The 214,801-nt window shown below is 53.4% G+C and overlaps 71 protein-coding genes across 71 annotated transcripts; 33 read left to right on the top strand and 38 right to left on the bottom strand.

Annotated features, from left to right (window-relative positions):
• Nucleotides 1-3,620: 3,620 nt before the first annotated feature.
• On the top strand, nt 3,621-4,884 carry J4E79_005237 (uncharacterized protein; the record flags this gene model as incomplete). The annotated part of the gene is made up of 4 exons (XM_049354115.1): nt 3,621-3,834; nt 3,885-3,979; nt 4,031-4,212; nt 4,260-4,884. 4 exons carry the CDS (start codon nt 3,621-3,623, stop codon nt 4,882-4,884), a joined length of 1,116 nt encoding a protein of 371 aa, XP_049211735.1.
• A 1,734-nt stretch (nt 4,885-6,618) lies between these two features.
• On the top strand, nt 6,619-8,239 carry J4E79_005236 (uncharacterized protein; the record flags this gene model as incomplete). The annotated part of the gene is made up of 4 exons (XM_049354114.1): nt 6,619-6,845; nt 6,905-7,172; nt 7,232-7,363; nt 7,430-8,239. The coding sequence occupies 4 exons, from the start codon at nt 6,619-6,621 to the stop codon at nt 8,237-8,239; spliced, it is 1,437 nt and encodes a 478-aa protein (XP_049211734.1).
• A 2,338-nt stretch (nt 8,240-10,577) lies between these two features.
• On the bottom strand, nt 10,578-11,289 carry J4E79_005235 (uncharacterized protein; the record flags this gene model as incomplete). The annotated part of the gene is made up of 2 exons (XM_049354113.1): nt 10,578-11,082; nt 11,222-11,289. The coding sequence occupies 2 exons, from the start codon at nt 11,287-11,289 to the stop codon at nt 10,578-10,580; spliced, it is 573 nt and encodes a 190-aa protein (XP_049211733.1).
• A 1,606-nt stretch (nt 11,290-12,895) lies between these two features.
• On the bottom strand, nt 12,896-14,294 carry J4E79_005234 (uncharacterized protein; the record flags this gene model as incomplete). The annotated part of the gene is made up of 2 exons (XM_049354112.1): nt 12,896-13,021; nt 13,071-14,294. 2 exons carry the CDS (start codon nt 14,292-14,294, stop codon nt 12,896-12,898), a joined length of 1,350 nt encoding a protein of 449 aa, XP_049211732.1.
• Nucleotides 14,295-14,568: 274 nt separating this feature from the next.
• Nucleotides 14,569-18,880, bottom strand: J4E79_005233 (uncharacterized protein; the record flags this gene model as incomplete). The annotated part of the gene is made up of 2 exons (XM_049354111.1): nt 14,569-14,710; nt 15,213-18,880. The coding sequence occupies 2 exons, from the start codon at nt 18,878-18,880 to the stop codon at nt 14,569-14,571; spliced, it is 3,810 nt and encodes a 1,269-aa protein (XP_049211731.1).
• Nucleotides 18,881-19,700: 820 nt separating this feature from the next.
• J4E79_005232 (uncharacterized protein) lies at nt 19,701-23,515 on the bottom strand (the record flags this gene model as incomplete). The annotated part of the gene is made up of 3 exons (XM_049354110.1): nt 19,701-19,770; nt 19,818-22,606; nt 22,652-23,515. 3 exons carry the CDS (start codon nt 23,513-23,515, stop codon nt 19,701-19,703), a joined length of 3,723 nt encoding a protein of 1,240 aa, XP_049211730.1.
• A 393-nt stretch (nt 23,516-23,908) lies between these two features.
• PRP46 (pre-mRNA-splicing factor prp46) lies at nt 23,909-25,462 on the bottom strand (the record flags this gene model as incomplete). The annotated part of the gene is made up of 2 exons (XM_049354109.1): nt 23,909-24,832; nt 24,887-25,462. The coding sequence occupies 2 exons, from the start codon at nt 25,460-25,462 to the stop codon at nt 23,909-23,911; spliced, it is 1,500 nt and encodes a 499-aa protein (XP_049211729.1).
• A 2,695-nt stretch (nt 25,463-28,157) lies between these two features.
• On the top strand, nt 28,158-28,818 carry J4E79_005230 (uncharacterized protein; the record flags this gene model as incomplete). The annotated part of the gene is made up of 2 exons (XM_049354108.1): nt 28,158-28,238; nt 28,291-28,818. 2 exons carry the CDS (start codon nt 28,158-28,160, stop codon nt 28,816-28,818), a joined length of 609 nt encoding a protein of 202 aa, XP_049211728.1.
• A 1,239-nt stretch (nt 28,819-30,057) lies between these two features.
• On the top strand, nt 30,058-31,343 carry J4E79_005229 (uncharacterized protein; the record flags this gene model as incomplete). The annotated part of the gene is made up of 2 exons (XM_049354107.1): nt 30,058-31,141; nt 31,198-31,343. The coding sequence occupies 2 exons, from the start codon at nt 30,058-30,060 to the stop codon at nt 31,341-31,343; spliced, it is 1,230 nt and encodes a 409-aa protein (XP_049211727.1).
• Nucleotides 31,344-31,409: 66 nt separating this feature from the next.
• On the bottom strand, nt 31,410-32,406 carry J4E79_005228 (uncharacterized protein; the record flags this gene model as incomplete). The annotated part of the gene is made up of 2 exons (XM_049354106.1): nt 31,410-32,205; nt 32,252-32,406. The coding sequence occupies 2 exons, from the start codon at nt 32,404-32,406 to the stop codon at nt 31,410-31,412; spliced, it is 951 nt and encodes a 316-aa protein (XP_049211726.1).
• A 2,057-nt stretch (nt 32,407-34,463) lies between these two features.
• Nucleotides 34,464-35,994, top strand: J4E79_005227 (uncharacterized protein; the record flags this gene model as incomplete). Its single annotated transcript, XM_049354105.1, has 4 exons — nt 34,464-34,521; nt 34,647-34,692; nt 34,824-35,710; nt 35,759-35,994. 4 exons carry the CDS (start codon nt 34,464-34,466, stop codon nt 35,992-35,994), a joined length of 1,227 nt encoding a protein of 408 aa, XP_049211725.1.
• Nucleotides 35,995-36,920: 926 nt separating this feature from the next.
• Nucleotides 36,921-38,848, top strand: J4E79_005226 (uncharacterized protein; the record flags this gene model as incomplete). Its single annotated transcript, XM_049354104.1, has 4 exons — nt 36,921-37,336; nt 37,386-37,588; nt 37,628-37,996; nt 38,049-38,848. The coding sequence occupies 4 exons, from the start codon at nt 36,921-36,923 to the stop codon at nt 38,846-38,848; spliced, it is 1,788 nt and encodes a 595-aa protein (XP_049211724.1).
• A 1,044-nt stretch (nt 38,849-39,892) lies between these two features.
• ERB1 (Ribosome biogenesis protein erb1) lies at nt 39,893-42,297 on the bottom strand (the record flags this gene model as incomplete). The annotated part of the gene is made up of 2 exons (XM_049354103.1): nt 39,893-40,210; nt 40,264-42,297. 2 exons carry the CDS (start codon nt 42,295-42,297, stop codon nt 39,893-39,895), a joined length of 2,352 nt encoding a protein of 783 aa, XP_049211723.1.
• A 272-nt stretch (nt 42,298-42,569) lies between these two features.
• On the top strand, nt 42,570-46,076 carry PRP5 (pre-mRNA processing RNA-helicase; the record flags this gene model as incomplete). The annotated part of the gene is made up of 2 exons (XM_049354102.1): nt 42,570-43,380; nt 43,432-46,076. 2 exons carry the CDS (start codon nt 42,570-42,572, stop codon nt 46,074-46,076), a joined length of 3,456 nt encoding a protein of 1,151 aa, XP_049211722.1.
• Nucleotides 46,077-47,655: 1,579 nt separating this feature from the next.
• Nucleotides 47,656-48,458, bottom strand: PSF1 (DNA replication protein psf1; the record flags this gene model as incomplete). Its single annotated transcript, XM_049354101.1, has 3 exons — nt 47,656-47,749; nt 47,846-48,378; nt 48,432-48,458. 3 exons carry the CDS (start codon nt 48,456-48,458, stop codon nt 47,656-47,658), a joined length of 654 nt encoding a protein of 217 aa, XP_049211721.1.
• A 733-nt stretch (nt 48,459-49,191) lies between these two features.
• On the bottom strand, nt 49,192-50,841 carry J4E79_005222 (uncharacterized protein; the record flags this gene model as incomplete). Its single annotated transcript, XM_049354100.1, has 3 exons — nt 49,192-50,457; nt 50,507-50,563; nt 50,614-50,841. 3 exons carry the CDS (start codon nt 50,839-50,841, stop codon nt 49,192-49,194), a joined length of 1,551 nt encoding a protein of 516 aa, XP_049211720.1.
• Nucleotides 50,842-54,977: 4,136 nt separating this feature from the next.
• J4E79_005221 (uncharacterized protein) lies at nt 54,978-57,563 on the top strand (the record flags this gene model as incomplete). Its single annotated transcript, XM_049354099.1, has 1 exon — nt 54,978-57,563. The coding sequence occupies one exon, from the start codon at nt 54,978-54,980 to the stop codon at nt 57,561-57,563; it is 2,586 nt and encodes an 861-aa protein (XP_049211719.1).
• Nucleotides 57,564-57,746: 183 nt separating this feature from the next.
• Nucleotides 57,747-59,524, bottom strand: J4E79_005220 (uncharacterized protein; the record flags this gene model as incomplete). The annotated part of the gene is made up of 6 exons (XM_049354098.1): nt 57,747-57,950; nt 58,001-58,231; nt 58,282-58,602; nt 58,651-59,014; nt 59,062-59,403; nt 59,457-59,524. 6 exons carry the CDS (start codon nt 59,522-59,524, stop codon nt 57,747-57,749), a joined length of 1,530 nt encoding a protein of 509 aa, XP_049211718.1.
• Nucleotides 59,525-62,263: 2,739 nt separating this feature from the next.
• Nucleotides 62,264-63,307, top strand: J4E79_005219 (uncharacterized protein; the record flags this gene model as incomplete). Its single annotated transcript, XM_049354097.1, has 4 exons — nt 62,264-62,340; nt 62,387-62,399; nt 62,453-62,513; nt 62,577-63,307. The coding sequence occupies 4 exons, from the start codon at nt 62,264-62,266 to the stop codon at nt 63,305-63,307; spliced, it is 882 nt and encodes a 293-aa protein (XP_049211717.1).
• Nucleotides 63,308-63,987: 680 nt separating this feature from the next.
• Nucleotides 63,988-65,075, top strand: J4E79_005218 (uncharacterized protein; the record flags this gene model as incomplete). Its single annotated transcript, XM_049354096.1, has 3 exons — nt 63,988-64,039; nt 64,087-64,661; nt 64,710-65,075. The coding sequence occupies 3 exons, from the start codon at nt 63,988-63,990 to the stop codon at nt 65,073-65,075; spliced, it is 993 nt and encodes a 330-aa protein (XP_049211716.1).
• Nucleotides 65,076-65,616: 541 nt separating this feature from the next.
• J4E79_005217 (uncharacterized protein) lies at nt 65,617-66,956 on the top strand (the record flags this gene model as incomplete). The annotated part of the gene is made up of 2 exons (XM_049354095.1): nt 65,617-66,118; nt 66,169-66,956. 2 exons carry the CDS (start codon nt 65,617-65,619, stop codon nt 66,954-66,956), a joined length of 1,290 nt encoding a protein of 429 aa, XP_049211715.1.
• A 652-nt stretch (nt 66,957-67,608) lies between these two features.
• J4E79_005216 (uncharacterized protein) lies at nt 67,609-68,384 on the bottom strand (the record flags this gene model as incomplete). Its single annotated transcript, XM_049354094.1, has 5 exons — nt 67,609-67,901; nt 67,957-68,064; nt 68,127-68,204; nt 68,260-68,299; nt 68,379-68,384. The coding sequence occupies 5 exons, from the start codon at nt 68,382-68,384 to the stop codon at nt 67,609-67,611; spliced, it is 525 nt and encodes a 174-aa protein (XP_049211714.1).
• Nucleotides 68,385-72,439: 4,055 nt separating this feature from the next.
• On the top strand, nt 72,440-73,147 carry J4E79_005215 (uncharacterized protein; the record flags this gene model as incomplete). Its single annotated transcript, XM_049354093.1, has 1 exon — nt 72,440-73,147. The coding sequence occupies one exon, from the start codon at nt 72,440-72,442 to the stop codon at nt 73,145-73,147; it is 708 nt and encodes a 235-aa protein (XP_049211713.1).
• A 533-nt stretch (nt 73,148-73,680) lies between these two features.
• Nucleotides 73,681-77,042, top strand: J4E79_005214 (uncharacterized protein; the record flags this gene model as incomplete). The annotated part of the gene is made up of 5 exons (XM_049354092.1): nt 73,681-73,714; nt 73,785-76,336; nt 76,392-76,477; nt 76,535-76,700; nt 76,770-77,042. 5 exons carry the CDS (start codon nt 73,681-73,683, stop codon nt 77,040-77,042), a joined length of 3,111 nt encoding a protein of 1,036 aa, XP_049211712.1.
• Nucleotides 77,043-77,339: 297 nt separating this feature from the next.
• Nucleotides 77,340-78,506, bottom strand: J4E79_005213 (uncharacterized protein; the record flags this gene model as incomplete). Its single annotated transcript, XM_049354091.1, has 2 exons — nt 77,340-78,197; nt 78,438-78,506. The coding sequence occupies 2 exons, from the start codon at nt 78,504-78,506 to the stop codon at nt 77,340-77,342; spliced, it is 927 nt and encodes a 308-aa protein (XP_049211711.1).
• Nucleotides 78,507-78,875: 369 nt separating this feature from the next.
• Nucleotides 78,876-79,963, top strand: J4E79_005212 (uncharacterized protein; the record flags this gene model as incomplete). The annotated part of the gene is made up of 2 exons (XM_049354090.1): nt 78,876-79,926; nt 79,950-79,963. The coding sequence occupies 2 exons, from the start codon at nt 78,876-78,878 to the stop codon at nt 79,961-79,963; spliced, it is 1,065 nt and encodes a 354-aa protein (XP_049211710.1).
• Nucleotides 79,964-84,402: 4,439 nt separating this feature from the next.
• Nucleotides 84,403-85,619, bottom strand: J4E79_005211 (uncharacterized protein; the record flags this gene model as incomplete). Its single annotated transcript, XM_049354089.1, has 2 exons — nt 84,403-84,980; nt 85,034-85,619. The coding sequence occupies 2 exons, from the start codon at nt 85,617-85,619 to the stop codon at nt 84,403-84,405; spliced, it is 1,164 nt and encodes a 387-aa protein (XP_049211709.1).
• A 1,337-nt stretch (nt 85,620-86,956) lies between these two features.
• J4E79_005210 (uncharacterized protein) lies at nt 86,957-89,177 on the bottom strand (the record flags this gene model as incomplete). Its single annotated transcript, XM_049354088.1, has 3 exons — nt 86,957-87,923; nt 87,977-88,984; nt 89,041-89,177. The coding sequence occupies 3 exons, from the start codon at nt 89,175-89,177 to the stop codon at nt 86,957-86,959; spliced, it is 2,112 nt and encodes a 703-aa protein (XP_049211708.1).
• Nucleotides 89,178-89,604: 427 nt separating this feature from the next.
• J4E79_005209 (uncharacterized protein) lies at nt 89,605-91,074 on the top strand (the record flags this gene model as incomplete). The annotated part of the gene is made up of 1 exon (XM_049354087.1): nt 89,605-91,074. One exon carries the CDS (start codon nt 89,605-89,607, stop codon nt 91,072-91,074), a length of 1,470 nt encoding a protein of 489 aa, XP_049211707.1.
• Nucleotides 91,075-93,153: 2,079 nt separating this feature from the next.
• J4E79_005208 (uncharacterized protein) lies at nt 93,154-93,913 on the top strand (the record flags this gene model as incomplete). The annotated part of the gene is made up of 2 exons (XM_049354086.1): nt 93,154-93,490; nt 93,543-93,913. The coding sequence occupies 2 exons, from the start codon at nt 93,154-93,156 to the stop codon at nt 93,911-93,913; spliced, it is 708 nt and encodes a 235-aa protein (XP_049211706.1).
• Nucleotides 93,914-94,321: 408 nt separating this feature from the next.
• J4E79_005207 (uncharacterized protein) lies at nt 94,322-95,410 on the bottom strand (the record flags this gene model as incomplete). Its single annotated transcript, XM_049354085.1, has 1 exon — nt 94,322-95,410. The coding sequence occupies one exon, from the start codon at nt 95,408-95,410 to the stop codon at nt 94,322-94,324; it is 1,089 nt and encodes a 362-aa protein (XP_049211705.1).
• Nucleotides 95,411-95,763: 353 nt separating this feature from the next.
• ESF2 (RNA-binding ATPase activator esf2) lies at nt 95,764-96,777 on the top strand (the record flags this gene model as incomplete). Its single annotated transcript, XM_049354084.1, has 1 exon — nt 95,764-96,777. One exon carries the CDS (start codon nt 95,764-95,766, stop codon nt 96,775-96,777), a length of 1,014 nt encoding a protein of 337 aa, XP_049211704.1.
• A 197-nt stretch (nt 96,778-96,974) lies between these two features.
• On the bottom strand, nt 96,975-97,931 carry J4E79_005205 (uncharacterized protein; the record flags this gene model as incomplete). Its single annotated transcript, XM_049354083.1, has 1 exon — nt 96,975-97,931. One exon carries the CDS (start codon nt 97,929-97,931, stop codon nt 96,975-96,977), a length of 957 nt encoding a protein of 318 aa, XP_049211703.1.
• Nucleotides 97,932-98,788: 857 nt separating this feature from the next.
• On the top strand, nt 98,789-100,255 carry J4E79_005204 (uncharacterized protein; the record flags this gene model as incomplete). The annotated part of the gene is made up of 2 exons (XM_049354082.1): nt 98,789-99,609; nt 99,658-100,255. 2 exons carry the CDS (start codon nt 98,789-98,791, stop codon nt 100,253-100,255), a joined length of 1,419 nt encoding a protein of 472 aa, XP_049211702.1.
• Nucleotides 100,256-100,490: 235 nt separating this feature from the next.
• Nucleotides 100,491-104,339, bottom strand: J4E79_005203 (putative NRPS-like protein biosynthetic cluster; the record flags this gene model as incomplete). The annotated part of the gene is made up of 1 exon (XM_049354081.1): nt 100,491-104,339. The coding sequence occupies one exon, from the start codon at nt 104,337-104,339 to the stop codon at nt 100,491-100,493; it is 3,849 nt and encodes a 1,282-aa protein (XP_049211701.1).
• A 1,186-nt stretch (nt 104,340-105,525) lies between these two features.
• Nucleotides 105,526-108,731, bottom strand: J4E79_005202 (uncharacterized protein; the record flags this gene model as incomplete). The annotated part of the gene is given in 5 exon segments (XM_049354080.1): nt 105,526-106,293; nt 106,349-106,570; nt 106,624-107,650; nt 107,709-107,886; nt 107,906-108,731. 5 exon segments carry the CDS (start codon nt 108,729-108,731, stop codon nt 105,526-105,528), a joined length of 3,021 nt encoding a protein of 1,006 aa, XP_049211700.1.
• Nucleotides 108,732-111,863: 3,132 nt separating this feature from the next.
• Nucleotides 111,864-113,138, bottom strand: J4E79_005201 (uncharacterized protein; the record flags this gene model as incomplete). Its single annotated transcript, XM_049354079.1, has 5 exons — nt 111,864-112,210; nt 112,267-112,334; nt 112,386-112,774; nt 112,828-112,932; nt 112,989-113,138. 5 exons carry the CDS (start codon nt 113,136-113,138, stop codon nt 111,864-111,866), a joined length of 1,059 nt encoding a protein of 352 aa, XP_049211699.1.
• Nucleotides 113,139-118,274: 5,136 nt separating this feature from the next.
• PKC1 (Serine/threonine kinase) lies at nt 118,275-122,092 on the top strand (the record flags this gene model as incomplete). The annotated part of the gene is made up of 7 exons (XM_049354078.1): nt 118,275-118,707; nt 118,759-119,025; nt 119,073-120,047; nt 120,098-121,268; nt 121,318-121,519; nt 121,570-121,975; nt 122,031-122,092. 7 exons carry the CDS (start codon nt 118,275-118,277, stop codon nt 122,090-122,092), a joined length of 3,516 nt encoding a protein of 1,171 aa, XP_049211698.1.
• A 438-nt stretch (nt 122,093-122,530) lies between these two features.
• J4E79_005199 (uncharacterized protein) lies at nt 122,531-124,678 on the bottom strand (the record flags this gene model as incomplete). Its single annotated transcript, XM_049354077.1, has 1 exon — nt 122,531-124,678. One exon carries the CDS (start codon nt 124,676-124,678, stop codon nt 122,531-122,533), a length of 2,148 nt encoding a protein of 715 aa, XP_049211697.1.
• Nucleotides 124,679-124,969: 291 nt separating this feature from the next.
• On the top strand, nt 124,970-126,295 carry J4E79_005198 (uncharacterized protein; the record flags this gene model as incomplete). Its single annotated transcript, XM_049354076.1, has 1 exon — nt 124,970-126,295. The coding sequence occupies one exon, from the start codon at nt 124,970-124,972 to the stop codon at nt 126,293-126,295; it is 1,326 nt and encodes a 441-aa protein (XP_049211696.1).
• A 4,598-nt stretch (nt 126,296-130,893) lies between these two features.
• J4E79_005197 (uncharacterized protein) lies at nt 130,894-131,625 on the bottom strand (the record flags this gene model as incomplete). Its single annotated transcript, XM_049354075.1, has 1 exon — nt 130,894-131,625. The coding sequence occupies one exon, from the start codon at nt 131,623-131,625 to the stop codon at nt 130,894-130,896; it is 732 nt and encodes a 243-aa protein (XP_049211695.1).
• A 7,273-nt stretch (nt 131,626-138,898) lies between these two features.
• On the bottom strand, nt 138,899-141,649 carry J4E79_005196 (uncharacterized protein; the record flags this gene model as incomplete). Its single annotated transcript, XM_049354074.1, has 2 exons — nt 138,899-141,436; nt 141,488-141,649. 2 exons carry the CDS (start codon nt 141,647-141,649, stop codon nt 138,899-138,901), a joined length of 2,700 nt encoding a protein of 899 aa, XP_049211694.1.
• A 424-nt stretch (nt 141,650-142,073) lies between these two features.
• On the top strand, nt 142,074-143,303 carry J4E79_005195 (uncharacterized protein; the record flags this gene model as incomplete). Its single annotated transcript, XM_049354073.1, has 1 exon — nt 142,074-143,303. One exon carries the CDS (start codon nt 142,074-142,076, stop codon nt 143,301-143,303), a length of 1,230 nt encoding a protein of 409 aa, XP_049211693.1.
• Nucleotides 143,304-143,458: 155 nt separating this feature from the next.
• J4E79_005194 (uncharacterized protein) lies at nt 143,459-144,292 on the bottom strand (the record flags this gene model as incomplete). The annotated part of the gene is made up of 1 exon (XM_049354072.1): nt 143,459-144,292. The coding sequence occupies one exon, from the start codon at nt 144,290-144,292 to the stop codon at nt 143,459-143,461; it is 834 nt and encodes a 277-aa protein (XP_049211692.1).
• Nucleotides 144,293-149,664: 5,372 nt separating this feature from the next.
• On the top strand, nt 149,665-150,278 carry J4E79_005193 (uncharacterized protein; the record flags this gene model as incomplete). The annotated part of the gene is made up of 2 exons (XM_049354071.1): nt 149,665-149,718; nt 149,775-150,278. The coding sequence occupies 2 exons, from the start codon at nt 149,665-149,667 to the stop codon at nt 150,276-150,278; spliced, it is 558 nt and encodes a 185-aa protein (XP_049211691.1).
• A 436-nt stretch (nt 150,279-150,714) lies between these two features.
• Nucleotides 150,715-151,671, top strand: J4E79_005192 (uncharacterized protein; the record flags this gene model as incomplete). The annotated part of the gene is made up of 1 exon (XM_049354070.1): nt 150,715-151,671. One exon carries the CDS (start codon nt 150,715-150,717, stop codon nt 151,669-151,671), a length of 957 nt encoding a protein of 318 aa, XP_049211690.1.
• Nucleotides 151,672-151,915: 244 nt separating this feature from the next.
• J4E79_005191 (uncharacterized protein) lies at nt 151,916-153,227 on the bottom strand (the record flags this gene model as incomplete). Its single annotated transcript, XM_049354069.1, has 2 exons — nt 151,916-152,693; nt 152,743-153,227. The coding sequence occupies 2 exons, from the start codon at nt 153,225-153,227 to the stop codon at nt 151,916-151,918; spliced, it is 1,263 nt and encodes a 420-aa protein (XP_049211689.1).
• A 1,814-nt stretch (nt 153,228-155,041) lies between these two features.
• On the bottom strand, nt 155,042-155,789 carry J4E79_005190 (uncharacterized protein; the record flags this gene model as incomplete). The annotated part of the gene is made up of 2 exons (XM_049354068.1): nt 155,042-155,076; nt 155,180-155,789. 2 exons carry the CDS (start codon nt 155,787-155,789, stop codon nt 155,042-155,044), a joined length of 645 nt encoding a protein of 214 aa, XP_049211688.1.
• An 884-nt stretch (nt 155,790-156,673) lies between these two features.
• On the bottom strand, nt 156,674-158,094 carry J4E79_005189 (uncharacterized protein; the record flags this gene model as incomplete). The annotated part of the gene is made up of 3 exons (XM_049354067.1): nt 156,674-156,841; nt 156,893-157,791; nt 157,839-158,094. 3 exons carry the CDS (start codon nt 158,092-158,094, stop codon nt 156,674-156,676), a joined length of 1,323 nt encoding a protein of 440 aa, XP_049211687.1.
• Nucleotides 158,095-158,671: 577 nt separating this feature from the next.
• On the bottom strand, nt 158,672-160,150 carry J4E79_005188 (uncharacterized protein; the record flags this gene model as incomplete). The annotated part of the gene is made up of 2 exons (XM_049354066.1): nt 158,672-159,182; nt 159,231-160,150. 2 exons carry the CDS (start codon nt 160,148-160,150, stop codon nt 158,672-158,674), a joined length of 1,431 nt encoding a protein of 476 aa, XP_049211686.1.
• A 1,505-nt stretch (nt 160,151-161,655) lies between these two features.
• J4E79_005187 (uncharacterized protein) lies at nt 161,656-163,737 on the top strand (the record flags this gene model as incomplete). The annotated part of the gene is made up of 2 exons (XM_049354065.1): nt 161,656-162,555; nt 162,601-163,737. The coding sequence occupies 2 exons, from the start codon at nt 161,656-161,658 to the stop codon at nt 163,735-163,737; spliced, it is 2,037 nt and encodes a 678-aa protein (XP_049211685.1).
• Nucleotides 163,738-163,834: 97 nt separating this feature from the next.
• J4E79_005186 (uncharacterized protein) lies at nt 163,835-164,873 on the bottom strand (the record flags this gene model as incomplete). Its single annotated transcript, XM_049354064.1, has 2 exons — nt 163,835-164,686; nt 164,736-164,873. The coding sequence occupies 2 exons, from the start codon at nt 164,871-164,873 to the stop codon at nt 163,835-163,837; spliced, it is 990 nt and encodes a 329-aa protein (XP_049211684.1).
• An 856-nt stretch (nt 164,874-165,729) lies between these two features.
• Nucleotides 165,730-167,665, bottom strand: J4E79_005185 (uncharacterized protein; the record flags this gene model as incomplete). Its single annotated transcript, XM_049354063.1, has 2 exons — nt 165,730-166,985; nt 167,038-167,665. The coding sequence occupies 2 exons, from the start codon at nt 167,663-167,665 to the stop codon at nt 165,730-165,732; spliced, it is 1,884 nt and encodes a 627-aa protein (XP_049211683.1).
• Nucleotides 167,666-168,398: 733 nt separating this feature from the next.
• On the top strand, nt 168,399-169,559 carry J4E79_005184 (uncharacterized protein; the record flags this gene model as incomplete). The annotated part of the gene is made up of 2 exons (XM_049354062.1): nt 168,399-168,519; nt 168,571-169,559. The coding sequence occupies 2 exons, from the start codon at nt 168,399-168,401 to the stop codon at nt 169,557-169,559; spliced, it is 1,110 nt and encodes a 369-aa protein (XP_049211682.1).
• A 243-nt stretch (nt 169,560-169,802) lies between these two features.
• J4E79_005183 (uncharacterized protein) lies at nt 169,803-170,350 on the bottom strand (the record flags this gene model as incomplete). Its single annotated transcript, XM_049354061.1, has 2 exons — nt 169,803-170,074; nt 170,131-170,350. 2 exons carry the CDS (start codon nt 170,348-170,350, stop codon nt 169,803-169,805), a joined length of 492 nt encoding a protein of 163 aa, XP_049211681.1.
• A 1,197-nt stretch (nt 170,351-171,547) lies between these two features.
• Nucleotides 171,548-172,735, top strand: CKB2 (casein kinase 2 regulatory subunit; the record flags this gene model as incomplete). Its single annotated transcript, XM_049354060.1, has 3 exons — nt 171,548-171,604; nt 171,970-172,215; nt 172,271-172,735. The coding sequence occupies 3 exons, from the start codon at nt 171,548-171,550 to the stop codon at nt 172,733-172,735; spliced, it is 768 nt and encodes a 255-aa protein (XP_049211680.1).
• Nucleotides 172,736-173,428: 693 nt separating this feature from the next.
• On the bottom strand, nt 173,429-181,049 carry J4E79_005181 (uncharacterized protein; the record flags this gene model as incomplete). The annotated part of the gene is made up of 3 exons (XM_049354059.1): nt 173,429-179,755; nt 179,809-180,317; nt 180,785-181,049. 3 exons carry the CDS (start codon nt 181,047-181,049, stop codon nt 173,429-173,431), a joined length of 7,101 nt encoding a protein of 2,366 aa, XP_049211679.1.
• A 1,760-nt stretch (nt 181,050-182,809) lies between these two features.
• J4E79_005180 (uncharacterized protein) lies at nt 182,810-185,263 on the bottom strand (the record flags this gene model as incomplete). The annotated part of the gene is made up of 2 exons (XM_049354058.1): nt 182,810-184,531; nt 184,583-185,263. The coding sequence occupies 2 exons, from the start codon at nt 185,261-185,263 to the stop codon at nt 182,810-182,812; spliced, it is 2,403 nt and encodes an 800-aa protein (XP_049211678.1).
• Nucleotides 185,264-186,142: 879 nt separating this feature from the next.
• On the bottom strand, nt 186,143-188,812 carry J4E79_005179 (uncharacterized protein; the record flags this gene model as incomplete). Its single annotated transcript, XM_049354057.1, has 1 exon — nt 186,143-188,812. The coding sequence occupies one exon, from the start codon at nt 188,810-188,812 to the stop codon at nt 186,143-186,145; it is 2,670 nt and encodes an 889-aa protein (XP_049211677.1).
• A 719-nt stretch (nt 188,813-189,531) lies between these two features.
• Nucleotides 189,532-190,852, top strand: J4E79_005178 (uncharacterized protein; the record flags this gene model as incomplete). The annotated part of the gene is made up of 2 exons (XM_049354056.1): nt 189,532-190,321; nt 190,371-190,852. The coding sequence occupies 2 exons, from the start codon at nt 189,532-189,534 to the stop codon at nt 190,850-190,852; spliced, it is 1,272 nt and encodes a 423-aa protein (XP_049211676.1).
• Nucleotides 190,853-191,367: 515 nt separating this feature from the next.
• J4E79_005177 (uncharacterized protein) lies at nt 191,368-193,052 on the top strand (the record flags this gene model as incomplete). Its single annotated transcript, XM_049354055.1, has 4 exons — nt 191,368-191,548; nt 191,603-191,706; nt 191,755-191,826; nt 191,874-193,052. The coding sequence occupies 4 exons, from the start codon at nt 191,368-191,370 to the stop codon at nt 193,050-193,052; spliced, it is 1,536 nt and encodes a 511-aa protein (XP_049211675.1).
• Nucleotides 193,053-193,357: 305 nt separating this feature from the next.
• Nucleotides 193,358-193,861, bottom strand: J4E79_005176 (uncharacterized protein; the record flags this gene model as incomplete). The annotated part of the gene is made up of 3 exons (XM_049354054.1): nt 193,358-193,520; nt 193,600-193,766; nt 193,832-193,861. 3 exons carry the CDS (start codon nt 193,859-193,861, stop codon nt 193,358-193,360), a joined length of 360 nt encoding a protein of 119 aa, XP_049211674.1.
• A 476-nt stretch (nt 193,862-194,337) lies between these two features.
• J4E79_005175 (uncharacterized protein) lies at nt 194,338-195,458 on the top strand (the record flags this gene model as incomplete). Its single annotated transcript, XM_049354053.1, has 4 exons — nt 194,338-194,436; nt 194,488-194,674; nt 194,727-195,231; nt 195,278-195,458. 4 exons carry the CDS (start codon nt 194,338-194,340, stop codon nt 195,456-195,458), a joined length of 972 nt encoding a protein of 323 aa, XP_049211673.1.
• A 502-nt stretch (nt 195,459-195,960) lies between these two features.
• Nucleotides 195,961-197,514, top strand: TUB1 (beta-tubulin; the record flags this gene model as incomplete). The annotated part of the gene is made up of 3 exons (XM_049354052.1): nt 195,961-195,972; nt 196,151-196,273; nt 196,330-197,514. The coding sequence occupies 3 exons, from the start codon at nt 195,961-195,963 to the stop codon at nt 197,512-197,514; spliced, it is 1,320 nt and encodes a 439-aa protein (XP_049211672.1).
• Nucleotides 197,515-197,739: 225 nt separating this feature from the next.
• On the bottom strand, nt 197,740-200,298 carry J4E79_005173 (uncharacterized protein; the record flags this gene model as incomplete). The annotated part of the gene is made up of 3 exons (XM_049354051.1): nt 197,740-198,450; nt 198,510-200,030; nt 200,092-200,298. 3 exons carry the CDS (start codon nt 200,296-200,298, stop codon nt 197,740-197,742), a joined length of 2,439 nt encoding a protein of 812 aa, XP_049211671.1.
• A 558-nt stretch (nt 200,299-200,856) lies between these two features.
• J4E79_005172 (uncharacterized protein) lies at nt 200,857-201,920 on the bottom strand (the record flags this gene model as incomplete). The annotated part of the gene is made up of 3 exons (XM_049354050.1): nt 200,857-200,907; nt 200,956-201,279; nt 201,330-201,920. The coding sequence occupies 3 exons, from the start codon at nt 201,918-201,920 to the stop codon at nt 200,857-200,859; spliced, it is 966 nt and encodes a 321-aa protein (XP_049211670.1).
• A 354-nt stretch (nt 201,921-202,274) lies between these two features.
• On the bottom strand, nt 202,275-203,679 carry BAT2 (branched-chain-amino-acid transaminase bat2; the record flags this gene model as incomplete). The annotated part of the gene is made up of 4 exons (XM_049354049.1): nt 202,275-202,290; nt 202,340-203,038; nt 203,091-203,388; nt 203,436-203,679. 4 exons carry the CDS (start codon nt 203,677-203,679, stop codon nt 202,275-202,277), a joined length of 1,257 nt encoding a protein of 418 aa, XP_049211669.1.
• Nucleotides 203,680-204,320: 641 nt separating this feature from the next.
• On the top strand, nt 204,321-207,372 carry J4E79_005170 (uncharacterized protein; the record flags this gene model as incomplete). The annotated part of the gene is made up of 3 exons (XM_049354048.1): nt 204,321-204,926; nt 204,984-206,210; nt 206,263-207,372. The coding sequence occupies 3 exons, from the start codon at nt 204,321-204,323 to the stop codon at nt 207,370-207,372; spliced, it is 2,943 nt and encodes a 980-aa protein (XP_049211668.1).
• A 2,156-nt stretch (nt 207,373-209,528) lies between these two features.
• On the top strand, nt 209,529-211,145 carry J4E79_005169 (uncharacterized protein; the record flags this gene model as incomplete). The annotated part of the gene is made up of 3 exons (XM_049354047.1): nt 209,529-209,902; nt 209,953-210,065; nt 210,127-211,145. 3 exons carry the CDS (start codon nt 209,529-209,531, stop codon nt 211,143-211,145), a joined length of 1,506 nt encoding a protein of 501 aa, XP_049211667.1.
• Nucleotides 211,146-211,628: 483 nt separating this feature from the next.
• Nucleotides 211,629-212,517, top strand: J4E79_005168 (uncharacterized protein; the record flags this gene model as incomplete). The annotated part of the gene is made up of 3 exons (XM_049354046.1): nt 211,629-211,668; nt 211,935-212,040; nt 212,118-212,517. 3 exons carry the CDS (start codon nt 211,629-211,631, stop codon nt 212,515-212,517), a joined length of 546 nt encoding a protein of 181 aa, XP_049211666.1.
• A 689-nt stretch (nt 212,518-213,206) lies between these two features.
• Nucleotides 213,207-214,530, bottom strand: J4E79_005167 (uncharacterized protein; the record flags this gene model as incomplete). The annotated part of the gene is made up of 2 exons (XM_049354045.1): nt 213,207-213,883; nt 213,939-214,530. The coding sequence occupies 2 exons, from the start codon at nt 214,528-214,530 to the stop codon at nt 213,207-213,209; spliced, it is 1,269 nt and encodes a 422-aa protein (XP_049211665.1).
• Between the last annotated feature and the right edge of the window lie 271 nt (nt 214,531-214,801).

Raw genomic sequence — 214,801 nt, 5'->3', positions numbered from 1 at the left:
CGACGTACGGACGGTATTCGTATCGGAGATGTTCTGCCGCGGTTAGAGCAGTGTATCCCCTCGGCGATTGAGCTCTGGCGCACAAGAGTTCAGGCGTCACGCGAGCCTATCGAAAGACCATCGTGGTTGGAACTGTCGTCTCGTGCGGCAAAGCGCTCAGCATGGAGAGAACCTGGCTTTCCAAAACTTCTAGTTCTCCTCGAATCTGGGGACCAATCCGTCACAACATTCGCGCAATCCGTTTACTTAGAGACGCTACGACACCATGATGTTTAGAACGTAAGTGCTTTCCCGATCAGGGACAGATGCAATAGATAGGAGAAGTGGGAATCGATCGTTGGTTGACGGTAGAAGGCATAGGGCCAGAAAGGGGGAGGAGGGTTTGCATCGAGCGCGGCGACCGCTTTAAGACCCAATTAGATAGGCGCGAACATGACGACGAATACGATGAACAAAACGGGAATCATGACGCGGCGAGCTCATCTTAGATGATTTCGTAATGCCACACCTCTCCATAGCTTCAAAAAAACAACCCCAATATTACTCCCACGCTCCCTTCCTTTTAGTGACAAGATTAGCCACACCCACATTAGTCCTGCTTAGTCGTACACCCACCACACCACCCATCACACTATGCAGTTTATGTTTCCCTCGTGGCAGCCTCAGCCTACGTGTCTTGTTTTCCTTTTCCGTTCGGCGTCCGCGCATCCGAACTCTTGGGGAAGGAAAACAAAGGAGAGAACCCGGAGTCCCCCAACCCCAAGAAAGTTGGTACGTCACTATGAGCGCGAGAACGAGATTAGGACGGAGGGTTCAATTACCCGGCCGATCTGGTATCGGGTGCTGGATCGGGAAGGGGGTAGCGGATGGACGTCTAGCATGGCCTTCGCACGGACGCTAGAGTGTGGAAGGGGTTGGTGATGAGAGAGTCGGAGTAAGTACCCGCACTGTCAAAATGAGTAATCGAATGCGCAAAAGCCACGGTGGGTATCTTCCAAATAGAAAACTCAGGAGATACTCGCTGGAGGTGTCTAGCTACCCCTTTGGACCCAGTGTACCATCGCGACTAATCAGTCGGCAGATCGAAATAGCCGCTGCACTGACGATATGAAGATACTAGAGAGAACTCTAAGACAGCTTCCAGGCAACCAGCACCGTGCCTTCAACCCGGAAGAACTACCGATGGGTGACGACGTGATGAACCGTGAGTAATCGCGGGTACCTGAGCAAAGCATGACGAACGTGATATCAGTGCTCGACTGCCGATGTAGTGGCCATGGGACATCGCTGATGAGTGTGGCTTTGTGATCGTCGGCGACATGGGTTGACCAGGGGAGGCGAGATGGCCTGGGAAGAGTCGAGACGTTCATCACATCGTATCGTGTAGTTATTCGCTGACATCCCGAAAGGATATGACGAGTCAGCACACTGAAGGACGTGCAGACGCGCATACCCTTCCGCGTGGCACTTGCAAGGAAGGGCCAGAGCATGTCGAGCCGATATAGTTGCCGCCGTCTTCGGGGAATTTCCTAGGTGCTGTATTAAGTTGTAGCTACTTCAGTACCAAGATTGCAGTGTGGATCGGACGCGATGGTCGCGACAAGTATCGATCACCGTGGATATCATGACCACACCTCTGGCCGTGATGCATTCCTGAGGACTTGTAACGTCCTTGTTGAGAGCGATAACCCATGCTGAGGACGTTTGTAGTCTTCAACGGTGTGATGCTAGGGCCTATAGCTGGTCAATTGGAAGCCGTCCCGCAGTCGCATATCTAGCCGTTAGGACATGACTGGTTTTGTAATACTCTGAATCAGTCCTGATATGGCGCAATCAAAACACACTTCCGAGGAGTCAACAACATGTTGAGCGACGAAAGGGGACATCGATCAGCTTGGACATGTCGTGGACGTCCAATCGTATGCTGTAGCCGGCACCAGACGGGAAACGGAAGCTTTGTCACTTAGCCGCTGTGGTTAGCGGGTCTCTAATTCGAGGCCGTACCCCACAGCACTGGACCCACGCGGGTGCCGAGATAGGGACAGGAGCTGCGCCCGTGTTGTGGGAGTGGTTTTTGGTAGCCAATACTTGGGGAGCTGAAAAGTAAAACCGTTGCCAACGAGCGAGCACGGTGGCCTCTGTATACACGACGTCGTGTGCATGTCGGTAGATGAGATGCATGTGCATGCCTCCAGGGAGTGGAGCACAGCCGCGGAAGGATCATTAGTGTTTTGACGGTGGAAGTACGTAACGGCTGAGTATTCCCAGAGGCCAGGAATTGCTGGCGGGGAAGCGGCTTGGATAGAGTGATCTTTGCAAGGAAGAGGGATGAAGTCTTCACAGGACCGGGATCAGGTTTCTTGAGGACGGAAGTCAATCGAGGCCTCGTACATCCAACTCGAAGTTTCTGCGTGGCGCAATAGATGCCGTCTGAGGCGCCCGCATAGGCGTCCCTGGTCTTAATGGGTCTCGTAATGTGGATCGCGTGAGTCTCGAAACAACAGCCATGTGTACCTGAGGGTAGGCTGGATCGGGGATACCGCTTACTGTGGCTCCTCTGGTCAAAGACACAACGTGCTGACGACACACAGCGGGTAGGTGGTACCGAAGACGCGACGTCACCAAGACAACTAGACAGCGAGAAGACGTCGGCGAGTAGGTTAGGTTGGAAAAGACGGCGGGCGGAGTATTGCCAGCCACGAGAGAGCGGAGACAGCAACAGGCGCCGTCAATGTCCCGCATCCGCAGGGCATCGCGCAGAGCGAAGGCGGATCACACTTTGTGGTGATGCGGTGAGGTTATTCGTTGTTGAGATAGACGAGGCCGGGGGTGGCCCCTGCTGCTAGGCGGGCGATCCGAAAGCGCTTCGCCACGACGGGCGAAATCTCAACGCTGGACCCTTCGATCTCTGCTCACGACACGCGACAATCGCGCGATGGTGGGAAAAGCAGCATTGCGGCTTGCCAGAATGCGGTAGTCTAGAGGACGCCGCTGGTCTCCCAAAGTATCGGCTCATATACGGGCCTCCAAATCAGCTTGTCCTGCGGCAAAACGTCCAGACGCCGAATTCGGTACTACTGCTCAGCTACCCCGGCTCCGGGACAGCGATTGGCCATGCGTGGAATGCGTCTCTACCCACTGATGAGCCGCAGCAACAACCTGCCTGAACCCAGTCACATTAACGCTCCACAGTCAGCTCCCGGCTACTGGTCACCTATCCACACTATTCATTTGTACCAGCAAGTCACAGCGCGAGCTGAAGGGACTACCGACGTCTCTGGTACCTGGACCCCTGCGGGCGAAACCGACACCATTCCGTACCCGCAACGGAGCTCCCGTGGTGCACTGCCAATGGTGCTGCGCAGATGAGCATTCTGTACTCCAGCATACCATGCTTCCCAACGATGGCCAAGCCCCACTGGAATTCGAGCCTTTGTGCACGGCGCAGCTGGAGCATACGGGTGGAGATCTGGCTCGCCCTGAGTGAAGGTTATATTCCTGTCCATTCCCAGTCCCGTGCTCTTTGGACGCTGGTGACGCTCGTTCCTCAGTCTCATCCTACTATCGACTAACATCGATTAACAAACGTTCACGGCTTTCGAAACACATACGCCATCACCATGAGGTCTCCCCCGCCCGAGGTCCTTGCGACATGGCCCAAGCCGAACTACGTCGACCCCGTCACGAGGGGCTCAGGCCTGATGATTGTCGAGTTGACATTATTACCCATCGCTATGATTGTCGTCTTCCTCCGACTCTGGGTACGGATAGCATGGCTCAAGAAGAGCTGGTATGACGACTACCTCATGATCGTGGCAATGGTCTTCAGTATTGGTACGGAACCCGAACTTGTCATGACTTTCATCATCTAACCCCTTCTACAGGCACAACAGTAATCGTCATCATGGCATCCCAACTGTATGGTTGGGATCGCCACGTTTGGGACCTCAAGCCGCACGAGCTGATGGTCGGTAGACAGGTACGACAATGTGCAACCCGTGTCACCACACGCTGATATTGACGGCTTTAGGCTTCCATGGCAGGCCAAACGCTATTCGTCCTGGCCTCTTCCACTGTCAAGATGTCCATCCTCATCTCGTATTTCCGCATCGCGCCAGAGAAGTCGCTCTTCCGCAAGCTCGTCTGGGCAACCTTTGCCCTCGTGTTCGCCGCCTTCGTCGTGTTCATGGTCGCACTCTGGGTACAATGCATGTAAGTACATCCACGTGATCAACTTAGTCCAGTGCTGACAACCACAGCCCGATCTCCAGCTACTGGACACTGCAAGCCGACCACCGCGACTGCATCCCTGAAGGACCGCCACTGGTTGTGCAAAGTGTTCTCAACGTCGTGACCGACTTCATGATCTACGCGCTACCTATTCCCACGCTCTTCGGCCTCTCGTTGCCGACCACCCAACGTATTGGTCTCGTCATTCTCTTCTCGGTCGGCGGTGTCATCGTTGTTGCAAGCAGTTTCCGCGCCTACTGGGTCCACTACACACTCTTCGAGACATACGATGCCACGTGGGAGGGATACCAGATTTGGGTCTGGACTGCCATTGAAACAAACGTCGGTGTCATCTGCGGGTGCATCCCAGCGCTCAAGCCTCTGCTCTTCTCGCACCGGGCAAGACAGCAAGGGTCCAAGTACGGCAACAACTCGCAAAACAGCAGAAGGAAGGAGAAGATCACGCCTGTCCTTGACCAAGTCGAGATGGACACGCGGAAGCTCACGGGCGACGATGAGACGCGGCCCGGGACCGCCATCACCCCGGTCCACTTCCGTGCGCCCTCGGAACGGCCGATGAGTGGCGATACCGACGATACCGATAAGAGCCGGTTCGATATCGATATAGAGCAGCAAAAAAGCTTCATGTACTGATCGCGAGGCGCAGTACTTTTCACATTACTTAGTTTAATATGCGCATCCGTTCAGCGAGCGATGTTTCAGCTTTCTGTAGGCAGCAGACCCACACAGAGCCTCTTCTCTTCAACTCACCTCACTACATCTCTTTCCTTTCTCTTCTCTCTTGTCAATACCCGTCGGATACGACAGCTGGGCGGTTTCTTCCAAATTAGCGAGTTCAAGCTCTTAGAAGCAGCTTCTTCTTCTCGTCGCCTAAAAGGCGTCGAGCACGATAGCGAATCATACGTTCACTACACTCTCTTGGCTGTCGCTTCTTTTATGTTTGGCCTCTGATTCGCTCGGTGTCGACGTGTTCTCGCGACGCGCAACAACCATGCCGCAACTTCTTTTTTCGTCTCGCGAAGACTGCGCCACCGGTTGAAACTGGAGGTGTACTCACTGTCGCATTGCTTTGCCCCAGTCGTGCCGAAGCGAAGCAAACTATTCAGAGGTCGTCGACTGCTTTATTTCGGGCAATTGATATTTCACGGAAAGATACTGCCGAAGCGGTCATCATGCGGTGAGATCATTAAATCGGGGGCTGGTTCGTCATGCCGTGTGCATTGAACATCGTCGAAATGAACAGACAGGTTGGTGGTGTGGAAGAGTTGGAGCATGGTGCGACGGCAGAACTTTGCTTTTCTTCTATCCCAGCTGGACCCTGAGTTTGTCGCTTCAACCTCGTGAAATTGGGCTGGCGGTCGGTCTGTGCAGCGAGCATGTCGTCATTCTGCCAACTTACCTCTGTTCTACGCAACCTTCCATCGCAGCTGCAATTTCCATCCAGTGGAGGCTTGAACATGTTTCCGCCCAGAGCTGGACGGTGAGTTGTCAGGCTCGCGGAAAGGCCAACGCAGCGGTGTTCCGGCACGGGATGACGTCCACGCCGCAATGTATACGGGCATACGGCGTAGCGGACGTCAGATACCGAATCATGACCTTGTCGCAATGTCGCAATGCCGGAATTTGGTGTCTCATACAACGAGCGCATTTGCGATATTGTCGGGCATAGGAGCTTTTTCAAGAGTCAGGAACCACTCCCGAGTATTTGGGCGGCTGGGCCTCAAACGGTGGCTTGGAGGCTAGCGACAGGGCTGAAGGCCAAACCTCGGCACCAATCCACTGGCACCAGCGACAGGCTGCATACAGCTGCAGCATGATGTCTGCAGACAGCTGTTCACCGCTTCTAGCGCCTGCAGTGTGAATTTAGCGATTGCGAAGATGCGACGCATGAAAGAGGCACATCTCAGCGGCAATTGAAGCTGTGAATAGCAGCAGCGCTCTCATCGCTGGCGGTTACCTGGACTACAGATATGCCAGGGGTAAAGATTAATAAAAAATCAACGCTCCGGTAGCAGACCCTCGTCTCAAACGTCACAGCGGCGCTCAGTGCTCCGCCGCACGACCGTTGCCGTTCAAACTTACCTCATTGATGCCTCTTTAGGCCTGATGAGGCTTGCGAATCGCCCATCTGGCTTCGAGAAAGCATGCTAGCCTGGCCCCTTCCCGTTTAATGCCAACGCACCGTGCAGCGCCTGCCCCAGCTATGCCTTCCTTCACCTGTACAAACGAAGTCAAAAGTGCCCAAAGGCACGCAGGGACCTGCAATCGCGTCGCTTGCTATTATAAGCAGTAGGTACCTCATCCCTTCCCTAAAGCATTCGCTGTCCCCATTGTTCTCTCCAAACAATTCACTTCCATCCCGCCAACATGTGGTCGTCGCTAGTGCTACCACTGCTCGCGCTTTCCTCGCTCACCGTCACAGCCCTCCCCAAAGGTCAACGTTGCAATTGCGAGGAACACCCAGTATGCATCATTGGCGCGGGCCCTGCCGGCCTAGCTGCTGCCGGCCGGTTAGAAGCGAAGGGCATCAAGGCAGTCATGTTCGACCGTCAAGATGAAGTTGGTGGTAAATGCCAGGCTTGGTATGATGACCAGTAAGTGTTACACAGCGTCCGCCTCCAAGCGCATTAGGCGCGGCTGACCACCCTTCCAGAGGCATCTTCCACCCACTCGGCGCCGCCTTCCTCTCGAATGCGTCGTACCCGAACACCATCGACATCCTCAACCAGACCAATGTCTCGATCGAGCCGTTCGCGCTTGCCGGCGCGCGCGAAATGTACCGCTACAATTACACCAACGGCGACATCATGGTCAACCCCGCCCTGACCCCGCAGTTCACCGCGCAGGTATCTGCAGAAATTCCGAGGTACATTCAGCTGTGGACGCAGCGCTTCCGACCGATTAGTGTCGTGAACTACAAGGTACGACACCCGTTGTGGTGCGCCGTTGCACAAACCCGGGTAGGCTAATGCAGGAACAGAATGGTGTACCAGACGAATTCACCGTATCCGGCGCAGAGTGGTTCCGCCAGAACAACTTCACTGCGCTGCCTATTCTGCTCGTGAACCCCGTCGCGCTCTACGGTTATGGCGATATCAACATTGTCCCAGCGGTACGTCATCATTCTCCAGAAAATTCTTGCAGGGATCGCGCATGCAGGACGCTAACGTGTGATTAGCTGTACATACTGCAGTACTTCACCCCAGATATCCTCACGGCCTTTATCGGCTTACACAGCGTGTACTACATGGACTTCCACAAGATGTTCGTCGAGTACGCCAAGAACCAGCTGTGCAAGACGCCCATTCACACGTCTTCCGAAGTCCGTTGCGTCGACCGGTCCGGCGACCACCCTGTCGTATCTTACACTACACCTATGAAGAACGGCAGCTACGTCTCCTGGGAGAAGCAAGAGTGCTCATCCGTCATCTTCGCATTCCCGCCAAGCATCGACAACCTCGAGCGCGTAGGTGTAGACATGACAGAGCAGGAGCACGACACCTTCAACAACATCACAACGCACCAATACTACTCTTCCGCCGTAGAGCTCGAACTCCCCTTCGGCGTCTCCTACATCGCCAACAGCACCGACGAGACAGTTCCGCCACCGAACGACGGCGAGCCTGTAGCCGTCCTCCACCTAAGCAAAGAATCCAACGTCTCCGTAGCCTGGTCGTGGGGCCCATACGACTTCCAAACCGAAGCCGCAGCCGAGAACCTCCTCATCGACAGCTTATCCAAGGTCAACAAGGACCCGCGCAATGCCACGGAGCCATCGCAGCCCTTCTGCGAAGACGACGTCAAGGCCTTCAAGAAGTGGGACTACTTCCCGCATTTCGAGGGCGATGCGCTGTCCAACGGCGCCTACGCTAAGCTTAACAAGCTGCAGGGCCAGAAGAAGACGTACTACGCGAGTGGACTCAGCGGCATGGAAATTGTCGAGTGGGCCATTCGCGGTGGACGTGACGTTGTCGACACGTACTTCTAAGCGCTGTTACGAATTTCCTTGATTGCTCGATTACGACATTGTTGCGCGGTATTCGGATGAAACACCGTGCTGAATCGACCTCGGTCTGTTTGCGACATCTGCGCGTATATACCTGGAGGATACCTGTCTGTGACCTTTTTGTTTTCTGTTACCTGCTGTTCGGACGATGATATCACGGCTGGATTTCTGTTGTCTGTTTTCTGCGCGCTTTAGATGATGATACCTACACGCCTTCGATGAGCGTCATGATCAGTTGTTCCTGGAGGGTTCTGCAATATGATTGCGGATGGGAGGGACTTTACGATTATGACCTGCATATGCCCCTGCGGAGGGGGCTCTTTAATGGTAATTACGAGTTTCATTCTGGTTTAGAAAGAGATGGATTGCATTAGGTGGAGATGAGTAAGTGTAGGTGATCGATGGTTAATCGTTGATCGATCATAGATACCTTCACTTACTCGTCCCAAACTAATCCGAGTAGATGTAGACATGTAGATATTTGAACTTGAACTAAAATGTATCTCTCTCACCACAATCTTGGCTCCCCATTTTCTCTTACTTTCTCTCCATGACTCTACGGATCCTGTACAGCATTACATCAAGAGCAAAAAAAAGAGAAATAACTGGACACGCGACGATTCGAACGTCGATCTCCCACTCCACCCTGAGCCTCTTGTTGGACCCGGGGATCTAACAAGAGGCTCCATACCAGAGGCATGGGGCTACTTAAAGCCTCTTCGACGTGAAACGTATGGTGTAGGCGCTCTACCGTTGAGCTACGTGTCCTTGAGTGGTGATTGTTGGAGGTCTGATGATCTAGGCGGTAACTATAGTAGCATGGCAGTGTACGAGCGCGGTGAGAGAACTCGAATGAAGAAGAGCAGCTACATCGTGCACAGTGTTGGGGTTCTCGCTAGTGTTCAACTCTAGATGCCAGGATACAGTCTCTACGCTTCAATTCACTGAATGCTACCTATATATAGCAAATATTGAGTTCAAACATGCTCCCAAAAAGATATCCAGACAGATTTTCTCACCCTCTAGAGAACTTTTCCATCTCACCCACCCACAAAAGCCAAGCAAAAAAAAAGACGCGGTACGACTCGAACGTACAATCTCCCACTACAATTGCAACGTCGCGATTCGAGATGACCATTGATTCCCAAAGCCGAGAGCTGCAGCTAACGGATAGGGTCGTGGGTGCCTTGCCATTAGACCACACGTCTCTGGTGGCCACCAGGTTCTGATGGGAGAGGGGATGGTAGTAGAGTATATCTTTGGAGGAGAAGAGAGGTCATTGTGAGGGGAGTAAGCGAGAAATGGCGTTGGTTGTGAGTCAAGATGGAGAGGGGAGATGTTGTGCGACTTGGTGTTGATACCAAGATGAAGCTGTATGAAGCCACTGACTTACGTGCAGCCAAGAGGGCTATTCGGTCTGCGGCATGTCTTGACTCAGTCTGAAGGCCTGGTTCCGTGTCGATTGCGAATTGCAATCTGTACGCCTGGCATCGCTATCAGTCTCTGCATATGTGGAGATTTTGCAGATTACACATGTTTCAAGATTCCGGAACCACATTACCATCATCATCCCAGCCCAAGTCATGAACGTCAAGTCCTTTGGCTGCTGCTGCTGCTGTTGTGCTATGCGCTGAAGTCAGCATGTGCGTAGCAGCTTCCAACACCTTCGCAAACCAAGTGTAGCACTCGACAACCATCCACAACGGACGTCAGTCTTCCACTCTCAACCCATATTTCTATTTTCGTAACAAGCTGACGTCGATTCTGTCAGTGCCAACTGTGGGTCAGTGTAGGGAAACGGCGTGGGTCTAGGTTCAGCCCAACACGAGGAAGACGCGTGTTGCTTACAAGCCCCCCCTCCTCGCGGACGTGCTCGAACGTTATATAACTAGACCGTTTCACCTTGAACGTCTCATCACCCTCAGGCATACATTGGGCTGGGTCTTTCCCATCTTTCTGCGTCGACTGATTAAATATTAAGCTACTACGGATTACTATCTACCCAACATCATCCATCCGGCAACATCCACATCCACGTCCTTGAATCCACCAAACCAGACAACTACAATAATCCCGGCTGGAGAGCTACCCACCGCATAAAGACGCATCAATCCACCCTCCCTTTCCTCCCCTCCCCTCGTCAAGCACCACAAAAGTCAAAAAGGTATATTGCGAATCATTTTCCCCAAGAAGGATAAGAGCATCGCGTCGTAAAGAAACGTTAGAGTGAAGAAAGGAGCAACCAGCCGCTACCCGTACTCAGCGGTCCAGTGCTACGAAGGTACAGTAGCAAAGTACATAGCCACGCCACAAGGTATGTCTACAAAGCGAGCATGGCAAGCATGACCGCAGCACCGAGACCAGCGCCGACGGACATCTTGGAGGCAGCGCCCTCGAAAGGAGGGGATTCGGGGGAGGGCGAGGCACTGCCGCTGGGGCTGGGGCTCAGTGAGACGGTGACACTGCCGGTGGCGCTCATGGTAGGCATGGCCATGGTGCTGTTGCTTCCAGTGGGGTAGGGAGTAACCATGGCGGAGCTGGATGTCTCGACAACACTGCTGCTCTTGGCGACGTACGCGCTCGACGACGACGATGACGGGGTAGGAGTGGGAGTAGGTGTCGGTGTGACCATGGCCGGGTAGATCTCGGGCAGCAGGCTCTGGACGTCGGTGGGGAGCGCTTGGTACCAAGCTGGTGTGTTGCCGGCGGCGAGCGAGGAAGCCATCTCAGCGGCGAAGGCAGACGACGAGGCGATCGCGTAGGCGACTTGGTCGGAAGGGATCGCCTGCGCGAGCTCCATGAGGACGGACGACTGGACTTCGGGCCTACGTCACCAGCATGTTAGCATGGATCTATATTGTAGTCATGATGATTATCGCGGGTAAGCCGCGTGGTAGTCGCGTCGCGTTTGCGGGTGAGGCAGCAACCGCAGGTGAAAAGATGTGGAGAACAGGGCAAACTTACGCAACACCCTGAGCGGTCACGCCCATAGCAAGCGCACCCAACGCCAACGCAATAGTGTTGTACTTCATCTTGATAGTCTTGTCTCGTGTTGAATGATCGTAATTACAGCGAGTGTGTTTAGGGCTTCGTATGACGTGTTGGACAGCAACGGACCGACAGACACGTTGAGTTTAATAAGAGAGTGTGGAGAAAGTCTGCTTGATGATGACGACGCGTTCGAACAGACAGTCTGACTGACAGTAAAAAACTGCAGGGAGCGAGCAAAAACTGGTAATGAGCGTAAAGGTTTGCGGTAACAAAGTGAGAGCGAGAGATGAGCAAAGGGAGGATCCCCGGCTGTATTTGAAACTATGGGCACAGGGCTCACGCGCTCCCTTCACGATAGGTTTGCTCTGCTCGCTTGTGTGTTATTCCCCTTGAGCCTTGGGAGTGACGGGGGCCAGTGGGAAAAGCGGCTAACGGATGGGGAAAAATAAGATTACTACACCAATCTTGTGACGGGGCCTGAGGCGGGCGACGCAAAATGGTAATTGGAATGGGGATATTGGCAGCGCAAGCGAAAGTGATTCGCTGATCGCGGTAACTCCTTTATGCTCTGCTGTTTTCTGTTTGGTTGGGGCCCTCCAGTTTTCTTGCGACGTTTGACAGTTGATTCTTTTTTGCTTTTACGCGCACCCGTTTGTTCGCCCGCTGGACGGCCATGACAACTCCAAACACGACGGGATCGTGATCACGCGATAGAGTCGCCGGCGTGCGATGGCGGTTGGCGGCGCTCAGGGCAAGGTGTCTCATCTCCTTGAAGCGCGGAGAAGCTTCTCGACAGGCCAATCAGAGCGAGCAACGACGTCGCTAGTGGAAGGGTCAAATTTCCACTTTTTAAGCATGCCAGGGGTTCGAGTTGCCGTCTCCAGGGCAGCCCACATGGCCTCAACTCGCGTGCTGCAGGGACGGATGAGGTGCATATCGTGTTCTTCGCAGCCTCGTTTTGTCGCGTGCGTGGCCTGCGCTGCGTCATGAGTGCGCTCACGTATCCAGCGCGGAGGTATTCCTCTAGTTACGATGTGTATGGAATCTCGCCAATCCCATAGTTTGTCGCGATATGCCAAGGGAGGATTGCCAAACTGAAAACTGACAAGCGACACTGCACATCGCAATTAGTCGCCGGCAATTCGGCACTACTGCCCAGATAGCAGAACACCAAGCGCCGTTTTCCCAGCTGCCGTCAAGACATCGTGAACTTGGCCATCGCATTGATCTGCAAACAGTATTTCGTTTATAAACGGAGCGCATTTTCTTTTGGTGCTTTCACCGTAAAATAACGGCTGACGGCTATCTGCACAAGTGCTCGTCCGCGGCGCAGGCCTGGTTTTGGAAGTCGACGAGAACCGTTCGTTGTCAGTCAGGGTCAAAGATAAAGCGCGGGTCTCGCTATCTCGCCCTATTACGTTACGTACTATCGTTTCACTCACAACGCGATTCACGAACAACATCTGCAACGATAGTTCGATTCAGAGCAGTGCTGATGCATTATGATAGCGTGTACAGCTACATCTCAAGAGCTTGGGCGAAGATAGTCGAGATCTACGGCACTCATCTACCAACAGAAGATTTTAGATGAGGCTGGAACGATGCACATAGCTTCGCAATATCACCGAAGCGCCAATCCATCTTTCCTCAGTCCTCCATCTCCCTTGCGCGTGATACTCCAGCGACGGCAGTATGGTTCTGGCCACCGACGGGCTGACCGCATTCCGGACAGCGCGCTTGCTGCATGGGCATACCGCATTCTCCGATGGCGAACTGCGTTGTGTTAGGTTATGACATGTGAAATCGAGCAGGAGAAACTTACTGGATGGCCGTTGACACACTTGTACCAATGCCCAGAGTGAGTCGCGATACCGCCACGTCCGCTGACCATGGCCTTCTTGATAGACTCTAGTTCTTCCTTGGACACTGCCTCGTAGACATCCTTGCTGAGCATCTTCGATGCAGCGACGACAGCTTGTCGCAAGTTGTCCCGTCCACTGAAGGAACTCTCGCAAAGCTTGTCCGCCTTCGTCAACAGATCTTTGGCGGTGTTGCGGTAGTTCATAGCCTTCGACCGATCGTTGTTCTGACCAGACTGGGCACTACCGAAGAACTGGGCGATTCGGGCGTAGTGCAGTGTAGCCTCAACCGCAAGTTTAGGCAAACTCTCACGTATGCAGTCATCAATGAGCCTCTTCGTGTCTTTGAGGAATTGATCCGTCTTAGCGAGGGGTGAACCACTGGGAAATTTGAGAGGCAAGGTACTCTGGAAATGCTTCTGATCCACATTACGCATGATCTCGAAGTTCTCCTCTAGCACTAAGCAGCGTACCTTGATTTCGAGCAGGCCGCCGCCGAGGGTAATGCGTTGATCGCGATCGCGTTTGGCAGACTTTTCAGAAGAGTCGATTGTCAACCTTGCGAGCTCAACATCCAGTGGTTCACTTCGCGCCATACTATGCACGGTCGCCTGGTGCAGCTTGTACGTTGGTTGGTGTCGGATATCCATCCTACGCTGAAACGCCTTGACTGCGTTCAGTAGCTGGATAGTATCCTTTGCGCGATTATTGATCTCGTCGTTGATGGACTGCATGGTGAACTCGTGAGCTTCCTGACCGCGGAGCTGGACTGGCTCATCGGGAACAACCGACATGCGCGACTTTTCGAGGTCCTTCCTGACTTCCATGAGCTGGCCTTCTAGTTGCTGCAAGTCTTGTTGACCGTTGACGATGAAGCGCTTGGACATCTCATCAATGACAGCTCGGTTGATGAGCCGGTTGTAGCGCTGGGTAACATACTGCTTGACAGGCTCTCGACAATTGGGGCATCGTGGAATCGATGCGGAAAGCTCGGCGTCTTCAATCAGTCCGGTAAAGGCGCCCGTCTTCGCATCGACGCTATACACGTCTTTGAGGCTGACTAGTCCGTCCAAAGTTTCGACGGTGAAGAAATGACCGCAACCGAGAACGACGATGGGGGATTCATTGAGATCGACATCAGCATAGCGAGACATCATGATCATGTCTGGCTGCTCGTCTGACTTCATGCCACAATCTTGACAGTAATTGACTGGACATGCTTCACCGCAGACGCTCGGACACTGGTGACCGCATGGGAGAAGCTTAGTGCATCGCTCGTCGCATGGTAAGCGGCTACACGGGGCCGAGCAAGGCATTTTGCAATCGCCTTGATGCTCGCAAGACCATGTACAAGGCTCAACGCACGGAGCACAGGGCTCGTGGCACCTCTGTGGACACTTTGTATGTTTGCAACGTACCTGAATGAGATTAAGAAAGTGTTACAAAATGTATAGGCATCACTTACTTCGCAAGGCGCTTGACAAAGACCGCAATCCGTACCATCGTGACATCGGCGATTGCAGTCGTGATTGCAAGTCCCATGCTTTCTACCACAAGTCTTCCTGCAAGTAGCGTGCTTGACCACTGGTTGATCGTACATATCCTTGGTATTGCACTGAGCGCAGGTTCCGGGGCATGGATGACCACACGACAGAGGTGTGTTGCACAGTGTAGGGCACTTGAAGTCTTTCTTAGAGACATCTACCGAGCACTTCAAGACTACATCGTGCTCGCAGCCAGGTACACGCTTCGAGATCTTGACGTCGCAGGGTATGCGAGCAGGATTCTGGGTAAGATGGCAGGCGACGCCGTGCTTGACATGACCACATGGAAGCTGTACGTGGTCCATCAAGATCATACACTTCCCACAAGGCTCTCCACATGTAGCCTTCTGGCATGCATGATCGCATGGCTGATGCCGGCGCTGGCACGGCTGCTCGCAAAGGAAAACCTCATGCATGGCTTCCGAGTGGCATCGGGCCCCACATTGATGGCCGCAGTCGAGGCGATCGGCGCACGCTTCCCTACAGCCACCTTCAGGACTAAGCTTATGAAAGTCGTCGGGTTGCTGCACTTGAGCGTCGGTATCAGGGTGTCGAGGGCACCGCAAAGCCAGTGTCTTCCCAACTGATTCGGTCGCACGTAGCATTCCGATAACCTTCTGCCACATCTCGACGCTAGAGTAGGTGTCTGCATTACCGATGAGATACATGCCATGTTGAGCGCGACTAAGCAAGACGTTGATACGGTTGGTCGTCTTGAGAAAGCCGACATTCTGTCTATCATTGCTTCGTACAAGAGAGACAATGATGATCTTGGCCTCTTCTCCTTGGAAGTTGTCGACAGTAGCGACTCTCAGTAACTCGGACAATTGCTTCTTCTCCAGCGGCTTCCCTTGATAGCTTTCGTGGGCGGGTATTGCGGTCTTTGATGTATCGTGATCTTCTACTGCGAAACCGTCCCTCTCAAGCGCTTCTCGATCGCGATCACTGAGGCAGATCTCAAAATCGCTACTCATCGCAGCACGGAGCTTTTGAAGCTGGCCAGTGTATGGGGTCAGGACTGCGATATCATCAGGCTTATAGACGCCCTGCCGAACGATATGCCGGACCATGGCATGCACCATCTTGACTTCCCACAAGTTGGACTTGGACTTCGTATCATGTGTATCTGCACCCTTCTCGTTTTCGAAGTTGGTGTGGTCGAGCCAAAAGACATTGCGGCGCATACCAACAACATCCGGCAGCTCGATGGTAGACGGATGGTCCTTGAGCTTATCGTAGATGGTTTCGCGAATCAGCGAAGAGATTTGCGGGCGCATTCGACGCTGTACATTCAGTTGAGCAACAGGCATCAGGGGCCGCCCGGGCTCACCGGTCGAGAGTCGCTCGAACTGACTCCTATCGAGCGCGTGAAGCTTTCCTCGCTCGCTCTCGAGCGACAAGTCGCGGAAGTTGCTGACAGAGGGTCGAAGCTGCTCGTGATCACCGATCTGGATGAGATGCTCAACATCGGGAAGCATCGCCGAGATCATGTGACTCTCCATGACCTCACCGGCTTCCTCGCAGATGATCACCTTACACTTCACCTGCTGGAGAACGGAGATACGCTTCGCCAAGCCGGACGTGGTAACCCCAATGACGTCAGCCTCCTCTAGCAGTCGTCGGTTCAACTCCTCATGGATATTGTTCAATTGTCGTTGAGTCTTGGCTGCACTATTGACGATTTCGAAGAGCTCGCTGACCTTGTTTCCTTGAGCTTGCGAGACCCAGGAGGCGACAAGTGCGCTCCTCTCAAGCATTGATAGAGAAAACACGCTTGCAGTCGCCCGCTGGATTATTTGCTGTAACGTGCTTTGGGGTAATGAAGGTTGGCCATACGCCTCAGTACCGGCGATCCATACATCGAACGGATGCCGGCCGGCTTTCGTGAAGCCTTCGTCATCGACAGAGCGGAACTGATTGTAAATCTTCGGATGTTCTTCGTAGATATGGCCTTTGAGCTTATGCCAGTCCGGACGCTTCGACAAGCCATGAAGACCACCAAAGAGCATCTTGGCCTCCTTCTCATTTTGATCTAGATCCTGGTAGTTCATCGCCGCCATATACTTCTCTGACTTGGTCTTCGTCTCCGATTCGCCGACGGTGCGCAGGTTGTGGTTGAGAAGCTTCTTGGACTTGCTCATGCCGCCAACCCGGATGAGCTTGTGGACGCCGATATCGATTAGGTGTTCGAGGAACTGATCCAAGGCGTGGTTAGTGTAACATACGATGAGTATAGGACCGAGATCGCTTTTTCCCTTGATCCCCAGCAGTATCCGCATGATCTGTAGGCCCAGAAAGCTTTTTCCCGTCCCTGGAGGTCCTTGGATGAAGGCGAACTCTCGGGTTAGCGCAGCAATGAGCGCGCGACACTGTCCACGGTCAAGTTGCGTTCTGGCCTCCAGCTTATCGAGTAACGCCTGGTCGTCACATGATGATGTTGGTTCGATAGAAAAAGAGTCTTCTTTGTTGCCATCTTTCAGGAGAGCAGTCACGGGGAACTTGAAGCCAGGCGCCCGCGCGTATAGAGGTGGAGGAATTTCGTGAGTCCTAGTCGTCGAAGGACGTTCAATGTATTTGTCCGGGACAATCCACTGCTGAAACGGTAGCCGATTTAGTCGCTGCATCGCCTGTAAGCTTTCCAAAGTGGGTGAAAAGGTCGCCGGCATGACCTTCGGGAACTCAAGCAGAATACCACGGGCTGCTCCGACGTTGGCTTGCATGAGCATCTTGACCGTTGCTCTATCTTGAGTTACCAGACTTGCCGTCATGTAGGCCAATTGGTTGTGGTGTGTCAAGCTGTACTCCTTTGTCGGATCGGTATCCTTATTCGAGACAGTAAGGAAGACATGTTGAACGACAGTGTCCTGGATCCATATCAAAGACAAAAGCGACCCTTCATCGAATCGTCTGGACTCCTCCCACCAATTGACCTTCTGGGCAACACTCCTCTTACGGACTATCGCAGGCTGCAAAAATTCCATCTGAGCTTGCAACCCCATTCGTTTGTCGAGCGTGACGTAGCTGACGCGAGCACTGGTGTACTGATTGGCCCGCATATCGCCTAGATTGAGATTGGGGTGGAGCAACGTGTTGGCGTCTTGCGATACAGCATGCATGATTCCAGCCAATGACCCCTTCAGCTCACCGAAGATATCGTGGCGCAACAGACGGAAGTAAGTATCAATGTGGCGTTGCACGCGATCTTCAAGGAAGTGTGGCTGGTCGGGATCGGTATAGGGCAGGAACTCCTTCGCGTCGCTTACGATCTCATCCCGTGTCGGGAAGATTACCATGTCGCCAATGTCCTTTTTGTCGTTGTCAAACCGGTCTGAGGGCACTACAAGGTCTCTCGGGTAGAATGACGTGGGGCCGTCAACATCGTTGTCGTCTCCAACCCCATTTTCACCAGTGGGATCGGCGAGGAGACCGTGCGCTCTAGCTACCAGGGCTCGGATATCATTGAGACGAATGCTTGTCCGTGTTGAGGTATTTGGCGATACCAAGTCTTTGTAGAGGTCGCTTACAGCCTGGATGGAGTCCGCCAGCGGTATGATCTCATCGTTGAACCGGGCTCTACGCTCACGTCTCAATAGCTCGAAGAGAGCCGTCGCCATGGCGAGAAGCGTCGTCTCGTGGTCCTTGGTAGATGCCGAAGAAGATGTCCGAGCTGCCACCAGAGCCTTGCAAACCCGCTGGAGATATGAGACTGCAGTCCGCCCACCGACACCACCGAAGAGGTTGTAGATGGAACCGACGTGGGTGTCAACCGCGAGACATCGAAGGAGTGAGGAATGCGTGAGTGTAAGCAGGAAATGACGGGCGTTGCTGAGGAAGGTGTCGTAGTCCGAGCCGATAACCTTTGAGTTCAGAAGGGCGAGGATGTGACGATGACCACTCTCATCGTCCGAATCATCGTTGAGGTCTTGGGGGAGCTGCTGTCGCCAGTCTCGGTCTCCAGCTTCGAGTATGCCAAAAGCACCCTCCCAGAGGCGTCGCATGGTCGTTGGATCGGTTTCTGCCTCACCAAGGCGGCGCTTCCATGAGCTGTATGACTTTCGTGCCTCTCTCTGCTCCTCCGTCTCTTTGACCCGTGCGGGCTTGGAGGCCTTGGTGTTGCCATCGTGCCTGCCTTGATTGAAACCACCACGACCGCGACCGCGATCTCCGCCTCTGCCACCTCTTCCACCACGGCCGCCTCGTGGGTTGCGTCCGCCGCCGCGTCCAGACATCGTGAGCTGATTCGGGCGTAGGCTTTTAGCAAGATCAGCGGAAGGATGCGTCGCTGTAGAGATTGTGTCGGTGATAGTGTCCGTTGGGAAGGAGCAACTTTATCCTTCGTGCGGACGCTAGCCGTCGGAAAAACCCTGCACGGTGTGGTGAGAGGTGAGAGTGAATCATCAAGCGGTGGAGAAGCGGGCGAGATAACACCGCGAGTGCCGTTTCCATCAGCAAACATTCGTGCATGAGAGTCCGGGGGTCTGCATTAGTCACTTTCAGCACTGCAGCAACGCTCGTCAGGATATGGTGAGAGGTGAAGGGGAAGCATCCGAGGAAGACCAGCAAGCGTCGATACGGCGACAGTGAACAGCGTAGGCGACCTCGCAAAGATGAGTTCTGGTATCAGTTGAGGAGATACAATGCCTCGATAGGTTCCAGTACCGGTGTGCAGAAGTGCTGAACCTGACTGATGCTGGTGCCCGCCCATACGTTCAAGCCTATGCACGCCTGTTTGCTAGCATCTCAGAGATAACGAGAAGGAAACCAACTCCTGAGCATTGAAACAAGACAAAGATTCCCTGAACGTCATCCTAATGTGCAAAAGGTCGGGTTGAGCGTGGCTGCCACATCAAGACAAGCCTTGTGTTGTGATGACGTACTGAAAGCAAGAAGAGGAAAGAGCGAGTGACCACGAACATGGGGACTATGCCAAACAGAAAATTACATCAGGAACGTGATATCATAGAAAGCAATACTCGCCTGTTGTGATCTTTAGTGCCTACAACGCCACCTGTGCAACACCTTTCGACGCCCCCTCTTCTCATGCCCACATTACTTCGTCCCAACATCCGGAAACAAAACCTGCACCATCTCGTCCAGAAGCGTAAACGCAATATGCGTACTGCATCTTCGTTAGCATCATCCACCAGAACCATTCCGTAAACTTACTTCAACCGGGTATTATTAATAGTCCCCTCAATCTTCTTCGCCGCCAACTGCGCATTCTGCCTCCCCACCACACTACTCGCCAACTCAGGTACCAGCGTACTTAGAACCTCGCTCGCCGCCTTCCGACTGTTCTCTTTATCTTTGCTAGTTCGTTCAACACCGACTTTCATCCTGCCGTTCGGCCACATACTGTCCTTTAGCGTGTCGATGTACTTGACGATGTTGTTCTCAGAGAGCAGGTTGTCGAAAGACTCGCGGACTTTGCGCTCAATAGTGCCACCGAGGAGTTGGTGCAAGACTACGACGACAGCGCGGCCTCGGAGCCAGTTGTTCTCGCGGTTCAATTCGAACGTTTCGAGGAAGATGTCGCAGATGGGTTTTACGAAGGGTTCGAGCTCTTTGTTTTCGAAGGCGAGGAGTTCGGCTTCTGCTTCTGCATCGTTGCCGGGCTCGCCGGCGACGAGGACGCCGGAGGAGGAAAGATTGCCGGGTTGGGCAGTCGCGCCGTTTGTGTTGGCGAGCTGAGTGGTTGCAGCTGATATGAGGTTTTGGCCTGCGACGGACAGTTGATCCAGCACCGGTATGTTACCCAGGAACTCTTCCATACCATCGGCAACTGAGTTGTAGATGCGAGTTACGAAGTCGTTGGAGTTTGGATCCTGGTTGCGCAAGGCGTCGGCGGGGCTGATCGCAGCTTGTGAGAGGAAGGCACGTAGTTCGCGGCTGCGACAGACAGCTGGGATGAGTAGAAGTTCCCTTAGGTACTTCTCAAGGCCAAGTCGTCTCTTGTGTAAGAAGTCTTTCTGGAGCTTCAGCATCATCTGCCGGCGCGGGAACTCCAGATTTCGGACTTGCGGAAATTTGGCGCGAAGCCTTTTGTTCAGCTCGTGGAACTCGCTGTATCGTCGTGAGACGACCCAAGTAGCGGCAGGCATCTGGTCGCCAGCACGTCGTCGTACTTCGATGACGTACATAGCATACTCCTTGCCGTCTTCCTCTGTGCCGACCATGATTGATTGAATGAACACAGTCGCGCGTCCGTACAAGCTGTTGTCGCTCTCCTGAACAATGTACTGTTGACGCTGTAGCTCTTTTCTTTGGATTTCTCGCTGAAGACTGGCTTTCGATTTTCGCAAGATCCTCAGTTCTGCAGCGTTGTTTGTCAACTCAGCTTTCGATGTAAGCGAGTCGACGATAGACTCTTGGGATACTAGGCGCTCAATATCAGCCGTTAGCGCATCGATAGCCTCTGCGAGACCCAGGTCTCCGGGCGCTGCCTCGTGGATCTCTTCCTCCTCTGCTTTGCTCCTTGGGACTGGGTCATCGATCTCGTCCTCCATGAACCTTTCTTCATCACCAAACAGGTCATCATCAAAGACACCGCGCGTTCTAGGCTCTCCAACTAAGCCAAGGGACGCTATGCTTGGCTTCAGACTGTCTTTGCTTTGCTGCAATTGTGATTGTGGGGCTGGGGATGACGCTCGTGGTAGATCGACGGATCCTCGCATGGAAACACTGTCTAGTGGCGATTTCAGGCCCGGCTCGTAGAATATCGAACCCTCAGGCTCGTCCATAATGTCGATGATGGCAGCCTGCATAGCATCGACGACCTGCGTATTGTTGCCATTGGAGCGATCATGACCAAAGTCTGAGTTGAGGCTTGCGGTCGAGTGTGCGAGAGGGTCTGAGTCGTAGTCCTCGTCGAAAAGAGGTGCGCGTGCAGATGCTGATCTATGTACATCCAAAGAACGTCGTGCAGGTGGCTCGGCATTTTTGACGGCTCCTTGGCTCTTGAGATCTGATGACGATGCGACGGCTCGACGCAAGTCTCCTTGTGGTATCTGCAATGCGCTTTTCTGCCTTGACTGGGTGCGAATCATAGCAGGTGCAGCCGCAGACGAATTGTCGAGTGTTTGCGCTACAGTCCTCGTATTCACACTGCTGTTCTGAGCGTTCGCCGCCTCGTCCATGGCCAACCACTTGTAATACAAGTTGGATTTCTTGAACCTTCGGAAGTAGGGCTCCTGTAATTGTTCGTACGCCGCCGTCTGAGCTTGGAGCAAAGAACGTCGCGCATTATGATACTGCTGCGGAGTCGCCTTCCGTCCGGCTTTGAGAAACTCGGAGACAGCTTGTTGAGCTTCAGGAAGTATCTTCAACTCCGGGTTCGACAAGTAACCGTCGTAGATCTGCGCCAGGTCTGCGCGGTCAGACTCTGTCCATGCAGGAAGCGAGCCTATGTAGTCTGGCGCTTCTTCAGTCTCAACTTCCAATGGATTGCGAAAGCCGTCCACTACGATCCAAAATTGCACCAGCCGCATCAGATCCGCCTGGTCCATGAACTCCATGAAGCAAGACAGTCCTGAGGCATCGTACAGCACTTCGCGCAAAGACGCATTTGCGAACTTGGACGAAGTGCGCTTGTGCTTCGGCTTCTCCTGCGCAGCAACCTTTGCCCGCACCGAGCCACCAGCACTGAGGTTGGTGACCTTTGTATCCAAGATTTGTCGCGCTGTTTCTAGGCGCCGCAGATAGACAGGGTCTTGATCTTCTACAGTGGAATCCTTCCGCAATTGGCTTGACACTTCGCTGCGAAATCGTCTAGCATCTGCAAGAGTATTGGTCTGCCTGATGGCTCGTATGAAACGTTCGAACCGTCGTTCGTTATCGCCGGGCGCAAGCTTTGGGAACTGGACGTTCTTGGGGTTCTTCGGTGAGGGCGGAGCATGTTCATCGAGAGCAGCTCGAATCTTGCGGACAGTTTTCCTTTCCTGTATTAACGATCGTCCCTGAGCGAATTAGCGACAGTCTACTATGCGCGGGTAAGTTCTTACGTAGCCCTCCATAAGCTGGTTCCATGTGTCTGGGTCAGCGAGCATCTGCATCACAGGAGAGAGGACTGCGCAGGCCACAAGCTCTTTGATCAGTACATTGACAGCGGGACTGGTAGACATGTTCGCAGGCATAATCTTTGGCAGTAGTCGCGTGACGATGCTTCGTAGATGTTGCTGCTGTATAGGCTTGGTATTCGAGTATGCCAACGACGCCGCCGGGTGCAACCGGCCCTCCTTGTATTTGGCTGCGATGGCTAGATCAAGCTCCTCAGAATCTGTGATGTTCCGCGACAGCTTGCGTCCGCGGACTATGCGCTCTGCCTCGTACGACGCCCGCAAATGATCGGTGATGAGAGGTATCATGCGCGACACGACTGTCTCGACCATATCTACCGCCAGTATGCGTTCCCGGATCTCGCCCATTGCAGCCCGTATCGCATTGTCCACCTCGTTGACGAAGGTTGGGCTTTTGCTGATACTGCCGTACCAGCTCTTCACGAAGTCGCGCAGTATCAGCCCAATGAGCACGTCGATGCTGTCTGATATCATGAAGGACGCGGGGTATAGCGGCTCCATCATATACATGTTCCTCATGTCCAAAGCCTCCCTCTCAGCCTTCCACCTGTCCGGCGCAACGAAGGCGACGTGGCGCGGCCCATAGTCGACCTTTCCTCCGCCTCGTAGGTCTGTGTCCCAGGCGATCGTGAAGGTGAGCCATGCTCCCAGGGCAAGCGTCGCGAGTACTCCGGCGAAGAAGGCGTAGGGCAGGTAGTGCAGCTTGGGCTGCCAATGGGTCAGGTACCCCCAGGCGATGAAGACGGCGATAGCGGCGAAGACCAGATCTCTGCGCTTCACGGGGGCCATAATCGTGCGGGTGGCGCCCGTTTCTGCATCTTGAGCGGGATGGCTGAGGGTGCGGGAGGCTTGGTGTTCTTTGGACAACCCACTTTCGAGCTTAGACCACTGCTGACGTCGACCCGCGTATATCGTATTCAGCGAGTATAGCAGCGTCAGTATCTAGCTTTCTGCAATGTCTTAGTCAACTCAGCAAGTCTAGGACATGACAGGCACCGAATGACGCTTTTGTATTACGCTAGGTTTCTAAGCGCTATCAAGGTCCGTGAAAATGACTGCGCGCCTCGTGCGTGGTATACCTCCTATGCAGATAATGCCTTGATCCCAATAGTTTACATTCATGACGCCGTCCCAACTCCGATACTATGCACAAGCTTTCTCGTCTGCCCCAATCATATCCAACTAGAATTTCCGTCGTCCCAGTGTCGGCTTCCAGTCGAGCGGGTGTGTCTCTTCCGTGGCGTTCTCATCCTGCTTCCAAATCTTGATAGACTTATCCGACTCTCCAGTGATGAGACGCAGGCCGGTCTTGTCGAATGTCGAGCACATGACGCCTGCTTCAGCTTCGAGAGATCCCGGCTGTGCGATACTTTCGCCATGCTGGAACCGATGGCCTGTCTTCCAGTCGTAGAACGAGGCTTCGCCGTTGTCGCTACCGGCGAACATGATGTTATCCTCGTTTACGGAGAGTGTGTTGATGATGCTGTTGACCGGCGAGAAGTTCTGCATGAAATCACCGTTCGGGCATAGCCATTGTTTCGCCGATTGCGCCGATCCAGATGCAAATGTGAATTCCGTGGGATGTGTGGCAAGAGAGCGAACCGACTTCTTGTGATGTGTGAGAACCGTACGAGTCTTTCCGGCGACCAGGTCCCAGAGTCGTATTGTGCTGTCCATGCTTCCAGACAAGACTTGGGGCTCGGCTTCTTGACATTGGATCGAGGAAATGGTTCCCTTGTGGCCTCCGAGAACATGGATGTTGCTGCGCGAGCGCATATCCCAAACGCGGACTACACCATCTCGTCCTCCAGTGCAGAGCACATCCACAGTCGGGTGAAGCGAAAGCGAGTAGACTCCGCTCAAGTGGCCGTGGTAATGTCGAATGACTTTGTTGGTCTCGAGATCCCAGCATTTGACCATCTTGTCTTCTCCGCAAGAGAAGAGATACGGATGCCTTGGGCTCACTGCAAGCCCTCTGACTGCCGAAATGTGTCCTGTCAAGGTAATTTTTAGTTGACCGCTGGCCAGATCCCAAAGCTTAATCGTCCTGTCCGCGGCACCGGTCGCGAACCATTGGTTTCCAGGCTCCATGGCCACCGATCGCACCTATACGTAGTCAGCCGCTGTCGCTCTCTTGTACAATACTATCGTATAACTTACCCATCCCATATGTCCGCTAATGACCGTCTTGACCTTCCATGGCGCGTGCCAGTCAGGCTTCGCTTGACGAACCACGTCTTTCCTGACCAACGCGCTCGACGTCTGGTCTCTGCTCGGCGTAGGTCCATGAGCGTTGGGTGCAGCGCCCTTGCCTCCTGCCCTCACTGCCAACTGCATCGACTGTGCATCACGCGCCTTGTCCGCCTTTTCTGAGACACCATCAATCATCTTCTGCATCTTAGGATCCGAGGCCTTCTCTTCAGCGTTCTGTGCCTTGATCTTCTTGCGTCGCTCGGCCGCTGTAGATGCTGCGCTGGCCATCTTCGCAGCTAGCGCGGGTGGTAGCTCGCGCACATGCTCATATTCGTTGCGAATGCGCGATGCGACGCTGGCCTGGTCTGCAGCGGCTGAGGGCGCTGGTGTGGTTGGGTGTATCGAGAAGCTGCCATTCGAAGCGTGATCTAGCGCCGCTGATGACGCGAAATCGGCGGCGAATATCTCGCGTGTCCGCTTCGAAGAAGATCGTATGAGCTGTTCCGCCGTGCTGAGAGGTCGCGACGCTGCGGTTTCGGCCATGTTGACGACGTGATGTGGAAGAGGGAAGGAGAACTGCATCAACGTTAGCTGCGGCTGTTCGCGACTGAGGCGACACTAACAGTAGAGACTCACGTGTTGACGTATGTGGTGATACTGAGGGTCAACTGCTAGTCGTCCATCGCGAAGTTTCACTAGCGCGCCTTCCTCACTAAGCCGAGCTAAGCCCGACTATCTTATCTGATTGATTTCGTTCACTGCCCGCTCTGCACTCACCACTATGTCAACCTACACACAACTGTCTTACTATCTCCAGCAGTCAGCATGGTCGCTCGCTTCTCATACTCTGTGCGTATTAATGTTTGTTACTAGCTTTCTATGTCCCGCTCCTGCCATTTTTGGGGAATATCCAGCACGCTTGTTGGTTTCTAGCAAGCAGCCGGCTCCGGATCGAGCAAGACTACAGTGCTGAACTTCAGTCAAACACGACACATACCTTTACTGAGCTGTCTTCCGGCTAGAAATTACTCTCGCTATTCCCGCACGGACCATCAACGACGCCTGGCTTCAAGCAGCACCGTATCCTTTGATACCAAGCGCACACTGGCGCGAGCATCATATCATACTCCCTGACAGCTAACATTAACAACCATATGGCTTTTGCCTCCAAACTATTCAAAAATGTTGCATACAAACAGCAGTGTACCAACACGAAGTACCTAACTCACGCTACAGTCGAACGAATTCATCGAGCTCCAGCGCGAAAGCTGAACGATGTCGACAAGATATGATACCACAGTGTTTCTTTCGACTACAGCGTACCCCATCTTCCCGAGATCTGGGTTGAGCATCTCAACAAACCTTGGAAGCTAAGAATCCAGGCTTCGAGTAAATGATGGTGGTCTACGGCGATTGGATGTAGGGTCCAATGCACAAATCCCAAGCGGAGGAGCCGACTGGTCTTACTCCGCAGCAGAGAATCCAGGACGCAATGCTGGGAGCTCAATGGGGTTACATGACCGGTAATTTGTACGTAAGAGCCCTCATCTGGTTATTCACATGGGTACCCACTTCGGATCGTCCAATACTCATGGCTAGACGATCCAATGCCCAACGCTCGCGTGCACACATCAGAATGTGCAGGACATGCAGGGGATACGAGTGAGCCTCTCCTTCGTACAGCATGGCACTGTAATATTGCGCCGCAAAGCTCACATGTCAGATGCTGTCAGCACCGCGCACATGTTTCCTGCATCGCGACCACGTTTATGACTGCGCAAAACTGTCGCGAACCTGTGGATACGGAAAACTCAGCGGTCACGGCGAGGATGCTTGTTTCCCCAGATCTTCCGGGTTCTCCGCTTCATAGCTCCAGGATTGCGCAAAAGCAGCTGAACGGCGCGCGGTCAAGCACATGCTGCCGAGGAAGTTGAATGGAGAGCCAGACCGAATCGTCAGATCCTTCCAGAGGAGGAAAGCCACCTCCGCACGAAATGACGCAGGAACGGTTAAACCCTTGCACTTCAACAACAGGGTCGTATTGGCGGCACACCCACCACAAAGTAACTCAAGAGAAAGTGTCCTGTGCCTAGAAGTAGGTATTTCGTGTCTTGAGGATAGGAGTACACAAGCATATTTCTTACAGCCGCCTAGACACACGAATGCAGGTACAACAAGGCCGCCAGTCTTACGCCATGCCACCGTCTTTTTGCCGGGAATTTCGCAGACAGCGGTGGACGTTCGGATGGCGCATCCGTTCGGCGGGTTAGCCATGTTCCTGCGCGACCGAGCTTAGCCAAAGGATGTAAGCATGGATTATCCCGGATGTTTGGCCGAGAATGGTCGAGATGTCGCGGGGTTTGTAACACTGGATCCTGCGCCATATATCGATTTCTGTGTCGCATTTGCGCTTGCCGCCATCCAATGGCCACCCAGCCGGACTGAAGATGAAAACTTTGACGATTGAAGATCTGCGCAAAGCGACGATGCACATAGTCGTTGGTTTTGCCTTCTTGCGCGGTTTCCCAGCCTCAGGGCTGCCCCGGATCTTCTCGCTTCGCACTAGTCCCGGAAGCGATTAGATGGGAACGGCCGCACCGTCACTGGCCTCATGAGACCCAATCAGCAAAAGCTTCTAGTCTCTGCGGCATGGTTCTTGGCGCCTTGATCAATTCGATCCCTGTTCTATGCTGGAGCTCGCCGTCGCCCAACATCAATGCTCACCAATGATGTCCAATCGACGATCGGATGGCTTCTTACTCGGTTCAATAGCACTACACGCTCCTCGCAATTTCTACATGACACTCAAGAAAATGTAGAGAAAGTTACGCGGTACCATCTCCTTTCTTTCAGTCTTCATGATTCACGACCATTCGCTGGCAAGGCGCGCCGCGCCTAGTTGTGTGGCAATAGACTCTGCCCTCACAAGTCCGGCCTCGACGAGCCGCAGCTAGCGATGCGTAGTCTGGGGTAGTGTCATCACGCGCTACCACATCGAGCAATACCTCCAGGGGCTGCTTGAAGATCTCGAACGGGGGCGAACAACACGCCCAGTGTGGAGCCACTTGGGTGCTAGCTTGTTTCTCACCTTGACACGGGTGGCCTACGGTTCCGCTTGATATAAAGAGCTTATGGGAGCCTCCTGTTGGAGTTCCTGCAAGCTTCAACTGTCGTTATACATACATCAAAGAACTTTCACTACACCGATCACCGTATCAACACCAAGACAACCGTCAAAATGAAGACCTTCACCATCGCTGCCTTCGCCGCTCTGGCCTCCGTTGGCTCTGCCCAGCTCAGCAACATCCCATCTTGCGCTGTATGTCATTCCATGATCGTCTTCACACTCATCATAAACTAACACCTTCCAGCTTCAATGCTTCCTCGCTCCCCTCCAGAGCGACGGCTGCTCCTCCCTCACCGACTTCGAGTGCCACTGCAAGAAGGGTGCTGAGCTTCTCGGCAAGGTCCAGCCCTGCGTCCAGGGTGCCTGTGAGCAGGACGACCAGGCCAAGGCCATCTCCGCCGTCCAGGACACCTGCAAGGCTGCTGGTGTTCCCATCAACATCCCCGGTGCCAGCGCTGCTCCCTCCATGGCCAGTTCTGCTGTCGCCAGCGCCACATCCGCTGCCGCCTCCATGGCATCTTCTGCCGCCGCCTCTGCCTCCTCCATGGCTTCCTCCGTCATGTCTGAGGCTTCCTCCGCTGTCGAGTCTGCCGCTTCCTCCATGGCCTCCGAGATGTCCTCCGCCATGATGACCGGTACCCCCACTGCCAGCGAGAGCATGATGAGCATGACCCCCTCTGCCTCCATGTCCGAGTTCACCGGTGCCGCTGCTCAGGCTACCCAGGCTGTCGGTATCCTCGGTGCCGCCGCCCTTGCCATGCTCGCTTTGTAGATACCCTCACGCCCTTGTTGGCAAGCATGAACGGATTGACTGTTTAGTCATGGTTAGGATGTAATGGAATCACGTTGGGATGGATGGATCGAATCTTGTATTACCACCTAAAACCGATAATGCGATACCTAATACTTCGAACTTGATCCTTTCTCTCAAATCGTTACATTGTACCACTCTCTAAACCTGATGCAATATCCACCCCGTTACCTCGCTGCTCACTTGCAATGTTTGTAACGCGTCAGAATCTCCCGGTGGCTGTTTGCATTCGGTCGTTCCGAAGCTGAAAACTTGCCCAGTGACGTCAGAGTAAGCACCATCGTGCCGCCGAAATGAGAACACAAGGGTTTCCATGCCTTCGTTCGGATTGAGGTAACCCGCACTCTTAGTGTAAACAGACGCTACGCATGTGTAATGCACTCTTTTTATGCAAATAAACACGATGCCCTTTTACCGATTCACCGCAGTGGAAGCGACGGAGGCGCTCTCGTACTGCTATTCTCTTGTGTAATTACCGTAGACGGCCCTTACTCTTAGCTCGGCTCTGGCAGACGTTGTCGTGCCGTCTTCTCGATTCAATAGAAAACGCTTGATGTTTGTTGATAAACATTATACTCGATCTCATATACGTCAAGAGAGCTTAGAGACTGGACAGACGCTGCGGAAAATCCAGTACCTAGGTATCTGCCCAGTTGTTGGGAAATATAATTGTTGCTGGACATGGTTGCTCTGAAGCTCTTCCCATTACAGTTCTGTGACAGGTAGCTAGCCACTTGTATCGTGCGAGGTATACTGCTGGAAGAGAACAAGCCCCTCAACATCTAAGTGACTGTTCGCGATACCCAGCTGCGTCATCTCACCCACCACCAAACACTCAGCTTGAGTGACAAGGCCATCAGTTGCGCAAAGCAGGAGCACAAGTTCTTGGTCCAAGACCTGCGCTTACACGATCGAAATATACATGATCCTGGAAAAGGAAAACTACCCCAGCGGAAGTCTAGATCGCGTGCATGCTGCAGGCGCGACATTAGTAAGCGTTGTAAAGGGTGACTACTCGCTGCAGCAGACAAGGCAACCACACATAATTAATTCGTGACGTCAATCCCGGCGTACACAGATAGCGCAAAGGGCGCTGTCGTGCTTTGAGATGTAAAAGAGGGGTCGTCATAACCTAGAGAGCGGACGAGCAGTTGCAACATCGCCAACTTCAACATTCATAACCCTTCCTGGACAATCATCATGGCTTCAGAACCCGAACCATACACGATATCAGTCCCCGACTCCGCAATCGAAAAGCTCAAACGCAAGCTCTCAGATGCCGACTTCCCAGATGAACTGGACACACCCGATCAATGGCCTTACGGCTCACCCCTCTCCGACATCAAGCGATTAGCAAAACACTGGGAAACCAATTTCTCATGGCGAGACGCCGAATCCAAAATGAACGAACTACCCAACTATCGCAAAAAAGTCCAAGTCGACGGTTTCGGCCAAATCGACATACACTTCGTGCACAAGAGAAGTTCAAACCCCAACGCCATACCCCTCCTCTTCAGCCACGGCTGGCCCGGCTCCTTCCTCGAAGTAACGAAATTACTTCCACTCCTTGAAGCTGGCGAGAAACAAGGGAAACCCGCATTCCACGTCGTTGCGCCGTCTCTACCAAACTTTGGGTTCAGTCAGAGGATTAGCAAGCCTGGCTTTGCATTGTCGCAATACGCGGAGACGTGCCATCGGTTGATGCAGGACCTTGGGTACGAGAAATATGTTACGCAGGGTGGTGATTGGGGTTTTTGGATTACGAGATCGATGGGGTTGCTGTATCCTGACTATGTGCTCGCGAGTCACATCAACATGGTGCGCGCGCAAGCACCTACGTTCAAATCGCAGCCTGCACTTGCTCTGCAGCACGCCATTACTCCTTACACCGAAGCTGAGAGCAAAGGAATCGAGCGCTCAGAGTGGTTTCTCAACGAGGGCCAAGCGTATCGCCAGCTGCAGTCTACGAAACCACAAACACTCTCATACGCATTCGCTGATAGTCCCGTGGCGCTGTTGGCATGGATCTACGAGAAGTTGATCGATTGGACGGACGGCTATCCTTGGACTGACGACGAAGTACTCAATTGGGTTAGTGTGTACTGGTTCAGCACTGCAGGGCCCAATGCGCATGTGAGGATCTACTACGAAGCGCAACATAATCCTACGGATCTGATTCCGAATCGAGAGCGCACGACGACGTGGATTGATCGCGTGAAGTTGGGTGTTGCGCACTTTCCTAAGGAGATTACTGTTGTGCCGAGGGTGTGGGCGAAGACTTTGGGTGAGTTATCCTTGTGACGATGAGGTTGGGGTCTTTACTGACTCTTTGGGCACTAGGTCCTCTCGTGCATGAGAGTGTTCACGATAAGGGTGGACATTTCGCCGCGCATGAGAGACCAGATGTGATCGTTGCTGATCTACAGAAGATGTTTGGGAAGGACGGGCCATGTTACGGTATAGTTCCAGGAAAGTCGGGTTATTGATATGGGTTTGTACATGGAAACAATTTCGATGGAGTGATATGATGACGAAAACTATTTTACGTAACGTCATTGTTTGACAGGCGCGGGCTTTATCAGCTCAGCCGTCGAGTCTCGAGCGCCTTCGCACGAGAAGTCGAACGCGTCCATGTGCGGGTCTGTTGGCTTTTCGGCCGTATATTGCGTGATGGTCTTGGCTTCTTCGCGACTTCTCAATGGGGAGAGAACTCGTCCCGGTATCGGATCGATCTCATCTTCAGACACCAATGTCGACCGCGATAAGTCCTTCTCTGCCGCCGACGCCGAAGAATTGAATGTAAGCCAGTGGATTATAAGAGCATCCCAGCAAACGTCCACCAAACAGATCGCAAGGCATATCATGCCCAGCTCTTCGCCCCTGGTAAGGAAGAATTGTACCATGTTCGCCGCCGTTGGTATCTCTATCAAGAGCGACCCGATGATACTCTTCCACAGCAGTGTCTTGATATTCTTCCTAGCTGGCGTATCCTGTCCTCCATGCACGGTATTTTCATTCTGATTCGACTTCCTCTTGAAGATCCTGGAAAGAGTAGATGCACCAGGCAACCCCACCACCGGATAGAGTAGGTAAAAGAAGACCACTGTCAGGATAATATTCGTAAAGAAGTTGACCACGGTAAACGGTATCGATGCGATGCCGCGAATGCCAAAGTGGCAGCGTCCGTCCGATTCGTGCAACTCGGTGACGTGATTGAGATAGGAGTTGATGGCGACAGTACCGTACAATACGACGATCATGGCCATGCAACATAGGTATATCTTGTCTTTTCGCCTATTGACGAAAGGCGCGCGGACGACATGGATGCGTTCGACCAAGAAGATATAGCTGCCATGTATTAGTGAATGACCGGGTTTCGTCGATACACACTTACATGATAGCTTTGATGAGCGTGTAGAAGATCAAGCAAACCCATGTACCCGCAACGCAGAGCTCGTAGGTATAGAGTCCCTGGCCTGCCACAAGAACGGCTGAGCAGATGATGAACATCAAGACCAGCACGTATAGCATGAAGACAAGCGCAGACATGAGGCGGTGCTTTCTCAAAATGCGGCGTTTGAGTTTCTCGAACCGCGAACCTATGGTCTGTGTCAGAAATTGAACGCACGACTGGTCCAAATTTGATGGCGTGATGCATGTTGCAAAGGCCATCGATCGTCTAGCCTTGGGATCGATTGGTTACGGAAGAAGAACTTACCCAGTAACAGCGAGCACACCATCATGCACAACAGTGATATGATCGTGAAGATCGACCTATCCCGTGGAAGTTCGCCATTGTCGATGAAAACGTTCGAGTTCCGAAAATCCTCTTGCCGCACCTGTAGGGGGAGGGCTTGAGCAGCGAACGTCTGCATCAAGAAAAGACAGGCGAACAGCCTCATTCTTGACAGAAGTTCGGAACCGATATCGAAACGAGTCGTACGCGTTCGCAGAAAGAAAGACGTGATCAATAATCATTCGATTGGGGATCCTTGAGTCCTTAACTGGACCCTTTTCGCAACCTGACATCTGTCTTGGTCCCACAAAATGACGCTCCATTATTTTCTTCTTGCGTAAATCATATGGTCAAGCCTATGATCGACCGGGAGTTGCTAGGGACTGTGGCGCTGAGGGCGATCGTTTTGCTTGACTTCCAATGTTGCGTGAGGCTGATTGGGTTTACGCTAGTCATGCGGAGATGGGGCCGGCTGGCCGATGCGGCCTCGAACGCGAGATTCCCGGTGAGAAATCCACGTGCGTGCCGCTGCTCCCGTTCCTAGCAGCTGTTGGATGCGTTTTTTCTCAAATATCTCCGTCAGGGACAGGGTCGGTATTAGAGGCCGGTGTGCATTTTGCTTTTTCTACCTGACAGGTGTCATGGCTCGCTGATTCTTACCAGATGTCGCGATGTCTCAACCATGCATACTTCACCCATTCGTACCCCACGTTGTCGAGCGGAAAATCCTGTTGGCTCTTCCCCTGGCGAGGATCCTAGTCCAATGTCTAACTGGATCTCGTCCCTTTGGAGCCAATATTGCCGTATCGGGATTGCGACAATCCGCCGAACGCCATTGCGCCATTCTCTTACTCTGCTGAAAGATCCTGATCTTGATCTCCGAGGGTGAGTTTTGCCGATGTTGCAACGGCCTGTTGTTCGCTCACGGGCAACATCTCGTTCCATTCCAAGGACAACCATAGCCAGGATAGAGCAAACTCGATGTTCCCTGAGGCAGGCGAAGATGTGCCCAGCAGGACCTTGCACGTCTCCTGTCTTCTCCAAAGAGACAGCTGGTGAAGCTGAATAGTACACAGCCCTCAGATCTGGCAGGGGTCGCAGGGATGATGAATCATAGTAGTCTGAACGAGTGGCTCCGAGGAACGAGCTGAGCAGATTGACTTCGGAAACTCACGAACAACTGTGGGGACTCTCGTAAACTTTGCATACACTCTTCGCACGTTCGTACCCCACGCCGTGGGGTGCAAGGAGCACTGCGAATCCTCGGTCAGAGGTGGCTATACGAACATGTGATTGATTCAAGGTCGTTTCGGTTGATGATCGCTGGTATAGGCGCGCTGCAAGAGCATCCTGAAACCCCTGCTGGTATCCACGGGGAATTTCTCGTCACAGCCCATGTTGCTGATTACACTTCTATCCAGATGTAGAATTCGATCCCCTAACGGCCAGAGAATGTTGAAAAGATGCGCGCGGTCTTCTGATTCGGCGTGGAGAAGCAGCTGCGGCAGGTTAGTAAGCCCTTGGAAGTGGCGTGTGGTAACTGACTTGTTCGCCTAGGGCGCGTTCAACCAGCTCCTCCCACGAAAGCTCAATGAAGACATCGTGAAACCGGCCTTCTCCGATTGCAACTAGTGATGATATATTGACTTTCGCTCGGTCATATATCAAAGTAGGAACACAGCCGCATTGCAACCTTGGAAGTGAAGGTTGCCAAATGTGATGTGCGTGTGCGATGCGCGTCCCGGCGGATGTCGCGCATACGCGCACGGCGCGTCGCACTAGAGCAGATCTGGACTTGCCGGATCGCTGATCTCCGAAAGCATCTATGTAGCCATCCACTCACAACTCTACAACTGCACCTCAACCAATAATGAGTGGCGATACAAGATTGAAAAAGAAGCGGAGAGGCGGCCCGCGCAGTAGAACAGGTATGTGCCGTGATCTATGAAACTCTGCTGCGATGCTGAGATAAGCTAATGCCATCAAGGTTGGTACGTCTGGCTGCTATTTTCATCGCGAAAACCTGTACATCTGGCTGACTGAGTCGCTCCAGCGCCACCTGCAAACGCCGTCACACTCGCTGCGATGAGAAAAGGCCAGTATGTGGGAATTGTGAACGCCTCAACCTCGACTGCGAGCTATCCGAGGAGATCGTATGGGCCACTCCCCGTGTCGATACAACACCGGACGAACCAAACAATGATGCGCCGCTTCTCGTTGACGTGTTTAGGACACGGATGAATGATCTTGACCTGCCTGAAGACACTTTGTCAAGTCAGAACTACATACCTGCTAATGGTGTCACGACAGCAGGTTCCGACGAAGCGAACGGTCCGAAGAAGGTACGCTTGACACCAGAAAGCGCCTTTTTACTCCAGACCTATGTACGCACCGTCGCAACATGGATGGATATCTTTGATCATGCCAGCACCTTCCAGCACAAAATCCCACAGCTAGTCCTCAGATCGCCGCTTCTGTTTCACTGTGTATGCGCCTTTACCGCCAACTATCTAGCCCTTTCCAATTCGAGCCATGATCCTTCTTGGCAAGTCACAGCTTCCAAGCATTATGGCGAATCGTTGCGCCTACTCATAGAAGCTTTGAGCATGCCTTCGCACGAACATGCGCTTACCGCAAGTATGCTGCTCTTGAGCTACGAAATCCACGGAGCTTTGCGCTCTGAAGACTATCGGCGACACTTCCTAGGCCTGACAGTACTAATCAAATCACGACATGTTACCGCACAGTCAAGCGGCACTGATCTGGCCAACTTCTGGATCTATATCCGACACGAGATCGTTGTAGCTATGGCTAGCGAGCAGCCTCTGGTACTAGACCCTGCAGAATGGGAGGTGTCCTGGGTAGAGGGTGAGACTAGAGAAGATATTTTGGGAAATCACATGCTTTGGATATTAGCGCGAGTTCTCAATCTCATTTTTGGACCAGATGGACGAACTGAAGCAGGTAAAGAGCAGCGCCAAAGCTTCCTGCACGAGATCGAAATGTGGCGAAGGGGGCTTTCTGACACGTTTGTTGGTATTTCATATGGGGAGAAAGACGAAGATGGCTTTGGCAAAGTATACTTCCCAGTGGCGGCCGCAGCCGCCACAGCGTTTTGTACGTTTATAGACGCACGTAGCGCTCAACATAATCTAACGGGTTCAGGGTATCACATAACACATATTCTGCTCTATGCAGAGCCAGAGCTTCAAGACGAGGCATACATTCCCCTGATCCAGGAACAGGCTATGGAGATTACCGACATAGCAATATCAGATTTCCCCCCATCGCTGATGGTATTCTCTACGCATGGTCTGTTCTATGGTACGTATTCATTCTTCCGGCTGCACATAGTCAAACCATCTTACGATCACAACGAAACGGTCACTGAAACGTTCTAGCCGCGAAACATATCCATGGGATCTCAAGAAAGGCGCGTATCTGGAACGTCTTGAACGAGGTTGAGCGCCAAACAGGATACAACACGAGTACGACCGTGAGGCTTCTTCAGACTTTGGTGGAGGAAGGCGCGCAAAGCCATAGCGCAAGTATCTTGTGAGCGATTCCTCTTGCTTAGAAAGGAAAGCCATCGTAGTTCACCAGTCTCTACCTACCAAGTACCTGGAGACTGGCCGGCATCGGACCGAGCCGCCTCGTTGGTCAGCTGCGGGCTGAACCGAAGCCAACGACTGATCAAGCATTGACTGCGAGGCTTCTGGGGTGATGATGGGGTCGGAAGTTTTCATCCTATCGCGTTGTCTAGGTGTAGCGACTTCGGTCACACTCCAGGATAGTGGCGCGTAGAGCACACCTCTTACTGGTGACCATTTTCGTTACCCACCCCACGTACATCCTCTGGCCCAACACGGATGCTGGAAACAATTCAAAGACATCTCCAAAGACATGGTCAATCACGATTTCAAATTTCGTTATCTATCAGGTTTCGTTCCAAGAAAGAGCTGTGACAAGATTTGGCATGCGCAGCCGGGTTCTGGCGCACGTCGCGAGGCTGCGCCGCCTACACAGCCCGCGAACAGTCGGGTAGGCAACAGCAACGCAACCAGTCGAAAGATGTCCCTTGTTCTAACAAGCGACTGGGCAGCGCAAATCAGTACCCTTTTCGCGACTTTTGTGAGCGTATCGCATGAACTTGTTCAGCTTTTGGATATCGACAACGCCACAACTTCGTTTATGCGCGGGTAGTCTCAGCCATGCACGACAGGTTGTTTCGCGCAGCCTCCACGAGAGCGTTGATGGGGCTTTTGGTTATATTCGCCACTCCAACCGATTTCGAAATGCCATATTCATCGTTCTATCTCACTTCATTATGGCACCTCCACTCAACTCTCAAGACGATCGTGCAGCGTTTGTTGACGCTTGTATTAACAAGCGTAAGAAAGCGATGCATGCCTGGGAGTCACTTGGCTTGATCAGTGAGAAGTTACACGATGAGCAACACGGGTACTTTGTCAACAAGGAAAAGGCCGACAAGGCTAACGAACTGCAAAGGGTGGTTGAGGGAATAGCAAAGTCGTTTGCTACGTCGTATCGTGGCACCATTGAAGAACTCCATACTTACCTGGCTGAAGAGAATGCCTTCTCGGAAGATGTCCTCCGGCTTGGACAAGAATTTGGAGTAAAGATATGGGGCCGTATAGAAGACGGTGAAATACGCTCGTCAGGCGAATCCCAAGGAAACGGCATCGAGGAGCAGGACTGGGACGACTCGAAAGACCGCCAGAAGTGAGCATTTGATGCGTTCTCATAAACGACTTAACTGACTCCATCTCAGTATTCTGTTCTACATCCGATGCTGGCTCATATGTACCGTGGTCAGAGAGTACAAGGCGACTCCACGAAAAGGCAAAGCGAAAGGGCGAACACGGGACTTGAGCCCATCTCAAGATAATCAAAATGAAGATACCGTCGACGATCTCGCGGAGTCTGATAACCCTAGGATCATAGGCGTATCATTTAAAGCGCCAGAGCCACCACGTATGTATCCAACACCAGAACCGCGCAGAGACACTACAGCTACCAGTGCCAACGGGAATGCTGCAAGCACCAGTTTCACCTCCGTGAATAAGACCACAACACCAAGTAAGAGGAAAGCGCAATATTCCCACGAACGGACACCTTCTGGGAAGCTCCCGAAGCCTTCAAAGGGCGGTCGAACGATTCCTGTCCTCACTAATCAGTCACGAGATCCCTACTCGATTCCCATATCTCCTCCCGCTTTATCCCCCATATCCCCTCCTGCGTTTCCGAACCTGGGCCGCTCATCGTTTCAAAGACGAAGAGAAACCACATACGACTCAGATGCGACTTGGGCACCGCCTCGTGAAGAAACCGCAGACGCGGAAACGGTGGTCGATGCGGAAGAGGTCAATCTTGGAGAAGTCGGTAAGTTCTCTACCCAAGAGCAACAACAGACATCCAAGCTAACCTACGTAAGACTCGCGAATCCAGAACGACATCGCCACATCTAATGCGGACGACATGCAGTACGAGTACGATAACGACATCAACAACGCCGCCGGCCCATCAGGCACCTACCGAAACCCGCTCAGACAAGACTCCGTTATACCAGACACACAAACGCAAAACGATGCAGTAGACGCTATCATCTACCCTCCAAGTGGCCAAATCATCCAAATCGACGAAGATACATCGAGTGATGCATATACCGACGCTATAATCCGTTCGCTCATCTCCGACCCATCCCCAACGACGCGGCGAACGCGCATCTACCGTCTCGAACTCTACAGACTACTCGTCTCCTATCTAAATGGCATCAAGAACTTCGACCCTACCAACTACGACTCCGCTGCGGAAGAACGCATGGACTTTCTACTCAACCAATTTCACTGCACCGACGCTGATGCCTGGCATTCTGATCACAACGATAGTGCGCTTCGCCTGCATCTCGCATTTGAGAAGTGGATGAGTATGCGTCACCGTCTCGCCGCGTTTCGCAGCGTAACAGGATATTTTGGCCCGCCGGGGAGGCAGTGGGAGGAACATTTGCGGGGGTTGGATGATGTGCCGCATGCGGAAGCTATTCTAGCTTTTGTGGATTTGAAGGATCCCGGGGATGGGGAAGAGGGAGGAAGGGTGCTAGGTGATGGGTTTGACAATGATCTCATGATGATATTTGATGGATTAACGAAGTTCCAGGATTGTAATGGGCCGGAGGCTTTCAAGGGGGTGAGGAAGTTTAATGAGAGGTTGTTGGTGTGGTTTAGGGATGAGTGAATGGGTGGGGGTAGACACAAGACAAACCACACAGAAGACGCAACTGAGACGATACATGATGCGCTTGCTAGTTTGAGATGCCTCACCATGAAGTCTTTGGATGAGGTAAAGGCTTCGGACAACCATGAGGTATATGGACTGATCACACCTGCATAGTTCGGAAAGTTGTAGTATCTGGGCACCTAGGGAGTGTAGAATCTTTCACCCACACAGCTTTGCAGCGACCACGCATTCGCCCTTCTCAATCAAATTCTCCATGATTGCGACCATTCCTTCTTGCTTCCAGTCAGCCAGTCACCACCAGACTTGTCACGACACGCAGCAATTATCCGGCCCAAGGTCCAGCGCTGGCGCGGAGGGCGATTGCTTTGATCGAGCTATCGGGAATGCACGAGCGGGAAAGTGGGTAGAAACCCAAGGTGGCTTTTGAATGGAAGTAGGCGTGGATCTCGTTGCGGAGGAAACGACATGTTATAGATAGCTCGGTTGGTGCCATGTGGTCGATGTAGGTGGTTAATTGCTCATATGGGTGCGCAGTCCGATTCTGCTTGGGTCCCTGGCGGCAGAGATGGTCGTAGATCTCGTAGCGTAGTTCTTTGGGGAGACAGAGGAGAGGGCTGGAGGGAATGGATGAAGACATGATGGGTGGTGTAAGTATAATCGGCAGATGATGTGGAGTGAGTTTGTAGGTTCGAAGATCTTTTAAGAAGCTGAGATAGGAAGCCTTAGGAAAGAGGCAAGGCTGTAAATAGTCAAGTACTTTCAGAAGGTGACATGTGGGTTGGCGTTATGGCACGCCTTGTGATGCATGATGACGTACTACCTGGTATGCTTTGGGTGATTTGATCATGGTCAAAGAAGTCGGATGTGTAACATCCCGGAGCCTTCTCAAGCGGTGCGTCCAACAGTAAACTATTGCAGGCCAGAAGTGACTCAAAGAGCACAACATTCGGACAAAAGCATTGAATTGTTACATTTTCCGTCCTTGCTCCAACGCCATGCGAATGCAAGTCATGTAAAAGAGGCATATTACATATCCCATGTCTAACTCCACAGCCTCAACGTGCCATCCGCACCAGCCGACACACACCAGGGCTCCCTCGGATGCCAATCTAGACCCATAACACCCAGCCTGCTCTTGACCTTGTGCCCGCGCAATACCTTCAAAGGAACAATTGTGGCGTTCTCCATGAGGTCACCCACAACCTTGCCGTGGAAGATCTGGATAGTGCCATCGTCGGAGGTATCGGCGAAGAGGGGGAGGCCGCCTTGGTGGAAGCGCACGGAACGGATGGCTTCCTTGTGGAAACGGAGGGTCTTGTAGGGTTTGTTCGAGAGGTCGAGGTCGTGCCAGAGGAGGCGCTGGAGGAAATTAGTATATGCTTTAATGATGTTTCTGGATAGGGAGGACTTACCTTGTCGTATGTTCCAACGATGATATTGTCACCACCGGGGTGCACGTCGATGGATGAAATCCATTTAGCACCTGGTTGCAGAATCTTGACGAGTTCCTGCTTGGCGAGATCGTAGCTGCGGATGGTGTTGCGGGTGGCGACGAAGAAGATGGCTTTAGAGGGGTGGAATTGTGCGGTCTGCGCGATACCCTTGAGGCGGCGGAAGGGAAGTTGGGTGAGATGTTTTGAGACGGTATGGATGGCTACTGCTGTGCTTTGGCCGCGGGGCGAGACTGTGGCGAAGTAGTCTCCTCTCCGGTGCCAGTTGACTATCTTGACTGCTGCTCGGACTTCGATTTGGACGAGAACGCCCTTGCTCTCCAGGCGGGTTCCGGGACGGCTCCACTTGCCTGGAATTGCTTTGGGTGCCTCGCCGAATGTCGTTGTGGTGGGCTTCGAGGCAGCGTAACCCCAACCGGCGTCAAGAACCTCGCGACTGGCTTGCTCTATGTCCGGTGAAAGGAGCGTGAAGGGTACGATGAGGTAGACGTTCTCGCCACAAGCAGCAGCTACTACAGATGTCTCCTTGGTGGGTCTCCATTGTACGGCATCTACAGCCTCCTCATCTGGTAGCTTTGCGTTCCAGACCTGGCGACCAGTCAATAGCTCCCAGATCCTTACGTAGCCGTCGTCACCTCCACTGGCAACAAAGATACCGTTGGGATCGACCGAAACACAACGAACACGTCCTTCTTGTCCGCGGTATATCGCTGCGCATGTAGTCGGGAAAGGCTTGAGCTCTTCAGGGTTCGGCAGTTTCGGTAGCAGTGATTCAGGGTCGATGTTGAGTCGGTTTCTCCGGATACGAGGAGCCAAGTAGAGATCCAAGCTTCGCTCAAACCGTTCCTTGACGAATGTCTCGTAACCAGGAACCTTGCGCAAGGCATCGTAGTTCTTGGGCAGGAAGTCTGTCTCCCGCTCCTCATCGTCTTGCTCCAGCCACTTCTGCTCCTCAACCTTATCCGGTAGGTACTCGGGCGGTGGGTGGTAACTCGCTTCGTAGCCAGGCGGTGGCAGCTTGGGGGCGGGGATGTGCATTGTGTTATCGGGTCGGGGCTTCTCGTCCGCCCATACGTCAAAGGTGAAAACGTCTTGCTCTTCCTCCTGCTCCTCCGGTGCCCTGTATGGCTTGATGCGGCCTTCCCTAATCGCCTTAACAATCTTCATGACGCGCTTCGCTTCGTGCTTGGACGGGATGAATCGTCGCTTGGGCTCTGGCGCAGCGCTCAGTGGCATGATCTCCGTGTTGACGCCAGAGAAGTAGGCGACCATCTCTGGGTATGGGTCGTAACCATCTTCCACGATCTCGTTCCTTGTGAGCCTCTTGAGCACATCCAGCTCCTCGGGCGACAGGTTCAGCGGTTTTCCTGTCTGGGGATCCGTCAAGCCTGTCCAGCCCTTGGGTATATCGATGCTGTCCAACAGCGCATCCAGCGCCTCTCCCTTTGCCGGGCGCATGATCTTCTTGCCGTTGATATCATAGCCAATATGCGGGTATTCATCGTAGTACTTGAGGTCGATGTTGCCGATCGTGTTGGTAGCTTCGGCGTCAGAATCGTCGGATTCGTAGACCGGGTCGATCTCTTTGTAGATGTAACGAGTGTTGCCGTGCGCATCGGTAGTGACAGTGTAGTTGGGCTTCAGGTCTTCATCGTCTTCTAGTTCCCCATTTGCGCCACCCACGTCCAGATCCATCTCGTGTGTAGGTACTCCATTCTTCTTGCGCAGTGGAACATCCGAGGTATTCAGGTTGCGCATTTCCTCACGAATCTGCTCTGCATCGCTGTCTTCCTCCTCCTCTTCATCTTCGTCGGAAAGACCCTCAATCACGCTGCTAGCATCGGTATCGGCGCCTTCATCTTGGCTGTCGTCCGAGTCGTCCTCGGAATGCGACAGGATGCCCTCGAGCAGTCCATCGGCCAATTCACCTTCCGAGTCACTAGGCTCAGGCGCCGGGCGCGTCACTACCTTTCTCTTGCGCGGGTTGACTGACATTTTGGGCGTTTGATGTTTCCTCACTCACGTTCACCGCGGACTGTCGCAACTTCCCAAAAATTATCGCTAGCGTCCAAGATTTCGGTTTTAGCGCGTCGCACGTGCCAGGCTGCCATCAGCCAAGCATATCCTCGGAGACTCTCCAGCAACTTTGTCGCAAACTCCGCAACTCCAACTCTCTGTTTACCCCACGCAATTGCAACCACCACCCGCATCTGCTACGCCAAGACGCCACCCTAGACTGATTGCAGCAGTAATTCCACCGACTCACCATGGCGACGCGCCACTCTGACTACGATCGTAGGCGCCATTCCCCGCGCCGCGACCGCGACCGCGGAGATCGTGGAGACCGCTATGGCGAGGGCCGCTTCAGAGACGACCGTGACCGCCGAGACCGCCGCGATGACCGTCGAGAGCCTGACCGTCGAGAGCCTGACCGTCGAGACCGCGACCGCGGCGACACGTACCGTCGACGTTCGCGCTCCCCGCCTCGCCGCCGCGACCGATCCCGTGACCGAGGAGACCGTGCCGACCGCGGAGACAGCTACAGGCGCGACCGCGACGGTGATAGAGACCGGCGTCGCCGCTCAACCTCCCGCCGCCCTGGTTCCCGTTCATCTGCTACACCTGCACCAGGCTCAGACAGCTGGAGGCGCGATGACGGCAGACGCGATGACAGCAGGCGCGATCGGCTAGATCACTCCTCGCGCGACGACAGGAAGAAAGACCCCGAGACACAGGCCAAGGACAAGCTTGCAGACCGCGCTGCAAAGCTGGCTGAGTGGAAGAAGCTCAATGCCGAGCGCCTGCTCAAAGAGAAGACCGACACACCCGGCTCCGGTGCTTCGCCAGCTGCCACTGCCCCTGCAACCCCGTCAGTCACTGCGACGCCCCCGCCAGCTCCGGCATCTGAGGCGAAGCTTGTTGATACCGCTAAGACCAAAGTCATTCCGCAGAAGAGTGCTACTGAGAAAGTCAAGCAGAAGCAGCCCGAGAAGTCGACCTTCAGACTGGATGCTTCCGCCGCAGCCCGTCCTCTAGACATGGCCAAGCCTGCAGGCAAGACTGTCACCAACGCTAGCAGTATGTTCATCCCAAACCCTCTTTTCACGAACCACAAGCTTACACGTACAGACGTTCCCATTGTTAAGGGCAATGGTAACATTGGCTCGTTCGGTCTCAAGACCAAGACTGCTGCTGAGACCGAGGAAGAGAATTCCAGAAAGGCATTGCTCGACGAGGAAGGCCCGACTCGCAAGCGCAAGCTACAGGCTCTTCCCGAATTCGACGCCAACGAGGCACCCTCGCTCGAAGCCGACGGCGACGCGGACTCTCCAATGAGTGACATCGGCAGTGATGACGAGAACAATGCGGAGCTTCAAGCTCGACTTGAGAAGCGTCGCGCTGAGATCGCCAACGAGAACCAAGAGGACACTGCCATGGAAGAGGCAACTGCTGTCGAAGCCCCTGCCGACGACAAGATGGAAGTTGACGAAAATGCAGGCGCCGAAGAAGATGACGTCGATCCTCTCGATGCCTTCATGGCCGATCTCACTGAGCCACAACCAAGCCGCGGAGCTCCTTCGGGTCAGACTATGTTTGCTGACGAGCTTGAGACTGTCGAGACTTCCGTCGAACATGAGGACCTTAACGAACTTCGCGCTGCCAAGAAAAAGAAGAAGAAGGAGGTACCTACCGTCAACCACGATAAAGTTGAGTACGAACCGTTTAGGAAAGACTTCTACACTGAGCCCTCCGAAGTTGCACAGATGACACCTGAGGAGGTCGCAGATCTTCGCCACGAGCTCGACGGCATCAAAGTCAAGCCTGATGACGTTCCCCGTCCTGTCACCAAGTGGGCGCAGATGGGCCTGCTGCAAGCTACCATGGACGTCTTCACCAAGATCGGCTACGAGAGGCCTACAGGTATCCAGTCTCAAGGTGTACCCGCAATTCTCTCTGGCCGAGATCTCATTGGAGTCGCCAAGACCGGTTCTGGAAAGACGCTTGCATTCGGTATCCCTATGATTCGTCATGTCCTTGATCAGCGCCCACTGAAACCAACTGATGGGCCTATCGGACTGATTCTCGCCCCAACCCGAGAGCTAGCACTGCAGATTGTCAACGAGCTCAAGCCATTCCTTGCAGCATCGGGTGTTACCATCAAGTGTGCCTATGGTGGTCAGCCCATCTCTGAACAAATTGCTATGATCAAGCGTGGCGGCATCCACATCCTATGTGCAACTCCCGGCAGAATGATTGATCTGACCAACGTCAACCAAGGACGAGTGCTTTCTTTCCGCCGCATCACTTACGTTGTCCTTGATGAAGCTGATCGCATGTTCGATATGGGCTTCGAGCCTCAAGTCATGAAGATTCTTGCGAATGTACGTCCTGATCGCCAGACTGTCCTCTTCTCAGCAACTATGCCCAAGAACATGCAATCTTTGGCTCGCAAAGCGCTGCACAACCCAGCCGAGATCACCATCGGTGGTAAGAGCAAGGTAGCTCCCGAGATCACTCAGATCATCTCTGTCGTACCGAACAGTTATGAGAAGAAGATCAACAAGACTCTACTGTATCTTGGTCAGTTGTTCTCTGAAGACGAGAATGCCCAGGTATTGATCTTCACTGAGCGGCAAGAGACGGCCGAAGATCTCCTGTCCAAGCTTTACAAGTCTAAGTATTTCTCTGTCAACACGATTCATGGAGCTAAAGATCAAACTGATCGTAACGAAGCGATCAACGACTTCAAGCAAGGTGTTCTTTCGATTCTCATTGCCACATCTGTAGCCGCCCGTGGTCTTGATGTCCCTGGACTGGCTATGGTCTTGAACTTTGATTCGCCAACCCATCTAGAAGATTACGTGCACCGCTGCGGACGTACCGGCCGTGCTGGCAACAAAGGTACCGCTGTTACGCTTATCGAGAACCCCGGTCAAGAGCGCTTCGCTCTTCATATCGTCAAGGCACTCAAGGAGAGCGGTACAGAAGTGCCTCCAGAGCTCCAGGAGATGGCTAACACATTTCATGAGAAGGCCAAGGCAGGTACCGAGAAGTACTACGGCGGTTTCGGTGGCAAGGGTCTCGACAAGCTCGATGCAGCACGCGCACTTGAGAAGAAGCGCGAGAAGCGTCAACTTAAGCTGGAAGGTGTTGACGAGAGTGAAGACGAAGAAGAGATTGCACCACTCATCAAGAAGCCCGAGGTCGCTGGCCCAGCTGGTGTTGTCAACGCTTCCGGTCCTGCTGCAGCTGCCGAAGAAGATCAACCACACTGGATGAAGCTGCTGAACAGCAAGATTGTGGTCAGCAAGACTGAGCGCCCCGACGCTGCCGCTTCTGGCAAGCCGATGACCGCGCGCGAGCGAGCCATGGCCGCTGCTTCCAAGGTCGACGGCAGGCTGAGCAAGAAGGGTATGATCCACGCGGGTCAGCCCATCGACAACAAGGGCCCCGATGCCGGTCTCTACCACTCAACCATCGAGATCAACGACTTTCCTCAGAAGGCTCGATGGGCCGTCACCAACCGCACCAACGTCGCCAAGATTCTGGAGCAGACTGGTGTTTCCATCACGACCAAGGGCAACTACTACCCCGCTCCCAAGCAGCCTGGTGAGAATGATCTACCCAAGTTGTACATTCTCGTCGAGGGTGACACCGAGAACATTGTCACACAGGCTATGATGGAGCTCACTCGTCTTCTGCGCGAGGGAACCATTGCGGCTGAGGATGCCTCCGCGACTCGTGGTCCTACCGGCCGTTACAGTGTGGTTTGAGAAGTTTTACTTCCGTAAGGTATGCTCGACACTTTTTTCTCTCTTTCCAGCGTTACTTTCTGTTCTTTCAGCGCTGCTTTCTTTTCCATGGCGTCAGTCTACTGCATTGGGAGGAATGGTCAAATGGATGGATGGGAAAGGCATGGGACGGAGTTGAAGGCTTCGACAACAACATGATCGTGCTTCGATGCATGCCGCGTGGCTGTACCAAAACGTAAGTTCTCACCCAACTGCTCCATTCAGAAGTTTCGTTGATTTACCCAACCGTCGCAGGTTTCTACTCGGTCACTGAGCCTCTGTCAGGCAACGACATCATTGTACATTAATGGGCTTGGCAACACGGCTCGCCGATATGCGATATGTGGGAAGGGGAGTGGAGGCTTGACTCTGATAGTTCTGGTAAAATATGTCTGGTACGAAGGAGTGAGGTCTTGACTCTGGTGCTTTCCATGTAGCCTGATCTGGCACGAAAGTGTAGCTTATGATAACCTTCCAAATGAGAGGCATTTCTGTCTACTACATGAACTTCTTCGCGTGTTCCTAACCACCCATTATCTCGCGCTGTATACTCCAACTTGCCCGGTGACACTGACTCCCGATCTCCGGAGACGTGATACTGCATCGCGACCTCATAGCGGGCCTCTTCGCCGATCTTGTATGCTCCATCAATAAAGCTCTCCTCAGCATCAGTTTCTGCGCGACAATCAATATATGCAGATGCGAACCGACATTTATTCATTCATTCCTCAGACCCAAATCCGTGGTACGACTACGCCGTATTGCCCTGAACACTGATGACGCAGCTCTACAGGACCCACGCCGCACCGCACTGACGCCATATCGCCTCCCAAGCCAATCTGCAGCTGCATCATCTGAAAAAACCCTCCTCGGGGGTATATCCATCGGAATATGTAGGTGTAGGTGTAATGGCGCCATAGCTGCATAGCGCATATTGCATGCTGCATCTCCGACTCCCTCTCCCATCCTGCCCCCCATCCTCCATCCTCCGACCGCCGAACCTCACGCCGCAACACTGCATATCTCCTTCGCGTGCATCTCCGCCTATTTTAGGCCCCCGCGTCCAGGACCACCTGCAGGGTCGATACATGTCTTGCCTCGCGAAAAAGCGAACCTGGACTATTCTGTTGATGATGCAGATGCAGGTGTAAGGCGCGTACGTGCGTGCGTGCGTGCGTTGCTCGCAGAAAAGACGCACAGCACAGCCCTGCCTGCTGCCGCCCCCAACGCCACTCGCTCCAGCTGGATCTGGATATCCCTTCGTCTCGGATGCGGCTCGGCGAACCCAGGTTCAGGGCGGGTTTTACAGAATGGGGGGTGTAGCGGTGGGAGGGTGCATGGCGAAGGATGCACGCGGTAGGGTAAGGTCTGCGGAAGGACGTTCCGCGGGGTTTGGTTGGTTGGTAGGGTTCTCGTTGGTAGAGGGTGGGGACTTGGTAAAGGGTAGGTGGGGTGAGTTTTGCGGCCAATCTTTCATGTATTGGACTGATTTTGGTCGCTGAAGAGGTCGAAGGAATGGTTTCTGGTTGCTGAAGCGGTCGGAGGAAGAGTAGCAGGTTGATTAGCTGAGTCGTTGGAGGTATCCTTGCGCAATTAGGCGTTCGACGTCGCCTTGCCGGACGTAGAATTGGGAGTTCTTCGTAAGGGTTATGGAGCTGTGACGTCGGTTAGCTATGGTGACTAGTATACAATATTTCGGATGCGGAAGGAAGGGTCGTAGTCTTCGGCATGCCGAGATGGCGGTCACGTACCCGTACTCTGTTTGGATCTCGCCTGCGTCCTTCAAGACGCGCACGTCGATGAAGAGATCGCGCGGCGGCTCCAGACTCCCTGTTAAATCGATATCCGTCCATTGCCCCTTGTACGCAGCAAGTAAGTCACTGTATTGCCTCACATACTCCTCCTCTTCAGGACTGAGACTACTCTCTTCCTTTCCGCCTCCAGCGCCCATTCCACTGCCCCTCCCCCCTTCTCCGCTATGGTCCTTGCTACCCTGTTGTTCCAGCACGTCGACGCCCTCCCAGCAGTATTCTTCGAGCTTGTCGCTCCGCACGCGGTGGTAGGCGAGTAGACAGCGCTTGTTCCGGCGCATGCACAGGTGGTTTACGAGGAGGGCGCAGGCGGTTTCGGGGGATGCGCTGGGGTTGAAAGACCCGCTGTAGGGGGCGAGGATGGATGAAACGTCTTTGTCGAGGTCACGCACTTCGCGCACTATCGAGCGTGTGAGCTCCGAGGCGTAGGGTGGGAGATGGGGGAGGGCGAGGGTGCGTTTGGCGTTTTGGACCTGGGGGTGTTAGAGGGCTGTATAGTAGTGGGATAAGGAAAATGTAGTTTTACCAACTTATTGGCCGCTTCTCCATACATGGTCGCGTTCTGCGTTATGAGTATTCCGAGTGTCTTCCTTCGTGGTGCAGAGATGTGATAATTAAGCAAACGCGACTGTCACTACAATTTGTAGGTAAGATGCGCAGTAGTTGTAAGCCACTTCGTATAAGAAGCTCGCAATGGATTTGACTGTGCAGTTTGTTATATGTAGAGATACCAAAGATCGAATAGTTCAAGCGAGAGCAATCGGCGCATGCGATGTAACAGTAACATTTGTTGGACCCTCCGCGAAGGGCAGGCGCGTTCCTGACGCGGGGGCAGGTGGGGCGGGGACGGGTCTTGGCTTGTCGAGTCCAACTTCAAACCTCTTCCGGCAATCCCTTTCACAACGCCAGCAATCCACGCAACCTCATTCGCCAGCATCGCCAAACTCTCGGCTGGCATCATATATGCTATCACACACACACGGAAAGATGGATCGGTGATACGCACGATGAACACGACATCACGTCAGCATCGCGTCGAGAGAAGAGCGAAGGAAGATTGACCTAATATGTACATCTCGATCTACGCATGCGATAACACCATGTCTAAATGCTCTAAGCCCCCGAGCTTTTGGTCCGATCAACGCCTTGAATGCTGCCCACCATGGAAGCGCTCATCAGAAACCACCCAACGATGCTGAAAAGAACGGTAATAACCATGAACGACGTCGCACGTAAGCGTAAGAGCAACATGACCACCCAGAATGCACTAGCTAACGTGATATAGATCACTGCTCACCCATCCACTTATCAAACTCCGACTCTTGTTCGAGCGACACCATGGTCGGGTCTGACTGCCAAGCTTGGTACTCATCATGCGGAAGATCCAACAAGCCATCAAGGTTGTGCTGCTCAAGCCTATCCTCTTGCATGTCCGGATGAGGATTCCGGTATACGGCGTTCTGCAGCGCTGAAGGGTCGATGTCTGAATGACTTCCTCCGTCGTAAGCCAACAGCAATGGATCCAGCTGCCCCTCGTCGAATGATGAACTCATATTCGGGTGTAGCTGTTGCAGAAGATCGTTCGCATTACCTCCGGGCAATCCCAGCATCGATGGATTCGAGTGGAACTGCATGGAAGAGGATGGCGTGTCTACCCTCCTCATGTGCATGTCGTCTGCGTAGGTCGGACTGATCTGCATATTCGGGTAGGCGGCAGTCTGGTAGTACTGATTGTAGAGCTCGTTGTGGCTTATCGGCATCGGCATCGGTCGCCCTTCGTTTGTCATCTCCCAGGACGATCGGTTGATACCATTGCCATTCGGTCCGAACGACTGATCGAAGTACTCTACAGCAACACCATTTGACGGGTAGCTGAATGATCGATCGATTCTCCTGGCCTGTCGGGGACGAGACCTGCCACCACCGGGAGCCCATTCGGCATCGTCAAGGTCGCTAGGTTCTTCTTCGTCAGACCACTCGCTTCTTCGCTTACGAGCCGGCGCTGCTGTCTTGCTAGGCGAGAATTTGTACGTCGGGTGTGCGTTTTGGTGGTTGATCCTCTCGATCTTTGCGTACTCGTTGTATAGCTCGCGAATCTCCGGGGGCTCCAGCGGCCAGCTCTCCCCCGCTACGGACGACACGACTTGATGATTGTTTTGAAGACACCACGACTTGGCCCTTTCCGCAAATGCCGACCGGTACAGCATGAACGAGTTCATGGGACGAGTGATGTATCCATTCCTCTTCTCAACCTCACGTCTCCTGACATCCGCTGGCCTGTTCACCCATTCCTCCATATTCTTGACCGGGATATGATGTAGCTCCTTCGTCAGTATGCTCAACGGCGCAGTAAGCTTGGGCGTCTTGTGCTTCTCGTTCTTCGGTGCTTTCGGTTTCTTCACTCTCGGTGTTGCCTTCCGTCTAGGGCTGGTTTCATTCAGGCGTGGAGAACTGGACGATGTCGTTGCTCGTCCGCTACGAGTTGTCCTACGTCCGGAATCCTCATCGTTCGCAGATCTTGGTGTCGGTGGCGAGAACAAGGCTTGCTCGTTCTATCATCCGTTAGCAATCGGGTCAGAGACAATCTGCGACATTGCTTACCTGCATGCCGTTGTACGGCCCGTTCTGGTAATACTCCGCTGGTGGACCATATCCCTCCTGTACCTCGATCAGCATGGTTACATGTGTGAAGACGCAGGGACTCTTACATATTGTATACCTAGTCCGAGCCCACGAGGATGGTTGTCGGCATGTGACGCATGTGAAGGGATCCCTTCGTGCGCCACCGAGCCTGGCGAGCCGTACCCTGTCTCACCGAACGAATAGCCGCGATCGACGCCATATTGCGCAACTGGGTGCAGCCCGGACTGATAATCTGACCCAGCATTCGGTGGGGTCGGAGGATGTTGTTGGACGAGCGTGTCACCCCTCATCATGGCGAGTGTTGACGCACAAGTTAGTTGCTGCGACAGTGGAGATTGCGGACTGCCGATTGGCCTTGTTTCCGGACTCAACGCAACGCTTGAGCGATGGAGATCGATAGTTGAACAGAGCAAGCGCAAGTGCAACGGATGGAATGACTCTTCTGTTGGTCAAAGGCCCTGCAACATGAAGACCGAAGGATTTTGTTGCTGGTGGATACCGAGATGCGTTCGTTGGTCTCTCGAGAAGATGTTGGATCAGACTGTTCTGTTCCAGATATTGTACTGGATATGTGTCAGTACGTCTAGCGAATGCGTCGCTCTTTGCTGGGTTTGCTTCACCGCAATGATGCATAGCAGTTCGCAAAGTGTTCAGGGAACGAACCTGTTGCAGTTACCCGCTTCTCACCGGCACCAAGGCTTTGGTGCAGAGACAATCAGCGTGGACGACTATGCGATACCAACTTGCAAGTCAGACACCGCCGTACTGTTTGAGTTGTGTTGTTCCGGCCCGTGTCTCTTTGTGGCGAAGGCAGAGCTCGAGCAAAGTGTGAAGGGCAAATCAACGGAGAAGGATTCTTTGTCCGGGATCAGTCGCCAGAAGGTATTTGTAGCGACTACACAACCTCGAGGTCGACTGCTCACGTATGTGTATAGTGTACTTAGTCGTCTGAACATGGACAAAGGCACTACCGGATTGGTGTTGGCTGGGCGCGCTTGACACACTCAGACGTCGCGCTGCTTTTGGCCTGCGAACCTCTCAAGCGATGAACTACCTGCAAAATGGCGCAAGACCTAGCCTTCTGGTCCGTTCACGTTTCGAAGTCGAAAATATCATGTCCGTCCTGTTGTGGGGTTGAAAGCGGCCCTCAGCCCCTCCACATCGACAGCTATAGACGGAAGCTACTCTCAATCTAGGCGCCCTTCCTTTCAAATCGCCTACCCCAAAAAGCTGTCTACCAATCTTAGCAGGGGTGTACTATGGCTTGCAGCAGTCATGTGCACTGGGCGCTCGCTATAGCAAGCCACACGCTCACTGGTATCTTTAGCCTCCAGAACGACCCCTGAAATTATGTTCCGCCAGAACATGGGCTGCATTCCTGCACCAATTGCATCACCGGGGGCTCGCGGTACCCTTTCCCAGCAACCAATGACATAGATGGTACATGACCAGAAATCTTCCCAAGGCCGAACGTGGTTGGTCGACCAAAACTTGGGTTCTTTCGCTACGTAGTCAAGCCTGACGTGCTGTTCACGGATGGCTGCAGCCTTCTATGTCAGAACCCTGACAGCTGGTCATACTTGGCAGGGCTGACCACGACACAACGATTTCTAACATCCACACCGCACATCAAAACGCAACTACGCAGTCAATCTACAGGCGGCGACAAACTAAGCACATCTCAAACACTCGATCTCAAACACATTATCATGATTTTGCGGTCGCCGGACAAAGGGTAGGGTCGGTACGGCAATCCCGACAGGCTGGTTACGATGCGCCCCCGCGGCGAGGTTCAGGTCTGTGTTGACCGCTCAAGCTCAGAATAATTCCGTCCATCTTGCCTCTCGGCTATTGAACCCAACATGCTGCAGCGACGACATTTGTGGTAAGCCCGTCACAGTCAACAGGCACTCAACGTCCTTCGGTGACAGGCCGCGGACATCTGGGCAAGGTCCTGCATATTGCATGCATACAGCAGAAGTTCGGTTGCTTCCGGTCGATCGTGTTGACATGGGGACCTGCCTTTGGAATGCGTACTATCGCCGTTTCGGCACTACGACCAAACAGTTACAGCCTTGTGCGACCAGGTTTGGCTGAGCCTCAAAGACGATAGTGATTGGTTCGAGCAAGCGCGAAACAAAAGTGGAGACCACTGTCTGGAGTATTGCTTTGAACCAGGAGGCTTGAATGAGTTTGTACTGTTTGAGCATGCTTCTCTGACCGGTCTACCCAAAAATGAACGCAAACGGACTATCACCATGCCAAAGTGCTCTGGCAGTATCGTGGAGGACTACACCAGGACACATGATCGGTATCCATGGTGGGTACAGCATTTTCGACTCGAGCTACTCGTAGTCACAGGTGTCGAGAGCATCATCTGCGCACGTGTGTGTGATCGACGCCGTAGCTGTCAATGTCTGCCTCCACTGACCCAACTTCTGTATTGCCTAGATAGGCTACATCTCCGTTACCTTCGCCAGCTATCGCAATTGCAAGAAACCATTTCCGCAATTTGCCATACGGTGATCCCGTCGGCGGGCTAGAGAGATAGGATCCGCTGGTTCTACCCGTCATCGACCCGGATGTTCTCGGTCACAGACCTCCCCGCGCCTCTTTCCACTTTTTACAACGATTATCCACACCTAAAACGCTCGGTACCTTGCAACAACTGCAACCCAAGAGATGTTGTGCTACCATTCCGCGGACGCTAAGAGTCAAGGTCAGCCCCCATTTTGCTGGAAGGGTTTGGCGGTTGAGCGGTCTACCCCACTTCCCAGCATTGTTACCATGGGACGAGCTTCTGGCACGGGAATTCCGTCAATAGTGTGATCGAAACTACCAATATCATTGCGCTCGAAGCAAGCTACGCTCAAGCTTCGGCCCTTTTCTGCTCACAGCACGACAAGTGCCGCGCCACCGGCACACTCGCGTTGAAGATGCAGTTGCATGACATCTTGCACGCTGGAGTTGCCTAGTCACCTCAGGTATACACGCCTCTGGCACCAGGAAGCTGGCGCTGGTACGCTAGTATGCGCTCTTGCAGTAGGCCAACGGTCGCAGTTCGATCCAGCAACTATGCCGCGAGGTACTCATATACCGATTGATGCTTGGTACGGCTCTCATGCAAGTATCGCACGATTTGCCTGACATTCTTCAATGTACCTTGATGAAAACTTACCCGTTCCAGAATGATCAGAAGACACGGCACAGTGGCACAGTCGACGAAGCTCCCGGCAAAAGCTTACGATATATCTATGGCGTCGAGGCAATATCCCAGCATGCCGCTCAGTAACGGGACGCCTCAGTCGCTTCTGGCGCGAAGGCGCTTATCTCGCGTAGTTTTGCCGGCTAAAGTAGGTGTAAGGTATGTGACGAGTAGCGCACCAGCATCAGGGCAGCACTTGTCACACAACAACACGTGCAAGATCGGGGCTTCCGCTCGATCATCGCTTTCCAACGGTGGACTAAGGTCGTTGTAGACTGAGCGCCACCGTCAGCCTGGACATTCGCCTCTTGCTTTACCCCTCATTTCACGTCAAGCCTGAATCCTTCTCCATTCCATTCGGCTAAAACGTCAGCGTCGCTCACCACTCCACCCACCTTATCTCCTTCCTGAACCGATGCGGCTTAAAGATGACATGGGTCTTTCCTCAACCAGCTAGCATCGTGTTACGCCACCCCATTGAGTCGGTACACGCTAGCACGTGATGTCACTAACGCTGCGCTCCTGTCGCTTACCCCAGTCGTTGGTTGACGCCCATCCACAACGGCTGCCAGCCTGGATGTGGGAAATGCTGAATCCTGTAGGGGTGGCGAAAGTGCATGTTCGCATTAGCTCGCATCTTCCTGCCCAACGTACGTTCGTTGAGCTATCTAACTTTGTATCACATTGCGCGAATGCGCGCGAGATGAGATGGCTGTTCTTAGTGCAGAGGAAGGTTGGGGTATCCTCGCAGTACAAGTGTCGGTTATGCGGCGCACACTTCGTTCAGTGGTTGTTCTTTCAATCACAGTTGTCAGGTCGACAACCAGTACCTTGCGTTTCTGCTGATACCAATTGCTTGCAATTCTCACAGTAGCAACGTTGACAAAGAGAGTACACTTTTCCTCCGTGAAAATCGAAACAGTGTCTCGTCAAATTTCACCATGTCGTTGAGATGGTTCACCTCGTTCACGACGTGGTTTAGACAACAGCACCTTGATGCTGTGCGAGGAACACTGTAATATGCAAAGCCTCTGATGAGACAATGTAGTGATCAATCAATGAGACAAGCATGTAGAACAGTCATTCATGTAGCTGACAGAAAAGTTTGTTTATACCAATGATTTATATCGCGATATCATATGAATCGCGCAAACGTACCCGTAATCACGGTCCAGCGTGACAGTATCGAATTGAACGCGACTTGCCTGACGAAGAACCCGCATCATGAACGAGACCAACCCAATGTCGTCCCCTGACCACGAAGTTACGTCTCCGAAGTCTTCAGATGAAGAGCAGCAAGTCACAGTCAGACCCGTAACACGAACAAATGCGTCGTCTTTCGCCGCCCCGACCAGAGCATCTGAAGCGAAGAAGAACGAGAAGATTGAACTTGCTCAGTATGGGAAGAGGTCGGCGTCGACGAGAGAGCCGTCTAGCCGGCCAGGTAGTGCGATGAGGCAGCATTCGTCTCCTGGGTTTGGTAGTAGACCGCAGAGTCGTCAGTGGGTGGGGGCTGGTACGCCCACGCGGGATGGAGATGATGGTGAGGTAGATGATGTTGACATTGATGAGGAGGACGCAGATGACGACAAGGCACAAGTCGATGATGACGACTCTAGTCAATTTGATAGCGACGTGGAACACGAGAGAAGCGCAGAGGAAGGTGAAGAAGCAGCGTCTATCCTGGAAGGGAAGGAGTTGGAAGAAAATTCGCTAGAAAAAGAGGACCTGGAAGGAAACAAGCTAGAGGAGGAAGAGCTAGAAAAGCAAGCACAAGAGAAAGTCTCAGAGCCCGAAGAAGAGCTGACCATACAGGAACAGGAGCAATCGTATGACTTGGAAGATCTGTTGACCCAGGAAGAGCCACCGGAGCATCACGATGAAGATCCCAATCCTGATGTTCAGAAATCACAACAGCGGGAAGCGCCTTTGACGCAAGATGATACAGCTGCAGTGCCACAAGAAGATCATGTCGAGGATGTAGAAAGCCAAGCCGCGGCACCTCAAGACCAGATTGAACGCGTATCACCGCATGGCAATGAGGAAAGCAATAAAGATAGTGTTGCGACAACCCCATTTGATACCAACCCTATCGTTCCGCCTGAGATAGTTGCAGAGATACAAGAGCTCCAAATCAAACGTCAAAAAGTGGAAGAAGAGCGCGACGAGGCGATGAGACAGCGTGAAACCGTATTACAAGAGTTGCAAACCGTCAAAGAAGAAGCTAAGAACCTGAAGCAAGAGTACGAGAAGCTGTCTATACAACTTCGTGAGAGCGAAGCCAAGATTACAGCGCGCAATGCACGCGAGCCTGGACTACCTCCTCTTGAAGAAGTCGAAGCGGAGAACAAAAAGCTTCGAGCATCGGTCGAGCGGACGCGGCTGGAACTCGCGGCGAAGAAAACAGAGGCAGAAGATGCGACTGCTGCCTGCAAGTCATTTGATGACTCCCTGAGGGAGGTGGATGAGAAGCTGAAGAATAACCAGGAGTCTATCCGCACACTCTGCGAAGTTGTCAACCAAGTGGCCGAAAACTTGCCACGGATCTCAAAATGCGAGGCCAAAGAGCTCGATGCAGTTTTCTTGAGTCTTTCGCAAGATGATGAGACTGGAAAACTGCGAGGTGAGTTCCTCAAACTGATCAAAAACTTCAATGGGAACTTTAAAGAGTTGCGGGAGCAGATCGTGGATTTGGAGCGTGAGCTAGCGGAGAAAGAATACGAGATTAATAGTTTGGGAAAGACCATCGAAATCGAGAGGAAGGGGTTGTTGAGCCCCGGTCTACCAAGTCCGCATCCCATGCAAACTGGTAAGAATGAATGGGAACAGTACTACGAACGGGAAAAAAAGAAGCGCCGTGATGCAGAGTTGGAGCTCGCCAAAGCAAAGAAACAGCTGTTACAACTCCAGCCTGAAAATGAGAAACTACAGTCAGACCTCACCGAGGCGCAAGCAGAACTCGCAGAGCTTCGGCCGAAGAACGACCAGTTGGAAATGGAGGCCAAGACTTGGAAGGAAGAACTAGAGGAAAACAAGGCCCAATTCGAACAACACAGTCTCGCACTCGAAGCCAACATCTCCGAGCAACAGCTAGAGAACTTCCGATACATCCGAGACTACTACCAAAAAGTCAAAGATCACGCCCACTGGGAAGTCCAGGGCCTCCAACAGAAGCTCTCAGTAGCAGACCAAGTAAGGGAGGCACTCAAACGAGACTACAAGCGAGAACAAGGCGTCAACACGCGCTTGGAAGACGCGGTGGTTAGACTGAGGAAGAGCGTCAAAGCCCGGGACATTCATATCGGAAAAACGGAACAAGCGTTCATGCGCGAAGCACCGTTTCCTATCCGTTCACCTAGTACCTCTGGTAGCCGTACACCTGATAGCGATACCTCATCGTCTACTTCACCTTCTTCGATCTCAGATTGGACTCATCCGCTCGAACGCGTGAAGAGGCCCCCGCTCATACCACGCTGCCACCTCCCCGTCGCAATCCAAGCGCGCGAAGCCAGACTGGATACCTATAGACAAGAATTGGAAGAAGCGCGAGAGATGGAAATTTTCAAGGCCAGTGTCAAACCACGCGGATCGACAGCCAGGGGTGGAACTATTGCGACCGACATCATGGATCAAGTGCGGAAATCCGGTATGGGGTCTTTGTATCCGGTTGAGAAGACAGGGTGGTTGGATACGAGCTGGAAGGGCGCGTGGGAGAGGTGGGATGGGAATTACTGGGCGATGGAGTTTGCGAAGGGGAAGCAGGTGGACTTTTTGAAGAAGGTGGGGGTTTGGCGGGAGGATTGGAATTAGTAGCATGATGTGAATAGTAATGATCTGTGATAGAATGCTGTATTACTTCGTTCATGTGTGTCGGTTCTTTTAACACGAACGCAGTGGTGCACGAGTCCAAAGTAACGATTCGATTCGTTCTGAGTGAGCCACGTGGTGCATGATTGGTCATATGGGAACTGACAACCGCAGACTCCAACCCGATTAGACTGCCTCAGTAGTCTCAGTCTCGCCCTTCTCCTTCTTTGCAACATTATTAATGGTGGCAAGTGCTTCTCCCTTAGCTTGCGCAGCAGCAACGTTCTCGAGGTCGCGCGCAAGATTGTCGCTACCCTTCTTGGTCTTCCAAGCGTGTGGTCCTTCTTTACTGAACAGGAATTCAACCTCCTCAAGAGTCTTGCCGCAAGTCTGTTCGAAGAGTTAGCTGGAGCAATGACAGAAATTCCAGATTTCCTTACCTCAGGGTATGTGAAGAAGAACTGGACAGCAGCCATAAGGCAGAGGATTCCGAAGACGAGGAAAAGTCCCCATCGAATGTTGACAAACGCGGGTGGAATGAACAATCCGATGGCGAAGTTGAAAAGCCAGTTTCCAATCGCTGCGATACCCATTCCGGAAGCTCGGGTTTCTAGTGACCAGACCTCGGCGGCGTAGACCCAGCAGATGGGTGCGAGGGTAAGAGCGTAGAACTAAGATGCGGAATTAGTGTGGTTCATGTTCAGCTTGTAGAGGTACTTACGATAATCAAAAGATACGAGAACGCGATAACGGTGTACGCCGGCGATCCGGTGACCATCATGACAACATTCGCGTCGCCACCAACACCCTCAGGGACATACACGGAGAACCCGCCGAGCATTCCAGCTACGACCAGATGGCATATGCCCATCGCAATGGCTCCCCAAACCAGAAGTGTTCGCCGGCCGATCTTGTCGACGAAGAAGAACATGATGGACGAGAAGACGATGAACAAAGCGTACTGCACACCGGAGGAGATAAGCTTGGTGTTGCCTGTAAGACCAGCCATGGCGAAGATGTATACGACGTAGTAAGTCATGACCTGAGAACTGTTAGCAAGGCGGTACTACGCGAAGTATGCTCAACATACATTAGCACCCGAAAGCTGCTGCCAGGCCTGGACGGAGAAACCGGCAAGAGTCCGTTTCCACATGCCGTTGTAGACGAACTTTCGCCATCCTTGGGGAGCTAAACGTTCTGCAGTAAGAGCAGTTACGATCTCCTCGTATTCGGCGATGACGTAGGGATCTTCGATGTTGCCGTCGGCTTGAATGGAGGCCAGGATGTGGATTGCTTCTTCTGTACGGTCGACCTTCGCGAGCCATCGTGGAGACTCTGGGAGGAATGGGAGACCGATCATGAACATGACGCAGGGGACGTATTGAATTCCCCAGGCCGTGCGGAATGAAGCTGACTCGCCAGGGATGAAAGTACATCCGTAACCTATGAAGTACCTGCGATCTGTTAGCTTGGGCTTGTTTCGTGTGTTCAGTGTACGTACATGATAAGAATACCCCACTCAATAGCGAGCTGTTGGATAATAATGATTGCACCACGCTGCGAGTGCTTGGAGATTTCGGCCAGGTAGACAGGGACCTGAGACGAAGTGATACCGACAGTGACTCCGTTCAATACACGACCGGCGATAAGCATGCCGCGACCAGTTGTAGCAACCTGCAGCGCAGTTCCGACTAGCCACCAAAGACAGGCGAACATAAGGGCATCGCGACGACCAAACTTGTCGGAGATGGGACCAGCAATAGCACTGCCAACCACTGAGCCCGCAGCAAGGGCCGCGCCAATAGCTCCCTGAACGACGCCGGTTGGGTTGTCGAAGTAGGTGCTGTTCGTTGTTAGGGATCGATAAGTGAGGTGTTTGACGTCACTGCGACTTACAGATATTGGTCACTCGGAATGATCGCACTCATCGAAGAGATATCAAAACCAAAGAGCATGCCACCCATCGTGGCAACAATTGCCAAGAAGTAGACATTGTAAATCTTAGGAAATCTTTCGAACATCTTGACCGGGACCTGTCCAGAGCCTTGGATTGATGCAGAGATGGCAGTCGTTCGACCTGTCGATCCACAGACGTGGGGAGGGTCGAATATAAAGGTCGAGAAAGTCGGCACTACACGCCGCTGTGCTCGACGTGACAATCATATCGCTTGAAGCAGCCGTCTCCACTCGAGTCCTTGCTCCGCATGGAGACTCCATACTCGTTGGTCATAGCCCTGGACAGCCAGGTAAAATGGTTAAAATGTATTTACCGACCCAAGTATAGCGGCCGCATGCCGAGAAGCCTGCCGTCTTGACCATCGGAGAGAAATGAGATCGAGTCAGTGTCGGAGTTCGTGTGATTTGTGGAAAAACGATTCTGGGGTTAGGCTGGAGGTGGAGAAAGACGCGCTCAGGCCCGGAGAGTTGTGGAGATCGCCTCACCCGCGTTGTGCATGTGTGGATGTCGTCAGTGGCATCTTAACCGAACCGGCGGCTCTTTTTGCAGACTGCCGGGATCCGACTAAGGTGGTTGCTTCGATGTGCGATGTTACATGTGACAGGAGATGTTTCCTGAGCAGGTGGTGCTTCCGACTGTTGTTGTGGGTGATTGGGCAGGACTGCGCTTGAAGGTTCAGAACGTATGACGAAGCGCGATCGTTGCTCTGCTTGGCAACGCTGGCTCTCCGACTTTTACCCTGCCATCGCGATGCCATCAACGGCGACGCATCGCAGTCGCATCGCATTGGGGTGGCTGAGATGATTTGCGACAAAGGACATGTTCTGTGGAAGCGATTTTGTTGAGGACAATCCTCTGTCGCATGCACAGGCGCATCTGTCATCGGCGCAGGTCCAAAATGCCTTCTCATGATCGGAGTCGTGACGAACATCGGACTTGCTCATCGATGATCGGGCTTTCTTGCTTCCAGCTTCAGATGTTCGCGTTTGGGCTAACCTATTGCGTCGCCCTGCGCGTCGACTAGGATCCTCACAACATGGGAATGTTGAAGCGGGACGACTTAGAAAGTCAGGCCATTCGCCATGATACGCGTACACATCTTATCTTGCTTCGATCACAGCGCCGTGATTGCAGGTTTGGCTTGGTAAATCACACATCTAACCAATTTACAGTATGTAGGTAAACAGATGAAGGTTTCAAATGCGTATTGACAACAGACTTGACAACATGAACGTCGTAGCCGAGATAAAGCCCGCAGCAGTCGTGAGCCGGTGAGAAAATGCGAACAAATGGTCGCGACAGTGTTTGGCCTTCTTGCTGCATACAACACCTACATGTGTGATGTATGATATACTTCCCGAACGTGTGGCGCATGCTTGAAAAGATTTGCGAGCCGTGCGACGGCGTAATGCCAGAGATGGTCTGCGTCATCAACTTTCGGTTTTGACTATGTATCGCATCAGCGCGCTGTTCCTCATACAAGATTATTACAATCCACTCCATCTCTCATCGTTGTTTTAAATCGAGCATGGCTGCGTTCAAGTGCTTCGCGCGAACAAAGAATCGCGAAGAATGGGAGAGACGTATCAAGCAGACGTCGCCTTGAAACTTGCCCCCTACCCTCCGAATTCACCAAATTTCCCTTCGATACACCGTACCAGCTATATTCGACAATCGCGATCCTCTGAGGTTCAGTAATAGCGACAATACCCATACGAAGATTTGGTGTTCGAGCAGCAATCTGGCGCCCCTGGTCCGCCTAAGCCTGCGGCTAATTTCGGCCACGTCAACCATCACTGGCATCAAATCCACACTTCCGATGGCTAGGAACCCACAATTTTCGGTGGGAGGCACGAGACATCCGCCACGAACCAATTAATAATGCGTATATATACGTAAATTTTGCCGTTTTCTCCATCAACAAGAACAACAGCTCCACAGCGGTTGCTTTCTGGTCTTATGGTGAGCCGTCACACGACGTTCTCCATGAACACTATCTAACAAATACCAGGTCTAGTGGTATGATTCTCGGTAAGCCCTCACTATACGAACTGCATGTGAGACAATTACTAACTCCCTACCAGCTTAGGGAAAGCATCTTCGGATACTTGCAAACCCAAGCATAGCTTGCGAGAGGCCCCGCGTTCGAGTCGCGGTAAGACCCATTTTTTGCACTTCCAGCTGCCACAGGACGCCCAGTACACGCCCTACCAGTTCTGAGAGCTTAGAGAAATGTCGCTCGTGCTTCAGGAAGACGCTGCTACGCATATGTGCAAGGAATGACTTTTTTGCCTACTTAAGTCTGTCGCACAGGAACCTCAAAGATTCACCCTGCCAGACCTAGATTGCGCCCAAAACACCCTCACAATCTTGTCTTAAAACCTCTAAAACTGTTCTTCAGCGTTTCCAGAGCTGTAAGAAGAAGGAAGATCTTTTCAATAGTCTTGTAGGTTTGCCGTGCTTAGAAAACTCAGTAGTCCAACCTCACGGCTATTTCGCAATTTAATCCTCAGTCCTCGCTCTCAAAGAACTTCTACTGTATTCTCCTCGTGTTTGTTTGCTTTTCCACGCGTCTTCGTATAGTCTTTTCGTAGCGTGCAAAGTGGAACCGCGATCAGGGGTCAAAGCGCGAACCCTCCTGCTGCAAGTAGAAAACCACAAAACCTTGGAAACAACAACATCACCTTATACCCCAAAACATCTAAAACAACACCGACTCTCCGGCCCACAGCCTTCGCAATTGAAGATGCAGTGGCGATGGGAATACCCCGGCCCTAACGAATACATCGTCGGGGCGTGGGAGCCAAAGACGTCGAATCACAAGTGAGTTTGCATGCATTATGAATTGGACGTGGCTGACTTGAAGTAGTTTCTGTGAGGAGGTACGCAGAATAAACTAAGGAGACGTGCATTATAAAAACTGATTATAATTCAGGACTACATAATAACACCCTACATCGGGGAATTCATAAACACCCTCACAAACATAATCTACGGTCCGCCTGTCCCCATCCCCCATCCTCATCCACTCCCCTTCCCCAAACTCACACTCCCCCCAGTAATCTACGGCCTCCACGGCCTCCGCCGCGTCGCCCCAAAGCCCTCTGGCGGCCTCATCTCCACCCTCGCCTTCCCCTACTGGGGCCTGATTTCCGTCGGCCTCCTCTCTGCGTGGTTCCACGCAACACTAAAATACCATTCGCAAATGGGCGACGACCTATCCATGTTCCTGGCCGTCGGCGCCATCTTGCACCAGCTGCTGTGTTTCAAAGCTACGGTGAATGAGAGGAGGAAGTACACGGCGTATATCCTAGGAAGTCTGATTCCAGTATCCGTGTACCACGTCTGGGCCGATGAAATCATTCTGCATGAGATTGCGTTTGCGGTTATGATTTTCCTCGTGAGTAAGTACACGCGCGCGCTTATTAAAGTGCAGATCACGTCTGAAGAAGCCCGTAAAAAACTTGGAAGGATGGCGACCTTTGGTATCTCCACCGGTTTGTTCGGATACTTCCTCTGGAACATTGATTTCCATGCTTGTTACTATGTTATGGTCTTCAAGAGATGGGTTGGACTGCCCTGGGGTTTCTTGTTCGAATTGCATGGGTGGTGGCATATTTTTACGGCGATTGGCGCGTATGTGGGTATGGCGCTTGTGGAGTACCTGGTTACGATTGAGGAGGGGGAGACGGGGAGGGTGGAGGAGGGGTTTGTGTGGCCGGTTAGGGAGGTGTTGAGGGATTTGGATGGGGTTGAGAGGATGGGGGTTGAGGGGAAGAAGATGAAGTGAGGGTGCTGGGAGTGGAATGTGTGTTGAGGGATGGTGGGGTGGGTTAGTTGGGTTGTACTATACCTGTGTTATTGTATAGCGTTCTAGAGGTGGATGCGTGACGCGAGGATAATTGTCTTTTCAAGCGTGTACCTGGGAGCATTCAAACCTCTCGAATGTTCATGCAATATTACACATGCAAATGTCTTTTCCAAAGCTTCCACGAACGCCTTTCTTATTCTTCGCCCTGCTATCCATGTACCCACCACAAGTATCTCGCAGCCCATCCACCTTCCGTCCCGATGCCATCTCACTATCCCAGCTTACCAACCCAGCCTCCCATACATCCTCATATCACCGCAAGTATATACACGGCGCAAACATTCCGCTGGAGCTATCATGGTAAAGTCCATCTTCATCCGCCACATCGGCGCTTGATTGGCCGGCCGGAGTTAAGATGTCAATGGACCCGGCAGATGCAGGTAGAATGTGGAGCCCGCGTCATCAACATCCAGTTACATAAAAATGACTTCGGGCCCGAGAAGACCGCCGCGTCGATATAAGAAGTCGGTGGAAGCACGGTGGACAGGACAATACACAATATCAACAGCGACACGATCCATTGAGGTACTGGAGTGATAAATTTGCTGGATTTCTATCTACCCCACCACCAATCTCAAAACTTCAAAGAAGCACCGAAGATGCCTGAACTTGTCGGAAAGACTGTAGGCCCAGTTGGCTACGGCCTCATGGGTATGCATCATTACCTACCTCGTAATCGCTTCGCTAACACATCACAGGTCTGACATGGCGCAAGAACCCACCACCAGCCGAACAGAGCTACGAAGCCATGCGCACAGCACTCTCACTCGGCGCGAACAACTGGAACGGCGGCGAGCTCTACGGATCCCCGGAGCGCAACTCTCTACACCTGCTCAATGAATATTTCACCAAGTACCCTGGCGACGCAGAGAAGGTCGTTTTGTCTATCAAGGGTGGTCTCAAGAAGGGTGAGATGGCGCCCGATGGCAGTCGGGAGAACGTCAGGCGTAGCATCGACGAGTGCTTGAAGGTGCTGGATGGTAAGAAGAGCCTCGATCTGTTCGAGTGCGCCAGAGTCGACCCCAAGACACCCATCGCAGACACTGTCGGCTACATCGCAGAGTATGTCAAGGAAGGCAAGCTCGGAGGTATCAGCCTGTCAGAGGTTGGTGCGCAGTCCATCCGCAAGGCGCATGCCGTGCACCCCATCTCGGCCGTTGAGGTCGAGTTCTCGCTCTGGGCGACTGACATTCTGGAGAATGGTGTCGCGGCGACGTGCGCAGAGCTCGGTATTCCCATCGTCGCGTACTCTCCTCTTGGACGCGGATTCCTGGTAAGCGCGACTCTTCTCAGTCAACGACCTACCGCTAATGCATTGCAGACTGGCAAGTACAAGAAGTACAGCGACATCGAGCCCGACTCGATGCTTCAGCACATGCCCAGATTCCAGCCTGACGTATTTGACGAGAACATCAAGTTGCTCCACGCTGTTGAGGATATGGCGAAGGCCAAGGGAGCCACACCAGCTCAGATTGCCATCGGCTGGGTTCTCGCGCAGAGCGGTGCCAAGGGTATGCCAACTATCATCCCAATTCCTGGTGCTACGACGTCGGAGAGGATCGAGGAGAATATGAAGCCGGCGAAACTCAACGACGAGGACATGAAGGCGCTGGACGAGATGCTGAAGAAGTTCCCGCCGATTGGAGGAAGGTACCACGAGTCGCAGTCGGCATTGCTGTTCGCATAGACAACTAAGAATCTAGTCTGAAGCTTGTTAGCACTGTAGCTGTAATATAGCAAGCTTAAGATTGTGTATAGAATTGCAGATCAGAAAGAATTGTAGTGTAGAGCTAATCCGCATTTGAGCCGCCGTGAAGCGACTCTTTGGAATTGCAGAACTCTGGAATAGATCATCATAGTGATGAGATGAAGGAGACGGTGGAAGAACTTACCTATAGCCGTTTGCGTGGTGTTGGAGGGAGGTAGAGCAAAGTCATATCGCACCCAGCCTCGTTACCGTGGTAAAGAATGGAGACGTCCAAATGGACATTCGCCCGACGAATGAGCGCCGTCGCATAGCCAACTGACCAAAGTACAGCTTGGTGTGATTACAATCGAGTGATCACAAGACGAGGAGGAAGGAAGAGGAAGTAAGTAAGCTGCCCAAAAATATCGAGCTAAACGGGTGGTCCCTGCACCTCGGGCTAGACGTCGAACGCGCCGTACAGCCATCGTCACGTTCTCCAAACGCGCCCACCGCTACATTCACATCCACATCAATCGCCGCCATGGAATCGCCTTCAGAACTTTCCGAGTACGGCAGCGACGATTTTCCCGAGGACATCAAAGGAGGCCGCAATGCCAGCTACGAAGCCACTCCTGACCACGACCAGCGCCCCAACAAGCGACCACGCCTGAATATCCGCGCGCCATCTTCACCGCCCCATATCAATACCATGCCGCCCGAGGAAGAGGACGAGCTGTCGGAAGACACCGATGGCTCAGTCCCCGCATCGCCACACCACCACCCGGGCATGTCGCAAGACGACGACTACGGCCAGGAACAGGTCACTGTCTGCAAATGGGATGGCTGCACGGCGGGTGACCTGCAGAACATGGATAACCTCGTCGAACATCTTCATGAAGACCATATCGGAACACGGCAGAAGAAGTATAGTTGCGAGTGGAGCGACTGCACAAGGAAAGGCATACCCCATGCTAGTGGCTATGCGCTTAGGGCTCACATGCGCTCACATACAAGGGAGAAGCCATTCTACTGTACCCTTCCAGGTAAGTCGCCAGACCCATCTCTATAGCATCCGTCATACTAAGGCCATTAGAATGCGACCGTTCCTTCACCCGCTCCGACGCGCTGGCGAAGCACATGAGGACCGTCCACGAAACCGAAGCACTGCGCCCCTCGGACCCTGTCCCCAAGCACCACTCCTCCAACCCCACAAACAACAAGCAGCGCCTCAAGCTCGTCCTCAACAACGAAGCCAAGAAGCTGCCGCACGACAAAGGCTCAACACCGGGCTCTCCCTCCTCACACTCGCACCCCCCGAACAGCGCGACCATTCCGTCCAACGCACCCGCACCCGCACCCGACGCCGACTACGCCCACAACAACGTCATCTACCTGCAAGACCTCGCCAACCCCTCCGCCCCACCGCTCGTCCAATTCCCACCAGACATCGAATTCACACCCGAAGAGCTCCAGCGCCCCGCCCCCGAACTCTTCCAACTCCTGCGCCGCCAACTCCTCTGGGCAACGCAAGAAGGCGAACAACTACGCGCCGAAGCCGAGGAGCTCGAACACACCCGCCAGGAAGAATGGCAAGCCAAAGAACTCCTCTTCGAGAACTACATGGAAGCCCAAGCCGCAACCGAGCGACGGCGCCGCGTCGATCAAGGCATGCCCGACGACATGGAAGGCTGGCAATCTGTTGAAAACGATATCCAGCCCGCGAAGGCCCTGCCCATCTTACCCCGAGAAGGGAAATTGCCGTGGTGGCGCGACGACACTCAGCAACAACCGCGGATTAAGGAGGAAGCGGTTCAGCCTAGGCCGCCCCCCGCGCACATCCAGCCTATCGAAGAGCCCCAGCCTCAGGTACCCGTTCCGTAGCTTGGACTGGAATATCTGGATCCCGCGGAGAGGGACATGGCTCTGCAGTTGCAGCAGCGTATACATCATCGTAGTTTGGAGGCGCTGCGCCTGCGTCAAGTTCCTATGTCGCAGGCTTCGCTGGAATATCTAGGTCTGGTGGATCGTGTTGCTTGGTTGGATGCGGAGTGCGTTCATTGGCGTGACCGCTGTCTTGTGGTGGAGGAGGCGTTGAATTACAGGGGCCCGCCCCAGAGGCGTTATGCTCATGGGTGAGTGGCAGTGTTGGTATGATAGAGCGCGGCTACGACGAGACGGTGGATAACTGCGTAGCTCTGGTGTTGAGGGAGATGTCGGCGCCATGCCCTCTTGTTTTTCGATAGTACTTGTGTATTACTATGGGATAGAAAACTGGGTGTTCACGGGTCTTTGGGTACATTCAAGGTTTAAAGATACCAATTCATTCAATGCTTCCATAGTATACAGCTTCCGTCCCAATGATCCGTGTCTGACAATTTCCCAATGCCAGTTTTCCATGCCTTGCTCCCGCATAACTCCCATGGCATGCCTATTCGCCGTGGTAGACATGCCTTCCATGTCCCCTCCGCCCACCCGCAGCATGCCTTATGACCCCTCGAAGCCGGCAAAGGCTCCATAGATAGATAGTAAGCGTTTACCTGCCCTTCTTCTTCTCCGCCTCAGCGTTCTTGAACGGGAAACCAGACGTCCTCTTATCCGCGCCAGTCTTCCTGCTGATCCGTCCATTGCTGCTCGCAAACAGAATGCACCACAGTGCCACGATGGCCAGGAAACCGGAACCTAGTGTGCCCAAGCTGAAGGCCATGACGCCGGTGCGCGTCCACATGGCGTAGCCGTAGAAGGCGAGGGCGGAGTGGAACATGGCGGTTACGGTGAGCGTGGGGAGGGCGTAGGGTGCTTTTGGATCTTCTTCGTTGGTGGTTGCACCTGTGTAGTGTTAATTTAGTGTGCAGATGGAAGGGAGACGAAGAGGTGAAAGTACCTTCAGAGAGTCGACTAGACAATGGAACAGACCCCGTAAGGAGGACAGTCAGGATGCCCAGGGCGATGAGCGAGAGGCCCAGGGTGCGGGAGAAGTAGACTTCGAGAGCTGATCATCCTCGTCAGCACCTCGTGGTAAAACATGCTTCCCGGTCTTGCGAGTATACGTACTGGAAGCTTCGCGGACTTCTGGGGACAACAATGCTACTATCATTGTTGGAGACGCGATCAAAGGCGCGGCTTGGGTCGCTGTGTTTGCGTTAGCAAGCTGCACGATGTCCTCGTGGAAAGATATATAGCTTACCCAGCCATGCGGCAGTGCCGTAGGAGTAGAAGTAGTAGACCTAATCCTCATCATCAGCATTCGTCCATTACGCAAACACCCCCGGCCATCAACCGTCCCTACAACAACTCCACACTTACATCCATATTGAAAGAGGTCTCGTGATGTCAATTGAGGTACTTCGTTCGTTTCTCGATGCGTTACAGAGAGGAGTTGCAAGCAAAAATGTTGTTTCGTGAAAGGACTGGAGAGGAAGGGTTGAGACGTGGGTCGCGGTGATGCAATAGCGATGTTCCTGGCGGGATTTGCGCAAGCATCCGCGCAGTCGCTACGTCATTGCTAGGCTAACATGGATACCGCGGCACATGGCGACACGCTTGTTTGGGATGGCACACAGAATCGATAAGGCGGGTGAGACTGTGGACGACTGCGATGGCGTTCGAGGCTGAGCACCTGGATGTATGGAAGATGTGGCATGCAGCTGTCACTCCGCATCTCCAAGTCCTTCGGCGAAATCTACCTAGCTGTCTAGCTATGTTGCTGCGACGGTGGACGCGTAGCTACCTTCGCTTCCCAATGGCTCGCAACACCACGAGGCTCGCGCATCGTGCTTCGGCACCCCACGGAACACAGCCCTGGAGTCATCAAGCAGCTGCAGCATCTTGAGTAACAAACACACGCCAATAATTCGTGTGCGAGGCGACCATCGTGTACACCTCCAGGGCTTGACTCCATCTCCGGTAGTAAACCTCGTATCGCTCAATCTAACAACTACCGCACATACAGCTCCCAAAGTCAGCGCCTCCCGCACACTTCCCAAACAGGTAACCCCCAGCAAAACCATCGATTCCAGTCAACGGCTGCCAGACTCCGGCCCGTGGTACCTTCTCCCCGCCCATCCCCCATCCCGCCTAGCCACCGCCCATCCAACGGTCAGAATCTACCGCAAGAGGAAAGGAAACAAGAAAACCATCGATGATAGTAGATCCCGCTATCGGGAAAAGATCCACGAACCAGAAGAAGACGGCCTTGGATCGAACAGCCGGGTCTGGAAGCAAGAGAGTCTGGTTAAGGGGTTGAGGGAGTTTGGTAGCGAGGCAGTCATAGATGCCGAGATGGGAAAGAATGAAGGAAGCTTGGATAGGTGTGGATGACGGCGGGCGACTGGACACGTCGCCGAAAAAGCAAAGGGGGCTGGCGAGGAGTCTGGGTCGAAGATGTCACGCGACGTACATGAATGCTGAACCGTGAAGTAGGACGCATCTTGACGGAGAGCAACGCGTCCAACGCATACGATGCCCTTGTTACAAATGGGCACGATGGACTAGCAGAATCCCAGTCGCGCATCCACGTCCAGAGCCTTCCAGCATACAGAACACGCGACATGATGCACATCGCACGTCCAGCTCTTCCAACTTTTACCTCCCTCAGCCTCCCTTCATCCCGCGCAAACACTCCAAACCTTGGACCCATCTCCTAATCCAAACACCTCACTCCCCACGCCCCTACCAAACTCCAACCTGCCAGAACAGGAAATTTCTCACATCCCATAGATTCCAGAAGGCTTGAGGAGAATTACTCGCCTATGCACTAAGTAAGACAAGGCTGAAGACTGTTCCAGACTACAAACCATCTTCAAGCACCCACCGGCTCCGTCCAAACATCAAACAGCCCCAATTAGGCAATACAACATTACAACCGTAGAATGTAGTTCAGGCGTCCCACCTACGAGAGTTTGGAGCTTGCAAACATTTAAATTTGTTTTGAGTTTCGGCTTGCTTTTCGGAGTCAAATCTTGGACCGCCCCGGTCGTGCCAGCGCAGTGCTGCGGTACCAAAGCGCGTACCAAAGTATGTTTTCGAAAGTGTTCCCGAAAGGGCAGTTTGGGGGAGAAGTGTTGATTCCAGATGTGGAATGTGGCTTGATGTGTGAACAAGCAAGATGATGAGTGAGATGTTTGATAGGTTTGTGGTTTTCTTTTCAGGCTGCGGAGGGACCGTGTTGGGCGTTGGTGTACCTGAATAGGAAGGAGGAGGGAAAGCATGGATTCCAGTCATGAATCGCATGTGGTATCTCCGGAGGGTTGGATGGGCGTGCGCTGTATTGCGGATGTGCTCGGACTGGTTTGAGATGTAGGTATGGGGGTTTGGAGCGCGGCGTAGATGTGGTCCGCTTGTGGAGTTGGTGCGCGAAACGTAAGCGTGGAGACGTGAAGGTTACGAGAAAGCAGAGGCCTTCACATCTGTCCAGTACGTGCTTGCTGTTATCGTGGAGTACGAACAATAATGCGACGAGCCTGATCCGAATTGTTTCAGCGAGCAACAGCCTAGACAACTTAATCCTCAAGTGTTCATACATCGGCTTGTAATCTCTTTGGCGCTCTTTTGCGCTTAAGACCTCTTTTTGATTTCGTTAGACTGCTATGAAGACTACTCTGTGTTTTATCACTAGTAGGATTAGGTCCCATGCCATAGCCCAGCCCCAGAACATCCAAACTATCCATGCCAACATGTCGCCGATCTCGCAGGTTGATAAAGATCTCCTCCCGGAGACGGCAAACCTTCAACCCCACCAATGCGTCCTTTGCAGTTGTCCTCGCTGTTAAGCAATAGATTAGCATACAATCTGGAAGGAATGGGCTTTGTGTCTTGTGATGATAGAGTAGTAGAGTAAGTGACAACGTACCGAAAGAACCGACATCTATATCCATCATATATCTTGACTCTTGTGACAGGTCCACCAAAGTTTGGCGAACATCCGCCGTTGGCATAAAGATAATGAACGCTAAAGGTGTTGGGAAAGATGCCTGCTATGGCATCCGCCTGCTGCGCGGCTGTGCCTTGGTTGGTGGGCAGACCGTTGGCGATCATTGGCAGGGCGATGAGGGAGAGGAGTGGGGGGGTGGGTAGACGCATGGTCGAACTGTGTGTAGGATGAGGATCTCGAGGAGGAGGAGAAGATGCGTAAGGGCAAACTTGAACTATTGGGTGCGGACGAGGTTTTGTGTGGTAGGAATGGTAGATATAGGTAAAGAGGAAGAGCAGATGGTTTTATATAGAGAAAAGGAAGGGAGTAATGACGCAAAGAAGAGTGAACAAAGAGTTTACCCTCATGCATGAATACGGCACAGTCTACTCCATTTTATATGAATCATCGAGCCAGCACATGCATGCATATGTTAGTCGTAAGGATCATTGACATGCCGCATTCTTCGGACGGGTCGGATGGACCTGTTCGATTCGACTGTGATCACAACCTCGTCTGCGGTGAAACCAGAAGAAATGCAGCGAGGTGAAGCACCTGGATAAACCATACAGGTAGATGTCGTAAAATCTTCGATACTACCTGCAGGGTCATTGGGCAGCGATTGGTATTCGTATCAGACATTCGAAGTGTGGATTGTAGCGTCTGCAGCTTTATATATCTTACATGTCCGCGGCTTTCTTTGGCAAAGTCTCCGGTTCCAAGCGGGTCTGAAATCTTCTAAAGGGTAGAACAAGCGGAATTCGTGCGTATATTAGGTGTCGCTTGGTGCACATGCGTGCTCGAAGGATGAACAATCTTTGTTGTGCATGCAGATGCTGGACACTAGGTAGAACGGTGGCGGTTAAATCATCGCATTCAAAGATGTCGATGGGAAGAACAACCGGCCCGGAACCTGATGTTTGGTCAGTATCGATTGAATACTAGAGAGCTTGGAGGTAAGCTGCGATCTGATCAAGTGATTATGGTGAGCTCGTCATGAGTTCAACGTTGCTGTGCCTACCTACATAGGTAGGTAGCTACGATGGCGGGGTCAAGGTTACGTTCCTGCCCCACCCAACTGCGCTTGCACCCTGGAAGGGTTCAACGGTGCCTCTTTCCTACATGTTCGAGATGACGTGCATATGTGATCCTACGTAGATATATTGGCCTTTGAGTGCTTTCCACTTGTCTCTCATCTCAGCACTGCTTCTCGATTGGGAAGGTAGGTGCGTATCCACGTCATCGCGATAGTTGGGTTCCTGCATTGTGTTGTGGTGAGATTGTATGTTACTGGACGCCTTCAGTCGTATCGATACTCTGAGTCATCCGTTGTGACGTCCAGGTAGTGATGGGATAACCTTCAGTACTTGTAGAGCGTGTCGCATCCTCCGTGAAATCTTTGTGTCTGAACTCAGCCGGTAACAGTTATACTGCTGGATACGTACACATCACGACCATGCCACTCCAACTGCATCCAATGACCACTGAGGATACTTTGTCTTGGACACGCGTGCGCGCACTCGCCTATTATGGTCCGACGCACGACCTCCTACACACCGGCCCCATCAGCGAAACATCTATACGCGGTGTGGCTGAAGACCGCAAACGCGAAATCAACAAGCCAAACGCGTGGCACTGGAAAGTCGTAGACACAGATCTCGAGCCTAGTTCTGACGACCCACCTGATAACGGCGGACGCACGATCGCGGTGTCAGTATGGAGCATGCACAACGTCTCAGTGATCAAAGGGGATGAGAAGAACGAAGCACCTTCCATTCCGGTCGAGAAAGCAGATGACACTCCCGGTTTCCTCCCACCAGAATTGCGTCTCGAGGCTCTGGGCTCGTTGCTCGGTCCTCTACGAGCCGCTCAAGCTTCCATGATGGGCACATCGACGCCGTACTTTATGCTGAATTCACTGGCCACGCATCCAGATTACCAGGGTCGTGGCGCGGCGAAGATGATGCTGGACTGGGGGATGCAAAAGGCGGATGAAGAGGAGCTGGTCACGTATCTGGACTCCACGATGACCGGGAGGCCCGTGTATGAGCGGAGAGGGTTTGCGCTGGTGAAGACGCTTGAGTGGGATCGAGTGCCGTGGGGAGGAGAGGGCAAGGACTGGCATGGGTGCATGGTTCGACCAGCGAAGAGCGTAGAGAAGTAGTTGTGTTGTGGAAATACATAGCAGAGATGAGAATACAGGGCGTACCAGGTCGGTGGATAGCCGGCTAGCCGCCCGAAGAGCCGTAGAGCGAATGCGAACGCCCGGCTCGTGGGCTGTCAGACCCCGCAGCCTGCGCCCACGTTGCCGGGAAGCCAGCTGGGACGGTCGAGCGTGCAGATGTCTTTATAGCTGGCCATTGAATTTCTCCAGTACCATTTCATAAATTTAATCCCATCATAAGCCCGGCGGTGACGTATCCATCCCTCTCCAGAAAGCAGCGGGCGCGGCTGGGAACGAGCGCAGGCACTTGCAGCCTTCTCCGCGCCTGATGGCCCAGCCCTGGTAAGAATCCCGGGCGGCGCGGGTTGCAGTGGTCGACTATGATGCACTGGGCAGGGAAGCTGGAGCCCGCCTGGAATCCTCCTACCAAGCCGCCCTCAACCCCATAACATCATAACATAGCCCCGTAGAAGGTATATCTACCAACACACTTATTCACCGCCCGCATGTCCGCGCAGGGCTAAACTTGGGGCATGGGACGCAACGCGCGGAAGCGTATCTCGTACGGTAAGTGTCGGCTGCTGCATGCGCCGTCGCGACAAGCTGAGCTGGAGCTGGAGCTGACCTGGGCGCGCAGTGCTGCCACTGGCCAACTCGGCGGGCGGCCACAGGCTGGGAGTCAATGGCTTGGCCGTCGACCCCCAGAACTCGATCCTCTACTCGGGCGGCCGTGATGGCGTAATCTGCGCCTGGGACCTGCATCTCGACCTCGACCACTCCACCCAAGACGACGACGACCCCTTCGCCGACTCCAACACGGCCGACTCCAAGCCCCCGCCCACGCAGTTCCGTAACCAGGTCCAGGCCCACACCCACTGGATCAACGACATCGTCCTCGCCCAGAACAACGACGCCCTCGTCTCCGCCTCCTCCGACATCACCGTCAAGGTATGGCGACCCGCTGCCACCGACAAGCTGCCCCCGCAGACGATTGGCCTGCACACCGACTACGTCAAGCGCGTCGCATCGCCGGGCGGCAACGAGAACTGGGTAGCTTCGGGCGGCCTGGACCGCAAGATCAGCCTGTGGGACCTCAATGGCGCGGGCAAGAAGCTGGAGATTGCTGTCGGCGAGGATGAGAACACCGCCAAGGGCTCTGTATACGCCCTGGCAGCCACACCCAACCTCATCGCTAGTGGCGGGCCAGAGAGCATCGTCCGCGTATGGGACGCGAGGTCGGGCAAGCGCATCACCAAGTTTGTCGGTCACACGGACAATGTGCGCGATATCCTCCTGGCGCAGGACGGCGACATGATCCTGACGGGCTCGTCCGATCAGACGGTCAAGGTGTGGTCCATGACGGCAGGCCGCTGCATGTACACGCTTACTATGCACAACGACAGCGTCTGGTCTCTGCACTCCGACTCGCCCGAACTCGACGTCTTCTACTCTTCCGACCGCTCTGGCATAGTCGCCAAAAGTGATGTGCGCAACTGCGCCGAAATGGACGAAGGTCTCTCGCTAGCAGTGTGTCAGGAGCACGAGGGTGTGAATAAGGTTGTCGCAGCTGGCGACTACATCTGGACTGCAACCTCCAGCTCGAGCATCAACCGGTGGAACGACGTCGAAACCGCGGCCGAGGTCGAGCTTCCAGAATCCTACAAGTGGCATAGGAACAGCGTGTCGACTATGCGATCGCGCATTCCTTCGCCTCCCGCTGGCAGCCCTCCGAAGAACGAAACGTCCAAGATTCCGCTCAAGTCTCTACTGCGCATGTCCAATACTGCGCCATTCCCGCAAGCGCTTGCGACCAAGGATGCCGACACCTCAACTCTAGCCAGTACGCGCAAACCCTCCGAAGTACTAGCGGCTCCCGAACACAGCGCTGTTGGGACTGTCCGGGCACTACCAGATTTTACAATCGAAGGGCAGAACGGTCTCATCAAGCATCATCTGCTCAACGATCGGCGAAGAGTCCTCACTCTCGACACTGCGGGCGAGGTGGTTCTATGGGATCTACTGCAATGCGCACCGATCAAGTCATACGGCAAGAAGCACATGGAGGACGTCGTGCCAGAAGTTAACACCGTCGACACCGTCGCTCACTGGTGCGCTGTCGATACGAGGATAGGGACCTTGACGTGTATGCTTGAGGAGAACTACTGCTTCGATGCCGAGACATATGCAGACGAGCTGGAGCTAGAGGAGCAGATTGACTTCCGGGAAGACCATCGCATAAACCTGGGCAAATGGATATTACGATACCTTTTCTCTAACCTCATTGACGAGGAAATCAAGCGCGATGAGATCCTGCGGGCAGAGCTGCTCAAACAAAAGGAGGAACAACCGCAGCCGGGCCGACCAACAAACATCGAGCTACCAAACATGAACATCAACGGATGGACAGATGCGACTTCAGGGCCTGCTTCAGGCTCGACCATCAGAGCGGACGGAATGCGTCTACCACATACACCAGGTCTAGCTATTGGTCTAGCTACGCCAATGGCAGCACCTATGAGTGCAGGACGCAACTCTACCACCAACCCCTTGACTCCAACCAAGGAAGAGGGCGCACAGCTGGAGAAGACGCAAACCCAACGGAGCTCGACTCAAGAAGGCGGTGACTACTTCGGTTCTGCCTCTGCTGCTAACGGCAACGGAAGTGGAAAAGCCACCGAGGCTTCGAAAGACGGCTCTGCGGACTCAAAAGAGGAAACTGTCCAGTCACCTACCGAGGCCGATACGCCAGCTAAGAAGGGCAAAGGCATGTTTGGTAAGAAGTTTAACATGGGCTTTAGCATGAAGAAGTTCAGCACTGGCACAGCTGCCCCGGAGCCAGCCAAACCCGCCGTTGACGAAAAGGCCGAGGACAGCGATGCACACTCCAACAAGACGGATGAAAAGACCATTGAAGATAACTTCTTCGGCGCTCTTCAACGGATACGGCAGGGTTATGAGGAACAGCTTGCGGCCGGCGCGACCAAGTTGGACACGCAGATTGCACCCAGTCTGCCCAACGAAACACCCGTACTAAAACCACCTGCTATGACCACCATCCTAATCCAAGAGGATCGCCCCGATTCCGGAGGTGTAGCCGATCTATTCGAGGGCAAAGTCGGAACCCTAGGAACCCAAGCCGACCTCATCGAAAAAGCCGCACCAATGTGGCTAGCAGAAGTCCTACTACGAGTTTGTCACCCCATACATTCAAACCACCCCATCTTTACTAACGTAACCCCCACAGAACCAACTCCCACCCAAAGACATCGTCAAAGTATCCTTCGTACTTGAACCGTTTAACAACACGCTCCCCTCCATCTCATCCGACGGGTACATTCCCTTTGCCCTCCCCTTCGAAACCGCCGCCAGCGCTAACGCGACTCTCAGTAACAACCGCCTCAACGCAAATAGAATGTTGCGCGCTCGCAAGATACTGGGTTATGTGGCTGAGCGCATTGAACCTGCGCCTACCAAGGAGGATCTCGAGAAGTCGGCGGAGAGTGGTGGTGTGCTTAAGCCGGATGAGTATTTGGAGTTGTATTGTAATAATCAGGTGAGTTTTATGTTTACTTGTTACATAACATTGGTGGAGGGAATTGTGCTAATCATTATCTTTGAATAGTTGATCCCCCCAACCATGACACTAGCCAGTATCCGCGCACACATCTGGCGCGGTGGCGGCGACGTTCTTCTGTTGTACAAAGCCAATGGCCGCAAGGAAATCAGACATGCGCCTTACCCTGGACCGCAGTCTGGTGCGCCTCCTGGTCCTATGCATGGATTGAAGGTCGGTGCGGGGTTGAACTCGCAGCCTGGGAGTAGCAACGCGAGTGAGGGGAAGCAGAGCAGTGAGGCGGATAGGAGTACCAAGGATGCTGCGGTTTTTGGGCCGTAGGTTGTGTTTGGTCAGGGCGCGTATGGTATGGTGTGGTTGAATTGGATATGGAAGGGGACAGGGTGGCTGGCTGTGTGGCAGCTCAACTGGGGATGTTGGTATTGTTCTTGGGTAAAGGCCAGAGGGATTGAATAGTGTATATAGCATACCCGCTTGCCAGTAGACTCATCCATGAGTCTATGGCCTCGGCCTCGTGCGGCTGAGTAGGACGAACGTAATCCTATACTCTCATTATTGCTCTTCCCTCCTCCACCCTTTCTCCAAAACATAAACATGATCAACCATGCCGCTCACACCTCACTCCTCAACCACACCCCCCAGCGCATTACTCGCCCACTGATAACTCCCCAAGAAAATCGCACCCCCAACACTAATCCAACCCACCCTCGGCCCCATCCCCGCGAAGAACGCCCTCGGCCCACTCTCCCTCATGATACTCCCCAACATCTGCATCATAGGCTGTTTCTCCCTCGCAAGCATCATCCGCGTCTTAAGCACATCCAACGGCGTCGTCACACCCGCCGCCACAGCCCCCGCCACACTCCCCAACAACCCCCCCTCCAGCCCGGTTACCTCGTTCCGTCCTGTCCGGCTCATCCGCCACTTCTTCAGCGCCTCCCAGAGCGGGAATTGGATTACGGTAAAGGGCACTTCGCGGATTATGGTTATTGACCACCCACGGTAGAGTTCCATCCAGACGTGTGCGAGACCGTGGGTGTGGCGCTGGCGCAGGATGAAGGTGAGTGCGGAGAGGGAGGAGGGGTGTTGGGAGGCTTGGGCGCGTTGTTTTATTACTTCCGTAGGCACACGTACCGCACACGCGGCAACCTCCCCCGCACTCGCGGCTGCCATGTGTACCAGTGCTTCTGTCCCGCTGTCCCTCGCATCTTCTTTATACGGTTTTCCTTCCGCGTTATATCGTACGGTGGTTGTAGCTAGACTTTGGCTCTGGGCGAAGGTGCGTTTTATCGTGTCGTAGGTTATGAAGAAGAGGGCGGCGCCGGGCGCGGATCCGACGATTGCGCTGCCGACGCCCCGGTAGATGCCGTTGAAGCCGCCGCTGGCGGCGAAGCCGGAGGCGGATTGGAGGCGTGTTTTTAAAGTGTCGAGGGGGTAGAGGGATAGGTCTACTGTTGTGCCTGCTAGGCCGCCTGCCTGGGGTGGGTGTCAGTGTGGAGGTGTAAGGGGGGTTGGATGGCTCCAGAATATGAATGAGACGAAGGCCATGTGGAAATGCACATGCATTGCGAGTACTGTATGGAATGTCGACGGCATCTGGCCCAGTAGCTTCGCAATGGCAAGGAAAGATGCAGATGATGCGCCTTAACCCGATATCGGCAGAGCGCGAGCAATTGGGAGGCAATCTTCTGACAGCTGAAAGATCTGGTTACTTACTATGAGCGACCTCAAGTATGGCGACTCAACCCATGCTTGTGGTGGTTGTGCGCGTGAGGAGTCGAGCATGGTGGGAAAGTAATTCGGCGGGCTATGACGATGGGAGTCAAGACGTGCGTTGGAGAACGAAGGGTCTGTGCGCAAGCTAGTGGACTGTCTACTTCTTTCGTCCTTACTAGACGAGTACCTTGCTCATTTTAATGTTTTCCTGATACACGAGTTTACTAACGAAACCATACCTTGTTTTTCGTGTCGAACGTGGTATCCGCGGAAAGAAGATGGCGCGTTGAAAGAATGTCTGCTTCGGCTATGAATGTGAGATGTCTGGCTAGCACAAGGATTCCGAGATGCGACGCGCAAGAGAAGGAACGAGAGAAAACAAGGGATGGAAATCGGAGTCCTGCCGAGTCAAATGAGGTGGGCGAAGGGGAGAGAGTGATGGCTAGCAGTGATGATGTACCACAGCAGTCTATGGAAGACAAACCGGAAGACAAGAACAACAAAGGCGCTTCAGACGGCCAATCCTCTCGAGGATCATCGCTTTCATCTTCGCAATCGGAATCAGAATCGCAATCGGAAGATGACAGCGACTCTGGTAGCTCTGATCACTTACTGGATGCCAAACAGTACACGAGTTGCATACAAGAAGCCCAACTTACACCGGATGGTAGCTGCGTTTTCACGTCGGATTACAGCCGTCAATTTTCCGTGTATCCCATCTCCAACGATATTTTGACCCAGATCAGCCCTCAGCCTCTCACGCCCTACGCGTCTCTTCGCTCTGCCGATCCTATTTGGGCCTTTGCTGTCAATCCGCTCTTCAGTTTACAAGATGCTAGCAGTACGACTGTGCTCATTAGTCGACGGGATGCCTACATCAGTCTGCATAACGCCTTATGGCCTACCTCACAGAAACACAGCGAAGACAATCCAACCTCAGGGCCAGTAGACATATCCACCCCTCTAGCATCCTACAAACTCATCAACAATCTGACTGAAGCCGTCGTTGCACCCCTCAGCCTCGCCTACTCCATCGCCGGCACACATTTCTTCGCCGGCTCGAAAGACGAAATCGCCATCTTCGATCTTGTCGAGACCGATAAGCCAATCCACACAATCCGCACCATACCCGCCAAACGCAACAAACTCAAAGGCGGAGGTCGCGGCTTCAAAGGCCAGATTTCCGCTCTGTCCCTCTCACCCCCCTCTCACACATCACACGATGGCATTCTAGCAGCCGGCTCCCGCACCCGCTACATCGGCATCTACGATCCCATCGGCGGCACAGAGGTGACACATTTCTCACTCCCAGGCACGGTCAATGGCATCAAATTCCGCAACGAAGCCCTCCAAAATGTCATGGGCGATGGCGTCACATCCCTCAAATGGAGTCCCTGCGGCAAATACCTCTACGTCGCCGAACGCAGTTCAGACGTCCTTCTCATCTACGACGTCCGCAACTTCTCGCTCACCCTGGGATACTGTGCAGGTCGCCAAGCGCTAACTCGTCAGAAACTGGGTTTTGATGTGTGGAATGCGGGACAGAGCCCGTATGATGTTGAGGGTGTTTCTCATGAGGTTTGGGCGGGTGGGACGGATGGGAAGGTGAGGGTTTGGAGGGATCCGTATAGGAGGGAGGGGGCTGTACAGGCTGATGAGGTGGTTGAGGTCGGGGATGGGAAGGCGCCTGTTGTGGCAAGTCTTGTGCATGTTTCGGGGAGTTTGGCGGTTGCGGCTTGTGGGAGGGTTGGGTTGGGGAGTGAGATGGAAGAGGGGGTGCGGAGGGGTGGCGGTGTGAGACCTGTGGTGAGGGAGTGGGGGAGTTTGGATATCTTGGGGTTGGGCTGAATGTTGCTCCGGAGATGCTGAGATATTGGAGGTTAATGGGGTTCAAGAAGTGTTGGTAATGATATTCGCCTATCTTCCTCCGACGCGAAACTGACGCGTGGGCTGCAAAGGTACACGAGCAGAGAGACACGATTTTGAGACGTCCGAGGAGCTTTCGCAGCGGGCCTAAAGTACAAATGCTAACCATGTGTGAAGAAATGCAACCAATTGTTCGCGTTCCAGTATACCTGGGCCCATCGTATGTATGTACACACACCACGCCACACGAGTACTACTGGGTGCCAGTCTGCCGGTCCACACACATACCCGCTACCCCGTCAAGGTCTAGAAGACCTCGGGGTATAGCCGGAGTAAGGAGTGCAAGCGCGATCTTCATCTGTAAGCCATTCGCTAATGGCGGTTGCTCGCTGGATGCTCTTACTATTGTTCGTTGAATGTGCATGGGTCTAAAACGCAGGTACGGCGCAGTCAAGCAACACGCTAGTTATTGCAATGCTTATGTGTTTCCTAGCATATTTTCCCACATTATGAAGTAGTATGTGTCTTTAATAAGTTTGATTTATTGAAATCAAGCAATGAGTTGGACCTTCTTACAGTCACAACCTTGGACGAGCTGTCCTTCATTGTGGGTTTAATCGTTCAGCTCAGCTGTTCATGCTTCATCTACGATAAACACGTAGTGCGATCAGGAACGACGACTACCAGACACATACATGTGAGTTTCTAGATCTACCAGCTATTGAGTGTCATGTTGTGTAGGTCTGTGGTGTGCTGCTGTGTGGGAATACACAAAAGGCCTATGCGAAGACAACCAACCCACTGTGCGCGAGATCTTCTTGCTATATTCTCATCTTTATTACAAGAACAATAGCAGGATAAAATGATTCTACGAATTCGCCATTTCCAACAAAAGTAAGGGCGCGCCTGTACGTTGGTGCACATCAGACGAGCCAAACTGCGCCGGAATCACACATGGCAGTATCACCAGGTCTCACCGTACATCTATCGCTGAGGTCTTTTCCGCCATCCCTCGCTGTCTATAAAAGCTACCTTCTCTCTGTCGTTACACATAGTATCATCGAACAATCCGATCACTCCATCTTACTCTACACCACCTCTTGCTACCAAGCTATCCGCAAAAAGACCAACCATGCATCTCGCCGCCCTCCTCTCCCTCGTGGCTCTCCCATTCCTAGCCAGCGGCCTTCCAACCGCCGAAACAGAGGCCACGCATCTGGTCGCCCGTGCTTCCGACGCCGGCTACATCTACTATGAACCAGGCGGTATACCCGACCATCTAAGTCATAGAGCCCCCCTGATAGCCAACGGTGGTTGTTCGCCAAACTTTCCTGGACAGGCCAGTACCTGCACGGTTTTTGCAGGCTATAGATGCCGATTCTTCCGGTAATTTGTCATGAGATCAAGGTCCCTTAAGCTGGTAACTAACGAAGCATGTGATAGGGACAATAACTGCAAAGGCCTCATTGGTGGGGTTGAAGGGCTGCCTTCTCCAGGAGGAGGGCTCTATCAAAAGGCCAGGTCCGCCACTTGCTGGCGTGGGTAGAGTGGTTGCAACCACTCGGAGAATCGTTGCAATGAGAAGTCTCTCAAACGTACTCTGGAGAGCACAAGTCGGTGGAACGGAACATACGGACGGTCATTTTACTAGTATATACGGAGGAGCACCAGAATGAACTACTTGTCGCATTCTACTACATCATTATCCCTGCGGCTGACACTTAAACACGATATCCAGCTACGCCAACCCCAAACTCATTACCCAAACCAGCAGTGATACTGAAAGGACGTGATACGCCCCTCTGGATAGAAGCCCATCTCATAACTCCAGTTCCTTCCCAAGTTCGGAACAATCTTAACCCGCACATCAACCATTCTCCCCCTCTCCCTGCTCTTCTCAACAAAATTCTCAGCCCAATTCTGAGCAACGTCAATCAAACCAGTCCAAGTCGGACTAAAATTCGGCTTGATATCGCTGTCATGTCCCTTGAGATCGGCGTAGTAATACTCATTACCATCAACGCACACCAAATCCAACTTCTGGAGACCCGTAGAACCCGATACGTTCGCAAGGTCCGCCATATCCCCAAACGTCGCTTCATTAACCAAACGCGACGTCTTCTCGCCCTGCAACTCCTCATCTTCTTTTTGCTTCTTCAAAAACATACTCCCCGGAACACCAACAGTGAGAATTTTCAGCCCGGGACATCTCTTCACAACATCAACAACACTCCCAGCGCGGTACCAAACAGGGCTCAACCGGGGTACAAGCGCAGTCTCCCGCACAGTCCCTATCTCAAGATGCTGGATACAGCTCCATGCGCTGGATGGCATGCCGACCATCCATAGTTCCAAGTTGACTACGTCGTTGACGGCGATGGTGGTGTGGCGCAGATATATCTCAGAAGCTTCTTGGTTGATCTGGCGGTTTAGGCGTAGGTAGGGTGGGAGGCGCGAGCTGAGAGGCGGTAGAGGAGATGGGTCGCTGGGTTGGGCGTATTGAAGTTTTGGCGGCAGGTCGGTGAGGAGGTGGGTGTAGATTTCGTCGCGGATTTCGCGGGGGAAGAGGGTGAGGAAGGGGCGAGTGCTGGATGTTTGTTGTGCTTCCATTTGGAGGAAGTCGGGTTGGAGTTATGAGTGGGTAAGCAGCACTCGTCTTGAACAATACCTGAATATATGTTTTGGGCTACTGGTGAAGAGCTCGACATGTATGAGCAGGTTGTAGCAGAGTTATATGGTCATAGCCGTGGTGGCTGTGGGACGTAATCAAGTTGGTTCAGAGTGGCGGTGCAATTTCCATGTACCGGTCAGAAGCATCCGCCTGATATTAAGCAGGCATCTACATGGCACAACCATCTCGCTCATGTCCTTCGTAGACGCGTCACGCAAAAGGCCCGATGGAATGTTGGAAGGAAGGTTTCGTGAACAGTCGCAACTGCCCGAACAGTAACTGCGCCACATTGCACCGCCACGAGTTCCAAAACTGCTGCCTACCTAGGTACCGATCTAAGTCACTTCCCACCATTGAGCAAAATCATCTCAAAACTTCACCAAGAAAACACCAAGAACAATGAACACTGGAAACACCTCCACCAAATCTCCCAAAATGCTCGACCTAGCAACCCGCCGCCGCATCTGCGAAGACACAATAACCCGCTCCGCCTCCATCGCATCCTCCACACCTTCCGGCTCCCTAACCAGCTACTTCATCCCCACCCAACTACCCCCATTATCAAAAACATCTCCAACATACCCATCCTACCCCGCACTCCGCTCGATAAAAATCCACAACAGCGACGCCTTCGCCCTCGCCCGCTCCCTCCCCGGCACCTCCAAACCCGGCATCTTAAACCTAGCCTCCGACGCCGAACCCGGCGGCGGCTGGCGCTTCACCCTATCCTCCACGCAGGAAGAAGCTCTGTGTTACTCATCCACGCTATATGCGACGTTGAAACCGGAATGGTATCCGTGGGCTAATACGGGGGAGGGGTGTGTGGCTGGTGTTATGTCGCCTGATGTTGTTGTGTTTAGGGATACGCTAGACAATGGGCTTGAGGAGCTACCGGAGGATCAGCGGTTTGTGGTTGCGGTTATGACGGTTGCGGGGCCGCGGTTTCCGGGTGTTGTGACGGATGCGGAGGGGGAGGTGGGGTTTAAGGAGGAGAGCGTTGTTGAGGAGGTGCGGGAGAAGGTTAGGTTGGTGTTGAGGATGGCGGCACAGGAGGGTGTGGGGAGGCTGGTACTTGGTGCCATGGGGTGTGGAGCTTATGGGTGCCCGCCTAGGGCTGTGGCGAAAGAGATGAAGGGCGTATTGGGAGAGGAGGAGTTCGAGGGGTGGTTTGAAAGTGTGGATTTTGCGGTTTATGCGAAGGGGCCGGCTGGGATGAGGAATTTAGAGGCTTTTAGGGAGGTCTTTGGAGGGGAGTGAGTATGGAGGGTTTGATGGGGATGCAGCTGGTCGTTGCATTGTAGATTGTATGTACATATTTGGTAAAAGGTAAAGTAGATACAGAGAAGATAAATCATGTCGCCTTCCGACTCGCAAAGGCCTCATGCTTTGCGCACACCTCCAACTCGACCCAACCCCTGTCAACTCACTCTAGATCTTACCAACACCAGCGGTGTTAGCAACATTCGAGCTAGCCGCCGAAGCACCAGCAACAGTCTTTCCCTGGAAGTTAACCAAGAAGTCCGTCTGAGTACCACTGAAGCTTCCACTGCTTCCAAAAGAGTTAAGCTGGCAAGTGTGTCCAAGATAGGTCTGGCATACACCATTGGCGCCCGTACTCGGCGCCGAGAAAAGCTGTCCCTTGTTGTTAAGCAGCGGCGTGTTGACATTCTGAAACACATTGCCCTCAGCAACAACCATACCGCCGGCTTCAATATCAAACGCATGACCCGTGTTGCTGTAGAAGTAGTTGTTTACCGCATGAAGCAGCGTGTTGCCCTGTCCACCGACCTTCGGGCTGCGGCCAGAGGTGTGGTGGATATAGTTGCCCTTCATGGTGATGAGATCGCTGCCGCCGAGGAGGAGGATGCTCCAGTAGTGGCGGCCGTCGCAGGAGGCGGACCAGGAGGTGCTGCCGTCGAATTCTGAGTTGCTGATTGTCACGCGGCCCGAGGCGCCGTAGCCGGCTACGAACATTTGGCGGCCGATGAGGGAGATTTTGACGTGGTCTGGAGGGGGTGTTAGATGTATGAAGGGTAAAGGAGGGAAGGGGTAGACTTACCGATCCAGACGAGGTCGGACTTGTCGAGGGTGATGGCGTCGCCACCCCAGATGTACTGTGGGTTGAGCTCGGTGATGTGGATGTTTTGGATGATGATGTTCTGTGCTCCATTGGCGATGCGGAGACCTTTGCCGCGAATGACACCCTTGTTGCCAACACCGATGAGGGACTTGTTGGAGCCCATGTTGATGGCAGTCACACCCGCATTGTCGTACTTGACCTGGACAGACGTGGCGCCTGCTCCAGCGTTTCCGTTGTCACACCAGTTGGCAGAGTTGATGGCGTCTTGACCTCCGTTGCCAGGGCATTTGTTGGATGCGGGACGGCAGCCGGTGGCTGTTGTGGTTCCCTCAGTACCCTTGAAGTTGAACTCTCGGTCGAGTACGATACAGCGGGCAGTGCTGTCGCTGAGCCAGGTCTTCAGCTGGGCTACCGAGGAAGGTACAACACAGGCTGCATTGCCACCTCCCGTAGTACCTCTTCCGAAGCCTTCAGGTGTGCCCTTGACTCCGTATGATTGCCTCTCTCCAAGAACGGCGGCGCTGGCTGTGTACGCGCCTGCGAGCGCAAGAATAGAAAGCTTCATAGTGAAAGACGAATGAATGATGCTTTCCTGAAGCAAGATGAAGATTTAATAAGTAGAAAGAGTGGCTTGATGCTCGAGATAGTCCTTTACCGGTGGCACATCTGCTCTTTAAAAGCAATTGCCATGCTAGCTAGAAGGGTATCCCTCTGGAAGGATACTCGGCAACCATGCCGGCATCCAGATACATCTGATGTTGAGGAGAGTAGTTTCTGCGCCTTAGTGTTGATTTCCTCCATTAGCAGGGCGGAAGGACCAGCGCTTGGTGATGATAGGGGCATGGTAAAGCACCAGCTCATGGCGCTAACGCACGCTCCAAATGACAGCGGCGCGCAGTCAAGAACGCCACAGGGACTGTGAGTAGTTTGACAGCTATCCATATCCCTGCAATATCGTTCTCTTCAGGTACTGTCGCCGGTATGCTATCGTTGTGCCAGGGACCGTGAACATGTTTGCCCTGCTTCTGGAATTTGCATCATTTCGGCTGTCGCGCTCGAGCCCTGATGGATCCTGCTCTTGGAAACAGGTGTGGGACCATTGGTACCGGACGTTCCTAATCGCGCGACTTAGGTGTTGACGGTGTCTGCCCAGGTGTTCGCACGTATAGTTGATGAACGTGTATTCCACGTCGGACCGAATGACTACACCACACTGCTGTTAGACCGTACCCTAGTCGCTCATCTTTTCGCGATCAGCCTCGAGCTAATCGCTGGTCAGTTGATCTGGCTTCATATAGAGATAGCGCTTGAGCGGTGGAAGAATAATGCAGACCTCGGCGTTCTCTTCGGAACGGGTAGGGCGGATGGCAGACCCTGGGCTAGCACGTTTCGTCTCTCCGCACTTTGGTAGACCTGCGCTAGCGTAGCATATGCCGGCGCTACAAGCACACCAAGCACATCTCGGCAATGTTTTGCCCGGTCATAGACATGTCGGTGTTTGAGTTGCCAGTATTCCAGCCATGCCCATCTATGCATATCTGATTCACGGAACAGAAAACCCGTCTTTGACAACGTGATGCTGCAAATGATCCAAGGTTGCCCTGGGAGCAGCAACCGTATCCGCTTGCTTTGCGACTCTCATGCACGGAAGAATATTCACGCGCGTAGCTCGTCGGACATTTAGATGACAGGACGCGATGGATGGAGACTACAAGGTGGATTTAAATGTCCGTAACCCACTTCCACATGGCTACCGAGTGTTCGTACGACGAGTTGAGTAATCGTGACTTTGAACGACTGCGACTCTTCGTGTGTCTGACTTTTCATAACATCGTAATGGCTTGTATTGCATGTAGTCATAACCACCCATACCCCGCTCTTATGCGTCAAGTTCGTCCATGCTCATACGTACTCTCTGTCCGCACAGCTCTGGATCATGCCCTTGTTGGTCGCGTCGTACTCAATCAGGTCGATCTTGCCGTCCTTCTCGACAGTGTTTGCCTGGACGAAGACCTTCCTGGGTGTCTTCTTCTTGAGCACAGCCGGTCTGACCATGTTCTCGTAGAAGGGCTCAACAGTGGTGATCTCATCGTACATCCTCTTACCGGCCGCGTAGTCTGCAGTGGCCTTGTAGATGTGCAGCTTCTGGAGGTAGTCATTCACGGCAGGGCGGCCTAGATCCAGGATACGATCACGCTCGAGGCGAATGGTCAGGTCGGAGAGATCGTCCTTTTCCCATTCCAGCTGGCAGAACTCGACACCGGCATTAAGGAATGTGCGCAAGATGGAGAAGCGAGCTTGCATGTGGGCTTGACCCCACTTCCTGCTCTTGGGATCCCAGAACTCTAGAGCTGCAATACCAGCGCGGGCCATCTGAAGGTATGCTGTGAAAAGAACGTCGCCGGCCTCACTGTTCATGTCGGCCTTGCCGTCACCGAAACCGAACAGTTGCAAGATGGGGAATTCGCAAGAGAGCGCCATGGCGACGCACTCGGCACGGCACTCCTCATAGGAAGCAGCGATCGTGCCGAATGTTGATCCCCAAGTCTGGCCTGGCTTGTACCAAGACTTTATTGGCTGGCCACTTAGTGGTGAGATTGGAGGGTTCTCTTTGTCGAAGTTGAAGACGCCTGGCTCCGTCTCCTGGAGAAGCTTACCACAACCATGGCCTAGCAGCTCGTGGAGGCCGACTTGGACCTCGAAGGCAGGGTCTCGGTACTTTTGGTACGTGGCCAGGTCTTTGTCTTTTATGAAGGGAACAGCCTCGTTTGGTGCTTTTGCAGAGAGGATGTTGCCAAGCGATACGTTCTTGAAGCCGAAGTTTTGCCGAATGTCATCATAGTTGGGGATGTTGATTCCGGCAGGGATGCTGTTGATGTTAGATGAGATCACAGAACAGCGTTGAAAGTTTTCTTGGCTTACCCACTGCCCGCAAATGTCAGCACCTCGAGCGAGGTGAAGTCAGGGCTAAGGAACTTGTCCTTCTCGAACGACTTGTCCCACGGTAGCAGAGGGATGTACTGTGGCGCGGTCTCGACCAGCTTGCCAAAGGCTCGTGTCCGCTCCTTGTTGACCATGGCGACGAAGCCTTCCCACTCGCCGCGGATGCCGTGTGGGTCGCGGTATGTCTCGATGAATCCGATGTCCGATTCCACCTGAGGTCCCTTGTCCTGTACCCATGCCTTTTGGCTTTCCTTGAAGGCCTGGAGTGATCCTGTCCTGAAGCTCTTGGAGTATTCCTCCATCATCTTGATCTCGTGGGCATTGGCTGCGTACTTCTTCGCCTGCTCAATGTGGTGCGCAATGGTGTCCATCTCCTTGGAGTAGTCACCAAAGACCAGCTTCACCTTGCTGCCATCGTCCATTGTCCACTCGCTCTCTTTCAGATCGCGTTGTTCTGCCGACGGGCTGTCTGAGGCTGATGCAATGAGAACCTCGTATCCATCCTTAGCCTTCTTGATCCTTGTGTTCTCCGGAAGCAGTCCTTTGCCTTCGAGGAAATCGCTCACGCTGGAGATCTGTTCGCTGGTGATGTCGGGGCTGTCGGGGTAGTAGGTTGAGATGTGTCCCGCACCGGGGTAGCCCAGATGCAGCTTTCCCACATCGTTGCCGGCATATATGGCGTCCTTGAAATTTTCGTATATGGCCAATGTGTCTTTGGAGGCGGTCGCGAGTGCCTTCAGCTGTCGCGGATCGAGGCGGGGTACGAACTTGCTGTCTCCGAATGACTTGAAGTTGCCTAGGTTGCCTAGAAACTGCGCTGAGTAATCGAGGTATGCGTCGATCTCTTCTTGTGAGAGACCGGTGTCTTTGGCGAGGGAAGCATAGTCGCCCTTGGCGTGCTTGTGGAGGGCGACGATGAAGTCATAGATGTGCTCGGATTCGGGGGAGACTTGGCGGAGGACGACGCGTGTTCCGGCGAAGCATGCTCTGTATTATGTGTCAATTGATACCCTACGAGGAGCTGAATTATACGTATATCTTACACTGAGAGGTGGTGGGCGTAGAGCTTCTCCTTGTCGCTCAGCGCATCAAAGTGAGGCTTGATGGTCAGAGGCACGACAGTGGGCGGGCTATCCGCCAAGTACTGTTTGAGCGTCTCTGAATCGATAGTGGCGGTCATGTTGTTGGTGGTAGTTGAGGTTGAGAGTCGTCTCGTGAGCTCCAAGGGCAGCGGCGGGGAGCTGATGCGGGCCCAGTAGCGTGGGCGTGGGGTAACCGCTGCACGTGTCTCACCTGAGGTCGTGGCAGGTTCGCGCCTTCCTGCCGCGCGCCACGAGCCGATTCGCCCACGCGTGAGCCTCCCTCCAAGAGGCTGCAACAAACGCGGCTTAGAAAGCATCGCTGTTAGATATGCTTGCTCTACGATCGTAGTAGAGTAAAGATTCCTCATTTCGCTCGCTTAGCTGGCGCGAAGTTCCGCCGAGGTGTTCCCTTCGCAACGCGTCACGGTCCTGCTTTCTCCACTACTCTTTGACGTTACTCTTCTTCACGGCATCATCACCAAACTTCAGCAAAATCGTTATATCCAGTCGCAGATTCTCTCCACCATGGACGACCTTCCCAACGAATTGCTCATCCACATCGTTGACCAACTGAGAGGCCCTACAACCTGGGCAGAACCAGCCGACTACAGCCGCACGCACGCCCTTGCGGCTCTTTGTTGCGTTTCCAAGAAGTTGTACCATATTACCAGACCGTTGCTCTACGAATCGATAGACCTGCCCCCGAATGACGGTGTTCTGCCCCAGTCTCGAAGACTTTTTGCTCGTCTCCAAGACCAGCCAAGCCTTCGCCTCGAGATCAAAGCCCTTCGACAGAAGACGCCTGCTAGGCTGAGACGGGACGGCGAGCGCCGTATGCGCGTCCGCGATGAGTACATGAAAGACACTACAAGAGACGTGAGAGCCTTTGGGCTAGGCACGGAAGACGCCTCAGCACTCGTGAGCCGTTGGCTAGAGTACGAAGACCTATACTTCGCTCTAGTGGCATTTCGGACACCGAACTTGGAGCGTTTATGGGCACGGTCGGCCCTTGAATACCAAGGGCTCTATGACGATTGCAACAATACCCTTCTCGAGGGCATAGGCCGTATGGCTATGGGCCTAAGTCGGCTTCACACTCACCGATTTGACAATCTCAAGATTTTGTATTTCGATTTCTCTCAAACACCGCAAACGCCCGCGCGGTATGCGTTCCCGTTTTTACTTCTTCCCAGCTTGGATGAGCTTACTCTTGTCGCGTTGGGCGGCTATTTCGACATGGCTGAGAATGAAACTGAAGTCGAATTCGAATACAATGACGCCGACGGCTTGATCATTTTCGGCCGCCCTTGGTTGTGGCCACTACGCTCATCGCCTATCACCAAGCTCTCGCTATTCAAACCAGTCATCTCCGAGAATGCGGTCAAGAATATGATAACGTCGTGTAAAGCTCTAGAGCGATTTGAATGCTTTCACCCAATGCGTTCCAGCACGCTCGATCAGTGGTTTGGGGGTCTCATTCCTGCGCTGAACAACCACATCGAGAGTCTTCAAAACTTGTCGTTATTGTGTAGGCAACATCGGTCCTCATTGGAGCACACTGGCATGGCTCAGCTCGATTCTATTCATGAGTTCACCAATTTAAACTCGGTCAGAGTCTCTTTGTATCTGGTGTCTGATCCGGGGGATACTCTGAATGCTCGAAGTCTGCCTGCTTTCTTACCGCCAAGCATCACATCACTGCACATCCACTATCCCCGTGAGCCAAACGACGAAGCCGATCAACAACTTCTCGATGTTCTCAGCGCACACAAGGACGGTACCTTAGCGTCGTTGAAAGATGTATACATCACATGGGTATACTACCATCGCGGAGAGGAAGAATTTGATCTGCTAGAACGACTTCAGTCGCTGGTACAGATCAAAGCACAATACGAGACGTCATCCATCACGTTTGACATTATGTTGACAATCAGAGACGACAAAGGTAAATGGTCGTTGGTCAGGGGATCGTCAATCAGTGCTAACGTCTACTAGGGATCAGACGCAATTGGCCTAAGCTGACCAATCTAGGACTGGTCATGAATGGGACGCACCTGAGCACGGATCCGTACTATAAATCTCACCCGGAAAGTGTCTTTGTCGATTTTACGACGTCTCCTGCGCGCTACACGGTGCAGGAACTACAAGATGATCGAGATCATTTGTCTTTCTGGTGAACGCGCGATTTGTATACGAGGGGCCCCGAGGTATACTTAACACTCTTATCAGCTTCGTTCCTCGTTCTTGAAACATGCCTTCCTGGCCCGACATGAACCGGCTCACGATCACGATAGTTCCAATCCGTCGGTCTCCTGGAGTCGAGGTCCAGTGTCGCGCGTACAGACGTCGATTGCGCAAATGTCGCCATCGTCCATATCTATCAATATATCTTGGCCTTATCCTCGGCTTCTTAATGACTGTGCGATATCAAGACAGCCTCTTCAGCGATTTCGAGTCTGCGAATATGTGCGGATATGGAGCTTCCAGCGCTTCTTACAGCCACTTCTCGCCATCCTTCCTCCCCTCCTCTTATTACAATACGACATCGAGAGACTGGGCCACCGAAGCCTCATCCCGGCTAATGGCAGAAGCATCAGCGTCAACTGCGTGTGATACGCTACTTGACATCGCATTCATTATGCTAAAAGCTTCGGCACCGGGTATGGCGCCTTATTGCCTCTCTCATCACGAAAACATATTTATAGTTCCTGGTAGCTCCAGGCGCTGCAGCCACGGGCCACACGGTCGGTGGAAGACCCGCTTTCAAGATGCCAGCTATGCCGATCGGATGCACTGAAGTCAATATGGCGTTGATCGCTTGACAAGGACGAATATGCTTGTTACCCTTGTGGTAACAAAGCACGTGCCGCCTGCACCAAGTTATTTTGAAGAGCAGGAGTCCACCAGATTTATCGCCGTACTTCTAGTGCCCGGTCTTGCATATGTCGAACAAGTGTCTAACAGCAGTCATTCATCAAAACGGCTTGAAAATTCGGCTCACTGCGTGTGGCGTCATGGTATACCTTCTCAGTATCGCCGGATGCGTCCATGCTACCTAGTGACAGTCGCTCCCTCAGCCTGGTACCTGCCATAGATGGGCTAGCGCTGACCGTGGACTGGAATACCAAGAACATGATCTGACTAGTCAGCTATTCCCGGCACATCGGTCTGAGTTCATGTTGCGGCTCACAAGGCTGAGGCCGCAATCGCTAGCAATGCTACTCCGCTTAAGCTAGTCTGCCGCGAATGATGCTATACGCTAGAGCACCCTGTCAGGCTAAATGCTGGGTGTAGCATAGATACGAAGCACTTTGCTCTATTCAGTTCTACTCCCTGAACTGAATGGGGGCGGTGTCAGCAATTCTTCCTTGGCGCAAAAAGCACCGCACAGCAAGGCTGAAAATCGAGGTATTCCGACCCGCCGCAGCATCCAACGCCAATGGCTTCAGACTCATCAAAGATGGACGGAATTCCTGTTGAGGAAGCTTCTCAGACTATACAAGCTGTCGGCCAGATCACATCAGCCACTTCAAGCACTCTAGAAGGACCGACTTCAAATGGACTCCAGATACTCATGGCATACAACATCAGGCGAGAATATGCACTTGGCACCTGTGCATAATGACTCGGCCCCAAAGCCACGGCGTCGGAGTCAACATGAGCTTTGATCATCTCTACAATTCCGGCGATGTCTCTCCATCACACCATCAGCACGCTATGCTGTGTGATATTGGGGGCCAGCTTCGTTGATTGGCAAAGATGCATGCACAGTGCCTCTTGATGGCCGCAAGAGGCTCGAGTAAACCTCACATTCGCTTTCCCTGGCTCTGTCATGGATATCCGGTCGGCAAATCTTACCCCCATGGGACTGCCTTAACATACTCACCCTTAAAGTCAGGCTGAACAAACATACATAAGTAGAGCATGGTGCTCGCAACGATGGAGCGGAATCCAGCCTGAGACTATTCTTGCTTCCTGAAATCTATCGACATCAGCTAGATTTTCCCAGTCAAGTTCACCCCAAAGCCTACACTCCATTTCTCCTGAAATTGAAACCCTCTCGCCTTCTCTACTATGTCTTCATTCACCCTCCAGAAAGTCCTGCTATCCCTCCTGCTCCTAGCAAACGTTGCCATCGCCGTCCGCTTCAGTTTCACCATCCAGGAAGTACACGTCGGGGTCACCCGTGACTTGCAAGAAGACGACCTGCTTCTCGCCATCGCCTCAACAACAGGCAGCAACACCATCAAGAACTCCTGGCTCGTGGGCGAGGTCGAAGCCGATGCTATCGTTGCGGCAAACGATACCGTCAAGTACACGCAGGAGATGGATGTTCCCGATTCTGCTTCGAACCTGTCCGTTGCAATTGGTGGTTTGAATACCGATGATGAAGACGAGGAGTTGGCTTTCAGTAAGCAGTTCATCAATGCATGGTCTAGGTGTCACTACTAATGCGTCACTAGATTTCGTGGAAGGAATAGCCGCCGTCGCTGCCGCACTCCCCGGACCGCAAGCCCTCCCGGCTAAACTCCTCAGCATCGTGCTCGGCGCTATTGGAAACCCCTTGAACTGCACTGGTCCAGTCATAGTCGGCAACGCCTTGTATACCAAAGACCAGATGGACGAGCTCGAGCAGAACAAGCCCACATGCGAGACAAAGGAGTACGGATACGACACTCCATTCGCTTGTGCACCTACCGGTCAAAACTCGAGCTACAGTGTTACTTACTGCCTTGAGCGACTGGATGCCAAGTCTGCGGCAGCTGCGAGCTCACCGAGTCTGGCTGCTCTGGTAATGAGCCTTGCGGTTGCCGTCATCTACAGCGGCTTATGAACGGTGATTCGGGGATTGGGATCAAATGGTACACAAGTAAGCTTGCTGAGCTGGGTGTAAGCTCATTGCGGGTTGTAGCGTTTCACTTCAGGACTGGGGAGATTTCAACAGGCGAAAAGCTACTTGGGAGGTTCACGCTTCCGTATCTTGGTTCCTTAGTTCCCCTTTGTAGACAACAATTGGCCCTATGGTTCGCGAGAGATGTACTGTCGCTATAGCAAAATATTAGAACTCTTTTTTGTCGAACAGGTCGCAGAAATACCAAATCAAGTAGCTATTCAGCAGTCGGGGTGACAGAAGTCTCCTAAACTCAGGTAGCGAGGGTGGAATCATTTCTAGCGAGAAAAGCCAGGGTATCAATTTTACTATCTATGCATTATAAGCACATTACTCCAGGCCCTTAAAAACTTAAGCATCAATCTCTGCCCTCAGGTTACCCCGTCCACGAGCGATCGCATCACCCAGGTCCATGTTTGAGGCTTGCCCCCGCACGCTCGAAATGAACCGGCGTCCTCCATCCATGTTCTTCTTGTGCTTCTCTTCCTCCTCTGCATCCTTAATTTCTTGTAGTCGAACACGCTCAGCACGCTGCTCCTCTAGCGATGTCGCCTCTGCTTGCATTGCAGCTAGGCGGTCAGCAGCGCTCTGACGGGCTTCCGTATCATCGGCTTTGCTTTCGACTTGTTTTTCGACTTGTCTTCTCGGTGGTGTACGGTCCCGTCGTCGGTATGTGTCGCGGTCGCGAAGATCGCCACGATCCTCCCTCCTGCGTGGTGAACGAGTGCGGTCTCGTCGGCTACTGTGTTTGCGGTATGGTGATCGTGAGCGGGATCTCGACCGTCTACGATGGCTGTCGCGATCGCGGCGATCTTCGCGGTCTTCCCTCCTGCGTGGCGACCGTGACCGATGGCGTCGGCTGCTGTGCTTGTGTTCGCGATCCCGGCTCCGCTCCCTGTCCCGGTTTTTGTGTTTCTTCTCCCGCTCCTTCTCTTTTTCGCGTTTTTCGGCGTATTTAGCCTCTTTCTGCGCGTCCTTCATAGCCTTCAGCTGCATCTCCATCTTCTGTTTTTGAATCATGAGGAGCGGGTCCTGGAGGACTTTCTTCTGTGTGTCGCGAGCAGTGTTCGCATTCGTGTCGGCCGTGGCAGCGTCGATGCCGACTGCAGCGCCCTTCTGAAGGCTTTGGGTATCGTTTGACTTCAGCAGGTTGTCAATCCTGCGTTTGCCTAGGAGATAGCCCTCGCGCTCCTCTGTGACTCCGGCATCGCCGCTCGGGCCTGAATACATCCAGTCAACCCTTCGCTGTACGACCTTGCCGCCATTCTCAGCTTGCAGTCTCTGCAGCTGCTCGATCGCCGCTTCTTCTTCGCGTTCCTTGCGCAACTTCTCGATCAATTTGCGCTCCTCGAGCGCAGACTTCTCCTCCTTCCACACTCTCTCCTGGTTCTTGCGCAGGTGGGGATGCCACGACTTCTTCAAATTGAGATCTCCTCCCATGGCTGCGAGAGTTGTGGTGTGTGTGCAGGTAGGTGAAGTTTGTTGGTGGGATTGCGAGCAAGGTGTGATGCGCGGGTAGGTGAGTTCGTTGGTGGGTGTGGTGGGTGTGGATGTGAAAAGGTGATGGAGGCTGGCAGATGAGTTGCGCGACAAATTGCCAAGGCGCTAGGTCAGGCCCCACCCAAAAGTTGACCTCCGCGACTTCTCCGCAAAAGTTTCGAGCGAACGAATGCGCCCGTATACAGCCCGAATATCCACGTCGCGACAGGCGTTTCCCAACCGAAAGACGATTCCGTACTCTAATAAGAGTCTATCATATCGCGATCCACAAAAGAGTCACTTTCCGCGCAGCAATGGCGACGCGCAAACGAAACGAGTACCTCGACGTTGAGGAAAGCGAAGACGAGGAGAGAGGCTATGACTCCGAGGAGGAGAGCAGAGCGCGCATGCTACCCACGTCAAAGCGGCAAAAAATAGACCACGTCTCCGACTCCGAGGGCGATGCGGAGGAACTGGAAGATGACGAAGAACAAGCCTTCGACGAAGAAGATGCTGAAGAAGGAGACGACGACGAACAACACGCACCGAAGCGCTTCGCCTCCAAGAGCGCCGAACTAGCACATCTCGAGAAACTTGCTGCATCCCTCCCCTCGGAAATGAGGTTACAAACCACAAAACTCGGAAAGGCTCTGCCACCCTCATCACTCAAGAAAGACAAGTCCGGCGTTATATACCTCTCTCGCGTCCCGCCCTTCATGAAGCCAGCCGTAATGCGCTCCCTCTTAACACCCTACGGCGCCGTAGGTCGCATATTCCTTACACCCGAAGACAGCACTTCCCGCACCCAGCGCCTGCGCAACGGAGGCACGCGTCGCAAGCTCTTCCTCGACGGCTGGGTCGAATTCCTTCACAAACGCGACGCCAAGTTCGTGGCCGAGAACCTAAATGCGCAAACGATGGGCGGAAAGAAGAGGGGCAGGTGGCACGACGAAGTTTGGAATATCCGGTACTTGAGCGGCGTCAAGTGGCACAACCTGGTCGAGCAGATCCAGAACGAGAACGCAGAGCGTGCGGCAAGACTCAGATTTGAGATTTCGCAGGGCAAGAAGGAGAACAAGGCGTTCTTGGAGAACGTGGAGAGAGGCAAGATGGCTAGTGGTATTGAGGCTACAAGGCGGAAGAGAGGAGAAGATGTCGATGGTGATAATGCGGCGACTGAGGCAGCAGCAGCGGTACAGGAAGTAGATGGGAAGCCAAAGAGGCGGAAGGGAAGGCTCGAGTTCTCGCAGCATACGGCTACGAGCAAGGCAATGAAGAAGCCCGAGCCGGGTCAGGATGTGAATAGGGTGTTGAGTAGTATGATGTAGAGCGTTGCGCATGATATCCAAGAACACGAGTATATTTCAGACTTGAGCCAATGTCCTCAGCCATATCTATGATGAAAGTGTGTGCCATAACGTAATAGTAATAACGCCAAATCCCTAATGCCTTTTTGAATCAAATAACGCCGGCCCTTGGGAGCACAATGCCAGGGTATAAGTACAGTACCATTTTCTCGCCCCGTTTATATCGCCGTGCCTCGCTCGAAGCTGTCCCGTATTTCGCTTGTGTATTTGTTGTAGAAGCGCGAAAGCTTGTCGTTGAACTGCTTGTTCTTCTGGTTGATGTACGTGACATCGCCCATATCTTCGGAGTCGCGTATGCCCCTCGCAGCCCTGGCCTTCAACCTGGCGCGCTCGCCCTTCTCCAAGTCTTCTACTAGCCTATCTACGGCTTCCTTCGATGGCTTGTGGTCGTGACTGTACGCTTCGTCGACTGGCGTGTTTATGCGCCCTTGATTGTCGACAGTGTAGATTTCCCCGGCATCCGTTTCAACGAGTTGCAGAAGTCCGGAGGATACTTGCGACTGCAGTTTCCTTGCCTTCTCCTCGGCATACGCCTCCAGATCGACCTTGCTCATCTGACCAATCTGCCTCTTGTACACCTTGTTCGCCTCATTCCTGTAGTCGGCAAACGCGACTCCCTCCCTGTTCTTCGACTTCTTCTTCAGCCGCTTGTCCCAGCTCTCGCTCTCTTCAACTGTGTAGTCCCAATTCCTCTTGCGCTCGAAATCAGGGTCTTCGGATTTGAGAAGCTTGTACGAGGCTTTCTCGTTGAGGGCGCCAAGTTTAGAGATCTGCGCGAGGCGAGAACTGCGGTCTTCGGCGTCGCGAACCTCGCGCTCTGTCTCTTTACGCCCGTTTACTTTGGCTGCTTGGAGCGCTTTGAAGCGGGCCATTCGCGCAGCGAGGGCAGCTTTCGGGTCGGGGTTTGTAGTTGCACTGAGAGAGCTATCTTGCGTCGACGCAGCTTCGTGGACTGTGATCGCATCTTGCGCTGCCGCTCCATTCGCGCTCATGGTGTCTGATGCTTCGGCCTTTTCGACTTTCGGCGGTACGGATACGGTAGTAACCTCCTCTTCGACGTTTTGAGGGGCTTCGGGTGCGGGCGCTACTTCGTCTACTTTTGCTAGGTCGGCCATGGTGGGTTGTTGTTGCTGTGAGGGCAGTCGCTCCTCCGCGAAATGTTGGATTGACGACTGCCAAGACACTAGCGTGGCTTGCATGCGACAGCCTCGACCCTGGATGAGGCCTCATCACTCCTCAACATCACGACGGCTAAGCACCAGTTCTGCAAGGTCGGTAACACACTAGATGTATCGATACACAACTATGGACATGCTCGATGGCCTGTCTATCGTCTTCCGGCGCGATCCAACATGCATTCCCGCGTTCCGCCTAGCTTCCCGGTCACGTACCACGTATAAAGGATCGGTGAGGCGCCGACGTGCAACAACATGACGATCTCGTATCGAGTAGGAACATCTTGATCATTGACCCCAGCGATTTTCAGATGCAGCAACGCAACTGATTCTGGGGCCATGCCCTGTGTAATGTTCAGAAAGAGATAGTTCCCAGGGAAATCGTACATGGGTACCGGCATTGAGTAAACATTGTGGGGGTGTTACCGCTCAAGATATGGCTCAATCTCTCGAGGTCGCTTCTCGGAGATTTATATATGAGAGCTATAGTACTTTACGGAGGTAAGCACCGGGTAATTCCACCACTCACAGCGACATTGCTGCTCGATCTTACCCTGATGGCGGGGAGCAGCTCACAGATGATCTTCGTATGCTGGATGAACAGGAAGCTTAATCTTGAAGCCATTGTGGGGCTGCTAACTAATATCATCCCTGCGGCGTTCCCTTTAACATGGATAAAGGCTAAATGGAGACGATGCTTATACAAAAGCTTCACCTACTGCGATTCATGGCATGTCAGTCGTTTGCGAAGCTCCCTAGGTGTATCTCAAGGGACCAAATTACCTCAGACTCCAGTCATGGCGCTCTCCAGCTATCTCGTCCTGGCGCTGACGACCTTCGCGAGTGCACACGCATCCCTACAACCCCGACAATCCTCCACTGTCACCGTCGACTTGACCAAAACCTACCAGACCATAGATGGCTTCGGCATATCGGAGACCTTTCAACGCGCGAACCAGATGCATGCCCTCTCGCCCTCACTCCAACGCTACGCCCTTGACCTGCTCTTTAACCGCACATCCGGTGCTGGTTTCTCTATCTTGAGAAATGGCATCGGTTCATCTCCGGATTCGAGCAGCGATCACATGGTTTCCATTCAACCCACAAATCCCGGTGGTCCGAATGCGACACCGAAATATGTGTTTGACGGCAATGACAACAGCCAAGTCTGGGTTAGCACCGAAGCAGTGAAGACGTATGGCTTGCGCACTGTATATGCAAATGCGTGGTCGGCACCAGGATACATGAAAACGAACAACAACGATGCAAATGGGGGATCTCTTTGTGGGGTTTCTGGCGCCACTTGTTCGAGTGGAGATTGGAAACAAGCGTACGCCAACTATTTGGTCCAGTACATCACTTACTACAGAAATATCGGGGTTGATATCACGCATCTGGGATTCTTGAATGAACCAGATCTTACGACAAGCTATGCCAGCATGAGGAGCAATGGGCAGCAAGCCGCGGGCTTCATCAAAGTATTGCGACCAACACTCGACAGAGCGAACTTTACAAGCGTAAAGGTTACGTGCTGTGACGCCGAGGGATGGAGTAGTCAGCAGAGTATGATGAGTGCACTGAATAGCGTAAGTAGCCTGTTGGGTACGATCACCGCACAGTAAGTCCTCCACCCAAGCACCGAAACCGCACACTGACCATCATCTAGTTCCTACACATCCCAGCCCAACAGTCCCATAAACACCCCCCACCACGTCTGGCAAACCGAAAACGCCGACCTCCAAGGCGCATGGACAACAGTCTTCTACACAAACAACGGCGCAGGCGAAGGCCTAAACTGGGCAACCAAAATCCACACTGCGCTCACCACCGCCAACGCCTCTGCATATCTATACTGGATCGGCGTCCAAGGTGGCGCAACAAACAGCAAGCTGATCCGTATCTCCGATGACAAAACAGCAGTCATACCGAGTAAACGTCTCTGGGCCTTCGCGAACTGGAGTAGACATGTGCGACCGGGTGCTGTGAGGGTGGGTGCGAGCGGCGGGCCGAGTGGGAGTCGGGTTAGTGCGTTTAGGAACGTGGATGGGAGTTTGGCGGTGCAGGTCATACAGGGAGGGACTGTGGCGGGTGCGGTTACGGTTCAGGTAAGTGGTTTTGTTGCTAAGATGGCGAAGGCGTGGATCACGGATAATGGGCATGATTGCGATGAGATTGCGGCTACACTGACGGCGGATGGGGATAGTGTTAGTGCGCAGGTGCCCGGGAGGAGTATGGTGACTTTTGTACTTAACCCCGCGGCTTAGTCGAGGGGTTATGCGATAGCATGGGGATGGCTGTGAAGGTGCGTCTCAAGACTGAATCTGACGAGAAGTTAATGAGGTTCATCATACTTCCGTAGATGGTTGATTTCACGTCTCTCTCAACGAAAGGAGTGGGCACAGATAATTCGCTACAAGCCCGTCAAAGTTTCATTGCTGTACGGCTCAATCATGATTCATATCGGCGTTGTATCGACCCGCTCTATCCACACAGTTGCGTCTAGATAGGCTCATCTCTCGGCTCAATGAGCACCTCGTTCACAGAGACATGATCCGGCTGCTTGAGCGCATACACAATGCACTCAGCAACATTCTCTGGATCCAGAACCTTCGCTCCAGTTGGCTCTCCAAACTTCTTCAAAGCCTCCTGATCTGTGCTCATACCGAGCAGATCCGTCGCCACGTTTCCAGGCTGTACAGCAGTAACTCTCAGTCCAGTTCCGGCAGTCTCGAGCCTCAAGCTTTGCAGTGTAGCTTCGACGAAGAACTTCGATGCGGAGTAGACGCCGAGGCCGGGGAAGACCTTTCGCCCAGCATCGGAGGAGATGGCGAGAAGGTGGCCCTTTCCTCGCTTGAGCATCGAGGGTACGATGGACGAGATGACGTTGAGGAGACCTTTGCAGTTGACGTCCACGGTTTGGTTCCATTGGTCGGTGTATGTGTTGGCCATCATGGTGAAGTACATGACTCCCGAGACGTTCACGAAGATATCGACGGGTCCAAGTTGGCTCTCCGCTGCGGCAACGAGGGCCTCGACCTGAGCCTTGTCGGTGACATCGGTCTTTTGCGTGATGACCTTGCCTTCGCGAATCACGAGGCGTTTCTTGAGGTCTTCAAGGGCGTCGATTCGGCGTGCTGCGAGAGCAACGTGGCAACCCTCTCTGGCAAGAGCAGTGGCGGTGGCAGCGCCAATACCGGATGATGCGCCCATGACTACGGCAACTTTGCCGAAAAGAGGACCTCTTCGTGGAAGCCTAGCAGAGCCACCGGCAGCATCCTGGTGCGCGGGCGGCTTTGGAAGCCAGCCACGTGCATACCAATGTCGTGTGTATGTCTCAAGTAGTGTTTGGTCCACCTTCGGGCGCTCCACTGCGAGGCGCAGTGGCCTGGTCTTCGCGTTATCGAGCACAACAACATCCCTCAGGAACTCGACGCTTGGCATACCGCTTCGTAGGATATCAACGGTGAAAGCACCATCACCACCCTTGGCAGAACCTCGCTTCTCGTCCCAGAGGCTAGTCCACTTCTCAAAGTCCATCGGCTGGGTTGGGTATCCTAGTGCACTGAGGTCTTCGAAGACCTTACTGATGTCGACTGGGTCAGGGTCTCCAATGTGAAACATCGTCTGATCGGTCTCGGTCTGGTTGCTAAGGTGCATTATGGCCTTGCTGACGAAGTCGACAGGAGTCATCTCCGCGCGCCAGCCCTTGACGTCGGGGTAGTAGCCGATTCTGATCGACTCGACAATCATGGCTGTCAACAGATCCCATGCGTTGGCAGCACCTGTCTCACTATGACCGCTGATGGTTCCAAGACGGTGGATCTTGATGGGAAGGCCTCTTCGGCCAGCCTCTAGAGCGAGCTGTTCAGCAACCCACTTAGTCTGGCCGTAACCATCAGCAAGCTTGGTAACATCATCAACCTCCAGCATGGCATCTTCTGACCATCCTTCGCGACCCTTGGCAGGCAGAAGTACTCCGTTGGTGGAGATGTATTGTACGGTAGCACCGCCTTGAGCAGCGAGACGAAGAACCTCTCTTGTACCACCAACGTTGGGCTTCTGCAGCGCAGCGTAAGGGTAAACCAAGTTGACAGTGGCAGCTGCGTGGACAATTACGTCGAGACGGTCAGCTAATGCCTTGAATGTATCCGGAGCGAGACCGAATCGTTTACGCGACAAGTTTCCTGGAAGAATTTCGACACGCTCCATAATGTTGTCGCTCCACAGGCCAAAGTCCAGCAAGTTCCTACGTATCCTAGCAATACCAGCAGGGATATCGTCTTGCGAGGAATCGGCGAAACGAACCATACACACGATCTGAGCAGATGTGGTTTCGAGAAGATCTCGGAGAAGGAACGCGCCCAAGAATCCAGTAACACCAGTGAGTAATACAGTCTTCGCATCCTTGAGCGCACACATCTTGGCGTCTTTTGGCTGGATCTCCTTATCTAGTACAGAGTCTGCTCGCAGAACGGCCGGCAGGTTCTCCTGGACCTCGGCGGTGTGGCCATCCCGGATAGCCCGAACGGTATCGAGATGGCCATTGAGAGTTGCTGGAGTGGCGAGACGTGCGACGGGCACCCTAAATCCGAAAGTGTTCGACAGACGCGCGGCGAGATCGGCAAGGAGTAGTGAGTGACCACCAAGATCGAAGAAGTTGTATTCGGGAGTGATGGAGCTGGGGCTGATGCTCAATATAGATGCCCAAATCTGGGTAATCTGTTCGATGGAGATAGGGCTCTGCTCGAATTTGCGTGCGCTTCCTGTAGGTGATGCAGGTCGAGGAGGAGGAAGTGCCTTGAGGTCGACCTTTCCAGACACATCGCTCCTTGGAAGACTATCCATCTCGACCCAAAGTGCAGGTATCATGTAATGGGCAAGGTATGCCATCAGCATGCGCCTGGCGGTCGAGCTGCGGCCTGTTCGGTCAATCTCGACTTCTGGACGTTCTGCAGACGCCTCCTTGTCCCGCACGATGTACGCAACCAATTGTCGATCGATGCCTTCTCCGAAAGGTACAACAGCACAGTGGCTGACTGCCAAGTGATTGAGGATTGCACTCTCAACCTTTCCTGGTACCACAGAGTATCCGCGGATCTTGATCATTGCGCCGACACGTCCAGTGATCTCAAGTAAGCCATTCGATAGAAGACGTGCCTTATCGCCAGTCCTGTACATACGAGCACCGGTTTTCGAGCTGTAAGGATTCCGAATAAAAGCTTTAGCGGTGGTCTCGGGGCGGTTAAGATACCCTCGAGCAAGCAAGTGTCCACCTACGCAGAGCTCGCCATTTTCTCCTTCATCCACTTTCTGGCCACTCTCGTCCACGATATAGATGTATTTCCTGTCAATGAGCGGCGGTCCTACAGGGCAGTAGGCAGCATCTTTGTCCAGCTTCTCGAGCATATCTTTAATGTCTCCACAAGCGATCTCGTGGGTCTCGCATGCGCTGTAGACATTGAGCAGGCGGGTATTAGGTAGAGCTTTGATACCACGACGTGCAAGGTCTGTGGTTACAACTTCGCCGTTAAGCCAAACAGTCTTCAGGTTTGGCAGGCGCGTCTCCAGCGCTTGGTGACGTGCAAGAACGGCAGAGAAGAGTGTTGGTGTGAAAAGAGTCTCTGTGATCTTTTTCGAGGCGAGTAGGTCGACAAGCATGCGCGGGTCATAGCTGGCCTCGTCCGGTACAGCAACGACAGTCGCACCTCGCAACAGCGGGCGAAGAATTTCCCAAACAAAGAACACATTGCATGCCACACGGTCGCCTGGCTGTATGTCTGAGAGTCCAAATCGAAGGTTATATGAGAGAACCGCCGCTCGGTGTGGGTTGGCGATGCCTTTCGGCTTGCCAGTTGTTCCACTGGAGTACGCAACAAAGGCCAAGCGGTCCAAATCGGTCTCTTCGGGCAGTGGCTTCAACTCTGACTCGCTCAACTGGCCGTTGGTAGCTGAACTGGTTTCATCCAGAACAACAAGCGGAGTGCTTCCCTTGATCTTGCCGACTTCGGCGCTGATAGTAACCACGACGGTAGGTTGAGCATCCTCTAGAACATCCGCAAGGAGGTCGGGAGGGTAGGCCAATTCCAGGACCAAGAACGCACCGCCGGCCCGTAGGGCTGCTAGACAGGCGATCACATAGTCGGCGGATCGCGGCAACAGGACACCTACCAAGCTGTCACGGCCGACGCCATGACCCCGCAGCCGGTCGGCGAGGGCAGCGACTTTGTCGTGGAGCTCCTGATAAGTGTATGTATGCTTGTCGTCTTCCAAAGCAATCAGATCCGGGGTAGCTTGGACCTGTTTCGTGAAAAGTGCCGAAAGGTCCTTGGTAGTGTCGATGACAGACATGGTCTGGAATTTTCCAAAGGAGGGGCAGATGAAAAGTCAAAGTTTGCGAGTAAAGGGTACTCAACGTCTTATTTATTGAGTTGTACACCCCATAAGTCGGATCGACAGCCCTCGTTGAGTGATGCAAAGCGTGGGGAATTTGGCTCGTTGAGGATGAGGTGGTTCGCTAATTCCTTCGCGCATCATGGCACTTTCCTTGTCTTGAGGTGGTGCCGAGAGGCCTGCCGATAACGTCATTTGCTAGCGTTAACTAACAATCCAACAACCCCATATCATTGCTCAGTGATGCGCATCGTTGGGGCCGTCGGAAAGTTGCCTTTGGCTGGTTGGTCCTTTGTTGACAGCTTGCATGAACACCACCCGGGTTACTGCCGACACAATGTGGCCGCCTGTCGGGTAGTCGCTCCATAGCGTCAGTCTAGAGAACTCGTAGTGCCTTCCCACTGGAGAAGGAAAGGTCGCGCAGTTTCTGCTGAGACTTTCGGGGGCATCAATGGAGACGTGTGGATGCGGGAGGCGTTGTGGGGGTGCCCAGGTGTTCAATTCCACCGGACAAGAGCCGTGGCACGTCTCTATACTGTACACGGTCAGCTTGACTAGACGATCGGAAGCGCATTTTGTGTTTCATTTCCATTTGATCCCGCATCGCCCTCTTGAGCTATTGTGCGTTGTAGAAGGCTTCGGTGCTTATGCTGATCGCTGGGCGGACATAACGAAGACACCAGGGGGTCTCAGTCGTTCAAATAAGCATCGCAATGCGTAGTCATGTACCGATAGCTTGGTAAAAACTGGACTGAGGATATGCAACTTACTGTTAGTCGATCTTAGGACGTTGATATGGTCCAGCTGAGGTTCTGTCGGCGTACAACATATTCGCGGGTACAAGGCGCACCCAGAGGCTATGCCATGTAAAAGTACGTTGCGTGGGTGATGCATTTTTAATGAACACAAAGCTATGAGCACAGCAGCGCTGTTCAAGTTATATAAGAAGGGAGACCAGTGTCGAGGTCATGCCCGAGGAGCGGGTGCGGGGAAAGACGCTAGGGCGCGGTACCAGACGCACGTCAGCCTTGCGCGAGATTGACGAAGTCCGTGTGGTTCATCGCCTAACCGGAGTGTCTACGAAATGATTTCATTGTGCTACATACTTGACGAACCGTCAACTGCTCTGGTGCTTCATCTGCGCTCAACCCTGCCACTTGGTACGCCTCTGGCGGAACATTGACACCATACCGATGGGCAGCAGCCCGAAGTCAACTACATTGAGGCCACCGAACTTACCAATCATGTCCGGGCCGTACATTTGTGCGATCCACTTCCAGTAGGCATCCATAGTATACCAGTCTGCGGTGATGCCACGTAAGCTGCTCTGGCCCTCGAGTTGCTCCAGCGCTTGCAGGACCTGTTCGCTATCGTCGATGGGCTTTTCTTTCGGGCGCTCGAGCAGCTCCTTGTAAATCTCCGTCAGATTTGCTTTACCAATGGCGGAAAACGTCTCGGGGTACTTGGTGAACTCCTCAAAGGGTAGGAATGTGTTGGGGTCTTCAGGCTGCCAGTTCGCGTCCTGGAAACTGCGGCGCACGTTATGCCGGGTGCCCTTGTCAAAGGCGCGCTTGATGGCGACGTAATCATCGTGCAACTTCTCTTCGTATTCATCCAACAGATCGTACGGGTTCTCTTTGACAGAGTCTCGGATCTGCAAGGGTTCAACAAACGGGGACTTCAAGTCCAGACCCCCAAGCTCGACTGGGAAAAATAGGAACCCGTCTGGCACATCCTCAACAGAGAAGCGCTCTTTGATAATCGTCTTGAGATGTTGTACGATGCTGCCATCGGGGAAAATGCTATCCTGGATATGGCGATGGGTGGCGAGCATCATGTCGACATGTTCGCGGCCGAAGCAGTTGGAAGCGGTTCCGAAATTGGAACTGAAGAACGTAGCCGCATACGAGTTCTATTCTTGATGGTTAGAGACTGTGATGTGAGACCAATGAGATTGCAGTACTTACCCAGACCTGAATATAGTCGATAACACTCTTCAGCTTTCCTTGCAGTTGCGTGCGGAGCTCTTCCACATGACCATCGACCATTTTCTGATCAATCTTGAACTGGCCACTCTCTGGATCGAGCTGCAAGAAACCCCATCGGATCTCACCTTCCGGGAGTTGGTCGTCAATCTCAGCATCGGAGTCGCGTGAGATGCGAACACTGCCTGTCTTCTTGTGGTCAAGCTAGAGTTATCGTCAGATGAATCAACGTGAGTATAGTTCATGAGGAGACTGACCTTGGTTCCTGTAACTTCTGTGAATTTGACGACACTTGCCCAGGCTTTGGCACACGTGTTGTAGTCCCTGTGCCAAAACCAGACATTATCCCCGAGACGGTATAGATCTGGCCCGCCGGCGGCTCGGTTCGCCGCGTAGTCCAAGCAGAATAGCACTGCCTCCCCCAAAGTATCGCTCAGAGCGTGTGAGCCTGGCATGCCTCGACGGCGTAAACGCGGCTCAGCGGATGGGTCATCATTGAACTTCAGAGGTGCCTGAAGGTATCGCTCGAAGAACTTCTTCCACCTATCCGAGACGCCAAGAAAGTCTAGAACCATATAAATGGTCTGATGTGGCAGTAGTGAGTTCCACGAGTCAAAAGTCGTAGAGAAGCAGGTCAGTCCTCCGTGCAGTCTTGTGTTCAGAACAATTTCGGTGGACAAGAGATGAAGTAGGCCTTGCTTTGCTTCCATAGGCTTCTTCGACTGACGGTTGTGCACCTCATCTTCCCAGTCGCACGCGTCGCGATCTCTGTCGTCTTCGTCTACCTCCGCTTGGGCGTTGCCTCCAAACAAGCCGGTACCATTACGCTGGTTAGGCGCAGCGGCTCTAGCCGGATTAGAGGTAGTAGCCTTTCTTGCTGTCTGCTTCGTCCTCCCATTAATGCTGGCTAGTTGGGATAGTTGGCTTACACTTCCTCCGCTCGGCTGTTGAATTGTGTTGAAATGGTATTGCATTTGGTTGTCAGCCATTTCCCGTTGCACGTTTGGTTTGCGCTTCTTGGCGACGTAGTCCCCATACTCAGCTTCCTCTTCACCATCTTGTGCCTCGATTTGCTGTGTATCATAGTCCAGTAGCTGGTGGGCGAAATATCGGTTGTGGTGTGTGCTCATCCGCTTCTTCTCGACACTGGACTTAGTGTCCGTGCCTTTGTCGCCCAGGAAGTACGATCGGCGTAAACGGTCAACTTTCGAGACCTCTGTGGAATTTCTCGGCCAAGCTTGGTGCTTGTGCATGGCCAAGAATGCGGACTTGAAGAAGACAGACCTAGAAGTTATTCAGTCAGCATTCATTTGTGCATGTCTTGCGGTAGCAGTCGACCTACCATTTTACACCGACGTAATGGAGGAAGATCGCCTGAAGAAGGTCCGGATCGAAGTGGATAGAGAAGTCGCCGTTGATCTTCCTTCGCTGCTCTAGTAGAACATGCGGTCCCCAAGACCAGCGATCGAGAGATGCCATGCGTACGTTGAGAATGTCGCACAATTCGGCGAGTATCACATCTGCGGGGTTGTTAGCTACCAGATATTTCTACGAAGAATGTATACTTGCCGTTACCGAGGAAGTCCCTGAGCGCTTCTCGCTTCTCATTCGAAAGAAGATCGGAATTCAGAAGGCCTTCGATGGTGGAGCGAAGACTAGTGGGGTTGAACGGTGTCGAGTAGTTCAGATTAGCCTCGAAGTTCTCGACTGTCTTGCGCAGCTCGCGAATGGCAGCGGAGCTGTCTTTCTTGTTCGCCTGAAACAGCTCATCAAGATAGGACCTCAGTGCTTGCTCGTCTACTTCGGCCGCTTGGAAGACGTCTTTCTCCCATGCGGCGCGGGACGCCAGCTTTTTAGCACCAGGCACTTCTTCGAAGCTCTCACCCATCTCGACATCGCCATCGTCTGTTGCAGACTTTTCAGAAGAAAGCCATTCAGTGACGAGCTTGCCGTAGAGATCGGCGTACTGGTACTTGGTCGACTGAACGGAAAGATACCGCAACAGTGTCTTTTCCCAGTCTGAGAGGACTTTGTTCGAAACAGAAGGATCAAAGCGGGCCTGTTCAACGAAGCGATCGAGATTCTTGAGATCAGTCTCGAGACGAAGGTTCCTGGATGTTCCGCTGATAACTCGACCGACTCGCCCATCTTTGGTTTTCTTCTCCGTCTGGAAGCCCAAACAAGTTTTCGAGCCATCGAGAAGAAGACATACGCGCTTCAGTGGGTCTGCTTCGGCTTTCGCGGCTGTGGTGAGTGCAGCATACTCTTCTTCAAATACTGCGCGCTGCTTCGCAAGCTCTTCGAGCTTGGTGGTCGTGATGGTCTTGAGCGTCGCCCCGAACACACTACCGGACGATGTCGCCATGGCTGAGTCTCAGAATACTATGTCAGATGGATAAGCTGGATGAGTGGTAGTACGTTCGAAGGATTGGATGAAGAAAGGGCGTGTGACGATAGGCTTTGGTGGTGGTCGCTAAAAGATGTAAAAGAAAACCACTGAGAAGGTGATTCTGCTCACTCGATAAGAGGGGGACTTGTTCGACTATATAGTGATGGAATTGCACTGCCGCATACTGAGTGCAATTCTTACCTAGCCAATAGTAGGCAGTAAGGTAGGCAACAGGCAGCAAGCGCTTGGCAGGACCGTGCCCCAACTGATTCCGTAATGCGGGGAACGCCTCGAACTATGCATCCTGCCAAGCTTTAAAGTGACACTGATGTCACTGTACACTGAAAGCTCAATGTCGGGTCTGCTGAAGGGATTTCGTAGAAAGAGAAGATGGATGGAGTCCTTGGGATTAGCTCGGAAGGGACAATCATGTTTACCTGCCTATCGATAAGCGCACAGACCACATATCGCATCCATCGCATTCTCGACAGTCCACCGTGCCACTCAACCCCTCATCCAACGTACTTACCCCAGGTTATTAGGCGGCCGCCTTCTCATACATTGCCCTTTGAAACAATTTATGCAGCTTCAATACGCGCGGGCTCATCGGCGGGATGACCTGGCAGAACGCCACACCGCAGACCCCAGCCTCGAAGTCGAGATACCAGGTCAAACTAGGAACGCCGCCCCAGCAGACTGTCCCGGCATTCATACGTCCTTCCTGACCTTGCTCGGCTATCATTCCAGCGAACGACCACTGCTTCTCGATGTTTGCAGGCAGACCCATACCCAGAAGCTGCGTGTGAAGAGGTGAAGACTTGAGGTAGTCGCTCAGCTCCTTCTTGCATCTCTCATCGAGCTGCGGTTTGAAAAGCTCGTCCCAAGAGTGGTCGTTCAAAAGCCTCGAGTCGCGCTTCAATACGGATTGAAGAAAGGTAAAGTAGGCTTCTGCGCTCGCGAAAGCACCTACACCTCCCAGGCAGTCTGTGGCATCGACGAAAACGTCGAATCCGCCAGCATCTACCGCCGGTCCTTCACCCTGCTCGCTCAGCGTGCTGATGCTCGCCATGCGATCTTTCATATCGGATCTCTCCTTTGGGAAAAAGTTGATGTCGTCTATGCCGAGAGGAGCCCAGATCTTCTCCTTCATGACGGCGTCAAGTCTCTTTCCCGACACTTTCTCGACGACCTTGCCTGCCCAGTCCGATCCCGGGCCGTATTTGAAGCTGGTGCCTGGCTCGTAGAGAAGCGGCAGGGTATGTTTCTCCTCAACAGTCGGTCCACAAGACGGGGTCTCTCCGCGGCTTGCACGCCACTTCCCCAGATCAGGATTGAGCCAATCGTACTCGTGGCCATTTGTGTGACTCAGAAGCATCCTGTTCCGGTCAGTTTCCCATCAGCTAGTGCATTAGTACAACGCTTGCCTCAGGGTGATCGGCGTGGTGTTAGGCACAGTGACCGCCTCATTCGTCTTTTCGTCGAAGCTCGTCATAATGCCGTACTTTCCAATGCTAGGCAAGTACTTGGCCACGTCTTCATCGAGAGTAACTAGCCCTTCCTCGACGCACTTCAACGCTGCCACTGCAGTCATGAGCTTCGTCATTGATGCGATCCCGCATATTGTATCGGATTGGAAAGGGCGTGTCGAGCCTTCCGCAAGCGACTGAACACCTTTAGCTCCAGAGTACAGTATGTCGCCTGCTTCGTTATTAGATGGCTGTTGCCTTGTGCCAAGGATGATTACGGACCGTTCCTGCCGCCTGCAAGAAGAGCGTACCCAGGAAGAATCTTGTCTGCAATCGCCTTTTCGTACGCCTTTTCGAAGTCTGTCATGATGGCGATGGTTTCACTTTCGGACCACCAGTTGTCAACATGAGCAACGACTTCAAAGTCATCTTTATATCTACGACATATGTCGCGGATAGTCAAGGCTTTGGCAAGGCGTATTGCAAACCGTAGGATTGCTGACTGCATGGTCAGAACCATCGCTACTCAGCCAATCATCGACGTGTTGGTCTAGAAAAAGACAACTATACTTCCATCTCTGTTAGGAGTTCGTTGCGAACCAAAAGTCAAACCAGTGCAGCGCATATACAGTACTTCCACGTGAAGTACATGCATCGACGCTGACACGCGACAGTGGGGCTGCTGAACGGGTACAGTACACCACCTGCACCCTCCTCAGACATCTCTACTTCGGCTTGAGCGATGCACCACGCAGCCTCTACGAATCGCTCGATGCATTGTCGCAGCGCCCCTTTGTCCGAACAACTATTCCCAGAATACGCAAAATAGGCGATTGCTACGACAATTGCCGATCACATTGGCGCGAGCATACCTGGGCAATGCGCGGGTGTCGGGAGAAGAAGGAACTGAAGGGAGGCGGCTCTGTAGTCTGCGTTAATATCGAAAATGAGTACCGGCAAAATCTGTGTGCAATGGAGATTTCTAGATTAGTATTTCTACTGCCCTTGGTGGGTGTTAAATTCCTCTCCTGATCGAGATAAGTCGTAAGCTCGTTGCGCACGCTCGCGGAAAGACGACCCCCGTGACCCCCAGTGCCGCTCTTCCGTAACACCCGTGGCCCAAGCCCGTTCCAAGTCCCACAGGCGCTCGCTCCTCAATTTCCCCGAAAGTCAACCGAGTCATCGTTCGTCCTAGGCGCTGAGCGTTGAAGCCACGCGACAAACACGTTCGGCATTGCCGTAGTGCAAGGCGGCACATGGCAACGCTTGCTTTTTTGGCGTCTGGAGTTGTGTTTGGATGGGGGAGAGCTGATCGGCTGGCTGCCGAGTCAGGACAGAGGAGGATCGCCTCATTCGTGTGGACCCGGTTTTCTTTTGCATTCGCGATTCCGCGATGCTCCGCGGTACGATCATGCGGCTCCATAGGCCCCAGTCTGGGCATGCTGCTTGTGTGGTCTTGGACGCGCGTGTGCAGGCGTCGCAGTACATTGGATGGTAGGCATGAAGACCTTCTTGATTCTTCATCTGATGAAGTATGTTGTTGGATTTGTCTATTGGTTCTGAATGTATTATTTCGTAGTTCTCTAATGTGATGTGGCTTTCGTGACTGTGTTCAGTTTGCGCTTTTGCGGGTGTTGTACCCCTAGTCTTTCAAGGCGCTTGATCGTTGCTCGACGCTTCTGGTAACCTGTATGCCTCCGCCTTTCACAGGCAGGATGTATTCCTCACTCCCGGTACTCCCTTGCCCATGGACCATGTTGACCATCTGGCCATCTTCCAGGGCAACCCACTCTTCGTCTCTTCCACTCAGACGACTCTTTATGACCGGGCGTTTCGCATAGCCTGCTGCAGGCGTGTGGGTATGTGAGCTACCGCTGCTTCCGAGTTTGAGTACGCGCTGGAGGAGGGGACGAAGTGTGGCGACGCATCCTACGATCATGCCGACACCATTCTCGGCGTAACCCCAGAGGATCACCTTAGATACACCATCTGCAGGATTGATCAGTACGTTTGTCCGGTGGGAACAGAAGGATATGGGAACTTACGAAGGTAGTCGGTCGCATTGGTCAGATTAACAGTATAGACAAGACGAATGCATGCCGAAAGACTTGCTCTGTGGAGCATTAGATGGTGATCTGGTTCCCAAGAGATAAGCGAAACTTACAATGCACCGAGACCGAGAATCACGCCGACCGAAAGCTTAGCATTACGGTTCAACTGTACGTTCCAGAGCAGCGGTATGGGTAGGAGTGCGCAAAACCAATCCGTCGCAATGTTGACTGCAGTCGTCGCGTAGTATATGTCGGCCAGTGTCTGCGCTGGGTTGCACTTTCCACCAGGGGTCGAGGTATCCCAAGCGTACGACACGGGTGCGCACTGGAAAATGATGTACAGCATCGCAATCAAGTTCATGACGATGAACATGGCTGAAACGGTGTACAAGCTGTAGATGTAGGCCTTTCTCCGGGATGCGATGCGGATGAGCATGAACGAGATGCTCATCTTGATAGGGATGATCGCTGCACAGTAGAAGACCTCGAAGAAGAAGAAGAACTACATGGTTTAGCTTGGAGGAATTACAGAGTTAGAGATAGGTGTAAACGTACCTCCATCCCTTTGACTTTTTCTTCTGCGCTGAGTTTGTCGTCGTGGACCCCGACTCCGCTGAAGGCGCCCCCAATGCATGCTATCGTCAAGCCAGTAAAGGGGACCTGTATGATCCTCGTCAGTTGAGTTGTCTTGTACGGAATCCTCAAGGTCGGCTCACAGTTGCAGCTGTCATGCTCCAGTCATCCAGGCCCCAAGCATTGTTGTGTAGTCTCGTATAGACTCGCAATCCGAAAAGAATGTAGGCAATAACTGCCAGCGCGATGACTGAAGCAGCAAGCTCAGGAGCGTTGTCGCCGTAGTAAGTCATGTTGATACCCTTACGCTGATAGCCACGGCTTCCCAGAGCGCGAAGTGGGGAGCGAAGGGATGAAGTATGCAGAAAAGATGCAAAAGAAGGACTAAGGAGGGAACATGTGGAAACACATCAGGATGCGATGCAAAGATGCATATGCTTCAGGACATTGCGGATAGTTGTGAAGCAGACCCAAGCGGAGGCAACAAGCCGACCTGGTTTCAAGAAGGGAAAGAATTGGACGCATATCAACCTGTTATCGTTGATCTTCCGGGTTTCTCGAGTATCCACATCAGTCCAACAAATAATCTGACAGCTGTGTCGAGCACAAGCCGCCAGAAAGACCCGCACGAGACAGATTTTTGTCGCATTCTGGCATAGCTTCTGGGGCGTAATCTAGGATGCTGCTAGGAAAGTACGGCGACCCTCACCCGACGTTCGTTCCCGTGTCGAGGTTAGATATGGCGTGGGTCGCCTGACGATGTGGAACCGGTGAATGTGGCACGGCTGGACCATATTGCTGGGTGCTGTTACGTGCCTGGCTCCTGAACGGCTGCTATAGATGGACCCTTGAAGGATTTCGAAAACTTCGCGACTGACACTCGCGTACTCTCCGTCCATGGAATAGCCCTGTTGAGCTGTAGGGGTATTGACATTCTGATACACCGCGCAGTGGAGGATAGATCCATTGGTGATCGTGCGATGTTTCTTGTCATGATACTGGGAGGTGCCGCGATGTCGGGAGTGCATCATCTGGAAAGATCGGCTCTCTCTTCTTCTTAGCTTCTGCACAGTTCTCCGTGCCCGGCCAGCGTGCCGTGAGGCTGCTAGCCGCGACGGCTGATGGACTCGTTGTCGGTAGGGGGTACGGGTAGCGCGTCGCTGGCGAACCTGCGTTAGTCGCGCCTCGCTTGCGAAATGCTCCGCAAAAGGCCCGAATCGTGGACCTTGTACCTTGAATTATCAACTCTCAACCGCTGCACGAATCCTTCGAGACGGCTGGTGATGAAGATGGGCGGATGGAAGGAGCCCATAAGGATAGGAGAGAACATGGGGAAGAGACGCGCATGGAACCATCACTTCAATCCCCGTGGACGGCTCGGCGCACTCATGCCTATCTGAGGTGAGGCGCGTGATTTCAGTTTCTCAACGAACGCGTTGCCGGACGATGGATTCATGAGAGCAGGAGTGCCGACATCGTACTAACAATGGCATCTGCATCTGTATGTTATGGCGTTGGCCATAGTGCTTGGGTGGAGAGTGAAAAGTCGGTGTTTCGATGTGCGACTTCTCCTTACGTACCCAGTTGACGCGACTTGCCATGACGTAAATGGGTGGCGCTAGCCGGATGCAGACTTGCCCTGATCCCAGATCCTGCACTGCGAGGCGCGGGCGGCTGCCGAGTCGTTCGCTCAGACCCTACCCGTCTCTAGACACGACTGACTGGACCTAACCTTGGGTTCACATATGCGCTGGTCGTTTGTTGCGATGGGGGCCAGAAACGTCAAAGCAACTCATACTATATACATCCCGGGATTGGATGACGGGTACCGGGCTCGAATGTACAAGGAGCGTCCGCATCGTTTCATGTTTGGCTGGATTATCACCAAGCATCTGGAATCGCTAACCAGTCAATCGTTAACCAGCCATCAAGCTAGTAATTAGTACCCGCTCAAGAACCTGTGAACGAGTGAAAACCCGATATCTGGAAAGGCTACGCACGTGATTCTTGATCAGTCCCGAACCCAAGGCCAACAACCCGTCTTTCCACGATACTCATCATACAGCAAGGCTTTCGCCTCAAACCACACCATCAGTGCTACGCAAACACCCTTGAGCTCTGACGTCTGACGACGCTATCACTATCTACAGGTTACTGCTCTCGGAAATAGCCATCATCCTCTTTATGCCACCAGACATCCTCGAGTGAAATTGATTGCTGCCTTGTAATAACAATACGACCTTGAATATGCTCTGGGCAGCCCGTTCGATGATCAACATAACCCCCTAAACGGAACCCACTGTTCGGCCTGAGGCGTGTCTGCGACTTCTCAAACGCGTTGAATTGATGAGCGTATGACCACAAGACGGGCACAGGAACATCTAGATCGTAAGATTGCGTTCCTTCCACGATGTCGTTGGTATGCAGCACCATGCGGAACCTGTTTGAGACTCTAATACCAGGCGACATCAGGCTGTGCCAGCTTAGTGTCTTCTGATGTTTTGCTCCAACACCTATTGGCCATTCTCCTCTCCCGAGGCTATAGTACACATTCCTCTTTGCGGGTATGTCTAATCCAGGCCATTGTGGTTGTTGACTAGTGCAATGTGGGGAAGAGCAACTGTACAAACACCAGGTTTTGAATGTTGGAATCGCACCGCGGATAAATCGACCAACTTGCTGACGCTTCTCGGTCTCTCCGAAATCTGATACCACTAGGAAGTAGTTTCCGGTTTGTTTGGGGCACAAATTATCCACCCGGAAGACATAATGTCTGTTTTCGATTAGTAATGGAGAGTTGGTCTGCTATGTATCGGTAACGAACCGTGAGGTGCCATGCGTGACAACGGTTGCCAAGGGTACCAGCGTTTTTAACCTGATAAGGTATACTTCTGCCGATGTCGCTGTGTCTAAAGCTCGCATACTACCCAGTGTCCTGGCGATGACCTCAAGTCCGCATAAACACCTCAAATCTTTGCAGGCCTCCAGAATCATCTGCAGCAAGTTCAGGTCTGAGCTGCCGTAATCGACCGGGATCATTGCACCCTCAGCAGCAAGACCCAAAAGAGAATAAATCCGGTCACGTTTGTTTCGACACTTTTGATGTGACAGCCTGCATAGTGCCGATGAGAGAGGAATTCCAAGTATCATGCCACGGTTCTGCGCTATGTTGATGTGAGTTTGAAACCTTGTATCGGTTTCTATAGCTTGACGCCAGGGGACATGAGTGATGTAACGGAAATCGTTGACCTCCACGATGCCGACCAAAAGACTGAGTTTTCTGCTATGCGCGATCTCTTGCGTAATCCAGGCCCGGGTCCAATATTCATGATTTGCGAGTTCGATCCAGCCAGCCTTCACCCTCTCCAATTCGACCTTCTCACGCTTCCACCAAGATACTCGCGACTCTGATTCACATCGCTCGTTCCATAAACAGAAGAATCGAGTCATGTTGCTGCTATTGCCTAACCAAATCACGACGTGCGCCGCTGCAGCGTATATAGCCGCCATCTGAGCGACCTGATGGTTCCTCTCTGCGATGTTACATTGATCGATACAAACAGCGTCTATCCACAGTGGCCTTAGGGGATGTAACTGTCGAATAGCGTAGAGAAAATTGCGCAGATTTCGTCGGACCATATATAGCTGACCATCGATGAGGATTGGATACCCTGTATTTTCGTCGCCCCAGGTATATGACAAGCAAGTATAATCGTCGGTGGTATTTCCGTGCGCAAGAGTGCACTGTAAGAGACCTTCTCGGGAGAGATGCGGTAACACCTTGATGATTCGGATGGAAGGCTGCGTGTGATCGAGAGGGGCGTGCTTGAAGGGCGAGATGAGATCGAAAGTCTCTGAGATTGCCAGAGACATGACAGATAGCAAGCTCACAGCTCCCGAGGGAGTTGCTATTGCAGTGTATACTGTGGTCGAGCCTCGCCGTTGAGGAGTGTGAGCATACTATGTGTGTGTCGAAGCGGCCGCTTTGATAGTTTCAGGACAGTCAGATATAATAGATGTAGCCCATATAGTAGGATTGTTGTTTGAAACAACACCAGAGCGTGCGTCGTTTATCAGAGGTGATGTGAAGGTAGGCAGCAGCGAGTGCGAGGTAAGAAAGTGTTGGCACGAGGCTGAGCCTGTATCCGTCCTCATTTGTTCTTGGATCGGTGGCGTACACGAACTGGCTAGATGCATGCAGCTCGTCAACATCAAGAGGTTCGAAGCTAAAATTGCTATGCAGACAGCAATTGCAACATAAATGGAATGACGAGATGAGGTGGCGGAGGGAATACTCAGCTGTGGTTGTCTCTTGCCTATTGCACATCGCATCAGTCGCATTTTCACGTACATCGAAGTATGATTACCCGCCTGCTTCGCGCATCTGACCTATTGTGTGTTGTCACTACACGGTACATTGGTACCAGTTGGCAATGGGACGGGTCAACAGTAGCTGTAGATCAACGCGATTATGCACACATTCTGAGTGCGAGAAAAGCAAAGTGTCGAACATCTCGCGCACGTAACAAGCTAGGATTCGCATAAGAAAGTACGACGCGTACTTGGCGTGACCGAACTGATGGGGTAGCAGTCGACGGAGCGCGTGTTCATGCGATACAGCGGAAATATACCTACCGACATCAGCGCTCTCAATTCCTGACGCGCAAGACGTGGTGGACGGTGTGATGAAGGTTTCAGAGAGTTGTGCAAGGAGTGATGGAGGAAGTTTGGGTGAAAACAAGCCTCGCACAGTCAGATCAGGTCGCACATGTCAAGGCGTCGGTGCCCAATCGGGCGGGCGTCATGCGCACCTGCCTTCAACAAAGATAAGAATTCGGGATGTGGTCGAGAGGATGCGAGAAGGCAAAGTGGTATGACTGAAGCAGGGCAATAAGCCTGATTCCATGGAACCCTTGTGAGACGGTGTTGAGAGTTCACCCCGCCATGCTGCCTGCCTGTTAGTCTTTTCCCCACCAACAGCCACGGCCGCCCAGACAGTCGCCGTCATCACCTCTGCTGTCTCGTACTCGCGCCCGACGACGCCAAACAGCACCCGCGGCTTTTGATAGACAGCGGCACTTAACCCTTTCCCGACGCCACTCGACGAAGAGGGGGAAAGTGGGGCTCCGCTAAGCCACCCTATGCGTGAGCTAAATCGCTGTTCGCCCAACGACATCACCACAGCACGACGACTCCGCCATTGTCGCCCGCCAACCTCACCTACGCGACCTCCCTGCCGCTGCCGCCGACGACGCGTTGGACCGGCTGTTGCTTGCGCGCAGAAGCTGCTTACGTCACGGCTGCCTGCCCGAGCGCCGACGCATCCCTCGCAGCCCACCACCGCTGGGCACCTTGTCACGCCGTCGCCTCTGTCGGTGAAGAAATCTCCTGACGCCCTCCGCGCCCACCTGCCGTAGACGACCGCCGCCATGGCGAACGTCGACGAGACCGTTGCCAATGTGCAACGCAAAATCGACCGTGAAAGGGCACTCATCAACGCCGCCAATGCCATGCGCCAGTCGACCAACAACCCGGCCGTGCTTTCCCGCCTCGATGGACAGATCAAAGACGGCCGCCGGAACATTGACTACTTCGAGTCGAAGCTGCGGGACCTGGACGTGCAGAGAACCTCTACAGGCATGGAAAACATGAGTTTGCAGCCAGGCCGCGGCCCCAACAACCCTTTGACTCCTCCCCCGAAAGACGGCTGGAACGGGTATGTGCAAGAACAGGGAGCCTACGGCGGCCCTGAAAGCCAGTACAGCCAGCTTAGCGGAGGGCAAGCTCTGCAGCCTCCTCGCGCGCCATACGCCCCGCCAGCTCCCGGCGCGCCCAACAAGCGACCGAACTTCAGCAAACTGGGTATATACATCAGTTGCATACGTCAGTAATCCATTCAGCTAACACGCGCAGACCTCATCAAATATGATACCCCGCATCTCGGTCCCCGCATCCAGCTCATGCTGTCCCAGCTCGAATTCAAGCTCAGTGTCGAAAAGCAGTACAAGGATGGAATCGAGAAGATGGTGCGGTTATACCAAATGGAAGGCGACCGCAAGAGCAAGGCAGACGCAGAAGCCAAGCGCATCGAGAGTAACCAGAAGATCCAGCTGTTGAAGCACTCGTTGAAGCGTTATGAGGATCTCCACGTCGACATCGAGGGCGACGCCGATGGCGACGGTAAGTCCCAACGATACCTTCTGCTGCCACGTGCTGATTATACCCAGATGACAGTTTGAACATTCCGAGTCAAAGAAAACCTTTGAGCGGCCACCTCTCCCTCCGTGTACATGCCGTCGCCGATGTCGATCACGCAGCTACTGGGCGCTTTAGTCGAGGCCCGGAAACATTTGTCAACATCAAAGTCGAAGACTCAATTAAGGGTCGCACAAAGCCCACACGGAATGACCGCTGGGTCGACGAAGTTCACGACTTCGCCATCGACAAGGCGAACGAGATCGAGATCACCGTATACGACAAGACGGGCGACCATCTTCTGCCCATCGGCATGTTGTGGGTCCGCATATCAGACATTGCCGAAGAAATGCGAAGGAAGAAGATCGAGACGGAGCTTGCGAACTCAGGCTGGGTGGCTGCGGACAAGATGGGAGGAGCTGCAGCCGGCATTCAGCCCGACATGCAGTTCCAGCCTCCGCCAGGGCAGAACTTTGCAGGCGCCGGTGCTGGAGGCCCTGGCCCCGCTGGCGCGAGACCAGGTGGTCCCCAACCTCAAACGGGGCCCGTTATGATTGATGACTGGTTCTCACTGGAACCGGTAGGTCGCATTCACCTCACCATGTCCTTCGCCAAAAACACCGGCAACAAGCAACCCTTCGATCTCGGTCTTGGCCGTAAGGGTGCCGTTCGTCAGCGCAAAGAAGATGTCGTCGAGCAATACGGACACAAGTTCGTCCAGCAGCAGTTCTACAACGTTATGCGTTGTGCGCTCTGTGGTGAGTTCCTTAAGTATGCCGCCGGTATGCAATGCTCGGACTGCAACTACACGTGTCACAAGAAGTGCTACCCCAAGGTTGTTACCAAGTGCATCACTCAGTCCAACGCCGAAACCGACCCAGACGAGGCCAAGCTCAACCACCGCATTCCTCATCGCTTTGAGAACTTTTCCAACATGGGTGCCAACTGGTGCTGTCACTGCGGTTACGTCCTGCCACTTGGTCGGAAACAAACCAAGAAGTGCAATGGTGAGTGGACCTACTATTCCGATTTGCAAACTCCACTAACGGTGATTCAGAATGTGGTCTCACCTGTCACGCTCACTGCGTTCACTTCGTACCTGACTTCTGCGGTATGTCCATGGAAGTGGCTAATCAGATTTTGATGGAAATCAAGAGGACGAGAAGAGGACAGTCATCGTCGGGCCCAGGCATGAGCGGACGGACCCTGCGACCGGATAAGCCAGCAAAACCTCTGCCACCAGCGCAACCTCAATCTCCAGGTCAACCCGGTCAAGACCAAGCCCAATCCGACAGGTACTCTTACGGAAAAGAGCAGATGAGTCCTCCGCCTGGCCCTCCACGACAACAATCCTATGCCACATCGGCGGCGTCAATCGATGCGGCAAGAGCCTCATTCTCTGGATCCAGCTCTGGCGCGGCTCCCACATCGCCTACTGCAGGCTCAAGACCTTCGTCGGGCCCACGCACTCAATCCTCGGTCGCTGCGGCTGCAGCCGCGATGAACAAAACCACAGCTCAACCTGCCTACGGCCGCAGTAACACGGACTATGCGCCACCGGGCGGAAGGACGTCAGGTAGTGGATACCCAGCAGATCAACGCATACCACAACAGCAAGCTCCTCAATCGGCCACCTACGATCCATCGGCATATGCCAACATCCCGAGCTACCCACCGAGCCATCAACAACCCGCAGCGATGCCCAACTACCCACAAAAGTCTTCATACGCTCTACCACAGCCATCGCCACAAGCGCAACCCCAGCACCAGCAACAAGCGCCTCCTTCGCAACCGAAGATGCAAGAACCATCCGCGCCCGCGAAACAACCCCCATCGGCGGTAATAGAAGCACCCGGCAAGAAGGTCACACCGGCAGCGAACACACAAGGAACTGGAAAGAGGATAGGCCTGGACCACTTCAACTTCCTTGCAGTCCTGGGTAAGGGTAACTTCGGAAAGGTCATGTTGGCAGAGACGAAGAGCACCAAGCAGCTTTACGCTATCAAGGTTCTGAAGAAAGAGTTCATCATCGAGAATGACGAAGTCGAAAGCACACGCTCAGAGAAGAGAGTCTTCTTGATCGCGAACAAGGAGAGGCATCCGTTCCTACTGAGTTTGCACGCTTGTTTCCAAACCGAGACCCGTGTGTACTTCGTCATGGAGTACATCAGTGGTGGTGATTTGATGTTGCACATTCAGAGAGGCCAATTCGGCACGAAGCGCGCTCAGTACGTTACCAGATCATCATCAAAAGGGCAACAACTAACATCTTCACAGGTTCTATGCTGCCGAGGTCTGCCTTGCACTCAAGTACTTCCACGAGAACGGCGTCATCTACCGAGATCTGAAATTGGATAACATTCTGCTCACGCTAGATGGACACATCAAGATCGGTGATTACGGGTTGTGCAAGGAAGAGATGTGGTATGGATCGACTACCAGCACCTTCTGTGGTACTCCCGAATTCATGGCACCAGAGGTAAGTCTTTGCCAGTATTACACGAGAGACATACTAATGTGTTTGTGTAGATTCTTCTTGACAAGAAGTACGGCCGCGCCGTTGATTGGTGGGCCTTTGGTGTGCTCATTTACCAGATGCTTCTCCAGCAATCACCATTCCGTGGTGAAGACGAAGATGAAATCTACGACGCCATTCTTGCCGACGAACCCCTCTACCCCATTCACATGCCGCGCGACTCGGTATCTATCCTCCAGAAACTGCTCACTCGTGAGCCTGAGATGCGTCTTGGATCAGGCCCGACCGACGCCCAGGAAATTATGTCACATGCTTTCTTCAGGAACATCAACTGGGACGACATCTACCACAAGCGTGTACAGCCGCCATTTACGCCACAGATCACAAGCCCAACGGATACTAGCAACTTCGACACCGAGTTTACAAGTGTCACACCTGTGCTTACGCCTGTGCAGTCTGGTACGTTGCCCAACCTTGTATACATATGTATTGCTTTTACTAACAACACATCTAGTGCTTTCACAAGCCATGCAGGAAGAATTCCGTGGCTTCTCGTACTCGGCTGATTTCGCCTAAAGCTTGCCTTGCCTTACACTTCTGATACCCTAGGCTTTCGTTTGGGAAAATGGGTTGTTCCTTTTGCTTTTGTGTGGTTAGCGTGCTCAACAACCTGCCTTGGCGACGAAGGGGCGGTGGAGGGGGAGGGGCAGTAATGCACCCGTACGTATGTTATTAGCATGAAAAGCGCAGCGTGCTAAGCGTAATAATCTCTTGAGTGAACGGACGGAGGGGAAGGGTATAATCACGCATGGATATATTCGACTCGAGGGGGTTGGATCGTTGTGGTGTAGTGTAGTAGTGTGTGATGGGGGAGATGTTTGTGGAGCGAGCAAGCGATAATGATTTTGCATGGGCAATCGACATTACAGGATAGACGAAACAAATGCCTTCGATTTGAGAACATACTCCATCTCTATCATATCCAACCTCAAGTAGACAGACAACCAAGTCCACCTACTGACCCTCAGTAAGCACCCTCGTCCAATCAAACTTTCTCCACCCCTTCCTCCATCCCTCAACCCTGCGATCCCCCTTGACCCATCTCCCCTGCCTCTTCACAACCTCAACACCCACATCCAACATGCCGCCCAACACTTCCCTCGCAAACAAATCGCCCCTCGGCCACGCCCTCTCATCCTCAACAATATGCCCCAGCCCCCCATCCAACTCAAACCAAACATGAAAATACGGCATCTCCTTCGCCAAACTCCTCCGGAAAGCCTGTTTCCCAAGCCCATTCCGACTCGCCTTCTGCGTATCAATAAGCGGTTTATGCTGCGTCCAATCGCTCGCAGACTCCAGGATCGCTTCTTTGAAAAACGCAGGCGCCGTGTCACCTAGTTCATAGGGTATAGGCACGGCGTTGAGCGCCGCGTGTCCTTTGCGACCGGGGAACGCGGCGTTTTCGTAGAAGACGACGTCGCGGCCTTGGTCGTGGTACATGCGTGTGAGACACTTCATGAAATTGCGGATTTCGTCCCACTCGTCGTCGTCGCATTCGAGCAGGTTGGTGCGGTGCTGGATGGGGACTATGACGGCGCCGCCGGTGCTGATTTCAGGTTCGGTGGGGAGGGTCAGGAAGACGCGGGTTGCGAGGCTGATGATGGGGGCGAGGGGGGGTTGGGGCGGGGACTTGTCTTCGTGGTGGCAGAGGGGGCAGGCGTCGAGGATGCGGTTCATTTTCGTGTAGTCCTGGATTGCGGCGTTGCGCAGGTTGATGGAGGATTTGGGGGCGCGCGCGGCGAGTTTGGTCGCGTTGTCGTCGATGTAGTCGAGGTCGTTGTCGAATTTGCTGTCTTTGGCTATCTTCTCGGCGAGCAGGGCGCCTTCGCCGCCGGCTTGGTTTTTCGTACGTCGTTCTTGTCGGACCATGTCGTCGATGGTCATTTCTTCGTTTTCTTTGACGAGGCCGCGCTCTGTGCCGCGTTTGTTGGTCAAGGCGATGACTTCGCCTTGTCGGCCGCCGGCTAGCATGCGGTTGTCCATTGCGTTTAGGACAACGACGTCGCGGTTTTGGGAGGTGGAGTTGCCGGCTAGGGCGGCGTTGTATTCGGCTTCCAGTTGGGCTGCTTCGGGGGCCTTCTTCATTTTGGCCTTCATCATCTGAGCTTTCAGCCTGTTCAGCTCGGTCTGGCTGAGCATGACAGTGTTCGTTGCTGGTTGGGGATCTTGCACTGTTTTGCCTTGGGGTAGCTCTGAGGGTTCGTGTGACTCGCGAGACGGCCTGTGGATGCCTGCGTTCAATCTGCGTTCTTCGAAGAGCTCGCCAGATGGCTTCTCTTTTCCGACATAGTCTTGCCCATACATCTTTCTGCGGTCCAGCTCAATCTCTTCCTCGCGCGCCTCATCAAAGTCCCGTAGGTCGCCATACTTCTCCATGGCTATTTCTTCCACACTTCGTCCTGACTCCTCTGCGTTTCGGTAGATGCCCTTCAGTTTCGTCATGCGCCATTGCGCACCTGAGTCACCGAATGTGTAGCTAACTTCTCTTTGCGCGGATTCTTCCGCGACGGCTTCCTGGTCCTTGGAGTTCCCCAAATCACGGTTCAGCTCCGCGTGATGCATTTTGAGCGCCGGCTGACCCTCATCTGACGCCTTCACATATGTAGCCTTCTCCTCCTTGTTCTTGCGCTGCACGTATTCGACGTCCATGGAAGAAGGCGCCTTCATCCAGTCGTCGCGTTGTAGGTCTGCTTTCGCTGCGTCTTCGAGCTGCTGGTCGAGGATATCGTCGTCTGGTGGCGCGTAGTCCTTCTCCTGGGGTGCATCATCTCCCGACGATTCATCTTCCTCGTAGTGTCGCGACTTGCGCTTTCGCGTCAAACGGTCTTCGTCGTCGCTCGATGCGGGTTCCTTGTGCTTCCGTCGCGGCCGATCATCTTTCTCGTCTCTCTCGCGCCTTTTCCTCCGTGCGCGCTCTTCCGAGGTTTCGCGATGGTGTCGCGATCGCTTGTGACGGTGACGCTCGTCCCGGTCGTCGTCGTGATGGCGCGATGAACGGTGCTTGTGGTGTCTGTCGCGACTTCTGCTTCGATCGCGTCTCTTCTTGTCGTCCTTCTTCTTGGTCTGCGCAAGCTCCTTCTCAAAATCCTCCAGGCCCATGTTGGCGGTGATACCAAGTCGATTGGTGTTGATAGACTTGTCGCGAGAGGAAAGTTTGGAGACAGATTCGAAAGCTCGGGCCTGACATCACCGCGGCGGATTCCCTAGCGCGCGTCCGCCCCGCCTAAGAATTTCTAGAACAACTCTCTACATCCCGCTATCAACAACGCTGCTTGACTTACAAAGCATCACGCGTTTCCCCCCGATAGACCGCTGCCACTTTCCCACTCGTTCTCCGAAACTTCACTCTCACCCCTCGATCGTCTACAAAACACGCGCACAACTTCCGCAATGTCCTCCGCAAAGGCTCCAGAGGGCTCTGCGCCTGCCGCCAGTTCCAACACGCCCGTTTCGATTGTGTGCGTAGGCATGGCTGGTAGCGGCAAGACGACCTTCATGCAGCGCCTTGTCTCACATCTCTACACTCATCCCGACCCAACTCAAAGCGAACCCTCCGTCTCCAAAGCGTCCCCGACACCCCCGTACATCATCAACCTCGACCCCGCCGTCCACCGTGTCCCGTTCACGCCCAACATCGACATCCGGGACAGCGTCAACTACAAGGAGGTCATGAAGCAGTTCAACCTAGGACCCAACGGGGGTATCTTGACGAGCTTGAACCTGTTCAGCACAAAGATTGATCAGGTCATTGGTCTTTTGGAAAAGCGGACACAGCCGCCAGCGCCAGTGAAGGAGCCAGAGCAAAGTACAGTCGAATTCATGACAAGTGGGGGCAAGGACAAGCAGGCAGCGCCGGCGCAACAACCGCAGGTCAAACACATCCTCGTGGACACGCCAGGGCAGATCGAGGTCTTTGTCTGGTCGGCAAGTGGAGAGATTCTGCTTTCGAGTTTAGCCAGTACATTTCCCACCGTCATCGCATACATCATCGATACACCGCGCACAACTAGCACAAGCACCTTCATGTCGAACATGCTCTACGCCTGCTCAATTCTCTACAAGACAAAACTGCCCATGATACTGGTCTTCAACAAGACCGACGCGCAAGACGCCCAGTTCGCGAAGGATTGGATGACCGACTTTGAGGCCTTCCAAACCGCCCTACGCAATGAGGAAGAGGGTGGCAGCTTCGGTGGTGAAGGCATGGGCGGAGGAAGTGGATACATGGGCAGTCTGCTGAACAGCATGTCACTGGTGCTGGAGGAATTCTACAAGCATCTCAGTGTTGTCGGTGTTAGTGCTATGACCGGTGACGGCATGGATGAGTTCTTCAAGGGCGTGCAGGAGAAGAAGGAAGAGTTTGAGCGCGACTACAAACCCGAGCTTGAGCGAAGTAGGGCAGAACGGGAGCAAGAGAAGAAAGCGACACGTGAGCGAGAGTTGGACAAGATGATGAAGGACATGAAGGTGGGTGGCGCGGGCGCAAAACCAAAGAGCAAGCCGCGAAAAGAAGAGCCCGAGACGGTCAGCGACGCAGAAAACTCCGACGAAGCCGGCATGATGGACGAAGACCTAGACTACGAGGATGAAATGGACTCAGATGATCCAGAAAACGGCCTAAAAGAGCGATACAGGCAGGCAGTCAACGACCGCGGCGTCGACCAAAGCGAGGACCACAGCTTCGCACGATATGTAAACATGGCGAAGTTCACATGAGAGACGCAGCACCCATCATGCAAAGACACCCGACTCCAGCGATGAACAATGGTTGGGCCCTGACATTGCACGATAGACAGTCTCGCCTCCGGATTCCTGGTTCGTGTTCGGGAAGTAGCTGCAGGCGCTCACATGTGCGGCCGCGAAGACATATGCTGTTGAGAAAAGTTACGGGCGACGTGCATGGTTGACGGGCCGCAGCGAGACTGCCGTGTCAGTGTTTTGCATCAACACTAGTCACACACGCACGCGTACTGAACCCTTTTCTCACCCATGCTCTCGATGCTAAAAGTAGTATCCTGCCCACGCACGAGCGGCTTGTTTAGTCTTTACCTGCTTCCTACTACCACGGCTTCGCTGTACCCTCGCTCGCGCTGTTGCATGTGTCTTGGTTACAAAGCCGGGAACACGCGTCTTACTCTACTAGACTAGAAGAGAAGGGGTCTCGGAAGCGAATGTTGCACCGCGTGCATGCAGGGCAGAAGAATAAGGGTAGCGAGACGATAATCTGAGTTGTCGCTAGTTACACCTGTCAGTTGTCAGCTTCGTGCATGTGCAGTGTGTAAGACATTTTCAAAGTTTATTCTGCATTACCCTTTTTACTGGCGAAACGACTTCTCATGTGATTCTTGGTTCTCCATGGTGTCCAAGTCTTGGAGCTTTGACTGGGATATGTGTGCGCAGAATTAAGTTGTAGGGTCTTGGACACGGCGTATCTTACTACATCAGAATGCTAGGCGCATTTATACTGAACTCTATTGTTGAAGTAAAAATGCGAAAGGCTTCGTATAACTAAATACTGAACACACATGTGACATCTGAGAACCCATTCACCTCTAGCAATGATATATTCCTTTCCGCCAACGTACGTAGCGACATTGCCCTATTAATGATCGTAATCCAACTGCTCGAACCTTCAACATAGACAAACAACTCCCAAGATACAGACCCAACTTCGCACCTCACAACTACACTCCCTACAACCCGGTGGCTAAAGCCTCCACCAGCCATACATGTACAGCAGATCGCCGTGAGCACGCATGTCGTGTCTTCCCTTTCGCCTAAGCCCAACATACACTATTCCTGCACCTAAGCACAATCATGTATCAGCCATAGTGACACGGCGTAGAGACCCTGAGTCGCAGGCTTAGACGGTGTATGGCTTGCAGGTTGTAAGATCGAGTTTGGAAATGACAGGTCGGTGGGCGCTGTACTGTTGTCTTGGGCTGTGGTACGGGGCGAGATCTTGTTGGTTTGGGAAGGGAAGTGGAGAGGGGATTGGGATGGGTCGGGATGTTGTGGGAGGATGAGTGTCTGCTTACTTCGTGTAGGGTTTCTGTGTGGTTGGCGTGCATTTGATGGGTGTCTCAACTCGCGTTTATAGAGAAGTGTAACTCTTAAGGTTGGAACTGCCCTTGATCTCTAATTCATTTGGTGTTTCATGTCCGCTGCAGTTTTTTGTAGCTCTTCTAGATGACAACCGAGGTATACTTCTTTACTGGAAAACATATCGAACATATGAGTGGAGTTCTATACAGGGCCGTGGAAACAAGATAGGCTTCTCGTGTTGTGAGACTGCACGACGTGGGACCAAGCGGCCGTCCCTCGCGCCCACGTCCCCGGTGCGACATGAGCACATGGCGTTAATCTGGTGCGACGTAAGAAACCGAAAACCTTTAGGATCTCGCTGCTCCTCTAGCATACTTGTGCAAGCCCTGTAACTTGAGCAACGTGGGGATAGAAGGGACAGTAACACTTTGCATACTATTCAGAAGCGAGAGGGAAGAGACGTCAGTGACCTCTGGCGTATCACCCTCTCGGCATTAGAGGATGGAACCAAAAATATCATCCCCGCCAGCTCCACATCACCCTACTTACCCTGGAAACACCTTTCCTCACTTTCCCCGAGCCAGGGAGCAGGGAACGGGGAAGGCGGCAAACCCGCCAACACCCTTACCGTATACACAGCAAATGGCGACCTGCACACATCCATCGTACAAGATGCACAACATCAAAAGACCCGACCATGCATCTCATCTCCCCCCGCAAACTCGCCTACTGGAGCCAGGCCACGCTGTCTCAGTCATCTTGAGATCTGCAGGCAGATAAACGAACGTCTCACAACAGGGACATCCCGCAGTGGGGCCAGTCCCAGCCCTTCCAGCTCGCGTCCAATGTTGTACAGAGCGGGACGGGGTCTTAAAGACGTGCTGTTGTGCGAGTACCTGGGTAAGGGAGAGACATGGGGTACTGCTATAAAGGTATACTGAGGAGTGTTGGGTGTAGCGAGTCGGGTGGTACGACTCTGCAGTATGTTGTGTTTAGCGAATGCGTGGCTACCGTACAACCATACGCAACCACCGCATACAACTCTCTGCCCTCGCAACGAGCCATGAAAGCCGCAGTGGCATGAGGTGCAATGTCCAGTCTGACATGCATAAACACTTCGAACGGCAACTTTGCCCGTCAACGAAAATGAGATTAGGCAGAACAGGCAGCAAAGAGGCTGATACTCCGAGTAGCAAAGCAAGAAATCGATGACTACAATCCGCAAACCTAGTTGTTACCTCCTCTTGTATAGCCGTAGCGTTTCCACTAACCACCTCGCTCCAGGAGATGCGAGAGGTCACATCCGCGAGGTAAACCTTATCTTCTCCAGATAAAAAAAGTAAAAAGGTACATACTCCATAGTATCATCGTGGAACCAGTAAGTTGGCCCGCTGTAGCCGCGGCAGGGGCACAGACAGACTTTACCAGCAAGAGACAGCGGAAGCCTGATCGTGACACAGCGTCACGGTCCCAAAGTTTGCGTGTTCGCAGCGCCGCTGCTATTATATCCGAAAGATGCCGTGTCGGGTTTAGTAAACGCAGAAACGACCGACCCCAGCGTCCCAGCCACACATACGCGCGCCTCGAGATCGTCGTTGGAGAGGGGGAAACCCAATTTGTTTTCGCTTTTTTGTTGGCTTCGCAGGTTGCATGTGCATGCTGGTTGAGAAACAGATGCGCCCTGTCCTCGCAGCAGTTACGTGCTTACTTTGCTCTGCCGATCCGCAAACTTCCGTGATGTACGACCGAACAATACTGCAAACTGCGCGCGAAACATGGAACGACGCAAAAAGCAGAGGATTGCTGTTGTTTGATGCAGATATGATGTCACGCTCAGTTCATCCCGTGGGGACAGCATTTTCACGATGGGCACAGATTGCGATGCAAAAGCAGAGGAGCGTTGGAAAGTGAGCCGAGAGGCATGGGAATCCGCGATCCGGCGTCAAGTCGGATGTGGGGTCCCTCCCAAGGCGGAACTCGTAACCCAGGGCGCGCCATTTACAGTGCAACCGACGCTGGGTGCCTTGCGACACGTACATTGTGGCTGACGAGTCGAAAACGCGCCCTCGAAGCCAAGGAAATGAACTCCTAGGATCGCATGTTGGGGAATTTCGTCTCTCTCCCCGGAGAGCTGGCCCTGTTGTTTGGATAGAGTTTGCTCCAGCTACGATTTCCGAGCCAATGACAGGGCTTGGAGCCGTGTCCTTCCGAATCGGGGCTCCCGGACCTGAGGGTTCTTGTGCAGATCGTTAAGGTTCAGAGCTAGGCTCGAAAAAGATCTGCAGGGTCATCAGCGTTGTGAAAGGCCTTTTATTAGTGGGTCGCTAGCGTCAGGTTCTACCGATGATTTCGTCGCTGCGCAAAGGGTTGAGGACGAGACCGTTGGACGACGTGGGCTGACTCTAGGCGCGGCGGAATGTGAGCGCTGTGGCGTGTTGATGGGACGAGACTCTGGCATAGGCTTTGGAGGGGTAGAGATTCTAGCGCGGAGGCGCGCCCGCTATGTTAGTATGGCTGAACATGTTGGCGTGCCATGGTTGAGAAGCGGGCAATAGTGCGTTTGGCACGAACTATGAGCTGACAGCGGGGTACCAATCCGCAGTTCGCGGCCGTTTCTTGTCGTCACCATTGCAGGTGAAAACTGCAAGTGAATACTATCCGTAAGGTTGGTGATCGGCTGTGCCCCAAACAACCTTGGAACCCATGGTACAGACGGACTGTTGAGGTCAGTCACCCGAGCACAGGTCACAACGTAGATTGGTGGAAGAGGTGTTTGTAGTAATTATTTGTATTGTTTTCTATCGGAAGCCACGGCATTACTCCGTGGACATCCGTTATGTGTTTGAACTATGAGAAATCGAAGGTTGATGCCCCTTGAGTAAGGGCGGGTATCCATGTTGCCTATTCCGAGCCCTAATCCCTATCTTCGAATGACATCCTCCACGTACACTGCTCAACAAGAGGATGCTAGCGGAGAGACCGCTGAGAAGGACACAGGCTGTGCGCGGCCAAGTACCGAAGTAATTGGTAGTATATACAATAAAAGAAAAGAAATGCGTGCGTCGATGCGCACTGCTCCCAAACGCCAGGGTCCGTTCGTAGCCATGACGGCATGCGTCTATTGTTCCGTCGGACTTTTGAACTCCATGATATCGTGGTCGTAGCCCTAAGCGCCTCGCTCCAGAAATCGTGTGGTCTAAGGTAGAAGACCCGAAGAGATGATCAGAGATGTGATCAGATGAACGGTGAAAGAGAGATGAGATGAGTGACTATGACTCAAATTTGCGCTTCTCACCACTCGCTGCGATGGCGAGTGCGTCGAGACCACCGTATTGGGCGGGAGCGGGGTTGTAGCTGTAAGCAGTCGGGTCGGGGTACCGAGAGCTGTTGGGGAACTCAAGGAAAGAGTCGGTGGACTGGACGGCGGGGGCCATGGAGAATCCGGACGGGCTGAGGGGAAGCGACGGGTCTACCATGGAAAGCTGTGACAGAGAAGGCATCGTCGAAGACTGGAGCGGGGCTGGCTTGGGACGCTTTGCCTGATGTTTGGCCTTCTTGACGTCGCGCTCACCGCCCTTGGCGGCATTGCGGCCGCTTTGGTGGGTGCGGCGATGCTGCTCCATGTTGTCTTTGCGGGTGAAGGCCTTGTTGCACTCGGGGCAGAAGGCGTCCTTCTTGCCAGTGTGCTTCTTGGCGTGACGGGCGGCGTGGCCAGAGGTAGTGAAGAAGTCGTTGCAGCCAAACTGCTTGGCCATTGGGCACGGGTAGCTGTTCTTCTTGGGGCGGGCGTTCATCGCCGCCTGATCAGGGTGCTCAGACATGTGGTCGGGTCTGAAGTAGCCAGCCTGGGCAGGGTTGGTGTGGTAAGGAAGAGGGCCGGACGATTGATGCATGGGGACGCCGAACTTCTGGTCGACGAAGAAGCCATTTTGCGCGAAAACAGGCGAGTCCATGCCGGGCTCGTAGGAGAAGTCAGGCGTGATGGGCGACGGCGTCTGCATGGTAGAGTCGGAAGAGTCGCTGCGGACCAGGCGAGGAGGTGAGGCGAGGGGTGAAGATGAGTAACTGGAGGTCCGGGATTGGAGGGAAGGAGTGATGGAGGGAAGTCGGACAAGTTGAGGAGGAGGCGCCGGGCCGTCGTTTAGCAATGACACTCTGCGACCTGTCGAATTCTTGCCGGACAAGGCGTCCATTTTGAGCAAACACGTGCCAGTGGGGGAGCGACCAAATTCGCAGAGAGAGCGATGGGCTGCACGTGAAAGTGGTGGCCGGGTGGTTGAGGCGCTTTATACAGGGTGATGTTTGAGTGATGTGCGAGGCAGGCGACTGACGTCGACACGACAATGAGACAGGTGTGGATGGTGGGGAGCGGGCGTGGTGAGTGAATTGGGAGAGAGCTTACTGGAGCACCACACGACAGATGCGGGACTGGGAGCAAGTTATATTGGGCAAGGCACAAGCAGGGCAGAAGCACAGGGTTCGCTGGTCCCAGGATCAGGGCACTATCAGGGACTGAGAATTGCATGCGTGGGGATGGGAAAGTGCAGTCCGCCCTAAGACGCTAGCGCCAGGCAGTGGCAGGGGCCCCGGCTGCCGGCGATCAGCTCGCAGGCGACGCGCACTAGGAAAGAGCGACCGACCAGGAAGCGGCATCAGCGCATGACACCGTGGAACTCAGTGCGATGCACCGCGGAGCGTGCTGCTGGGTTGCTGGGACGAAGCTTCAGCGGTCCTGCAATCGACATGGGTCAACATGGGTGGTGCAGAAAAAGAAAGCCATGCAAGATTGCCCGTCGGTAGCAGGCTGCGCCGGCCAATGCTACGGCGGCGGACAGGTGCCGTCTGCTCAGGAGAGATCGAGATCTCGAGGGCAGTTTCAAGGAACTCTGCGACCTTCGGGCGCCAATGGCAAGAAACAGGCCCTGTGCCAGCTCACACCCGCACCCTCCGCCGGTCTGGTGCCGGTGCGTGTCGGCGTCAAAGAGTCAGTTGTTTTGTTTGGGGATGCGCATCGGAATGATGTATCGCATCGGTCGCATGGTGTCGACACTACAGATCGCGACACCACAGAACTACACAGCGCAACTACACGGTGTATCGCAGCGACAAGCGACAAGTCGTACCAAGACCGTCAGAGCCTGTCATACCAGCTTCTTCTCAGCGCCTCTCAGCGCCCCAGGGTCTGCATTCTCGAGCGCATTCGGTACTCGAAAAACAACGCGCCGGCATAACGTCGCTAGGTCTGATGTAATACAGAATCAGGGTCTTCTCCGCTTACGCATCCCTGCCAGCCGTTCCGACCTATCCGCTCGCAGCCTAGCGCCCCGCTGGACGTTAAGCAGTGATCGGGTCATCTGGTGGGGGATCGGTATTCTCGCAAAAAAGATGACGTCGGGCGCCCGCCATCAGCCACAGCCCCTGGCGCTCTTTTTAGCGGCAAAAGCCCCATAGACTCCTCTGGCCAGACTCTCAACCTTGCGCGCCGTCCTCGAAACGGCAGCCGCGCAGCACTGACCGAACCCCTCCATCGAGTTTTTGCACCACATCGACGTGATCTCCTTGCCCTAGCCTGCTTCGTTTCTTTTCACTTTGCGCGGCCACCACCCATCCGGTCCTTTTGTCCCCTCAAGGCTGCCCGAATCACGATCTCTGCCACCCTCGCGCGGCCTTTTCCCATCGCTGTTTTATGCAGGGCCCGCCCAAGTCCCCCTTCCTGCCGCCGACTGACCCGGCGTTAATCTTCTCTTACAAACGCTGATGTCACTCCTGCCCCGTGCCTTACGCCTCGCATTCGGCACCGGTCCCCACTGCCGCCCTGCCTTATCGGGAAACTCACGATGGCCAAATCCCATGCTGCCTCATGTGCGCAAAATTACCAGCCGGCTGCACGAGGGGTCCCCTGCTGTGATGGCTGCACCTTATGCCGATACGGTGTCCAATATCTCACCGACTTTGGGCCAACATCGCGATCTCCATCCTTTTGCTGATGGGAGCAAGGGCGCCACGCAGCCACGTGGACCAGCCCGGTGCTTCGTGATCGTCCCGCCCAACATCTGAGAGATGAGATGCGATCTTGGCCAATGCCAGCCTCGTCTTCAGCCATAGATCCTCCTGAAATGTTCCACGGTACTGCGCGCTTGGCCCCTGCCGCAGCTGCTTTTTTCTCGTTAATCTGGGAACTCAAGATGCTCACCGCGTTCAGCTAACGCAAATTGCTTCTTCGCCGCATGCTCTGCTCGCGCATCGCTCTTCGTGTACTCTTCCTCTGCGTGCCCCAGCTGCCATTGGTGCAAGACGATGCGCCCACTTGAAGACCCTGCAGATGAATTGATGGCGTCTTCACAAGCGCGAGAGCTCTCAACGTCCGGCGGCCTCAGCTCTCCACAAGATCAACACGTCTAGGATGTCAGATTGCGCCCGCATCCTCGGATTTTCTTTTGATCTGACCCAAACAGCCGTTTTGCGCCGTCTTGCACATCTCTACTGATAGTCACTGCGAACTGTTTGAATGCCAATACCATCGTGAACCCATTGTCGCAAAAGAAGCGCGCCCCACCTTACATCGTCTGTATACCGATTTTCCAGGGAGCTCAATCCTCTATTCTTGGCAACTATGTACCCCACTCAGTATCCGTTAGCAGGTCGCCCGCGCTGTGTCGAATGAGAGTGGCTGGACTATACTCCGGGCAGCGTTTCACGGTTGGCGCTACGCTGAACTGTAAGTGCTCAACGATATCGTGACCAAGAAGTCATAGATGGTAATCCATCACTCCCGTTTATCCAGCCTAGGGCATATCCATCGGCTATTGCACTCTTCCTAGCATATCTGCATGGGTATCGAGTAGAGTAGAACTGCGAGAGCCCAACGCGGCATTCACATCCGCTTGCTTGCCTTGCAGATGCCTGTCGCCGTAATTGGAAACATCCTGGCCACATGGGAAGAGGGAAACATGTTCCTACCCAGTCAAGTCAGGCCCAGCGCTCTCCAGCGACGTCCCTGGACAAGCTCCTGGCTACGAACTGGACCCTGGATAGTCCATCGTCAGCTCCAGATCATGTACGCGTATTGTCACCAGTAGTCCCGCATAAATCGCAAGGTTCCTACAACACCTACGACATGGACAACACAAACCCATATCGCCGATCAGTATCATTTTACCCACAAAACTAGCATACGTCACGTCAAAGCCGTTAAGCGACGCGGTTTGAGATCAGTTGTCCCGTGGCGCCACTAATTCCGAAGATATTCGGTGTCGAAAGAGCCGTGTTCTCGTAGGTTGATAGCCGATCTTAGCAAAGTCTAGTCGCTCTCACTTCCACGTTCGAACTACGGCAAGCGCGCAAACTCCAGACTCCTGCTTACATTAGTTTTTTACGCCTCTCATTCCACATATGCCGTCTTGAGCTCAACCTTTGATTGCAGGGTCTTTCAAGGGAGCTATTGACCCCTCCAGAAGCGAGGAGCAAGCTCCGGAATGAGGGTCTTTTACTCGAAACCCCGCTCCAAGCTGCGTTATTGGTCAGAACGCCCCGGACCAACCACCCGTGAGGCGTCGACCGTTGCCGAGTAACCGTAGCATACCTGAGAAACAGGTCGCGCTAGGTTGTCCCGCCTCCCCGCGCTTACACTACACCCAAGTCAATCCACGTGGGAAGGAGCTGTTCATTGTAACCCTTTTTCTTTTGCTCCCGACCTCTCAGCACTGAGCGACCCTAGGATCACACCCAGCACTCTGTGGTCCACCGTGTAATGATTATGCGCCAGGTCCCCAACTCAACACAAGGTTCGCATTCGTGCGGGGCGGCTCTCCGCAGCGGTATCAATGCTTCATGAAGATCTCCAATCCTTCGAGCGCGCGCCATCTCACCTCTCAACAACGCTGGGGCATGGTTCTGCGAGATTCAATTACGCCATCTATGGACCCTTTGAAAGTTGTCATGGTGCATGCCGGAAGAGGTCGGTATCCGGTTTGCAAGGGGTCGGGGTTGGTCAGCATTGCATCCCTTGAACAGTGGCAGATCTGGACCATCGTTGACCACAAGACATACGGACCATGGCATAGGTCTATTCTTTGTGTAGCTTACGCAATCCAAGGAAATGTAGCTGTCAATAATCGGTCAACTTCCACTGCAGTCAACGCAGCCTCGATGACCCACAACATGTCTCCTGGTAGCGACCAAGCCGTCCGCTGTCAAACCATCGTATGATGCGCATCATGAATAATGCGAGTCGTGACCGCGTATCGCTGAGCTGAAACGCGCATCGCCAACCCCATCAAGTTACACCTCCAAGATTCCGCCCCAAGCAACTGAAGCGAATATCCACACCTTCTGCAAAGCTCAACAGTCACGCAGCATTCCTTCGCGATGTCGAGACTCAGCCTGACCTCATTACACCGAGCAAGAGGCCGACTCACAAGCATCATGACCGGCATAAGCGAGCGCAACGAGTCGTCCTTCTGACGTCTTCTACCGGGCATCTCCTCCGTGTCACACATCACATCGCATCACATCCGCGGCGGTCCAACCAATGCCCTTGTCTTTGCTCGGTTAAGTTATTTTCTCCTTGGTATCTTTACACATGACACTCTTCCACATCATACATTCCCAATCACCAAACCGCGCATATCCACTTTAGAACTCGCGGACCCCCAACGCGAAAGCGAAAAACTTACGCGTTGCGTCGGGACATCCGTTTTTTCGCTTAATTACCGAACATCGAACGGAGAGTCTTTGCGATCCCGGGAAGGTCGGTCCCCACTTGCATTGTTTGACGTTATCATCGCCGGGGGTAGTCAATTGCTACTATTTCTATTCGTGGTCTCTGCGACTCAAGATGCCGAGTCAGAATGCATGTCTCCCAACGCCCCCGAATTTCATGTGTGAAATGCCCGTCACTGTGGCGTACCCAAAATCCACCTGCCGGATGGATTGCTTTCCCTGTCATTTGTGATTTCCGCGGGATGTTGTACCGAGCGAGGGATTGGTGGCGGGTAAAAGTTCCGTTGGGGATATGGAGATCAGGCTGTTGCATCGGATTGGTAGATGCGCTGCGTTGGCGACTCCTGTTACAATGGCATCATGACGGTATGTATGGAGTGATGCACTCCTACGTCGTAATTCGTAAATCTCAACAATCTCTCTTCTAGCCCGGATACAGACCATGCTCCCGCATCAGCACATTATCTCCTTCTCATGCTGCCAGATAAACTTTTCGCTTAAGCAACATTTCTCCGGAGCGCATCTCAATCCAGCTCAGATCCAGAGCCAGGATGTTGAAAGTAGGATTTCGGTTGTCGCGCGACATTCATGCACATGCAACTACTCCCCTTTTCGGAAATACGAAATGCTCAGGCCTGAGGTACGAATTACCATGCTCGACTGAGCTCAACTGTACCCTGTTTTATCTTGGGCTTGATCATAGACTATGTAATGATATCGCATACGCGACTTGCTGTCTACTGCAACTACTCGAACGATCATGATATAGCACATTCGCTTATCTCTGGGTCAAAGTGGTAAACTGGCGGCCTGAAATATGTATCCTCAGCAAGGAGACCGTGGCCATCTCGCGCATCACTAGTTCCTTCTCCTATAGAAATGGTCAAGTGATGAATTGGTCAGCACGGGCTGGAATAAACGCAGTAGTCAAGTGGTAAATGCTCCTCACGCGGAGTTCTCGCCGCTCACCATACCCATGGACATGCCCAGGTGTCATGTTGTTGTCAGAGCAAAGTACGCGCGGGCTGAGCTGAGATCATGTATTAGAAGCAGGGAAACCATTGCTAGCTCCTGCATAGACTAGTCCTGGCTTCTGTTGTAGAATGGGTAGGTGATGTGGAGGTAAATCGCGTACTCAGAGGCAGGCAGACCATGCCTATTTCCTGCACAGACTAGTTTCTGGTTTCTGTGTAATGCGCATAGTAATGGTAATGGTAACACGAAATCTAGATCGCGTACTCAGGAAGCAGGGAGTTCCATGCCTATTTCCTGCATAGACTAGTTTTCACATCTGTGAATTAGGTATAGTTATAGTGAAACGCGGAGATTGAGGCTGCACGCGCGCGCTATAGTCAGTGTCGGAACGGGGAAGTGCGCGGCGGGAGGCGAGGCGGGATGGGCGAGGCCTTGATCATTAATCGGAAAAGGGTTCTTGGGGTGCTTGGACTTCTTGGGATCTTACACCTTGACATGAACATTCGCATGGTACACCATGCGAGATGGCTTTCTCGGTCTTGAATGCCGATGCAGAGGTTGAGTGATCGTGAGGACGACATGATGCTTTCATGAGGTTTGAATGGGGTTCGAATGAGTGTTGTTGTTGGGCTTCAAGAGACGGGATGGAGTTGCATGAGTGTTGTTGTTGGGCCTCAAGAGACGGGATGGAGTTGAAAGAGTGAGGCTGTTGGACTTAAGACACGGGATGGCGACGGCGATAGTCCGTTGAGGAGATGCGGATTTCTGGGGGTGTTGGATATGCCCCCAGATTTCTGTTCGTGAAATTCCTCGTTCTGCATCTACACCTGGGCGACGGTGGAACGCTATAAGAGGAGAGGAAGGGGCTGTGGGTTAAAGTGCACGCCATCTGCCCCCTTCTCATTGTCTCAAAGCGTCTGCAAACGCCAAACTCTGGACAGAGATTGTGGATGGGATGTTCGTTCTACAGAATGTAGATTCTATTTGACAGATGTATGGACTTTCTACGTTATATTCTTGTAGCTGGTGTTGCGTGTTGTTGTCATGGAAAGTACTGGCTCGTACGCCCAAGAATCTCGAGAGCTTGTAAAGCCAGATCTGGAAAAGTACTCATCACGCTCTTTCGAAGAAGCGGTTTATCCATTGTCTCATCTACTTCTTCATAACGGGATGTGTGAGATTTTCATCTCACTCTCGTATCTTGCTTAGATATTGCAATCGTTGTAGTATCCAGACATCCTGGCTCAATCCAAAGAGATCGGATTTGAGGTACCCAAACAAATACACTGCACATTTGACAATGTAGGTGTGAGCCGACTGACGGGCGTTGAAGCACTACGCGAATATGGGTAGGAGTCAAGATGAACAACACATCTAGTGCATGCACCCAAACATCAGTAACAGCAATGAACACACTCTTCGTGGTCTATGAACTCGTCCATTACAAGGGTATGGGATATCTACAATAAAACTCAAGCCATGGACAAGACGAATAACGCCACTCGATGAACCGCATCAGCATTACTACAAGACTGACTCCTCGCACCTGCTTTTCGGTACGCCCTACAAAAGACCCAGCTACTCGCTATCGTCATCGCCGATAATCTTGGCGTAGTCTTCCATAGAAGCGAAAGTGGGCAGGCTCTTGAGCTTTCTCTTCTTGCTCTTGCGGCCGTCCTTGTCCTTGTCTTCGTCGTTATCGTCGCCCAGGTTGAGTTCGACTGGGACGTCGGCGTCGCTGTCCATGAAGGCGTCTTCATCGTCGAGGTCGAAGTTCTCAAAGTCGTCGTCATCGTCGTCTTGGTGCTGGCCACCGACGGCTTCTTCTTCTTCCTCTTCCGCCATATCCTCATCATCATCGCTGCCAAGGTTAAGTTCGACACCGCCGTCCATGCCTCCGGCCTCGTCGTCGCTCATCATGTCGTCCATGTCGAAGTCGCTGAGGTCGTCATCGTCACCACCATCGCCTTCAACATCCGGACGACTCTTGACAAGCGCCTGCCAGATCTCATCATCATCGTCGCTTCCTTCATCGCTGTCGTCCTTGTTCTTATTCTTCTTCTTCGTCTTCCTGTCAGCTTGCTTGGCTTTGCCGGATTTCTCGAAGTATGTGTGGAAGAAGACTTCGTCGACACGGACATCGTCGACTTTGCGTCGCCAGAACTGCTCAGAGTTGAGCGGGTCGTGCGTGCGGTCGCCGTCGCGGGCGGTGATGAGGTAAGACGCGGCCTTGGAAGTTCCAGACATAGGCTGCATGATCGACGAACCATGTATACCTGGAGCCTTTGTCTTTGCGTTGCGGAAGGAGAACTTGTCGAGGAAGTTCATGAGAGTGTAGATAGTCGGGTCAGGCTTCTCCTTGATGGGTTCCTGGTTGACAATCTTGGAGGCCAGGACGTGAACAGAAGGGTGGTAGTGTGCTTGCAGCGGCAGCAACTCCCATAGACAAGACAGATCAGCATGCGCGTATTCTGGGTCTCGTTTCCGGGAGTCGTAGGTCACTTGTGCGGGCTTCTCTTCCACCTTCTTAGTTATGGGCTCCTTGTCCTCATCGACGTCCTCGTAGTGCTCATCGCCGCTATCATCGGCATGGTCTTCAGGCGTTGACAACATGGTCTTGATGGTCGGGAAGGTAGCTATCAGTTCGTTGACGAGGTACAGAACACCACAAATGAAAGGCGGCTCGTGCATGTGGATGATCTGGAGTAAGCGCTTGACGAAAGCCTTGACACGCTTGATGCTGGTATCAGCCTTGAGCGAGCGGTACAGCAAGTTCAAGAACATGATGTGCTTGGAGGTTGTCATCAGTCGTGGGTCCAAAAGAGATTCGTACAGAGTCCTGTAGAAGCGATCCGCGGAGTAGTGCTTGGTCGCTGAGATCTGCTGGATGAGTGTCATGGCCTGTATACTGGTGTTGAAGTTGGAGGAGTGCGTGACCTCGAAGATCATGTTCAGCTGCTCTTCGAACTTTGCGTCGTCGGTTTTAGCGAATGGGAATGCGCGGTTGACACCTGTTAGGATGGCTGAGATCAGCTTCTCTCGCGACTCGTCCTCGACCTTGAAGGCCATGGTTGCCGCCTTTTCAGCCTTCTGCTTGGCCATCTTTCCAGGCTGACCACCACCTCCCTGTACGTGACCGTACTTGTTTATCCTCTTCTCTTCCTTCTCGTGCTCTTTCTGCTTCTTCAGCAGCCCAAGGAAGATGCTGAAGTAGATTTCGATAAGCTTGTTGGCGACCTCGGGCTCCTTCAAGCTGAGAACGGTCTGGTTGAGTGTAATGATGGCGTAGTATTTGGCAACGCCACTCTGGTTCGGTCGGAAAAGGAGGTCGGATTCGATGGAGCTGATGATGACGTTCTTCATGAGCGGGTGGGTAATTTGGAGCTGGAGCAGCAGGTAAGACGCCCTTGACGCGACCTTTTTTTCCTTGTCTCCAAGCTTGTTGATGAGCAGGCGCAAGAGGTTCTCTTCCTGTTCCGGCTTCTCCTTCAACAGCTCCCAGACATATGTGACGGCACGGTTGCGCGAGTATTCGACCTCGTCATTCGACCATGTTTCCAGGATCTTCAGCAGCTCAAAGTATTGTTTCTTCAGCCAGTCCTCGTATGCCCAGACGATCAGATGTGTCTTCTCCAGAGCGCCCGGCAGCTTGTCGCCTGCTCTCCACTGTACGTTCTTTCCTTGCAGTGCCGCAGTGAGGCCTGGCTGTCGCGCAAAAGCCTTGAGTTTTCGGTCTGGTGGGAGCAGAACGCCCTGACCCAGCAAATCCTTCAGCGCAGCCAAAGCCTGCATGGCAGCATTTCTGCTCTTCTTCTGCGATAGACCCATGAGCTGGCCAAAGGCCTTTTGCGTGTGCAGCGGCGACTCTTGAACCAACAAGGTCAACGCGGACACCTTATCCTCCATGGTACCAGACTCCATGACGGTCGACATGAACTTATGCGACGAGTCCTTGGCCAAGTGGGTGGCGGCATACTCGCTGGCCTCTGCGTCGAGGAGCTTGATGGCATATTCGTGGATGTTGTCGATGATGTAACGGGGCGGGATCGTGGGATTCTCGACGGTCGGGAGCGCTGGCAACTCTATCGCATGCCATTCCGGCTGCGGCTTGAGCAGCTATGCAAAGTTAGCATCGTGATGAGTTTTTCTTCTCTTGGTAATGCGCACCAGCTGTGACCGCGGCTTCTTCGCGTCACCGTCCTTGCGCGTGTCTTTCTTGTCGTTGCGCGCGCCATGCTTCTTGTCGTTCTTCGCGCTCATCCGGTTCTTATCCGGAGAAGGCTTCTTGAAGCCATCCTTGGTCTCGGCATGGGTTCGCTTCTGCCCCATTTGGTTTGGTCGGTGTCGCGGAGGGTGGAGCTACAAGGTCCGTCAGAGAAGTCTGACCGTCATGACCTTGAAAAGATTCCAGTCGCTCGCGAGAGCACTGAGTCGAGATTTTGGAGGCCTTGGCATCGGCGTTTTGTGTGGCTAACGGCTTGCGGACTAGCGCGGTGGAGCCTTCATCGTGGTGCATATTGCGACACAAGTGCGGACTTTGGAAGCACCTCCGTGCGGCCATGCTGTGACTCAACTGGTTGCTTTGATTCAGGGTCTTTTACATCACACATCAATTCGGTCCTAACCTCGACATACCAAGAACACCACTTGGTATACGTCGTCACTACCAGCACATCCCCCACCAACTACCCCGCCAGCTCGCATATGCTGGAGTAAGGCAAGCGCGCAAGGACCACGACTACCATTCCACATCATGGCTACCGAAGCAGGCGATGAGGATTCCAAAATATCCATCACACCTCTTCTCAAACGACTGTGGCATGAGTCACCGACGACCAAACCAACAGCCGACGAGATTGCAGCAGCCCTCTCCTTGATCTTCACAAACAGTCTATCCGAAGTTCAGACTGGAGCGCTGTTGACATGTCTTCACTTCACAGACCAAGACAGACAAGCAGAAGTATTGGCAAAATGCTCCAAGGCGATGCGCGACTATGCTACTGGTATTGACGTCAAGGGTCTTCAAGAACTCATCAGCCAACGGGGAAGGAAAGAGGGTTCCTACCAGGGAGGGTTGTGCGACATAGTCGGTACAGGAGGTGACTCCCACAACACTTTCAACATCAGCACTACGTCGTCCATCCTCGCCAGTGCCCTCCTCATGATCGCAAAGCATGGCAACAAAGCATCGACATCACGTTCTGGCTCAGCAGATCTCCTGTCTTGCGCACCCCCTAAACCACCGGTCATCACCGCCATCGCACCCAAGACCATCTACGAAATCTACTCAAAGACAAACTACGCTTTCCTATTTGCCCCAATCTTCCATCCTGGGGCCAGACACGCAGCTTCCATCCGAAGGCAACTCGGCTGGCGCACCATCTTCAACCTTCTCGGACCCCTAGCAAACCCGCTACACGATTTGATCGAAGCGCGTGTGCTGGGTGTAGCGAGAAAGGAGATTGGACCCGACTTCGCCGAATCACTGAAGCAGTCTGGTTGCAGGAAGGGCATGATCATCTGCGGTGATGAGGAACTGGATGAGCTCTCGTGCGCTGGACCAACGCACTGCTGGCGGTTGGTCGAAGATCCATCTACAGGGGAAACCAACATCAACTACTTCACTGTAACGCCAGCGGACTTCGGACTACCCGAGCACCCGCTGAGTGAAGTCAGCCCCGGACAATCGCCCGAACAGAACGCCCAGATCCTAATGAAGATTCTGATGGGTGAGGTTCCACCGGATGACCCAATCCTACACTTCGTCTACATTAACACCGCGGCGTTGTTCGTTGTCAGTGGTATCTGCGATGCGGATACCAGCGACATGGGCGAGGGTGATGATGGAAACGTCATCAAAGAGGTTGGCCCAGGAGGTGGACGCTGGAAAGAGGGTGTCCGGAGAGCCAAGTGGGCAATCTCGAGTGGAGCCGCGTACAGCGAGTGGCAAAAATTTGTTGAAGTCACGAACAAGGTGGCATAGATTACATTACGTAGGTGTCCACACGACTGTGTATTCCAAATCTCTATCGTGAAGTTATTCCATGGCTTCTATCAAGCATGCGCTTACATCTGCAAGTCATGAAACCTCACATCTCGCCCTATCGGCTACTTGAATGCCCTACTTCGTTCCTTTGTTCAGCTTCTCGTATCTATCTCGTGCACCAGCCTCCGGATATTTGACTCAGTAAAGCCCGACTCTAGCTTTTCTAGTATAAACTCCTGATCCTTTCTGGTTGAGTTGTACCCTTTTACTACAAATCGCAGCGTCTGGAGCTTCTTTGCAATCATCTTAACACGCTGGAGCGTCTCTACTAGGCGGTTGGCCATGTCGATGTTGTTATAGTATCTTGTCCATATGAAGGTCAATCGTCGCAAATTAATTGCGTGTGTAGCGATGAAGGAAAGAGAGCGGTAGTCTTCCACATAACGTTTCCCCGGAATAGTAATCGATGTCATATGTGCCAATGTCGAAGGGAGAAGGCGCAGCCAGAACACCGTATCTGGCCATTGGACGCGAGTATATAACGCAAAAGGACCCTGAGGAGAGTGCTTCAATGTCAGCACATCGTCGAAATCGATCTCGGTGCGTCCAAACACCAGATCCATCAGCTCGGATCGGATCTCCTTGTTCACGCCGAGTATATTCCTCTCCGCCAGGCACCAGTTCTTGTTCTCCTCCCAAGACTCAAAGTAGTCGTCTTCATCTGATGAATCGTCATCGTCATCGTTATCGGTCTTCACGAGACAAGCGCGCATGTGCCGCAAGTTCGAGTATCGTCGGGAGAATTGTAATTTCTCAATCTTGCGGCGCACTTGGAACACCCCGTTGGTTGCGTGCCGCAACCAGGGACGCTTGCCATTGGAGTAGAGGCTGAAGTGTGACGCATGAGAGCAGCTGTTGCGCCAGCGGCCGGGGCAGTCGACCCAGATATAGCCTCCGACAGGGAAGTTCAAGTAAGAGTACACCATATGGCGCACTTCGGCAGGAAGGCGAGAGAAGAGATCCGGAGACACATTCGTAGATGCCTTCGTAGACGCCTTCGTAGACGCGACGATGGGCGGCGGCAACGAGGGCAACATTATATCCGGCTGGGTCATAGATCGTAGTATTGGTGGCATGAATGAAGAGACAAGGACACGAAGGTGCTGTAGCATTGCACTGAAGAGCAAGTGAGACCGTCGGGGCTGGAGTGTTATCGTGTGTTGACGATTGGGTGCGAGTAATCAGGAAGTGCGTCACTCATGGCTGATTTTATGAGAGTATGCGGATGGGCACAGGCTATTACTGCCTATTGAGAGATATCCACAACTCGTGCAAGCAATAAAGCCCGCACGGTCCGTGAGAGATATGGTTGGTCATGGGAAGGCCAAGTCTGACGGTCATTGGTTTGCCCTTCTACCCAGCGGAGGTTATTTGTTTGACACTTACGCTTTAAACAAGCTGGAAGATGTGCAGGTGAACAAGATGACTTCTTTATTATGATCTTAATGAAGATACAGACCCTAGATGCCTTTATATTCGCTGTACGCAGCTACCGCAATCGCTAAACTCCGTCTCATCGACGTCTGCGTGGAAGTATCCGAAAATACTCCATAGCTATCTCAGCCTCATAACGCTCCGAGCGAGTTTCTTCCTCATTTCTAAGTCCGTCCAGGATCTGCCAAACCTTAAGCACAACCGTACCCCATTTGGGCTTGTCTAGTACCATGATCTCCTTCTCCCATTCCTTCTTTGAGTAGCCAAAACGACTCTTCCACAGGATTCGTACCCTCTCAAGCTTCTTTGCGGTCACCGTGACCTCCCGAATCGTCTGTACTAGCGCCATAATGCCTTCGGTAGACATCCGGTACAACGAGCCTTCCCATGTACTGTAAGTCAGACAGCGCATATTGATAGCGTGCTTAGCGATGAACCAAAGAGATTGGCAGTCTTCTTTCCATGCTTTCTCGCGCCCTGTATGGCCATGACAACTGCCGAGTAGAATGATGGACGTCATATGTGCCATTGTCGAAGGAAGCAGGACTAAGCAACTTGGTTCGATGGCGCAACGGGGCCGAGAGCTGTCGTCGAACTGGAAGGCAGTGTCGTCTGTCAAGGGCCCATAAAACTCTACATCGTTCTTTCCAAACACCAGGTCCATCAGCTCCGTCCTAAGTCTCTTGTCTACCCTGAGTAGACTTGGCTCCATTATTCGAGTACGATATAATTGACGGGGCTTGAGTTCGATATGAGCCGACATGCCCTTGCTTGGATAACAGTCATCAAATCGCACCTTCGCAATCTTGTGACGCACTTCGATGTTACATTTGTCTTCATGGGCCCTTTTCGGACACTTCCAAAATTTGTGTCGGACAGCCTTTCTGCGATAAGGGTATTCGTCACAGTTAATCCATATATGTCCTCCAACGGGGTACCCAAGATACGAGAAGATGATTTGCCGTAGTTCGGCAGGAAGACGGAACAGAATGTTCGAGGACGTGTTCGAAGGTGTGCTGTCGGACGGTGTCGAGGGCGCGGCCATGATTGAAGTGGCTCTTGGTGATAGTTCTGGTGGCATAGCGGGCCGATATCGAAATCGCTGGAGTAGTGTACTGATGCGCGTGTAAGACTACAGCGATTGGATTCTCTTAGTGTTGAGGAGAATTAGACTGTTGAGCGAGCAGGCAAGGAAGCGTAAAACCCACGGGTTATATGTATGGGCACAGGTACAGGCTACTGCGGCCTACAATTCATAACCCCCAATTCTACAGGCAACAACAGGCACTCCTTGATGGTCCGTGAGAGCTTACGGCGAAGTCGCAATGGCAGAGACGTGTTTCACTGCCAGTCCATTTCTTCTCAGGCTACGAAAGGGTAACTATAATCCCATCATCAAAGACGGCTGTACTAACAGAATTGAATGCGCCATCAGGTAGCTAGGATGTGTGACAAATTTACGGTCAAGGAACGTATCTGAATGGAAGCATGTTATCGCGAACATAAAACTAGGCGATACCAGGACCGGGCCTACCGTAGAATAGCCGAAAGCACTTTCTAGGCTTTTTACTCTCAGTAATCGCATAAGTTATTATACCAAAGATGATCGCCAAGTAGCGCGTACGATGCATCGCGGCAAACGTGTCTGACGAACGTTGATGTTATACCTCGACGTCCGTTGGCTGGCTCTACCTGTCGAACCATGGTACGATACATTAATTGTGAGTCAAGTTGAAAGTACAAATTCTTCACATCAGAGATAAAAATTCTAAACAAATTCTTCACTTGACATCGTTCAGCTGTGAACATTCGAACGATATGTCTATCTTCACCCCCACTTACTATTCGAGCTGCATCATCCCGTACGACCCAGACCTGAACGAGGCAATAGGCTTCACCCCCGCCGTTGTCAAACGATGGAAGCGCCTCCTGGCTACGCGACGAGTCTTCAGTGCGCGTGCTCTATCCATGAGCGAAAAAGTCAACGAGGCGACGACGGAAATGTGGCGATTGAACCGACCTGGAGACCCGGATTTTCCGTATGCTTGCAGGATAAGGAGGACCTACCAATGGATGCTTCAATGTTTAAAGCGGCAGCTATCCATGTGCATTAAGTAAGGCTGAGGTGAGAAGTTACCGTATGGAGACCATGAAACTAATACTATCGCAGAGCCATTCGTTCGATGATGGGAAAGGCCGGTCTCCCTGGATATGCTTATAGCAGTTGTCGCTCGCTCACATCAAGAGTCAATGCTCTGCCGAAAGAACTCCAGGACCTCGTTTTCGATCCTTTGCTCGGTGGCATGCATAAGCTCTATGTGCGTGATTACACATTTGAGCCATATGTGCTTTATCGCCAGGATAGGGTGAGCCTGCAGGATGGTATACAATCCCACATCAACTTGGAAGTTAAGTGGGGTGAGCGTATGGCCAGAGAACGCACCCAAGGTACCGTCAGCCAATGTCCCACCTTTTGGAAGGAATGTAGCCTGCATGATCAAATACTGAAGTTAGCACGGGCTGGAATAGACTCAGTAGCAGTAGCGCGAGACCATCGAAGGACCGGAAACCTCGAGCTGCCGTACCCGGTTTTCGACACGCCGCACTTCATGAGGCCCAAATATGCACATCCGGAAATGGTAGCCGCTCTCGTAGAGCGAGCGAGATACAAGATTGCAAGGGAGACAGCGCGTACGATCTTTGTCGATTCCAACGCACTCTTCCACTTCGGCACAGCACACTCACACGCTTTCGGTATACCCCTCGCAGGTTTCTACAGCACAGTGCATCTTACCATTTGGCCGGGCCATATATTGGGACGCATTCGGCACAATCGCAAGAAGATGCATGAGAAAGACTGGGAAGCAATCCCGGTACACTTACGGTACATTATGCTTACAGCGGTGGAACCCATGGAGAGGTATGGTGGACGCTTGTGCATCAGGGCCTCCCCCCCACGTTGGGATTACTTACCAGGAACTTTCGACACGGAGCGGTACAAAGCTATGTTTGAAAAGGTTATTGAGGAGTTGGAAAGCAGAAAGATGGCTATGATAGACTTCTGTTGGATGTAGCCAGTGAGACAGAAGCCAATGAGGCTCTACTAAATCGATCTGGCTTTCCATAGGGCCATCGTTCGCTAATGAGAGATATACACGTGCGGTCGAGTGCAAATTCAAAGGCTTTCGCAAATTCGTTCTGAAATATGAGGGGATGTAGATGTTTTGATGATTGAACAGCCATAGCTGGCCTGAAGAGCTGGCTTGAGCTGATTTTGCCCTGTGGGTTGATTGTAGCCTCCTCACATCTTGATGGTCTTCATCTGTAAGACATGTAGTCAGCGAGGTCATCCGCAAAGCCTCTTCTGAGATGACCGTGTCAGCGCCACCATGCCCATAAATGGTGGATCTCTAATTGTATCAAGCGCCTGGAAGAGGCAGTATATTGGGGACTGCGCCCTGTGAGGCGTCCTTTCTTCGTGAGACGGTTACAAACGTGTTGAAGGCCTGGTGAGGTTGAGGTGTGACGACCCGGCACCTTCTCCGTTCGGGGCTTGGCACTTCATCCAGCAAGCGCGCCAACACAACAATTGCTGGCGGCGAGAACTTTCAGTTGCGGACCACCGAACATACGAGAAACCCAACGTTCTCAACAATCGTCCCACCGCCCCGATCGCAACGTCCCGCTCGCATCACCACCCTTTTCGCATGAAATCAGAAATGAGCCTCAGGCCAGACCGGCTCGGGTCCCGTTTTCGGATCCAGGCCCCTTGCTCAGCCCGCGCTTTACGAAGGCGCACGGCCGCCGAGGTGGCATCACACACAAGACAGCGAATCTTCTCGACACGAGGTCACGCCGACAAGACAACTAATTTTAGGAGCTAACTTCATTGGACGCGTAATTAGTCTTGCCAACAACAACGCGACGATTTTGCACCTGCGGCATACTAACCTGTCGTGGTGTGTTTCTGGGGACTAGCGTTTGCGGCACGGTATCGATTATGTATCAGCATAGCGAGGTCGGCGCGCATGTGCGCGTGGTTGGAAACATGGTTGGGAAAGCAACGCGTGGTTGGTGGTGCGCCGTTTGACGTTTGACGTTCGACGGGCGCGCATGAGGCCGCATGCTGCATGGGCAAAAAACGATGGAAAGTGGAGGATGTGTCAGGGTAACAGGCCATTGGCTGGGGAAATGACGACAAGATGTGCATTGTTCCTATAGGAACATGGTTTGTTTGGTGGAACCACACGGGCTGGAAGAAGCGAATTGGTTCCTGAAACCCGGGGCATGGCTGGGAAAATCTCGAGGCACAGTGCCCGACCGCAAGCGCCTGAGGCTGACCACCCGAGTCGGCGCGACGGGATACAGACTCCCATCTCGACTCTCACCGCAACGATGTTCAGGCATCCATGTCTAAGACGTTTATAAGATCGCCATCTGGACGCCTGGAAGCAGAAGACCATGGAATGAAAAAATCTCCGCCCACATCACGAACACGAAACATCCTCGCCACGGAGGGTTCTATAATTGGCTGTGGAGAACCGCTAAGGCCATGTCAGGTCGACAGTTCGCCTGTTCCGGGATAGCATGGGGCTCGCGTTAGGGCTGGTTGCCGGGTCAAAGTGGCGCTCCAGAGCCAGGGTTAGCTCCGATGCTTGTTTCTTGGGTGCGGGTGAAATGGCAGCAGAGGCAATAAAAGGAGGACGCGTCTCGCGCAAAGCTTGAAGTTTGCTTCTCATCTCGCATCACTCAATCACTACTCGCATCGTCTTCATCGCATCCTCACGACTTGACATATCTTCAGTCAAAGACTATCGTTTAGAGAGATCAATCGTTTCCAAACAAACAACACACAACCGTCAACATGCGCGCCTCCATCTTCGTCTCCGCTGTTGCGTTCGCCGTTGCATCGGCTCAGGTATGTTCATCATCATTTCATGATCCATGCAGAACAGATCACTGATTTTCATCTAGGACTCTTCCTCCGCCCCTTCATCGTCCATCGACCCGGCTCCCCAGACCACCTACCTCACCCAGACCAACTCTCTCGGTGTCGTTACTGGCATGCCCGCTGCTGATACCTCTATCGCTACTCAGCCCGATGCCGTGACCAGCCAGCCTGCCGCCGTTACCACCCAGCCAGTACCCGCTGACATCCCTGCTGTCGGCCCTGGTGTCCACACTCTTACTCTTGCTGGAACCGGCACTGGCTCCATGGTCAACTCCACCCGCACTGTCACCGTCAGCGCCAACAACAGCACCACTGTCGCTCTTGTTGCCTCGCCCACTGCCTCCGATGCTGATGCCACCGGCAGCGGCAGCCGCCCATCTGGCAGCGGTGCCGACGCTACTGGCACTGATGCTGATGCCACTGGCACTGGCGCCGACGGTGCTGACGCCACCGGTGCTGCCGTCAACGTCAAGGCTGCCGCTGGTAGCATCGTTGGCTTCGGTGCCTTCATGGCCGCGTTCTTGTAAACGCACCACACCTCAATTGTTTTGTCTTTTTAGCTTCGAGAGTTTATTTTTTATGAGGATAGCGGTCCTTGAGATACCTTGGGTTTTGCATTAGCATTGCGTTACACACCTGCATCGCAATACCATGGGCGTCGACACTGGCATGTGTCTTTGACGGGAATAATGTCTGTTTAGTTTAGTCATGGCTTGGATGAAACCAATGTTCATGAGGTTGATAGTACTCTTTTTTGTGTACTGGATGGGAAAATATATCAAACATTCATACTCACAACACTTCTTCTATGCTTGTGATTTCTTATTAAGTCGACTTCAAAGTTTTACTCGAACCCAAGGTTCATCGATCTACAAACCCAAAAAAAGTGACCGACCTCGGCACACCTCAAACTTTGGCACCTGCACACCCCGCCAAACAACCACTCCCCAATCAAACTAAAACATGACAGCCACCCCATTCCCCAGACACATCCCTTCAATCCCCTACAGCGATCCCCCAAGTCGTCTCCAAACCCTCGACATCTGGCTCCCCGAACCCCAGGAAGCCACATCCAAACAGAGCAACGATGCGCCATGGCTAATCTACATCCACGGCGGCGCCTGGCGCGACCCCCTCATCGAAGCCCCTAGCTTCACACCCACCATCACCCACCTCGCCGCTTCGCACGCCTCTACTCTAGGAAAAATTGGCGGAATCGCAAGTCTGAACTACAGACTCTCGCCGTACCCCGACCACGCGACGCAACCGAGTGCGCCCGACGACCCAGAGCGCTCAGCGCGACATCCGCAACACATCCGCGATGTCGCCCGCGGAATCCAGTATCTCCAGCGCGAATACGGGGTGAAGAGATGGATAGGAATAGGCCATTCCTGCGGCGCAACACTGCTCTGTCAACTCGTTTCCGGTATAGGACTTACACCCGACCTTCTCCCCACGCCGGCTCCTGAAGCCATGATTTTGATATCAGGCATATACAGTCTACCACTCATGATACGGAACCACCTCCCACCCACGACACCAGAATACATCTCGAAGATTTACAAAGAGTTTGTGAGGGGCGCTTTTGGTCAGAGGTCAGGGTACATCGAGTGGCAGGCTGTGTCGCCTGTTGCGGGGGGATATAATAAGGAGCAGTGGCCGGAGGGGAAGCTGCTGATGCTTTGTCATAGCTATGAGGATGAGTTGGTGGAGAGGGCGCAGAGGGATGTCATGTGTGTTACGCTGGATAGGGAGGGGTGGAATATTGTTATGGAGGTGGGGGATGATGAGGATGAGGTTAAGGAGGAAGGGAGGAGAGTTGTTAATGTAAGGGATTTGAAGGGTGGACATGATTGGATTTGGGAGGATGGGAAGCAGATTGCGGTGTTGGCTGCTGAGGCTGTAGAGCGGTTAGTTTAGATTGCGGGATGAAGATTGAGGTGAAAGTGTAGTTATGTTCGCTATTCCCTATAGACATGCGAAAAGTGGAGTTCCAAAGTGGAAGAAGAGAGAAGACTCCGCGAATGATGCTTGCTTTTGGGTGGTATCCCATATCCAATAACCCGGACGCGGTCGTTTGCGGCTCGTTGCTATTTATACAGCGTGGTATAATGTACAGTCGTATCCCGTTCCTATCCCATCGTCTCTCATACAAGGACGCTGACTACCTCTTGCTCAGCCTCTCGTCCATGACCCTGTTGATCTCGTTGTGCATCTGGTTGGATCCGCTCTCAGCGTCGTTCAGCTTGCTCTGGAGCTCTTGAACCTTCTTGCTGCTTCCGCCCTCGACCATCTTCGATGCTTGCGCCTTTGCTTGGGAAGCGTTGACGTTGCCGTATACTGCCATGGCGCTTGCGATCATGCCGCTCATATCGCCGACATTGCCGGGAACGACAATACTTGTGCCCTCCTTAGCCAAGTTGCCAAATGCGTCAACGTACTTCTCAGCAACAGAAAGCGAGATGGCGTTCTGTGCTGCGCCGCCACCTTGAGAGATGGATCGCGCAACTGCGTCGATTCCGTTGGCAGTCGCAGTGGCCTTGAGCAAGATAGCCTCAGCCTCTCCGTTGGCCATGTTGATCTGCTCAGCCCTCAAGGCCTCGGAGGCCAGAATGACCGACTGCTTCTTGCCCTCAGCGATGTTGATAGCAGATTGTCTCTGACCTTCTGACTCCAGGATTTCAGCTCGCTTGGACCGTTCGGCGGTGACTTGGCGGTGCATGGCTTCGACGACGGGTTCGGGTGCGTGGATGTCGCGGATCTCGTATCGCAGGCAGGTGACACCCCAGTCTTGCGCTGCCTCATTGATCGCGGCGGTGATGTTGGCATTGAGGTTTGCGCGTTCTTTGAGGACGTGATCGAGGGAGAGTTGACCGATCTCGGAGCGCATCGTGGTTTGTGCCAGTTGGGAGATGGCGTACTCTGCGTCTTCTACACCGTAGCTATACGTTGTCAGCATCGCCCCCAGTCTAACAAGCACGACGTGCTCACCTCGCCTTGTATGCGTCGAAGACCCTGGTGTACAGGACACCATCTAGCTCCAATGTAACGTTGTCCGCGGTAATGGCACTCTGGCTCGGGATTTCAAGGGCATTTTCCTTGAGGCTCTTGACGTAGGCTATCCTATCAATGAAGGGTACCAAGATGGCAAGACCAGGCTCCAGTATGCGGTTGAACTTTCCCATGCGCTCTACAATCCATGCTGTTTGCTGTGGCACGAACCGGATGATTGTATTTGCAGGCCGACGGTTCTGTGTTGAGAAGTACGAAGGAACGCCACCCGACTTGGAGCCGGTTTGGAAGGCAAAGATGTTGGTCGGGTCTGAGGCGGAATGCGAGTTGAGCTGCGAGAAGCTGCGGGCGGAGGATGTTGTCAAAGCAGCAGCGAGCGGCGATATCCTTGAGGTTGCGAGTGGTCTTGAGCTCCGCAGTAGTCCGGAAGCCGTAGTGGCTGTCAGCCGTGTGCGCGACGCCATTATGGGGAGATTGGGTGCAAGCGATGATGATGTCGAACACGCGAAGCTCCAGAGTCATCGGCGAATCTGGCAGCCATCTCCGACCGCCGCATTATGTAATCCGCCTGTTCCTTCTCCAGAGATGCTCCTTCCACGCTTCCAACATCTCGCCTTCGACATTTTACTGCAAACCCTCCAGCTATCTTAAAGTCAATCCAAATGCGAACTCATACAGTTGATAATACATCTGGAACCAGTCCCTACCCTCGAAAGCTTGAGAATGTATCTTCACACAATGTTCGATGGATACTACCTTCAAGCTTGCACGCGCGGAAGGAATACATGCTCGAATTTACTATGCGTCATCCTCTTAGATGAATACCGAGGTAGCGTCTTTTGTATGCGCTCCTCGTTGATAACGCTTTCCTTCTATCCGAGACTCTCTCACCTTCACTCTTGCACGGAAGCGCACAAGGCCCGTGCTTTCATTGCACTTTCCTCTTCTGTCGTGTTTGCCTTGACCTTCTCACCTCCACTTTCGCACTGGTAGCTTCTTCGCCGCAATTCAAAACACTCAATACACCAGCGGTTCAAGTGACGCAGGATGCCTCCGCAACGGTCTCAAAAAGTCGCTCCTCGCCATGATCTTAGTGACAAGCCCAAGAGATCAGTCCGTGGCCGACGCGGTTATCGCAAACACAAAAGCGGTCTCCTCAACGTCGAGCCCATCGGATCGGAGGTCGAGCTGTAAGAAACATCCTATTTGTAGTCATGTATTAACGGCACTGACCTTCCACCCAGAGCAAACAGCAATGCACGAGAATCTCCCCTCCTTCGCCTACCTGCTGAGATTCGCAACCGAATCTTCAGCCTCGCGCTCGGCGGATCACCAGTCAAGATGCCATCGAAATATTGGCCGATGGCGAAACCCGAAGAACATCGCGCGCGCTGGAATCTACTCCGTGTCTGTCGCCAAGTCTACGTCGAGACAGCCATGATCGCGTACACTACCATCCCCTTTTGTTTCATTTCCATCAACGATATTAGGCGCTATCTGAGGACGTTGCGACTTCAACACGTACACACGATTCATTTTGGGGCTCGCGCGTCACAGATGAGAATGGCAGCCCCTGAGAACGCTTGCGCCCGCTTCTTGCGTGCCAATACGCTCAGAGCCCTACAAAAAGTCAAGATCACACTCCATATGTTGAGTAGTATGCATCCTGCTGCGAAAGCAGCCGAGTTGGCTTTGGTGAAGGTGATGGTGGAGGCATACCTCCCGGGCAAAGAAGTCGAGGTATGTGAGGGGACTCAAGGGGAGCATCTCAAATATTGGAAAGAGTGTTGAAGTGAGATCTGCGTATGCATTGACTCCGGTCATACTTCACGAAAGAGTTCTCGAGAGGGCGAGGGCTGTGTAGTATCTGATATCTGAACAGGCACGTGGGTGAACGGCAGAAAGATGTTCATCATATGACTAGGATGCAACGAAGATCAGTTGCATGATGGCATCTCATACTAGAGCTAAATTCAACACTTCTCTTATAGCGCGGAAAAGAAGTAAATCACTTAAAAGTTTACATTGCGTTGGAAGATTGCTAACGATCGCCCTCGTATCAACATAAACTGCAGGGTGTAGCTCTTTCCTTGAACGCGGTGAGTGGTTTCAATGTAGTTGGATCGTACTGCTGAAACCATCTTGACTGTTTGCTGAGACAGGGCACTCAATTGGGAGACTTGATGCGTTCTTCATCCAACTAACCGCAGCATCTCCTGTTGCCATATCCTCATTCTTTGGTGGGAACAGCCCAATTGTTACGACAAATCCGGCGCTACTAGGCCTTTGCAAATGTAGCAAGAAGTGTTCCACCTACCATCTGATATTTCATCCCATCCACCGTGCTTGTAGCATAGATAGTAAGGGCAGCAAGTATGCTTCTCCTTCACACATCCACAGTCCATCCATATCTCACCTCTCTCGTTCTTCGTCCACTTCACCACCTTGTCGATTTCTGGATACGCGCGGTACAGTTCCTTGCGCATCGCCTCCCATACATGCTTTTTGATGCGAAAGCTCCCCCGAAGCGGCCCATTTGGATTGAACACGAACGTCTCGCCCATCAAGTGAGCTTCCTCGAATTGTTCGTTCACTCGCGTGAAGTTCAGGCTCCAATCTCGCAGAGTCCACTTATCAACATCGTCCGTGTGAGGGTTGTGAGTATTGTACGTTCCTGACATGTCCCATACACAGTCATAGTCGCTGCTGGTTTGATATCTGACATTGATGTCAAATCCCAACTGCCGGAGTTCGTGGAACGGGCCGCTCAGCGAGCGAAATAGATGAGTGATGTTGCTGGGTACGCCTCTCGTCTCATCCTCGAACCCGAAGGTGACAGGGCGAGGCTTTTGGTTGCGCAGAGATGAGAGCATATCGATGCAGTGGCGAAGTTCTGCGTTGAAGTTTCCTGGTATGCCTATACGCTCTAGACCCTCGTTTCCGTCGATTTCGTCCATGCAGTCGAAGACGATGACTAGACCCGTGTTCCCCAGAAGCTCGTATAGCGTGACGTCGGAGTGAAACATCTTTACTGTGATCAGGTCGTGCAACTTTTTCCACGACACGTGATAAGAAGACCAAGAATCGGAACACCCTCGGGCAGTAATATCAGTCCCATCTCTTCTCCCAAAAGCCTGCAGCATCTCTGTTGCCACTTCCCTCCCCCCAAACCACTCTTTGGCCAAGTTTGGGAGATAGCAGTCAAGCTTCTCAGGAAAACGTTGAGTCCAGGCCTCTCTACGTCGATTGTTTCTGTCGTCTCCAGAAATAAGCGCGTTGATGAATGTTACATTGCATGCATCCAAGGCCCAGAGCTCATCATAGATCATGTCGCGAAGTTCACGCGGCAAGACAAAGAGTCTCGCTACGATTTCGCGATATGCAGCTCGTGAGTAGCATGAGAGGGCCTTTTCAAGCTCTTCAGCTTTGCCATACTGCTTTTGTCTTCTAAGCTTGAGCGTGACTTGTTCAATTGTAAGGTACGACCGATTTTGTACCTCTAACAGAAAGTAGTAAGCACAAAACCATTCCGGTGTAGGTTGCAGCTGGGGTCCTTTGAGGTATATAGAAAGTGAACTGCGGAACAGAACTCGGAGATCACTGTTTGCACACATTTTCAGGTCTAATTCCGCGTTCGCTCTGGCTTTTGCTTTGCCTTCGATAACCTGTCGTGACGTCATCTTGATGTTGTTGTGATGGTGTGTTCTTCGTGTTATTGGTATTGCCGAGATATTTTGTGATAGTTGAGTTTGGGGAGTGCATTGGAGATATAAACGAATCTGACTATGAGTCAAGTAGAACAGTTTGGTCGAGGGAACCAGAGTACGCATGCATACAACCAATAGCAATTTACCAGAAGACTAACGGCAAATGCTTTGATCCAATCCATTCAAATTTATTTGCAATAGAGCTACACAGAACGCTTCCATCCACCTTCCGCTTCGAAGATTTCACCGACCTTGCTGCTGACCGCGAGCAACCGTCTATCGTGGTAGCGAGGTGCAACCAGCGACACTCCGATGGGCATCCCGTTCTCGCCCTTGAAACCTGGAACGTTGACTACTGGTGTGTGCAGTGCCTGCGCGAGTATTAGTCAAGTTCTCTGCACCTGGACACAAATATGACTTACCGTCCAGATCAAACAAAACGCCGCACTGCCCGTCTTCTCAATACCCAGCGGTGCCTCATCTGGCACACTTGGTGTAAGTACCGCAGCGTATCTGCCAAGTATCTCATCGACAACCGGCCGAGCTGCCGCAATCTTGTCGAAAGCTTCAAGCTGCGCTTTGCGCGAGATCTTTCCACTGTTCTCAACGTGGCCGACGAGCTGTTCCGAGATCTTATCTTTGGCCACTGTGTATTCTGGCAAAAACGCGGTTCGGCCGTCAGAGTTGAGTACCGCCGCGTGCCACGCCGGAAGATCGTTAAGGTCATCTGGTAAGCTTATTTCCTCAACCTCGGCTCCATTCGTACGAAGTAGCGAGACGGCTTTGTCAAGTGCGGCGGAGGTGCCAGGGCCGACGTTCGGCCAGACCATAGTTTTGAGAAGGGCAAACTTCGCGCCTTTCACTGTGAAGTCTTTTGGAGGTGGCGCATCGTCGTGAATGGCGAATGTATCGGCGAGGAGTTCTAGATCAGCCACGCTACGCGCATAGAAACCCAATGTGTCCAGTATCAGAGAGTAGATCTTTTGGCCTTCGCGAGTAATAGAGTTCCATGTGGGCTTAAGGGCATAGATGCCGTTGTACGAGCCAGGACGGATGGTGCTGCCACCGGTTTGAGTTCCTAGACCGATAGGTGCTTGAAAATCGCCTACTGCTGCACCGGATCCGGATGAAGAGCCACCAGGCGTGCGTTTCGAGTCGTGCGGGTTTCGTGTCTTTGGGCCTGTGGTTGTTGCAGCAAACTCGGTCGTGGTTGTTTTGCCGAAGATGAGTGCACCGCTCTTGCGCAGTATCGCTATGGAGCCAGCGTCTACTTGAGGCGCATCGTTGGCATATATGGGTGAGTTGAACTGCGTGGGCATTTCTACACGATTAGTTGAGCTGGATGAAGAGACGGTTCTGGCAGCTCACCCTTAGTGTAGATGACATCTTTTACGGCAATGGCAACACCATGGAGAGGACCACGCTCGGCCTGTGGAATGGCATCAAGTGCTTTCGCCTGCTTGATAACGTACTCAGGGTCCAGGTATGCCCATGCTTGAACAGCTTCATCACGCGCTTCGATGCGTCCGAGGAGTGATTTCGCGTACTCTTCGACTGAGGTCTCGCCCGCTTTGATCTTCGCCGAGATCTCGGTGGCTGTGAGTTTGTAAAGATCTGAGCTCATGGCTTCTCAGAAGTCGGTGATCGTAGGAATTATTGGTGTATAGATACTGGAAGATATTCGCGTTTTACTTTCTCAGGTCGGTTGTAATGTCAAGAAGAGGAATTGGAGAAGTGGTCTTTGAAGCCGTTGGAGTTGGAGACACATCCAGACGCCGAAGGCAGCGACCTGTCAGCGTCAGCGATGCCATCGGCCCAAAAAGCCCGCATCGTGATAGGGAGCAATCGCATGTCCCGTCCAGACCCGCTCATAGGCGATAGCCAGACACTTGCCCAACAAGGATATACCGGTTGTACTAATAAGCTGGAGCCGATAACGGCATCCCACTTTTTCGGAATGCTGGTTCCGATCGGAACTGTTCAAGTCCATGTCGGTACTAGGAAACACGTGAACAACATCGCACCTGGCCAGTTCACATGTCCAGCCGCCGGATCAGGAGTCTCAACTTTATGATATCATAACAAGGCTAATCAAGTGCCGTAGTTTCTTAGTAGAATATTGTTCAAATCTATCGTATTGCAATTACATGAAGTGAGTACATGGTTTCGATTCTGTTACAGTCTAGGTTGCTGCTCTGAGCTCAAAAGGTGACCTTGGGTGACTTCTCGCCAATCTCAACATCTTCTCCTCCGTCGGTCATTGGTGGCGTTGAGGCGCCATAAATCACACCATCATCCCTGTCTCCGTCGAAGAAGCCCTCGCGGCCGTCGTTGGCTAGCCATTCCCGTTGGAAGGGCGTGCTCTCGCGTCCAACCGGGAACACACGCGGTTTGACGAAGAAGGTGATGACGAAGTAGACCATCGCCGCGGTGAAGAATGTCAGCAACCAGCCCATGCGGTACATGTTCTGCGCAGCCGCCGAGATAATCTGTGGCTCGTACTGGCCAATAAGGCCAGGAATACCCATAGTTGTACCAAGTAGCCAGGCTGCCACACCACTCCAGTTGACACCGGACCAGTACCAGTAGAGACCCGTCTTCTTGCCATCGTAGCACGATGGTATATGTATGTTTCCTTTGCGCGCGATGTAGTAGTCGACAATGATGACGGCGCAAAGAGGGGCCATGAAGATGTTGTAAGAACCCAAGAAACTAATTCATCGTTAGCATGTTGAGTGGGAAGCCTATTGGGGAACTTACCTCAAGAAGGCCGTTGCGTTCTTCATCAGTTCCCATGGTTGTACGACGACACCAAGAATGGCGCAAAGTATTTGTCCACGGCGAATGGTGAGCCACTTGGGGAAAAGGCCAGTCATATCACTTCCGAACGGAATTGAGTTGGCTCCAAAGTTCGTGGCGAAGACACCGAAGTAGAACGCCAAAGCGACGAAGAAGATCCCCGCACGCGCTCCGGCGCCGAAGTGGTGGTCAAGGATGGCTTCGAAGAGATCCCAGATGTTCCAGTAGGCAACACCATATGCTGCCTGCATGGAAGTGGTTGAGGCCATGCCAAGGAAAAAGACAATGATGGAGGACACGAAGACGCTGATACCTTGAGTCACACCAGCATCTCGAGGCTTCTTGCAGTAACGAGCAAGGTCAGGTTGATTGACCAACATAGGCGAGAGCGAACCGAAGATGGTGTTGATACCGGCCATGATGCTCCATCCCAAAGGGGTCACTGAGGCGGCAAGCTCGCCTTCGCTGGAAGCAAGGTCCATAGCGCCGAGTCCGCCACCGTTGGTCATGCACCAACCGAAGATGGCGAAAGCGGCAATTGGCATGATGAACCCCTTTACGGTGAAGATATAGTGGATGTGCCTGGGGTGGACCCACATGAATGGAAACTCCATCAGCCAGGCCATGAAGAAAGCCAGCAGCTGCTTCGAGGTGACACTTGCGGTAGGCGATAGTGTGTTCGTGAAGTTCTGCCAGGAGCTACCGAAGATGCAACGGAGCATAACCGAGAGGATATTACCGGCGTAGAAAGACTGGATTCCGTACCAGATGATGCATACGATCGCTCGGATGAAGACGAAAAAGTAGGAGCCGTACATACCCATGACTGAGCGTGCAATCACAGGGAATCCGATGTGGTACTTGGCACCTGGACGAGCCATGAGGACGACTACGACTGCTGCTAGGAAAGACCCAATGCAGGCTGATACAAAGGATTGTTGCCATGTCTGTTGATGTAGTCAGTTCCTGTATTCGACTTGCATGCTTCGACGTAGCTTACCAGACCGACTGTGACAAGAGCGGAGCCCGTATTCCAACCAACGAGGGAAAACTGGTTCGAGAACCAGTATAGAGGAAGGTTGAACCTTCGTTTGTCAATAAAAGCTCAAAGATGTGCGTGGTCAAGATCCTTACCAGGTCCAAGTCCTCTGTTCTACCGGCGTTGGCTCAAGATCTTTGTTAGACCATCTCTCGTCCCCGATTGGGGCATGACCGTCGTTGCCTTGGGGAGCCCTGATGAAGTCGACAAAGGCCTCTTTGGAGCGAAAGGGTGCCGCGATTTGGCCCCGGGTCGGAAGCTGGACTTTCCCCATGGTGCTGTAATGGTGTGGTTTGGTTGACTACTGGGCGAGGTCAATCCTGCAAATCCTCTTCATGTCGGCGGACCATGGTGTCTCATATGTCGATCGGACGTCACGCCAACTCCAAGTCGTTCACGTATCGCACACATATCGGGCTGTGATTGACCACGGGCATGGCTTCTGGCGCAGCCTCTTCGGGCACTTTCCAGCCGATGTGCCATGTTGCCATGCGCGCATCAGTCATTCCCAAGCCTGACATCAACGTGAACGGTGCGATAAAGAACAGGGGTGGAGATAGGAGGAGGATGAGAACTCCGATATGTTGCTTGTTATGGCGTAGTTCCTTCGCAATCTTTGGGGTCTCCAGGCGCCGGATGGGTGCAGCCGAGATAAACCCATTGGAGGCCCGTGCCATCTTAGCCTATCATGGATAATTCGCGATAAGACACACGTCGGCTCACACATTCCACCTGGGCTTCAACGGGACTATCGCACGTGGGAAATATGGAGCCAAACGGTATGAATCAGAGCCGACAGCTGCAGGGCTGTCGCATCAACGCCATACTCCTGACGACGAGGCCATGTTGCAGTCCTACCCAGAGAGCCCCGTAAGCCCCTCGTCCGGTCGGGGTGTGGGAACGGCCGCAGACGCAGTACCCGCATCCAACTCTCCGAAGGAAGCTCAGTCGAACGCCTCAAACCCAGGTCCTGCGACTAGGAAATCTCGAGTGGCCTTGGCCTGCAAAAGATGCAAACGGAGAAAGCAGCGTGTACGTCACGTGGGATGTTGCTTTATGCACCTTGGCTAAGAATCATGTAGTGTGACGGTGCGCATCCAGTCTGCAGATCTTGCCAGCGAGCTGGCGTAGCCTGTGCGTATGAAAGGACTATTCGTCCTCAGTACCCAGGCGGCAAGTCTGTGTAGGTTCTTCCCACGGCCATTGACATGCGCACGAGCTGTTTCCTGACTTCTCAGCTATATCAACGCCCTAGAAGAGCGCATCGCTTTTCTGGAGGCCCGTCTTCCTGACCATGCAGAGGACCATTATGAAAACGGCCCAGAGACTTTGCAAAGAACATCTTCCATGAACGTTGAAGAGCCGGCGCTCGCTCTTCACCCCCAGTCCAGTGCATCGCGTCGCGAATCCCGAGATGACTGTTTCTCTGAAGATCTTGAGGGTGAGGATCGTACCTCACTCGTCGATGGCGTTGCGTATCTCTCCTTATGTGCATCTGGTACCACAGACACAACCTCGGAGCCTTACTATGTCGGCTCTAGCTCCGGCGCTACCATTGCTCGCATCATTCAGTCCTCCATCTTCCGAAGTTCTGGCAAGAGAGCAACAACTCTGCCAGTGAACCAAACATGCCAGGCTACCGGAACTTCACGGCCTCCGGTTCCTCCCGAGTCTACTCACTCCGATGAGCCCGTTGCGGATTTCCCAGACCGACAACAGGCACGCATGCTCTTTGACGTATTCTTCGAACGTATCCATACGCGCTGGCCATTGCTGGATCGTGTAGTCTACACGAAGCTTTTCGACAAGCAGTTTGTGCGAGGTGCCCTCACTATCATTGAACGCAGCATTTTCCATCTCATATATGCCATTACTGCTCGATTCCTGTCGTTGACGCGGAAACCATGTGGGGTGGATTCGGAGCATCATCTTGTCGCGGCCACCGAGCCAATGGACTATATCCTAGACCAGCACAACCTCGCGACAGTGCAGTTCCTCATCCTGCTTGGAGTGCATGGTCAGAGATCTCCATATGGTGCAGGCGCCTGGTCCCAGATCCGATATGCGACCTCTGTCTGCATTGAGATGGGCTTACACAGGAAGAAGAAGGTCATTGGCTCTCCTGAGCTTGCAAGAGATGCTGAACTGCGGCGACGCGCGTTCTGGGCGTGTTACTGCCTTGACAGAGTGACTAGCATTGTGCTCGGTAGAGCTTTTGCTATCGCTGACCGAGATATTAACGTCGAGGTATGTCACCCAAGTATACTGTGATATGTGAATTGACTTTTCAAGTTTCCCAGTACTAGTCCTGAGTTCTGGACGCTAACGCATCCGGAAGAGCCAGACTCGGTCAGGCCTCAGTGGTCGAATATCGAGCCTTTCATACACATCATCAAGCTTGATCAGATCCAGTCGCGGATTCATAAGACAGTCTTTCGCGTTGATAGAGATGTCTTCAACGGGACGCCAGAACAGCGGGCCAAACTTGACCGGAAGATGGCTACAATCCGGAGCGACCTGGATGAATGGCTACGCACATATCCACAGACACCCAAGAATGGGAACAAGATCACTTGGATGTATGATCCTGAAAGCGCATATCTTGATGCCCGAGACTTCTATGGCGTCCAGTATCACAAAGCGATGCTCTATCTCTTCACCGTCTTTCTTCCTACGCTGGACACCTCGGACATACGCTTTCTCACTTGCGCGCGCTCGGCCGCTTGTGTCTGCAACGCATACAAGCGACTAAGCCAAAATCGGACGCTCACTTACACGATGATCTCGCTACATTCGTGCTTTGTAGCTGGCCTGACACTGGTGTACTGCATCTGGCGAGATCGATCCCTTTTCTCATACGACGTTCTCGAGGCGACACGAGCCTGTTCTCAGATCCTGACTATCTTCGGTGAAAAGTGGCCCGGTGCCGTCAAATACCGCGATATCTTCGATGCGCTATCCGGAAGTTTGTTCAAGACAATCGTAAACTCGGCGCCTACTGCCATGATGCATAGCAATGGTTCACGACCGCTGCAGCTCGACGTGGACGCGGAGCCTTCCATGGCAGGACTTTCGCCAAGAAGCCGACGAGATAGCCGCGAGCAGGCGTCGCAGCACCCAACGCTGGGCAGTAAGCCTACCATGTCACACATGGTTACCGATGCTGTGAAAGAAGCATTCATGGAAGTGGACGAGGAAGCACCAGGCGGTTGGCAAGGTTGGCGGATGTGGAATGAGATGGTAAGCGATGACACCGCATCTGCAGCAATGAGGTTCGATGGCTTTGGCCAAGGCCAGAACGAGATGAGCTGGAATGCTTATGAAGGGTCTGGTCTCTACGGCGTGGACCCCATTCAAGACGCAGCCATGTCGATGGATAACCGTGGTATGATGGATGGCAGTCAGTGGAACTTTGGAGAGTATAGATAGGCGATGTCATTGGCTTTAGTTCCAAAGGTCCCAGTCACTGTTGTCTCATATGCGCAAACGACTCCGAGTTGAACGTTAAAACAGATTAGATGACTATCTACGCGAGCTGACCCTTCTTATACGGGAACTGCTCCCTGAACGACTCCGCTATTTGCGTCCTAGTCGCAACCCAAACACCTTCCTTCTCCGAGATATACTTCACAAAGTCCTGAAGCGCCTTAAACCTTCCCGGCCTACCGATGATACGGCAGTGCAGACCGATGGTCATCATCTTCGGCTCTCCAGCCTCGCCCTCCTCATACAGCACATCGAAAGAGTTCTTCATGTGCTCGTAGAAGGCAGCCGTACTGCGGAAACCTGTTCCTTGGCAGTGAAATTTGAAGTCGTTGCAGTCGTAACTGTAGGGAACCATCAAGCATCCCTTGGGATTGGCGCTGCTGCGCTCTTGGGGAAGGTCGGTCCAGTAGGGTAGGTCGTCTGCGTAGGCGTCTGAGGCCCAAAGTAGCTCCTCGCCCATCTCTTCGTACACGAGTGGGATGAGCGCTCTGCTCTGTGGTGATGGGCGACCATAGTACCATCCCTTTGGTGCATAGCCGGAGAGCTTCTTCAGCGCCGTGATACCATCCCTGATATGCTGCTTCTCGGCCTCAACAGAAAGATTGGCGTGGTCAATCCAGCGGTAGGCGTGAGAAGCAACATCGTGACCCTCTTCCACACACCGAGTAACGACTTCTGGCTGTTCCTCGACGGCGGAACCAACGGCGTAGAGGGTGAACTTCATCTTGTAGTCGTTGAAGAGCTTGAACATGCGCCACCAGCCGCGGCGGGAGCCATATTCGAATTCTGATTCGCCGCTGTAGTCGCGCTCGTTGATTCTGTGTTGGGCTGGGTACTCGCGGAGGTTGATCTCGGATACTCCGTCGCCTTTCATGACTGAGCGCTCACCACCCTGTGGTGTGTTAGTTATGCATCTGAGATAAGATTGCATATGAACTCACCTCCTCATAGTTGATGACGAAAGATACGGCGATTTTGGCATTGTTGGGCCACTTCAAGCCTTGGAGACCCTTCTCGCCATAACCCTTGAAGTTACGGGGGAAGGCGTAGTCGGGTGGTGCGGCGTAGACTTCAGGCATGATGACGATGTTTGGAGAACAACAAGCTTGATTTGATTACAGAAGATGTGGTAGATCTGAAGTAGTAAACACCGAAGTCTCGCGATGCAACATATATGTATCACCAGCGGAGCATGTCGCGACGGCCATTCTGCAGCGCCTACCTAGCTATCGGCCATTCTCATCCGTGACGTCCTCACGTAATCGGCCATCTTCCATTCTCTGCCGTGCCTCACGATGCGATGGCATTCCTGCGGCCGGCTGTGACCCACCGCCGTGTTATCAGACGGATGAATGTGTTTATCGGCTTGGAAGAAACCGTATGGAGAACATGGCTTGGAGGGGGATCGTCGATAGATAGGCCAATCTCGACTCGCCGATAACGACCGGCCTTTGTGGGGCTGTACTGACCTACCTAAGTTGGCATACCAAGGATTAAAGACCAGGTTGAGTTGGAGACGATTCTCTAGTAAATTGATAGTGGAAGATGGGTCTTGCTGCGGAGTAATGTTGCGCTCAAGTTCCGAAGTCGCTGGTATACGTTTGATGGCCCCATTTCGATAGTCGCACTTCACCCAGCTGACCTCGGGATCCTTGGCCATCAGGGCAGCGTAAGAGGAAGGCCAATACATGGACGTGTTACTCATGGGCAAGGTCTGGATACATCCATGCGGCTCGAAGGGTTTGCTCTGATAGTGAAATATTTTTGTGACCACTGCCTACGCGATCCTCAGCTCCCCGTCGGGTGAACACGATAGATACTATAAGACTTTTATGATATATGTCTATGAGACTTTTGAAGTTTTAAAATCAACAAGGCCCGAACAAGTACTTCGCAAAGTCATCATTGAGCTCTGATGATGTGCTATATAATCGTTCATCTCGTGTGAACGTTGCGTTCTACGTCAGCCTCCCCTGTCATTGGCCTCTTCTCATCAAAGACCTCCCCTTCCGATGCGACTTCTCGACCTTGGATGACTTGCTGCTGAGGTTCGTCCTGCGTCTCCATCGGCTGTCCTTCTTCCTCGTCCGGCTTTTTCGGCGCTTTTAAGCTCGTGTTTCCAACCCAGAATGTCAGAGCCAGACCGAGACCTGAGCATACTGTGAAAAAGATGAAGATGTAATGCAGACCAAGCATATAGGTATCAAAAACCTCTTCTTTTTGATCCAGAGAGAGGCCAAACTTATCGAGGTCGTACGTTGAGGAAGTCAACTGGGCCATCAGGGTATCCGAAACAAAGGGCCGCTTAGACAAATCTCTGCTGAGCGTATTCGAAAGGATGACTCCTGAGATGACGAGACCAAAAGCGCCACCGATAGTGCGGATGAAGTTGCGTAAGCCAGTTGTCACAGCACGATCCTCATTGCGACTGTTGGCGTACATACCCACAAGGGTTGGTTGAAGCGTCAGACCAATACCGGCACCCTCTATGATGAGTACAACGATTAGCACGGCAAGACCCGTGTCTCGGTCGAATAGTAGGGTGAGGCCACTTCCAAGAGTCCAGAGAGCAAATCCGGCCAGGATGCAGTGCATGTAGCTGGCGACTCGGTTCATGTACTGACCAGATGCGATGGACGCAAAAGATGTCGTGATGACTACTGGTAGAATCAAAGCACCCGAGGCCAGGGGCGAGTACCTGAGGACCGATTGGAAGTAAATAGGGAGGTAGAAGAAGTTGCCGAAGTACGCCAGGCCGATGAGGAACGTCTGTAGATATAGTGCCCAGCAGTGCGGCGCGCGGTATAATCGAAGCGGCATGATCGGGAGTGCGACGAGTTTCCATTGGTGAAGCACGAATAGTATGCCTAGCACGGCGCCGGTGACAGTGCAGGCGATGAAGAAGGGAGATCCCCATGCATATGTCACACCACCTCCTGACAAGGGGATGAGCACAAGCAAGGTGGATGCAATGTTCAGCACCATGCCGCCATAGTCAATCTTCTTGACCTTTGCGAGGTAGTCACCAGACCGATGCTTGAGCGGCAAGAAGAATAGTATGACCATGGAGGTGGGTACGGTCATGATGGGTATTATCCAGAACACCCACCTCCAAGTTGCTCCTTCAACGATAGCGCCTCCAAGAAAAGGTCCTGCACCATTCCCCAGGGCGATGACTGCACCTAGCCATCCTGCGTAGAAGTATCAGCACTGTTCGGTTATAAGATAGTTAATGGTCCTTACCTTGGTATTTGCCGCGGTTCTGTAACGTCGTGATATCGCTAACGATGATCATGACAAGACTGTTGATGCCGCCACCTCCAATACCAGCAATGGCACGTAGAACGAATAACTGCACTGACGTTCGCGCGAAGCCACATCCAAGGTCGCCCAGAGCCATCAACATCAGACTGATCAGCAAGAGATTCTTGCGACCAAAGATATCCGACAAACGACCATTTATCAGTTGAAACGCCGTCGATGCGATCAGGAACGATGTACCGATCCATGATGTTGCAGTCCCGGTGTTCAAATCCACAGCGATCGCGGGTGTTGCTGTTGAGACGCTGGTTTGGTCGATGAACGAAACGAAGAGACAGACTGATAGTGCGGGGATTGCGATTCGAAGTTGTGTCGATGTCATGGTGTTCCTTTGGCCGCCAATGGATGCTGCGTCGCTCTTGTCGTCATCATCCTCTTCCACGGTAGGCGAAGGGGACGCGCCATGAGGATTCGTTGTAGGTATGTCTGATTCGCATGGTCTGTCGTCTATGGATGGCTTCTCAACGAGAGTATTGCCAACGCATGTATCGCTCTCTCTGATGGGGCGCGTCGATTCCATCTCGTCAATGGAGGTTTGCTGTTCCCGCATCATCGGATTCTTCCACAGTCGCTACAAGCCTCAAAAACATAGCGATTCTGCGTAAGTGTATATTTGGAACAAGACCAACGGTCCTAGACATCGTAGCTAGCGTTGGAGTTGGGCGTGGAGCCCCGGGAGGCTGTCCGAGCGGGACTGAGCCCTGTCATGACGCCGGTCGACAGCTGCGAGATCGTCGGGAGGTGTGTTCCTCGTGGAGGAATTGCGAAAGCAGCCAGTCACAGTTGAGGGGCCCACTCACATCGCAGAAACGCTTACACGCTTCGATGGCGTAAGTGGCATTATGGGATGAAAGCCGATGACGGTGAGGCTGCGAAGTGGATCGTCTTAGCAGGGCACGTGCGGGGCCTTCTCATCGGAACTTTTTGAGCCGACGCATGTTCGGCCCCTGAGACCCTTCGCCGATAGCTGTTCGTATCGACATCGGACCATAACGCTGAAAACGGCATTGAAGGTATTCAGGCGAGTTCTCGGCATCACTGCTGAGACTGACAGATGCCATGTGTCAGGTGGGGTTTGCGAGGCTGCCCAGGTGGGTTGCCGATAACGACCATGGTGACCCATCACAAGGCTTGGGCAATGGCCATAATATGTGTGGTAGACACAGCCATACACTCTCTAAAGAGCTACGAAACATTGACATTGTAGGCCATTACACAGTTTTTGCGAGACTACTTGATCAGATCCTACCTCGTCTTCTGTTGTACCAACATCGACTGCCAAGATGACGAAACTCTTCCAACCATTGACAGTTGGAGATGTAAAGTTGGGTCATCGTGTCGCTATGGCGCCGTTGACCCGGTATCGCATGGGCGACGACTACAAGGCGACGCCCATGAACAAAGGTACCTTGAACACCGTTACTACGAAGGGCCGATATTGACCAAGTATCGCAGAGTATTACGAGCAACGAGCATGTGTACCTGGCACGCTCATCGTCAGCGAAGCAACCATCATCTCCAGGAACGCCATCGGCGCCCAAAATGCCCCAGGAATATGGCAAGAAGACCACATCGCTTCCTGGAAAGACATCACGTCAGCAGTACATGCTAAAGGATGTGCGATATACTGCCAACTCTGGCATCAAGGCCGTGCCGCAAAGACCGATGCGCTGGACGCAGAAGGCATCACGCTGGTCTCATCCAGCGCGGTACCCATCACATCTCAAGACCGAACTCCAGTGGAAATGACAGAGGAGATGATTTGGGAAACCATAGCAGACTATGCGAATGCAGCCAAGAACGCGATCGCTGCGGGTTTTGACGGCGTCGAAATCCACGGTGCAAATGGATACCTGCCGGATCAATTCCTCCAAACGACTTGTAACCAACGGACCGATAGCTGGGGAGGAAGTATTGAACAACGCGCCCGGTTCCATCTCGAAGTCACCAAGGCTGTTATCGCTGCTGTTGGAGTTCAAAGAACAGCAATGCGCCTCAGCCCTTACAGCGACTTCAACGGCATGCTAATGGATGAGCCCGAGCCGACTTTCGAATACCTCACTGAAGAGCTGAAGAAACTGGGTCTGGCTTACCTCCACCTAATCGAAGCCCGCATCACCGGCAACGACGACTCTGAATGCGGAGGCCAGAAGACCGTACAGTGGATGGTTGAGCAATGGGGGAATGCGAGTCCAGTCATGCTTGCAGGTGGCTTCCTACCCGACTCAGCGAAGCAGACTGTTGATGAGACGTACAAGGACTATGATGTTATTATCGCGTTTGGGAGGTATTTCGTTTCCAACCCCGATCTGGTTTTCCGCGTCAAGGAGAGCGTACCACTGGTCAAGTATGACCGCTCTGTTTTCTATACTCCCAAGATACCGAAGGGATATATCGACTACCCTCATAGTCAGCAGTACTTGACAGCGGTGGCGAAGGTTTGAGATAGATGTGCGTTTGATACCAATTTTACGTGTACTTCCTCATGCCCAGTTTTGTCTCGATTAGTTGTGAAGCGCGAGCAAGATCTACTACACTATGCTCTCAAGTAACGTCAAACGCCATGCTATCAATACATCGACCTCGGGAGAGCTAGTCCGGTCGCGTGATAGTCTAACATTACGAGGCAGCCTGTATATCAACATATGTCCAGATACCATCAGGGCTTCTTTGACCTTGCTGGTCCTTCACATCTCATCTGTAGGTATATCCGAGACTCTCGGTAGACCTTCTAGTTGTTTCCCACATATCTTTGCGATATGTTCAATAGCCTGGTGTATGCATTCCACTTCCTCGCGTGTGCAACCGACTCGGAGACACCCACGTAGATGCCATTTCGTTGAAGGAACGAGGCCTTGGCACATGATCGCAGGCAAGATAACGAGCTCAGATTCGATGATATCGAGAGTGTTGTGATCGGCCAGGAACAGACCATAAGAAATGTCGGTCGAGAGCCACGCTACATAGCGCATTAGCCTCAAGATGGAGAGCAGCGGAGAGTCGTAGGGCACTCACGTATGTCTTTGTGTGAACCGAATGATGCCCATATTTTCTCATTATCATCGCCATAAAGCGTTTCAAGAACAGAGAGACCGCGTTTGTGGTTCGCTTTATCAGCTTTCCAATCCTTGCGGGTGAAACTGTGATCCTGATCTTCGGGCTTTTCTTGCTTCGCAAGAGACACAAAAGCTTCCATGACGACGGGAATGCCGTTGAGAATGATGCATTTGATCATGGCTTCTCTCATGCGCCGTACGAGACGTTGTCTCTCCGCAGACGTCTGATATGACGGCTGTGAGATGATGTAGTTGTAGAGAGGACCTATCAGCCCTGGCTGGCCGCTGGCGATAAGTGCTGCTGTCTATCAAACACGCGCATTGTCAACTTTAGAGTCTCTCCCGGAAAGATCGTACTCACAGTGAATAGATACCATCCATCCTTCCTCCATCTTTCCGGGAACCGCGATTCGGTATCTCTGAACAGACGGTCTGCGTCGATGGAAGGGTTCTGTCTACCATAAACAGCAGAAGTAGGCATGTACTCGACTATGGTAGATAGCTGGGAGCAGAACCTAGAAATAGGCTGGAGAGCGCTTGCGGCGGCACACATCGCGCACGTCGTGATAACGGGGTGATTGGTAAGACACCTGTCGCCAGTACAAATGGACGTGAGAGGCGGATATGGGATAGCACTTGCTGGTAAGCGTGACTAAGAGGAGAGGGTTCAATTATGAAGACCTGCTTCGAGGCCCCGAACTAAACGACCGAAACGAATTGTTCGCAGTATGATGGAAAGAATCACAGGCAAACTATATAACAAGGAAACAGAGTTCTTGGCTAACAAACAGACGGTCACGAATGCGAAGAAATAGCAGCGGAACCTTGGAACAGTGAATATTTTAGCCTAATGGCAAGTAAGATTCATGTAAGAATTGATGTGAGAGGATTACTGGCGTCGTACATCAAACTTTAAGCAAGTGACATCGGTGTACGAAATGTAGTAAGACATTGATTGACTTCGTGCAATCAATCTTTTAGGCACCTCACGTGCACGTACCTGCCCCGTAGCATGGTCTGGACCCAGGGACCTCTTCCGGAACAAGGCTTGAAGTCGAGACCGTCTCCTGTACGTAGATACTGGCACAGATGGTTGGCGACCCAGTAGACAGGGTTGGTGGGGAAGTCTGGGGTTGTCATGTTGATGGGACGCGGCCCAAGCGACTAGCGCGCCCGGAGCGGAGAAACAAGCAGTGGAGGTGGGATGCGACGACTGCCATCCCACTAGGTGGGCGCGCAATTCACTCCGCAACCGCGTCCCGACCCGAGCTTGCGCCTGATCGCACCGCCCCACCCCGCCGGTGGTCGCAGCCTACAAACAAGACATACGAACGCCCGAACCCCCTCGGACATCGTCGCCGAGAGCAAGCGCAAACATGGACGACTTCAACAGCGACACGGACAGCGACTACACAAGCTACTGGCGAGACTGGGTGAGTACCTGAACTCCATACATTACCAACACCGGTATTCTTTGATCGCTGGTCATGTCTCTACAAACCTTGGGGGCGTCGGGGTGGAACTATAGGTACCTCATGGCGTGGTATGCTCTGCCAGCCCTCCATTGCAGGGCGCGTCTGACCATGCGCCAGCGGTGACTGCGGCGAAGACGGCTATATCTCCACGCTGAGGTGCCTTCATTCATTCGAAGTCGACGAAGACTATACTATCTTCTCGGCCAAATGGGGCCCACTCATGCTCATGCAGAGCGAGTGGTGGTCCGACTGGTGGGAGGATCACGACAGCGTAGAAGAGCAGATGCAGCTATTTATTTCAACGCAGGCTAACAAACAATTAGTTCATATCCTCTCGAGGAAACGAATACTTCTGCGAGATTGACGAAGAATACCTCACCGATCGCTTCAACCTAACAGGCCTGAACACGGAAGTTCAGTACTACCAATATGCACTCGATCTCGTCACAGACGTGTTCGACTTCGACTGCGACGATGATATGCGGGAACAGATCGAGAAGTCGGCACGGCATCTCTATGGACTCGTACACGCACGATATATCGTCACTACCAGGGGCCTTGCCAAGATGGTACGTCAGGCGCTCACATCCTATCCCCCGCGCCCACGACTAACACTCTACCCAGCTTGAGAAGTTCAAGAAGTCAGACTTTGGCAAATGTCCTCGCGTAATGTGCGAATCGCAACCCCTCCTCCCCATGGGTCAATCCGACGTCCCGAACGCCTCCCCCGTAAAACTCTACTGCGCCCGCTGCGAAGACCTCTACAACCCCAAATCCTCCCGCCACGCCGTAATCGACGGTGCCTACTTCGGCACTTCCTTCCACAACATCCTCTTCCAAGTCTACCCTGCGATGCTGCCACCGAAATCGCAACGGCGGTACGAGCCCCGTGTTTTCGGCTTCAAAGTACACTCTGCAGCAGCGCTGGCGCGGTGGCAGGCAGACAAAAAGGATGAGATGAAAGATAGGCTCAAGACGCTTAAGATGGAGACTGGGTTTGAGGAAGAAGATGAGGATCTGGAAGATGACGAGGACGACGATGATATGGAGACTCAGGAAGGCGTTGAGGGGGCCGTTGTACAGCTGTGACAAATGGGCCTATAATGGCCGTTTCACTATTGTACAGATGGATGGGTGAGGGGTGGGAAGCATGTTTAGGAAGATGGAGGCACGAGTAGTTTATAGCATCCGAGAGGAACTAGCATGGGTTTGGCGATAGGCGTCATGGCTGGGTGTTAAAGCAGTATCTGATATACCAAACGACGATCAAACAATGCAGATTATGACTTGCATGATACCTGAAAGAGCCAAAGCTCACATGTACACTGGCAGGATTGATTTGCAGTTGCAACGATTGCTAGTATTGAAGAACTACTAAAAGAGAGGGGGTATCTATCTGACTTTCCTACACATTCCATCCACCCTCCTGTCCAGTGAATACCCACAGAAACCTAAACCAGGATATCACAGAAAGGCAGTGCCGCTGGAAGGTGCTAAAACAAGATAGAAGGATGTAACGAAGAAGATAAAGTAGTTCTCATGAAGTAAAGTAAGTAAGTAAAGTAGACAAGAAAAGATCGAGAGAACGAATCAAAAAGCGCCACGCAATGCTAATCAAGCAAGAGATCCAAACCACGCTGTCGCTTCGCTGTCATCATCCCAAAATACCAAACAGGCTCCACCAAGATAATCTTTCGTAAAACCCATATTACATCGTAAACCAAAAGTCCATCGTTAACCAAAAAGTTGTGAGCAAGAAGAAAAAGAGAAGAAGGGCGCGGCTTAGAACATCTTCTTAAACCAGCTTCCCCTCTTGACAGCCGGGGCACCGCCATCAACAGCCGGTCTGCCATCCCAAGTCCTAACAGGCGGCTCTTCATACGCAGGCACGTAGCTTGTGCGGCGGGACGCCCTCTTGCGCTCTCTGTCGTCGTCAACCGTCTTCATGCCTTCATAGTGTGTAGCCCGGCGACTGTGCTTGTGCGTCCTATCGCGGTCGCGCTCCTTGTCCTCTGCCTTCCGGCGCTCCGCACGTTCTTTATCGCGCTTGGGTCCCTTGCGGCCGGCGATGCGCAGGCGGATGTCTTCGTCTTGCGAAAAAGTTTCTTCGTCTTCCTCGGGGGTCTCGCGCGCGCCGGGGGCGGGGTCGAGGACGGTTTCGGAGATGGGGGGAGGGAGGGGTGGCTCGTTGGAGAGGGATTCCACCCACGACGAGGTCTTGTCGCCGCTCTTGTTGTTGCTGTACGGCATGTTTTCTTCCTCGTCGCGGGCCTGGCGCGAGCTGCGGTGTTTGCGGGCCCCGCCGTTGCGTTCGTCGAAGTAGTCGGTGATGGGCTCGCCGCTGGCTGCGACGGGGTATTCGGAGTTGCGTCTGGCGGCGCGGCGCTCTTCGTGACGACGGCGACGTTCTGCGTCTTCGTCTACGTGCACTGTTCGACGGCGTTCGGTCTTTGGGCGGGGCTCTTCGCGGTCCTTGTCTTTGCGGCGCGAAGAACGCTTCTCGCGCTCTCGTTCGTCGGAGGGCGGTTTGCGCTCGCCTCGTGCCTTCTTCCGCTCCTCCTTCTCGGCCATGCGACGCAGTTGTTCCTCGGCCTCCTGGTTGCGACGCTCCAACTCAGCCATCTGACGGGCCTTCTTCTCCGCAAGAGTCGCACGCTCGTTCTCGCGCTCACGTTCGCGACGGCGCTCTGCTTTGGCCTCTGCCTCTTCAAGCTCAGCGCGCCGGGCTCCTTTGTCTCCATCGCGTTTGGATCTACGCTCAGCTCGTCGAGCCTCTCGCTCAGCATCGTAGTCCTCAGGGGTGCCGTTTGCGCCTGACATCATAACGTCCTCAGGAGGTGGATGGCGCAGACTGCGGCGCTCGTGTCGCAGCCGCTTCGCCTCATCCTCTGTTGCGCCTCCGCGGGTTGTCGATCGCTTGCGATGTCTGCGCTCGTCTTCGGTCTCGTAGGCGGTCCGGCGGCGCTCGCGGGGTGCCTCTTCCGGCGCAGCCTTCTTGCGACCAAGGCCAAACATTCCCTTGAAGCCCTTCACAGCAGCAGCAGTACCTGCGACACCAGCAAGCGTGCCCATGGCATCCGAGTTGCCGCGCGCACGACGAGGTCGCTCCCGCTCACGTTCGCGGCGGGGCCGCTCAGCCTCAGCTGGGGCAGGGTCCAGGTCCATGGGGTCGACGACGATGGGATCGTCAGCGCTAGGCGGTGCAGTCAAGGGTTCAAGGGGTTGCGCAGAGTCGCGCTTGGATTTGCGACGCGATGGCTCTGGACGAGAAGCTGGGGGAGGAGACTCATCGTCAAGATCTTGGTCGTCGTCAATAGGATACGGGTCTGGAACAGCTGCCATAGGGTTAGCTTCGAATGTTTGCTTACGGCTGCGCCGGCCAATGACAGGCGCATCGTGCTTAGCGGGGAACGGCTCACCTCGACGGAAGCCCTTATCTCTGGCGTCCCGAGTGCTGGTCCTGCGCGACGAGCTTTTCATGCCCATGACCTTGGCGGCCTTTGAAGAGACCCTTGCGTCAGTATCTGTTTGTGGTGGCGACATCATAGCAGCGTCCTGGTCGATGGAGGGTCGGCGCGACGTCGTCTTGGGTGTGCGATGTGACTTTGATCGTGAAGGCGGGGGCGGAGCAACACCAAACATGGCACCTAGCCCAGTACCAGCGCGGGCCGTCTTGGACCGTGAAACCGTTGGCTTGGATGAGTGCACCTTGTCCGAGCCTGATGAGCGTGACTTGATGTCATTGTCCCGAGTGGACGAGGTTCGTACAGACTTTGTGCGATCGGGAAGGCCGGCGCCGTCTTCACCACCAGACACCCTTCTGGTCTTAGTCTTGGCCGCACCAAATAAGCCCCATCCTCCAGCGGCCGTGGTAGCGCTGCGACCTAGCTTGACACGCTCTTTTCTTGGAGATTCCGACGGGGGCTCAGGCGCAACTTCTGGAGGTGGTGTAGGAAGTTTTTCGGGAGCTTCCTCGTCGTCGTCCATGTCAGGGTCTGCCTCTTCAGGCGCTTCTTCGATAATGGGTTCTGGCTCGGGCTCTGGTTCTGGTTCTGGCTGACGTGTCCTTGTCTTGCTACTCTTCTTGGACTTCTTGAGTCTCCGCTCTTCCTTGGGGGTGAGTTTGACAGGCTCTGGCTCTGGCTCTGGCTCTGGCTCTGGCTCTGGCTCCGGTTCCGGTTCTGGTTCAGCTTCGGGTTCAGGCTCAGGTTCAGCTTGCGGCTCAGGCTCAGGCTCAGGTTCCTCGACGATTGCTTCTGGCTCAGGAGGCGGCGGCGGCGGCGGGTCATCGAAACTGAACCCTCTCGATTTGCTGCTCTTCTTCGTCTTCTTCAACTTCTTCAGCTCCGAAAGAATAGAAGGTCCAGGCACCGGTGCTGGTTCAGGCTCAGGTTCCGGTTCGGCGGCTGGTTCAGGTTCAGGCTCTGGTTCCGGCTCTTCTGGCGGCGCTGCGTCCTCTGCGTCATGGAAGTCCATCGTATCGCCCTCGTCGTCAGGGAATGCACCAGGTGCAGGAGGGGATCTCTCGGCAGGTACTTCAGGCTCTGGATCGGGTTCAGGAATCACAATAGGAGCTTCGACTAACTTCCCAGCCTTCTTTAACTTCTTCAGCCGTTTCTCCTCCTTGAGTTTCTCCTCTTCCAGCTTCTTCTTTTCCTTGGAGGACAGCTTCTTCTTGGGCTTTTCAACGACGACCACCTCTGGCTCTGGCTCAGGTTCTGGCTCTGGAGGGGCCTCTTCAACCTCTGGCTCTGGGGCTGGTTCCGGCTCTGGCTCTGGTTCCACATGCCGATGCTTCTTGGACTTTTTGAGCCTTCGCTCCTCCTTGGGGGTGAGTTTGACAGGCTCTGGTTCAGGCTCCGGCTCCGGCTCTGGTTCAGCTTCTGGCTCTGGCTCCGGCTCCGGCTCAGGTTCCTCGACCTCGGGTTCTGGCTCCGGCTCTGGCTCGGGTTCTGGTTCGTCCCAGATGCTGGGCTTTGGTGCTTCAGGCTTGGTCTTGCGCAGAGAGATACCCCACGCACTGCCCCAACCGCTAGCTGCTTCCTTCTCCTCCTTCCTGGTAGGCTTTTCGAGCTCGGCCAAGAGATCACCTGCGTCTTCATCCTTGATCAGATCGAACAGTTCGTCGTCATTCGTAGGCTCGGCGGGTGGGGGCGGCGGAGGCGGTGGAAGTTCTTCAACAACGCCTCTCTTCTTTTTCTTCTTCTTTTCTTTCGGGGCTGGTTCAGGCTCGAGTACCATATCCTGCTCAGCAGCAATACGAGCAAACTCGGCCTCTTCCGCCTCCTTCGCAACCCTCTCCGCCTCGGCGGCTTCAGCGGCCTCGGCCTCGGCCGCGGCAGCTGCTTCAGCTTCAGCAGCTTCTCTGGCTTCACGCTCCAGCCGTTCTTTTTCTTCAGCCGCCTTCTTCTCCTTGGCCTCCCGCTCACGCTTCGCCTTGCTCGACTCCTTTTTCTTCCCTAAGCCAAACATGCCCCATCCGGAACTTGCTTTAGCTTCTTCCTCAGCTATGCGACGCGCTTCTTCCTCTTCTGCAGCTATGCGAGCTCTCTCAGCCTCCTCAGCTTCGATGCGGAGTCGTTCTTCTTCAGCAGCACGCTCAGCTTCTTCTGCTTCGATACGCTCCTGCTCTTCACGCTCGATGCGCTCCTGTTCTAGGCGCTCCTCTTCTTCGCGCTGAAGACGTTCCTGTTCTTCTTGCTCGAGACGCTCCTTCTCTGCTTGTTCGGCAGCTTCTTTCGCCAAGCGTTCTTCCTCCTCTTTCTTCTCGCGGGCTCTTCTCTCCCTTGGGGTTTCCGTCTTCTTCTTTGAAGAGCCCCAAATGCTGGCGCCCCAACCTGCCAGTTTTGAGGCTGCTGACTCCTCTTCTTTCCTCTTCCTCTCTTCCTCTTCCTCTGCCAATATACGTGCCGCCTCAGCTTCTTCGGCCTCAATACGCGCCTGTTCAGCCGCCGCCTCTTCAGCTTCGCGGGCCAGGCGCTCTTCCTCCTCTTTCTCAGCAGCCTCTTTCTCCAGACGCTCCTGCTCTTCTCGTTCCTTCCTCTCCTTCCTCTCTCGCACTCTTTTTTCTGTAGGCGTTTCGTTCTTCGGCTTCTTGGAGCCGCTGAGAGAGCCCCAGATGCTGCTCGACTTCGACTCTTTCTCTTTCTTGCTCTTCTTTTTCTCCTCGACTGGCGCTGGAGCTTCTTCCACTACTGGTTCTGGCTCAGGGGGCGGTGGCGGTGGGTCGTCGAGCGAGATAAGATCCTCGAAAGTATCGTTTGTCGATTTTGGCGGAGAGCTCTCGGGTTCGAATTTGCTGAGCAGACTACTGACAGTCTTACTCTTCTTCTTCTTGGTGACAGTAGCAGGAGCACCCCAGATGTCTTCGTCTTCGGCCGGTGGAGGCGCTTCGATTTCTTTCGGCGCCGGAAACTCTGACTCGAATTCTCCCGGCGGTGTCGGCACGTTCGGTGGAACTAGGCCCTTCTTGCTCTTCTTTGACTTCTTGCCGATGTTGAAGGCTGCGCTTCCCCAAGGATCATCCTCGTCGGGTTTCTGAACGGGTGTACTGGTATCCTCGATGACTTCTTCTGGTGCATCCTTCTTTGGGTCCTTGTTCTTCTTCTTGCTCCAAGATGGCGCGCCCCAATCGTCGGATTCGTCTTCCTTGGGCTCTTCGACGTCTTCGGGCTGGTGAACGGAAGCGAGTTCTTCGATGATGGGCTCTGGGCTAGGTGCGGGAAGCGAGTCCAGTTCGACGGATTTACTGCTCTTCTTCTTCTTCTTTCCTCCGCCCCATATCGAACTCAGGCCCCAGTCGGTGCCCTTTTCGTCCTCTTGTGCCGGCTCAGGCTCCGGTTCCGGTGGTGGCGGCGGCTCTTCGATGACAGGTTCGATAAGCACACCCTTCTTGCTCTTCTTCATTTTCTTGACAGCAGCAGGGGGTGTTGAGCCCCAATCATCCCACGGATCAACTGGTCTCTCCTCAACCGGGGCGGGCTCAGACTCAGCTTCAGGCTCAGGAGGGGGTGGTGGCGGTGGCGGGATTTCTTCCTCTGCACCTTTCTTGCCCTTCTTCTTCTTCTTGGTAGTTGTCGGAGCTGCACCACCCCAATCACCCCAGGTGTCGTCTTTCTGCTTAGCCTTCTCGGCTTCAGCAGCAGCAGCGGCGGCTTCCTCTTCCTCCATCTTCTTCAGCTCGGCTTCCTCCTCTTCTAAGCGTATGCGTTCTGCCTCTTCCTCTTCCTGCCGCCTGATCTCAGCAGCTTCCTCCTCCTCTTTCGCGCGCTTGGCATCTTCTTCCTCTTTCTGCTTAGCCTCTTTGTCCAACTTGGTTTTGAGCTTCTTCGCCTGCGACTTGCTGAGTCCTGCGTAAGGATCCACGACCGGCTCTGGTTCTTTCGGGGGCTCCGGCTCTGGCTCTGGCTCAGGTACCGGTTCAGGTTCGGCTTCCGGCTCGGGAGGTGGAGGTTCTTCCTTGGCTCCCTTCTTACCTTTCTTCTTCTTGGTGCCAGCAGCAGCAGCCGCTCCCCAACCACCACCCCATGGGTCCTCCTCTTTGGCAGGCGATGGCTCAGCCTCGACGACTGGTTCTGGTTCTGGCTCAGGTGGCGGGGGCTCTTCTTCAATTGCGCCCTTCTTCTTTTTCTTCTTGTCCTTGGTGGCGCCAAAGCTGAATGCACCCCATGAATCGTCTTCCTCTTTCTTCTCAGGCTCTGGCGGCGGCGGAGGTACCTCTGGCACACTGTCATCAATCAGAGCCCCTTTCTTGCTCTTCTTCTTGGTTTTGGAAGCGAGTAAACCGCCCCAGCCATCATCATCAGCAGGTTTGTCCTCAGCCGGGGGACTCTTGAACGCGTCAAAATCGAAATCGAATCCGTCCTCCTTCTTCTTTTTATCTGAGCCCCAAGGGTTGTCGCCTTCTGCAGTCGCGTCTTTGTTCGATGAGCCCCAGCCGGAGGTCCAGTTGCCAAGCCCGGGAAGTCCAAATCCAGATTTTGATGCGCCCGTGTCACTGAAATTCATGTCAATCTTTGGCGCACTTGCTTCGTCCAGGTTAATATCGTCGAATGTTGTCGGCGGTTCCGCTGGAGGATCAGGAGGAGGCGGGGGTGCGGGCTCGGCCGTCTATCGTGAGTTAGCGTGCTGCTATGTGTAACTAAAAAGCCGAAATGACACACCTTCCCCTTTTTGCCCTTCTTCTTCTTGCCGGGAGCGGCCGCACCAAACGAGGCCCAGTCATCTGCTGCTGGCTCCTTTCCCCAACTCAAGTCAGCTGTAGCTTTTAGTATCGATGGTTTCGCTGCGGCTGCAGCTGCCGCTTCTTCCTCTTCCTTCTTCTTGCGCTCGGCCTCTTCTTCAGCCTCCTTTGCCAGACGCTCTTCCTCCTCTTTCGCCAACCGCTCCTCTTCCTCCTTTTGCAGGCGCTCTTCCTCCTCCTTTTGCAAACGCTCCTCCTCCTCTTTCTTCAAGCGCTCCTCTTCCTCCTTCTCCTTCTTGGTCTTTTTCTTCCCCTTATCCCCGTCGCCACCATCGCCTCCAGCCCCGCTATCTGCAGGCGGGTCACCCCCACCATCGCCACCACCAGCGGCTTCGTCTTCCTTCTTGCCTTCGTCTGCTGGTGTAGCTGCAGCTGCAGGTTTAGCCTTGGCCGCTGCCTTGGCCTTCTTCTTCGCGTGCGATTTGATGCCTGTCTCACTGTAGCCAAAATCGATGTCCACATATGGAGATTTCACATCAAGGAAGAATGAAGTTGTTGGAGACGAAGCATTGCGTTTGCGCAAACCATTTCGAACACTAGAACGTGATGATGCGCGGAAAGAAGGAAACGGTAAGTAATCAGGCGTTTTTGCATAGGCTAGCGCATCGGTGGATGTATAGTCTGGGGGCATATCTGCAATAGATTCATCGTACGAGGGTGGTGGGGATCCATAATTTCGTGGGGCTGGACTCCATGACTCCGGGAAGGACTCGAGGGTTGATGGAGGAAACCGCGACCGCTGGGTCATGGGATTAGGCCGCTGAATAGTTGTTAGAAGTTGAACCAGGAGTTAAACAATGCGGAAAGCAGTTGGCAGGGAGCGTGGGTAATCGTGCACCAAACATGGGCAAGAGACCAAACAAAGCAGTGTCGTCGTACCGAGATAAAACCTCTACTCGAACTCTTGTGACCAGCACTGGGGCATTCCAGCCGATCCAGCGCCTGGTACATGTCCGCTATCAACTCAGCAATGGGCCAGTCATTCTCAGACTCCCATGCTGATGTGTTTCCGGCGGTGTAGCTGCAAACATCCTCGGATTGCATGTTCCGACTCTTTCTGTCCCAACCCTGTTCAGCCGATCCAGTCCTCGAAAGCGGCAGGGTCCTTGGTCTCGCAGATGGCGCGGCGGCGACGGCGCGACGAGAGCTGACAGGAGACATTGTGCGAGTGTGAGACGCGCAAATAGAAGGAGCAGGGCGGAGGTAGGCACATGAGCGCTCGTGCGAAACCGCGAGCGTGGAGCGGCGAGGTTGCAATTGCGCGGGCGGCAGGTGTTTTCGTATACGGTACGGGGGCGGGCTGGTGCAGCGTGACTTCCTTCGCGGTGCTGGTCTGCTGCTGCAGGGTCTCGATGCGGCGAGCTCTAGTAGTACACGAGGGCAGGAATGCGGCCCTCAACAGGTGACGATGGTGATGCAATCCGTCGCAGATTACACGGGCCAAATATTAGAACTCCAAGACGCGGCGATCGGCACAGGTCGAATAAGACAGTCGCGGTCGCAGCAGGTACAGAGTGCACGGAGTATGCAGGAGACGGGCGCCGCGCAGATTCAGATTCAGTGAGCGTCAGAGGCGAAAGCAGGGGAGCAGGCGTCGCGAGTGGTCACAAGGACTGTGTGGTGTGTATGGATGTGTTTCCGCAACGCCAATCGTTATCGGGGTCGAATAGGCTTTAGTCGTTGCGCGCACCAAGCCGGTTGGAGCTTGCGGTTCGTTTCATCCACCTTCGTCACACACGCGCCCGGACCAGCCGCAGGCGAGATGTCGAAAAATGAGGGGTGGCTCGTCGAGGGGTATGCGGCCGGAGCTGTGGGCGGCGGCGGGTGCTGAGCAGAGGGTTGGCCCAGCTATCGTGAGATGTGTCGATGCGATCAGACGCAGGGAAACGTCGATGCGCGGTGCGGGCGGCAGGTTGGAGTTATTCCGCTGGGCAAAATTTTAGGGTTAGAGCCGGGGCGCATTGCATGAGCCTGTCGTGTGGATAATTCAATGTTGTGCTTCAGTTCAGCGCATGGCCCTCCGGAACCATCCCTCTCTGTCTAGCACGCCCCCAGCCACGCCGCGGTGGGCCAATTGCGGAGGCTCTAGTGGGTATCCGTGCTGTTGGCAGCCTTCAGTTGCAGTGGTTACCACGGCCGACGCCTACACCGCCAGTCCAGCGTTGCCGTGCGCGATCCAATCGTAGCGCGCTGCCGGCACACATCGCGCTCCATCGCTGAGCGCGGCAAACCTGCACGCGTCGCAGACGTGCATTAGGCCTGCCGTCGCTCCTCGTTGTCCACGATGGTACATGAACAACGCACAGCAGACTGTATTTTGCATGCATGCAGTGGCTTCGTGACGGTGTTTGGTGGGGCGCTCTCCCCAAACTTGGAGGCAATCCTCCCATGGATCTAGGTTCGTGACAGCCTCGGGAGGGGTAAATCTCGCGCCGACTCCACCCCGTCGTTCCACCGTCTTCTGACGGCTTTCTAGACACGGGCGCTGGCATGACTTTGACACTCGGTCAGGCCCAACGTGCTGGGTTGGTAGATCGGTAGATTGGTTCTCGCAGCCCTACGTACATGGATGACGGGCATGTTAGATTCTAGAGCTAAGAAGTACTTGCAAACGCGTGAACAAAAAACGTGTCCACATACACCGGAGTCCTGTGACCCCGCCGCTGCCTCCCGGGTATCAATACACATAAGAGAAATTATCTATAGTTCCAAAGTCGTGACCTCCTACAAAAAATGATACTGCAAATCTGCCAAAGCAAAGGAAATGGTGAAGTCGAAAAGAAAGTGGGGAATGTCCCAAATTACACATGATAGGGAGTAAGCTCGTAAAAGGTGGAAACGAGTGACGCTAAACCGCTACAGTCGAGTTAGACATTACCGTAAGTCTGAGAAAGGAAAGTTCGAGGGCTAACTGCGGAGCATTAGAAGGACTGGTCATCGGCACCATCCTCGCCCTCGCCATTAAGTATTTTGCGGGCTTCGTCAAGTCTTCGTCGCCATGCCTTGCGTTCGTAGGCATCGCCGTAGGTGTGCTGCAGGTTGGAGCACACGTTCTGGATACTCGCAGCAAGGCCGTATATGAGCTGCGTCTCTTCCTCGCTGAGTGCCACCCGTGGCTCGTCTCTGGAGCCTTCTGTAAGGATGGAGTATATCCTCGAGGTTTGGAGTCCGCTGGCGAGCTCTCCGGGTGAAGACGAGCCACGCGATAGTGACCTCTGCGATGGAGAGGAGCCATTGGCGCGTCGCATGTTGATTGCTGAATCAGAACGCAGAGAGAGGAGGCCGTTCTGTGTCCCTGGGCGCGAGACAGATCGGTTCTGGTTGGATAGTATCTGCTGAGAGAACTGATCCATCTGCTCGTTCTCTTCCTCTTCGTCGTCGTTCTGTTCTTCAGCTGCAGTCGCGAACGTGGCTACGGTGGAGACTGAGTCAACGCTGGGATTCCGCTGATGGAATGACGCTCTCTTCTCGCCAATGCCGAGTTCATCCGTTGTCTGGACAGCTGTCACGGGCCGCGTAGTTGCGGCAGAGGAGCCCGAACTAGTACTCGATCGGCGATCTTCCACGCTGTAGGTGCCCATTGCACTGTGCAAGAAGAAGGTCTCGTAGTCGAACGCATCTACACGGTCCTCGTGTCGCTCAGTGGTAGGCATCTCGTAGACGGCGTCCTCGTATACACTCTCCGGGTCGGGGACGTCATCTCCACTGACCGAGACGAAGTCTGACTCCTCTGTCTCGTCCGCATCTTCGTCTTCATATGCTTCCGGATCGTTTGATTCAGCCTCGGCCTGGTCGTATGGTTGGACAGAGTACGCGTGTCCGTTGGTCCCGTTTAGTTTGCTGAAGTGCGTCACTAGCTTCTCGCCGTGCTTCTGGGAGTTGGTGGTAGTGGCGGTCAAGGGTCGCTCCTGTTCTTCGTACGGGTCTGTCGTAATGCCCAAGCCAGCGTTTGTCGGTGTGCTTCTTGGATGCCATGTGTCAGAAGACGTAAAGGGGCTCGGTGCGCGTAGGCTCTGTATGCTTCTGCGTCGGAGGTGGTCTTCTTGCGCCTTGAGCTTCAAACTAGAGATTCTACCCTTGAGATCGTTCATCTGGTCGCGGAGACCACTGGCTGCAGATGTGGAGCGATGCACCCTCTGTCCATCCTCATCCTCCGGCAAAGTCTCCAGTGCAGTTGGGGATCGTGAGCTCCTCGAGGCGGATCTTGCAGCATACTCGCGTTCACTGCTGTTCCATGTCGAGCGAGGATTGCGGAGATGTTCCACGCTTCGAGACTCCTTGATGGGGAAACGCCCCTGGCCGTAGCTTTCAGGCGACCATGGACCGCTGGTATGGCCGAATGCACTCGATGCGCGCTTGTTGGATGTAGTCCGGGTCAGGTACGAGTAGGAAGGCGTGAAAGGGAGTGGCACCGATGTTTCGCTCAAACCACGTGCATGGCTGGGGCTACCGTTCGGGGTGAGGAGTGACTGGCGATAAGAGTTGATGCGCGGAGGAATCGGGCCCATGCCAGCATACAGTCGTCGGTCTCGGTCGCGACTGGCCGCTATATGCGAGGTCAAGTCAGAGGATGTGTTTCTCGAGTGGAACGTGGGTGAGACGACCAGTGACTCTCGCGCACCACGGAGGTTTCCTTCCATGACCTGTTCCCGTTAGCAATCGTCCGATGTGTGGCAGCATCAAGAGGCGCATACGTTCAGCCGCTTCTTCGCATTGGCCAGGATTATCTCTGCCCTCCTACTCAGTGCAGCCGACGAGTACGGGTCGTCTTCGTCGTCACTGCCGCTGGTGCGGTCCTCGTGCCACCGCTCGCTGCCCATGCCGTTGCCGGCGTCGCTGTCCCGGGTGTGGTGGTTGCGCTTTTCTTGCTCCTCGAGATCCACGCCGCTGTCCTCAAAGTTGTCGTGGCTGTCGAACCCCGGCCAGTGCTCAAAGTCCTCGCTGAACACGGAGCTGGAAGTAGGGCTGATCTTGTGCTGATCTTGCCCGTGCCACGTGCTGGGTGAGTGGCGGCTCAGGGCATTCTGGATGGTGGGCGACGAAGCGAGGGCATCGTCACGGGCAGGCACACTCTTAGTAGGCGCGTCTGAGTCGGGCATGTTGCGCAGCGTGGAGCGCGAGGACTGTGCTGATAGGGACGGGGATTTCGTCTGTTGCGAGGCGCGGCGCCGGCCCTGCGGTGCGGAACTTAATCTGACTCGGCTGGAGTTTGCGTGCCTATAGAGGTCGGACGGCGAGGGCGGGCGCTCAGCAACGGGCGGAGAGGCAGCGCGCTCGAAATCGGCCTCGAACGAGGGGAGGATCATGCCCGCATCGCTGAGGGTTGGCGAGCGCTGTCCATGGGGCGCAGGACGGGAAGCTGCAGCGACAGCCATGGCTACTGCAGTTGTCCAAATGGGTCGGCTACCTTAGCTTGGCTGCAGTACTGAGCATGTTCGGGGTCCGAGGTTTGGCGACGCGAGCTTCCTGTGTGATCCAAGTCGGGCAGTGTAAGGGCAGGGAAATCAGGACTCGAGAAGTGAGAGACACCAGGCGCGTCTCTCTGATTTTCATAATTTCAGCGTGATTAGGCCTTTGGACACACGGCTGCATGGACCAGCCGGCAACTGGAGGCGTCTTTAGGGGCATAGGCTAAGGGCCGACTGTTGGTGATCCCCGGCAAATTACCATCGCGGCCACGGGTGCGCTGCGCTGTGAGTGGCCGTCTCTCCTATCCGGCGTGGGCCCAAGTCGTCTACTGCAAGGGACGCCGGCTCTAATATACGCTATAGCGACGATCCCTGGTTCCTCACGGCGCGGGTACCTGTCGCCTCACACGATCACACTATGGCATCGCGTCGCGGGCACATGCAATTCCCCGAAAGAAACACTGTGGAACGCTTCACGGACACGATACGCAGACACGCGAAAGAATTCCTCTTTCGTTCCATGGTCGCCCAGACCAGCCATCGTCACCGCAGGCGTGCGCTGACCACGGGCTTGTCCTCTTCAAGTAAGCATAGTCTGCACTCTATGGGGACACGGCGACCTGAGCTTGGAACGTGTGTGATAGCATATATTTGAGCTTACTGCGCTGTGCTGGCCTCTTAGTAATTACCCAGGGGAATCGTGAACCGTGTAACTACACCATCGTCTCGTACGCCAACGCAAATTCCAGAATGCTGTACACGCCGCCCAATGCTCCGATGCATGCCAATCAATCGTATGCTCGCTAATTCAGTGCCATCAATATGTAACGATCTCACGTAAGTATATCAAAATCCATCATCATCGTCGTTCCATCCCAAGGCATCGTATATCGATGGCTCAGCATCATGCTTGTTTACGAATGCGAGCGCGATCGGTGCAACCTTATTCGCTGTTGCAGACGCGGGCTTGGTAGGTGTGGCAGCAATCGCAGCAGGTGCGAATTGGGCGTCATTAGGAGGCGGACTACCTGTAGGTTTGACAGGAGTTTCGAACACGTGTGATTGTGCAGAACCCCTGCCGTCAGAAGAAGACGCCGCCGCCTTCAATGGGGTTGCAAAGATCTTCCTCCTAACCGAGTCTGTAGAGAATGGTAGGCTGTTTGGCGCCTTGGACGGTGTCTCGGCAATACCGGACTGCGCTAGACTTCGAGCCGTCGAGTGGCGATGGCCCGTTGCCGGCACCATTGTAGCTGGTGGGCGGACTCCAGAGGACGGCACGCAGAACTCGCTGGAGGGGGGCGCTTCCGCCCCGGGAGGTCTAACGAACGGATCGTAGTGATGGTGGGTTGGCGTCTGCTCAACCAAATTCTTCGTCCTCCGCCCAGCCCGGGGTGTCGCTGACACCTGAACGTCTCTGATGGTCTTCCTCACAGTGACTGTTGGCTTTCTCGACTGTTTGGGCAAACCGAGACCACGTTGCTCGATGTCGGCAATGTAGCCACCAGCAGCTAGTCCACGGTTGGGCTTCTTCAAAGCTAAAATAGCCTCTTGAAGATCTTCCTCCACACGTTGCTTGTGCTTTATCTTAGCTGATGCAGCAGCCGAAGGCTCCGCGAGATCGATTTGACGACCCTGCAGATGTCGGATCTGGGACATGGATTGCCGAGCGCTTTTAGATGGACTGCGTCGGAAAGGTATGGCTGAGAGAGGTACCTCGCTGCCTTCTCGTTTGATGCCATCTAACAGCGCGGAATCAGTCGCAGATCGGCTTAGGGACGGTGTTATTCGCTCAGCCGTCCGTCCCGTGTTGTCGGTAGCGACCCGGGCCAGTGATCGCCGTGACTTCTTTGCCTCGGGTTCCTTCGAACTGCCGGATTTGCGTGAGGTGAGTGGTGGCCTGCCAGCTTTGCGTTTTGTCGGTAAGCTATGTGTGGGCCCACCCAGCTTCTTATTCACCATGAGCGCCTGTTCTGGTAAACGGTTGATGTAGAAGGGGATAATGACTTCGACGCAGAAGCTGTGCAGGCGATCGTTCGAATTATTTCGTCCAGATCCATCGGGTCCGTCGTGTTGTCGTGACGGCTTTTCATCAAAATCTAGTATACCTAGTTCTTCCGTAGCATGCCAGATGCAAAGCTTGTCCAGCAGCAGATCGAGTTGCAGGTTGATGTCATCAAGTTTGTTCTTGCGCTTCTTCGGCATCGGCTGCTCGGTCTGGGCTTGACTTCCGTCTGCGGTGGCTTGTTGCTCTGGTGGTTTTTGTGTGGAGAGCGTCTCTAGTGCAACGATTTCGAGCATGAGAATCAGTTGCGCAAGCGTCTCGCGAACCCGCAAATCTCCAATGCGCCTCTTGATACGCTGGTCTAGAGTCTCTGGAGCCGTACTGTCGCCACTTGGCAATTCCGACTGCCACCACTTCCTGACGAATGCCTCCTCCTGTGGGTATACACCCTCCCGATTGAGTTTCATCTTTTTCTTCGACTTCTTCGGCTTGCTGACACTCGGGGCGTGCTCATCATCCGAGTAGCTTCCGGGTGGCATCTCTTTAATCAAAGATGGTAGTTTTTCGTGGTACTTCTTCTCGCTGGCCTTTGGACTTAGCAGCATAGTTCTTAAGAATGTGACAAGTTCGTGTGTAGGCGGGGCTCCTTCTTCGGCTGAAGTAAACGTGTTCCGGATTCGAGTGATTGGGCCCTTCGCTAGGTATGCCAGTGAGGTTTTGGACATGTAAATTGCATCCAAGTATTGTTGGACGAGCGAGGCAAGTTGCTCTTGTGGCGATGGCGCGTCCGGCATGGGTTCTAGAGGGAGTTCCGTGGAAATCGTATCCAGATATTCGCTCCTCGGGGCTTCTAAAGCCAGGTCCGGTTGGTGTGCATGCTCCCTCTTTATCTCTGGTTGTAACTTGGGTCGCATCATCGTCATTCGCGCTCGTCTGGGTGGCAGGTCCACAGTGTGTGTCTCCACAGCGGCCTGTTGCCACCATTCTCCGTGTACGGCCGCATTCGTCTCTGGTCCTGGGCGTGTTTGCAGCCTCTGAAGATTTCTGGGGTCCCACAAGTCTGTGACATCTTTCTCTTTGAGCCAGCCCGCAAGCTTGCAGATACTGTAGACGCGTGGCTTCACTCGCTCTATGGCGTATAGTAGATTCTTCGCCTCGAAGCGTGCGACGAGTATTTTGGGGCCAGCATAGTCTTGGCTGTCGCATTCTCCATCTTCCAGTATATCGATATGTGCGGCGAAGAGGCTGTTCGGAGCGAAGTTCTCGTCGGCGGAGATGTCGAGGAAGGTCAGAGGCAGCTGGGAACGTCCAATTACTCGTACGGGTCTGAAGGTGGTGGGCTTATTTTTGTACGGTGAGCCAGAGTGCTCTCTGATCGTGAACGGCTTGGTGAAGGCTCCGAGACCGCAGAGAGAGTCTCTTGTCTGCTTCGAGGGCAACTGGGCCTTGGATTCGTCGCGTTTGGCGGCTAGTCGTAACAACTGCGTGGGCGTCTCAGAGGCTGAATGTAGCATTGTCTTCGTTTGCAATGCGTAGGTGGACATCGGAACTACGCATGGCTATCCGTGTCGTTTGTTGTGAGTGCTGGCGGTGCCTTCCTTAGCAGACGCGTTTCGGCAGTCGCGAATCACGAAGGGTCGTGCGCCCTCTCCTTCCGCGCCAAAACGTCATTCCCGCACCATCATCTCGATCGATCAGCCCGCGACTAGTTTTAGGACGATCCGGTTGTCATTTCATCACCAAGCGTTGTTTTAACTTTCCGATGTTCTGCTGCTGGGCTTGAGGACTAATTGCCTGCATCGACAAAGATGGAAACCCGATGGCACGCGTTCACAACCGCGTGCAATGCTTACACGTGTACATGCCTATCAGCATTAATCAATGTATTGCGACATGCAGCGTACATTATCCCCGGGAAGCCAGGTACCCCTCTTTATCCTCATGGATTACCTGGACTTTACCATGTCTCCAAGCGGTTGGTAACCAATAGATACGTAGCTCACGCGGAGGTCATAGTTTCCCTCGGGCCCCTCAACAGACGGACGCGGGAAGGAACCATGGGACCTCTAAACGTTATTTCAGTGAAGCTCCTCGACTTCTTTCATCTCTGGGCGTAAGACTTCACGTTTGACTGACACAACTGTGAGAACAACAGCCCGCTACAATTTCCCAACATAGCCTCAGAAACCCTGCAGCCTCTGAGACGTCCCGAGGTCGTTGTTGTACTGTCCAGATGAGATTCATAGCACTGGCGTTGGGATTTGCTCCCATCTCATTGGCATCAGACTATTTTGAGGTATCATCAGGAGACTATCATCCCTTCGCTCCCGGTTATACCATTGGTGCCTATCCCCAAGACTTCACACTCGTTGGCCCTCCTCTACAACCTATCCACGACTCCCAAAAGCCCTCCACCGGTCTGGCCGTCGATTCCGCGCACAACCTCTACCTGACTTATCCTCGCAACTCAGGCCAAACACCAAGCAATGTGGTTGTTTGCACATCGTACAACGACGAAGAACCATGGCCGAATGCAGCTATCCAGAACTGCACCGCCGGTCAGGATCCGGCAACCTGCTTCATCAACGTTCAGAACATTGTTCTCGACGACCGGGGAAGGCTGTGGGTGGTTGACAGCGGAATTCCAGCCAACGCCAGCCCAGACACCAATGCGCTGTTTGGAGGCGCAAAGCTCATGAGCTTCAATGAGACGACGGCAGAGCATCTTCAGACCTATGTGATACCCCAGGATCTATTGTCGCATCGGATGAATATGAACGACATGCGTGTCAATACGACTTTGGGTGGACGAGAAGGATATGCTTTCATCACTGATGCTAGCAAGAACAGCTCGTTACTAGCGGTGGATCTCGAGAACGGCAATGCGGTACGCAGACTGTGCAATACGAGTGTTGTTCGAGCAGACGAGAAGTACGTCGGTTCATATGGCGGCGAGCTCATCTACACCTGGAATGGCACACAAAAAGGTCATCTCACGACTGCCGCAGATGGCATCGCCTTGGGTACGTAAAATTGAGCTGATGTGTGCTCATGTTACTGACGGAACCATAGCATCCGGCAACTTCTACTGGGGCGTTCTAGCCTCTCGTCGCTTTTATTACATCTCTCAGGAGATTCTAGTCGACCAAAGTTTGACAGACACTGAGGTCCTTGCCGCCGTACAGAATCCAGGCCAATGCGGTTCCGAGCAAGCTGGCTTTACCGCTGACGATCGCGGCCGAGTATACATCGCAGCGAGTGAACAGAACGCGATATACTACGTCGATACGCTGGAGTCTGAAACCAACATGACAGTCAACGGCAATGCGCCTGGAGGATCTGGTCTCATTCCACCGAACGACTATGTAGTAAAGACGTTGGTGAGGAACGCGATGATACAACATGCCGATTCTATGGCTATCTTGGATGGATGGCTGTACTTCAACACCAATCAGTTGACACTAGGTCCTGGGTTCCAGTACAACAACACAGATAAGAGGAGAGGCCCTTTCCGTAGTTTCAGGCTGTGGATCGGGAGGGGGCCAGCGGTGTAGCACGTATACTTGTACGTGCTGTAGCAATCTAAGGTCGATGCAGTTGTAGCCGTAGCCATACACTGAAGCTCCTGTATGTTGCATAAGGAACAGCTTAGATGAAGGTCGTTATCGTTGCGTACAAGCTCACACCTCGTGATGTTCAGATAGTTCATGGCTGCTGGAGGAGTCTACTCATCAAGGTGTGTATTTAGTGCCTCCTCGTCAAAGATTCGTGAGGACCAGAGACGGCACTTCATGATAACAATCTTCTGATCTCATGCACCTGCAAAATAACAGTCATTCCAAAAGTGAGACTAAGTGCCGTTGTACCCACGAGATTGTGCACACGGACCCCTGTTTCCTTAACCCGCGAAACGCTATACCCCAAGCTCTCTAGTGGCTTACCCCAGCTTCCACTTGTGTCATCGGCTGCGGTAACTGTCGGCTTTGGTCGTTCACAATACCAAACCTCGGCGGCAGTACATGAAGATGTTTCTTTCACAGAAAGAATCTGCACACAAATCACGCCCGCCATGAAGTCATTCGCAAGCAGAGAAGCATCCCGCGTGTTTTCGCGCCCAAACCTCGCCCACCGCGCGTCAATTACTGCACCCAGGAATGCAAACATCCGCATACACGAGCAGAGAAGAGGGTTCCGGGGGACAAAACGGCTATTGGTCGTCAAGCCTTACCTTTTGGCGGATATTGGAGAAGGTAAGTAGGCGAGTCAGAGATGCTGGTGGCTGCGGCTAATCATGCTGTGCCCAGGTATTACCGAATGCCAGGTTATCCAATGGTTCGTGAAGCCCGGCGCGCGCGTCGAGCAATTCGACCCTATCTGCGAAGTGCAATCGGATAAAGCATCAGTCGAGGTACATGCCGTCCAGGATACAAGCAGGGCGAGGACTAATCTCCGGCAGATCACCTCGCGATTCGATGGCATCATCAAGAAGTTGTACTACGAGGCGGATGATATGGCGAAGGTTGGAAAGGTAAGCTTGAAATCCGTAACGTACTACCGAATATGAGCTGATTCCAGAAGCCTCTAGTAGATATCGACATTCAAAGCGACATCTCTCCTGCCGACGAAGCCCTGCTCAACGGAGGATCAGGCAAACAAGACGACGAGGTCTTACTTACTGGAGGCGGCGGCAGCCAAGAACAAAAAGCGCAAAGTTCCACAGAGCCACAAGAACAAGGGATCGAGCTTGGGAGGAATGACACAAAGGCTGCGGCTGAAGACGTGCCTGGGTCAGGTCAAAGCACGAATCTACCATCCGAACCGTCTACAACACAAAGACAGCCGGGAAAGCATGCATCGCTTGCCACACCAGCTGTGCGACATATGGTTAAGGAGCACAAGCTCAAAATCGAGGATATAGAAGGCACAGGACGGGAGGGTCGTGTGCTCAAAGACGATGTACAACGGCACGTTGAATCGATGAAGCAAACCACTGCAACACCATCGACAACCTCGACCCCGGCCCCTGTGATCACACAACAAATGGAGGACCAAGTCAAGCAATTGACTCCAGTCCAGTCTGGCATGTTCAAGCAGATGACCAAATCTTTGTCCATCCCCCACTTCCTATACACCGACGCTGTAGACTTCAGCTCCCTCACTTCGCTCCGCAAAAAGTACAACACAGGCCGCGAAAAGCCAGAGCGGATAACGCCGCTGCCAATCATCATCAAGGCAGTATCGCTCACGCTCCAGCAATTCCCGCTACTCAACTCACATCTCGACACTACGACGAACCCGAACAAGCCACAAATTATACTAAAGGGAAGCCACAACATCGGCGTAGCAGTAGATTCGCCGGCGGGCCTCCTCGTCCCCGTCATCAAGAACGTTCAAAACCACAGCATCGCCTCGCTAGCTCAAGAGATCCAACGCCTCAGCTCGCTAGCACGCGCTGGCAAGCTCTCATCCGCTGATCTCACTGGTGCAACCTTTACAGTCAGCAACATTGGTAGCATAGGCGGCGGTGCTGTGGCACCTGTCATCGTTGGACCTCAAGTTGGTATTTTGGGTATCGGGAAAGCGAGAGTAGTGCCGGCGTTTGGGGAGAATGATGAGCTGATCAAGAGGGAGGAGTGTGTATTTAGCTGGAGTGCTGATCATAGGGTTGTGGATGGCGCGTATGTAGCGAGGGCGGCAGAGGAGGTGAGGAAGTGCTTGGAGGGCGTTGAGGCGATGCTTGTTAGGATGCGGTAGGGTGAGAGATAGAGGCATGGGAAAAGCGAAAAAAATACTTTACTTCATACTCGCGCGACTATCGTCGATCATTTCGTGGTGTAACTGGTCGTCAACGGTTCTAGTGGGTTTTATTTGATCGACATCGTACTGAATTTGTGGCTGTACTACAACCAACTTCCTACTATCGTCCGTAGAGTTTTCGCCATTACCTTTGAATGGGTGGCAAGAGCAAACATCTAGGTAGACTCTTTCTAGTCTTCCTAACCCCTCATTCCTAACTTTTGAATCGATCTCATGAGCATGACGAAATACCGACAGCACACTCAAGCAGCGCCCTTCAGCACCTGCTCAAGGCTGTTCTTGCTGTTCGTATACGTCTTCTCAAGGTAATCCTCCTTCTTATCCAGATTCGACATCTCCTTGTTCAACGCCTCACTCTCCTCCTGGAGCCTCTTCTGCACATCTGGAATAGGCGTGCAGACGAACCTGTTGATAGCAATCAGCCATTACGTCTCACCTCTCCCCCCGCAGCCACGAGGGGCAAATATCGAGACATGCAACTTACATCTTGCCGACACCCTCATACACCTTTGTCTCTGCAGGCAGCGACGAGACTTCCGAGGAAGTGAGTTGCAGCATACGCCCTTCTCGTGTCCGGGCGGCTTTTTGTTGTTTGACAATGACGAGTTGTTGTTCGGCGAAGGCCTTCTTTTGGCTGATTTCTTGTAGGACCTGGGTGTTTCCCGCGTTAGATCCTAACTCTTTCCTCTCATCAGTCACGGAACTTTATGACGCACCTTCTGCAAGGCCTCGTTTGACATGGACATGGTGGGCGGAGAATTGGTAAAGTTGACGATTGGCTCGTAGGTCTCGTGAGAGCGCTGGCCTGGCTGCTGCTTCTCAAGCTTTCTCGGTTCGGCAGTTGCGAGAGACCCTGGGCGGATGTGATTGGCTGTTTGGATTCACCACCGAAAACTGCACCGTGAGCTTGCAGCCTCGTCAGCTCGGGAGCCAAGCTTTCCGACGTGTGCGAGAGGTATACGTCGGTGGCAGGAATGTGTACTGGGGGCGATTCCTTTTGCGCAGTAATCCTTACTGTTTGCCCACGTGTGGCGTGGTAGTCTGGCAGCCTATCGCTGGAGCATGGGCCTCTCGTGTCGCGGATTGTCGCTCTCCAGTCTTTCCTTCCGCAAAAGCCGGTGCTAGATACAAGCTTGATAGCGAAGTCAAACACCTGCAGTTTCTCTTTCCTCAACCTCTCACTTCTTTCTTTTTCTCTTTTCGGGATTTTTGTAGAGTGAAGATGGCCGCGTTCTTTTCCCGTCTACCGTCGATACCGTACCCGCCGGAACAGGATGGGTTCTTCTCTCCGGTCACCTCCACGCTCGATTGGTGTGAAGAGGTTAGTTGAGAGGGTCATTGCGTTGGAGAAGCGCGTGCTAACCGTTTGAAGAATTATGTAGTCACGCAGTACTCTGCGGAGATTATCAACACGCTCACGAATCTTCTGTTCATGTACCTCGCTGCAAAGGGCATACGCAATTGCTTGAAGAATGGACATGATACAGTCTTTCTCGTGGCATTCATTGGCTATCTACTCGTTGGAACTGGGAGCTTTCTCTTTCACGCGACGTTGAAATGTATGTTCGCTGCTGAATCAATCGTTCACATGCAGTATCTGATTCGTGTTAGATCCTATGCAGTTGGTAGACGAGCTTTCGATGATCTACACGACTTGCTTGATGAATTTTGCGACGTTCTCTTATGGCAAGTCAAGGCTGTACTCTACGGTTCTTGCAATTGGGCTTGTGTCTCTTGCCGCCTTCATTACGCTCTACTACCACTTCCTCCAGGACCCCACCTTCCATCAGAACGCCTATGCGATTCTCACAGCGATTGTCCTGTTCCGCGCCATGTATGTAATGGAGGTGAACATCCGCCCGCGCTTCAAGTCCAAGGAGAGGGAAGCAGCGAACCCGCGGCCGCACGGAGGTGTGAAGGCGGTTCAAGAGAGAGAAGACGTGCGCGACCAGGAAATTCTCAGTAAGATGTGGCAGATGATTGCATTCGGCCTCAGCATCTTCCTGGGAGGCTTTGCTGTCTGGCATCTCGACAATGTGCATTGCTCGCGGTTGATCCAGTGGCGGAGGGAGATTGGTATGCCCTGGGGTTTCGTGCTCGAGGGTCATGGCTGGTGGTGAGTATTGCATTCATCTTAGGAAGACGAAAACTCACAATACCAGGCATCTCATGACGGGAACTGGAGCTTACTACTACATTGTATGGGGCGTATGGCTGCGACACTGCCTCAACTACAGACAGGACGAGTATGAACTCTACTGGCCCAACTTCTGGACGATGCCGCAGGTTGTCAAGCGACAGGCAGGTGGTCATGCAAATGGCTCAACGAAGAAGGAGCTGTAGGCGGTGACGACGTGGAGTCTTGGGCAGGATTAGGTTCGCGTGTCAGGGAGGATTTATGCATGTGCTTTGCAAGATCAGCGTTGTGCGGTTTCCGCGCTGCGAACGACGATACGGTTAGGCGGATTTGATAGGGGATGGGATGGGAACAACAAATCCGCAACCGCCTCTAGTAACACATCTCTCACGATATGAAACCAGCAAGTAATACAAGATACTACAAAGCGACGAACCTATTCGACAGCAACGACTTGTGCCTTGCTAGTGCAGCTGTACATGTTCATGACTAGCCCCTTCAGCCGGCAGGCACCAGCTTTGGCGCGTTGTTAGTAAATAGCTCTAGCGCCGACGGCCCGTGCAGACGACCCACAGAGATCTTTAACGCACTCACCGCTTCTGCTCCTCCTGCTCTCCACACCAGCACCACCACCAGCGACCAGCCATAACCCAGCTCCTCGCATCTTCACCTCTCCAACTCCCATATTCCTCGCCCCCAACCGCCAACATGCGTGAGATTGTACGTATCGCCCGCACTGCCGCCTAGTCGTGGCGCGTCGCTGCCCCGCGCCGAGACTCAGGGACAACACAAAGAACAACAGCTAACGACGTTTCTTGCAACAGGTTCACCTTCAGACCGGTCAATGCGTAAGTCTACATATCGCTCCTCTGTGCAGACGACAGCTAACATTGCCCAGGGTAACCAAATTGGTGCCGCCTTCTGGCAGACCATCTCCGGCGAGCATGGCCTCGACGGCTCCGGTGTCTACAACGGCACCTCGGACCTGCAGCTCGAGCGCATGAACGTCTACTTCAACGAAGTGCGTCCCCCGATTACGCTTTTGGCAGATAAAAGACCAATACTGATCTACAGCAGGCGTCCAACAACAAGTTCGTGCCCCGTGCCGTCCTCGTTGACCTCGAGCCCGGTACCATGGACGCCGTCCGCGCCGGCCCCTTCGGCCAGCTGTTCCGCCCCGACAACTTCGTCTTCGGCCAGTCTGGTGCTGGTAACAACTGGGCAAAGGGTCACTACACCGAGGGTGCCGAGCTCGTCGACCAGGTCCTCGACGTCGTGCGCCGCGAGGCCGAGGGCTGCGACTGCCTCCAGGGTTTCCAGATCACCCACTCCCTCGGAGGTGGTACTGGTGCCGGTATGGGTACGCTCCTCATCTCCAAGATCCGTGAGGAGTTCCCCGACCGCATGATGGCCACCTACTCCGTCGTGCCCTCTCCCAAGGTCTCCGACACCGTTGTCGAGCCCTACAACGCCACACTCTCCATCCACCAGCTGGTTGAGAACTCCGACGAGACCTTCTGCATTGACAACGAGGCTCTCTACGACATCTGCATGCGCACCCTCAAGCTGAACAACCCCTCATACGGCGACCTGAACCACCTCGTCTCCGCCGTCATGTCGGGTGTCACCACCTGCCTGCGTTTCCCTGGTCAGCTCAACTCTGACCTGAGGAAGTTGGCCGTCAACATGGTTCCCTTCCCCCGTCTCCACTTCTTCATGGTCGGATTCGCTCCCCTCACCAGCCGCGGCGCCCACTCCTTCCGCGCCGTCACCGTTCCCGAGCTCACCCAGCAGATGTTCGACCCCAAGAACATGATGGCTGCGTCCGACTTCCGCAACGGTCGCTACCTGACCTGCTCCGCCTACTTCCGTGGTAAGGTCTCCATGAAGGAGGTCGAGGACCAGATGCGCAACGTCCAGAACAAGAACTCCTCCTACTTCGTTGAGTGGATCCCCAACAACGTCCAGACCGCCCTCTGCTCCATCCCTCCCCGCGGCCTCAAGATGTCCTCCACCTTCGTCGGTAACTCGACCTCCATCCAGGAGCTGTTCAAGCGTGTCGGTGACCAGTTCACTGCCATGTTCAGGCGCAAGGCTTTCTTGCATTGGTACACTGGTGAGGGTATGGACGAGATGGAGTTCACTGAGGCTGAGTCTAACATGAACGACTTGGTCTCCGAGTACCAGCAATACCAGGAGGCTTCCGTCTCCGAGGGTGAGGACGAGTACGACGAGGAGGCTCCTCTCGAGGCTGAGGAGTAAGCTGGTCATGGCTGACGTCCCGCTGGACTTGGTTGTTGGAATATTTCACGTGTGGACACGAGCGTTGTAATTCGATTCGTACTTTGAGCGACCTGGCTGTGATCAGACATGTTGCGAAAGTGACTAGACAGACATGGCAGGCGCCTCAGCTTCTTGTTAGCGAAAAGATGCTATAATCAGATATTGTCCACTCAACAGTGTATTGTGTGTACTAGTTACGTCCTACTAATCTCCTTCGCCATGTTCTCTCAGGTGTTCTAGGTAACCTACGAGCCTCTTCTTGATAATCACACCCACCAGTTGTCCTGTGCCCTCCTTTGTCACCATGAGATATCTCAGACCTAATTTGGAGAACATCTCGACAGCGTATTCCAGAGGCGCTTTCGCACAGATGCTCAACGGCGTTCGATCCACAAAGGGCGTCAAATCCATCTCCAAGCTCATGGGACTTGTTGGCTCATCAATCTCCTGGCCTAACAACCTGACCTGGACATCGTCTTCCTGCGTCGACACAAGCACACCAGGAACGAGTTTCGTCAATCCAAATTCAAGCTCCGACTGCGAAATGTACCCTTGCAGTACTTCAACGCCGCCACCATTCTTCTGTACTAGAACAAGACCCGCGTCCATGAGACCTCTTTCTCTCAACGCATCAAGCTTCTCTTTCAGCAGAGTCAAAGCTACTTTATTGCTTGTAGGTACGTGAACGGTAATGTCAGCCATGGTGCGCTGAGGGGGGATGAGGACCTCGACGCAGGCTTTGTGGCTGCGGACGATGGAGAGAGCGGTGTCTGGGTCGAGGAAGGGGTGAGAGAGTAGGGATTGAGCGAGGTCGTAGACGCCTTCTGAGGAGATGGCATCGGCGACCCATTTTGCGGTTAGGATGGCGAGCATAGACGGGACGGTATATGAGAGCTGGCCTGTGAGTTCGAACATCTATACAGAGTGTTAGTTGACGACGACTACCGAGAGAAAGTGGAGATGAAGGGACTTACGATAACAGCAAGGGAAATAGTCATCCGAGACACACCCGCCAGAAACGCAGCAGCACCCACCATGGCGAAGATACCCGGACTGATCGAACCGATAGCCTGACCAACCAGCCTCCCAAAGAAAGCACCCGCATCCAGCGCCGGAATAATAACCCCAGAAGGAACCTTGATCCCAAACGTAATAGTAGTAAGAACGAGTTTCGCCAACGTCCCATACGTCAACCAACCCACATACTCCCAATTCGTCGTTCCCCTTTCCCTAGCAACCCTCTCATTCCGGCAAACCCAAGACGCGCTCGACCTATCCTCCCCACAGTCCACCAACAAATTCTTAATAATAACATCCCCCGGTTCCCTTGTCAACGGATTAGGATACTGAACCAACGCCGTCGCCAGCACCACCAACGCAACCTCCAACACTGGATATCTCTTAATAACACCAAGAGCCCTAAACCATTTCGACCACAGGAAATTGAACTTGCAAAACAGGCCGCCGAAGATCCCGCCCGCTACACCCAGCAGGACGAAAACGAAATAGTGGATGGCGTTGTACTCATCCCCGAACCTCGATTCAAAAAGCACCAATTTGCCCGTGCCGGTTGGATTGAGTTCCTTGAGCACCATCGCCGCAGTAAGACTACACAGAAAAGCCCTCCACAGCACTTTCCTAGGAAAGTACGTACTAATCTCCTCGTAACTGAACAGCACGCCTCCGATCGGCGCGCCGAACGCTACTGACAGTCCCGCTGAGCATGCCGCGCTGAGAAGCTCCCGCATCTTGCGGCCATTGGACGCGTATTTTGGTATCAAGCGACCGGTTAGGTGGCCGATGCAGGTGGAGATGTGGACGAAGGGGCCTTCTTTTCCTAGACAGAGGGAGGAGGATACGGCGAAGATTGCGCCGAGGGATTTTACGATTAGCACGGGGAGGGAGAGGAAGGAGGGGATGGAGAAGCCGGAGAGGATGGTTTTTATTTCGGGGATGCCGGAGCCGGAGGCTAGGTACATTGTTTTGCCTTGGATGGTTGGTGTGGTGGGTGGGTTGGCGGAGGGAGACGCGGAGGAAGAAGGGGAGGTGGTGTGGCCGTTACTTCCGTTTTTCGTTGGCTGAGAGGATGAGGTAGATGGGAGGGTAGATCGAGTTGACATGGTTAAACTCGAACTTATGATGCCGAATGCCACCGCCGTGGCCACGTAGATTGCAAAACTGCTCTTGTAGTCTTTGCTCCAGACGTTCCAATCTGCACATTCTTCCTCCTTCTCTTTCATGAAAAATAGCGACGGACTCTTCTCAGCGGCGACACAGCAATTCTCCCTGTTCCGCAGGAAATGGCCAGAGCAATACCCGGTTTTCCAGTCCGAAACAGTTACGACGGCGATGTCGACAAGGAAGGCGATACATGCGGTCAATGCACCAATTACGACGACAGCAAGCCAGCCAGAACTGGCGTCGAGGAGTGTGATCAGTTTGTAGCGCAAACCAGGGTGGGAGTGGAGAGCGCGGTAGCGGTATGAGTCTTTGACCTGGGTTCGTGTTAGCATGTACACATACCTATGAATGACAGTTGATGGGAGGTGTTAGTACCAGATCGTGTAGCCAGTCGATGGTAGTGTAGTCATTGTACGGTAATCGTTCTCCGACTGGGCTTTCTGCTAACTGCTGTTCTTCTTTGGTTACCGTGGACGCGATGATTGAGGAAGCTTCTTCATCTTGTTCGTGTTGGAGATGGGATAGTCGGGCTTGGTGCAAGAGAGGGGTGCGTTCATTGCCGTTCTCTTCATCAGAAGCCATGGCTGTATGTTTGAATGAGGTATCAAGGAAAGTAATTAGAAGACAGCATGATGCAGATAACTGAGGTACATATCGAAGCTCCAAGGTGGCTTGCCCAATGACGCAGGCAGGCACATCCCGTACGCACGCTTATCTGCCGCGGAAATAGATCTACTCGCAAAGCCTGGGGTAAACGTTGTGGGATGGGACGATTGCTGGGCTTGGCTGGGGGTAGTAGAGATAAGGAAAGCACGCTAGATGATTGGTGCGCAATGTCACTTCCTGTGCAACTACACCAACTCTCAATACTTGCGATTGCATTAGAATAAACCACAATCGCTGAAGAAGCATTGCAGTACTCTGAGAAACTACATGGACATGTCTCTGTTACAGGAATCTTACCATTTCCAACCTTGAACCCACCGCCTTGAACCAGAACACCAGGTGAGGTCCAATATCCAGACTGAACATACACGGTATCATGGAGACCCAAATCATGACTGACAAAGGAAATCGATGCGGCTCTGAGTAGAGAGGTGATGGAGAAGCAGGCGCTACAAGCGATTGCCGCTAGACGTATTATGCGGATGCCGCAGCGTTCTTCTGAGCAGCGTAGGCGTCTGTGTATTTCTATGGATATGTTAGAGCCTGTATCAACGTCGCATTTGTTATGCATACCTTCTTCTCAGCAGCGCCCAAAGACTTCCACTCCTGGGAGATGAGTTTCATAGCCTCGAGAGGGGAAATGTTCTTGAAGTCTCCAGAGGCAAACCTTTCTTTTACAAAGGCGGCATAGGCGGGTATCACTTTGTTCACATGACGCTCATCGACAAGCTTGGCAGTATGAGCTGGAGCCTTCTTCTTTTCACTCGTATAGATCCTCCGTAACTGGGCACGTGCGTTGTTTGCGATGCGGATCTGGTCGGGAGTGTAGGCCTTGAGCCATGCGTCGTACTCGGCTCTTCTAGCGACAGTCCTCTCGCTTGCGAGGTGGTTGTAGTGCTTCAGACAGTTAGTATAGTGCGATGCACTGTGAGGCGGACAGGGCTTACCTCAAGCTCAGCGGGGGTCAACTTCTGGAACTCGGCCGTAGCAGCCGGAAGTTGCCCAGTCTTTTGGCCCGGAACACCAGCCAGCTTTTCAGCTAAGAAGACATGGAGAGCAGACAATGACCTGCGGCTCACGGGTTCCTTGAGTGCCTTGGCGCGTAGCTCTCGGAGCTTGACCTTTTGTTGTTCTTCGGGCGTCAAGACCTTCTTGACGCGCTTCTTGGGCGCGGGCTTCTTCGCGGCAGGCTTCTTTGCCTTTTTCTTGGGAGCCGCCTTCTTTGCTGCGGGTTTCTTCTTGGGAGCCGCCTTCTTTGCTGTTGTGGCAGTCTTCTTGGGCGCAGGCTTCTTAGCGGCGGCTGTCTTGACCGCCTTCTTCACTGTCGCCGTGGGCTTGGTGGCGCGCGTAGTTGTAGCATACGACCGGCGGTTCTGGAGGGCAGAGGCAAAGGCGCGTGAGAGGGCGCGCACATGCGGGAGCTGGGCGGCATTGCGGGCGAGGAGGGCGCGGCCGAGGGTGCGGGCGAGCTGCGGCATGTCGTGTGGGGAGGCCTTGGGGGCGTCGGCTGCCAAGCGGCAGAGTGCGCCGGCCAGCATCGTGAGAATTCTTGGGCGTGTCGTCGGGGCGCGTGGTGGTGGAATTGACGAGCGGCGGCGCAGCTCTGGGCGGGCAATTGACGGGGTGTTTAGGCGTTGGAGCGTCGGCGGTGTAACGAGAGGTTGGGAGCTAGAGAGACTAGCAGGAACGTCATCTAAGGAGGGCGTAGTCAGGCACGCTCTGCATCGCATCCTCTACCCCACCATCGCGAAGTCACTGCGCCATCACCGTCACCAATGTCAATGCGCCAGAGGCCACATGTCTTTTTTCAAGCTACGACCAGGTCTCATGTATATACAGTCTATTGTGCAAACATGCACGCTCAACACATCGCATTTATATCAACTACTTGCTTATATCACCTTGTAACTGTTGTCATGTTAGCGAATGATCTGCATGGTGACTGGGAAGCTCATACCTCCACGGGTGGTCCTCGTCGCCGTACTGAATGGCCTCCATCCAGTCCTTCATCTGCTGTGCAATTGGGCCGGCTTCGACGTGGTCTTCGAGTCCGCAGTCGACAAGCTGTCCCTTCCAGCTGATCTTGCGCACCGGAGCGACAATGGCAGCAGTGCCTGCACCGAAGATCTCCATCATGCGTCCCTCGTTGGCAGCGTCGGCCACCTCCTTCATGGTGAACTTACGCTCCGATACGGTCCAGCCCTTGGGCACCAGACGTTCCCGCGCAAGCTCGAGGATTGAGTCTCGCGTTACTCCCTCAAGAATAGTTCCGTCGAGAGGCGCAGTGAGCAACTCTGGCTTTCCAGTCTCCTTGTTCTTGATAGCGGCAAACAGGTTCATGGTGCCGACCTCGGTGATGAACTCTTCCTCGCCAAACAGCCACAGATTCTGGTGGAATCCGCGGCTTGCAGCCTGCATCTGCGGGACGATGCAAGGTGCGTAATTGGCACCAAGCTTCTTGTCTCCAACACCTCCAGGCCACGCGCGCACAGCGTAGTCTGTAGCCTCGAGCGAGATAGCCTTGAATCCGGTTGGGTAGTATGGGCCGACGGGGGACGCGATCACGTAGAGTAGTGCAGACGCGGGAGGGCCGACGCCGAGGGTGCGCTGAGTGCCGATCATCGTTGGGCGAAGGTAGAGAGAGTAGCCTCGCGCACTGGTGTGGTCAGAGTGTGTTGTAGCCAACAGAGGATTCAGACTGAACGTACTCGGGAACGAAACGCTCATCCTCCTTCACAAACTTGCCGATGAGCTCGATCAAGGCATCAGGGTCGAAAGTGGGCAACGCAATTCGCGCCGATGACTTGTTCAACCTGGCCATGTTCTTGTCCGGCCTGAACAGCCTGATGTTTCCGTTCTTGTCCTTGTAGGCCTTCATGCCCTCGAAGCACTCGAACGCATAGTGGAAGACGCACGTCGCGGGGTCGAGACTGAGGTTCTGGTAGGGGGTGATGCGTGCTGGCAGCCATCCTTCTGTTGCTGTCCATTCGAGCGACAGCATGTGATCTTGAGTACGTGTTAGATGTGAAGTTTGGTGCCATTGGAGCTGTTACCAGAGAAGTTGCGGCCAAAGATAAGTTCTTCATGCGGCAGCAGGTCTTTTGGCGTCGTCGTCTTGGTTATGGAGAGCTTGGTCGGGTCGATATCCTGTATCTTCTCGCCGACAGACTTGTCAGCGTGAATGCTGTAGGGTCGCTGGGTCCGACATCGCAGCGACGCGCTGAGCGGTGCTACAGGCGAACGGAAGGCGCCACGGGACAGGCAAGAGAGCAATCGTGAAGACCGCTGCGGAAGCATTGTGAGGGATGCAGTGCAAGCGGAGAGGGTGGGGCGGGAGGAGAGTTGGTGCAGGTGGTGGATTCCAGAGTAATAATTATTTTGGGCTACAAGACCGAAGCTGACCGCAGCCTGGAGATATCGGACCTCGCGACACAGTCGCGACAGTCACCTCCGATCGCGCACTGCACCAGCCACCGAACAGGCAATCGTAGGGCGCGAACGACATCTGAATCATCGTCAGCGCGGATATCTGAGGTTATTCGCGTGCTTGGTATCTTGGCCGTTGCTGCATTCACACTGCCCGTGTGTGCTGCGTGCGCTCACGTCATGCAAGGCGGGAGACTAGAGGCGGCCCTGGCATCCATGGATCCTTCTCCACAGCTCGCGTGGGGGAACTAACACTTGGCTTTGTCTATCAATTGACTTTTGGGTCTCCGGCATCGTACCGACGAGTCTAGACATTGCGCGACTCCCTGGTGATTCCCTCAAGACATTTTGCGGAAAGAGCGTCCCGAATGTCTTGATCCTCTCGGCAGTTCCAGCTGTCTGTCTCAGATCTCACGCGCATACCAACACTGCCCACGCCAAACATCACAGTCCATGACGCCCTCGCTCGACGCCCACAGTATCGCCGCGCGCGCGAATAGACCACCCGCACCATGTTTTCCAACGCCCTAAAGTCCTTCACTTCCAACATCTCGAGCAACTACACCCTCAGCCCCCAGCCCACGTCGTATTCAGGGCCATGGAAGATATACGACGCGAAGAAGAAGTCGACGGGGAAGGCGGCATCCGTCTTTGTGTTTGAGAAGAAGTCGTTGGAACCACCAGCTGGCGCAGGCTTCGGTGGACGCTCAGCGGCTTCGGGACTCAAACGCGCGCATGAGGAGGTCGTGGAGAGACTCAAGAAAGAGGCCAGTTCTCTAGCTCGGTTACGGCATCCAAGTGTACTGGAGCTGGCTGAACCAGTCGAGGAGACTCGTGGCGGCGGCCTCATGTTCGCGACAGAGCCCGTCACCGCATCGCTCGCTGGCCTGTTGCAAGAAAAAGACGAGCAGGAGAAGGCAGGCGGTGTTGGTGGACGCCGCAGCCGATACGTTATCGAAGAAGCCGATGGCCAGAAGCGAAGACGCGAGCTCGAAATCGACGAGCTCGAGATACAGAAAGGGCTGTTACAGATCGCAAAGGGCTTGGAGTTTCTGCACGAGAGCGCTGGACTGGTGCATGCGAATTTGACCCCAGACGCCATCTTCATCAACGCTAAAGTAGGTAGCCACAATGCTACACAATCTTTACCAACACTTTGCTGATCACCGTGACAGTCTGATTGGAAAATCTCAGGTCTTGGTTTCTCAACACCTCCAGAGAACTCGACGAAGCCCACCTCCGTTACGCCCATCTCGCTCTCAGAAGTCCTCAACTACGACGCTCGCCTGCCACGACACGTTCAGCTCAACATAGACTACTCTTCGCCCGACTTCGTCATGGACAACAACATAACCCCTGCGGCAGACATGTTCAGTCTGGGCATGCTCATCATTGCACTATATAACTCGCCGCACAAGAGCCCGTTGGACTTCAATGGTAGTTCCTCCTCCTACAAGCGGGCGTTTTCTTCGTCTTCCTCGGTCCCAAGTAAGACGAACAACTTCATGTCTTCGCAACCGTTACCGCGAGATGTAGTCAACGGCGTTCTAGATCGCTTGATAACACGGCGGCCGGCGTCGCGGATGGATGCACGAGAGTTCCAACAAGCACAGTATTTCGACAACATCCTTGTATCAACAATCCGCTTCCTCGACGGACTCCCTGGGAAGACACCCAATGAGAAGTCACAGTTCATGCGTGGTCTGCCGCGTATCTTGAACCAGTTTCCCAAGTCGGTACTTGACAAGAAGATACTACCTGCTCTACTTGAGGAGATGAAGGATCGGGAGCTTCTCACTCTGATACTCCAAAACGTCTTCAAGATCATTACCATGCTTCCATCTGGCAAGCGAGCATTTACCGAGAAGGTGATACCCAAGCTGCGAGAGACATTCTTGAGTGCGCCGGCTGCGAACCCGAAAGCCCCAGCTCAGGAGAGGGACAGTCTCAAAGAAGCTGGCCTCATGGTGCTTCTTGAGAACATGCAGATCGCTGCTGATAACTCGAGCGGCAAAGAGTTCAAAGACGATATTCTTCCAATCATTAACCATGCGCTCGAATCGCCTACTCATTCGCTAGTCGATGCAGCTCTGCGCACGCTGCCTATTGTTTTGCCGATACTAGACTTTTCAACTGTCAAGAACGAGCTGTTCCCTGTGATTGCCAGCATCTTTGCAAAGACCAGCAGTATGGGTATAAAGATTCGCGGTCTAGAGGCTTTTAAAACACTTTGTGGTGGAGGAAACGATCAGCAGGATGACTTTCAAAGTGATGGTCTTACTGGAGTGGTAGCAGCACCCAAGGCGAAGAGCTCGAATGTCTCAATTCTCGACAAGTACACCATTCAAGAGAAGATTGTACCGCTACTGCGTGCCATCAAGACGAAGGAGCCTGCCGTTATGGTATGTCAATGCAAACGAACAAGCCATAAACAACATGCTAACACATTGACAGATGGCAGCACTCGACGTCTTCAAGGCTATCAGCCACCAAGTTGACAGTGACTTCCTCGCTATGGATGTACTTCCCATCTTGTGGTCGTTCAGTTTAGGACCACTGCTCAATCTGCAGCAATTCCAAGCGTATATGAACCTCATCAAGACGACGTCCGCGCGTGTCGAAAACGAACAGACGCGCAAGCTGCAAGAGCTCGGCGCAAACGGGTCTACAGCAACTACGCGCAACGAGTTCATGTCCTTTGGCGGCCCATCGGCGACCAACGGCTTCGACACTAGCAACGGGAACGGAGACACGGATTTCGAAGCGCTTGTACGTGGAGGACAACAAGGGCCATCGGGTGGTGGCACAGACATGTTAGGTGGAGACCCATGGGCGAACGCCTCCGCATCAGCTGCATCCTCCACCATCCTCCCCTCGCGCCCATCCACCAACCGAACCAGATCCAACAACGCATCTCCCGCCCCGACTTTCTCGTGGTCCACGCCCCCCGTCTCCCCACCACCAAACACCAATCTCGGCGCCCCGAAACCACAGGGCAGGGCCATTACTCCAGACAACACACTAAACACGCTCAACTCCTCGTTCCCCGCTCTTAGCGCTGCAAACCCAGGCATCGGTAGCTCGTCATTCACTCAACAACAGGCAATCCGACCAGCTATGAGCATGAACAACATGGTATCGCCCACAACCACAACACCCTCCTACACAAACCCCACACAGAGCGGAGGCATCGACTGGAGCAAAGCAAGCGGCAGCACCACAATGTCATCCTCAAGCACTTGGGGCAACAACACAAATACGACGAATTCGCTATCGAGTTTCCCTTCTATAGCTCCACCGCCCTCACAGTCACGTACGCAATCTCCTTACTCGTCGTTTAGCATTGCGCCTCCGCCGGCTAAACCAGCGGGTACGGGGTCTTTTAGTATTGCGCCGCCGCCGATGGGGGGTCGGACGGCGAGTGCAGGGGGTGGGATGGGCATGGGGATGAATAGCATGGCGAGTTTGAGGGCGCAGACGCAGAGTCAGCAACAGCAGCAGCAGCAGCAGCAGCAGAACCAGCAACAGATGAATTGGGGGAGTGGAGGGGATAGTTTGATCTGAGAGGATTGTAGATTCGCATGTGGATGTGGGAATGGAAAGAGTGGTCTTTTGTGGCGTATTAGCGGGCGTCTGGTTTCTGAGGTATGGTAGATTATACGCAAGATGGTACAAGTGATACAAAGTATTCACTAGAACGTATTGAACAGACGGGTACCAAGCCGTTGTACACCTCCAACTACCGTGTACGCGAAGCACTCGGGAAAACCATGTTCATTCCTGCGTGACACCCTATTTCTTAGTCTGAAGACCGCGTGGTGGCTACTCATACTCTAGACACGACAGCTTTTTCTCCACATATCTAGCCCATGCCCTACCCACGACTACGCCTGGACGGCTCCAACGACTATCTCAAGAACCACGTGCCAGTGGCGTTTCAACGGCGCCACGCGTCATCATCGCCTGGCTGATAGGGTACCACGGAATGAGCCGTCAACGGTTCTTCGATTAAGCGCTTGGGTTACTTCGGGGCTCATGTTAGTTTTTGACGGGTCGATACGATGCTGAGGAGTTGTGTTGCAAGAATCTGTGAGCTATCTTTTCGTTCTTGGACGATGCGACGCGAGCGTTCTCGGAGTTGTCTTTGGGTATACGTTCATAATGGGAGCTCTCGACCAGATGCGTGACAGTCAAGAAGACCATGTTATGAATAGAAAGAGTAGATGCCCGCACTCCGTAGAGAGAGCCGTTGTTGCCTCATCGACCGGGTGTTCGTCTACTGCGTGGACTTGAGCACCTCTTGTGGAAGTCATACACGGTTCAGAATCCCACAGCTTCACTGGATTTGGGGTTTCTGCCTTGTCGCTCCCTTATATCACCCGGGTGTACCCTTTCGGTCTATAACTATAGCGGGTGCGAATGTGAACGCGTACGAGACAGGGTTTCCTCAGCGGCTGCCAAGTCGATGATCAGCAAAGCGCATAAGCCATGCAGCGCCCAGGACAACAATATGGACGATCACGCAATCTTGCGTGAGCTTTCGCTTTCGCTACTTGGTCGAAAGGCCAACCGTCTGGCAAATACAGCGTCAAGATGTACGATGCTGCAGGGCGTTGTTTCGCAGTACGATAGTCGGGAGCGTCCACGGCTGTCTAGATAGCGGATCCGTACCCTGCAGGTCAATTGCCCCTACAACGTGGCCGACACTGTGGTCCTTGCCCTTTCCCTGGCGATATCGAGTTACATCCGATTAGACGGGTTGAACTTCCGAGAGAGTCCCATATTTTGCACGCGACACGGCGTTTGTGTGGCCAGTCGAGATAAGCAAAATCGGAAGGATCAGATGCTGGGTGCTATGCATTGGCGAGGCTTGGAGGTGGTATTTCGCCCGCGTTATGGCGTAAGCTAAGCAAGCCAAGCCAGGCTTACCGGTGGTGGGATTGAGCTTAGCAATGGAGCTTAGCGGGCGCCACAGTGATGTCAAGCCTGGGAACCTGACTTTTGAGCCAGTACAACGGTGTGCCGATATGAAGAGGGTGTGACAGATACGCAGGAATGCGGCATCGCAACAGCGCCACCGGTCTGGCTATCTCGAGGATTTGACGATTGACGTAATGAGTCTTCGACAAACGACCTGGTATGGGCCAGACTCTCCACGTGCGCGACAGTGAAATGGCAGATCTGTGCCGTTGAAGCGGTAGCGATGCGTCGGACGTCACGCTCGCCCGGTACTAATCGACTAATGCGATTAAGGCACACGGAGCGGCACTCGCGGCGCCAGGGCAGAGGATTTCACTGAGATTTCATAGCGTGAGGGCGGGAAAAGATGAGAGTGCTGCGGTCATAGCGCGGCGAACGGCTGGTGTTTGTGCGAGTCTTCATAGGCGCGCTCAAACTCGGTAGGCGCCACCAGGCAAAAGCAGTCCCCACTCTTGCGCCTTCCCTGTTCGCCTTCACCGAACTCTCCTCTGCCCCCGCAAGTTTTGGACTAGCCATCCCGGCACCCTAGCTTACGCTCCTCCACTGCTCAACTCCCTGCACCCGCTATCACCTTGCCCCCGCGCATATTTAACGATCTTCCTGCCGCCTCTCTATCCTTTACCCAACCCACTCCGACACTTCCCTGCCCGGATTTTGAACACGCAATTAATGCTCCAAGAAGCGGCTAACCGTCGTTCTTCCTACTACAATCCTTACAAGAGGTGTATCCGTTGCGTAAAATGGCGTTGAAGTCTCTCTTCGGCGGCAAGGCCTCGCCCGCCGACAACAACAGCCAAAGCAGTAATGAAAAGGTCGCCTTCGAGAAAGAGAAGGGCTACGACGCCGAAGCCCAAGGAGGAATTCTACCTACATCCACCGACGCCGACTCTGACGCTAGCATCACCATCGGCAGGCAGATCGAACTGGAAGCCAACAATGCCATCAAGTACCGTACTTGCAGCTGGCCAAAGACCGCGGCTCTGTTGTTTTCCGAGTACATTTGCCTGGCTATCATGTCTTTCCCCTGGTCCTACTCGATCCTCGGTCTCGTTCCTGGCTTGATCTTGACTTTCGTCATTGCCGGTCTCGTCCTGTACACGTCCCTGACCACCTGGTACGCGCACTCAACACTCCATCCGCAAACGCCATACTTACACGATCTAGGGAATTCTGCATGCGCCATCCCCAGATTCGCGATGTCTGTGACATTGGTCAGATGCTCTTCTGGAACAAGAAATGGGCCTTTTACGCCACAGCAGTCATGTTTGTCCTGAACAGTAAGCGACCATCCCTGTCAATACCTAGGTACGCAGCAACCTAGTACTAACTTTTCCTCAGATGTCTTCATCATGGGTCTGCACTGCCTTGTCGGAGCCAAATGGTGGAACACTATCACTGGACACGGTACCTGCACTATCGCCTTCGCTGCGATCACTGCCATTATCTCGTTTGCGGCTTCGCTTCCGCGAACTTTCAGCACCCTGGCTACGCTGGCGACTGCCTCCGCAGGATTCACTTTCATCTCCGTCATCCTTGCGGCAGCATTCTCCGGTGTTGACGGAAAGCCCGCAGGCTATGACCCCGCTGATCCTCTCAAGGTCTACGCTATACCCCCATCTGGAACCACTTTCGTTATGGGCATGAGTGCTTTCATGAACATTAGCTATACCTTCATTGGCCAAATCACCCTCCCCAGTTTCATCGCCGAGATGAAGGAACCCAAGGACTTCCCCAAGGCGCTCTGGGCCGTCACCATCTGCGAGGTTCTCGTCTTCAGTCTTGTCGGAGGTGTTGTGTACGGCTACACCGGTACCAACTACATGACTTCCCCGGCCTTCGGCTCCATTTCCAACGAGGTCTACAAGAAGGTATCCTTTACCTTCATGGTGCCTACAATCATCTTCCTCGGTGTTTTGTATGCTTCCGTAACAGCCCGATTTGTCCTGTTCCGCATCTACGGTTCTCAGTCCCGACACAGGACTGGCCACACCATGGCCGGATGGCTCACATGGATCGCAATCCTCGCTGTGCTCTGGGTCTTCGCCTTCATCATCGCCGAGGTTATTCCATTCTTCTCCGACCTTCTCTCGCTTATGAGCTCGCTGTTCGACTCGTTCTTCGGATTCATCTTCTGGGGCGTAGCGTACTTCCGTCTTCGCAGAGAGGCTCACGGACCAAACTTCTGGAAGGTCCGCGGTTGGAAGGGATATGCCGGGTTCTTCTTCAACGTCGCACTTTGCCTCATTGGCCTGTTGTTCCTGACTGCGGGCACATACGCGACTGTCCAGTCTATCATTGATGGCTACAAGGCCGATGGTTTTGGTGGACCTTTCACGTGCGCCGACAACGGTTTGTAGACGTTGAGGCCATCGGAGGTTGTTGGTCACTACGCCACCGCGTAGAATTTAGAAGGATGTTAGCTGTGATGGATAACAGCGAGTCTGCTGGGCCTGTTGGACCCGTTCGGAAATACACGGTTGATTAGGGCGTTCTTTGAATTTCTCATCATTAAGAGACATGGTATACCCCGCAGTAGAGGCTGCAGAAGCTGAACGCGTTGTGACAGAGGTCAAGACTGCGTAGTTTCAGTAATAAAAACTAAAACAATACAATGGTACACGAACACATTGCCGTTAGCCGAGAATGCGTGAGGCGCTCTTTCCGCGAGTGCTGAACATGCGGATTAGCGAGACGTCATAGCTCCACATGTTCATCTGCCGGGCAAGCTGTCAACACCTAGGCATCCCCCCACAGCTTTCGCATGTTGGAACTCACACTCTCTCTACACTGACTCCTTCGCGGTATTGCGACCTGTAGCTTACCGGAACTTTCTCACCACCATGGCTTCGTATATTGACTTCAGCAAGCCCAGCTTGTGGGGTAAGTGCCAACATCCAGATCCCCGCAGCCGCGGATGCGACAGCTAACATGTGGCAGTGTCTGCGGCGAGCATCGTGTTCAACCCTACATTCTGGAAGTAAGTGCAATCGACCATTCTTCTTCACAGACACTAACAAAGTTTCAGCATCGCTGCGCAGCAAGGTACATAACCCTATCGTTGCTTTTTAAGGCTATAGCCGAGCCTCGGGAGGCTGCTGGGTGTCGCAGAGCAGAAGACGGAAACAAGGAAGGCTAACACAGTTCAGAATATCACAACAAAGTCATCACGAAGCTCTTCGGTGGTAACCCTCGCCTTGGATGTTATGCGCTCGCCGTAACCATCTTCTCGCTGGGTATCTTCCGAGACTACCTGTAGGTACAAGGCTACCACCATCTTCAGACGTGGACCTGTACTCGAGCCAGTCATGATACTGACTGCTTGTTCACAGTTACAATGAAGCTCTCGCCGAACAACCCACGCACCCCGCCCTCCTAGCCCCCGCCATCAAGTACTCCGCGATCCCCCTCTTCGCCATGGGAAATACCCTCGTCCTGACCTCCATGTGGGCCCTCGGTGTCACCGGAACCTACCTCGGAGACTACTTCGGCATCCTCATGGACGAGCCCGTGACAACCTTCCCCTTCAACGTCTCCAGCTCGCCCATGTACCACGGCTCGGCCATGTCCTTCTTGGCCACGGCCATCTGGTACGGAAAGCCAGCCGGTATCTTCCTTACCGCAATCGTCCACACTGCATACTCGATTGCGTGCAGGTGGGAGGACCCATTCACGGGTATGATCTACCAGAAGCGCGAGGAAGAGAGGGCCAAGGGAAAGAAGGGCTTGTAGATGATGAGTGTCTACAGTCGCCGACCCAATACAACAGGATGGTGTGCGACGAATGGGCTCTCCGCATGGCGTCGCCGAAGCACATGAGAGCGCATTCTGTCTCCATTCGTACACGCGTGGATAGCAGAGGAGAAGAAGGCGAGGCAGCTCGTCTTTTCAACAAGACAGTGGAGCAGAGGGTATTCAACTGCCAATGGGTGGAGAGGTATACGTAGCAGCATACAAAAGTACAGTTGATTTGACATGACATGATAGCCCAAAGCGACAACACCCCAAGCGACCTTTACTTTCATCTCCTACTGGTAGGTACAGTATTTCGTGCAATCAGCTCGCGTCTCGATTCTTATTTCCAGTTTAATTGGTTGTCTATTGATTCGATTCCATCTCACTTGCAATTCGATCCACACAGGCTGTCGCCTCAAGCACGTGGCGGCACGGCTCTCCCTTGCAGTTCGGGTAACATACCACATAGTCAACAGCCAGTTCATCACTATAACATTCTCTAGAGCAATGAATTAAATTTCTCAATTCTTTGAGTGTGCACTCTAATATGTGCAAAGTAGCCAACCTGGTACACAACACCTCTGATAACCACCTCTTTCCTCATCTGTGCTCATCTGTCCAAGAAACGCAATCCACCAAACGCCATGCTTCCCAAATCCATTACGTGGTATTAAAAGAAAGAAAGATCAAACCTCCTGCGCAGTACCAACTCTCGAGTGCATAGAACTCGGTGGATTCCCAGCATGCGGCGCGCCGTTACGATTCAGCACACCCAGTTCACTCTCATCCACACTATGCCCATTCGCAGTACCCTGGGCATCCGCGCGTCTCCTGAGCGCAGTCTCACTGCCTCCATTCCGACTCCAGCCTTCCGTACCAACATAGCTGCCCCTACCGACACCGATGCCCCACGCGCGATCGTAGCTCCTAGGTCCCCAGGCCCATCCCGCACCCCGTGTAATGGGCAGATGATACCATCGGAACGAAAACCACGCACACGTCACACCAATCAGCGTACCAAACAACATATCGAACCCGAAATGGCGGAAATCCGTAAAGCGGGTGCTTGTTATGTAGATGGCGGCGCAGATGGGGACCAAGATGAGGACTAAAGTGTAAACGGGTGGCGCAGCGTTTTGGTAGCGGATGGGTACTACGGCGTCGTCGTTGTAGGAGGTTGGGGAGGAGAGGGACGAGTCTTGTTTGTGGATGGGGAGGGTGGCTTGTTTCTTGAGGTTGGAGGGGGAGACGGCGGAGGTGTGGGCGGGGTTTGTGGAGAAGGGGCGGTGGGGGAGGAAGGGGATTGCGACGGAGAATTTGGAGGCGAGGAAGAGGGTTAGGTAGAGGAGGCCGGCCCAGGAAACTAAAAGAGGTGGGTTAGTGGGTTGTTTGCGGAGGATGGGGGAGAGAGGGCTTACAGCTGGAATGGCCGCTGGGGAAGGACTTGAAGCCGTCTTTGAGAAGGTCTTTGTCGGGATTCTTGCAAATGTCTGCGCTGACGAGTACCCAGGCCGGATTGAAAATCTCTCCAACAGTGTTGACAACGTAATCTTGAATGTTTTCGAGGTCTGGCTGACATCTTGACAGAAGATCAGGTCGCGGCTTTCCGAAGAGGTTCTTCATGCCCTGTGTGATGAGGAATGCCGTCGCGAGCGAGAGCGCAAGACCCATCCAACCGGTATTCCACTCCCAAAGCTTCCTCCTCCATATGAGCGACTTGGGTGTGCCGCGTTCGGCGGTTGGTCCAGGGACCCAGACGAGACAGACGATCATGACGATGGCGGCGGGCGCAATGAGAGAGACTACCACGAGGAGCCATGTCGGTATCATTTCGCTGGTCTGGTACGGGTACGATATCGAGAGGTCGACTGGCGAGAAGGGTCGTCGGAAGGGCTCGACATATTCCCAGCCGCCGGCGATGGCTGCAATCGCGATGATGACGATCCAGTCGAAGATGTAGGAGAGGACGAGGCGAACCGACGGCACGCCGACGCCCTTGATGGTCCTCATGTTTGCGAGAGTGGGTGTCTAATGACGACAGACGGAGAAGAGAAGAATGCAAGTCAAGTCCAGACAATAGATCAAAGGGACAAGCGCATTAAGGCGGCTAGAGGAGGCCAAGACAAAGGCGAAAGTCTAGCGTTGGGTGACGCTGTGCGACGGTATTACAAAGATACGGTATACGGTATGCTGCGGTCGGTGTTGACGTGTATGGCGCCTACCAAATAGAAGAAGAAAGAACAACTAGGACGTGTAAAGATTACGAGGCAGGCACGGGAGC

Source organism: Alternaria viburni (genome assembly GCF_023758015.1).
Source record: "Alternaria viburni strain BMP 2772 chromosome Unknown scaffold_9, whole genome shotgun sequence".
Lineage (NCBI taxonomy): Eukaryota > Fungi > Ascomycota > Dothideomycetes > Pleosporales > Pleosporaceae > Alternaria > Alternaria viburni.
The sequence above is the reverse complement of the archived record's forward strand: the minus strand, read 5'-3'. Positions and strand labels throughout refer to the sequence as shown.